We start from the raw sequence: 262,192 nt of genomic DNA, 5'->3' as shown, positions 1-262,192 counted from the left end.
AAGGGTTAACGCCACTCACAGATTACTCCCTCCCCCCCCCCCCCCCCCCCCCCCCACCCCCCCCCCCCCCCCCCTCCCCCCCCCCCCCCCCCCCTCCTTCCGCTCACAATGCTGATTTTGGCTTTTTTTTCTCTTTTGAGCGATTGTATTATCCTCAATTCTCCTAATTCCCCCGATAGTCCTGATCCACCTTCTCCGGTACCGCAATGTCCGTGGGCCCAAAATCCCGGTGCTCCACATTGAACCGTCCCTTTAGAGGTCGGAGGCCGCCATTTATGGAATTTATGGATTTTTATATCTAAAATGTAAACCTGGATTTGATGCTCAGGGAGAGATAAAGGAGCGGCTAAAACCAGGGAACCATTTTTTAAACCTGTTTGGCATTTAAAGTGAAACGTCCAATAACATAAAAATTCTAGACCAATACCTGACCAGTATTTGTATATGGGAGGAGGATATAAAAACGTCATTTCATCATTGGACGCCGTCCTGGAGCTCCAGTCACTGACTTTACCTAGAAAGAGATGCCCTTGGGAATGCTATTTTGTAGCGCAACGCGTAGGGTGGAGTCTAGGGTTTGTGATGTCATCACGCTCTGTAAACGAAGTGGCGGCCCCTCTGATGGGACTGGCCACAATTCATACAGAGCATCCGGAAAGTATTCACAGTGCTTCACTTCTTCCACATTTTATGTTACAGCCTTATTCCAAAATAATTTTCCTCAAAATTCTACAAACAATCCCCCATAATGACAACGTGAGAGAAGCTTGTATGAAATCTTTGCAAATTTATTAAAAATAAAAAAGGAAAATAATCCCATGTTACATAAGTATTCACACCCTTTGCCATGTACATAAGTATTCACACCCTTTGCCATAACACTCAGAATTGAGCTCAGGTGCATCCTGTCTCCACTGATCATCCTTGAGATGTTTCTACAACTTGATTGGAGTCCACCTGTGGTAAATTCAGTTGATTGGAAAGGCACACACCTGTCTATATAAGGTGCCACAGGTAACAGTGCATGTCAGAGCAGTTCAGGGTGGTGGTGGTGTAATGGTGTGGAGGGTCTTGGCACACTTTGGGCCCCTTTAGTGGTATAAACCCCACCCCCTACCTGAGTATTGTTGCTGACCATGTCCACCCCTTTATGACTGCAGTGTCCCCATCTTCTGATGGCTCCTCCCATCTTCTGATGGCTCCTCCCAGCAGGATAATGCACCATGTCACAAAGCTCCAATCATCTCACCACTGGTTTCTTCACCATGACAATGAGGTCACTGTCCTCCAATGGCCTCCACACTCACCACATCTCATCCAATAGAGACCCTTCGGGATGTGGTGGAACGGGAGATTGGCATCATGGATGTGCAGCCGACAAATCTGCAGCAACTGCGGGATGTTATCATGTCACTATGGAGGAAAATCTCCTGAGAAAAGTTTCCCGCACCTTATATCTATGCCACCAAGAATTGAGTCAAAAGAGGGTCCAACCTGGGAATAGCAAGATGGACCTAATAAAGAGGCCGGTGAGTGGATATTTGCAGCACTTTTGAATTTTAGTTGTGACCATTTTTTCTGTTGGTGCTTGCTTATATTTTTTCTATCTTCACTTTGTGCAGTTGTAAGGTTTTCTCTGAAGCATTACATGAGTCTTAAAATATTCCCTCGCCCCCGGCTCCAATCGAGGGGCAAGTTGGGTTTCTCAGAGGACCCATTGGTGGATACAGATTCAAGCCAGAGGTCCTAGATATTTTCAGGCAACCTCTAGAAAGCTAGATGGCCTTCTAGAGCACCAAGGCCAGATTCACCAGGTGAAGGTGGAGGGACATGGAGCCAGGTCCGTGGCGGGACATGGAGCCGGGTCCGTGGCGGGACATGGAGCCGGGTCCGTGGCGGGACATGGAGCCGGGTCCGTGGCGGGACATGGAGCCGGGTCCGTGGCGGGACATGGAGCCGGGTCCGTGGCGGGACATGGAGCCGGGTCCGTGGCGGGACATGGCGCCAGGTCTTACTAAAGGGATCTTGCTTGTTTTGAGATGAAAGGACCAAGTCCTCCATGTGGCAAGTTTCGTTCTTTGCATAGCCAAAGGGATACCATGGGTGGATCAGTGGCCTTCAATTTTAGGAGAATGTAAATTTGGTGGCATTCAGGAGGTGACTTTTTGCTTGCATTAGGTGGGAATCCAGGTGTGGTGGAATAAGAAGGCCGGGCCATCAGGTAAGGTGTGATCAGGGAATTCCTGAGATCTCTCATACCGTAGTCCAAAAAGGGGTCAGTTTCCGACAGAAGCAAAAAATGTGAAGTGAGCCAGTGTCTGACAATGACCGCAGACGTCACAGATGTGGGGGTGGAACAGATCAAGGACAGAGTGGGTTCTGTACCACCTTGATAGCATTTCAGTTGGTTTCCTGAAGTCTGGAGCTGGAAATTATAGAGAGAAATGGGTCATTGTGGTGAGGAGAGGGTTAAATGTAAGTCTTTCTCCCAATGGGAGAGATAAGGGACCGGTTTTCTGAGGTCAGGACCACAGAATGTAGGTGGTGGCGATTGTATCTCTAAGTGGACTCATGTCCGATCACAGGGTCTCCAACTGAGTGGGCGATACCTGGAAGGGCTCTGGAGGCGGCAAAGGAGCGAGGAAATCCCCTAATTGGAGAGATTTCCAGGTCATCAATTTGAAGGGACCTGTGGGTGAGGTGCGTGGGGGGGGGGGGGGGAATTGACTTTCATTGCCAACATGAGTGTCACGAAGTATCCAGTGTGTTTCAGGAGCTGCAGACTAGACCTCTAGAAGCCCTGATAAACGGGCGTTGTGAGCCCCTGAAATGTGTTGGAACTCCTGTGACTCTCACTATAATAAAACAATAATAAACTGGTTGGCATTCACAGTTCTCGACCGTTTTTTTTTTTTTTTTTCTTCTTGCATTAGTAGGGTGTTTGAGGAAATACAGGAATGATGCAGTAGAAGGTACCACAGAGGGGGAACAGAGTAGGAGAATGGTGCCTAGTAGTGTAATGACTGAAGAGAAGCAGGCGGCGCCCAGTAGGGGGAATGACTGGGGAGAAGGCGACGGCGCCCAGTAGGGGGAATGACTGGGGAGAAGGCGACGGCGCCCAGTAGGGGGAATGACTGGGGAGAAGGCGACGGCGCCCAGTAGGGGAGTGACTGGGAAGGGGGGCTAATCTGCCCAGTAGAGGAATGACTGGGGACGAGGTGACTGTGCCCAGTAGATGAATGACTGGGGGAGGGGGGACAGCGCCCAGTAGGGGAGTGACTGGGGAGGGGTTCACGGCGCCCAGTAGGGGAGTGACTGGGGAGGGGTTCACAGCGCCCAGTAGGGCAGTGACTGGGGAGGGGGCTAATCTGCCCAGTAGAGGAATGACTGGGGACGAGGTGAGTGTGCCCAGTAGAGGAATGACTGGGGACGAGGTGAGTGTGCCCAGTAGATGAATGACTGGGGAGGGGGGACAGCGCCCAGTAGGGGAGTGACTGGGGAGGGGTTCACGGCACCCAGTAGGGGAATTGACTGGGAAGGGGGGCTAATCTGCCCAGTAGATGAATGACTGGGGAGGGGGGACGGCGCCCAGTAGGGGCGTGACTGGGGAGGGGGCGACTGTGCCCAGTAGATGAATGACTGGGGAGGGGGGACGGCGCCAGTAGAGGGTAATGACAGGGGAGGGGGGACGGCGTCCAGTAGAGTGGAATGACTGGAGAGGGGGCAACGGTCCCAGTAGGGGGAATGACTGGGGAGAGGGTGACGGCGCCCAGTAGAGGGGAATGACTGGGGAGGGGGTGACGGCGCCCAGTAGGGGGAATGACTTTGGAGAAGGTGACTGCACCCAGTAGGGGGAATGACTGGGAAGAGGGTGACGGCGCCCAGTAGGGGGAATGACTGGGGAGAGGGTGACGGCGCCCAGTAGAGGGGAATGACTGGGGAGGGGGTGACGGCGTCCAGTAGAGTGGAATGACTGGGGAGGGGGAATGACTGGGGAGAGGGTGATGGCGCCCAGTAGAGGGGAATGACTGGGGAGGGGGTGACGGCGCCCAGTAGGGGGAATGACTGGGGAGGGGGGACGGCGCCCAGTAGGGGGAATGACTGGGGAGAAGGTGACTGCACCCAGTAGGGGGAATGACTGGGAAGAGGGTGACGGCGCCCAGTAGGGGGAATGACTGGGGAGAGGGTGACGGCGCCCAGTAGAGGGGAATGACTGGGGAGAGGGTGATGGCGCCCAGTAGAGTGGAATGACTGGGGAGAGGGTGACGGCGTCCAGTAGAGTGGAATGACTGGGGAGGGGGAATGACTGGGGAGAGGGTGACGGCGCCCAGTAGGGGGAATGACTGGGGAGGGGGTGACGGCGTCCAGTAGAGTGGAATGACTGGGGAGGGGGAATGACTGGGGAGAGGGTGATGGCGCCCAGTAGAGTGGAATGACTGGGGAGAGGGCGACGGAACCCAGTAGGGGAAATGACTGGGGAGAGGGTGACGGCGCCCAGTAGAGTGGAATGACTGGGGAGGGGGTGACGGCACCCAGTAGGGGGGGGAATGACTGGGGAGGGGGTGACGGCACCCAGTAGGGGGGGGAATGACTGGGGAGGGGGTGACGGCACCCAGTAGAGGGGGGAATGACTGGGGAGAGGGTGACGGCGCCCAGTAGGGGAAATGACTGGGGAGAGGGTGACGGCGCCCAGTAGAGTGGAATGACTGGGGAGAGGGCGACGGCACCCAGTAGGGGAAATGACTGGGGAGAGGGTGACGGCGCCCAGTAGAGTGGAATGACTGGGGAGGGGGTGACGGCACCCAGTAGGGGGGGGAATAACTGGGGAGGGGGTGACGGCACCCAGTAGGGGGGGGAATGACTGGGGAGGGGGTGACGGCACCCAGTAGAGGGGGGAATGACTGGGGAGAGGGTGACGGCGCCCAGTAGGGGAAATGACTGGGGAGAGGGTGACGGCGCCCAGTAGAGTGGAATGACTGGGGAGGGGGTGACGGCGCCCAGTAGGGGGAATGACTGGGGAGGGGGTGACGGCGCCCAGTAGAGTGGAATGACTGGGGAGGGGGTGACGGCACCCAGTAGAGTGGAATGACTGGGGAGGGGGTGACGGCACCCAGTAGGGGGGGGGATGACTGGGGAGGGGGTGACGGCACCCAGTAGGGGAATATTTGGGTCTTGGGGGGAGATTGGAAAAGTTTTTGGATAATCTGTGACTTGCTTATCAGCTGAATGTTTTCTGTAAATATTGGAGGGGGGGAGGGGGGTGTAACCACTATGGAGTTCCGGTGACTGCACATTATTATGGGAAATGCAGCAGGACGGAACGCTCCAATGTGCCGGGAGCGGCCAGGAATCGCAGGGATCTTCTCTCCTCTGGAGGCCCCGCCTATCATCATAGACTTAAACCTGATAACTAAAATCTCATAATGGGGGAGATTTGCTAAAACTGGAGAGTGTAAAATGTGGTGCAGCCATGCATAGAAGCCAATCCGCTTCCAGGTTTTTCTGTGAAAGATTTATTGTAGACGCTGATTGACTGCCATGCACAGCTGCACCAGTTAGTAAATCCCCCCCACAATGTAGTTTTAGGAAGTTGGCAACCAATCCTTTTTTTACATTTTTCTTTAATAATCCGCGGTGATCCTGCCATGGAGGTCCTTGTTCAGGCACTTCCTGTTCTGGAGTGACAACAGTCTCCCAATGGTGCTCCTGTGTTGTCACCCGCTCATACAGGCGGTCATGCTACCACCTGGCGGCTTCACCATCAGGAAACCCACCCTGAGAAATGCTGGCGCTGGAGTCTATGGACAGGAAGTGGCTGCAGGCGATAAGATACATAAAAGGGAGAAAACGTTGTTTTATGGAAATTATTCGATACATAACTAACGGGGGCATCATAAAGCGATACATTATAGTTCATATTCCCATCACACCTTCCTGGATACAGGCACCCCTGTTATGAGTGGTGCAGCGATCACCAGCTGGACCCTGGAGAGATCACAGGTCAGTATACATGGTCACCGGCACAGCATGGATCCTTCATAGCAGTCCAAAACTTTACTGCGAAAGGATCGCATTGTAACGAGGTCAGTGCAACCTTTCTGGGCCACGCAGGACCCCTTCCTCAGGCATGGGAGGATCACAACGTGTCTCCGAAATGTTGCAGTTAAAGGATTGCATCATAACAAGATAAGTGCAACTTTTCAGAGCCACGTTGTGATCATTGTATGCCTGATGAAGGGGTTCTGTGTGGCTCTGAAATGTTGCAGTTAAAGGATCGCATCATAACAAGGCAAGTGCATTTCAGAGCCATGCAGGACCCCTTCATCAGGCATGCGATCATAACTTGGCTCCGAAATGTTGCACTTGCCTTGTTGTGATGCGATCCTTGAAGTGTAACATTTGGGAGTGTGATCATCGCATGCCTGATGGAAGGGGTCCTGTGTAGCCCAGAAACGTTGTACTTGTTATGATGCGATCCTTTAACTGCAACATTTCGGAGCCAAGTAGTGATCCTCCCATGCCTGATGAAGGGGTCCTGCGTAGCCCAGAAACGTTGCACTTACCTTGTAACAATGCGATCCATTCACAGTAAAAAGTTTAGGACTGCTGTGCTGATGAACAGATTTTACTTATAAAGACGCCTACATGTGACTTTCACTGGTGGTGAATCATTCAGTCACTCGTGGAAGATTCACCGGTGTTGTGAAAGTCCCATTTCTGTTCTATAAATATACTCCTGGGTTCAAATATCTCTGCTGAGCGGATTGAGCGTTTAAATAAAATGATTTGGTTGCAGTAGTTGTCACTAAATTGTGTAGGCAGTTAGGGGGGGGGGGGGAAGTATTTCCAGGCGGCCCCAGTATGTGGTCCCTCGTGTCCTCCCCCCCCCCCCCTCTATCACATCTGCCCCCCCCCTCCCTCTGTAGCCTGTATAACCTGGTGTGAGTCTTCCTTCATCTCCTCCTGCATCCAGCATACTGCGCTCCCCCTCCTCCATCCTGAGCGCACTGCGCTGTCCTTATTTGGTAAGTTAGCTGCCTGTATCCCGGAGCGTCCTTCCCCGTTCCCAGACGCCGCTCTCTCCAGATTCCCATGCAGGAGCAACCCTGCAAGACAGTGGCTTAACCCCTTCACATCCGCCCGGGGGGGGGGGGGGGGGTCACAATTCTTTTCATTGTGCCCAGCAGGAAATAAGTCAGAGGCACCAAAAGTCTCAGCATGCCCCTTGCTGGATCTTTGATTCGGTTGCCGATAAACTAGACCTGAACTTCCCCGAGTGGTCCATCTAATCCTCCCAGGAGATGTGCAGATAGCAGGCCTGGGGAGGGGGGGTGCCTGAACCCCACTGCTGGCTGAACCTCCAGCCCCCCCCCCCCCACTGCTGGCTGAACTTTCACCCCCCCCCCCCCACTGCTGAGCACTCTGAGACCTGTAGGTCCGCATTGCTTTTGGCAGTAGGAAGGGGTGCCTATAGAGAACATATAGAAGTGATAGCTCCATCTACAATGCAGGAGTAGGCAGCACTGAAACTACAAATCCCATCATCCCTCCCCGGCTCTCCTGAGACTCGGGTTCCACCACCGCTGGGAGTGCCAAGGTTGCCTTCCCCTGCGGGTTTCATTAAGTTGAACAGCTGGATCTTTGTGTTCCCAGCTATGAATATCTTCTGCATCCGGCTCAATAGGTAGTCATATTCTGTGTAGGAGGGAGAATGCAGCGCGAGGAGTGAGACTGCATTCACAATGGCAGCCAGGACTGGATCAGGGACAGCTGTGAGGAAGATCTTTGCATTGATGTCCGAGGTGACCGGATGATTCCCACCCAACTATAGATCTTATATCAACCAAATGTATGTGGAAACGTGATAATCTGAGAAGTATAATCTCCAGTAGAAGAATAAAGAATTAGAGGGGGAGGGGGGGACTCAGTATTGGTCACCTGATCTACCGGACATCTTCCTAATAAAAGTCGGGAAAACCGAAATGTTCCCATATAATAGCAGTTAGTGAACTGCCACCTGAAAATGGCGGAGAACGTCCCATTACACCAATCTGTGGAAGAATGTCCCTTGCATTGGTGGTCAGTGGGAAGAATGCTCCTTACATTGGTGGTCAGTGGGAAGAATGTCCCTTTATGCCGATGTCTGTTATTATCTCTGGGATGGAGGAGGTGCAGGAGGTGGTCTCTCTGATAGAGCAGTACACTGAGGCTTCTGGCTCTAAAATCAATCATGAAATAAGTGAAGTTTTCTGGATGGGTGAGGAGGGTGAAAGCTTTGAACTTCCGGATGCCTTCCCAGAGCCCCAGCAGGAAATTAGTGTTGGGCATCAAATTTGGTCCTGGTGACTATGGTCATCAAAATTGGGAAAGCAGGTTGTTGAATGCCAAAGTAGCAAGCTGGAAGAAATGGAAACTTTCCTTGAGGGAAAGGGTTGACTTGATTAAAACTTACCTGATCCCAATCTTTTTATATGTCAGCTTTGCCGGAATCTCTCTATGCAAGGGTGTACAGCTGCTTTTTCCAACTGTTATGGGGAAATAGGCTGAACCTGATCAAACGCAATGTAACTTACCTGTCCAGGCGGGAGGGTGGTCTAGGAATGGTCAACCCTATAGTTTTCTTTTCTCTGTTCTTTTTAAAATACAATCTTGGTAATATGTTCGCAGAGACCCCGCCGGGATGGGTGGGTATTTTTCAATCTTGGTTTAGGCCTTTTCTGCGATGCTGGGAAGATGGCGGGCCAGTGAAAAGTCAGTCCGACATGGCAAGCTTCCGGCTTATGTTGCCCCGTGTCTGAAAATACTTTGGCAGTGGCAGGTGACAGTGGGGGATATCAAGTCCCTCCCCAGAAAGCTTCCGGAGAAGAGGATTTCGGGCTCTGCTTTCAGTGTGTCACTGACCTTAAGGGATTGTTCAGGCCCCGTAATGAGGGAGGGGTTGCATTTAATTAACTTGGGAAGAATCCCTTTGAAGTTTAGGGATCAAGCCTGGCTCCCTTTCCATGGAAGGCTCTATGTGAGAGGGAACCTGAAGCATCGCCCTGTGGATGATCGGGATTGTCCTAGAGCGGAGTGTGTTGGTAAAGTGGAGTCTATGGACCACTTTTTTCTCCAGTGTCCCTTTAACATAAAGGTGTATAAAAGGGTGGGGAGGGCTCTAGGCATCCCCTTTCTCTATCGCATGAGTTATGCGGAGTGGGTGTACGGGGCATTCCCGACTCGCTGGGATTTTGATTTGGATACACTTTTTCTAGTTAGTATAGTTGTCCGTTACTTCACGTGGAATGCACGGTGCCAGATTACCCTGCGGAAGAAAGTCCTCCCTGTCGAGGTGGTGGTGTACGATATTCTGGGTGAGGTTGGGAAGATTCGGGGTCTTGAGAAGGGCAGGGAGCCTCGAGCGGTCTGGATAAGGGCGTGGAGGAATATCAGACCTGCTTTTGGTGAACTGTCCATCTCTGGGTGAAAAGCTTTTTTCCTATGCTATTTCTTTCACGCCCTTAGCTTTTGTTGGTTAATATCTTTATTTTTGAAGAAGGGCTGCATGCATAATGGGGGTGGTTTTGTTTCTTGACCTCGCAGGTTTGATGTCTGGTGTGGTGGTGTGAGTCTTACTAAGATTATTTTTCCCGGTAATGATGTGTTTCATGATGTGAGTTTTGTTTTTCTGTAAAGGCAGTCTTTATTTGAGAGCAGAATTTGCTATGTATTTTTTTTCCCCTTTTCATGTAAATATGTATATATTTATTTATGTATATTGATTTTATGCTTATTGATTGCAAGACTTTTAATAAACAAAATTGGGAAGAATGTTCCTTACATTGGTGGTCAGTGGGAAGAATGTCCCTTACATTGGTGGTCAGTGGGAAGAATGTCCCTTACATTGGTGGTCAGTGGGAAGAATGTCTCTTACATTGGTGGTCAGTGGGAAGAATGTCCCTTACATTGGTGGTCAGTGAGAAGAATGTCCCTTACATTGGAGGTCAGTGGGAAGAATGTCCCTTACATTGGGGGTCAGTGGGAAGAATGTTCCTTACATTGGTGGTCAGTGGGAAGAATGTCCCTTACATTGGTGGTCAGTGAGAAGAATGTCTCTTACATTGGTGGTCAGTGGGAAGAATGTCCCTTACATTGGTGGTCAGTGAGAAGAATGTCCCTTACATTGGGGGTCAGTGGGAAGAATGTCCCTTACATTGGTGGTCAGTGAGAAGAATGTCCCTTACATTGGGGGTCAGTGGGAAGAATGTCCCTTACATTGGTGGTCAGTGAGAAGAATGTTCCTTACATTGGTGGTCAGTGGGAAGAATGCCCCTTACATTGGTGGTCAGTGAGAAGAATGTTCCTTACATTGGAGGTCAGTGGGAAGAATGTCCCTTACATTGGTGGTCAGTGGGAAGAATGTCCCTTACATTGGTGGTCAGTGGGAAGAATGTCCCTTACATTGGAGGTCAGTGGGAAGAATGTCCCTTACATTGGAGGTCAGTGGGAAGAATGTCCCTTACATTGGTGGTCAGTGGGAAGAATGCTCCTTACATTGGTGATCAGTGGGAAGAATGTCCCTTACATTGGTGGTCAGTGAGAAGAATGTCCCTTACATTGGTGGTCAGTGGGAAGAATGTTCCTTACATTGGTGGTCAGTGGGAAGAATGTTCCTTACATTGGTGGTCAGTGGGAAGAATGTCCCTTACATTGGTGGTCAGTGGGAAGAATGTTCCTTACATTGGTGGTCAGTGGGAAGAATGTTCCTTACATTGGTGGTCAGTGGGAAGAATGTTCCTTACATTGGTGGTCAGTGGGAAGAATGTTCCTTACATTGGTGGTCAGTGGGAAGAATGTCCCTTACATTGGTGGTCAGTGGGAAGAATGTCCCATAGAGATAGGTGGGAAGGTCAGTTATCTGAGATGCAGATGTTTGATGCTCATAGAACCTCATGCAACCTCTGGAGGAACTCTAGTTGAGAGGTTGCGATCGACCATCGAGAACTTCTGCTGTAGCGCCATTTAGATAGCAGTGCGTTCAGCACGATGCGGTCCTTTCCCCACTTTGACCCAATGTACGCTGTATTGGTCTCCTGACCCACCTCCGACACACTCCGAATCGGCTGGCATTGGCAGGTATGGGGGTTCATCTGGCTCATGGGGTGATGGTGGCGGCGGGGGGTGATGGGGATGATGGGGGTGGCGATGACGGTGGGCGGGGGTGATGGTTGGGGGGAGATGATGGCAGGGGTGGTGATGTGGGGTTGGCGGTGACGGCGGGGGTGATGGTTGGGGGTGTCGATGACAGTGGGAGGGGGTGATGGTGGGGGGGAGATGATGGCGGGGGTGGTGATGGTGGGGGTCGCTGAGCCCTCCCTGTCATGAAGATGTCCCTCACCTTCCAGTCTCTATTCTCCGGTGTATTTGTCGGTTGGTTATTTCCCGTTTCTTGGATCTTTGTGTCGTTTCCGTATTTGGAAGAAATCTGTCGGTGATTTTACGTTGAAGATAATAAATGGAAAGACATTCATATTAAAAATCATCTTGACATTAATTAACCTAATTAGGAGGTTGGAGCCGGCTGTTGAGATAAAACTGTCTCCTTTTTCCCCGTCCTGAGATAAATTCCTTCAAGTGCTAATAAACCCGAAAACAAAAATTGTCACCGAATACAGCTTCCCAATCCATGGATGTGGCGGCTGCCTTCGTTTTACCTTTTTTGGCTTCTTTCCTTTATACACGATATTACCAAAAGTATTGGGACGCCTCTCTATATACTCTATATTACCAAAAGTATTGGGACGCCTCTCTATATACTCTATATTACCAAAAGTATTGGGACGCCTCTCTATATACTCTATATTACCAAAAGTATTGGGACGCCTCTCTATATACACTATATTACCAAAAGTATTGGGACGCCTCTCTATATACTCTATATTACCAAAAGTATTGGGACGCCGGCCTTTACACACACATGAACTTTAATGGTATTCCAGTCTTAGTCCGTAGGGTTCAATATTGAGTTGGCTCCGCCCTTTGCTGCTATAACAGCTTCAACTCTTCTGGGAAGGCCGTCCACAAGGTTTAGGAGTGTCTATGGGAATGTTTGACCATTCCAGAAGTTTGAGGTCAGGCACTGATGTTGGATGAGAAGGCCTGGCTCACAGTCTCCGCTCTAATTCATCACAAAGGTGTTCTATCGGGGTGAGGTCAGGACTCTGTGCAGGCCAGTCACGTTCCTCCACCCCAAACTCTGTTAAAACGTTAACAGTTCCTTTCTGTTTGGATGTTTGGCATGACGATACTCCAATAAATTCAAATAACTTCATTCCATGACGGAGTGCGACCGATTTTCTTTTTCTATAAATACTTTCCCGGTGGGGATCCGAGGAGAGCCCCCAGCTGGATTGTAGAGCTCAGCGGATTGAGCCTGAGTGGTGTCGCTCTTTGTACAGTAACAGTTCTGAGTTGCGATGTGAATGAGCGCCTTTGAAAACAATGTGCGCGGATTTACCAAAACTGGAAAGTGCAAAACCTGGTGCAGCGCTGCGTGATAGCCAATCCGCTTCCAGGATTTATTCCCCTTTCACACGGAATGCGGCTTTGAAATTGTGCTACAATGTCCAAGCCGCAGGGCAGTGCGATTTAATGCACAGATTTAATGCACAGATTTAATGCACAGATTTAATGCACAGATTTAATGCACAGATTTAATGCACAGATTTAATGCACAGATGTCAACACAAGGCGCACATGAAATCACCAACATTCGTGCAGGAACTAATTTTTTTTAAACCGCGCTACCTGAAATTGAACCGATTAGGATGGTTCTATAAAAGGACATTAGATGGGACTTCAGGTGCGATTTATAAGTCATATGTCGCTCCCAAACTCCCACTGGTGTGAACGGGGCTCATGTCCAAAGCTTAACCTCTTCAGCTCAGAAGATTTACCCTCTTTATAACCAGGCCATTTTTTTGTGATGCATCACTGTGTTACTTTAACTGACTGAATTGCGCGGTCGTGCGACTCTGTGCCCAAATACAATTGATGTCTTTTTTTTGCCCTGAAATAAAGATTTCTTTTAGTGGTATTTGATCACCTCTGCGACTTTGGTCAGTTTTTGTTGCAAAAAAAAAAAATTCTGAAAAAATCCCCCATTTTTTTTTTTTTTTTTTTAAGTTTGTGCTTTAAAAGCTTAAATTAAAAAAAAATTGTTAATCAAATTTCTTCATCAATTTATTCCAATCTGTATTCTGCTACAAATCCCAGTAAGCGTATATTGATTGGTTTGCACAGAAAGTTTAGTTCAAACTAGGGGATCTTTTTTTTTTTTTTTAAACTAGTAATGGCGATCAGCAATTTATAGCGGGACTGCGACATTGCGGCAGACAAATTGGACATGAACTGACACTTTTTACGGGAAGCAGTGACACTAATGCAGTGATCAGTGCTAAAAATATGCACTGTCACTGTACCAATGACACAGGCAGGGAAGGGGTTAAATAGGGCGATCAAAGGATTAAATGTGTGCCTAGGGAGTGCTTACTGTGTGGGGGAGGGGCTTGTACTGTAAGACAGAGATCTGTGTTCCTGCTTAGCGGAAACACACAGGCTCCATTCCCATATGCGGCTTTTTGCCCCCCCCTCCCAATCAGAAAGTGGGGGCTACCTGCCTGAGTGGGGGACAGTTTCCGGCTCGTACTAAAAATGAATACGGGGAAAATTGATTTGAAGAGACGTTGTGTATAAAAACTTCGAGTTATCGGGATGTTTGCCGGACTCGGTGAGCGTTCTCCGACTTCTCCCAATAAATCCTCAATCCGCATACAGAGCCATCGCTTTATCTTCCTGGTTTGTTTTTCCAGTGCAGTGAATTGTGATTTCTATGGGAAGTATTACATTCACACCTCATTCCCCCTCAGTGAACATCGATGGTGCAGATGTCTCAATCACCTCCATGAGTCTGTTCTTTCCTCTGTCCTGCGCTCCATCTGTCCACATCCCCCCCCCTCCCCCCTCCCCGCTAATCCCCCGTCTGCTGCATCCCTCTTCCTTCTCTGCGCAGGATCCCTGCAGCCGAGTGTGGCCTCTACTGCCCCCATCTGGAGGCCAGCGCTCAGGACGTGTCTACACCATGCAGGTCACCTCTGCTGAGCGCTCACCGCGCGTCAACTCCTCGGAGCGCTGCGCCAAACCGTTCCCAAACCTTCCTATAAAGCAGAACTACACCGCGTCTGAGCGCCACCAACTGAAAAACCCAACTTCATTCATTGTCCTCCATTCACTCCCCAATGTATCCATCCATCCATTCACTCCCCAATGTATCCATCCATCCATCCATGTCTCCATCCATTCACTCCCCAATGTATCCATCCATCCATCCATCCATGTCTCCATCCATTCACTCCCCAATGTATCCATCCATCCATGTCTCCATCCATTCACTCCCCAATGTATCCATCCATCCATGTCTCCATCCATTCACTCCCCAATGTATCCATCCATCCATGTCTCCATCCATTCACTCCCCAATGTATCCATCCATCCATGTCTCCATCCATTCACTCCCCAATGTATCCATCCATCCATGTCTCCATCCATTCACTCCCCAATGTATCCATCCATCCATGTCTCCATCCATTCACTCCCCAATGTATCCATCCATCCATCCATCCATGACTCCACCCATTCACTCCCCAAAGTATCCATCCATCCATGTCTCCATCCATTCACTCCCCAATGTATCCATCCATCCATGTCTCCATCCATTCACTCCCCAATGTATCCATCCATCCATGTCTCCATCCATTCACTCCCCAATGTATCCATCCATCCATGTCTCCATCCATTCACTCCCCAATGTATCCATCCATCCATGTCTCCATCCATTCACTCCCCAATGTATCCATCCATCCATGTCTCCATCCATTCACTCCCCAATGTATCCATCCATCCATGTCTCCATCCATTCACTCCCCAATGTATCCATCCATCCATGTCTCCATCCATTCACTCCCCAATGTATCCATCCATCCATGTCTCCATCCATTCACTCCCCAATGTATCCATCCATCCATGTCTCCATCCATTCACTCCCCAATGTATCCATCCATCCATGTCTCCATTCATCCATTCATCCATGCTCTGTTTTGTTAAGAAATCACTTTGAAATCCCCCCCCCCCTAACATTTCTAGCCGCAGCCATACACTGAACATTAACCACTTTACCACCGGAGGATTTTGCTGTCTTACGTCTGGGCCACTTTTTGCGATTCGGCACTGTGCGACTTTAACTGACAATTGCGTGGTCGTGCGACACCGTACCCAAACAAAATTGATGTCATTTTTTCCCCACAAACAGAGCTTTCTTTTGGTGGTATTTGATCACCTGTGCGATTTTTACTTTTTGCGCTATAAACAAAAAGAGCGTAAATTTTGAAAAAATATTTTTCACATTTTTTTATATGAAATTCCCCCCCAAAAAAATGTAAAAATCAAATATTTTTTAAATTTTTGGCCAATTTGTTTTCTGCTACCTATGTTTGGTAAAAAAATCACAATAAGCGTGTTTTGATTGGTTTGCGCAAAAGTTATTGCGTTTACTAACTAAGGGAAAGATTTCTGTCATTTTTGGTGTTTTTTTTTTTTTTTTTTAACGAGTAATGGCGGCGATCTGCGATTTTTTTTTTTTTTTTTTTTTTTTTTTTTACACAAGTGGGCAGATCTCCAAACTCGATTCCCCGATGATCGGGGAATAGCAGCAGCGATCGCCACTGCTCCTCCCCTGGCCCGACTCCCGTTGTGAATGAATACAGCGGAAGCGAGCCTCTGGTGGCGCGCGAGCGCCGCCCACAAGGGGTGGAGTCCAGCGACGTAGTACTACGTCGCTGGACGATAATGAGCCACAGTAGAGGCACAGTGACCGGGGGTAAAGTGGTTACAAATGAATTAAATAGCATTTTTCTGGTTTGTGGTGCTCAGATACAGTGCAGTTCTGCTTTGAGGGCTGCAGCTAGAAATGTTGAGGTTTAAATATCTCAGCAAAATAAAAGATGGATGGATGGATGGAGACATGGATGAACATGGATTTGCATGGGGCTGCTTTGAATATTAAAAATGAAGTATTTTTGGTTTGTGCTGCTCAGATAGAAAGCAACCCCCTCCCATCCATCCATCCATCCATCCATGTCTCCATCCATCCATCCATGTCTCCATCCATCCATGTCTCCATCCATCCATCCATGTCTCCATCCATCCATCCATGTCTCCATCCATCCATCCATGTCTCCATCCATCCATCCATGTCTCCATCCATCCATCCATGTCTCCATCCATCCATCCATGTCTCCATCCATCCATGTCTCCATCCATCCATGTCTCCATCCATCCATGTCTCCATCCATCCATGTCTCCATCCATCCATCCATCCATGTCTCCATCCATCCATCCATGTCTCCATGTTTTATTTTGCTGAGATCACTTAGGAAAAACCCCCCTTAACATTTTTAGCCATGGTCATCTTGAGTAATTTCAGATGCTTCATGTGGCATTTCCTTCCTGGAATCCGTCTTCCCTTAGCTCAGGCACACAGGCAGGAGGGTGTACTTAGCTGAGAGAACCCCTCCTGAAGACTCCTGGGATGAATGACATTGGTTGTCGGATATAGAAATCTGGATACACACTATACAATTCTTTTAGATTTTTTCCTTGATGCGTTGACTCCTGAAGTCTCCCTTCCATCCGGTCACTGAATGCTGTACTTTTCTATGGATTATTTGGTACTTTTATCGAGGATTGTTTTTAATAATGGCTCCCCATGCTTTTATGTTTCTTGGCTCTCAATGAATTGATTTGATATAATTTTGTCCTGTAGGGGCCTCTAAAGTCCAATCACTCTTTTATAGATGTATCTGTTGTCCTTTCTCCTCAGAGTCTTGGGAGGAAAACCCCCACCTTCCTCATATAATACCATTGTATCCTCATAGTAATTTACCAGCCAGTCACACCTTCAGCCATGTGAGTTGAATGATTAACACCTTTGCAGACTCCCTAACAGAGGATGGGATGATGGAACCGGGGAGTTCACACCTCCCATCCCGTTCTTGGCCCTCAGCATTCTGAGACTGGAGGGATAAATTTACCACCCACAGCCTTGTGGGACACTTTACACCTCCCAGAATTCTGCAGGACCCATCCCAGCGCACCGCCGCGCCTTCTGCATGGGGAGCCAGCTGTGCATTTCCTGGTTCTCACAGCCAGCTCCCAAATCCAAGATGGCGAAGCCTGGCGTAGAATCTGTTGTGGGGAAGATGGTGCTAGGCTTCATGGACTGAAAATTAACATAATAGCCCATATCTAAACTACACACTTTAATTTTTTTGTTCATGAAGGCCCCCCCGCAGTCTCCGCTCTAATTCATCCCATAGGTGTTCTATGGGTTGAGGTCAGGACTCTGTGCAGGCCAGTCAGGTTCCTCCACCCCAAACTCCCTCATCCATGTCTTTATGGACCTTGCTCTGTGCATTGGTGGGAGTCATGTTGTAACAGGAAGTAGGGAGGGGGAGGAGACTCGTGCAGATAGCGGAGGAGGGAGGGAGAAAAGAGGGGGAGGAGGCTCAAGCAGATAGCAGAGGAAAGGGGAGGAGGAGGAGACCCATGCAGATAGCAGAGGAGGAGGGTGGGAGGAAGGAGGGGGAGGAGACTCGTGCAGATAGAAGAGGAGGAGGGAGGGGGGAGGAGACTCATGCAGATAGAAGAGGAGGAGGGAGGGGGGAGGAGACTCATGCAGATAGAAGAGGAGGAGGGAAGGAGGGGGGAGGAGACCCATGCAGATAGCGGAGGAGGGAGGAAGGAGGGGGAGGAGACTCATGTGTATGGCAGGGGAGGGAGGAAGGAGGGGGAGGAGACCCATGCAGATAGCGGAGGAGGGAGGAAGGAGGGGGAGGAGACTCATGTGTATGGCAGGGGAGGGAGGAAGGAGGGGGAGGAGACTCATGCAGATAGCGAAGGAGGGGGAGGAGACTCATGCAGATAGCAAAGGAGGAGGGAGGAGGAGACTCATGCTGATAGCAGAGGAAGGAAGCAGCAGACAGAAATGGCACTTAGTGCTCTGGACTGAGATAAGTACACACTATAGAGGGATGTGCTTTGCTCAGATTTCATGTCCGTGGATTACAAACATTCTAAGGACTTGATGGAGTGAAGAGCCGCACTCCAATATCTCCTCTTCGTGGCATTTTTATTCCACTATCAATGCAGCAATTGTATACATTGTATCTCCCCCTAAACATCACACTTATTTCACCGCTGTATACTTACAAGGTGAAGCGCATTGAAGTAAGGTGTTTAGGGGGAGATACAATGTATACAATTGCTGCATTGATAGTGGAATAAAAATGCCACGAAGAGGAGATATTGGAGTGCGGCGCTCAGCTTTCCATATCCTGTAATGGTGAAGCAGAGACGGCTCTAGGTTCCGGTGTAACGTTAAAAAACCATACCCTGTGAAGAAACCATACCCCTCGTCACTTCCGGTCTGAAACAGCAGAGCAGCGCAGCAGTGCGCATGCTCAGAGCCCCGGAGACGTGATTGAAAAAGAGAGAAGTAAACAAGTGCGCATGCTCGGAGGGTATGATATGTTAACGGCACTAATACTTGCGGCGGTAACATTAAAACAGTTCTGCTGCAACATCAATCATCTTCTCTCCTCTCCCTGTCACTTCCCTGATCTCCCCTAATAAATATAAAAGCGGCGGCGGGTGTACCTGTGCTCCGTGATCTGCTTTTATATTTATTAACGGAGATCAGGGAAGTGACAGGGGAAGGAGCGGACATGAGGCATGATGCAGAGGAGCTGTTATAATGTAAGCGCCGCAAGTTAAAGTACCGTGAGAAATCCATACCCTCCGGAAGTGACGAGGGTATGGTTTTCTCACAGGTATGGTTTTTTCACGTAACACCGGGACCCGGACTGTCTGTGGATTGCGGAGGATTGGGCCCGGAGCGGTGCCGGGGATTTGGTTACGTTCCTCCTGACACAGGAAATGGGTAAAATGTGCCTTTGTTGTCACCCTCTTTATATCCGCAGACTGCCTGTTCCGGCTCTGCCCCATGAACAGATATTCCGCTCAGAAACAGTTCTGGAAAGCAGCAAAACCCGGAGCCAGCAACACCACCGACACCGTCCTCCTCAACAAACTACATGTGAGTCCTCCGATCAATATACAACTTATCTCTAGATTGTCAGCTCTCAGGATCAGAGCCCTCTGATTCCTCCTCTATTCAATTGTATTGTAACTCTGTCTGCCCTCGTATTGTAAAGTGCTGCGCAAACTGTTAGCGCCATATAAATCCTGTATAATATAATTTCTGAATAATATATCCTGTATTATAATATAATCCTGAATAATAATAATAATAATATATACATCCTGTATGATATATAAACCTTGTATTATAATATATAAATCCTGTTAATATATAAAGTATAGTAATCTATAAATCCTGTATAATATAGCTATCCTGTATTATTATAATACAAATAAATCCTGCATAATGTATAACTCCTGTATTATAAAAAAAATATAAATCCTCTATTTTAATATATAAATCCTTAACAATAATAGTAATAATAAAAAATCCTGAATAATAATCTTTAAAAATAATGAATAAATCCTGCATAATACAAATCTATAAATCTGTATAATATATAAATCCTCTATAATAATAATAATAATAATAATAATAATAATAATAATCTATAAATCCTGTATAATATAAAAATCCTTTATGATATATATATAAACCCTGTATTAGGATTTATAAATTATGTATAGGAATATATAAATCCTAGATATAATATATCTATCCTGTATTATAATACAAATCCTTCATAATTTGTAACTCCTGTATTATAAAAAAATATAAATCATGTAGTATAATATATAAGTCCTGAACAATAATAATCGATCCCTAATATAATTAACTCCTGAATAATAATCCCATATACGGTAATAATAATTCCTATATTATAATATATAATCCTGTATAATATATATGTAATGTATTATAATATAATATATAAATCCTGAACAAGAATAATAGTTCCCTAATATAATGAAATCCTTAATAAGGAATAAATCCTGAATAATAATCCCATATAAATAATAATTCCTATATTATAATCTATAATCCTGTACATTATTTTCTGTGTAAGTGACTTCAATGTAGAAATCCGTCTTATTATTTATTGCAGCATGCAGCAGATTTGGAGAAAAAGCAAAATGAGACGGAGAACCGCAAGCTCTTGGGAACAGTCATCCAGTACGGGAATGTCATTCAGGTGCAGTACTCGGGGGTTGGGGTGACTGTGGGTGTTCGGTCATATTGCTGCTCATCAGTCATCATTGGTGTGCCAATGTTTGGCCATCCAATAAGTAAATAGGTGGCGCAGTGGCACAGAATTTGCAGGGATCTCTTTGGGGCCAAATCTTCTTTGTCCTGAAAATCATGGAAACTAAAATGGTCCTTTTACAAAAGTGTATAAAATACAGAATTTCTAATATATTAAACCCAATACTTGTGTATGTTTTGGAATAGGAAAGTTTTTATTGCGGTGTCCCCACTAGGGGGATTCACACTCTTTTTTGGTTCTGGTGACCACTGGCAAAAAGTGATGGTAATTCCCAACATTACAGCTGCCCCGGAGAGGCCTGTACAGGAGAATCTTCCAATGGGGACATCGGTCATGTGACCGCTAGGAGCGGATTGCCCCTCAGTGACGGCTTTGCCCATTCACTTCCTATTTTGGGGTAACATTCACTTTTATCTTCTATCGGGGATCCAATGATCGCTGAGAATCCGATAATTAGACCTGGAAGGCGGCTCTGGAATTCTTTCTTTCACAAAAGGGACATTTTTAGCTTATTGAACATTTTTCTCTCTTCAGCTGCTACACTTGAAGAGTAACAAATACCTGACGGTGAACAAGCGCCTCCCGGCTCTGTTGGAGAAGAACGCCATGCGGGTAACACTGGACGAGGCCGGCAATGAAGGCTCCTGGTTCTACATCCAACCATTTTACAAGCTGCGCTCCATCGGCGACAGTGTGAGTGATCGGGGGAGGGGGAGCATGGAAGACGGTGTGGGGGGAGGGTGGATTTCCATTCTTTTTTTCAAAAATGATTCCCGATCTTTATTGCCATTGAAGTTGTGTCTGCAGATCGCCATAATAATGGCTTTGTCATTTATTGGTTTACTGACTTCATATGAAAGGTTAAAATTCTTAAAGTTCATATATATAACGTAATGAATGGCTAAAAATTAGGACGCCCCCACCTCCCTAATGGAGCTCAGATGTCTCCAGTGAGGGGTCCCGGTAATCCTCCATCATACAAAGATATTGTAGACAATTGTGCTCTTCCAACCTTGTGGTAACAGTTTAGTGAAGACCCATATACAAAGCATGACTGTGTCCCCCCCCCCCCATGTACAAAGCATGACTGTGTCCCCCCCCCCCCATGTACAAAGCATGACTGTGTCCCCCCCCCCCCCACGTACAAAGCATGACTGTGTCCCCCCCCCCCCCACGTACAAAGCATGACTGTGTCCCCCCCCCCACGTACAAAGCATGACTGTGTCCCCCCCCCCACGTACAAAGCATGACTGTGCCCCCCCCCACGTACAAAGCATGACTGTGCCCCCCCCCACGTACAAAGCATGACTGTGCCCCCCCCACGTACAAAGCATGACTGTGCCCCCCCCACGTACAAAGCATGACTGTGCCCCCCCCCCTACGTAAAAGCATGACTGTGCCCCCCCCCCTACGTAAAAGCATGACTGTGCCCCCCCCCCTACGTAAAAGCATGACTGTGCCCCCCCCCTACGTAAAAGCATGACTGTGCCCCCCCCCCTACGTAAAAGCATGACTGTGCCCCCCCCCTACGTAAAAGCATGACTGTGCCCCCCCCCCCTACGTAAAAGCATGACTGTGCCCCCCCCTACGTAAAAGCATGACTGTGCCCCCCCCCTACGTACAAAGCATGACTGTGCCCCCCCCCTACGTACAAAGCATGACTGTGCCCTGGAGTGTCCTGCACAAAGTCCTGACCTCTCATTCCAACTGATCACCTTCAGGATAAAATGGAATGTTGATTGCAAGCCTGGTCTTTTTTTTTTTTTTTTTTGGTGCCCAATGTGAGGCCCAACATGTGAGCCAGGTCTTCTCATCCATCAGTACCTGACCTCACAAATGGGACAAATTCCCACAGACACCCTCCAAAATCTTTTGGAAAGTCTTCCCAGAACATTGTTGGGTGTTCTAGTCACAAAGGGGACAACTCAATATTAATGGCCATGGGTAGAGGAAGGTAAACTCTATAAAGACATGGTGTGACCAGTTTGGTGTGAAGGAACCCGATTGTCCTGCACAGAGCCCTGACCTCGCCCCCTGCCGATCGCCTGACCTCGCCCCCTGCTGATCGCCTGACCTCGCCCCCTGCTGATCGCCTGACCTCGCCCCCTGCTGATCGCCTGACCTCGCCCCCTGCTGATCGCCTGACCTCGCCCCCTGCTGATCGCCTGACCTCGCCCCCTGCTGATCGCCTTTGAAAATCGCTGCTTGTCAGCCAGGTCTTTTGTTTGGTGCCCAATGTGAGGCTGGATGGAGCCAGGTCTTCTCATCCATGTCTAACCTCACAAATTCCCACAGACACCACCTAACATTTTGTGAAAAGTCTTCCCAGAAGAGCGGAGGATGGAATGGCTACAAAAGGGGGTAAATCCATGTAACGGCAGTTTTGGAATGGGACGTCCAACAGGTTTATAGGGGGTGGTGGTCAGGAGTGCAAAATTTCTTAACTTTTCCTAACTTTTTTTTTTTAACCCTGAGGAACGCCTAAAGTTTTCAGGTCTTGGGGAACCGTTACTACAATCAGTTAATTGTCTCCTGAAACCTTTTATGAGCAGATTTGTAGTTCCTCCCCCAGAGGAAAGGGCCTAATTTTTGACATTTTATAGCTTTATGGTTGGCACCATAGCTCCCGAGTCCCTTCCTTAGAAACAAATGGGAGGAGCATACAATACTACGCCATCTTCGGGGCCTGTATACGATCCTGCAAGGGAGACGGCAATCAAACTCCTAACCAGAAGGTATTCTACCCCGGCTCATATCTATGCCATCTTCCCTAACTCCTCACCTTTTGTTTTTGGGGTTGCCCAGCCTAAGGTACATTGCACCCTATGTTTTGGTCCTGTCAAGTGCTGCAGCCTGTGTGGCATTGGGTTTCTGAGATGGCTACCAAGATTGTGGGTGACCCCCTCCCATTGACGTCGTCTGTGTTTGCTTTTCAACTCTTCCTGAGGGCCTCACATCAAACGCCTTTTACACACCGTCTGTCACAACGATTTGGGCAATAGCCCTACAAATGGAAATCCACGATCGTTCCATGTTCTCATTAATAGAGCGGGTTCTGTACTGCTTATGGAACTCATACACCATGCTTTTTATACGATGCCCCTCTTGGATGCCAAGTGGAACGCCTGGAAGTCATCCCATTCTTCTTTTCTGTTATAACAGCTTTTCAAGGAGATAACCACATAACACCGGGACACCTCTTCACCAGTCCAGGGATTGGAAATCCCCACGGCTTTCTCTCCTCCAGCGCTGACAGGACAGGCTAGATGGATTCTGATTGGTCAGCGCCATCCATGTGTCTGTGTTGACCAGTTACAATGCCTCCTATATGTAAACGCTGAGAGGTATGCATGGGGGATGAAAGCCTCTGGGATTTCAAATCTCCAGACCAGTGAAGACGCGTCCCAGGGTCTTACAGCGGGGGATGGGGGTCCAGTGCGAGGTCACCTTATAGATTTTCTGTAGGTGAACTTACACTTTAAAGACAGCTGGAAAGATCATTGGTGGTGCTGGCTTTACCAAGTGTTGTAGGTCCCAGAACTATGAGGCACCATCAGATGGGGGGTCTCGGCCACCCCCCCCGCCACCTCCTGGAGGGAACCCCCCCCCCCCCCAAGCCACCTCCTGGAGGGAACCCCCCCCCAAGCCACCTCCTTGAGGGAACCCACCCCCCCTCAGCCACCTCCTTGAGGGAACCCACCCCCCCTCAGCCACCTCCTTGAGGGAACCCACCCCCCCTCAGCCACCTCCTTGAGGGAACCCACCCCCCCCTCAGCCACCTCCTTGAGGGAACCCACCCCCCCCTCAGCCACCTCCTTGAGGGAACCCACCCCCCCCTCAGCCACCTCCTTGAGGGAACCCACCCCCCCCCCTCAGCCACCTCCTTGAGGGAACCCACCCCCCCCCCTCAGCCACCTCCTGGAGGGAACCCACCCCCCCCTAGCCACCTCCTGGAGGGAACCCACCCCCCCCCCCCTAGCCACCTCCTGGAGGGAACCCACCCCCCCCCCTAGCCACCTCCTGGAGGGAACCCACCCCCCTCCCCTCCCTAGCCACCTCCTGGAGGGAACCCACCCCCCTCCCCCCCCTAGCCACCTCCTGGAGGGAACCCACCCCCCAGCCACCTCCTGGAGGCAAGTCCCCCTCCAATGCAACAGTGGCCTTAGATGTATGTTGTGGATCATTATCATGTTTGAAAATTGCACGACGACCAAGGGCACAAGGTGATGGGAGCGTCTTCTCTTTCTATGTAGAGAAGGACCTCCTGTGAATTCATGACACCATCAATGAAATTGGTGAGACCAGCAGGTGTAGGATATGGTTGAGGCCTCAGTCAGTTTCAGTCTTTTTCTCAATTTCTAAATTTAGCGCCTTGTGAAGGAAATTGATTGTTGACACTTCACTCCCGTTCAGCTTTCTGAACACCTCGTAATTCCTCCGGCTACGTTGTGAATTTAAATACTAAACACGAGTGTTGGGTTGTATAATTGGCAACAACGTGTGACTTTCTGCATGGCGACACCTTATTACATCGCACTAAAAAAAGACCCAACTGAAATGCATTCATTGGCACTGAATTACCACAGCTGTGATTTGCACACCATTACCATGCGATCTATATGGTGGGTACCAGGATTACTAAACCATTTCCTATTCTCTGCCTGGTCATTGACAATGAGGGGTTTGTACTGCCTGATGCTCTACAACAATGGTTCTCAATTCCAGTCCTCAGGACCCACCAAGCTAACTGAAATACATCCCAGGTGATATAATTTCCTGCTCAGTGATTGCAGTATTCTAGTCTGCATCTCCCCAAGGTAATACTTATAATCTGGCCTGTTAGTGGGTCCGAAGTATTACCTTGGGGAGATGCAGACTAGAATACTGCAATCACTGAGCAGCAAATGAGATCACCTGGGATGGATTTCAGTTATCTTAGTGGGTCCTGAGGACTGGAGTTGAAAACCAGTGCCCTAGAAGATGATGGAGAACCTTGGGCACCCCGGATGTTTTGGAACTTCATTTCCCATGATGCTCCTGTACTCTGCAGTGTAGTTTGAGTATCATGGAAAAAGTCGTTCCAAAACATCCGGGGTGCTGAGGTTCTCCATCACTGCCCTAGAAGATGATGGAGGCCACAAGGCTGACCAGTGATTGCAGGGTCACATTTGTGGCTGTGCAGTTTGGCATGTATGTGCGATTCACAACAACAGCCGGACAGTTACAAAACCTTTGCCAGTTAAGAAGGTATAAATATATGTATATAGATTGCTCAGCGTTCAGTATTAGGATCCTGGAAAGCCGATGGTGGTTGTACCGTCTCTTTTATGGCCGATTCCACAACTCGTCTGAAGAAACACAAAGCATCGGGGGGTTTTGTTTTTGTGGTGTGTTTATTTTTGTTTTTTCTGTTGGGTTTTTTATTTTTGTGTTGGTTTTTTTTTATTCTGTTATTTTTGATTTGGGTTTTTTTTGTGTTTTTTATTTTTGAGTTGGTTCTTTTTTTGTTTAGTTTTTTTTTTTTTTTTTTACATATCAGGAGTGCTTTATTTAAGAACACAGTACAAAATAAATTGTCCCATAAACCAGGGCTTGACAAATTTGCTTGAAATCTAGGAGCCAGCTAAGTTGGGAGCCAGTTTTTTGTTTTGTTTTTTTTGCGCATGCCGAATGGCTGACTTTTGTTGGACCGGCTGCCATACACAGGGGCAAAATGGCGGCCAGTTTTTAATAAACCGGCTGATGTTGCCCGGCATTTAACCTGTCTGTGCTTTTACTTCTTCTGAGAGATGAGGAACTCTCCAAACACCATCACCACTTCAATGATTTGAAGTGGTGATGGTGGGAGGAGTCAGAAACACGGCACATGCTGGGATATTTACAATTATGTGCTCAGGGATAGTTGCATCCCTAGCACATGTGACTTACTGCTGGCGGGTATAGCTGGTGGAGTGTGAGGAGCGGCGTTGGAGGAAGCATGCGGATGCAGTGGAGAGCAGAGCCGATGCTTCCTGTATGGCTCCTCGGAGGCGGAGTACATTTGATATGACTCCGCCTGTGAGCGGACGGAGCCAGAACTATACAGGAAGCATCGGCTCTGTTATGAAAGCGGACGCACACAGGACATTGCGCGGTACTTGCGGTTCTCGGGGAGCCGCAGCCCTCATGCAGGAGACTTGGAATGTCTGGGACAGGACACCGGCCGCAGTGTAGCCGAGGCGCCAGGCCGCTAATTCTAGTTACCAATGTGACCTGGCGCCCGGGTTTATCGAGCCTTTCCATACACAATATACAGAGCCATAGTGAACTGACAATTCGGAGAAAGCGTTGGGTTTGCTGACATATTGGTTTCATTTTTTGGCTGCTTCCTCCCCCATTGTAGAATTGGGGTTTTGTTGTCTTGTAGATGGGAAAAGTTTCCAGCTGAGCATTGAATGAATTCCCTCGTTCCCGGCTTCTGTGTAAAGTCGCCACATTTTGAGATCTATAATGTAACGTTTTCCATGGATACATCAAAGGTTCGTCCCGTCAGCACTTGGGAGGTCGCGTTGTACGTTCAGTGGGAAGCCTCGGGGTCTCCTATCAGTCGGGTCAGACGGAATGTTTCTCTTCCAGTCTCTCTGGGCCCTGGGCTGTGATGTCATCCGGGCTGTGATGTCATCCGGGCTGTGATGTCATTACATATCGGGAGACGTTTACTCAGAAGTGGCGGTGGATGAATCGCTCTGGAGACCTCCGGCCTGCATGTATTATACCGGGGGGAGCGCAATCCTCTGCGTTTCACGAAACGCGGCATCAGACCCTGACCCTCCTCCCTCCAACGCTTTATAAAACTACTTTTTTTATTAAAGTTTTATTAAAGTTTTCGTATGCTATTACAGAAACAAAAACTGCTTAACACATCATTATTAGTAAGCAATGCGACTTTTATGTAGGATATTTTCAGAGCCATTGGAACAGGGGACAAAGGGGGCGCTCTACATTTAGAAGGAAAGATTTTGTCTCCAAATACAGAAAGGTTTCTTCACTGTAAGAGCTGTGAAAATTTGGAATAGACTCCCTCCAGACGTGGTTCTGGTCATCTCAGTAGATTGCTATAAGAAAGTCCTGAATTCTTTCCTGGGTGTACATAATATAAAATGGGTACTAATATTGATAGGTAAAGTTGATCCAGGGAATCTCTGATTGCCTCTCGGGGGATCAGGAAGGAATTTTTCCCCTGCTGTAGCAAATTGGATCATACTTTGCTGGGGTTTTCAACTGCAGGTATTGGATGGTGTATAGGATTGTGTATATGGGATTGTGTATATGGGATGGTGTATATGGGATTGGACGGTGTATAGGGTTGTGTATATGGGATTGGATGGTGTATATGGGATTGGACGGTGTATAGGGTTGTGTATATGGGATTGGATGGTGTATAGGGTTGTGTATATGGGATTGGATGGTGTATAGGGTTGTGTATATGGGATTGGATGGTGTATATGGGATTGGACGGTGTATAGGGTTGTGTATATGGGATTGGACGGTGTATATGGGATTGGACGGTGTATAGGGTTGTGTATATGGGATTGGACGGTGTATATGGGATTGGACGGTGTATAGGGTTGTGTATATGGGATTGGATGGTGTATATGGGATTGGATGGTGTATAGGGTTGTGTATATGGGATTGGACAGTGTATATGGGATTGGATGGTGTATAGGGTTGTGTATATGTGATTGGATGGTGTATAGGGTTGTGTATATGGGATTGGATGGTGTATAGGATTGTGTGTGTGTGTGTGTGTGTGTGCTGAGACAGCTTTGTTCTAAGGTAATTATTTAAAAATGAGCCAGTATGCAACGCACCCCACACGTTATGCCTTTGTCTTAGCGTTTTTTTTGTCCCACCCTCCCCCCCCTAGGGTTTACAACCTCTTTAAAGTGTTTGTAAAGTCAGAAGGTTTTTTATCTTAATGCATTCGATACAAAGCTTTGTGTTCAGCAGCCCCCCCCCCCCCAATACTTACCTGAGCCCCATCTAGATCCAGCGATAATGCAGGCTGCCCAAAACTCCTCCCCTGATTGACTGAGGCAGCAGCACGGTGCCATTGGCCCTGCTGCTGTCAGTCAGCCAATGAGGAGATAAAGGGGGTGGGGCCAGGCTGCAGCTCCATGTCTGAATGGACACAGAGCTGTGACTCGGCTCCCGTTGCCCCATTGCAAGCTGCTTGCTGTGGGGGACACTCAACAGGAGGGAGGGGCTAAGCGCTCCGAAGAGGGACCCGAGAAGAGGAGGATCCAGGCTGCTCTGTGCCCAGAGGGAAGTAGAACGTTTTAACTAAAAAAAATCGTATCACTTTAAGTTATTAACCCTTTAGCTGCCACCACCAGCTTGTATTGCAGAGCATGAACTTCCACAAAATTAGCAAATTTCATCTTTGATTTTAGAATAAATGTTTGTAACACACACAGCACAGACAGCTATGTTCAGAGGATTCTACTATACAGCAGGGATATGCAAACTGTGACTCTCCAGATATTGCAGAACTACAACTCCCATGAGGCAAAGCAAGACTGACAGCCACAAGCATGACACCCAGAGGCCGAGGTATGATGGGACTTGTAGTTTTGCAATAGCTGGAGGGCCATAGTTTGCATATCGCTGCTATACAGTATCGCTCTTCAGGAGACGGTTATTTTTTAGTTGGCATGAAAAGCATTAGAGACGAGGATAACATTTTCAAAATGGGGTTTAATAATGAAAAGGGCAAAATGGTGCAAATAAAATATTTACAGAAAAAGGGTTACAAAGAATTGGAGACAATGTAACAACCAGGAAATCCGAGAGGAAAAGGAAGAATTTCTTGCAATGTCCTGATTTGTGTTCCTTGATTTGATGAGAACGGTCGCACTGTCCTGGCGTTCCCCTTTTTTCTCTGGGATCAAAGGGGAGTTGACAAGAGGCCATCTGACCAATTAAACCAGGGCTTGACTCTGAACTTTATCTGGCCCCAAGATTCAATGTTTTTTTTTTTTTTTTTTTTTAACCAACAATGTTACATGTTCCCAAATGTGAACTTCTCCTTTAACCCTTTCACAGCCAAAGCAGTTTTTGCGGGTTTTTTTGCACATATATTTAAAAAAATAATTTTAGCCTGAAGATTATATAAACCTCCAAACATATCTTTTGTGAAAGCAGACACCCTAGGTCAGGGGTCAGGAACCTTTTTTGCTGAGAGCCATGAACACCACAAATTTTCAAAGTTAATTCGGTGAGAGCCATACACTACATTTCAGGGGTCGGGAACCTTTTATTCGTGGGCCGCAGCTATACAGTGAGTAGATGGAGCCGTGTGGAAGTGCCTGGAGTCTGGTTGGCAAGAGAGCAGAGCAGGTATGCAATGAGGTCGCAGTGGTGAAGCGCCTGCAGGCCTGCGAGTGATGGAGTTGAGTATAGTCCCTGAGAAAATGGCGGCCGGCCGCTGAGGCCTCAGAAGTGGATGTGAGAGGCAGGTCCCCGGGTGTCAGAGGGGAAGGAGATTGTGTCTGACGGGGCACAGGGAGCGGATGGCAGTGATTGGCAAGGCCCTCAGATGCACAGCACATGAGCCGGCGGCGGTACCGCGAGAGGGCCGTGGGGTCCGTATCGCGGCAATCCGGTCACCCAGAGACGAACTAAGGTAGCGGTGGGTAGCCCATAAAGTGTACCATCCATGGGTGCAGAAATCTCCTTGGCACTGGGCACAGCTAAGCGGATGGCACTGGATTGAGTGGTAGACGCGGCGGAGCTCTGGGACTACACGTCCAGCGCGGCTCACGTCCGGACACGCCCCCCTTTATTAAAGATTTGTCTGCAGGCCAGATGCAGCCATCAAAAGAGCCACGTCTGGCTTGCGAGCCTTATTTTCCCGACCCCTGCCCTAGAGAATAAAATAGCGGTGGTTCCAATTTTTTATGTCAGGATATTACTGCAGAGGTCTAGGAAGCAAAACATTTCTGTAAAAAAAATTGAAACCTGGATGGCTTGAGAATGCAATAAATGACCCAATTTTTTTGGAAAAGATGAAAGCAGAGGTTGCACCGAGTAAATAGATACCCAACATGTAAAACCTTAACCCTATCCGTATCCTATATTTTCTGTAGGCAACTCTATAAAAGCCCCCTATAGGTCCTCAGCTTAGGGTTACGGAGGAGGTCTGGTGTTAGAAATATCGCTCTCATCCAGGCGCGTGTGGTGAAATGTAACGTGTATTGCAATCAACGTTTTCAGGCAGAGGCGCCCCGTCGCAAGCGTTTTCTTTGGAAGTGTCCATATGTTGAGGTCAGGGGGATTTTATTTTCTTGGGTTTAACTTTATTTTTTTACAGGTAAAACCATTTTTTTTCCATTACATAGGGAGGAAAGTCCCCAATATAATTTTTTTTTTTTTTTTTTGGGGTGACAAGTTCTTTTTTGAGAAATCCAGAGTTGAAAAGACCCCCCAATGTCTCCCCTGGGCTCCAGTGAATGTAATGCAATACACACTGCATTACGTTTTTCCTGGCCTTGGTGGCCAGGCAAGCTGTCAACAGGGACCCGGAAGTGACGTCACTTCCAGGTCAACTAGAAGGGACAGAGAACAGATGTGTCTGCACTTGCTCCTCCCTCCCCCCGCCCCTACTACCTAATGGCACCCGCTATGCCAGTCCTGATCCCGTAGATAGCAAGCTGAGCCTGGGATACATAGTGGGAGGTGGGTCCTGGGTGTGGGGACATTTGGGCGGCAGCCTTAGCCATGTCTTAGTGACATCCCAGAAACCACTCCTTAGATGCCTAATGTCGGGCTCAACATACCTCAGGTGCCAGGTTGATATTGCAACCAGAAGTTTTTAGACCTGGGGTTTGTGGAGCCCTACAATAAGCATCTGAGGAGTTATCTCTGGGCTGTCACTATGGCATGACTATGTCCCAAATACAGTTTTCTGTAGGTACTTCTATCGGAGTACTGGGTACAGCCATCTAACAGGCAAATTGTTATTCAGCTTGAATTTAGCTTGGAAATAAATATAAACTTGACCGGTTTCGGATGCCCAGTTAGCTGAATTGGGCTGGTTCTGTTCCCAGGGTATCCGTGTTTGGGCTCTAAACATTATACATTAATTGAGGGGGTAAATAGGTCAATATTCTGGCTGTGCTATTATTATTTCATGAGTTATGAAATATGCTGAAGTTTCAGTTAGAACTTCTTCCTGTCTGCAGGGATGTGTATTGGCCGTCCCCTCCAACTGAGATATTTACGCCCTGCGTCTGCTAGTTCTCTGGATTGCTCAGAATGCGAGGGTGACCGTTCTATTAGTTTCCAGACTTAAATTGTAGAGTGGGTATTGGAGAGGTCTCTGTGTCCAATCAATGGACTGTTGAGGTCCTGGGATCCTTTAACAGATAGTGTATTGCAGGGATCCTCAAACTACGGCCCCTCCAGCTGTTGCAGAACTACACATCCCATGAGACCTTGTAATACTCTGACATTCAGACATGACTAGGCATGATGGGAATTGTAGTTCCTGAACAACTGGTGGGCCATAGTTTGAAGACCCCTGGTGTACAGTATTGTATAAAGTGAAGGAGGGGGGGGTCACTGCGACAATGCATTTCTATGACAAAACTGCAGGGGAGACTTGTGACACAAACAAAATGGCTGCCACAAACACAACTATTTGAGTGCTGGTACACACAACCATTACATTAACTTCTTCACCACCAGCGCCAGGAGCTGCTGATTGGGTACTTTGTATATCAGAATATTGTGCACTGTGACAAATAGAGTAACAGCCAATCGGGAGACTCCTAGAAATGTCTGGTTGTCTATTTCTTGCACTTAACACCGTGTGTCTGTTTGTTGTAGGTGGTCATTGGTGATAAAGTTGTCCTTAACCCCGTCAATGCCGGGCAGCCATTGCACGCCAGTAGCCACCAGCTAGCGGATAACCCTGGATGTAATGAGGTGAGTCCTTTGGGCATTGGCTGACCTCCTCCGGTCACATGAATTATTTTTTTGAATTTTTTTTTTTTTGCATAAACATTTTTATTACATTTTTAGGAGAAATACAGAGAATAAACTCCAGATACATTACACTGTCATGTAAATAGAAAATAAAGTGAAATATTCCATTTAGGGATGAGACCCTCCAATGATGATGATGGTAAAGATTCAGCCCCATTTCCATATAATTTAATACTTTTATTGATTAAAGTGATCAAAACACAACCATCACATTCAACCCTTCAGGCCTATTGTCAAAAAAATAAATAAAAGTAAAACATTCTCTCTCCTTATACGCTTTAGTTCTGAAAAAGGGGATTTTAAACCCATAAAGTGCGTTTTACCAATTTCACCGATACAATTTTGAACCCCTACCAATTCATAGGACTCCTTTTATTAAAGGTGTTCTTCATCCACCACAAACAGATGGCACTTTACAGGAAGGAATATCTGTATCCCCAGTCGGGGGCTCTGTTTACAGCAGCCTTTCTCCAGCTTTTCTCTCCAGAGGAATCCTTGAGATTTCAGATGTTGGGGAACCCCTGCCAATACCGATTCTTTGGGAATCCGTGTGGAAACCATTTCCTCCATAACATTTGTGGTCAAAATTCCCACACTTACAGACAGCTCCGAAGATCATTGGAGTCATGCCGTTGGCTCCTTTTTAAAATGGCGTTCGTTCTCGAACTTTGAAGACTCCATCAATTGGGAGGTCCATCAACCACAGCTCAAGGAACCCTGAGCAACCTCTAGAGCAGGGATCTCCGAACTTTCTGAACAAAGGCTTGGTTTACTTTACTTCAAGCTTTAGGGGCCCGGACTGTGGCCAGTGGGGACAGAAAGTCATGGCATCAGTGGGAGTAAACAATGCCCTATCTTTGGTATCAGTTGAGGAATAGTGCCCCATCATTGGTGTCAGTGGAAGGAGCAATGCCCCATCATTGGTGTCAGTGGAAGGAACAATGCCCCATCATTGGTGTCAGTGGGAGGAATAGTGCCCCATCATTGGTGTCAGTGGGAGGAATAGTGCCCCATCATTGGTGTCAGTGGGAGGAATAGTGTCCCATCATTGGTGTCAGTGGGAGGAATAGTGTCCCATTATTGGTGTCAGTGGGAGGAATAGTGTCCCATTATTGGTGTCAGTGGGAGGAATAGTGTCCCATTATTGGTGTCAGTGGGAGGAATAGTGTCCCATCATTGGTGTCAGTGGGAGGAATAGTGTCCCATCATTGGTGTCAGTAGGAGGAATAGTGTCCCATCAATGGTGTCAGTGGGAGGAATAGTGTCCCATCAATGGTGTCAGTGGGAGGAATAGTGTCCCATCAATGGTGTCAGTGGGAGGAATAGTGTCCCATCAATGGTGTCAGTAGGAGGAATAGTGTCCCATCAATGGTGTCAGTAGGAGGAATAGTGTCCCATCATTGGTGTCAGTGGGAGGAATAGTGTCCCATCATTGGTGTCAGTGGGAGGAATAGTGTCCCATCATTGGTGTCAGTAGGAGGAATAGTGTCCCATCAATGGTGTCAGTAGGAGGAATAGTGTCCCATCATTGGTATCACTGGGAGGAATAGTGTCCCATCATTGGTGTCAGTGGGGGGAATAGTGTCCCATCATTGGTGTCAGTGGGAGGAATAGTGTCCCATCATTGGTGTCAGTGGGGAGGAATAGTGTCCCATCATTGGTGTCAGTGGGGAGGAATAGTGTCCCATCATTGGTGTCAGTGGGGAGGAATAGTGTCCCATCATTGGTGTCAATGGGAGGAATAGTGTCCCATCATTGGTGTCAGTGGGAGGAATAGTGTCCCATCATTGGTGTCAGTGGGGAGGAATAGTGTCCCATCATTGGTGTCAATGGGAGGAATAGTGTCCCATCATTAGTGTCAATGGGAGGAATAATGACCCATCATTAGTGTCAATGGGAGGAATAATGACCCATTGTTGGTGTCAGTGGCAGAGATTATGCCACACTGTTGGTGTCAGTGGAGAACACAGTGCCTTTTTATCAGAGGGAGGAATAGTTCCCCAAGGGCCGGATAAAGATAAGCAAAGGGCAACATCTGTCCCCCAGGCTGCAGTTTGGAGACCACTGCCCTAGAGGAGCCTGTAGGGTTCCACAAAACCCTGTTGGAGAATGGCTTATCCACAGACACAAACTGCATCATTGTCCCAACACACCCAAGACCACGGTTCCTCTGATAATGGTTCTTCTGTTTCTTGGTTGTAGGTGAATTCAGTGAACTGTAACACCAGCTGGAAGATTGTGCTGTTTATGAAGTGGAGTGACAACAAAGATGACATCTTGAAGGGGGTGAGTGAGGATATCTGGAGGAAGACCTACAAACTGATAGCTGGGCAGCTTTTTGGGAATATCAAACTTTATCCACCCTCCAGGTGCAGCCAGGGGCAAAGTTCAACTACGTTGGTCAATAATGAATGAAAGAAAATTGGGGTGTTGACGATATTTTCTGCTGTTCCCTACCATACATCCAAATTCCACGCACAACAAAGACATATTTCTTAGTGACCATCACGCCATGAGTCCTTTGCTGCAATGAAGGGTGGAATGGATCCAGGTTAGATGGAGTCCATAAACAGAGTTTGTGGACTGACTTGGCAGCCTTTGGTTCATTGACTTCCATAGGAGAGCCCAGGGCAGTGTGAATTCCTGACCCCGTTCTGAGATTACATGGCTGACAGGTGGGCGGATATTGGAGGAGGCTGTGCCATACTTATCCAGCCTCCGCTTTGTGAGATTTTCTTGCTACTAAATCTTTAGTCGTGTTTCCAAAATGAATACACAGCTTAATGCTAAAGTCATATCAGTAGGTGCTCACTTGGTTCTGTGATTGTGCTCCACGTACCTGGCTGTCTCCCCCCCCCCCCACTACTGGACCTGGCGCTGTACAGGCCACTGAACAAAAAAAAAAAATTCCATGACCACATTCACCTTATGCCAAGTGTGGGTCGTGTCATTGGGTGTTACCAGCAGCTGTGGGAAGGACAATGGGGTGTGGGGGTCAGGCATGGGCAGTTGCAGTGACCACACTGGTTAGTCAGCCCGTGTTGCAGCCAGGAGGAAAGCCACCCATGGAGCATTTTTTAGGCTGCAGAACCTATATTTGTATGTTTAGCTGATGTTCTACATCAGAGGCGTAATTAAAACCTTAAGGGCCCCGGTACAAGAAACCATGAAGGGCCCCCCAGACCCCTGGCCGGGGACGTTCCCTTCAAGCCTGGGGCTCTTCCCACTGATCCTGGGGGCCCTTTACTCTCGTTGAGGGGCCCTTTATTACAGTCTCGCAGCAGGACCCTTTCACAAGTTCTGCAGTGGGCCCCCTTCCTGCCATCTTGGGGCCTCCCCATGGTGGTGGAATGCCAGGGCCCGGTCACAAGTGTGACCTTTGAGATCCTGGAAGTTCACCCACTGATGTCAGTAGTTTTTTTATTTTTTTGGTATTTTAATTGTATTTTTTATCATTTTTAGTTTATTTTTTTTACAATGTGACTGACTATGACTCTGTCCATTCAGAAAAGGAAGGAGCTGGTAAATTACATATTTACCGACCCCTTCCTGGTTCTCAATTGTGACACATCCCCTGCAGCAGCAGGCAGGAGAGGGGGGGATTACAGTGAAGGGGGGGGGGGGGGGCAAGCACAGTGTGGGGGGAACCAGGGGAGCACACAGGGGCCCAGAGACAGCAGAACACAAGTGAACTGGATAGGAGGGTGGGTGGGGGCAGCATACAGAGGAACCAATCACCTCCATTTTCCTCCTGCAGCTATGGGAGGAAGGAGGTCAGTGATTTCTCTACATGCTGCCCCCCCCCCGCCCCTCCTATCCAGGTGTACAGGGGAGCTGCACAGGCCCCCTGGAGCATGGGGCCCGGTTGCAATCGCATCCCCTGTAGTTACGCCCCTGTTCTACATGAATGTTTCCCCCGCTGCCATGAACACTGGTCCAGCTCTTCATATGACTGCACTTGGGAGCTAACAATCTGAAGGCTATAAATTGTTGAGCAGTAAACAATTGGAAGGTTTTGACTCTTTCTGGAGAATCTCTATAAAACTACTAAGCTCAGAGCCATGTTGTAGTGATGACCCAGAGTCTGATGGATGGTGGTGTCTTCCTCCTGCAGGGTGACGTTGTGCGGTTGTTCCATGCAGAGCAGGAGAAGTTCCTGACATGTGATGACCATAGGAAGAAGCAGTATGTTTTTCTCAGGACCACCGGCCGCCAGTCTGCAACCTCTGCCACCAGCTCCAAGGCATTATGGGAAGTGGAGGTGAGAGCCGACCTGGACCTTGTGGTCTTTATTACAACCCAGTGTAATGTCTGTAGTTGTGTCTTCTCTATGGGAGTTTACTGTTTGGAAGCAAAACTTGAAATCTTTTTTGATCCTTTTCAAACCTAAACTTTTCAATAACCGAGTATAGATGCCCATTTGTCAATGAGCTTACAAGGGTCTAAGAAGGAAGAGGGAATTGGTGCTCCATTCTGTGCCCAGGAGGAGACCCTCTTATGGTGGCCACTTTTGGCTCATGGGCCCAGAAGTTTTTTTACCTTCTGCACCCTTTGCAGACTCTCTTCCGGCTTAGGCCAATGATTGTGGAGTCGTCTTTAGCATTGATTTTCATGTAAAGTGATAAACCCAATACTTACAATCTCATGTATGCGTCACTATGTTGTAATTTCCGATGGGGGCTGCCAGTGGCCGTTTCAACAAACATTATGTAGACACGGTCCACTGTTGTCACCATCAGGAAACCTGCCCTGAGAAGTGATATGCAGCCATTGCTGGAGTGCATATAGGCTGGAAGGGTTTATGAAGAGACCGCAGGAGATCAGCAGAACTCTAACAATGGAAGAAAGCTGAAAACTCCATAAAAGAGAGACCTGGTAATGGTTTGATGAGCAGTACTTGGAAAACTAAATGTCCTAGTCTAGATCAGTGATGACAAACCTTGGCACTCCAGAATGGAACTAAATTTCCCATGATGATCAACTACACTGCAAAGTGAGTATCACAGGAAATGTAGTCCCAAAACATCTGGGGTGCAAAAGTTCGCCATCACTGGTCTAGATCTACTTTTGGTCCTAACTTGATTCCATTGGCCAGCTGTCAGGTACCATTAACCAGTCCTAACTTGATTCCATTGGCCAGCTGTGAGGGACCATTAACCAGTCTTAAAAGGAGTCAAATGTGGGAGGCAGTTAATGTTTTGTACTTTGTTTTCTTGTTTCGTAGGTTGTCCAGCACGACCCGTGTAGAGGAGGCGCCGGCTACTGGAACAGCCTGTTCAGATTTAAGCATTTGGCAACAGGACATTACCTGGCAGCGGAGGTGAGTGAGCGACCGCCAAGGGTCTAGAAGGCATAAAGTTCCCACTTTGACAATGTGGTCCTATGAGCAAAAATGGATCATTTTTAAGCCGTGTAAATTTGTAGGTTTCTGACTTTCTCCAACTTGCTCCATCTCAGAAATCTCTTCATGTAGGAGGTAACCAGCCATGACTTCTTTTTTTTGCTCCCCCCCCCCCCCCCCCAGCAGATGGCTTGAGAAGGTTTTTTTTCTCACTGTACGGTTCTTTCCTCAGGTGAACCCTGACTATGAGGCAGGTAGCCTGGAAGCTGAGGTCTCAGTAAGTATGGCAGGTAGAAGCCTTGGAGCCTTAACCCACCTCCACCCAACATGACCCAGCTTGAGTAACCCATTACCAACCCTTGACACTGTGCCAGATCTCATTTTTCCTGGTGGCATCTTCTCCAGCTGCCCAGCCCCCCGCTTCCCCTATCAGCATCTTCTCCAGCTGCCCAGCCCCCCGCTTCCCCTATTGGCATCTTCAACAGCTGCCCAGCCCCCGCTTCCCCTATTGGCATTTACTCCAGCTGCCCAGCCCCCCGGCTTCCATCCAATACTCGCCCATTTCATGGCTGTCTCCACCAACTGAACTTCATGTTGCATACACTGCAGAGGATCTACATTACCTTCACTGATAGTTCATTCACTTGGCTGTATGCTGAGATTATTCCAGCAGTGGGATAATCTGAAAACCATAAAACACTTTTGTAAGGAATTCTGTTCATGCCGCATCATTGGAACATTTACAGTGCGTTGAAAAAGTATTCACAACCCTTGAAAATTCCCACATTGTCACGTTGGGAGATTTCAGGGGGTGTGAATACTTTTTCAAGCTCTGTAGCGTTCTGAAGGTCCTGCTATGTTGCCGTAGAAATTGCTGAGGTTGCCCTGGCTTGTGGGAGGACTGCGGTGTGAACACCGGGCATTGCGCCAAGCAGCCTTTGTTTTACCTTGACGCCCCCGGGAGGATATCGGAGCCGGCTGGCTGTGTCTTATGTGGAGATTTTGTGCTTTTCCATGATAATCCCTGGAAGTTTTTTAACCATTTCACCCTAAACTTGTCCGTCCCCCAAGGAGCCGAGAAGATTTTACATTTCTGCTATGGAGCGGTTTATTTGGCAGTAACGTTGTTGGATGCATTTTTTTTTTGGTTTTGTTCAATTTTAATAAAAAAAAAAAAAAAAGTGCTGCTGTAGATTGAAAGTATAAATTTAATTTTCTTATCTGTCCAGATTAAAACACCTGAATTATTATGATTTTTATACGAAGCATTGCAAAGGTATATACAACTAAAATAAAGGTGTGGGTTTTTTTTTAAATGTGACAAAAAATAAACTAAACAAAAAAAAAAAGTTTAAATATATTGATTCAAGAAAATAAAATCTGGAAAATTCAATGAGGGGAGAAGGGGAAAGAGTTAATTAGGGCTGATTAGGGTACTTATAAGAGATAAGGGGTTAAAGAGACAAATCCCAATATAATAGAAAAAAAAAAATCTGCAAAGCTCACCGGACGTGTGGTGCCATTCAGTCCTTCTGCCCCTCTCCTGCATCCCCTCCACCCATATGCTGGCAATTCTTGGCTCTGAAAATGAAGCCTGATATCTACAAACCGCTTCTAGCAGCTGCTGAGGTCCAAACATTTCAGGCTTAAGAGCCGGTTCACACTGGAGCGATCCGACTTGCCGGGGCAACCTCACAAGTCATTGTGCGCTGCTCGCACCGCGACCTCGGAGCAGCCGGCACGGACTTCATAACATTGAAGTCAATGCGGGTCGCCCCAAAGAAGCTCCGGACCCTTTTTCTAAGTCGGAGCGACTTGTGTCGCTCCTACTAGAACGGGTCCACAGCTTCTCTATGGCAGGCGACCAGGTCGCCCCAGTGTGAACCGGTGTAACGTTAGAAAACCATACCCCGTGTAGAAACCATACCCTCGTCACTTCCTGTGAGAAACAGCTGAGCAGCGAAGGAGTGCGCATGCTCAGAGAGCCGGAAACATCATGGAAGGGCAGAGAAGATGACAAGTGCGCATGCTCAGAAGGTATGAAATAATTACGGTAGTGAAAGTAATGTTAAACTTGCGTCGGTTACATAAAACAGTGCGGCTGCACTATGAGACACCTCCGCTCCTATCCTTGTAACTTTCCTGATGTGGGCTAATAAATATGAAAGTGGCGGCGGGTGTATGAGATGTAAATGTTGGCTCTGTGATCCGCTTTTATATTTATTACCCCAGATCAGGGAAGTGACAGGGAGAGGAGCGGAGATTACTCATAGTGCAGAGGAGCTGTTTTAATGTAACGGCGGCAAGTATAACGTTAAACACACTGCCGTGAGAAATCCATACCCTCCGGAAGTGACGAGGGTATGGTTTTCTCACGGGTATGGTTTTTTCACGGAACACCGGCTCTTAGTCAGTGCTTTCAAATGTTGTTTAGATACTACAAAGTAACATTGTTTATAAACATTGGTCAGATATGGAATATAGATACAAAGTAACATTGTTTATAAACATTGGTCGGCTATGGAATAGAGATACAAAGTAACATTGTTTATAAACATTGGTCAGATATGGAATAGAGATACAAAGTATGTGGGAAAAGGTGAGGTAAGGTGGCGCTGCCTAGTTATGTACAGGTGGTGTAAAAATTGGTCTAATGGTCACTAAATAAAGTGCTAATGTGCTGGCTTAAATGATAACACGCAATCCAGGGTGTGGAGTATACGTGTATGGAAAAGTGGAAAACAGGTTTAGGGAGCAATCTCCCCAACTTAGTGCTCTAAAGGCGCTTTTCCACTGCATGGAACCGTACCGGCTCAGCACGCTTTTGTGCTTTTCCACTGCGGTACCGCATGGTATAGGGTCGGAACGGTTTGGTACGGTACGGTATAGGTTTGCTTTTACACTGCATGGAACCGGGTATAGGTTTGCTTTTCCACTAAAGTAGTACTAAAGTTAAGTGGGTGGGATAACAACGGGGTGGGTGTGATTCTCTGACCAATCAGTGGCTAGTAGTGACTGCATGCAAAGGATTGTGGGATATGGTACCAGTTTGGTACCTGTTGGAACCACAATCGAGTAGGTACTGTTTTTTCAGAGCCGTACCGTACCGTTCGGTTCCATGCAGTGGAAAAGCAAACCTATACCGTACCGTACCGTTCCGACCCTATACCATGCGGTACCGCAGTGGAAAAGCACAAAAGCGTGCCGAACCGGTACGGTTCCATGCAGTGGAAAAGCGCCACAACAGGTACCAAACTGGTACCATATCCCACAATCCTTTGCATGCAGTCACTACTAGCCACTGATTGGTCAGAGAATCCCACCCACCCCGTTGTTATCCCACCCACTTAACTTTAGTACTACTTTAGTGGAAAAGCAAACCTATACCGTACCGTACCGAACCGTTCCGACACTATACCATGCGGTACCGCAGTGGAAAAGCAAACCGGGCCAAGCAGGGCCGAGTAGAGCCGGTACTTGCAGTGGAAAAGTGCCTAAAGTGTGGTGTGCAATAAATAGTTAAATAAATTGATATACTAATATGCCAGTGAAAAAATAGGTGGTGTGTTCCCAATTTTGAATTTATAATCTAATGTAATATGATTAAAGACGTGTTTAGAAAATAGATACAATAAATAGATAAATCAATATCCAAAGAAAACTGTGTGCCAATGAAAGAGATTAAGATGATGATAGTGATCGCACAATTAAAACAATATAGTAATCCAATAAAGTATACAGTCCATTTAGTGCTGAATAAAAAAAGTGTGATATTCCCCAAAGGGTGACAGACAGTCTTAAAGGTGCTATAAAGTGAAGGAAAAAATATCTCAATCAATTGGTGATCTTCCAGGTGGTCCAAGTGCTGGGTGATGGGTAAGGAAAACAGGTGCACCCCTCCAATTTCTCCCGCACTCACCAGAGATATATACCCCTACAGGGGTAATGAGCCTTGGTAAAATCTCCTCTTATCCAGTAATTTTGATGTGTGGGGGCTCTTGGGGGGAAGGTGTCACTTTCACCTGGATAGTGGGGCCTCCCTTTTCCTCAATCGGTGATGATATGCAAGGAAGAAGCGCTAATATAGTGATGTACCGTTTAAAATACTTTATTAGGCAAATGGAAGTCAAGTACTCACATAACGGTAAACAGGCATCCAGAGCAGTAGGGGCCACGAGTCCCCCGTTGGCGGCTACTTCCGGAATGCTATGTTTATAAACATTGATCAGACGGGAGATAGAGAGATACAAAGTAACATTGTTTATAAACATTGATCAGACGGAAGATAGAGATACAAAGTAACATTGTTTATAAACATTGATCAGACAGGAGATAGAGAGATACAAAGTAACATTGTTTATAAACATTGATCAGACAGGAGATAGAGAGATACAAAGTAACATTGTTTATAAACATTGATCAGACGGGAGATAGAGAGATACAAAGTAACATTGTTTATAAACATTGATCAGACGGAAGATAGAGATACAAAGTAACATTGTTTATAAACATTGATCAGACGGAAGATAGAGATACAAAGTAACATTGTTTATAAACATTGATCAGACAGGAGATAGAGAGATACAAAGTAACATTGTTTATAAACATTGATCAGACGGAAGATAGAGATACAAAGTAACATTGTTTATAAACATTGATCAGACAGGAGATAGAGAGATACAAAGTAACATTGTTTATAAACATTGATCAGACAGGAGATAGAGAGATACAAAGTAACATTGTTTATAAACATTGATCAGACGGGAGATAGAGAGATACAAAGTAACATTGTTTATAAACATTGATCAGACGGAAGATAGAGATACAAAGTAACATTGTTTATAAACATTGATCAGACGGAAGATAGAGATACAAAGTAACATTGTTTATAAACATTGATCAGACAGGAGATAGAGAGATACAAAGTAACATTGTTTATAAACATTGATCAGACCGGAGAAAGAGATACAAAGTAACATTGTTTATAAACATTGATCAGACAGGAGATGGAGAGATACAAAGTAACATTGTTTATAAACATTGATCAGGCAGGAGATGGATACAAAGTAACATTGTTTATAAACATTGCTCAGATATGGAATAGAGATACAAGGTTATCATATCTGAACAATGTTTATAAACAATGTTTATCTCTATTCCACATCTGAAGTTTTATAAACAAAGTAAGGCTCCTTTTCCACGGGCGGTGCGCCCGACGGAGTCCGTGCTGCTCAGTGGGGGATCGATTTGCCGATCCCCGCTGAGCAGGCTGATGACAGCTCCATCTCCGCTCTGTGTGCAGAGACAGAGCGGGGAGATCGGACCGCCTGTCCGTTCTCATCCGATCCGATCCTCCATACTGATGGAAAATAGGGTTTCCGGGTGTCAGAGGAGATGTCTTTGCTGACATCTGCTGCTCCATAGAAGTGCATGGAGCATCCGATCCACCTGAAAAACTGACGATCGGATCGGAAAGCCCGGGTGAAAGGAGCCTATTGTTGGCTTTTATATATACTCTGCAGATCAAAGGGATGAACTTTCTATACGCAGCTTTAATATTTCTTGTTACTTTACCTCTTAAGGAGTGGGCTTATTTCTGACATTTGCTGTTTACAAGGTAAAATCTGTATTTATGCTAGAAAATTACTTAGAACCCCCAAACATTATATAGAATATTATTATTAATATATATATATATATATAATATATAAACACAGACTCTGAAGAATAAAATGGTGGTCATTGCAATATTTTTTGTCACTGTATTTGCGCAGCAGCCTTTCAAATGGAATTTTTTGGTGAAAAATATATTTCCCTGCATTTAAACAAAAAAACAGACAATTTAGCCCAATTTTTTTCTATAATGTGAAAGATAATGTTACGCCGAGTAAATGGATACCCAACATGTCACGCTTCAAAATTGCGCATGCTCGCGGAATGGCGGCACACATTGGTAATTCTCCATAGGCAATGCTTTAAAATTTTCTACAGGTTACCAGTTTAGAGTTGGAGGAGGTCGGGGGATGGAATTTTTGCTCTCACTCTTAACGATCGTGGCGATATCTCACATGTGTGGTTTGAACGCCGTTTACATATGTGGGCCGGACTTGTGTATGCGTTCACTTCTGCGCGTGAGTTTGCAGGGATGGGCACTTTTCTTATTTATTTTACCTTTTTCTCTTTACACTGTCCCTTTTAAAAAAAAACTTTTATTCCTTTTAGAAGGAATGTAAACATCTCTTGTAATAGAAATAAGCAGGAGAGGTCCTCTTTAATGTGAGATCTGGGGGGGGGGGGGGGTCACAAATACCTCACATCTACACTAAAAAGCAAAAAAGTCCTTTTTTTTCCATCATGAAAAAGAATGTCTGTAGGTTCTCCTTCCTGTCCCCGGTATAGTGGGAGTAGTAGTTGGTCACATTGGAATGGATGAGTTCTGTTCGGTTTCCCGGCCTCTCCAAGCCTCGGGTTCAATACTTTAGTATTTTAAATGCTTATTTTTTACCCTTTCGTTTGTTTTTACATGCAGTGTGTCTCTGAACACGCAAAAAAAGACTTATTACAGGAAGAGTCAGTTCCCGACATATCCGCATCCCCCCGCCTCCTTGTATGCCGTAGCCTCTGGGATTGTCTAAGTGCTGACTGTGCTGGCCCAGCTCCTCCCTCACCTCCCTAGATAAGTCTTTTCATGGAGGTGCTGTCGGAGCACAGGGGGTAAAGTATAGGATGTCACTTGAGTGTGCCAGGATTGCTGACATCACATCATAGATAGATGGCAGCCCCCAGCCTAGTATTAGGGCTTTGGATGTCTTCACAGGGTGGAATTTATCGGTACAGAAAATGCCTGAAATATTCAGCAAATGCACTTCTATTATTATGGGACGGTTGTTGAAAAAGAATGGACTGGTGAGATTTCCACAACCCTCCCCTTTAGTCCACAATGGACCTTATAAGCATTTTATAAAAAATGGTCCCATTGAAAGCAGACTCCTCCCCCTGGCGGGTAATAACCGACATACACAAATTGAATAAATAGAAGTTCAAATGCTGTTTTTTTTTTTTTCTTAGTCAAGAAAAAAAAAAAAAAAAAATGTATGAAGCTTAAATCCTCACAGGATGGATCTTCTGCAAATGTGTGAAAAATGTGAAAGTTCTCAGAAGTTTGTCCTCTTTTCAGATGGATTTGGATCAGGACCCGGCCCGCGCCAGGATGAGAGTGGCTCCAGAGAAGATGATGTGCACCTTGGTCTCTGTCCCCGAAGGAAACGATATCTCCTCCATCTTTGAGTTGGACCCAACCACTCTAAGAGGTGGTGACAGCCTGGTACCGAGGTTTGTGATCATTGTGTGGGATCCGATAACCCCCCCGGGCATCGGATCGGGCTTCTCGCCACCCACAGGAAATTCATCTGTACACCCCATAATATTCATCCAGATGCTGGATTTATGTTGCCTGGTAGAAGATGGGATTGAAGCTGATTGGTTGCTTTGAGTGCACGACGGAAAAATTTTTCATATCGCATTCATTCATTAACCACTTAAGCCCCGGAGGATTTGGCTGCTAAAGGACCAGGGGTTTTTTTGCGATTTTTTACTACGTGACTTTAACGGACAATTGCGCGGTCGTGCGACGCTGTACCTAAACGAATTTGACGTCCTTTTTTTCCCACAAACAGAGCTTTCTTTTGGTGGTATTTGATCACCTGTGCGATTTTTTGATCACGCGCTATAAACAAAAAAAGAGCGTAAATTTTGCAAAAATAACAATATTTTTCACATTTTTTTATATGAAATTCCCCAAAAAAAAAAGTAAAAATCAAAATTTTTTAACATTTTTCGGCCAATTTGTTTTATGCTACCTATGTTTGGTAAAAAAAATCGCAAAAAGCGTATTTTGATTGGTTTGCGCAAAAGTTATCGCGTTTACTAACAAAGAGAAAGATTTTTGTCATTTTTGGTGTTTTTTTTTTTAACGCGTAATGGCGGCGATCTGCGACTTTTTTTTCGGTACTGCGACATTGCGGCGGACAGATCGGACCCTTGACTGACATTTTTGACACTTTTGGGGTTACCAGTGACATTACTGCAGTAATCAGTGCTATACATATGCACTGTTACTGCAAAAATGACACTGGCAGGGAAGGGGTTAACTTTATTGGACAGGGAGGGGTTAAGTGTGTCCTAGGGGCGTGCTTTCTACTGTGTAGGGACATTGCTATTGGTGTAAAAGCAAAGATCAACCGTTCTACATAGTAGAACGGTCAGATCTTTACTTTTACACAGGGAGAACTGACAGGCAGCTTGTTTACACAAGCTGCTCTGTCTTTCTCCCTTCACAGGAGCGATCGTAGTGTGGCCGGCGGACATCGAGTCCGCCGGTCACACGCACTGACTTGCCTGTGAACGAGCCGCGGCGGGCGCGCGCCTCGGCGGGCGCGCGCCCGCTCGCTATAGGCTCGCAAGTCAGTGACAGGCGAGTGACGTACCGATACGTCACTCTGCCTGGCCGGGGCTGACCGCCGCAGTATATAGTCGTGCGGCGGTCGGCAACCGGTTAAGTTCACAATTTTGTTTCGTTATACGAAACTAATTCCACAAACAAATTATTATAACCTATTTTGTTGCTTTTGAATTTGGGAAAATGGCTATAATTTTATTTTATTCTAGTCTGCTTTTATATTCTATTTTATCCTATTTAATTTTATTCTGTTTACTATTTTTCTATTCTTCTTTATTTTCCATTTTAATTTCCATTCCATTGTATTCTGTTCTTTTCATGTCCTTGTTTTTTTTTTTTTTCTTCTATTTTATTCTATTATATTCTGTTCTTTTATTTCCTTTTCTTTTTTTGTTTTGTTTGTTTTTATTTTCTTGCATTCTTTAAGGCTACATTCACACCTGAGTGTAGTGTTTTCGCGCGTTTTTTACCGTGATTTTACCGCGATTTACAGGCGTTTTTTGTGCAGGCGTTTTTTTATTGAATAGATACCAATGGAAAACACCTGTAATCTGCCCAAAAAGAAGCTCATGTACTTTTTTGAGCGTTGGGCGTTTTGCTTCAGGCGTCAAAACGCTCAGATGTGAACAGGGGCCATTGAAATGAATAGGATTTGTCTTGTTGGGCGTTTTGAGAGCTGATCCTAGAGCAGAAAAACTCCCCAAAAACGCCCCAAAACGCCGACATGTGAACGGAGCCTTATTGTCTTGTGTTTTTTTGTCTATTGACTATTCTATTTTATTTTCAGTTCTTTTATTTTCTTGTGTTTTCTTCTATTCTATTTTGTTTTTCTTCTATTCTATTTAAGGCTTCTTTCACACGGCCGCTCCGCTGCTTTAGTCCGCTGCGGGACTTTTTTTTTTTTTCACGGAGTGGATGACATTTGTGTCATCCGCTCCGTGTGCCCGCATATCATCCCATCCGCTTGCGGATGATATACGGACATAATGCATTTCTATGGGCGTTGCGGATGTCGGTGGATGACGCCGCTGACATCCGATTTTCCTTCCTTTCCGTTTTTTACACGGATGAAAAAATAGGGTTCTGTTCTCTTCCAAAAAACGGAACAGAACTGAAAGGAGGAAAATCGGATGTCAGCGGATGGTATTCCGCTAACATCCATATTAAAGAATAGCGCAACCATGCAAAAGAAATGACTATCAAATATGGAGACAATCCATAAATAAAAATGGGGATTTAGTTCCACCATATGGCCATATTGTGCTCAAGCCCACCACTGCGTCAAAGTACCCCATTATTGGTGGGTCCTACACTATCCATAAAAAAAGGGGTGAATCCAGCCTCCCTTACCCTTGGAGACAACGCTCCTTGCTGGGAAGGTGTGCTAATGCACTGCAAGGGACTCCTCCTATATCTACTTGATAGAGGACACCAATAGAGTACAGGTGTGTGTGTGGGGGATGGGATGCTCAACCCCATAAGTCTGGTCAGACCGAATACATAATAAACAAGCAAAAAATTGGGGGGGCAAACCCTGAACATGTATATCTAAAGCCGGTGCAGCTATGGACCAAGCAACATGTATATTAAAAAAGAATAGCGCAACCATAGCGCTGACATCCGCAGTGCCATTCACTTACATTATGTCCGCAAATCATCCGCAAAAAAATAGGACGATTTGCGGACACACGGAGCGGCCGTGTGAAAGGACCCTTCTTTTCAGTTTTTATTTTCTATTTTTATTTACTTTTTTTTCTATTCTGTTTTATTCTATTCTGTTCCTTTTTTATGTTCTGGTTTTGTTTTTTATTCTGATTTATTGTATTCCATTTAACAGCCTAAGTAGGAATAATCATCAGCATTTATTGCAATGTGTTTCCAATTCGAAATTGAATTTATAGTCAAATTAATTTTCAAATTCAGATTTGTAATTTGTTTTGTTATTTTTTTTGGATATGTTGAAATGGGTATTGTGATTGTGCTTCCGAATTTTGATTCATAATTAAAAAAAAAAAAAAAAAAAGGCACATGTCTTATCTAATCCCAATCTTTTGTTTTAATTTCTTTTAGAAACTCCTATGTACGACTGCGCCATTTGTGTACCAACACGTGGGTGCACAGCACCAACAGCCCCATTGATAAGGATGAGGAAAAGCCGGTCATGTTACGGGTAAGGTCCGATATTTCCACTACTGCTGCTAACTTCTCAAATCCTCGACATTGAAGTTGAATAATCACATTTTCATGACTGAAGGTGGCGTTCTATAGATGTTCTCCTATGTTCGACCACGGCATTGTCCTCGTTTAACCACTTCTGGACCAGAAGGTTTCCCCTCTAATTGACCAGGCCATTTTTTGCGATTGGGCACTGCATTACTCTAACACGGTCGTGCGATGCTGTACCTAAATAAAATGGATTTCCTTGTTTCGCACAAATAGAGCTTTCTTTTGGTGGTATTTTATCACCTCTGCGTTTTTTTTTTTTTTGTTTTGTTTTGTTTTTTTTTCGCCAGAAACTGAAGAGTGACAATTCTGAAAGAAAACAATATTTTTTACATTCTGCTATATTTTTTTTTTTTTTAGTTTCTTTATTGAAGAACAAAGTACCAGTACAATCGCATGTAGAAAACAGTGCCACATGAGAGTGCAAAAAAAGCAGTCAACGGTCAGGCAGAATCGCACGTGAAACAATACAAGCCAAAAACAAAGACTTCTGGTGGCAGCAGATAAACAATTGAGAGAAAGTGCCCGGTACTCTGCAGCCAAAACTTTTACATTCTGCTATATAACATTCCCAATAAAAAATAATTTAAACACATTTTTTTCATAATTTCTATTCTGCTACATATTTTTGGTAAAAAAAAAAAAAAACACCCAAAAAGTGTATTTTGATTGGTTTGTGCAAAAGTTATCACGTCTACAAACTATGGGAAAGATTTGTCATTTTTAGTTATTTTGTTACTAGTAATGGCAGCGATCTGCGATTTTTTGCGGGACTGCGACATTGCGGCGGACAGATCGGACCCCTAACTGACATTTTTGACACTTTTATGGGGGACCAGTGACATTACTACAGTAATCAGTGCTATAAATATGCAAGGTCACTGTACTAATGACACTGGAAGGGAAGGGGTTAACACCAGGGGCGATCAAAGGGTTAAATGTGTCCCTAGGGGGTGCTTTCTAACTGTGTGGGGATGGGCTTGCTGCATGAACACAGATCTGTGCTCCTAAATAGGAGGATCCCTGTGTTCATTACTGACCGCCGTTCTGTCTCCACGGGGAGCAGTCGCGGCCGCCGGACCTGCTGATTGGCTCCTCCTGTGGGGAATGGGCTCACGCCTCCACTCGTGGTCCTGCAAAGTGACGTACAGTTACGTGGTTTCGGCGGACAGAGCCGACCTGCCGCAGGATATGTATTGCTGGCGGTCGACAAGTGGTTATACAATTATAGGAGTCATTTATTCAGCTGAATTTTATAGAAAGATCCTTTAATTGGGTTTTCTATGAAATCTGCATTCTAAAGGTCCTCAAAACTGTATTCCCATCATGTTCCTATCTGGGCGGGGGGGGGGGGGGAGCGCCTCCTGACATACAGAGCATTGCTCTTCATTGAGTAAGTATACCCAAAGAACGATGTCTTGGATAAATGACCATATTGGCAAAGCTCTGTGTATGGATTGGTTGAGTTCAGTAATGAGCGTTGTGTCCTTCCTGCATCACTTAGATTGGAACGTCCCCTGTGAAGGAAGACAAGGAAGCGTTTGCCATTGTTCCCGTGTCCCCGGCGGAGGTTAGAGATCTGGACTTTGCCAATGATGCCAGTAAGGTTCTCTCTTCCATTGCTGGAAAGTTGGAGAAGGGGACCATTACCCAGAATGAGAGGAGGTAAGGGGCAATTCATGAATTAACCACTTGTGGTGGGACAGATCTCACCTTGGAGGAAACCTCTACATCAGTGGTCCTCAACCCTGGCCCTCAGGGCCCACTAACAGGCCAGATTTGCAAGATAACTGAAATACATCCCAGGTGATATAATTTGCTGCTCAGTGATTGCAGTATTCTAGTCTGCATCTCCTCAAGGTAATACTTAAAATCTGACCTGTTAGTGGGCCCTGAGGACCGGAGTTGAGGACCACTGCTCTACATCACTAAACCTGGCCATATACGGAGAGAATGTCTTTCCTGCAACCACTGACGTGTTGACAGGGGATTCCTTCCCACTGAGCCATTGTGTTCTCCTAGGGGAAATGGGCGGCACTGGGAGAAGACTGTGACTCTTGCTAGAGGCTTTACCAACCACTAGCAAAAATCGCATGTAAAATCCAGCAGATTGGTTGTACCCAAGTTGATCAATCAACTTGGGTACATTCAGCCTGCCCTTACATTGTTTGAATCTCAGCCAGTCCCTGCTGAACCGGCCAAGATTCGAACAGTCTATGGCTGGATCCAAAGCACTTGGAAACATGTGTTCCCTGCCACAGACCACTGTCCAGACATGTCTGCTTTCTACCTTAGTCAGTTTGTATATGGACCCCCCTCCGTCTCCAGTTATTCTGATGTGACTTTTGCTCTTCGTTTTATGATTTAGGGCGGTGACCAAACTCTTGGAGGAGTTGGTTTATTTTGTGACAGCCGGGGTGAATTCTGGGCAGGATGTTCTGGAGGTCCTGGTGAACAAACCCAACCGCGAACGCCAGAAACTGATGCGGGAGCAGAATATCCTGAAACAGGTGTGGGTTGTGTTCTGTGGGGGTGGATCTATCTTGGAAGCGTTGACATGCTGAGTGTAGTTGTCTCCTCCCCCGCAGATCTTCAAGCTGTTGCAGGCACCGTTTACAGATTGTGGTGATGGTCCAATGCTGAGGCTGGAGGAACTGGGGGATCAAAGACACGCGCCCTTCAGGCACATCTGCCGGTTGTGCTACCGCGTCCTGCGGCACTCCCAGCAAGACTACCGCAAGAATCAGGTAAGACTACCGCAAGAATCGGGTATTTTTTTTTTTTCCCAAAAAATGTATTTATTTTTTTTAATTAGTCTTTTAAGAAGTGCAACAATTTAACAAGTACAGAAGTAACAATATAGGAAAGCACGAAAACAACCAGATAATCAGTAGGTTATGCAACATGAATCTGCTTAGCGGTGTACTGTTACAAAACCTGCTTTACATGGATATCACGCGAAATGTCGGTGTAACCGGTTGGGGGATCCATTCGGGCACCCCCCCCCCCCCGAATGGGAACATATTGCGCCAGAGGATGGAAGCCACCTCTGTGGAGTTAGTAGTCCATGTAACTGTTATGAGACGGAAGCAAAACATCAGAGTAAATTAGAATGTTGGACATGGAAGATTTAAATATTAGGTAAAGTAAAAGTGCGCTGATTTTAAGTGGATAAGCTGCTACCTTAGAGTGATAAATATGGGATGAATGGATAAAAATCAGGTGCGCTAAACAAATATACATCCAATCATATGCATCTAAACATGAATGGGTGCTGTGACAAATATATGGGTGCTGGTGCTGCAGTGTAAAACTGTAAAGGAAGACAGGTGCAAATCAATACAACTGAATCAAAAACACCCTTGTGTGACAAACAAGTGTCCATCCAAATAAATGTCCAAAAACAATCCAGATGTGATGTGAACAGGTGAATACAGGTCACTATCCAAAATTTTCCAGTGAAGAAACAATGAAACTGAAGAGTGTAGACCACGTGAAGGAGAATTCAGCGTCCCACCACCAGCTATACTGCTTACCAGAAGATGGAATTAATAAGGGCATATAAAGATAGCTCTGCTCCGAAAACCGTGCAGCGGAGAGAAGAGTTCCAGATAGCTAAGGCCAGCACCAATCCCCAAGGAAGAGAGTGGACTCTTACCAGAAGAGATGTTAAATCAAGCCTGGAACAACACAGTACTCCTGTCCTGCACGGGAATATGAGGTGGTTCTCTGGTACAATCTCAAATCTTGTCCTCCGTATTGGGGGAACAAAGAGAGGGACCGCCATGGTGCATTACCATAAAACCATTTAAGAAGCATAAAAAAAATACAACTTTTTAGAAGGACCAAGCTCAAAAATCCCCTCCAGAGATGGAGCCGGTGACAGCGGTCGCCTGCAGTGCAAACCGTCGTGTCGCTGTGTCTAGTGATGTCGCGGCGTTTCCCCCGATTGGGGATCTCAGTGGATGCCCAATCGGGGGAAGCGCGTCAGAGAGGAGGCGCCGCGACATCACTAGACACAGCGACACGACGGTTTGCACTGCAGGCGACCGCTGTCACCGGCTCCATCTCTGGAGGGGATTTTTGAGCTTGGTCCTTCTAAAAAGTTGTATTTTTTTTATGCTTCTTAAATGGTTTTATGGTAATGCACCATGGCGGTCCCTCTTTCTTTGTTCCCCCAATACTGAGGACAAGATTTGAGATTGTACCAGAGAACCACCTCATATTCCCGTGCAGGACAGGAGTACTGTGTTGTTCCAGGCTTGATTTAACATCTCTTCTGGTAAGAGTCCACTCTCTTCCTTGGGGATTGGTGCTGGCCTTAGCTATCTGGAACTCTTCTCTCCGCTGCACGGTTTTCGGAGCAGAGCTATCTTTATATGCCCTTATTAATTCCATCTTCTGGTAAGCAGTATAGCTGGTGGTGGGACGCTGAATTCTCCTTCACGTGGTCTACACTCTTCAGTTTCATTGTTTCTTCACTGGAAAATTTTGGATAGTGACCTGTATTCACCTGTTCACATCACATCTGGATTGTTTTTGGACATTTATTTGGATGGACACTTGTTTGTCACACAAGGGTGTTTTTGATTCAGTTGTATTGATTTGCACCTGTCTTCCTTTACAGTTTTACACTGCAGCACCAGCACCCATATATTTGTCACAGCACCCATTCATGTTTAGATGCATATGATTGGATGTATATTTGGTTAGCGCACCTGATTTTTATCCATTCATCCCAAGATTTAAATATTGCTCAGGCAATGGTGTCTAGATGGGCAATTGCCGACATCCCTAATATGAACTTGGAAAAAGAGAGAGGAATTTTTCTAGGGACATGGAGGAGCCAAAAAAAAGAAAAGGGGAGGGGGTAGAATGGGGGGGGGGGGGATTTATCTATAGCTTGTTAATGGTGTCAGTCTGAGAAATGTGAAAGCGGTTTGTAATTGTGCCTTTTCCTAAAGTTACTACAGATATTTTTAACGATGACAGAAAAGTGGACCTCTGATCCGTATCGCTTTGTAGCACCGCTTGAAGCTGGTGAATGAAAGATCTCCCCACCAGTGATTCAGAAAATGGGAGCGGCATCTGTGAACTATTCCGACATGTAGATCCAACAGGGATGAAGGATGCCGCTCACTGACTCAGTGGCTTCAGCCGGCGCTGCTCCTTTGACCCGTTTTGTCCCAGCAGCTGGCTGAGGCCGCACATTATCATAGCACCTGGTTAGTGAGCCGCGTCTCATCTCCTTCATCCGTGCTAGAAGGTGCACCTGAGAGCTCTGCTGAGTACTATTCAAATCCAAATTGTCCATGACACGCTGTTATTGCAGTGCCGTCTCAGTGCATTGTCAGCTTTGCTAATGTTAAGACTTCAGTGGGTCCAAAGTACAACTTTTGAATATTCATTTATATAGAGACCCTTTTATGGAAAAAAAAAACATGGGTTCAGTAGATAAGATATTGCTCACAAATTAACGGCACACATGCTGCCCATACTCCTACTTTCTTTGTCGTGTGTTTCCATTCCTCTCCTTTCTTCTAAAGGTTGACTGTGTTCCACAAAATTCTTTGTTCTCCCTTTAAAACCTAGTCCTTTGTTTATGAGGGTTTTGGCAGAGCAGGGGCAAGGGGTGGGCAGGAGGGGCAAGGGGTGGGCAGGAGGGGCAAGGTTTTGGCAGAGCAGGGGCAAGGGGTGGGCAGGAGGGGCAGGGTTTTGGCAGAGCAGGGGCAAGGGGTGGGCAGGAGGAGGAGCTTCCTCAGGTGCAGCAAGAGGGGGGACACCCCACGCACCAGATCATTGGCAGGCAATTGGACATGAATGTGCAGTGAACACTCCATACCAAGCAGGGGGCAGCAAACGGGCACAGGGCGGTGCACTCTTTAGCAACAGGTGGTGGGCATAGTTCTGCATCCTTGCCCCGGGCAGGGGACAAACCTGTCCCAGTACTGGGTTTTTGCTCCCCCCCCCCCCTCCAAATGATGCAGGGCAATGCACACATGCAGGAGCGGTCTACTGGCATATGGGTGATGTGGCATCAGTGCCCCCTTCCAGCCTTTATATTATACCACCTCTGAATTAGAAGACAACACGTTGCATAGTTTGAAAAAAAAGAAAAAAAATCATCTAGTTCAGCCAAAGAAAGGGAATATAAATCAATCCATAAAACATCCAATTTGTTTGACCAGATTAAATAAACATTTGGGCTATCTGTTAGATAATCTTCTCTAAGCAGTCCCTCTGCTAATATGCCAATCCCTTTCCCCTGGTATGGAGTTGGCTTCAAATCTGTCTGATATGGTCCTCAAATCTGTCTGATATGGTCCTCAAAGCATTTCGGACTTGAAAGCCAAAAAACCCTTTTTCTCTTTCGTGCATTGAGGGACATGGCACCTGATCGTCATAACTGTTGGGTTATACTGCCCACAACAGGAGTAGAACACTAGGCAGTAAGTCTGGCTATGCATATTGGCGGTCCCAGGGGGTATACTCCCTCTCCCTGCAGTTTTATTTCTGCCTAGTCAGGAGTAAGGATCTTGTTCCTTGTTGGAATCTCTGGTCCTGGCATTTTTTTCTTTTCAGATAGAAATTTTTCTCCTTTTTTTTTTCCTGTGAGATCTGCAATCAACTGCCGGACTGGGCGACAGGCTGGATAATCTCGATCCAGTGGCCCCCCCCCCCCAGTCTCGTCAGTGAGTGCACACAGACCTCAGCTCCGTGCTAGGTTAGCAGCAACATAGCCCCACTGGACGGGGGCTGGCCTGCGAGTTAAAAGCCTCGTGAGGTCGCATTTGACCGGGTCTCACCCAAGTCGCAGCGTTCCTCCTGGCCTACAGCCCCCCATTTAGATAGTGAGGGGTTCTGTCTGGAGCAGTGCCCATCTGTTTCCTGTTTATGATGAGTAGCTGTCCTGGGCCTGAGGGTGTCTACCTTCGAGGCGGTTCTGTTTGCACAGTTCCATACGTGGTCCCTGATATCTTGGCTCTGTTCTCCGGTGCTTCGGCTGGGCAAATCCTTCCTCCCCTTGTATTGGACAGTGGTCACCATGGATGCCAACCTGTCCAGCTGGGGAGGAGTCCTAGGCAAAAATTCTCCTCCGAGGCTCTGGACACTGGAAGAGTCCAGACTACCGATCAATGTCTTGGAACTTCGAGCGATCAGACTGTGCCGGGACCATTGGACGGATAGTCTTCAGGGATGGCCAGTGCGCATTCAATCGGACAATGACACGCCCGTGGCTTATGCCTATCACCAAGGGGTCACCAGAAGTGTCCTGGTGGCTCTGGAGGTAGCCGGCATTCTAAGGTGGGCAGGACGGGTTCGTTCCAGCCCCCTCCCCTGTAAACATTCCCGGGCTGGAAAACTGGCAGGAGGATTTCCTTAGTTTTCACTTTAAATCACTTACATTTCAGAATAATAAGATGGTGAATTGACTGAGAACATGCTTTGGTTTTTTTTTTTTTTTTTGGTAAATCACTTGTTTATTATTCAATACTTAGTCGCAGGATAAATACCTAAATTATTCCGCGCTGAGGTGAAATGGCAGTATAAGTAAAGCCGCTACTAAACCATTGTGATACTAATTGAAACCAGAATAAAATCAAAGCAGCGCTAAAATTAACATGTAACGGAACCGCCGACTCACGCTGTACTTTGTGGTCTTCCGTCAGTATACGGCTTCCTTGCAGTCATGAACATAAATACCAGATTTTTCCAGCCGCCCTCATACAAAGCTAGCCATCAACTTGGCTTGTACAAGTTTTGGAACCCTCTTCTTTTTTGAACAGTTTCACACTCAATTTATACACACATGAGCACATCCCCCCCCCCCCCCCCCTCCTGATCAAAATACCACACAGGTCAGGGGTTGCCTGATTACATTATATGCAGATGAAATTGTATACAGAATTAACCTGAACTAATTATCTAGCCATCTGGACAGAACAACGTGAGGTCATTAACATTTAACAATGGGACAGACAGACTTAACACAATCCACATCACACCTCAAAACAGACAATCCACATCACACCTCAAAACAGACAATAGGACAAGACTGCCAATGACAGTCTGTCCATCTCCTACATTGAAGTACATGGAATACACATCTACGTATTGCTATGATTATTTAGGAGTCAGACTTCATGGCAACAGGCTATAGGTCTCGGTGTAAAGTGGGATTAAATCTTCATATTTCTTGATAGATATTGCTGACAAATATTACTGTCCCACTTGAAGCAATCCAAACCATTAAGTATCTGTCTTTCACCTCCAGTGACGGTGAGCACCGTCCCAATACAAATAAAGATCAACCAACTCGTAAATCAATATACAGATCAACCAATTCATAAATGAATAAACATAAAGGGCCAGTTTCTTAACTTGTACAAATAAAGTGCGAGATAAAAATGTGCAAAATACATATAAATAATATACCTCTTAAGCAATCGTAAAGAGTCCTTCCGACGACGTCCTTTCTGACTAAACATATTGGGTTTTGTATATTTAAGCGCTTCTTTGATTATTTTGTTTCTTAGTTTGATTTTTTTACTGCAGACATTGAGCTGTTCTGTGTAACGCGTCCTTTCTGTCTGCCCAGGAATACATTGCCAAGCAATTTGGCTTTATGCAAAAGCAGATTGGGTACGATGTCCTGGCGGAAGACACAATCACCGCGCTATTGCACAATAACCGCAAGCTGCTGGAGAAGCACATCACCGCGGCCGAGATCGACACCTTCGTCAGCCTGGTGAGGAAGAACCGGGAGCCCAGGTGAGACCGAGGGCGGCATGTAAAGTGCTCAGTGCTGCTTCCTTCAAGGAAAATTTAACTGAGAATGTTCAACAATGTAACATAAAACTGCACAGACCATTTTCCTGGAATGTATAAAGTCTAATAGAACCATAAAATAATGGCCGGTCATGGAGGAAATGTAAAGCCAGGCTGCTGATCACGTGACCCAAAGGTCCAGGTCTTAAGTCACATAATATCTGCTAAAGCCAAACATTGGTGCCGTAGAACTCTTCCTTCATCATGGAGCTCATGAAGACGTCCATGTTCCTGGCTGGATACTGGAAGGGGCATTGGGGCAGGTTTTTTTTCTTGGAAAGGCTTTTATCACTTCTTGACCAATCCAAAAAAAGATAGAAGACAAGAACTTCTTATAATTCCTATTAGTATTTCAGTGTTCCAAAAAAAGCCTACAAATAAACCCAAATCATGCCTCATAGGTCCTTCAGGTCTTATCTAATTAGCCTGAAGATAGTTTGTAATCCACCCCCCCCCCCCCCCAAACCTACCTATATTGTTCATATAGAAAGCTTCAATATGAGACTGAGAAGGACAACTGCCTCGAGTTGACCCATAAATGTGGACATCAATGATACCTGTGAGCTATATATTTACCTATCGGAGGCATATACAAATAATCCAAAGTTTCATCGGATAAATAAGAGGAGATTCTGTTTCAAATGCCACTTTATGCATTGACATAACTCCATAAACCCAGTCTGCCTGGATAGTACAGTCACCTGCTGACTTGGCACCATCCACAGGCAGCTTCACTCTTCAATAAGACAGAGGTTGAATAAAACAGGTTTACATCAGCTAATTCTAGTACAGAGGATGTGCTTTCCAGTCTTTTGAAGTGTAAGAGGACAATGGCTTCCCTAAACCCGGTCTCTGCAAATAACTAAGACTGAGGGAACGTGGTAGAAGTTGTGAGGGTCTAGCTAGGACTGAACTATACCGCATCTAGATCAGCCTTTCTCAACCTTTTCAATACAGAGGAACCCTTGAAATAAATTTCTGGTATCGGGGAACCCCTGCTAAAAAATAAAAATCTACAACTCATGACACATTAGTGTGACAGTCAGTGGGAAGAATGCTCCTTACTCTTCTCATCATTGGGAAGAATTACCCCCCTTACAGATAGCTAAAAGGAACAATGGTGTCATTGGGAACTTATCTGAGAGGCAGAAATTGCCCATTGCTCAAGGAACCCCTAGCAACGTCAGGAGGAACCCTGGTTGAGAAACCATGGTCTAGATGTTGGCATACTACTGAACAGTAAAAACCTAAAGCAGTTCAATACAACCCATAAATTATGACAGGGGACGGGATTGGTATGGATTTTGAGGGGAAGCCCATGCCAAAAAAATAAGTGTGGTGGTTCCCCCCAAAATCCATACCAAACCAGCCAATTATTTGATCATGCAGGCCAGGAAGGGGGGAGGGGGGTAATGTCAGGGAAGTGTCCACCCACTTCCCCTCCAAACCATACCAGGCCACATGCTCTCAACATGGGGGGGGGGTCGTGCTTTGCAAAGCACCTTGTCTCCCATGGTAACGAGGACAAGGGCCTCTTCCCTAAAACCCTGGCTCAGTCTTTGGGGTAGGGTGTGACTCAGGATCTGGAAGCCAAATTTATCAAGGGGCCCCCAGATCCCACCCCCATGTAAATGAGTATGGGGTACATAATACCCCTACTCATTCACCCAAAAAATTTCAAAAGTAAAGACAGACCATTTTTGACAAGTACTTTATTAAAAAAGAAAAAATACATAAACGTTGCCCAATATAAACCCAGTTTCAATCGCAATAAATTCCAATCTGCACAAAAAAAAGATTTCCTCTACTGAACACAACCAGTCCGGTCGGGAGACACTTGCTGAATGACAGCTAAACATGAGGATGAGGGTGGGCCCCTCCCCAATTTCTACCTGTCATTTGATTTATTAGCTTTGTTGGATGTACAAGATAAGAATTGACTGTCTATATGGGGGACCTTGGGTACAGTTGACGGTCTATATGGGGACCTTGGGTACAGTTGACCTGAGTGTGAATGTACAGCTATGTCCTCCACAAGCTGTTTAGATGCCTTCAGAAAATAATTTGGCCATCTGTATGGTTTTGGAGAAGACCTCTGTGGTTGATGGGATTGGTTTTGGAGAAGACCTCTGTGTTTGAGATTGGCTGATCTGTCCTTTTTCTGTTCTGAAAGGTTTCTGGATTACCTCTCTGATCTCTGCGTGTCAATGAATAAATCCATCCCCGTCACACAGGAGTTGATATGCAAAGCCGTTCTGAATGCTGCCAATGCCGATATCCTCATCGAGACAAAGTAAGGAAAGACCTTCAACTAACTTCTAAAGGGTTCTCCCAATGTAGATGGTAAGTTCTAATAGTTTTGGGTCAATTTTTATCATTTTTTTTCCTTTTCTCCAGGCTGGTCCTGTCACGTTTTGAATTTGAGGGTGTGAACAGTAGTGAGAGCCCGCTGGAAAACGGAGAGGATGAGGAGGAAGTTTGGCTTTTTTGGAGAGATGCCAATAAGGAAACGCGAAGTAAAAGTATTCGAGAGTTGGCTCAGGATGCCAAGGAAGGACAGAAGGAGGACCAGGATGTCTTAAGCTATTACAGGTATTTGGGTGGACTGGCGGATTCGTGACTTTCGCTCCAGAGTGATGCGTCAAATATTTCCACTTGTCCTCTCTTGTTCAGGTACCAACTAAACCTCTTTGCCCGCATGTGCCTGGACCGGCAGTACTTGGCCATTAATGAGATTTCCGGACAGCTAGATGTGGATCTTATTCTGCGCTGTATGTCTGACGAGAATCTGCCGTTCGACCTGCGAGCCTCATTCTGCCGATTGATGCTACATATGCACGTGGACCGAGACCCCCAAGAACAGGTGACCCCTGTGAAATACGCCCGTCTCTGGTCAGAGATACCTTCAGAAATCGCTATAGATGAGTAAGTCAATGGTCGGAGATGTCCCTTCATCCTCCCTTTATTACCACTGATTACGCTCACATTCAGAAGTTCTTCATTGCTAAACTTTTACACTAGAATGTGTTTTTGTGTATTCTATTAATCTTTCAACTGCCCGGGAATAGTAAATGTTCTCACTAAAGGGATCTTTCCAAGGAAGCCAATTTATTAGCTTTTGTTACCGCATGCAACCCCAGTGTGCACTCTTATCTCTGATCATTCCACCCAATGCACTAACCCTCTAAGTACTTTCCTCCTACTTACTATACAATACTGCTCTAACCCTCTGTGTACTTTGCCAAAGTGTATGTAAACCCTAGATCATCTATTCAGTTATGGGAAGCACTTTGTCCTCATGCTGATGAAAACAAGGGCCTCTTCCCCACAACCTTGGCCTGGTGTTTGTGGGGGTCTGTGGGCAGGGGCTTACCAGATTCTGGAAGCCCCTTTAAAAAAAAAAGGGGGGCCCAGATACTGCCCCCCCCCCCTTCCTTATGTGAATGAGGCAGGAGTACATAGTATCCCTACTCATTCACAAAATAAAATCACCTAGAAGTAATTAAACTTTTGAGAAATCCTTTGTAAAAAAAAAAAAAAAAATTACAAAAAAGTCCCTTGTAAATCCATTGTCAATCATGAGGCCTGCTAAGTTGCTGAAAGTGAAAATCCTGGTGAGCCTGTCGCACACGACCGATCCTGACCATACTGCCGCTGAAGATTAGCTCCTCGAGCAGCTTAACCACTTACCGCCCGCCCGCCGTCATATGACGGCGGGACGGTGCGGCTATTATCCTGGGCGGACGTCATATGACGTCCGCCCATTCAAGCACGGCAGGCGCGCGATCGCGGGCGCGCCGCCGTGCACTGCCGGTGTCGGTGTGTCCCCGGGACACAGGCGGTCACCGGCAGGGGGGAAACAGCCAATAGGCATGGCTGTTTCCCACGTGATCGGCTGTGTTCCAATGACACAGCCGATCACAATGGAGGCGGCCGGGAGATGACCGCGCATGCGCGATCGGGAGCGCGCAGCGCGGTCATGTCGGTGGCACTGTGTTCCGTAGGAACACAGCTGTCACCGGCGGTAGTAAACAGTCACTGACAGTGACTGTTTACTATGTGATCGGCTGTGAATCCATTCACAGCCGATCACAAAATGTAAACACAGAGCAGTAACTCACTGTTACTAGCTCTTCTCTCCTCATACAGTTTCCAGTATGAGGGGAGAAGAGCTAGAAATAGTGAGTTACTGCTCTGTACACATGTACAAAGTAAAATCACACTAAAATCACAGTAATAAAGGTCCCCCCACACAGTCCTCAGCCCCCCCCCAATGTCACCTGTCACCCAACAGTCACCTCATCAGTGCCCAGAAATTGACACCCATAACGTTCACATGTGAGCGCAGCGATCGCGGGCAAAATCACCGCGATTCTGCCCGCGATCCGGAAATCATTGCAAATTGCGGGACGCCTGTGCGTTGCCCGTGATTTGCAATAGCACCCCAAACGCTGTGCGATGTTGCCGCCATTTCCGCCTGCCGAATCGCAGTAACATCGCGCAAACATCGCATGACGCCCAAAAAAGTACAAGAGTTTCTTTGGGGCGTCATGCGTTGTTTGCGTGATGTTACCGCGATTCGGCAGGCGGAAATCGCAGCAACATCGCACAGCGGGCAACGCACAGGCGTCCCGCCATTTGCAATGATTTCTGGATCGCGGGCAGAATCGCAGTGATTCTGCCCGTGATCGCTACGCTCACATGTGAATGTAGCCTAAAGTTCACCGGTCACCAGAGACTGCCATCAGTACCGCCGTGCACCATCGCCCGTCACCTGTCACCCATCAGTGACCATCGCCCCGTCACCTGTCACCCCATCAATCACCGTCACCTGTCACCCCATCAGTCATCGTCATCTGTCGCCCCATCAGTCATCGTAACCTGTCACCCCATCAGTCATCGTCACCTGTCACCCCATCAGTCACCGTCATCTGTCACCCTATCAATCATCGTCACTTGACACCCCATCAGTGATCGTCACTTGTCACCCCATCAATCATCGTCACATGTCACCCGGTCAGTGATTGTCATCTGTCACCTCATCAATCATCGTCACCTGTCACCTCATCAATCATCATCACCTGTCACCCCATCAGTCATCATCACCTGTCACCCCATCCGTCATCGTCACCTGTCACCCCATCAGTCATCGTCACCTGTCACCCCATCAGTCATCGTCACCTGTTTGCCATATACATGCAATCACTTACTGACCGCCTAACGACTATATGCGTCAGCCATTAAAAGCTAAATACTGGGGTTATGGCAGAAGATAGCCCCCATAACCCCGGTATTTTTTGAAACGGCGGGCGGTCGGCTTTCAGATAAGGGTGGTCCCAGTGGCGGATTCGCCGCGGAATTACCCTTACGGTGCAGGGGAAGAGGTGCCCCCCCCCCTCCTGCCGCGTCCCAGACGTTTTCCCAGCTTACCGGACCCGCCGGCAGCGGGGAAAACTATCCGGTCCCGGATCCTCAGAGACAGGAAGTCGAGTGAGGGCAAGATGGCCCTCACTCAACTCTATGGTCTTGGAGGACCGGAGCTACGTCAAAAGACGTTGCCTAGCAACCGGTTTAAAGGGCCGCTTTTTTTTTTTGCTTTTTTTTTTTTCCTCTTTCAACAATTTTTTTTTTTTTTTTCTTTTTTAGTGTAGTTGTGAGGTGTGAGGTCTTTTTGACCCCAGATCTCACAATAAAGAGGACCTGTCATGCCTATTTCTATTACAAGGGATGTTTACATTCCTTGTAATAGGAATAAAAATTATCAAAACATTTTTTTTTTTTAAACTGTGTAAAAATAAAAAAATAATAAATAAAATAAATAGGAAAAAAAAAAAAAAAAAAAAATTAAAGCGCCCTGTCCCCGTTAGCTCGCGCGCAGAAGCAAACGCATACGCAAGTCCCGCCCACATATGTAAACGGTGTTCAAACCATACATGTGAGGTATCGCCGCGATCGTTAGAGCGAGAGCAATAATTTAAGCCCTAGACCTCTTCTGTAACTCTAAGCTAGTAACCTGCAGAAATTTTTAAAATGTTGCCTATGGGGATTTTTAAGTACCAATGTTTGGCGCCATTCTGTGAGCATGCGCAATTTTGAAGCATGACATGTTGGGTATCTAATTACTCGGCGTAACATTATCGTTCACATTATGGAAAAAAAATTTGCTAAATTTACTGTTTTCTTATTTTTTAGATCAAAAAAGTGATTTTTTTTCAAAAAAATCGCATTTGGAAGACTGCTGCGCAAATATGGTGTGATAAAAAATATTGCAACGATCTCCATTTTATTCTCTAGGGTCTCTGCTAAAAAAAAATATATAATGTTTGGGGGTTCCAAGTAGTTTTCTAGCAAAAAAATGATTTTAGCTTGTAAACACCAAGTGTCAAAAATAGGCCCAGTCTTAAAGTGGATAAATGGACAACTTTGTGTAAAGCGCTACTTGGATGTTAGGCCTATGTATGTGGCCAGGCTGTGAAAAAGTGTTACATATGTGGTATCGCCATACTCAGGAGGAATAGCAGAATGTATTTTGGGGTGCAATTTTTGCTATGTACATGCTATGTGTTAGAAATATTGCATAAATGGACAGCTTTGTATAAAAAAAAATGTGTTTTCATTTTCTTTCCACATTTTCCAAAAACTTGTGGAAAAAAATGACATATTCAAAAGACTCATTATGCCTCAAAAATTATACGTTGGGGTGTTTGCTTTCCAAAATGGGGTCATTTTATAGGGGTTTCCATTGTCCTGGTGCTCCAGGGCCTTCAAAAGTACGATAGGTTGTCAGGAAATTATATGTGAAATTTGTGCTCCTAGAATGCCGGACGGTGCTGGTTGGATGTTAGGCCTCTGTATGTGGCCAGGCTGTGAAAAAGTCTCACACATGTGGTATCGCCATACTCAGAAGGAGTAGTAGAATGTGTTTTGGGGTGTAGTTGCAAGTATACATGTGCTGTGTGAGAGAAATAACCTGTTAATACGGCAATTTGTAAAAAAAAATAAAATAAAAAAAAAAATCTTCATTTTGCAAAGCATTGTGGGAAAAAATTACAACTTCAAAAAACTCACCATGCCCCTTATTAAATACCTTGGAATGTCTACTTTCCAAAAAGGGGTCATTTGGGGGGTATTTGTACTTTCCTGACTTTTTAGTGTCTCAAGAAATGAGATAGGCCTTCAGTACATCAGGTGTGATCAAGTGTGATCAATTTTCAATGATTCGCACCATAGCTTGTGGACTCTATAACTTTCACAAAGACCAAATAATATACACTTACTTGGGTTATTTTTACCAAAGATAAGTAGCAGTATAAATTTTGGCCAAAATTTGTGAAGAAAAATTACTAATTTGCAAAATTTTATGACAGAAACAAAGAAAAATGCGTTTTTTCACAATATTTTCAGTCTTTTTTTATTTATAGCACAAAAAATAAAAAACCCAGTAGTGATTAAATACCATCAAAAGAAAGCTCTATTTGTGTGAAAAAAAGGACACAATTTTTGAATGGGTACAGTGTTGCATGACTGAGTAATTCTCAGTCAAAGTGTGAGAGCGCTGAAAGCTGAAAATCGGTCTGGGCAGGAAGGGGGTGAAAGTGCACTGTAGGTAAGTGGTTAATAAGGGACGAGGCGGAGATAATAGTGCCATCGTTGACCAAATATGGTCATGACCATATTTAGTCAATGTCATCGCCCAAACACAGCCAGCAACCATATTTGGACAGTGTTGTCACTGCTATCCCTGACCCTATCCATACTTACACGGGGATTCCCGGCCATGTAAGCCAATGTAACGGTGGTGGTTGCTAGGGACGCAGCGGGTGCCAGCACCTGCTGATTCCTTGGAGACCATCGACAATATATATATCTATCATACATACATGATAGAGATAGATATAGAAGATCTAGAGGGAGATGGATCTAGAGGGAGATGGATATGTATATAGATATCCTATTTAAGGCCTTTTTTGTTATATGATCGGCTCACACCAAATGGGCAAGAGTGTTTCAGTATGTTCATCATGCCTTACCGGGTATAGTGTTCTTAACGTGTATGTAGATCCTAGCACTGAACTTATTTCCTCCCTCTTGGTCTGTTAAGTATCCAGTTGAAAGCATTTTATCTGTCGGGTGTAACAACGATGGGAAAAAAAAGCAGAAAACCCCTGGATACGGCCAGAAAGCGAATAACTTTATTCTATAATTTTCATTGTGGAAGTTGAGAAGTGGAAATGTAGAAGACCTGTGATTGTAGACTTTACATTATTTGACCTTTTTTGATACTTCTCTGGTCTTCACCTCACAGCTATGACAGCAGTGGGACATCGAGGGACGATATAAAGGAGAGATTCGCACAGACGATGGAGTTTGTGGAAGAATATTTGAGAGACGTGGTTGGGCAGAGATTTCCATTCTCCGATAAAGAGAAGAACAAGCTGACATTTGAGGTGATGTACCTTTTAATTTGAAAGTGCCAGGCGTGGTGAGGTTGGTGGACTTCTTCCTCGACTGGGATCACTAATGGGGACAGGGGTCCTTTGTACCCACAGACTGCTCTGTATTAAGCATGGGCCCTATTTAAGGGGCCTAGACCTAAAGTCTTTGCGTTTAACGATAAGAATGCTCCAAGGTTATAACCATCTAGAAACTTTATTGAATGATAACCTAAACCTAGGAAGATATTCTTAGGTTGCTCCGATTTCTTCATTTGGCATCCCCGCCTGCAGTCAGAGCAGACATTACTTATCAACTTGCTACCCCTTGACCCCAAGGATCTCTTCTGAGTGTTGGTTCCCTCCAGCTAGAAAATCCTGATAAAGGAAGAGTGCAGTTGTGTTCTTCCGTAATGGGTTTCCATTTCCAAAGGAAAATTTGCATTTAATAATTTAAGGGTTTCTAGCACTACATAATTTCTGGTTTCTAGACTGAACACCTTGTGAACTTTCTTCTCTTTAACCTTGCAGCTTTCTGTGCATCATCTTCAGTGTGAACATACTCAAGGTTTTATTTTCTCATCTTATGGACATCCTAGTTTGATTTTTTTTTCCCATATTGTCTTCTTTCCAATCAATAGTTTTTATTTTGTGGATGCCAGCACATTTACCTAGACTGCTTTTCTGAGTAATGATGGCCTCTGTGGGTGGTACTTGTGGTACTGCTAGTCCAGCTGGGAAGGCCCCCCTTCCTTTCTGAACCCTTACTGGGAACTATAGTAAAGGCAGTGGCTGACTTCTCCATCTGCGTGCACAGAGAAGAAATTGGTTGGGGCATACAGTAAAGGTGGTTGAAATTCCTGCATTGTATAGAGGTGGCCTCCAAGGGGGAATTCTTCTTCTTCGTTCATTGACGGACACAGCTCCTGATCTTCTTAACCATTGGGTTAAGACCCAACCTAGTGTCCTACTACTACAGGAGTAGGACACTAGGCAGAAAGAACTTGGCTACGCCTATGGGCTGTCCCAGGGGGTATACTCCCTCTCTCTGCTATAGGTATTCCGTTTTGTTACAAGCAGTGTCAGAAGAATTACAACTCCATAGAGTGGGTGGGTGCGGTGTCCGTCAATAAACATCAGAGAAATGGATTTTTACGTTAAGTCAAAAATCCCATTCTCTTTCATTCATTGACAGTTTTTTGCCTAGTCAGGAGTAAGGACTTAGTTCCTTTCTGATCTCTGATCCTGGCAATTTTTTCTTTAGATAGATTTGTTTTCCTGTGACATCTACAATCAACTGCCGAACTGGGCGACGGGCTGGATATTCTAGATCCAGTGGTCACGTCAGTGTGGCCAGCGAGCGCGTGCAGACCTCAGCAGGACGGGGCTGGCCTGCGAGTTCGCATATGACCGGTGGGGGGTTTTGGGGTGGACGCGGGCCCCTCCCTTTGACGGTCAGGCCCCCAGGTTCCCCTCCTTCCTGTTAGGCCCCCCCCTTGAGTCCAACCAGGGGATCAGCAGTAAGGGGCTGTACATGGTGGGCGGCTCCTGCCATGCCCCCCCTTCTTGCTCTGTCTTGAAGGGGCCCAGGGAGCCTTGTGGAGCAGCAATGGGCCGTGATTTTGCTGCCGTTTTCCATCTAGGCTGGCGGCCTTGTTTGTTTAGCCACAGCGGCCAATTTGCATTATTCCGGCATTTAAATGAATGGCAACCATTATTGTGGAGCCTTCTGGATGGCCATTTTAGCTGTGGGAGCCCCTCCTTATCCCCCGGTGCTGACTCCTGGGTCTCTCTCCTTCCTTGACGCTGCTCATGGAGTGCTTTAATCCTGGTACTGCCTGGTGGGGTGGTGAGTCTGATGGGGTCCTCTCCCTCTCTCTGCTGTCGGATCGAGGGTGCTCTGTGGCTAGCGACCGGGTGGTTTTACTACCAAGGTGGGGGGTGTCCCTTGGCAGTGTCTTTTTGCACTTTGTGGGGTACCCTTATTCCTCATGGAGTCCTTGGCCCACATTTCCCCCACCTGACCCCCTCTCAGAGCCTGCGGGGCCCTCCGGGTCCCAACCATCTATTGATGCACTGACGGTGGTCCTGGAGTCCTTTGTCTCGTCCCAGGGGGAGGTGGCTTTTAGGCAGCTGGGTAGTAAAAAGCGCCCCCTGCCTTGACATGATTCATCTGTCTCCTCAGATTCTGAATCTGATCTGGCGGCCACGGACGAGGTGATATGGTCCGGCTACAAGATAGTTTCTTAACATCCGGAGAGGTTCTTTTCTCCAATATGCGCCTGTCCCTGGACCGCTTGCAAGCGGTCTTCGAGGCGATGCAAACCTGTTGCTTCCAGGGGAATTCTTCCGGTTCTAACTCTAAAGTTTTCAGGGATTTTATTCAAACCTGTTCATGGTCCCGAAGAAGGAAGGCTAGGTGCATCCAATTCTGGATCTCCAGGCCCTGAACTGCTTTTGTGCGGGTACAGAAGTTCAGAATGGAGTCTATTCGCATGGTGGTGGCATTTTTGCATCAGGGGGATTTCTTTGCCTCTATCGACGTCAAGGACGTTTACACATTCCAATATGTCTGACACCAACACTTCCTCTGCTTTGCTGTGGGAGGGAAACGAGCATTATCAGTTTGTGGTGTTACCCTTGCATTGCAGGGCTACCTGGATGACCTTCTCTTGTGAGCAGAGTCTCCTACTGCGCTGATGGACAACGTGGACATCACTAATACAGACTCTGAGGGAGTTCAGCTGGCTTCTGAATTATCAGAAGTCTGCTCTGGTTCCTTCTGCAAAACTGGACTATCTGGGTCTGAGTCTGGACTCTATTCTAGTCAGTGTTCCTTCCTCTGGACAAACTCCAGAAGTTGCATGCTTCAATTCATCTCTTGCTGTCCAGGCGGTCGTCCCTTCTGATTAGCATGAAGGTGCTGGGCCTTCATGGCGGTCCCATTTGCACAGTTCCATACGAGGTCCCTGCAAAGGGAGATCTTGGCCAAATGGGACAAGTGTCTTTCTGAGGTCCCTGGACAATCAAACCCAGCTAAGCCGAAAAACAAAATGGTCTCTGATCTGGTGGCTTCGCTCAAATCTTTTCTCCACCTGTATTGGACAGTGGTCACAACGGATGACAGTGTGTCCAGATGGGGAGGTGTCCTTAGTTGGAACTCCGCTCAGTCAGCTTGGACACTGGAAGAGTCCAGACTCTCGATCAATGTCCTGGAACTCCGAGCGATCAGGCTGGGCCTGAATCACGGGAAGAATTTCCTACAGGAGTGTTCGGTGCAAATACAATGCCATGGCCATGGCTTATGTCAATCACCAGGGTGGAACAAGAAGTGTATTGGCAGCTCTGGAGGTAGCCGGCATTCTACGGTGTTGAAAGCCAGGTACGTGGAAAGCATACTTTTGGTGGTGTGTGTCGCTTGGTGTTCACCCTTGCTCTTTTTCGGTGGCTCAGGTCTTGACCTTTCTTCAATGGGGGGTTAAGCATAAATTGGCCTTGAGTATCATTAAGGGCTAGGTGTCAGCCTTGGCGGTCTTCTTTAAATGTACCCTGGCCACGCACTGCCTGGTGCGTACCTATATTCATGGGGTTCGACATTTGACTCCACCAGTGCGGTCCCCACTACTGCCTTGGGATCTCAACTTGCTTTCAGCTTTACAGAAGCCTCCCTTTGAAAATATTCGCGAGATTCTCCTGATTACGCTGTCCCAGAAGGTGGCCTTTTTGGTGGCTATCACCTCTGCGCGCAGCGTGTTGGAATTGGCGGCGTTGTCTTGTCCCCCTTATTTCATAGTTCACAAAGATAAGGGGATTCTTCGCCCCCTGTCCATCGTTCCAAAGGTTGTCTCTGATTTCCATCTGAATGAGGACATTGTGTTGCCTTCCCTGTGTCCCAGGCCAAAACATCCTAAGGAAATTGCGTTTGCATTCCCTGGATGTGGTTGGGGCTATTCGGGTGTACCCGGAAACGACAGTTTCTTAGGAAATCAGGGTCTCCATTTGTGCTTACGGATGGGCCTTGGAAAGGACTATCCACTTCATCCATGACCATTTCTAGATGAATCCGGCCTGTATGATTAAGGGTCAGGTTCCCCCTTTCCATGTGAAGGCGCACTCTACGCGGGCGCTCTGTGCTTCTTGGGTCTTCCGTCAGGCGTCAGTAATACAGGTGTGCAAGGCGGCTACTTGGTCGTCAGTTCACACTTTCACAAAATGTATAAAGTGGAATTTTTTGGCATCTGCGGACACCTCTCTTGGCCGCAAGTTTTTGCAGGCTGCTGCTTAGGGGGCTTCTTCCCTCTTTGGGGTGTAATGATTTTCAGGTGGGCTCATGTTTTTTTTTTGGTTGAGCTCCTGTTACCTCGTTGGCTATGGTTTAGCCTTGGGAATTTATTTCTTGCTGTTCCCGCACTTCATGTTTGACACTGCTTTGGGACGTCCCAATGGTTCAGAAGATGAGGAGTTGTGTCCGTCAATGAACGAAAGAGAATGGGATTTTTGACTTAACGTAAAATCCATTTCTCTGATGTTCATTGACGGACACAGCTCCCACCCCTCTGTGGAGTTATAATTCTCCTGACACTGCTTGTAACAAAACTAAGTGCCTATAGCATAGAGGGGGAGTATATCTCCTGGGACTGCCCATAGCCGTAGTCAACTTCTTTCTGCCTAGTGTCCTACTCCTGTAGGGGGCAGTATAACCCAATGGTTAAGAAGATCAGGAGCTGTGTCTGTCAATGAACATCAGAGAAACTGATTTACGGTAAGTCAAAAATCCCATTTTTATTTTTTTTTCTCCCCACCAAAATGGAATTTACATTTTAAGAATCTTTCATTATGCCATTTAGATTGCACGCTCCTGTGTATTCCATCAGCAGCAGGACAGACAAATAACATGACCTGAACAACAAAACAGAGTGGGCAACGACATGGCAAATGAGGTTTAATGTGGAGAAGTGTAAGGTTTTGCACTTGGGGACTAAAAACATAAAAGCACAATACACGTTAGGAGGGGAACCTTTGGGGGAATCAAAAATGGAGAAAGATCTGGGAGTCCTGGTTGATGATAGATTAGGCAATAGCATGCAATGTCAAGCGGCAGCTGCCAAGGCCAGCAGAATATTAGCATGCATAAAGAAAGGGATGTATTCCAGAGATAAGACTATAATCCTTCCACTTTATAAAACTCTGGTCCGACCACATCTGGAGTATTCTGTCCAGTTCTGGTCACCAGTCCTCAGGAGGGATGTGTTGGAGCTGGAGAAAGTCCAGAGAAGGGCAGCTAAACTAATTAGGGGATTGGAGGACCTTAATTATGAGGATCGTCTGCAATCGCTTGATTTATTCTCCCTGGAGAAGAGACGCCTGAGAGGGGACATGATAGCAATTTATAAATACCTCAATGGTAATCTCCGCATAGAAAAAAAGCTATTCAGTCGAAGGGATTGCATGAGGACTCGAGGGCATGCAATGCGATTGGAGGAGAAGCGTTTTAACCTCCGGCAACGTGGGGGGTTCTTTACTGTTAGGGCTACAAGATTGTGGAATTCTCTACCACAAGAGGTGGTTTCTGCGGGTAGTATGGTGGCTTTCAAAAGACTCTTAGACTTACATCTCAAGGATCAGAACATTCAGGGGTATGAGAGATGATTACGGCCACACACACCTACACAGGGGGAACTGGATGGACTATTGTCTTTATTCAACCTCACCTACTATGTAACTATGTTTTTTGATATGTTACAAAGTTTACAACCATCAAATTTTCATACTACGGAAAAGTGCAGCAGCTACTAAAATATGGAGACACAAGGAGGAATTCCAATGTAATCCTCTTCTTCCCTTCTGTTTGCAGGTGGTGAACTTGGCTCGCAATCTCATCTACTTCGGCTTTTACAATTTCAGCGACCTTCTCCGTCTGACGAAGATCCTTCTGGCCATCCTGGACTGTGTGCACCTGGCTGCTAATTTCCCCTCCAACAAAATGGGCAAAGGTGATGAAAAGCAAGGTAGGTAGATGGGGGGGGGGGGCACCAGGTAGAGGCACCCTGAATCCTCTTCCCTGGGCTTCTGTAATTTGCTGTGTATCCTATTATTTTACATAAAATACTGCATTCAGAGATAAAAAGCTCATTGTAGTTCTAAGAAACCATTTGGGCATATTTGGGGGGGGGGGCAGTTTATAGATCTGCATATAGAAGATTTATGGATAGTTTGCTGAATCTGCATACAGAATAATCCCCTCTTCTGGTGGTAGGTGGCAGTAACGTTATGCGCTCCATCCATGGAGTTGGAGAACTTATGACTCAGGTTGTTCTACGCGGTGGGGGGTTTCTTCCACTGACCCCTTTGGCAGCCCCAGAAGGAGCCATTAAACCTCAGAGAGAGCCGGAGAAAGAAGACATTCTGGTCATGGACACCAAGCTGAAGATCATTGAGATTTTGCAGGTAAGTGTCTCTAGACGTCGGTTCGCGTTGTCGTAATAATCTGGTCCTGTTGTGTGGACTCAGGGATTAATAGGGGAAATCGGATCAGTGGTATTCTCAGCCTAGCATAGTGCTCGGGGGAGGGTGTAACCATTTAACATCGACCTGGACTCAAAAAAATTAAGATTTTGTTTTTTCTTTTCTGCCTCTGACACTGGCACAGGAAGGAGCCGCACAAGCAGCCAAAACCGTTCATGTGCTGATAGGAGGAGAGAGCAGAGCGACAGATGAGCTTATTGCTGTGCTGCTTCTCCTTTCCTGTCCAGTCACAGGCTGGGGGTGGGTCCAGGTTATCCTGGGCTCAAAAGAAGTGGGTTGAATGATGCTGGTTGTTCAGCCCTGAATACTGAGGACATCTAGTGGTAAAAAGAATTACTATTGGCGACAGCTCTTGAAGTATGAGTATGGCAGCAATGCCTTTGTATTTTGCCTTCTGTTAATGTGCATTTATTTTTATTTTTCACTGAAGCTTCAAGTTTACAGCCAAACGCCAAAACCTAAAGTAACTGCATCTTTACAGTTACACCTAAAAACTGTACCATCCCCCACCCCCAGCCTGCTGTCAGTTTTATATTGACCGGTCTCTGAGCCAGCCAGATATCACTGACACATACAGCGGGGGAAATAATGATTGGCTCCCCTGCAGATTGTGTAATTTTGCCCACTTCCAAAGAAATGGCGGGTGTATAATTTTTATCATAGGTGTATTTTATATGATAGAAACAGAATATCGTCCTTACAGCCACCCTCCCTACAGTCACCTTCCCCCTACAGCCACCTTCCCCCTACAGCCACCTTCCCCCTACAGCCACCTTCCCCCTACAGCCGCCGTCCCCCCTACAGCCGCCTTCCCCCTACAGCCACCTTCCCCCACCAGTCGCCTTCCCCCACCAGTCGCCTTCCCCCTACAGTCGCCTTCCCCCTACAGTCGCCGTCCCCCTACAGTCGCCGTCCCCCTACAGTCGCCGTCCCCCTACAGTCGCCGTCCCCCTACAGTCGCCGTCCCCCTACAGTCGCCGTCCCCCTACAGTCGCCGTCCCCCCTACAGTCGCCGTCCCCCCTACAGTCGCCGTCCCCCCTACAGCCACCTTCCCCTACAGCCACCTTCCCCTACAGTCAATCACGGAGGTGGAAGTATGATGATTTGGGGCTGTTTCTCTGATAAAGGTACAGGTCAACTTTGCCGCATTGAGGGGCCAATGTATTGTAAAATCTTGGATGAGAACCTTCTTCCCTCAGCCAGAACACTGAAGATGGGTCATGGATGGGTCTTCCAGCATGACAATGACCCAAAACATATCGCCAAGGCAACAAAGAATTGGTTTAGGAAGAAGCACATTAAAGTCATGTAGTGGCCTAGCCGGTCTCCAGACCTTCATCCTATAGAACATTTATGGAGGGAGCTGAAACTTCGAGTTGCCAAGAGACAGACAAGAAACCTTAGATGTACAGTGAAAGCTTGTTTGGCTGTACATCTCCTATGGATCAGAGGAGTGCGGTTTGTTTTGCACTCCTGTGACCCGTTTTCAGCAGAGAGTGGGCTGAAGTCCGCTCTCTGCTGACGTCACAGAAGTCAGTCCAGGCACCGCGTCCTTATGACCACGGAGTCTGAATCCACCATGGGTGACCATGGACTGACACCCGGCTCAGCCTCTCAGCGAGCTGATAAGAGCCTGAGCCGGCCGCTCCCTGCCCCTCCACAGCTCAGCGCTCCAATGAGCGAGGAGGGAGCAGAGCGGAGAGATCGGCGGTGTTCGATTGCTCATTTCTCAGTGTAGAGGTGTCGGAGGACAGATGCTGCATCCACCTAGGTAAGTATAAATGGGAAAAAAAGGAAACCCCATACTTCTCTCTTTAAGGATTTAGAGAAGATCTGTAAAGAAGAGAGGACCAAAATCCCTCCTGAGATGTTTGCAAACCTGGTCACCAACTACAAGAAATGTCTGACCTCTGTGCTTCCAACAAGGGTTTCTCCACCAACTACTAAGGGGATCAAATACTTATTTTACTCCCTGTAGCTGCTCTGCGCTGTGCACTTTTCATATAAAGAGTTGGTGCTCCCATTTAGGGGGGTGACAATGTTTGGGACTTAAGACTAGAAAACCAAAGATCCCATTTGTGTCCGGACTACTCAGACTCTTCCATTGGACACTTTCATTGGTATTCCCGTGCCTCTAGGATTGGTAATTGGCATTCTTGATTTCTGGGAATTTGTGCCAAGGGTAGAGTCTCTGAGGTGATGGTGTTGGGCGCTATCTCGGTTACGTCTTCCTTTCTCCTGTTTTCTAGTTCATTCTGAATGTTCGTCTGGATTATCGCATCTCCTGTCTCCTCTGCATCTTCAAAAGTGAATTCGATGAGAGCAATGCTCAGTCCGCAGACGGATCGGACGCGGTGACCGTGGTGCCAGGTGAGTGCCGGGGACTGGTCAGGTCCGGCGGTTGGGAACATCTTTTAGATACTTAATATTACCATTCAGTACCTAAGCTGGCAAAATGATACTAATCTAAGAAATCTGTGTGGTATCACATAAACCCAATTACAGGTCTCTAAAGGGTGATTAGATGGTTTGAAAAACTTTGTTGGGTCTAAGGAAATGTTATATGCTGTCATTTTGGGGTCCTGGATGGCTTACATTGTGTAGGGGGAATCATGGGTAATCTCAACATAGAAAGTCTGGTGGAGAAAAGTCCATCTAGCTCAACCAATAGAAGAAGGAAAAAAAAAATAGATGGAGACGTGTGTGTGTGTGTGTATATATATATATATATATATATATATATAAACCACCTGACCTCTGGAAGATTTACCTTCCTTCATGACCAAGCCATTTTTTGCAATACAACATTGCATTAGTTTTAACTGGTCATTGCGTGGTCATGCTACACTGTACATAAATTCATTTAAATTGCCCACAAAAAAGAGAGCTTTCTTTTGGTGGTATTCGATCACCGCTGGGTTTTTTATTTTTTGCACCAAATTTTAAAAAATTTTTTGTTTTCCGTTCCGCTATAAAACATATCCAATAAAAAAAAATTTAAAATCAAATTTCTTCATAAATTTAGGTCAATATGTATTCTGCTACATATGTTTGGAATTTTTTTCTTATTTTTATACTAGTAAAGGCGGCCTGCGATATTGCCCTCCCACTGACACCACCGATGGCGCGCTAGTTTCCTTAGCATGTAGCCAGTTGGATCTGTAGATGCACCGAATCTGACGTCATGGAATTGGTGGAGCACATGGTGGGACGCAAGGCGTTTCGCATATGTCTACGTATGCTTTGTCAGGACATGCCCAGTGATTGCTGGGCATCACCTGCATCCCTGTGCCTTTATAAGAAGGGGATGGGCTCCCTCCAGGCATACCTGCCCTTACCTATCCATTTATATACAAGCTCCTACTATAGAGGCTCTGGAAATTTTAGAGTTGGGACCGCAGTATATACAAAGGCCCCTAATGTGGACACTGCAGCTTATGCATATATTTGCAAATGTGTGCAAACAAAACCCTCTGACCCTGCAACGGTTTATGTTAAAAACAATCTGCTTGTTTTGCTGGCTGGCTGGTAAGTGTGCTGTGAAATATTTTGTTTGCAGTGTGGGTCGCTCTTCCATGTGCACCTACAAACATAGAAACATAGAATGTGTCGGCAGATGAGAACCATTTGGCCCATCTAGTCTGCCCAATATATCTGAATCCTATGAATAGTCCCTGGCCCTATCTTATATGAAGGATAGCCTTATGCCTATCCCATGCATGCTTAAACTCCTTCACTGTATTTGCAGCTACCACTTCTGCAGGAAGGTTATTCCATGCATCCACTACTCTCTCAGTAAAGTAATACTTCCTCATATTACTTTTAAACCTTTGCCCCTCTAATTTAAAACTGTGTCCTCTTGTGGTAGTTTTTCTTCTTTTAAATATGCTCTCCTCCTTTACCGAGTTGATTCCCTTTATGTATTTAAAGGTTTCTATCATATCCCCTCTGTCTCTTCTTTCTTCCAAGCTATACATGTTAAGGTCCTTTAACCTTTCCTGGTAAGTTTTTTCCTGCAATCCATGTACTAGTTTAGTAGCTCTTCTCTGAACTCTCTCTAGAGTATCTATATCCTTCTGGAGATATGGCCTCCAGTACTGCGCACAATACTCCAAGTGAGGTCTCACCAGTGTTCTGTACAGCGGCATAAGCACTTCTCTCTTTCTACTGCTTATACCTCTCCCTATACATCCAAGCATTCTGCTGGCATTTCGTGCTGCTCTATTACATTGTCTTCCCACCTTTAAGTCTTCTGAAATAATTACTCCTAAATCCCTTTCCTCAGATACTGAGGTCAGGACTGTGTCAAATATTCTATATTCTGCCCTTGGGTTTTTACCCCCCAGGTGCATTATCTTGCACTTATCCACATTAAATTTCAGTTGCCAGAGTTCTGACCATTCTTCTAGTTTTCCTAAATCCTTTTCCATTTGGCGTTTCCCTCCAGGAACATCAACCCTGTTACATATCTTTGTGTCATCAGCAAAAAGACAAACCTTACCATCGAGGCCTTTTGCAATATCACTTATGAAGATATTAAACAAAATTGGTCCCAGTACAGATCCCTGAGGTACCCCACTGGTAACATGACCTTGTTCTGAATGTTCTCCATTGACTACAACCCTCTGTTGTCTGTCACTCAGCCACTGCCTAATCCACTCAACAATATGGGAGTCCATGTTCAATGACTGCAGTTTATTGATAAGTCTTCTATGTGGGACAGTGTCAAAAGCCTTACTAAAATCTAGATATGCAATGTCTACTGCACCTCCACCGTCTATTATTTTAGTCACCCAGTCAAAAAAATCTATAAGATGTTTTAATTTCCTTTTTTCATTTATATATCTGAAGAATGTCTTATCCCCCTTTTTCATAGACTGAGCTAGTTTTTCTTCTGCCTGCGCTTTAGAAGTTCTTATAACTTGCTTGGCCTCTTTCTGCCTAATCTTGTAGATTTCCTTATCTTCATTGCTCTGGGTTTTTTTATAATTACAAAATGCTAGCTTTTTATTTTTAATGATTTGGGCCACTTCTGCTGAGTACCACAGTGGTCTCTTCCTTTTTTTTCTTTTACTGACAAGTCTAATGCAATTTTCTGTTGCCTTCAATAATGCACCTTTTAACCGCAAAGACCAGTTATAGGTTGGGGTGGTTGCCATTTTTTAATGTAGACCATGGTCCGATGGGTGGACTTGACCTTTTAAAGGGTAAGTTTCCCCTTTACAGAAAATCTGTAAGATGAACTTACACTGGACCCCCTCTGCTGTGCGGGAGTCCTGCGGATCCCCCCCCCCCCCCGCTGTGCCGGAGTTTTGCGATCCCACGCTGTGCGGCATCGGGACGCTGCTTCACCAGTCCGGGGGTTCAAAATCTTCCTGGCTTTCCCCTCCTTGCAGCGTTAAGTCATGTGACGGTGCTGACCAATTAGAATTCCTCTTGTCCGTACACTGAGGTACAGATAGGAGATTAAACCATGGGGCTTTTAAATCCCTGGACTGGTGAAGAGGCGCCCCTGTGCCTGACAGCAGAGGATTGCTGGACTCCGATACGGCCGGGGGTGTTGCTGGGGATGGGGGCTAAGTTTAAGTTCACCTTACACAGTAGATTTTCTGTATAGGTAAACTTAAAAAAAAATCAATTTACAATCAAGACTTAAGACAACCTTGACGTAAGCACGGACCGTAACGTTCGGTCAGCTTCTGCGACATTCTAACTCTAAAAGTTTGTATTAGTTTTGGATGAAGTAGGGATTGGTTAGAACCAGTTATGTGTTTTTTTTTTTTTTTTTTGTGTCCTGTTGATGAGATTTGTCATTACTTCCTATCCTGAAAACCCAACAGGAAGTGAAGGGGAATCCCCCTCTTAGCTGTGCATTGGAAGGTTTCCCCGCTATTCCTGGAAAATGTTGGCTTTCTCTTTCCCCATCACTTTCTCTACTTCCATCTCTCTAACCTTCATTGGATTAAATACAAAATACAAAAATGATCGTCCTTAATTTGTCTCCTAGGTGCCCTGGATTTCGAGCACATTGAGGAGCAGGCGGAAGGCATCTTTGGGGGAAGGTAAGGCGCGTGTTGTGGTGGGGATCCCTTCTCACCAAGAATAAAGCTCCTAGTCTGCAATTTGGGAAGTAGTGATTCTTCGATCGTTCCTTGACGGACGCAGTCCTCTGATGCATATCAGTAGGGTAATACCGCCCCCTACAGGAGTAGGACACTAGGCAGAATTTGCCTAGTGTCCTACTCCTGTAGGGGGCGAGAGAGGTATACCCTCTCTCTTCCTGCATAGGATGTCAGTATTTAATCTGCCTAGTCAGGAGTAAGGACCTCGTTCCTTGCTGGGACCTCTGGTCCTGGCATAAGTATTTATTTTTTTATGTAGATTTTATTTTTGTTCTGCTGTTCCCACCCCTCATTTTGGCACTGCTTTGGGACGTCCCTACTGTTATGAATCAGAGAACTGCGTCCGTCAATGAACGATAGAGAACTGGATTTTTGACTTACCGTAAAATCCTTTTCTCTTAGGTTCATTGACGGACGCAGTACCCGCCCCTCTTTTTTGATTGGGTTGGTTTGTTTTTCTCTGACACTGCTTTGATGCAAAACTGACATCCTATGCAGTAAGAGAGCGAGGGTGTACCCCCAGGGACCGCACATAGGCATAGCCAGAAACTATTTCTGCCTAGTGTCCTACTCCTGTAGGGGGCGGTATAACCCTACTGATATACATCAGAGGACTGCGTCCATCAATGAACCTGAGAGAAAAGGATTTTACGGATTTTACGCTAAGTCAAAAATCCAGTTTTTGTTTTTTTTCCAGAATGTTAATGTAATGCTTATGTGACTGTGACATCGGCTATATTGAATAATTAGTATTGAAGTTCAGCGTGTAGAGCCATTGGATGAAGATTTAGGAATTCCTGGTTTCCTGGCTCAATAAAAAATTGGGCCCAAGTGAATGAATTCCATGCCAGAACGGATTGGCTGCTGCTGTAGTTTGCTGTAGTAGTTGTGCTATGTACAGGAAGCAGCGCTGTGTTCCAGCAGCAGTACCGGCGACTTCCATTCTACTCCTGGATATTTTGGCTGTACCTCATCTCCACCATTTAGGAGAAGCCTTGTATTTTTTCAGTGAATACAAGTTGTCCTCTGGACAGGGTAGGGATCTTGCAATCTGCTCCCCTCAACCAATCAGAAGTTGCCTTGTGGTCACTGAAAAAATACAAGGCTTCTCCAAAATGGTGGATACAGCGGACGCTCGATCTATATCCAGGAGTACTTAATGGAGGAGACGCAGGCAACCCTCTGTATATTCTGGAGTAGAGGGGAAGCTGCTGGAACTCAGGGTTGTATACTGTACATAGCACAGACTAAGCCGAGGGGAAGCTGCCGGATCCCAGGGTTGTATACTGTACATAGCACAGACTAAGCAGAGGGGAAGCTGCCGGATCCCAGGGCTGTATACTGTACATGGCACAGACTAAGCCGAGGGGAAACTGCCGGATCCCAGGGTTGTATACTGTACATGGCACAGACTAAGCCGAGGAGAAGCTACCAGATCCCAGGGCTGTATACTGTACATGGCACAGACTAAGCCGAGGGGAAACTGCCGGATCCCAGGGTTGTATACTGTACATGGCACAGACTAAGCCGAGGAGAAGCTACCAGATCCCAGGGCTGTATACTATACATAGCACAGACTAAGCAGAAGGGAAGCTGCCGGAACTCAGGGCTGTATACTGTACATAGCACAGACTAAGCAGAGGGGAAACTGCCGGATCCCAGGGTTGTATACTGTACATGGCACAGACTAAGCCGAGGAGAAGCTACCAGATCCCAGGGCTGTATACTATACATAGCACAGACTAAGCAGAGGGGAAGCTGCCGGATCCCAGGGCTGTATACTGTACATGGCACAGACTAAGCCGAGGGGAAACTGCCGGATCCCAGGGTTGTATACTGTACATGGCACAGACTAAGCCGAGGAGAAGCTACCAGATCCCAGGGCTGTATACTATACATAGCACAGACTAAGCAGAGGGGAAGCTGCCGGATCCCAGGGCTGTATACTGTACATAGCACAGACTAAGCCGAGGGGAAGCTACCAGATCCCAGGGCTGTATACTGTACATAGCACAGACTAAGCCGAGGGGAAGCTACCAGATCCCAGGGCTGTATACTGTACATAGCACAGACTAAGCAGAGGGGAAGCTACCAGATCCCAGGGCTGTATACTATACATAGCACAGACTAAGCAGAGGGGAGACTGCCGGATCCCAGGGCTGTATACTGTACATAGCACAGACTAAGCCGAGGGGAAGCTACCAGATCCCAGGGCTGTATACTATACATAGCACAGACTAAGCAGAGGGGAGACTGCCGGATCCCAGGGCTGTATACTGTACATAGCACAGACTAAGCAGAGGGGAAGCTGCCGGATCCCAGGGCTGTATACTGTACATAGCACAGACTAAGCAGAAGGGAAGCTGCCGGAACTCAGGGCTGTATACTGTACATAGCACAGACTAAGCAGAGGGGAAACTGCCGGATCCCAGGGTTGTATACTGTACATGGCACAGACTAAGCCGAGGAGAAGCTACCAGATCCCAGGGCTGTATACTATACATAGCACAGACTAAGCAGAGGGGAAGCTGCCGGATCCCAGGGCTGTATACTGTACATGGCACAGACTAAGCAGAGGGGAAACTGCCGGATCCCAGGGTTGTATACTGTACATGGCACAGACTAAGCCGAGGAGAAGCTACCAGATCCCAGGGCTGTATACTATACATAGCACAGACTAAGCAGAGGGGAAGCTGCCGGATCCCAGGGCTGTATACTGTACATAGCACAGACTAAGCCGAGGGGAAGCTACCAGATCCCAGGGCTGTATACTGTACATAGCACAGACTAAGCCGAGGGGAAGCTACCAGATCCCAGGGCTGTATACTGTACATAGCACAGACTAAGCAGAGGGGAAGCTACCAGATCCCAGGGCTGTATACTATACATAGCACAGACTAAGCAGAGGGGAGACTGCCGGATCCCAGGGCTGTATACTGTACATAGCACAGACTAAGCCGAGGGGAAGCTACCAGATCCCAGGGCTGTATACTATACATAGCACAGACTAAGCAGAGGGGAGACTGCCGGATCCCAGGGTTGTATACTGTACATAGCACAGACTAAGCAGAGGGGAAGCTGCCGGATCCCAGGGCTGTATACTGTACATAGCACAGACTAAGCAGAGGGGAAGCTGCTGGATCCCAGGGTTGTATACTGTACATAGCACAGACTAAGCCGAGGAGAAGCTACCAGATCCCAGGGCTGTATTCTATACATAGCACAGACTAAGCAGAGGGGAGACTGCCGGATCCCAGGGCTGTATACTGTACATAGCACAGGCTAAGCCGAGGGGAAGCTGCCAGATCCCAGGGCTGTATACTGTACATAGCACAGACTAAGCAGAGGGGAAGCTGCCAGATCCCAGGGCTGTATACTGTACATAGCACAGACTAAGCAGAGGGGAAGCTGCCGGATCCCAGGGCTGTATACTATACATAGCACAGACTAAGCAAAGGGGAAAGTGCCGGATCCCAGGGCTGTATACTGTACATAGCACAGACTAAACCTAGGGGAAGCTGCCGGATCCCAGGGTTGTATACTGTACATAGCACAGACTAAGCAGAGGGGAAGCTGCTGAATCCCAGGGCTGTATACTGTACATAGCACAGACTAAGCAGAGGGGAAGCTGCCGGATCCCAGGGCTGTATACTATACATAGCACAGACTAAGCAAAGGGGAAAGTGCCGGATCCCAGGGCTGTATACTGTACATAGCACAGACTAAACCTAGGGGAAGCTGCCGGATCCCAGGGTTGTATACTGTACATAGCACAGACTAAGCAGAGGGGAAGCTGCTGAATCCCAGGGCTGTATACTGTACATAGCACAGACTAAGCAGAGGGGAAGCTGCCAGATCCCAGGGCTGTATACTGTACATAGCACAGACTAAGCAGAGGGGAAGCTGCCAGATCCCAGGGCTGTATACTGTACATAGCACAGACTAAGCAGAGGGGAAGCTGCCGGATCCCAGGGCTGTATACTATACATAGCACAGACTAAGCAAAGGGGAAAGTGCCGGATCCCAGGGCTGTATACTGTACATAGCACAGACTAAACCTAGGGGAAGCTGCCGGATCCCAGGGTTGTATACTGTACATAGCACAGACTAAGCAGAGGGGAAGCTGCTGAATCCCAGGGCTGTATACTGTACATAGCACAGACTAAGCAGAGGGGAAGCTGCCGGATCCCAGGGCTGTATACTGTACATAGCACAGACTAAGCAGAGGGGAAGCTGCCGGATCCCAGGGCTGTATACTGTACATAGCACACACTAAGCCGAGGGGAAGCTGCCGGATCCCAGGGTTGTATACTGTACATAGCACAGACTAAACCTAGGGGAAGCTGCTGGATCCCAGGGCTGTATACTGTACATAGCACAGACTAAGCCGAGGGGAAACTGCCGGATCCCAGGGTTGTATACTGTACATGGCACAGACTAAGCCGAGGAGAAGCTACCAGATCCCAGGGCTGTATACTATACATAGCACAGACTAAGCAGAGGGGAAGCTGCCGGATCCCAGGGCTGTATACTGTACATAGCACAGACTAAGCCGAGGGGAAGCTACCAGATCCCAGGGCTGTATACTGTACATAGCACAGACTAAGCAGAGGGGAAACTGCCGGATCCCTGGGCTGTATACTGTACATAGCACAGACTAAGCAGAGGGGAAGCTACCAGATCCCAGGGCTGTATACTATACATAGCACAGACTAAGCAGAGGGGAGACTGCCGGATCCCAGGGCTGTATACTGTACATAGCACAGACTAAGCCGAGGGGAAGCTACCAGATCCCAGGGCTGTATACTATACATAGCACAGACTAAGCAGAGGGGAGACTGCCGGATCCCAGGGCTGTATACTGTACATAGCACAGACTAAGCAGAGGGGAAGCTGCCGGATCCCAGGGCTGTATACTGTACATAGCACAGACTAAGCAGAGGGGAAGCTGCCGGATCCCAGGGCTGTATACTGTACATAGCACAGACTAAGCAGAGGGGAGGCTGCCGGATCCCAGGGCTGTATACTGTACATAGCACAGACTAAGCAGAGGGGAAGCTGCCGGATCCCCGGGCTGTATACTATACATAGCACAGACTAAGCAGAGGGGAAGCTGCTGGATCCCAGGGCTGTATACTATACATAGCACAGACTAAGCAAAGGGGAAAGTGCCGGATCCCAGGGCTGTATACTGTACATAGCACAGACTAAGCAGAGGGGAAGCTGCTGGATCCCAGGGCTGTATACTGTACATAGCACAGACTAAGCAGCAGGCAGTCCATTCTAGCATACAGATAATGTTTTGTTCCAAGTTGGCCCCAACAAATTATTTACCGTGCCAGGAAACCTTTAATTCTCTTTTAAATTGACAAAGCAACTGTTTATCAACTGCTAATTAATCGGCAAAGGCCCAGCGAATGCAGAAATGAATGGAAAATTAGGCCTTTAACACATTCTAACACAAATCCTATTTTGGATGTTAATATTATTTAAAATCACTCAGGATTGCAATATGGAAGCTGCCATTGCCCCTGGTGAACAAGCTGTTCATCCTTTTATTTGAATTTAAAAAAAAAAAAAAGTATATTGAAGATTTATTTAGGCAAACAAACAAAAATCTCCACTTTAAAGTGATTGTAAAAGCTATTTTTATTTTTAAATAACACATAGCTGCTCTGTAATGGTTTTGCAGAGAGCAGCCTCTTGCAAAAAATAAAGAATTTAATCATATTTGGTTAGACCTCATAGTTGGTCCAGGTCAGTCTTATACCAGATATTGATCAATGATGATTAGATGGGTCTACAATTCCGGCTCCCATGTTTCCATCTTGAAAGATTCCTCTTTGCTTTCTTTCTCCTCAAGCCTGTAATATTGGTTTTGTTTAATCCAAAAACGATTGTATCAGAAGAGTTCCTTTGTAACATTGCATCATCCTAGACTGCGATCGGGAAGTCTCTCGGGTTTCCAGGCCTTCAGACTGACTTTTGCCCTTTTCCTCCCAGTGAAGAGAACACCCCGTTGGATTTGGACGATGATGGCGGTCGCACCTTTCTCCGTGTCCTTCTCCACCTCACCATGCACGATTACCCCCCTCTGGTGTCCGGAGCCCTGCAGCTGCTCTTCCGCCATTTCAGCCAAAGGCAGGAGGTGCTCCAGGCCTTCAAACAGGTCTGTGGACAACCATCGACCACCTTGTTGTAGATGAAGGTCTGTAAATGTCTTCTGACCGATGTCCTCTTCCCATAGGTTCAGCTGTTGGTGACCAGCCAGGATGTGGATAACTACAAACAGATCAAGCAGGATTTGGACCAGTTGAGGTCTATTGTGGAGAAGTCGGAGCTGTGGGTCTACAAAGGGTCGGGGCCGGAGGAGACTCCAGAACAGACGAAGGGGACAGCGGGCACCAAAGAGGCAAGTTTACCTTCAAGTCTTCTCACACCTTAAAGCAGAACTCCAGGAAGTATTTTTATGTAAAGTAGGGGAAGAGCTTATAATTTAATTTTTGGTTTGTGACCCAATCGGGACACTTTTTTCTTAGTCCCTGCCTGTCCCGGAAATGGGGGAGTAGTTATGGGTACAGGAAGTCACCCAACCCTTCCTCACTCAGCTAAAACTTGGAACTCTCATCCAAAGACTGCCTGCATAGAGGGGCCAACATGGGGCCCTCGTGCATCCAAACTTAAAAAAAATATTTTTGACTGAAAACGCATGTCTACATCTTGAATTCGGTACAGACCTGATATCCACAATTGACAATCTGCCCTTGTTAAATTACGCTTCCTTCTACAAATTAGAAACCAGAAGCAAAAATCTTCCTTTTTGATACACCGCTGTTGAAATAAGAAATAATATCCACACAGGGAGTGCATGGTTTTCAATGGTTTTGCATTACGTTGAGAGAAGGAGCAGACGAGCACCGTGTAATACTGGAAAGAAGGAAGCAGCGCCTGCATAGATAACATAACGTGTGTGTGAGATGGATAGATCCCTCTATCTCTAATTTATATTTTATTTTTTACATCCTAATCCTAAAATAAGTGCATTTCCTTTTTGATTGAATCTCAGCTTTTCTGCCTTTGTAGGAAGGATCAGGGAAGCCGAAGAAAGCGGAGAGCACAAGCAGCTATAACTACCGAGTGGTTCGAGAGGTGCGTATGCCTCCTACTGGAGGGTATATTCCGTATTCTGTGCATTGCAGGGGTCTTGAATTAAAATCCACTGGGGTCCAGTTTGTAAAATGTTCCTATGGCAGAGGTCAGAATCTCATGTTTGCACTGGAATACATCACAGTTCCCCCCTGTACATCACTGTCCTCAGCACCCCCTTATCAGAGCACCTTCTTAACATCCCAGCGCCCCTTTAACATCACAGCCCCTCTTTTACAGCACAGTTCCCCTGTACATCACTGTCCTCAGCACCCCCTTAACATCACAGCGCCCCCTTAACGGCACAGTCCCTCCTGTACATCCCTGTCCTCAGCACCCCCTTAACATCAGAGCACCCCTTTAACATCACAGCGCCCCTTTAACATCACAGCCCCCCTTTAACATCACAGCCCCCCTTTAACATCACAGCCCCCCTTTAACATCACAGCCCCCCTTTAACTGCACAGCCCCCCTTTAACTGCACAGCCCCCCTTTAACTGCACAGCCCCCCTTTAACTGCACAGCCCCCCTTTAACTGCACAGCCCCCCTTTAACTGCACAGCCCCCCTTTAACTGCACAGCCCCCCTTTAACTGCACAGCCCCCCTTTAACTGCACAGCCCCCCTTTAACTGCACAGTTCCCCTGTACATCACTGTCAGCGCCCCCTTAACATCACAGCCCCTCCTGTACATCCCTGTCCTCAGTACCCCCCTTAACATCACAGCCCCTCTTTTACAGCACAGTCCCCCCTTTACATCCCTGTCCTCAGCACCCCCTTCACAGCTCTCTCTCTCTCCCTCTCTCTCTCTCCCTCCCTCTCTCCCTCCCTCCTATAATCCTCAAAGCAGGCGGGAGGTGCTTCATATCAGGACAGAGGGTGGGAGCTGTCCAACTTATTACATTACCAAGCCGGTGATTACCGAATCCCACCCCCGTCCCAATATGCTGCACCTCAAGCCTCGCCCACTGCGATGATGGCGGCAGCTGGGCAGGCGACCAGAGAGCACCCATGCTGATAAGTGGCACGGCCGCAATCCGGACATGACTGTCACTCGGTCCGGACCGCGGTCAGCCATTTAGTGAACCCTGGTGGGTTGTCTTATTCCCCCCTCCTGTTTTTTCTCCTGTAGATCCTTCTGAGGCTCAGTAAGCTCTGTGTGCAGGAAAACACGTCCGGGCGCAGAAACCGCAAGCAGCAACAACGCCTACTGCGGAACATGGGGGCGCACGCGGTGGTGCTGGAGCTGCTGCAGATACCCTATGAGAAGGTGAAGGTTTACTCTGATTTTTTTACTGCTGCTATTGGTCAGAAATGGTTAATTGGAGAGTGAAGGTTTTTAGGTTTTTTCCCCGTGTTGCCATGCGTATGTGTGTAGGGCAGAGCACCGGTGACCCTATAAGCCCTTTTCCATGTCATTTTTTAAAAAAAATTGCCCGGCATCGTATTTATAAAAATGCTCCTCGCTGCAATACTCATCTCCTCTGCAGGGCTTCCCCCCCCCCCCCCTCTGTGATCCGTCTCTGCTCCTCTCACACCCAATCATTGTCATCCATCCAGTCTCATCTCCCAGGAGAATGGCACTGAGGCCCCTCCCCTCCATGGGCACTGCTCACTTTTTGCATTTAGGACCCAAACAAAGAAAAAGCACCTGTGCCCCCCTTAACTGGATGGGGTAGAATTGGGGTGAAAGAGTATATGGGGTGGAGAAAAGGGAAGGAGAATATACAGGAGCATCTCCTAAAATTAGAATATCATTAAAAAGTTAATTTATTTCAGTAATTAAATTCAAAATGTGAAACTCCTATATTTTCTATAGATGTCACACAGAGTGATATTTCTTTTAATTTTGATGATTATGGCTTCCAGCGAGTGACACCCCAAAATTCACCATCTCAGAAAATTAGAATATTACATACGACCAATAAAAAAAAAAGACTTAATACAGAAATGTTGGCTTAGTGAAAAGTCTGTCCAAGTGATGATTTGGGGAGTCATCTGCTGGTGTTGGTCCACCAAAGTCAGCTCCGCCCTCTAGCAGGAAATTCTAGAGCTCTTCATGCTTCCCTCTGCTGACCAGCTTTATGGAGATGCTGATTTCATTTTCCAGCAGGACTTGGCACCGCCCACACTGCCAAACCTACCAATACCTGGTCACATGATCATGGGATCACTGTGCTTGATTGGCCAGGAAACTGGCCTGACCTAAACCCCATAAAGGATCTGTGGGGGGTGTCAGGAGGAAGATGAGAGACACCAGACCCCACAATGCAGAGGAGCTGAAGGCCGCTATCAAAGCAACCTGAGCTTCCATAACACCTCAGCAGTGCCACAGGCTGATCCCCTCCACGCCACGCTGCATTGATGCAGTAATTCATGCAGAAGGAGCCCCGACCAAGTACTGAGTGCATCCTATACTGTACATGGACAGACTTCTCCCCCTATACTGTACATGGACAGACTTCTCCCCCTATACTGTACATGGACAGACTTCTCCCCCTATACTGTACATGGACAGACTTCTCCCCCTATACTGTACATGGAGAGACTTCTCCCCCCCTATACTGTACATGGACAGACTTCTCCTCCTATACTGTACATGGACAGACTTCTCCTCCTATACTGTACATGGACAGACTCCTCCTATACTGTACATGGACAGACTTCTCATCCTATACTGTACATGGACAGACTTCTCATCCTATACTGTACATGGACAGACTTCTCATCCTATACTGTACATGGACAGACTTCTCCCCCTATACTGTACATGGACAGACTTCTCCTATACTGTACATGGACAGACTTCTCCTCCTATACTGTACATGGACAGACTTCTCCTCCTATACTGTACATGGACAGACTTCTCCTCCTATACTGTACATGGACAGACTTCTCCTCCTATACTGTACATGGACAGACTTCTCCTCCTATACTGTACATGGACAGACTTCTCCTATACTGTACATGGACAGACTTCTCCTCCTATACTGTACATGGACAGACTTCTCCCCCTATACTGTACATGGACAGACTTCTCCTCCTATACTGTACATGGACAGACTTCTCATCCTATACTGTACATGGACAGACTTCTCCCTCTATACTGTACATGGACAGACTTCTCCTCCTATACTGTACATGGACAGACTTCTCCCCCCTATACTGTACATGGACAGACTTCTCCCCCTATACTGTACATGGACAGACTTCTCCCCTTATACTGTACATGGACAGACTTCTCCCCCCCTATACTGTACATGGACAGACTTCTCCCCCCCCTATACTGTACATGGACAGACTTCCCCCCCTATACTGTACATGGACAGACTTCCCCCCCCTATACTGTACATGGACAGACTTCCCATCCTATACTGTACATGGACAGACTTCCCATCCTATACTGTACATGGACAGACTTCTCCCCCCTATACTGTACATGGACAGACTTCTCCTATACTGTACATGGACAGACTTCTCACCCTATACTGTACATGGACAGACTTCTCCCTCTATACTGTACATGGACAGACTTCTCCTCCTATACTGTACATGGACAGACTTCTCCCCCCTATACTGTACATGGACAGACCTCTCCTCCTATACTGTACATGGACAGACTTCTCATCCTATACTGTACATGGACAGACTTCTCCTCCTATACTGTACATGGACAGACTTCTCCTCCTATACTGTACATGGACAGACTTCTCATCCTATACTGTACATGGACAGACTTCTCATCCTATACTGTACATGGACAGACTTCCCATCCTATACTGTACATGGACAGACTTCTCCTCCTATACTGTACATGGACAGACTTCTCCTCCTATACTGTACATGGACAGACTTCTCCTCCTATACTGTACATGGACAGACTTCTCCTCCTATACTGTACATGGACAGACTTCTCCTCCTATACTGTACATGGACAGACTTCTCCTCCTATACTGTACATGGACAGACTTCTCCTCCTATACTGTACATGGACAGACTTCTCCTCCTATACTGTACATGGACAGACTTCTCCTCCTATACTGTACATGGACAGACTTCTCCCCCTATACTGTACATGGACAGACTTCTCCCCCTATACTGTACATGGACAGACTTCTCCCCCTATACTGTACATGGACAGACTTCTCCCCCTATACTGTACATGGACAGACTTCTCCCCCTATACTGTACATGGACAGACTTCTCCCCCTATACTGTACATGGACAGACTTCTCCTCCTATAGTGTACATGGACAGACTTCTCACCCTATACTGTACATGGACAGACTTCTCACCCTATACTGTACATGGACAGACTTCTCACCCTATACTGTACATGGACAGACTTCTCCCCCTATACTGTACATGGACAGACTTCTCCTCCTATACTGTACATGGACAGACTTCTCCTCCTATACTGTACATGGACAGACTTCTCCTCCTATACTGTACATGGACAGACTTCTCCTCCTATACTGTACATGGACAGACTTCTCCTCCTATACCGTACATGGACAGACTTCTCCTCCTATACCGTACATGGACAGACTTCTCCTCCTATACCGTACATGGACAGACTTCTCCTCCTATAGTGTACATGGACAGACTTCTCCCCCTATACTGTACATGGACAGACTTCTCCCCCTATACTGTACATGGACAGACTTCTCCCCCTATAGTGTACATGGACAGACTTCTCCCCCTATACTGTACATGGACAGACTTCTCATCCTATACTGTACATGGACAGACTTCTCATCCTATACTGTACATGGACAGACTTCTCCTATACTGTACATGGACAGACTTCTCCTATACTGTACATGGACAGACTTCTCCTCCTATACTGTACATGGACAGACTTCTCCTCCTATACTGTACATGGACAGACTTCTCATCCTATACTGTACATGGACAGACTTCTCCTCCTATACTGTACATGGACAGACTTCTCCTCCTATAGTGTACATGGACAGACTTCTCCCCCCTATACTGTACATGGACAGACTTCTCCCCCTATACTGTACATGGACAGACTTCTCCCCCTATAGTGTACATGGACAGACTTCTCCCCCTATACTGTACATGGACAGACTTCTCATCCTATACTGTACATGGACAGACTTCTCATCCTATACTGTACATGGACAGACTTCTCCTATACTGTACATGGACAGACTTCTCCCCCTATACTGTACATGGACAGACTTCTCATCCTATACTGTACATGGACAGACTTCTCCTCCTATACTGTACATGGACAGACTTCTCCTCCTATAGTGTACATGGACAGACTTCTCCCCCCTATACTGTACATGGACAGACTTCTCCCCCTATACTGTACATGGACAGACTTCTCACTGAGACATTTCTGTATTATAAATCCTTTTTTTATTGGTCCTATGTAATATTCTAATTTTCTGAGATGGTGAATTTTGGGGTGTCACTCGCTGGAAGCCAAAATCATCAAAATTAAAGGAAATGTGTGAAATCTCTCTCTGTGTAACATCTATAGAAAATATAGGAGGTCACCTTTCTGAAATGAATTAACTTTTTGATGATATTCTAATTGTATGAGACACTCCTGTGTGTGTGTGTGTGTGTGTGTGTGTGTGTGTGTGTGGGGGGGGGGGATGGTATATTTGGTAAAGGAAATGGGAGGAGAATAGTGTGTGGGATGGAGGAAAAGGGAGGAAAATACATGTGGGGGGGGGGGGGGAGAGTAGTATATAGGGTGGAGGGGGTGGGGTGAGAATAGTATATGGGGTGGAGGAAAGGGGAGGGGCATACATGTTGGGGTGGAGGAAAGAGTAGGAAAATATGTTTGGGGAGGAAGAAGAGTATATGGAGCGGGGAGTGAAGGAAAGGAAAATGTATTGGATGGGGGGGGGGGGGGTGGGAGAAAGGGCGAGAGTATATTGGGGGGGGGATAAGAAAAGGGAAGGGGAATAGAGTATATGGAGTGGGGGGGGGGTAGAGAAAATGGAAAGGGTATTTGGAGGGGAGGGGGGTATATGAGAGGGGCACTCAATTACCCTGCATGGTAACATTGTTATTTCATTGACTTCCATTAATGCTCTCTTTGGGTCTCTCCAGTCTGAGGACACGCGCATGCAGGAGATAATGCGGATCGCTCATGAATTCCTGCAGAACTTCTGTGCCGGAAACCAGCAGAACCAGGCTCTGCTCCACAAACACATCAACCTCTTCCTGACCCCTGGGGTGAGTGCCGGGACCAGCCAATCAGCAGATAGAACATTTCCCCACAATCGCAGTACAGCTCAGTATAAAGATCCAAGTGAGTAAGAGCAGCCAATGGCGGGCAAGGAAGAGTGGAAGTCACTTTGCTCAGGTTGTGCCACCAATGATACAATGTAACAGATTTAGGAGGTAAGAGGAGGGAGGGGCTGAAGGTTTAAGTTATGTGGTCAACCTCTTATATGCAAGGAGGGAATGCTTAGTTTTTGGGTTACATGCACCTTGTTCATTCTGTGTTTGGTTCTCTTGGAATACACACAAGAAGATCGGTTCCTTCCCAGGAATACCAATCTGCCTGACATGATCTCTTGGATAGCAAAGGTGGTAAATCTGTTTTAAAGGAGAATTTCCAGCCGGTGTCCTCAGCCATGCCGGTTGGATGATACCAATGTGTGTGTCTCGTAGATTCTAGAAGCGGTCACTATGCAGCATATCTTCAAAGACAACTTCCAGCTATGCAGCGAAATAAATGAGCGCGTCGTCCAACACTTCGCTCACTGCATCGAGACGCACGGTCGCAGCGTGCAGTACATCAAGTTCTTACAGACCATCGTGAAGGCCGAGGGTCGCTTCATCAAGAAGTGCCAGGACATCGTCATGGCGGAGGTAAGAGCGCAGAGAAGCGTGATATACAATGTGTTCATCCTGTGTATTCGATGTGGGGGGGGGGTTGTTTCTACATTTTCATACAGACCACCCCAGATAACGCCTTCTGTGCCAATATGCAGCACCCCCCACCCTGCTTGCTGAAAAAAAAGATGGCGGCCGGGTGTGAGACCAGTGAAAGAACACCCAGGCTGATAAGTGTACAGCTGTGGTCCAGACAGGACTGTCACTTGGTCCGTGTCCGGACCGCGGTCCACCATTTAGTGAACCCTAGATGATGCTGGACATCCTCCAGCCAGGAAATGAGGCGGGTTCTATCTGACTTTTGTATGTGTGATACTTTAATATGCGCCTTTATTTGTAACCGCCTCCCCCTTCTTCCTGTGCTCCATCTTTGAACCCCCCCCCTCTGCAGCTTGTGAACTCCGGAGAGGATGTCCTCGTCTTCTACAATGACCGGGCCTCCTTTCAGACCCTGGTGCAGATGATGCGTTCGGAGCGGGAGCGGATGGATGAGAACAGCCCCCTCATGTATCACATCCACCTGGTGGAGCTGCTGGCAGTTTGCACCGAGGGGAAGAACGTTTACACCGAGATCAAGTGCAACTCGCTGCTTCCGCTGGACGACATTGTGCGTGTGGTGACACACGAGGATTGCATCCCAGAGGTGACACAACTCACAATTCTAACCAATTTCTGACTTTTGGAAATGCATTTGACATCTTGTCTGAGTGGGGGGGGGGGGGGGGCATTCAGAGTGTCATTTATGTTATTAAACCCCCAGAGCCATATGATAAGTTCGGAGTCGCAGTCCCTGTACTGCATTACCGAACAGCATGAGATGACACAATCTTGTAAATCTTAGTTCCCTGGCAGCTTTATGGTTAAAACGTACAGTCTGATCCCTGAGGGAGGGGAGACTGAGGAAATGCTTCCTCCATCCACAAGGTTACAATGTACAGTCAGATCAATGCGGAAGGGGAGACTAACAGTGGCGGCCAGTGCTCCATGGGCCGGGGGGGCGGAAGACGGACCACACCAGCTCCAGCCTGCACACCATACCACCAAACTCATCCCCCGTCACCGGCTCACTCACCCTGGACTGACGTGAAGGGCAGGTGGCGGCTTTCCCTGTGTTTCCTCCTCCTTGGCCAATAGCATGGCTTCTCCTTTCGGCCAATCGGGAAACGGGTCTCAGAACCCACATCCTGATTGGCTGGGAGGAGAATCGGTGTGATAATAACGAATATTCATTCGCTGTTGTCACACAACTGGGTGGGCTCGGGGTGCAGTGCTCTGCGCCCTGAGCCCACCCTTTTTTTTAAGCCTATTAGAGCCTCTGGCTCTAATCACGTGCTTCAAAAAAAAAAAAAGCCCCCATTGAACTCCATGCATCTGGCGCTCTGCATGAAGATTGGGGGAAGCACCGGCCCTGCGCCCCCAATGGATGGGCCGCCACTGCTGAGGAAATCCGCCTTTTACAAAGTTACAATGTAGTCTGATCACTTGGAGGAGACCGAGGAAATTCTTCCTTCTGCCTGCAGCAGACTGAGATAATCATCCCAGCTTAGGCAGAGTAACTGGAGCTCAAGCACAGCTTTATGATAAATTAACCAAGTTTGAATTAGTTAGAAATGTCTCGTCAAGCTGCCATATACACAACTGACATACATGTAAAAAAATTTTATCAGATGGATAGATGCAGAACCACCTCTGAGGTGCAGTTTGATCCCGGACGCACCCCCAACCTGACTGAAGGTGCAGCAGTAGGCACTTTGTGGTCTCCCCCAATTGGCAAAATTCTTTGCACATGTGCACAGCAGCAGAGCCTGGCTGGCTGCTAGGGCTGGCTCCTCCCAGAGCCTGGCTGGCTGCTAGGGCTGGCTCCTCCCAGAGCCTGGCTGGCTGCTAGGGCTGGCTCCTCCCAGAGCCTGGCTGGCTGCTAGGGCTGGCTCCTCCCAGAGCCTGGCTGGCTGCTAGGGCTGGCTCCTCCCAGAGCCTGGCTGGCTGCTAGGGCTGGCTCCTCCCAGAGCCTGGCTGGCTGCTAGGGCTGGCTCCTCCCAGAGCCTGGCTGGCTGCTAGGGCTGGCTCCTCCCAGAGCCTGGCTGGCTGCTAGGGCTGGCTCCTCCCAGAGCCTGGCTGGCTGCTAGGGCTGGCTCCTCCCAGAGCCTGGCTGGCTGCTAGGGCTGGCTCCTCCCTGAGCCTGGCTGGCTGCTAGGGCTGGCTCCTCCCAGTTTGGTACTCTTCTGTGCAGGAAGTTACAGGAGGACCTCAAGAAAAACTTGAATAGTTTCACAGCCTCACGTAAATAAATTGTATTGAATTGTAATCACTATCAGTTGTGGTTTTTATGGATCTGCCTGCAGATTAGTTTCTGTCCATACAACTCCTGATTTGTCCCCGCAGGTGAAGATCGCGTACATAAACTTCCTCAATCATTGCTACGTGGACACAGAAGTGGAGATGAAGGAAATCTATACCAGTAACCACATGTGGAAGCTGTTTGAGAATTTCCTGGTGGACATCTGCAGGGTGAGATGGAAGAGATCCGTATGGAGAGATTTGTCAGGAAGTCTAACATTAGAGATAACGGGGGGTGATGTGATAACGGGGGGGGGGTGATGTGATAACGGGGGGGGGGGGGTGATGTGATAACGGGGGGGGGGGTGATGTGATAACGGGGGGGGGGTGATGTGATAACGGGGGGGGGGGGTGATGTGATAACGGGGGGGGGGGGTGATGTGATAACAGGGTGACATGTTTGTGCTTTAGGTGTGTAACAGCACGAGTGACCGGAAACACGCGGACTGCGTCCTGGAGCGATATGTGACGGAGACGGTGATGAGCATCATAAATACCTTCTTCAGCTCTCCGTTCTCCGATCAGAGCACCACGCTGCAGGTCAGGTGGAGGTTTTATTGGGACTATGATTTCTTTTGGGGTTTTTTTGGGAGGGATGGGGGGCGAACCTTCCTTTAGTAAATATGTCTATGTATGTTATTGAACACTGTCTGCTCTTATGTATATACTGATATAGAACTTTCAATAGTAATTGTTTTTTTTTTTTTCAACCCGGCATTAAGGTTCTTTATTATAACAATGTAATCCGTAGTGCAATGAGAAATATTCACCCCTGGCTCCCCGCTAGTCCTGCATTTCTCTGTACGGGTGGATCGGCCAAAATCCGGCTCCATCCAGGATCCCTGGGCTGTTTCAGGGGATGCCTGCAATCTGACCTCAAGCTCTCTGCGGGTTTAGCTACATTTATCTGTAGTCTCTGTGTTTTTGTAGCAGCACTTTGATGCAAGTCATCCTTTGTGTGCTCGCCTTATTTGTGTGTCCTGATTGGATCTTTAATCTATGGGTTTCGGTATGCCAGATTTTACTGCTTGAGCAGTGCCAGTGGCTACATCAGAGTCTGCATTGCACAGCACCCTCCCGGCATGAACACCGGGACACACACATGGGGGGACACAGAATATGACTCCAGTGAGACCACATGTGTGTGCGCTCAGCAGGAAGGGGTTACATTTATTTCTTTCAGAGATGATTGTCCTTTACAGAAAATATCTGAAGTAGTTTATCCATTTATATCCCTCTAGAAACATTGTATACATAGGAGGAAAAGATACATTGTATACATAGAGGACAGAGAGATACATTGTATACACGGAAGGGGAGGGGGGAGAAAGGTACATTGTGTACTATAGGGGAGGGGGGGGAATAGAAAGGTACAGTGCCTTGCGAAAGTATTCGGCCCCCCTTGAACTTTGCAACCTTTTGCCACATTTCAGGCTTCAAACATAAAGATATAAAACTGTAATTTTTTGTGAAGAATCAACAACAAGTGGGACACAATCCTGAAGTGGAACGAAATTTATTGGATATTTCAAACTTTAACACATAAAAAACTGAAAAATTGGGTGTGCAAAATTATTCGGCCCCCTTACTTTCAGTGCAGCAAACTCTCTCCAGAAGTTCAGTGAGGATCTCTGAATGATCCAATGTTGACCTAAATGACTAATGATGATAAATAGAATCCACCTGTGTGTAATCAAGTCTCCGTATAAATGCACCTGCACTGTGATAGTCTCAGAGGTCCGTTTAAAGCGCAGAGAGCATCATGAAGAACAAGGAACACACCAGCCAGGTCCGAGATACTGTTGTGGAGAAGTTTAAAGCCAGATTTGGATACAAAAAGATTTCCCAAGCTTTAAACATCCCAAGGAGCACTGTGCAAGCGATAATATTGAAATGGAAGGAGTATCAGACCACTGCAAATCTAGGAAGACCTGGCCGTCCCTCTAAACTTTCAGCTCATACAAGGAGAAGACTGATCAGAGATGCAGCCAAGAGGCCCATGATCACTCTGGATGAACTGCAGAGATCTACAGCTGAGGTGGAAGACTCTGTCCATAGGACAACAATCAGTCGTATACTGCACAAATCTGGCCTTTATGGAAGAGTGGCAAGAAGAAAGCCATTTCTTAAAGATATCCATAAAAAGTGTCATTTAAAGTTTGCCACAAGCCACCTGGGAGACGCCAAACATGTGGAAGAAGGGGCTCTGCTCAGATGAAACCAAAATCAAACTTTTTGGCAACAATGTAAAACGTTATGTTTTGGCATAAAAGCAACACAGCTCATCACCCTGAACACACCATCCCCCACTGTCACACATGGTGGTGGCAGCATCATGGTTTGGGCCTGCTTTTCTTCAGCAGGGACAGGGAAGATGGTTAAAATTGATGGGAAGATGGATGGAGCCAAATACAGGACCATTCTGGAAGAAAACCTGATGGAGTCTGCAAAAGACCTGAGACTGGGACGGAGATTTGTCTTCCAACAAGACAATGATCCAAAACATAAAGCAAAATCTACAATGGAATGGTTCACAAATAAACAAATCCAGGTGTTAGAATGGCCAAGTCAAAGTCCAGACCTGAATCCAATCGAGAATCTGTGGAAAGAACTGAAAACTGCTGTTCACAAACGCTCTCCATCCAACCTCACTGAGCTCCAGCTGTTTTGCAAGGAGGAATGGGCAAAAATTTCAGTCTCTCAATGTGCAAAACTGATAGAGACATACCCCAAGCGACTTACAGCTGTAATCGCAGCAAAAGGTGGCGCTACAAAGTATTAACTTAAGGGGGCTGAATAATTTTGCACGCCCAATTTTTCAGTTTTTTATTAAGTTTGAAATATCCAATAAATTTCGTTCCACTTCATGATTGTGTCCCACCTGTTGTTGATTCTTCACAAAAAATTACAGTTTTATATCTTTGTTTGAAGCCTGAAATGTGGCAAAAGTTTGAAAAGTTCAAGGGGGCCGAATACTTTCGCAAGGCACTGTACATTGTGTACTAGAGGGATGGGGGGGGGGGAGAGAAAGGTACATTGTGTACTAGGGGGGGGGGGGGGAATAAAAAATGCTGAACCCTTTAGCAGACCTGTCATTATGAATTGATCGTCTTGCTGAGTGTCAGGTGAAGGAAGATCCGGTTTTCCCATTTCAGGAATCTCTTTGTATCCTCAGACTCGGCAGCCGGTGTTTGTTCAGCTCCTACAAGCCGTATTCCGGGTCTATCACTGCGGCTGGCTTCTTCCATCACAGAAGGCCTCGGTGGAGAGTTGTATCCGAGTTTTGTCGGATGTGGGTGAGTGGAGGGGGTCACCCGGGGTCACTGGGGGTTTACTGTACTAGGAATTCCTCCCAAATGCAGCCTTTTTATAGTTGGGCCAACCACCACATCGACCTGTTCTTCCCTCCAAATCCCTTACTGCCGAAACCTAAACGAGCAACCAGGGATCACTGGTGGCATCAACCAGTATGATCAATGACATCACCTGAGGTCCCCACTGCTGTGTTTACATTGCCACAGTGCTGGGGATCTGTCATTTGTGGATGAAGTGCAGCAGGGAGACTTCGTTGGGTGGCGGACTGTTGTGGTTATGGGTTATCATCGTAAGGTTGTGGATGGGCTTTAACAGAATTCACAAAACCAAACTCCAGGATTAAAAAAAAAAGAAAACGCCCTTATTGTAGGGCCCCACCCCATAGCAATGGTTATACAGTTGATGTGTCTAGGGGTTAGTGCTTCCCTAAACCCCACTCCGGCTGTGCCTGGCGCTCTCCATCTCTGCCCAAACTTTCAGTCTTCGGGCTGGAGGCTTGGCGTCATCACACACCGTACAAGGAAGGACATGGGGGTATACCGAGGAGGAGGAGTCACCAGAGCTGATCGCACCTTACAGCGCTGTCTGCAGGGACGCTGCTGGAGCAAGGGATAAGGAAAGGGAAAGTGTTTGCACCGTATTCACCAACCCCCCCCCCCCCCCCCCCCAGACATCACAGCATTTAACTCTTTCAGTCCAGGGGGGCCACTGCAAGGTTGGATTTTTATTTTTTTAAATTCCTGCAGTTGGGCCTTGAAGGACTACATAGTACTGTTAACGCCATGCGCAGCTTTAGGGCAACCTAAATTGCGTATTTTTGCTCTTTAGGTCAAATAAGAGGAACCCTTTCCATTGTATTGGAATATGCTCCCTATGGTAGAGCCCTGCTCCCTATGGTAGAGCCCTGCTCCCTATGGTAGAGTCCAGCTCCCTATGGTAGAGTCCAGCTCCCTATGGTAGAGTCCAGCTCCCTATGGTAGAGTCCAGCTCCCTATGGTAGAGTCCAGCTCCCTATGGTAGAGTCCAGCTCCCTATGGTAGAGTCCAGCTCCCTATGGTAGAGTCCAGCTCCTGTTCCTTCACCTGTATAGTACCTATTGGCCTTTAAAAAAAGTAGTAAATAGTGTTTGACGCCATTGAAGTCTTTAGGAGCCAGAACAAACTTGGGGGTTCACAGAGTTCCTCTTGGTGTTTGCTGACCCCGCCCACGTGGGCTCACCCATGCACTTTACCATGGAGATGGGATATATTGGACAGATTTACCAGTCCTCACTTACCAAACTGTAACATGCTTCTGTTTTCTAATCTGGAGGAACATCTCCCTAACGGCTGAACTTTTCCCTGTTTTTGGATGTTTTGCAGCGAAGAGCCGTGCCATAGCCATCCCTGTTGACCTGGACAGCCAGGTGAACAACTTGTTCCTGAAAAGCCATAATATCGTACAGAAGACGGCCATGAGTTGGCGAATGTCAGCCAGAAATGCCGCCCGGCGCGACTCTGTGCTGACAGCTTCCCGAGACTATCGCAATATTATCGAACGACTCCAGGTAATGGGTGATTAACCTCTATGTATATCAGACCCGATCCCTTTACTTCTGTGCCTGTTGTGGTAAATTGTTTTGGGGGGGGTCTTGCCTACTGCTGTCCTCAGGGTTTGCAAAATATGGTTTAAGCTCCACCAAGTCCATTGAGAAATTTTTTTGCACATCACCACAATTGTATCTTATAAACAGGGATCATAGAAAACGTTAGTGAACAAACCCTAATAGTTTTTAGACACCTGACCATTAGGGATGATCGAACGGTTCCGGTTGACCATCAGTTCGGGTCGACCATCGGTTCGACCCGAACATTGGGTGTTCGAAATTCGGCCGAATTCCGAACTTTTTGCGGTAAAAGTTTGGAATTCGGCCTCCAGGACCGGCCAAAATGCAGTGGGACAGGAACTGGGCTTTAAAAGCCCGTGATTGGCCCAGAAACGTCAGTAAAAGCCAATTGAGGGGGCAGGAGTCTGCTAGTAATGTGATTGGAGTGACTACGGGGTCCAGAGGCCAATCAGGAGTGAATACGCCCCCCAGTATATAACATAGACCAGCCAAACCTCTAGCACTGTAATACAGAGGCTTTGGAAGAGTGGAAGCATTTGTGTTTCTCCTGCTGCTTGTGTATGGAGCTGTTCTTTTAGTGTGGGGAAAGGAAAGGGATATGCAGTGTAGTTAGGGTACTATATACCACTATAGTTAGATTCAATAATCTAGTTTTTGTAGGGATACCTTAAGTGTCAGGGTTACTGTAGTGTAGTTTAGGGTGAACTGACTCTGCCATGTCAGGGTGACCCCACTATGCAGATTCTGGGTTACGGGCGCATATATATATATATATAAATATATATATATCACACACACACACACACACACATAGATATATATATATATATATATATATATATATATATATATATACCCCTATACAGAAGTTAAAAAAAAAAACGCCTGAAACAAAAACGCCCAGGTGTGGAAGGAGGGTAACACCATCCCTGTGCTACTGATAGTCTAAGAAAAATAATCTGTTTTTCTGGTTCTGGACATGCTACAGAGCTGAAACTTCACATGTACACTTTTTAGACCCCAGAGACACTAAATCCAAAAATCTTCTTTTTTTTTTTTTTTCAATAATTTTTGCAATAATTGGCTCTCTATCAAAAACGAAAATTTTTAAGAACTTTTTTTGCCTGATTCATAGTCCCTGGGGTATGACTCAGAACCCTAGGCACTTTTTAGGGGCATTTATTGTGTTTTAGGGCTTCAAAATTGTGTTTTTTTTTTATTCCAGAAGTTCGGGTCCCATTGATTTCAATGGGGTTCTGGAATCCGAACCGAGCTTTCGGGAAATTCGGGTGTTCTGGTCGAACCGAACTTTTCAAAAGTTCGATCATCCCTACTGACCATCACACCTACATGATAAAGTCAAATGTATGTGAACCCCCCTCCAAATGGAGTTCAGGTGTCTCCAGTGAGGGGTCCCGGTAATACTCCATCATACAGAGACATTGTAGTCAGTTGTGCTCTTCCAACCTTGTGGGAAGTTTGGCGAAGACGCTTTTCTGTTCCCCATGACTGTACCCCCCCATGTACAAAGCCAGCGCCACAAAGACATGGTCTCACCAGATTGGTGTGGAGGGATTTGAGTGTCCTGCACAGATCCCTGACCCCAACACCACTGGGATGCATTGGAACACAGATTGTAAACCAGGTCTTATTTTGGCGCCCAATGTGAGGCCCAACATACCAGCCGGGTCTTTTCATTCAAAATCAATATCTGACCTCACAAATGGGACAAATTCCCACAGACACCCTCCAAAATATTGTGGAAAATTTTAGTAGTGGCCGATGGGGGGAAGCTGGGCGACTCCATATTAATGGCCGATGGGGGGAAGCTGGGCGACTCCATATTGGCGGCCAGTGGGGGAAGCTGGGCGACTCCATATTGGTGGCCAATGGGGGAAGCTGGGCGACTCCATATTGGTGGCCAATGGGGGAAGCTGGGCGACTCCATATTGGTGGCCAGTGGGGGAAGCTGGGCGACTCCATATTGGTGGCCAGTGGGGGAAGAATGTCTATAGTTTTGGAATGGGGATCTTGTATTATATTGTATTTGGTGAAAAGAGACCATTAAAAGGAAATTTATTCTATTTAACACATTTTCTTTCTTATATTCAGGACTTTGGGAAATGTTTAATGGGTGAGCTGGCTGAATGTAAAATATTGCATCATTTTTGTAGAAAATTACGTTTTTCTTCAAAGGAAACATTAAAACTTAGAGAGACAACACGTAGAGATATTGATCGCTCCCTGTATCTGCAGTCATTGTGGGATTCTGTATCTTCCTCTGCACAGGACATTGTGTCTTCATTAGAAGATCGGCTCCGTCCTCTGGTCCAGGCAGAACTTTCCGTCCTCGTGGACGTCTTGCACCGGCCGGAGCTCCTATTTCCTGAACACACAGAAGCACGGAAGAAATGCGAGAGCGGACAGTTCATCTGCAAGTGAGTGTCAGCTCTGTTGGCAAACAAAGCCAAGGAAAACCAATCCCTAAGTCCAGCAGAATTTTATCTGAAACAGTCACCTGTGCACACCGCAGGGTAAATGGAATCCAATTTATCTACTAGAAAACCCCCACAGACCCAGGAGGGATTCTCAGGCTCTTCAGAGGGGGTGTTAGCAGTAATTGACCCCAGGAGTTCTGATGTGGGTGCGGGCTGCCCCCATATTTTTAGGGCTAACTTTACTAAAGACAATGGGACTATATGAGAGATGAATCTAGGAGTACCTAGGACAGTATGGGTCCCCCTCCCACACACACTGCCCCCCTTTTAGCATGGGCGTCCCCCCACTGCCCCCTCTAGTATGGGTGCACTGCCCCTTCTAGTATGGGCGCCCCCCCCTCCACTGCCCCCTAGTATGGGCGTGCTGCGCTCGCCCACTGCCCCATGTAGCAAGTGTGCGCGTCTCCCCCTCAGTGCCCCCTCTAGTATGGGTGCGCCCCCCAGTGCCCCCACTGCCCCCTCTAGTATGGGCATGCCTCTCCCTGTAGTTTGGGCAAGCCCCCCATTTTAGTATATGGGCCAGCCCGCCCCCCTCTAGTATGGGCGCCCCCCACTGCCCCTCTAGTATGGGCGTGCTATCCCCACTGCCCCCCTCTCTCCCCTCTAGTATCGGTGCCTGACCTCCACCCCCTCCAGTACCCCCCTTTAGTACAGACACTGTGTACAGGGGTCGGTAAGTACCCTTTTCCCACATAGATTTGAATGAGAAAATACAATAAATAGTTATGAATATCCCCCGATGTAAATCCACGTCATTCACAGGGACCAACAATGTAACAACTCATCAGTTATGACCCCCCCCACCACACCAATGTTAACCCAAATGATTGATCCTCAGCACTGTGCTGCACCGGGGAACCCGGGTGATGTCATTGCCCAGATTTGGGGACTCCCCCGGGATATCCCACTCTGCATTACAGCGGCTGGGAATTTAGACAGGTGAATGGCTGAAATAGTGTGGTGGGGGATGGGGGGGTCAGCGAATGGGTCTGACCTGAACCCAAATCCCATTCTTAGGATATTTCCAGATATTCGATGTGTCCTGGAATCCTCCGCCTTTTCCCTCTTTCCCGCCATCGTCTGATTCCATGCTTTCTCTATCCAGGTTGATAAGACACACCAAGCAGCTGCTGGAGGAGAACGAGGAGAAGTTGTGTATTAAAGTTCTGCAGACGCTGAGAGAGATGATGGCGAAAGACCGCGGGTTCGGTGACAAGGTATCCGCCATTGACTGTGACCCATTCGCGGGGCACCGCGTCTTTTACATTACATGGGCCTTGGGGGTGAAAAAATAAACTAAATTCCAGAGGAGCTTCAGTGAATTACTCCACAATGGGATTGCATACATCCTGTTTGTTCTGTGTTTCTTCCATTCAGTGTAGTAGAACTCTCCTAGAATTATACTCTATAAAGAAAAGCAAATTTACCATTTCAGTCAGGGATGCTTTGGTCCCCTTTTTTTAAATCTCTTATGATTCTCCTACACTGGGGGTGATCTACTAAAACTGGAGAGTGCAAAATCTGGTGCAAAGGTGCATAGAAACCAATCCGCTTCCAGGTTTTATTGTCAAAGCTTAATTGAAGAAGCTGAAGTTGGAAGCTGATTGGCTCCCATGCAGAGCTGCACCAGATTCTGAGTGCTCCGGTTTGGTAAGCCAACCTGACTGTGATTATAAATAAGCGAAGGCTCAGTCTGTCACAACCTCTGACCACAATCTCTATAAAGTCGCCAAAGCTGCCCATTTATTTTAGCTTTTGCAGTTCTCTGCCACGGCTAACTTGGCACTTGTAGATCCCCAGCAGCTATAGAGACTGGAAGGGGTTAATTGGCTGCACTTCAGAAAGCTGCCACTAGATGGCAGGCTGCTACCGCTGTGACAGATCTTCGTTCACATTTCCGAAACGTTACCAATGGCAATGACCCCTTCGGTGATGAATGTTGCCGGAAACAGTTTTATGAGCAAAAATTTACATTTAGTGAGTTTTGAAACTGATACTTATAAAAAAATAAAAAAGGCTAATTTTGTGGCGTGCCAGAAAAATGGAGCCGCCACCACTGAGGGGCTTCTCTGATCTTCATGAGACCCTCTGAAACTCTTCATGTATTGCTGACTGCTGGAGCATGGAACACAATCTCACTTTAGGGCTGCCATTAAAACGAATCTTCCTGGAAAAGTGGCATCAAGTAAGAGGGCGGCCATAGATTGGCGGGTGTCTCGCCCTGAGCAGTGAGCATGGGAACATTTTAGAATCCATAGCCAAGTACATTCGTCCCTCTTAGTGGAAAAATTCTGGGACGTTGGGCTAATTTAGTGGTAATGAGCTCTTCTGCGTTTCTGTGGACCATAAAGTAGAGCAGTGGTCTCCAAACTGCGGCCCGGGGGCCAGATGCGGCCCTTTGCTTGCTTTTATCTGGCCCTTGGGGCACGTTCATAAACTGATACCAACAATGGGGCACAACACCCCCCCCCCCCCCCCCAATGAGACCAGGGAAGGGGCACAGTTCCTCACAATGACACCAACAATTGGGCCCAATAAGGCCAACGATGGGGCATAATTCCTTCCACTGACACCAAAGATGGGGCATTCTTTTTTTGGACTTTGAGACCTTTTCTACTCCCAGTGGCCACAGTCCAGCCCCCCTAAAGTCTAATGGACCAGTTTGGAGACCCCTGAAGTAGAGGGTTGAATAAATAGGTTGTAGCCACAGGGTGGTACCATGGGTACAATAAGGGTTGTCAGTGCCACATCCTGGCAAGTTAGAACCAAATGTAACACAAATTCCAACTCATTGTAATAACATTCAATAATCTTTATTATAATTGTCATAAAATAAATAAAAACAAGTGCACTCTATAGGTTTGGAATAGGTGTGACCCCCCCCCCTCCATGGGCCCCCAACCCAGAGACATAGGGACCATACAATAACTTGGCACAGAGTATGATTGATGCTCTCAAATTCTTCCAAAGTGGGGGGAATCCTTCTTCCAAAGACTGCAGCTCTACATGTTTCGTGACAATGTTGCTTATTCAGGAGCATACGGTGCGACTACATAAAGGAAAGATGCATATATCATACACATACATCAAATAACGGCTTGTGATGGTAAGAATGTACACACCGTATACACTTAGATATACAATACTGGTACAAAACAGTCAGAGGGGAGAGGGGGGGGGGGCAGTACTGTGATCTCTGAGAGGTAATAAATACTGGCACATCACTTAGGGGGGGTCTGTGTATAAAACATTCATTTCATAAATGTGAGAAACGCGTTGAATTAAACGTTACGGTTTTTTTTCTCCCAATGAGAAAATCCACTTCAGATCCGGAGGATTTACCACCTCCCCCCCCCCCCCCCCCTTTCATGACCAGGCCATTTTTTGCGCTATGGCACTTACTTTAACTGACAATTGCACGGTTGTGTGACTCTGCACCCAAATACAATTTGTCCTTGTTTCCCCGCAAATAGAGCTTTCTTTGTGGTATTTGATCACCTCCTTTTTGTTTGTTTTTTGAACAAAAAAGACTGAGTTTTTTTTTTTTTTTTTTTTAAAAAAAAAGCATTTTTTACTTTCTCCTATAAAACATATCCAGTAAAAAAAAAAACGTAAAAAAATCCGAAATTCTTCATCGATTTCGGCCAATTTGTATTCTGCTACATTTTTTTGGTTAAAAAAAAAATCCCAAGAAGCGTATATTGATTGGTTTGCGCAAAAATTATCTAGTCTACAGACTATGGGATATATATAATGGTGGCGATCAGTGACTTATAGCAGGACTGCGATATTGCAGCAGACAGTCGGGACACTTTTGACACTTTGTGGGAACCATTGACATTAATACAGTGATCGGTACTAAAAAAAAAAAAAAAAACGCACTCTCACTGTACTAATCAGGGGCGCTCAAGGGGTTCATTGTGCCTAGCCAGTGTTTTTACTACTTCTGGGGGGTGCTTGTACTAGGGGAAGGCATGGATTGGTCTCCCTGTTTAGCAAGACACAGGATCCATGTCTTCTGTAGTGACCAAATGGCGATCTGCCGATGTACGGAAGCATTGGCGGGTGCCGGAGTCCGCTATACCTGCCGATCAGCTCCTGCTGTGTCTAATTACAGTGGGAGCGGGGCGCTGGCGGCGCGCGCCCTAAACCCGGGGGTGCAGGATCATGTAATTAGTATGTGATCCTGCACAGGAGAGCCGCCTATCTGCTGTATATCTACAATATACGTTCGACAAGCTGATAATTTGTGTATTGTCAGCTCCATCTAGTGGCCAAAATGTGTTAGTTTTCTGAAATACTTTGAGCACTATGTATCATTTTGCCCACTAGATGGCGTTGGAGATTCAGGCATTAATCTCAAAGAAACAATACAGGAGATTTTTGTTCAACTTGCAGGAAATCTTCTGACATCGGTGCAATGAATGTTTTATTGATGGACTTTAATATGGGGAAAACGTATCTAATGCTATATCCTCTGGAGTTCCAGAATCCAGCTAAGCTGGCTCTAGAGGTTATAAGTCTTGTCTGTTTTTATTCCGGGGCTCATAGTGTTGTGGTACCACAAGTCCCAGCAAGCCCTGGAGACCCAGGTCTCAGATTACCACAAGTCCCAGCAAGCCCTGGAGGCCCCGGTCTGATTATTGCAGAGGACACCATGTGATTCTTGTGGGAAGTGTGGTCACAGGTGAGGGGTTCAGTGTGGAGACCTAATTCAATGCTCTTTCCTCTCTTGCAGCTTGTAGCCATTGACGCTGTGGAAAATTCTGAGGTTGTGACCCGTCTGTCACTTCTGTCACCCCAATTCCATTTCCTTCCCTATTCTCCTCTGCGGAGGGTTGTGTGTCTTCACCGAACCGGCCGTCCTTCCTCTTACCGTCCTTCCTCATACCCTCCCTGTGTTTTCTCCTGTGACCTTCTGTACTTCTGTTCCTGCTTCTGTCTGTGACATTCACGTGGCTTTGTTTGTATTGGCTTAAAGAACAACTCTGGATTCAGAACCACAAGACAGCAGCAAGGTGGTCACCAGTGGAAATTATTATTATTGGGTGTGACCCATTCATTCTTCTCTACCATCTACTGGTTATGTACCAGGAGTTGTAGGTAAAGGATTTAGTGGGGTTCCCTGAGACTGGGGGGGTCCCCATGATAGAAAGGTTGAATGGCGCCTCTATCCGGAGATGCGTTGGACCTTCAATCCATTTTGGTTTCTGCAGCCCAGTCCAAGTCTTTATAATGCTTCAATGTGAGGATATATGGGACCGGTCTGGATGGACTGGGGGGCTTCATTCAAACTTCCCAACCATGCAACTGGGAGAGGGGTAACTGAACCCTGAAATGAAGACTGGGGGAGGGGGAGCAGGATCCCGATGCCTTTTTGCGTTTGAAAATGTCTCATTAGAGTACCCAACTCTTCAATTTCAGACTATTGTGGGGGGGGGGGGCTGTGCTCTTTTTATGGAGACCTGGTAAATTGGGGGTCCGGCACTCTTGCAGGGTAGACTGGCTGACATGGGGGGCCTGCACTCTTATAGGGATTTTGGGGGATGGGATAACCTGATTTCAAAGCATATTCCATTTATTGGAAGAGGGACTTTGATGGAGAAGACAAAGTAACAAAGGAAGTGTGTGGGACTTTAAAGGTGCAAAATAAATTTACAATAAATCCAATGATGGAGAAAAAAATAATTTTCCTTTTTTATATAAAAAAATATCATTTTATTTATTTCAAATACAAACATATTTTTCTGAAAAAACATAAAAAGAAGGAAAGAGAAATTTTGGTGATGTCAGCTCAACATGTTTCGCCATGGAATAACGGCTTCTTCAGGAGATTTACGGACATCTCTTACAAGTGATATTCTGTATACAGTATACTTGATGGAGACCTTCAGACAGATGTGCCTCCCCCACCCCCCCCCCCCCCCCAGTGCAGAGGATTACCAACCTTTGGTCAGTTCTTATCACTCACAACACTTGTAAAGCGGCTCAGACATCAGAGGACGGGTTGGGTGACTCCATTTCCTAACCTGATGACTTTATTGCTCCGCCATAAAATGGGAAATGACTGAAAACTGGATTTGTGCTGGAAGGTGTCCCTGCGGGGACAGACGGGAGTGTTGTGGACTCATTTCCAGTTATGAGCTCCAGACCTCTCCGGTTCCTGGCCTGGAACCAGCATATAGCATGCAAAGTCTGAACTCCGGACCTGTGTGCTTCTATGTGGTCCGCATTTCTGCTAAGTTGGTTCTGGCCTCCTGATCCCTCCCCCCTCCCCTCCATGTCTGACAGCTAGTAAAGCCGAGATTAGGATGTTGGGTCTGGAACGTACTTCAAAAAAAGGAGTCGGCAGTGACATCATCCATATATCTGTCCTTGGGGGCGTTTTCTAAAGAGAAGCCGTCAGGACAGCTGTGACCTCTTATAGTTGGCATGTCGGTCCAGAACTGACGGCGGCCTTTGCCTGAGCCGCCCCAGAGGCAGAATTATTTCCCTGGGAAGGGATCTCTCCTCTCAGAGGATCGAACGTTTCCTCTGGGAGCCGGGCAATGTCAGTCCTGTCATTGCAGGTTCCCTTTAAGGAATTCTCCTTATGGTGGTGAAATCAGACGGCCCGCTCCGCATGCTTGGGGACTGCTTGTCTTTCCATTCTCTTGGTGTGTCTTGTCTGTGTGTGTGAATCAGTGACCCCGGTCTGTGTGTGTGAATCAGTGACCCCGGTGAAGTCAGCAGGTCATACAGATCCCTACTGCTGGTGACTCACAACATTGGCGGAATACTTCACCTCTCTCTCACACTCGCCTTCTAGAAGATTCACCTCTCACATCGCCTTCTATATAAAGCTAAAAGGGTTCAGGAATCTCTGGTATAAAGTGGCCATCCGGAAAGCTTCAGAGGTTCCTCATGTCGTCATTTCTCATCTATAGGGCAGATTTTCCTCCTCACTCCCACTTCCCATCACTGACATTTCTCGGCCTCCACAGCCCACCTACCCCCTCGGCCTCCACAGCCCACCTACCCCCTCGGCCTCCACAGCCCACCTATCCCCTCGGCCTCCACAGCCCACCTATCCCCTCGGCTTCCACAGCCCACCTACCCCCTCGGCTTCCACAGCCCACCTACCCCCTCGGCTTCCACAGCCCACCTACCCCCTCGGCCTCCACAGCCCACCTACCCCCTCGGCCTCCACAGCCCACCTACCCCCTCGGCCTCCACAGCCCACCTACCCCCTCGGCCTCCACAGCCCACCTACAAGGCTGAAGGTAGGTGGGCTGTGGAGGCAGGTTTCACACTGACAATGTGCTTCTAAGCATGTTGGTGTGAAACGCGTCAACCTTTCCATGGTCTGTGTCCTTGTCCTGGTGGCAGTTTTATAAACGTTTTCAATAAATCTATTGGACCGGCGGAGGTGGGCAGCCAATTTCTTTCCCAAGTATCGATGAGGGTACCCCTGGTAGGTACATCCAGGTTACACAGCGCTGTCATGGCATCCCCACATTCCTGGGAAACAGGCAGATGATTGGCTGTGCTGAGTCTTGAGAAACAGGCAGATGATTGGCTGTGCTGAGTCCTGAGAAGTAGGCAGATGATTGGCTGTGCTGAGTCCTGAGAAGTAGGCAGATGATTGGCTGTGCTGAGTCATCTATGCAGTAAATCTCAGACGTCATCAGCAATGAAATGAGTTTATTTAGGTGGAGAGTAGAAGTTTATGGATTTGTGACTCACTGAACCATATTTACATTACACAAAGCCACACTGTGTACTGAAGGGTGTAGACTGGGGGGGGGGGGGGGGCACTGTGTACTGGAGGGTGTAGACTGGGGGGGGGGCACCGTGTACTAGAGGGTGTAGACTGGGGGGGGCACAGTGTACTGGAGGGTGTAGACTGCGGGGGGCACAGTGTACTGGAGGGTGTAGACTGGGGGGGGGGGGGGCACTGTGTACTGGAGGGTGTAGACTGCAGGGGGCACTGTGTACTGGAGGGTGTAGACTGCAGGGGGCACTGTGTACTGGAGGGTGTAGACTGCAGGGGGCACTGTGTACTGGAGGGTGTAGACTGCAGGGGGCACTGTGTACTGGAGGGTGTAGACCTGGGGGGGGGGGCACTGTGTACTGGAGGGTGTAGACCTGGGGGGGGGGGCACTGTGTACTGGAGGGTGTAGACCTGGGGGGGGGGGCACTGTGTACTGGAGGGTGTAGACTGGGGGGGGGCACTGTGTACTGGAGGGTGTAGACTGGGGGGGGGGCACCGTGTGCTGGAGGGTGTAGACTGGGGGGGGGCACGTATTGGGGGGCAGATACCATGGCTACATTAGAGGATTGATCAGGAAAGGTCCATTGTAATGGATGGAGATTTCGGATGAAATTGGGGAGGTTGTCGCCGAGGTGCGCCAGTGCTGGAGGACACTTCATCAGGAGAACTCCGCCTTGAAATGTTTGTCATTTAATTTCTTTGTGTTTTAGTATTCTAAAATACCTTGAAATCATAATGGGGTTGTGTGATACAAAGCGGAGTTTGATCTGTGATTGTGGATGAGGGAGCTAAACTCCCAGTATCTTGTCGAGTGCTCGACGCGTTTCTGTTGGAAATCTATAGATTTAGGGTAAGAAATGGATGGAGGAGGATGATTAGGAGTGTGGTGGGGAAAGGTCATTTTGGAAGAGGTCTCCCTTTAAGGTCTCTTACTCCAGAAGGAGTGTCTGAGCGTGTGCGCTTTTTTTTGCGTCTGCCTGGGACTGCCCTGTGTGTGGAAACTGTGCAAAGATGGTGCAAGGCACGTTATTGAGGAATTGCACGGTACTGCGGTGCGTTTTGGTGAGTGAATTTGCTGGGTTCCTGGGGGTACCTGTAGTAGGCGATGGCATCTGCATGCGCTTGTAAAAAGCAGCACGTTTTTTGGGTGCGGGAAATCGTATGATTCAACACATCTTCCCGCACCACACCTACTGTGAACAGCCCTGAAGGAGAATTCCACCTTTTGCAAAGAAAAAAAAAAAATGTAAATTTATCATTTATTTATTTTTTGCATCTGAGCCTGCGAAGCGCTGCGGCTGCGATTTATGGATGGCGGGTGCGATGCTCTGCCTCCTGCAGACTTTTTCCAGCTCTTGGTCAGTTCTGAGGTGTGGAGGAGTGCGATGAGGTCATTGAAAACTGAAGTCCCTCCGCTGCAGTGCTGCGTCCAATCAGATCTTGTAATGTATGCCGCAGCTGTGTGGGCGGAGCCACGTACAACCGCGCAGGTTTCAAATCTGTAAGGATGCCGCAGGATGGAGGCGTTAACTAAAACCTTCAGGACCCCCGGTGCAAGAAACTATGAAGGGCCCACCCGGACTCCTGGCCGGTGCCCTTCCCTTCAAGCCTGGGGCTCTTCCCACTGATCTTGGGGCCCTTTACTCTGGTTGCGGGGCCCTTTCACAGTGGGAACCCTGCCTGCCATCTTGGGGCCTCCCCATGGTGGTGGAATGCCAGGGCCCGGTCCCAAGTGTGACTTTTGTGATCCTGGAAGTTCACCCACTGGGGTCAGAAGTTTTTATTTTTTGGTATTTTATTTGTATTTTTTATCATTTTATTTTATTTTTTTACAATGTCACTGACTATGACTCTGTCCATTCAGAAAAGGAAGGAGCTGGTAAATTACATATTTACCGCCCCCTTCCTTGTTCTCTATTGTGACACATCCCCTGCAGCAGCTGGCAGGAGAGGGAGCACAGTAAGGAGTGGGGGGGGGGACAAGGGGAGCACACAGGGGCCCAGAGACAGGAGGGGCGGCGGGGGCAGGATACAGAGGAACCAATCTCCTCCATTTTCCTCCTAGAGCTACAGGAGGAAAAAGGAGGACAGTGATTTCTCTACATGCCCCCCCCCCCCCCATCCAGGTGTACAGGGGAGCCGCACAGGCCCGGAGCATTGGGCCCGGTTGCAATTGCATTCCCTGCAACCCCTGTAGTTACGCCCCTGGGGTCCTGTGGTGGGAGGGGCTGTGCATACAGGAGAAGAATCCTGTGGTGGGAGGGGCTGTGCCTACAGGAGAAGAATCCTGTGGTGGGAGGGGCTGTGCCTACAGGAGAAGAATCCTGTAGTGGGAGGGGCTGTGCATGCAGGAGAAGAATCCTGTGGTGGGAGGGACTGTGCCTACAGGAGAAGAATCCTGTAGTGGGAGGGGCTGTGCATGCAGGAGAAGAATCCTGTGGTGGGAGGGGCTGTGCATGTAGGAGAAGAATCCTGTGGTGGGAGGGGCTGTGCATGCAGGAGAAGAATCCTGTGGTGGGAGGGGCTGTGCATACAGGAGAAGAATCCTGTGGTGGGAGGGGCTGTGCATGTAGGAGAAGAATCCTGTGGTGGGAGGGGCTGTGCATGTAGGAGAAGAATCCTGTGGTGGGAGGGGCTGTGCCTACAGGAGAAGAATCCAGTGGTGGGAGGGGCTGTGCCTACAGGAGAAGAATCCTGTAGTGGGAGGGGCTGTGCATGCAGGAGAAGAATCCTGTGGTGGGAGGGGCTGTGCCTACAGGAGAAGAATCCTGTAGTGGGAGGGGCTGTGCATGCAGGAGAAGAATCCTGTGGTGGGAGGGGCTGTGCATGTAGGAGAAGAATCCTGTGGTGGGAGGGGCTGTGCATGCAGGAGAAGAATCCTGTGGTGGGAGGGGCTGTGCATACAGGAGAAGAATCCTGTGGTGGGAGGGGCTGTGCATGTAGGAGAAGAATCCTGTGGTGGGAGGGGCTGTGCATGTAGGAGAAGAATCCTGTGGTGGGAGGGGCTGTGCCTACAGGAGAAGAATCCTGTGGTGGGAGGGGCTGTGCCTACAGGAGAAGAATCCTGTAGTGGGAGGGGCTGTGCATGCAGGAGAAGAATCCTGTGGTGGGAGGGGCTGTGCATGCAGGAGAAGAATCCTGTGGTGGGAGGGGCTGTGCATGCAGGAGAAGAATCCTGTGGTGGGAGGGGCTGTGCATGCAGGAGAAGAATCCTGTGGTGGGAGGGGCTGTGCATGCAGGAGAAGAATCCAGTGGTGGGAGGGGCTGTGCATGCAGGAGAAGAATCCAGTGGTGGGAGGGGCTGTGCATGCAGGAGAAGAATCCAGTGGTGGGAGGGGCTGTGCATGTAGGAGAAGAATCCTGTGGTGGGCGGGGCTGTGCATGTAGGAGAAGAATCCTGTGGTGGGAGGGGCTGTGCATGCAGGAGAAGAATCCAGTGGTGGGAGGGGCTGTGCATGTAGGAGAAGAATCCTGTGGTGGGAGGGGCTGTGCATGCAGGAGAAGAATCCAGTGGTGGGAGGGGCTGTGCATGCAGGAGAAGAATCCTGTGGTGGGCGGGGCTGTGCATGTAGGAGAAGAATCCTGTGGTGGGAGGGGCTGTGCATGCAGGAGAAGAATCCAGTGGTGGGAGGGGCTGTGCATGTAGGAGAAGAATCCAGTGGTGGGAGGGGCTGTGCAATGCTGCCCATGGGCTCATGTTGCACCCCTATATTTGGGTGTAAGGAATGAACGTGCACAGAAAGGGGGAGTAACCTTTTTCTATGGCGCCCCATGCGTTGCGATCTTTTAGTTTCTCAGTCTTTGCTCCTTTAAGTTAAAGACGAGGAAGTGGCAGCGGTGACCCCGCTCTGTGGATTTATCCTTCCCTCTTACTACTTCCCCTTTACAAATATAGTCCGTGTGTCCGGAACCGCCGGCCATCGCAGTGGGTGAAAGTTCTGCGTTTCTCTGACTCGTGATTTTTTTTTTTCTTTTCCCGTAATTTTTCTGTCCAATTCTCCAGAACTTGTAATGACCGCAGCAGGTGGGCGGAGCCGGGAACCAATGAGCAGCGATCTCCCCTCCTGGAATGCCTGAGGGGAACGTCACCGCCGGGGGTCAGGAACGGACACTTAGGCCCCATTCACATACAGGCGTCTTGGATCCCGGGCAGAATTGCTGCGATTCTGTCCACGATCCCGAACCATTGCAAGTCTCGGGACGCCGTGCGATTCCTGTGACTTGCAGTGGCACCCGTAATGCGGCGCGATTTTGCTGGCCAACAAATCACGGTAAAATTGCAGAAGAAAACGCTGGATGCTTCTCGCCCCAAAAAATGTACAAGAACTTCTTCTGGGTGACGGGCGTCCTGTGATTCTGTTTGCGTGATTTTACCGCGATTCGTCAAACGAGTATCGTGGCACAATCGCACCGCATTGAGTGCCAATCGTGCCATTGCAAGTCACTGGAATCGCACGGGTGTCCTGCGACTTGCAATGGTTTGGAATCGTGGGCACAATCACAGCAAATCTGCCCTCAATACGAGACTCTTATATGTGATTGGAGCCTAAGAATTAGAATCGTTCTACTTCCAGCCCCAGTTCACATGTATGTGATGTCAGACATCCCATGTGACTCGGAGCGAATAATACAATGTGTGTGCGATGCAGATTGTACAGATTGCATTGTACGGATTGTACGGCTGAATTTGCTTCGAATCAAAGTTGCACAGAACCCTTTTTTGGGTCTGCAGCAGAATCGGATCGCATGGTGGGTCACAGCTATAGGATCCAATTCATGTCAGAACTGACAGTTTGCGCTGCAATATGTGAACTGATCTGGGGGTGTGCCTATGTCTCGGCCGATGGGGGCTTTTGTACCCCCTATGTCTCGGCCGATGGGGGCTTTTGTACCCCCTATGTCTCGGCCAATGGGGGGGGCCTTTTGTACCCCCTATGTCTCGGCTGATGGGTGGGGCCTTTGTACCCCCTATGTCTCGTCCGATGGGGGCTTTTGTACCCCCTATGTCTCGGCCGATGGGGGCTTTTGTACCCCCTATGTCTCGGGCCGATGGGGGGGGGGGGGGCCTTTTGTACCCCCTATGTCTCGGCCGATGGGGGGGCCTTTTGTACCCCCTATGTCTCAGCCAATGGGGGGGGGGGCCTTTTGTACCCCCTATGTCTCGGCTGATGGGGGGCCTTTTGTACCCCCTATGTCTCGGCCAATGGGGGGGGCCTTTTGTACCCCCTATGTCTCGGCTGATGGGTGGGGCCTTTGTACCCCCTATGTCTCGTCCGATGGGGGCTTTTGTACCCCCTATGTCTTGGCCGATGGGGGGGGGGGGGCCTTTGTACCCCCTATGTCTCGGCTGATGGGTGGGGCCTTTGTACCCCCTATGTCTCGGCCGATGGGGGCTTTTGTACCCCCTATGTCTCTGGCCGATGGGGGGGGGGGCCTTTTGTACCCCCTATGTCTCGGCCGATGGGGGGGCCTTTTGTACCCCCTATGTCTCGGCCAATGGGGGGGGGCCTTTTGTACCCCCTATGTCTCGGCCAATGGGGGGGGCCTTTTGTACCCCCTATGTCTCGGGTGAGGGGGGGCCCTTTTGTACCCCCTATGTCTCGGCTGATGGGGGGCCTTTTGTACCCCCTATGTCTTGGCCAATTGGGGGGGCCTTTTGTACCCTCTGTCTCGGCCGATGGGGGCTTTTGTACCCCCTATGTCTTGGCAGATGGGGGGGGGGGGCCTTTGTACCCCCTATGTCTCGGCTGATGGGTGGGGCCTTTGTACCCCCTATGTCTCGGCCGATGGGGGCTTTTGTACCCCCTATGTCTTGGCCGATGGGGGGGGGCCTTTGTACCCCCTATGTCTTGGCCGATGGGGGGGCCTTTGTACCCCCTATGTCTCGGCTGATGGGTGGGGCCTTTGTACCCCCTATGTCTCGGCCGATGGGGCCTTTTGTACCCCCTATGTCTCGGGCCGATGGGGGGGGCCTTTTGTACCCCCTATGTCTCGGCCGATGGGGGCTTTTGTACCCCCTATGTCTTGGCAGATGGGGGGGGGCCTTTTGTACCCCCCTATGTCTCGGCCGATGGGGGCTTTTGTACCCCCTATGTCTTGGCAGATGGGGGGGGGGCCTTTGTACCCCCTATGTCTCGGCTGATGGGTGGGGCCTTTGTACCCCCTATGTCTCGGCCGATGGGGGCTTTTGTACCCCCTATGTCTTGGCCGATGGGGGGGGGGGCCTTTGTACCCCCTATGTCTCGGCTAATGGGTGGGGCCTTTGTACCCCCTATGTCTCGGCCGATGGGGGCTTTTGTACCCCCTATGTCTCGGGCCGATGGGGGGGGGGGGGGCCTTTTGTACCCCCTATGTCTCGGCCAATGGGGGGGGGGGCCTTTTGTACCCCCTATGTCTCGGCCAATGGGGGGGGCCTATTGTACCCCCTGTGTCTCGGGTGAGGGGGGGCCCTTTTGTGCCCCCTATGTCTCGGCTGATGGGGGGCCTTTTGTACCCCCTATGTCTTGGCCAATTGGGGGGGCCTTTTGTACCCTCTGTCTCGGCCGATGGGGGCACCTTTTGTACCCCCTATGTCTCGGCCGGGGGAGGGGGGGCCTTTTGTACCCCCTATGTCTCGGCCAATGGGGGGGGGGCCTTTTGTACCCCCTATGTCTTGGCCAATGGGGAGAGTTGGGGGTCTTTGTACCCTCTTATCTGTAGATCCTGTATGTTAGGCCGGCGGTGTGATGGTGAGCCGATGGGTGCGTGGTTTGAACGGTGTGAAGTCGGCACTCCTCGCCCTCGTGTCCCCGGTGTGCGTGATCAGCCTGGGCTCCGCCGTGGACACCGTAACCTCCCTGGCTGTTTTTAGAAAAGGGGGGGGGGGGATTGAGATGTCAGGACAGGTGGGAATAAATATAGGCTGAGGTTTCTCCACACTCAGGATTACATGGTGAGGAAAGCTGAGGCTGAGCCGCCACTCGTGACATCCCTTTAAATGGAGTTCCTAAAAACTGGGGGGGGGAGGGGGCGCCTGTGACCAAAAACTTCTCCCACCTCGGATGTTTTCCCGTCGCTCCCTGAGGGCGCTGACCATAGCGGGTGATGTTGGGAAACCGGATGCGAGTCTTAATCTGTGTTTGTGTTCCACCGCAGCGGAGTTAAAGTTTAGCTCGTGTTCCCCGGAGCAGAGAGAGCGCGAGGTCACCCCGGGGTCAGCGCGCCGCATTGACCTGTTCATGGATAAAGGGGACCCCCCCCAACATGTTTCTTCAGATATTTCCTTGTCATGGTCGGTCCTTCTGGAACTGATCGTTACCACCTTAGATTACCCCCATCCAGTACTGGGGGGCTCGTCCAACGCTCAGGGCGAGGATGCAGAACTGCGCCCCCCCCCCCCCCAGCTACTAAATGGCCTACTGCCCTGCGCCCCCTTCTCTGCCCTGCGCCCCCTTCTCTGCCCTGCGCCCCCTTCTCTGCCCTGCGCCCCCTTCTCTGCCCTGCGCCCCCTTCTCTGCCCTGCGCCCCCTTCTCTGCCCTGCGCCCCCTTCCCTGCCCTGCGTCCCCTTCTCTGCCCTGCGCCCCCCCAGCTACTAATGGGTCTACTGCCCTGCGCCCCCTTCTCTGCCCTGCGCCCCCTTCTCTGCCCTGCGCCCCCTTCTCTGCCCTGCGCCCCCTTCTCTGCCCTGCGCCCCCTTCTCTGCCCTGCGCCCCCTTCTCTGCCCTGCGCCCCCTCCCCCAGCTACTAAATGGCCTACTGCCCTGCGTCCCCTTCTCTGCCCTGCGCCCCCTCCCCCAGCTACTAAAGGGGTCTACCGCCCTGCACCCATTCTCTGCCCCCTGCTCCAGCTGCCCATGTTTGTGTATTGTACACGTGCTACCAATTTCATGCTTTATGGTTGCCGGCCACTGTGTGATGAGAGAGGTGTCCCTCCTTTGCTGTCCCTGTTGCCCACCCCCTTTGTCTCGGCCACCCACCAAAAAAGGTTTACTGAGCCGGTTGTTGAAGACTCTACCGGGCCGTCCCAGGAATGGAAGATGGGGTGTCACCAGACAGGAAGTGATCTCCCCAATGGGGACACAGACAATAATAGATACCTGGCTGTGACTCCCCCCCCCCCCCCCCCCCCCAATCCCTTCCACCCCCCTTTCAGTCATATCTTCCTGCCTGCCCCCCCCCAAAATCAGTCCTAGATCCTGCCCCATCCCCCCCATCAGTCTTAGGTTCCCCCCCCCCCCCATCAGTTTTAGATCCTTGCTCCCAATCAGTCTTTTATCCTACCCGTGCCCCCCCCCCCCCCTTTTCAGTCCTATATCCTTCAAGGCATTTTTGTGTATAACTCCTCCTACTGCTTACATCAAGTTCTGAGGCAGGGGGATGTTTTCAGCAAGCTACAGCACCCTACCGGCCCCTCCCACCAGCCATGATCTGCCTGCATTACATAGAGAAGCACAGAGACCCAGTGATGACCTCACAGGGTATAACAATGTATTGAAAATAGCTTTTTTTTTTGGTCATTATTCTGTTGGTGGGTGGGGGGAGGGGGAACCCGAGAAGGCAAGATATGAGCAGATTAAACTTTAACTTTATTAAATGCAACATTAAAAATCGCACAAGGAGGATTTTCTGCGCCTAGAATGCGACGTTCTGCGACGTCCTGCGATGTGCAGATCTGCGACACCTTCCGTCTGTGTGATGAATATTCTGCATCCGGTTTATGAAGGCGATTTTATTATTTCTGATTTGATCCATTATCTGTAACAGAACGCGTTCCAGGAGTAGAATGGCGGCCGCCTCCTCCTGGGGCCCCTTAACCCCCCCCCCTGGCAGTGCCCGCTGAGGGGGGAGGGGGGCTGTTCTCGGCCTGTCTGGGGCCCCTGAACCCCCCCTGGCAGTGCCCGCTGAGGGGGGGGAGGGGGGGCTGTTCTCGGCCTGTCTGGGGCCCCGCCAGCCTCATTACATAAGATGCGTTTTCTTTCCTGGAATCGGATCCGCGTGTCGCTGCGACCTTCAGCACTAATTACCAATAAACACGTCTCTGTTTACCGGGGGGGGGGGGTTACCAGGACCGCGTCATTTCTACGCTGACCCGGATCGCACTGCCAGCGGCTCCTGACCAATACAGAATAGAATCTCAGGGCCCCGCGGTGCTTCAGCCACTAAACCTGCGCAGGCTCTGGAAGTGTCTTTGCCCCAATAGAAATGCACCCTTTATTCCGGTTTGTGGGGAGGATTGGAACCTCTGTGGGGTTTTTACTGCAATCTGCGACTCCTTTTATCTCTCCATTCACTCTGCAATCTTCACTCCTATACACAGCCCTGGCTCCTCCCCCTGCGCTGATATCACCGCACACTCTGAGCTTCTCACAATGTGCATCAGAAGCTGCATCCAGTCAGAGCCCCGCCCCATTTTGTGGCTGGGGGACATCCAGCATCATCCAACTCTTTGCTCCACAACCGGACTGTCCCTGGCCCCGCCCCTTTATTGGATTTCAGTTCTTTCAATCATGGAGGCCTGCCTAGGAACACCCACCCATCATTTGAGATTTGCATAACTCCTCCCAGGAGCCAGCCCACTGCTTGCATCAGGGCTGGAACTACAAGTCCCATGAGGCATTGCAAGCTGCTGACCGTTACAAGCATGACTCCCAAAGGCAGAGGCATGATGGGACTTGTAGTTCCATGTTGGAGGGCCACAGGTTGAGCACCCATGATATATATAGCCCTTTTCTCCCCAAGCCTGACCCCCCCTCATTAATTGGATTCCTGTTCTTTCAATTAAAGGCCCAGCGTCGCATGTGGGCGTTACCCTTTGCAAATTCAGCTGACAAAGGAACGCCCACTCCTCCAGAATGAGTTTTTTAATATTTGCATAACTTATATCAGGACTGAGGCCGGGGGGGCTGGGATGTTGTCAGGAAGTGGTGTACACCCCCTGCCGGCCCCTCCCACCAGCCTTTCCCACCAGCCATGATCTGCTTGCATTGCATAGAGAAGCACAGAGTCCCAGAGATGACTGAAAAAAAAAGTCATGAGCTTGTTGGTGGGGGGTAGGAAAATTATAAAAAGATCAGACTTCATCTGACGGTTGTATTTTCCGTCTCATTAGTCAGACGCTGTCTGTGGGGGAGGAGTTATGTTGGGTCTCTGAGGAGCTCAGCTGTCTGTCTGTCTGCGGGGTGAATTGTAACATCTGCAGGACAGGACCCCTCCTCCCCCGGGGGCCCCAGATGTGGAGGAGACGATTCCCAGCCCCCAGCAAAGGGACTTTCCTGATGATTCACCCATAGACTTGTGTGGGAGATTAACCCTTCCCTGGCCGGCTGTCTGAGACTGGAAACACATTGTTAGGTCTGCCCCCCCCTCCCCCCCCCCCCCCAGGTCAGATCCGCTCACTTTCCACAAATTATCTGTTTTTTTTGTTTGGTTTTTTTTTTTTTTATAACCATTCTGGTCAGTTCACGAAGGTCCCCCAACCCCCTCCAATGATGTAATGGGGTGTTTCCCCGCTCTGCTCCTGCATGAGCAGTCTTCTCTTTCCATTTCATGTCACATAAAGGCGGGCGCTGCCATGTCGTGCCAATAAAAGTGCAAATTGTTGATGTAGCCCACATGAGGCGGGGTTCCCTTTTATTGTGTGTTCCCCTTTTAGAGTTCTTAGCAAGACTTCCAATTTATGGTCCCTTAGATCCGTCTTAGGTCCCTGAGGAGCTTCAATTGTAAGGTCCCTATGCCGCACACATCAGTCTCTTCCACCCCGAGGAGCTTCCAATCTATGGTCCTGATCTTGCATACGTCAGTCCCCGCCCTCGGGCTTCCAATCTATGGTCCTGATCTTGCATACGTCAGTTCCCACCCTCAAGCTCCCAATCTTTGGTCCCCATCTCACATCAGTCTCTGCCTCCAAAGACCTTCAATTGTAAGGTCCCTATGCCACACACATACATCAGTCCCTGCCCTCGGGCTTCCAATCTATGGTCCCCCATCTCGCATCAGTCCCCACCATTGAGCTTCCAGTCTATGGTCCCTATTACATGTACATCAGTCTCCATCCTTGAGCTTCCAATCTATGGTCCCTATCTCCCATACATCAGTCCCCACCCTCAAGCTTCCAATCTATGGTCCCTATCTCCCATACATCAGTCCCCACCTTCAGGCTTCCAATCTATGGTCCCCATTTCATGTACATCAGTCTCCACCCTTGAGCTTCCAATCTGTGGTCCCTATCTCATGTACATCAGTCCACACCCTCAGGCTTCCATTCTATGGTCCCTATTTTATGTACATCAGTCTCCACCCTTTAGCTTCCAATCTATGGTCCCTATGTCATGTACATCAGGCTCCGCCCCCCCCCCCTAGCGTTCCTTTTATGGTCCCTATCTTAGATCAGTCTCTGCCCCCCCCCAAGGAGCTTCAGTTGTAAGGTCCCTGTGCCACTTATACGTCAGTCCCTGCCCTCGAGCTTCCAATCTATGGCCCCCATCTCACATGCATCAGTCCCTGTCCTTGGGCTTCCAATTTATGGTCCCTATCTCACATACGTCAGTCCCTGCCATTGGGCTTCCAATTTATGGTCCCTATCTCACATACGTCAGTCCCTGCCATTGGGCTTCCAATTTATGGTCCCTATCTCACATACGTCAGTCCCTGCCATTGGGCTTCCAATTTATGGTCCCTATCTCACATACGTCAGTCCCTGCCATTGGGCTTCCAATTTATGGTCCCTATCTCACATACGTCAGTCCCCGCCCTCGGCTTTTAAATCTATGGTCCCTATCTCATGTACATCAGTCCTTGCCCTTGAGGAGCTTGAAATGTAAGGTCCCTATCTCTCATACATAAATATTAGGACCAATTAACCTCCCAGCATGTATTTGGAGTGTGGGAGGAAATTGGAGGGAATCTACGCAAACTCAGGAAGAGTGTGCAGACTCCATGAAAGTATTGTCCTGGGTGGTCTTCCATAGGAAACTCCAGCTCAGGTCAGCCCCAAAATCTCTACCTAAGGATTTGTATTTTCGAAGAGTCGGATCGTCCACCAACAAATCATTTATTTGCAGTGAACTTTCCTTACCATTCAGTGACACGCAAACCCATTTCAACATTCAGACTCCTGAAACAAATCCCGCTATAGGTACCGCCATGGGTCCCGCAACAAATCCCGCTATAGGTACTGCCATGGGTACCGCTACAAATCCCGCTATAGGTACTGCCATGGGTACCGCTACAAATCCCGCTATAGGTACTGCCATGGGTACCGCTACAAATCCCGCTATAGGTACTGCCATGGGTACCGCTACAAATCCCGCTATAGGTACTGCCATGGGTACCGCTACAAATCCCGCTATAGGTACTGCCATGGGTACCGCTACAAATCCCGCTATAGGTACTGCTATGGGTACCGCCATGGGTCCCGCTATAGGTACCGCCATGGGTCCCGCTATAGGTACCGCCATGGGTACCACTACAAATCCCGCTATAGGTACTGCCATGGGTACCGCTACAAATCCCGCTATAGGTACTGCCATGGGTACCGCTACAAATCCCGCTATAGGTACTGCCATGGGTACCGCTACAGGTCCCGTTATAGATTCCGGTCAATATGGCGTTTCTCTCCTACAATGGCGAATGTTACAAGATTGATTTTGTAACATTCGCTGCTCTGAACTTAGATGAACCTTTCCCACCCTGTCACATTCGCTGTACAATTTGCCCAGCAGGCAGACTTCTACATTCATCGCGTGTTGCTGGCAGATGTGGCGCACTGGCGGCCGCTTCACTCCGATTTGCCAGATTTATTTACAAGAGGACTTCTATAAGGGATTGGGTGACCAGAAGGATTCGGTGTTCTCAGGAGAAGCTTTTAAATCACCAAAGTGCACAAACCTCTAAAGAGCAAGAGATTAAATCATTGAGTTTATATTATATTATTTCTGTAGCACTTTATCTACTTTTGGGGCCGATGGTGAGGCGGCCATCTTGGGTGCACTCAGTAGAATCTAATGCTAGGGTCAGTTTTAGACAAGGACATGGTGTTGGAGTGTGGGAGGAAACTGGAGTACCTGGAAGCTTATCCAGGCAAGCACAGGGAGAACATGCAAACTCCATGCAGATTGGATCCTGACTGGAATTCAAACCACGGACCCCAGTGCTTCACTAAGCCACAGTGAACTAGAAGGTGGAAGTAAGTTGAGAGCAAAGAGTTCATTGGACCAATGTTCCGGGATGTCACTATAGCAGGAGGTTGAATGGTTATGGCCCTAACCCCCCCCCCCCCCTCATCCCGCATCCATCATCACCATCTCCCAACCTTTCCCAGATCACCATCTACATGTCTACCCGCCCTCGTCTTATTGTGGGGAAGTCCGGGGTGGTTTGATCTGCTCAGTTTATAAATGTAATCTCTGCATGGTCACAGGATCCTGGTCAGGCCCAGTCTGTGAGGCAACTGGAAGATATCAAGAGGGTACGTAGACCGGCAGCCACGGCAGAACGTAGGTTGTGTCCTCGTCATTGTCTTCTACTCATCGGTTTGTCTGCTGTCCTCATCGGCATTAGTTGAGGTGTTGTGTCTGTAGGTTTTGTCTTTGGTGTACCTCAGGGTCTGTCATGGCGGCTTTGATTTGCCTCAGTTGCATTGTCTTTGCTCCTGTTGTTCGTATTTCTAAAGTTGTGTCCATTTGGAAAGTTCCAGTTGGGAGTTCCTCGCCCCCACCTGGAAGATTCAGAGCTTTCCTCATTCCGTCTTCCCTGGATCATATTGTGTTTTTTTTTTTTTTTTTTCTTGCAGGGGGAAGCACTCCGGGTTATTTTGGTGAACCGATATCATGGGACCGTCAAACCAAGTGGAAGAAGGGAAAGCCTCACCAGCTTTGGGAATGGATCCTTATCTGGAGGCGGCGGAGGGAAGCCTGGTGGTGGAGGCAAGTCTCTATGGAGATCAGATTAGCTAAAAGCTGCTCATAAGCTGAAAGGAATATTGTTGATAAATTTTTTTGGGTAAAATCGATGCTCAAATCGATGCTCATTTTCAACTGCAATGAACAGTATATTAATATTAAAAAAATAAATAAAATATACACAATTTTATTTTTTATATATTTTGTATATTGTGTATATTTTGTAGGTAAAAAAAAAAAAAAATATATATATATATATATATATATATAAAATCTTTATCCAATGGTTGCCACCACACATAAACCAGGGAAAAAAATGGGCCCGGGTGCACAGCAAAGACTGTAGTGCATATAAACCGGAAAAGAGCCGCACTCACAGGTCTAGAAAGGTGAACGCACGATAATGGTTTTAGAACAGTTATCATGCGTTCACCTTTCAGCCCCGGTTCACACTTGTGCGTGTGCGGGGTTCGCATGTAATGTCGGAGCGCACTGCTCCGACATTACATGCGATCGGCTGTGCGGTGCGAGTCTAGCCATACAGTTTGTATGGCTAAATTCGCACCGCAGCCGCACCAAACACGCACAGGGACCCTTTTTTCTAGCCGCATCAGGATCGGATCGCACAGCAGTTCACACTTGTGCGATCCGATCCTGTGCGAACTGCACGATCGCACTGCGATATGCGATCAAACTGGGGGTGTCATTAAGATTACATTGACACCCCCAGCGTATCGCATATGGCAGTGTGAACTGCCGGGGGTGCGTGTGCGATGCGGGATCAGGCTGCGAATTCGCAGCCTTCCCGCACTCGCATAAATGTGAACCAGCCCTCAAGACCCATGAGAGCCACTCTTTTTTGTTTTTGTTGGTGTGTGTATATATACATACACATATACACACATTTTTATTTATATATAATATAATTTTTTTTTTTTTACATAAAATATATATATAATTTTTTTTTTTTTGTTGTTGTATAAAAAAAAAATTCTATTTTATACATACATACATAGAAAAAAATGTTTTATATAAAATATAATTTATTAAAAAAAAAAAAATATATATATATATATATATATATATATATATATATATATATATTATAATTTATTTAAAAAAGAAATATAAGCGTGTGTGTGTGTGTGTGTGTGTGTGTATGTATATGTATGTATGTATGTATGTATATATATATATATATGTATATATATATATATATATATATATATATATATATGATAGTTTTGGAGTTTTTTTTTTTTTTTTTTTTTTTTTTTGGCTGAACAAGCACTTTTTGATGCGATTCTCTTCTACCTGTAGCCGGTTCCAGTTCGGGGAATTTAAGCCGAGGGGAGATGAGCATGTCGGACGTTCAGTGCCACCTCGATAAGGAAGGGGCTTCGGATCTGGTCATTGACCTCATCATGAACGCCACCAGTGACCGCGTGTTTCACGAGAGCATTCTCTTGGCGATTGCGCTTCTTGAAGGCGGGAATACGACTATTCAGGTGAGATCCAATTATTAGAGCCGTGGGTGAGAAACTGTGGCTGGAAGAGAAATGTCCGGCGTCATGCCGTGTATTTTGCCCCCGTATCTGTAGTGTTCGGAATATTGAGTTGGACTACATAATGTCTCCCGGCATCGTCTGAGTCCAGCCCATTGAAGATGTTTTTACTTTACATCGTTATTTGGGACCAGAATAGAAAGACACTCCAGGCAAATGTTTGTCATTTTTGTCTAGAAGACAAATTTCCCGTCATTGCTAAACCTCATAATATACACGTGTAACTTTTTTAGGCTGTTGTTACTTCTGATGGAATGTTGTTACATTGTATCATTCGCAGCGCCTCGGTTCACACTATAAATCACACAGGAGCCGCACCACATTCCTCTTCAATTCACATGCGATTCAATGTGATGTGATTTCAGCCCATTTATTTGAATGGGCTCAGATCGCACCGCAGGGCAAGTAATGCATGCAGCAATTTAGGAACCGCATTGCACTGGATTGCATTGTGCTTTTATACCTGCAGGGGTGCTGAGAGTTCGGTGTCTCCGTAGGTAAGTTCTGCAGGGACTGGAGGTCCGCTGTTCACCATTACACTTTCTCTGTAAATGTAAACACTCTATCCACTTGACCTCCAGAAGTTTTTCTTTTTTTTTTTTTTTTTACGATCCAGCACTGTTACTTTGATTGCGCAGTTGTGCGACATTGTACACTAATTTGATGTCCCTTTTTTCCCACAACGGAGCTTTCTTTTCTTTGTATTTGATCACCTCTGCATTTTTTTTTTTTTGCTCTAAAACCAAAAAAAAAGCAGACAATTTTGAAAAACAATATTTTTTAATTTCTGTTATAAAACTTTTTTGCAATAAAAAAATCAAACAATTTTTTCCAATATGTATTTAACTATATATTTTTGGTGAAAATAATCCCAATAAGCGCATATTGATTTGTGGAAAAGTTATCTAGTCTACAAACTATGGGATATTTTTATGGAATTTTTTATTTATTTTTTAAATTTTTTTTTTTTTTACTAGTAATGGCGGCGATCAGCGACTTAAAGCGGGATTGTGATATTGTGGTGGACAATCTGACACTTTGTGGGAACCAGTGACACAAATACAGTGATCCGTGCTAAAAATATCTACTGACACTGGCTGGGAAGGGGTTAACATCAAGGACGATCAAAGGGTTAAATGTGCCTAAAATGTGCTTGCTTACTGTGGGGGAGGAGCTTGTACCATGGGAAGGCAAAGATTCGTGTTCCTGCTTAGCTGAGACAAAGGATCACTACCTTCCCTACTGACAGAACGACCGTCTACCTTTGTTTACATCGGCAGACCGACGCTCTGCTTTCCCGAACGATCAGCGGGTCCCGGCAGACATCAAGCTCATCGGACCAGCTGATTGGCTCACGCTGTGTCCAGTCATAGTGGGAGCGGGTCAACGGCCACAGTATATGTGCGTTGGGCGGTCACTAACCCGGCTGACATTTGGACACGCCTCTGAGATCGATACAATGTAACAATATCCATCAGAAGTAACGACAGCCTGAAAAAGTTACACGTGTATAATATGGAATACAAACTAGTAACTGTGTAGACATTTCCAGGGGAGGAAAGAAGATCCAATCCGCTTCTGTAAAGGTTGAAGATGGAAGCTGATTGGCTGCCCCTTAGATCAGGAATAGAAGAGAAATCTTTCAAAGAGAACATTGCTGGTGACAACCAGGTATTCCCTCACTTTGGGGAGCATTTCTTCCCATTTCCTATTTTGGCCAGGGGACAGGAAGTGAAGGGAAATCTACCTAATGGGGACATAGTTGGCAGAAAAGCTGAGAGATTTTATAGCCATCCTTTTACTTCAAAATGAGTTTTGCATTTTAGGTCTGTAAAGTAGATCTATAGGCAAAACTTTTTTCTTCATTTTGGATACAGAAAGGGAGAGAGATGTCTATTTTTTTTTTTTGCTATTGAAATTTCTTTTCACTTCCTGTTTTGGCTATGGGACAGGAAGTGAAGGGAAATAACCCCTGTCAATTTTTTACCATTGGGGAGACTTCCCTTCACTTTTTGTCCCATAGCCAAAACAGGAAGTGACGGGAAATAACGCATCATATATTTTTTCCGCCCATTGGGGAGACTTCCCATCACTTTCTGTCCCATAGTCAAAACAGGAAGTGAGAGGAAATCTCACTGGCAAAAAAAATTTCCCTCCACTTCCTGTTTTGGCTATGGCACAGGAAGTGAAGGGAAATAACCCCTGTCAATTTTTTACCATTGGGGAGACTTCCTATCACTTTCTGTCCCAGAGCCAAACCAGGAAGTGAAAGGAAATCTCAATGGCAAAAAAAAAAAATTCCCTTGACTTCCTGTTTTGGCTATGGGACAGAAAGTGAAAGGAAATCTCCCCAAAGCCAATAAAAAAATGGATCACTTTCTGTCCCATAGCCAAAACAGGAGGTGAGGGGAAATCCCTGCAAATTAAGGGACTCTTAGGGGTCCCCAAGGTCACCAGAGCTAATGTCCCCATTGGAAGATTTCCCCTCTATTACTTTTATGGAGAAAACCTAAAATGTGAGATTTTTCGTTTTTCCTTCCCTTTCAATGATTGTAAACGGGACAAATGGGTTGAATGAATCTCCTTAACGGGGACACAGACGGCAATAAAAACTGTCAGGGGCTCCAGCCCTCCCTCCCTTCATCCAAAACTAATAAAAAAAGTTTTCAGTAGTTCTACTTTAAATTTCTCCATAGTTCCTCTCCACAGAGACAGTTCTGTCAGGAACAAAGTGAGGTAAATCTCCCCAGAGGGGACACAACATCAATAAAACCAATAATTGTGATCTGATCAAAGCGGGGGAGGATGAAAGGGAAGGGGAGTGCTGAGCGGGGACCGGCATCGGCAAAAGGCCGGTTTTCTTTAAAGCTCGCCTTCAGGCAAAATGTTTTCTTTAGCTTTGAACAGAGCAGAGAAGACTGGGATCCCTCTGCCGGGTTTTTATTGGTGTCTGGGTCCCTGTGGGGGAGATTTCCCCTCACTTCCTGTCAGGACTTTTCAGCTGGAATTTAATGTATGCAATTCCCAAATCCATTTCTCACTGTTCATGGTGTTCGGGCTCCTTAGGTTGGCTGATGACCGGCTTATCTGATAGGCCGTACAGTGGCCAATTACAGGAGTGCACATGGCAAAGCCGACAACGCTGCTTCCAAGAGTCAGGCATTGGCTTAGTGTTAGCCTGGAACAGGAAGGGCTGCCATAGAAAATCGTATACAGTGAGGGATGATGGCACACATATCGAGGAGGGGGGGGGGGGGTGGATTGTGTGTCTATATATTGAATAGCTGTGAGAAAAAAATATATATATATAGTATATCACAAAAGTAAGTACACCCCTCACATTTTTGTAAATATTTTATTCTATCTTTTCATGTGACAACACTGAAGAAATGAGACTTTGCTACAATGTAAAGTAGTGAGTGTACAGCTTGTATAACAGTGTAAATTTACTGTCCCCTCAAAATAACTCAACACACAGCCATTAATATCTAAACCGCTGGCAACAAAAGTGAGTACACCCCTAAGTGACAATCTCCAAATTGGGCCCAATTAGCCCAAAATGTGTTAAATTTGGTGTTATCGCTCTCACTCCCTCATACTGGTCACTGGAAGTTCAACATGGCACCTCATGGCAAAGAACTCTCTGAGGATCTGAAAAAAAGAATTGTTGCTCTACATAAAGATGGCCTAGGCTATAAGAAGATTGCCAAGACCCTGAAACTGAGCTGCAGCACGGTGGCCAAGACCATACAGCGGTATAACAGGACAGGTTCCACTCAGAACAGGCCTCACCATGGTCCACCAAAGAAGTTGAGTGCCGTGCTCAGCGTCATATCCAGAGGTTGTCTTTGGGAAATAGACGTATGAGTGCTGCCAGCATTGCTGCAGAGGTTGAAGGGGTGGGGGAGGGGTCAGCCTGTCAGTGCTCAGACCATACGCCGCACACTGCATCAAATTGGTCTGCATGGCTGTCATCCCAGAAGGAAGCCTCTTCTAAAGATGATGCACAAGAAAGTCTGCAAACAGTTTGCTGAAGACAAGCAGACTAAGGACATGGATTACTGGAACCATCTCCTGTGCTCTGATGAGACCAAGATAAACTTATTTGGTGTCAGATGGTGTCAGGCGTGTGTGGGGGCAACCAGGTGAGGAGTACAAAAACAAGTGTGTCTTCCTACAGTCAGGCATGGTGGTGGGAGTGTCATGGTCTGGGGCTGCATGAGTGCTGCCGGCACTGGGGAGCTACAGATCATTGAGGAACCATGAATGCCAACATGTACTGTGACATACTGAAGAAGAGCATGATCCCCTCCCTTCAGAGACTGGGCTGCAGGGCAATATTCTAACATAACGACCCCAAACACCTCCAAGATGACCACTGCCTTGCTAAGGAAGCTGAGGGTAAAGGTGATGGACTGGCCAAGCATGTCTCCAGACCTAAACCCTATTGAGCATCTGTGGGGCATCCTCAAAGGGAAGGTGGAGGAGGGGAAGGTCTCTAACATCCACCAGCTCTGTGATGTCATCATGGAGGAGGGGAAGAGGACTCCAGTGACAACCTGTGAAGCTCTGGTGAACTCCATGCCCAAGAGGGTTAAGGCAGTGCTGGAAAATAATGGCGGCCACACAAAATATTGACACTTTGGGCTCAATTTGGACATTGTCACTTAGGGGTGTACTGACTTTTGTTGCCAGCGGTTTAGACATTAATGGCTGTGTGTTGAGTTATTTTGAGGGGACAGTAAATTTATTTATCTCTATCCGCGGAAAACAAAAAAAATGTTTTATATATATATATAGTTAGTGCTAAGAAAAATAAAATAAAATATATAGTGTTGTAAAAAATAAATTTTCTATAATCTATATGAATATCTTTCTATATCTCTCCTCCATCCATGTACTGAGATGAATTGCGGGGCCTCCTCAGTGCTGAGTGATGGAAGGAATCCTATAGAAGATGGAAGGGATGTGAATGGGATTTTCTGATTTTCAGAATGTGAATGGAGGAGCTGTGAATGAACCCTTTGACCTCTGATGACAATTGTAATTATTCCCCCCCCCCCCCCCCATCCTCGTGTCCCTGCACTGTGCAGCTGGAGAGGTGTGTGCGGTCTCACACAGGCAGCAGGCGGCAGGTTATGTAAGGTCTATTTATATCAGGAGGTTTAATGAGCTGCTGGCCTCATTCCCCTCTGTGCCAGGCTGTGCTGCATGCGTCACTGCGCTCTGCTGAGCGGGACGAGCAGTTTCCATGGCGGCGCTGCCCCCCCCCCCCCCCCAGAGACTCTCATTCTCTCTTCCAGATAAAGGGCTTTGCTGGATTCACTGTGTGCAGCACTGCGCACCTCCAACAATACAGATCAATGCGCTGGGGGGGTGGGGGTGACGGCTGGAGGGGGGGGGGTGTTGGTGCCGGCTGGAGAGGGGAGGGTGCCGGCTGGGGGGGGTGGGGGTGACGGCTGGAGGGGGGGGTGGGGGTGCCAGCTGGGGGGGTGGGGGTGACGGCTGGAGGGGGGGGTTGTTTTGAAGTCTGCGATAACAAATATAAAGAGTCCAGTGTGCATTTTATTATTCTGCTGACCCGCTGCACAAGAAAAGAGTGGGCGATGTGCAGCAGTTCAGACTCGCTATAGAATCGCTGTTGAGGAAAGCGCAGAGCTGTAGATGGGAGGTCCTCCGAATTCATTTTGCTGAGGCCCCGCCCATTCTTTAAAAAACCTATATATAGGGGCCACCAGGGAACCAGAGCCCCAAATGAATGGTGATAATGGGAATATCCCCTCAATTCACTGGTGTCATTGGCATAGTGGCCCCTAGAAGACAATAGCCCCATACAATGCTGGTGCCATTGGCATAGTGGCCCCTAGAAGACAATAGCCCCATACAATGCTGGTGTCAGTGGGATGGTGGACCCTAGAAGAGAAGAGCCCTTCAAATTATTGGGGTGGGAGAGGAGCCACCATGGATAAATGTTCACCCAAACATTGGTGTCTGTAGGATAGTCCCCCCCCCCCCCCCCCCAAAAAAAAATAGCCCCCAAAATCATTGGTATCAGTGGGATAGTGCTCCCCCCCCCCTCAGATCCCTCGGGGGGAGGGGGGGCGGCGACCATTCATAAATAGTAGCATCCTGCCTTTTTGGTGACCCAGCGGAGGATGCTTTGGCCCTTCATTGGGCCGTACCGATTCCTGACTGTAGTAGCTGTCAGAGCAGAAAGGGAAGCTGCGGCCCAGCAGGAGGGAGAATGCAGTTCTGTGGTTGAGAGCCTCAGCTGTGTAACATCATGAAACAATGTAACCATTGTTATTCCTTATTACAATCAGCAGAGTTCCTTCCCTCCATTACTGTGCCTGAACCTTCCTTCATTGTAGAGGGAAGGGTTAAATTCCTGCAGCTTTTTTATTTGTTTTAATATCGGTCATCCGAGAGATTCTGTGCAGAGATAACAGGAAGTGAGAATAATCCCCCCCCTCCCCCCCAGGAAAGTCCCTCTCAGTCAGCAGAACAGGTTCCCCCTTCCTGTTCAATCCTATGAAGGTTCCCCCCCCCCCCCTTACCTCCTCCTGGTCCATCCTATGAAGATCCCCCCCCCTGACCTCCTCCTGGTCCATCCTATGAAGAATCCCCCCCCCCCCGCTTACCTCCTCCTGGTCCATCCTATGAAGAATCCCCCCCCCTTACCTCCTCCTGGTCCATCCTATGAAGATTTCCCCCCTGACCCCCTCCTGGTCCATCCTATGAAGAATCCCCCCCCCCCGACCTCCTCCTGGTCCATCCTATGAAGAATCCCCCCCCTTACCACCTCCTGGTCCATCCTATGAAGAATCCCCCCCCCCTTACCTCCTCCTGGTCCATCCTATGAAGAATCCCCCCCCCCCTTACCACCTCCTGGTCCATCCTATGAAGAATCCCCCCCCCTTACCTCCTCCTGGTCCATCCTATGAAGAATCCCCCCCCCCTTACCACCTCCTGGTCCATCCTATGAAGAATCCCCCCCCCCTTACCACCTCCTGGTCCATCCTATGAAGAATCCCCCCCCCCTTACCTCCTCCTGGTCCATCCTATAAAGAATCCCCCCCCCCTTACCTCCTCCTGGTCCATACTATGAAGAATCCCCCCCCTTACCTCTTCCTGGTCTATCCTATGAAGAATCCCCCCCCCTTACCTCCTCCTGGTCCATCCTATGAAGAATCCCCCCCCCATACCTCCTCCTGGTCCATCCTATGAAGATTCCCCCCCCCCTTACCTCCTCCTGGTCCATCCTATGAAGAATCCCCCCCCCCTTACCTCCTCCTGGTCCATCCTATGAAGATTCCCCCCCCCCCTGACCTCCTCCTGGTCCATCCTATGAAGATTCCCCCCCCCCTTACCTCCTCCTGGTCCATCCTATGAAGAATCCCCCCCCCTTACCTCCTCCTGGTCCATCCTATGAAGAATCCCCCCCCCCCTTACCTCCTCCTGGTCCATCCTGTGAAGATTCCCCCCCCCCCCTGACCTCCTGGTCCATCCTATGAAGATTCCCCCCCCCTTACCTCCTCCTGGTCCATCCTATGAAGAATCCCCCCCCCCTTACCTCCTCCTGGTCCATCCTATGAAGAATCCCCCCCCCTTACCTCCTCCTGGTCCATCCTATGAAGAATCCCCCCCCCCCTTACCTCCTCCTGGTCCATCCTATGAAGAATCCCCCCCCCGACCTCCTCCTGGTCCATCCTATGAAGAATCCCCCCCCCCCCCTTACCTCCTCCTGGTCCATCCTATGAAGAATCCCCCCCCCCCTTACCTCCTCCTGGTCCATCCTATGAAGATTCCCCCCCTGACCTCCTCCTGGTCCATCCTATGAAGATTCCCCCCCCCCCTTACCTCCTCCTGGTCCATCCTATGAAGATTCCCCCCCCCCCCTTACCACCTCCGGGTCCATCCTATGAAGATTCCCCCCCCCCTTACCTCCTCCTGGTCCATCCTGTGAAGAATCCCCCCCCCCCTTACCACCTCCTGGTCCATCCTGTGAAGATTCCCCCCCCCCCTGACCACCTCCTGGTCCATCCTATGAAGATTCCACCCTCCTTACCTCCTCCTGGTCCATCCTATGAAGATTCCCCCCCCCCTTACCTCCTCCTGGTCCATCCTATGAAGAATCCCCCCCCCCCCTTACCTCCTCCTGGTCCATCCTATGAAGAATCCCCCCCCCTTACCTCCTCCTGGTCCATCCTATGAAGAATCCCCCCCCCTTACCTCCTCCTGGTCCATCCTATGAAGAATCCCCCCCCCTTACCTCCTCCTGGTCCATCCTATGAAGAATCCCCCCCCCCTTACCTCCTCCTGGTCCATCCTATGAAGAATCCCCCCCCCCCTGACCTCCTCCTGGTCCATCCTATGAAGATTCCCCTCCCCTTCTGTTCCATCCTAGGTAGATTCTCTCCCCCCCCCCCCCATCTCCTCCTGGTCCATCCTAGGGAGATTCCCCCCCTCCAATTCCATTCTAGGAAGAGCCCCCCCTCCTCTTCCATTCTAGGAAGATTCCCCCCTCCTATTCCACTCTTAGAAGATCCCCCCCCCTGCCTGTTCCATCCTAGGAAGCTCACCCCCTCCCCCCTTGTTCTAACCTTGGAAGATTCCGCCCCTCCTGTCCATCCTCTGCAGAGCTCAGTGAGAGCTGATTGGAGGAAGAGACCCCCCCCCCTCTTCATATAGCACACAGGGACAGAGCTGAGGCTGTCAATCACAGGCTGTGTGCGGGAGTTCCCTCCAATGGTGACAGGAAAACGCGTCAGCAGTGACTTACCTCGACCGGTGTAATTAACCCTTTCCATGCCGCCTCCTATTCTTTCCATGCCACCTCCTATGGGGTCCATGTGACATGTACAGCAATGTCCTCTCCTCTCTCCGCAGCATTCCTTCTTCTGCCGGCTCACCGAGGACAAGAAGTCGGAGAAGTTCTTTAAAGTTTTCTTCGATCGAATGAAAGTCGCCCAACAGGAAATCAAAGCCACCGTCACGGTGAACACCAGCGACCTCGGCAGCAAGAAGCGCGATGAGGAGCAATCTGAGAGGGAGACCCCCCACCACAAGAGAGGTAAGACCCCCCCCCCCCAATAATATGCAAAGGCAAAGCAGTACCCCCCCCCCCCCGGTAAGTCTTTTACTGGCCCCCTACTGTATCCTCACCTAGTTACTTGCTAGGAAGTTACAATGTACAGTCTGATCGTTGATGAGGGGAAGAGACTGAGGAAATGCTTCCTTTTATCTGCAGCAGACAGATATCCTCGCAAGCTAGGCAAAGTTACAATGTACAGTCTGATCACTGGGGGAGGAGTCACTGATTGGAGGAGGGTTTTGTAACGTTTCGGGGATGTTTCCTCCGCAGCCCGGGAAGCGGGGTTGCAGATCACAGAAGAGGCGAAGGATCAGCTGATGGAGGCCACTGTTGCCACCAAGAAGGCGTTCAACTCTTTCCGGCGAGAAGCCGACCCAGACGACCATTTCTCCGCTAATGAGGGGGGATTGGCTGAGAAGGGGCGGGACGAGCTGGAAATGAGCCCCGTCATCACCATCATGCAGCCAATCCTGCGCTTCCTACAGCTGCTCTGCGAGAACCACAACCGGGACCTGCAGGTAAGCTGTGAATGAAGGGGTGGGGACATCTCCCCATTGTGGGAGGGGCAGAGACGCAGCAAACTACTGCAGGGGAATCTCCCCATTGTGGGAGGGGCAGAGACACAAACTACTGCAGGGGAATCTCCCCATTGTGGGAGGGGCAGAGACACAAACTACTGTAGGAAATCTCACCATTGTGGGAGGGGCAGAGACACAAACTACTGCAGGAAATCTCACTATTGTGGGAGGGGCAGAGACACAAACTACTGCAGGAAATCTCCCCATTGTAGGAGGGGCAGAGACACAAACTACTGGGGAGATGGGGGGGGGGGGGATCGTCACCACTGGCAATTCTTTGTGTGATTTTATTCACTGATGCCCATCCTTAAATATTCTATTAGTTTACAGTGAAAGGAAAAGAGGGGCAATATATATATATATGTGTGTGTATGTCTGTATGTGTATATATTCATATCTGTATATTTTGCAAAATGAGTCCTTACATTTAAAGAGCACCTGTCATTTCATATCAATCATGGCAGCACATGTTAGCGGGCATCCACTCACCTGCTGCCGCTACGCCCCTCTCCTTGTTGTGCCACTGCCGCCACACCCCTCTCCTTGTTGTGTCACTGCCGCCACGTCCCTCCCCTTGTTGTGTCTATGCCGCCACGTCCCTCGCCTTGTTGTGTCTATGCCGCCACGTCCCTCGCCTTGTTGTGTCACTGCCGCCACGTCCCTCGCCTTGTTGTGTCACTGCCGCCACGTCCCTCGCCTTGTTGTGTCACTGCCGCCACGTCCCTCGCCTTGTTGTGCCACTGCCGCCACGTCCCTCGCCTTGTTGTGTCACTGCCGCCACGTCCCTCGCCTTGTTGTGTCACTGCCGCCACGCCCCTCTCCTTGTTGTGCCACTGCCGCCACGCCCCTCTCCTTGTTGTGCCACTGCCGCCACGCCCCTCTCCTTGTTGTGTCACTGCCGCCACGTCCCTCGCCTTGTTGTGTCACTGCCGCCACGTCCCTCGCCTTGTTGTGTCACTGCCGCCACGTCCCTCGCCTTGTTGTGTCACTGCCGCCACGTCCCTCGCCTTGTTGTGTCACTGCCGCCACGTCCCTCGCCTTGTCGTGTCACTGCCGCCACGTCCCTCGCCTTGTCGTGTCACTGCCGCCACGTCCCTCGCCTTGTCGTGTCACTGCCGCCACGTCCCTCGCCTTGTCGTGTCACTGCCGCCACGTCCCTCGCCTTGTCGTGTCACTGCCGCCACGTCCCTCGCCTTGTCGTGTCACTGCCGCCACGTCCCTCGCCTTGTCGTGTCACTGCCGCCACGTCCCTCGCCTTGTCGTGTCCCATCACCAGCCGTCCCATTGAAGTGAATGGGACTGTGAGTCAGTCAGGAGAAGCCTCTGCGGGACAGAGATGACAGTCGCTCTTTAAAAATTGATTTAAATCCAATCCACCGGCCTGCTTATTAGTGAAAACCATAATATTTTGTACATCCGACATCTGATTGTTCTCCGGTGATAGTGCAGCTGCGGAGTTCCCCCACTCATATCATTTTATATTGATTTTGATGATCAGGATTTGGCAGGTGCTCTTTTTTTTGTGCAGATTTTAGCGGGGGGGGGGGGGGATCTCGCTGTTGGACTATCTAACTCATGAGTCTGCTGAGCTCCACCTATAACTGTCCCTTCCGGGTGGACTGACCCTCTAAATACATTTCCAGGTGCATTTAATGCATTTTTTTTATCTTTCCTCCAGAACTTCCTGCGCTGTCAGAACAACAAAACCAACTACAACCTGGTGTGCGAGACGCTGCAGTTCCTGGACTGTATCTGCGGCAGCACCACGGGGGGCCTGGGCCTGCTGGGCCTCTATATCAATGAGAAGAACGTGGCCCTCATTAACCAAACACTGGAGAGCCTGACGGAGTACTGCCAGGGCCCGTGCCATGAGAACCAGGTGTGTATTTCTGGGGAGATTATCTGATTGGCCCATCACTGTACACATTACATAAGATCCGTGACCCCGGGGCACCGCACATGTTGGGTGATTCCTGGAACGCTCTGTGACTTGTTATGTAATGTGCAGCTCTGGGGACACGCCTCGGGATGCCGTCCTGTACACAGCGTGCTTAGAAAGCGGCGGCACAACGGGCGTGCCTGGCACACAGACTGCCATTCTTCACCGCACCACGTCTGAACAAAGTGTGAAAGTTCTAATAGTCACTCAGCCGGTCCGGGGAGAAAGGATCCTGCCAAGGACAGAGACTTCTCAGAGAACACGGGCACAAAAACTAATCTACAAACTTGTGTTCTCCTTTATATAAGAACATTCGTGGTGTAATACTCGGGGAGAACGATCGTCTATAGATTTTGCAAATTCTATCAATGAGTCCGACATCCACAGAGCGCCCCATATACCAGGGATCTCCAAACTACGGCCCCCCAGCTGCGGAACTACACCTCCCATGAGACATTGTAAAACTCTGACATTCCTAGACATGACTAGGCATGATCGGAGTTGTAGTTCCTGAACAACTTGGGGGGTTATAGTTTGGGAACCCCTGCCATATACTGTGGGGGAAATAATGATTGGATCCCTGCAGATTGTGTAAGTTTTCCCACTTACAAAGAAATGGCAGGTGTATAATTTTTATCATCGGTGTATTTTATATGATAGAGACAGAATATCAACCAAAAATCCAGAAAAAACACATGATACAAATGTTATAAATGGAGTTGCAGTTCAGGGAGTAAAATAAGTATTTGATGCTCTTATTAGTTGGTGGAGAAACCCTTGTTGGGAAGCACAGAGGTCAGACGTTTCTTGTAGTTGGGAAGCACAGAGGTCAGACGTTTCTTGTAGTTGGGAAGCACAGAGGTCAGACGTTTCTTGTAGATGGGAAGCACAGAGGTCAGACGTTTCTTGTAGATGGAAGCACAGAGGTCAGACGTTTCCTGTAGTTGGGAAGCACAGAGGTCAGACGTTTCTTGTAGTTGGGAAGCACAGAGGTCAGACGTTTCTTGTAGATGGAAGCACAGAGGTCAGACGTTTCTTGTAGATGGAAGCACAGAGGTCAGACGTTTCTTGTAGATGGAAGCACAGAGGTCAGACGTTTCTTGTAGATGGAAGCACAGAGGTCAGACGTTTCTTGTAGTTGGAAGCACAGAGGTCAGACGTTTCTTGTAGATGGAAGCACAGAGGTCAGACGTTTCTTGTAGATGGAAGCACAGAGGTCAGACGTTTCTTGTAGTTGGGAAGCACAGAGGTCAGACGTTTCTTGTAGTTGGAAGCACAGAGGTCAGACGTTTCTTGTAGATGGAAGCACAGAGGTCAGACGTTTCTTGTAGATGGAAGCACAGAGGTCAGACGTTTCCTGTAGTTGGGAAGCACAGAGGTCAGACGTTTCTTGTAGTTGGGAAGCACAGAGGTCAGACGTTTCTTGTAGTTGGGAAGCTCAGAGGTCAGACGTTTCTTGTAGATGGAAGCACAGAGGTCAGACGTTTCTTGTAGATGGAAGCACAGAGGTCAGACGTTTCTTGTAGTTGGGAAGCACAGAGGTCAGTCGTTTCTTGTAGTTGGAAGCACAGAGGTCAGACGTTTCTTGTAGTTGGAAGCACAGAGGTCAGACGTTTCTTGTAGAGGGAAGCACAGAGGTCAGACGTTTCTTGTAGATGGGAAGCACAGAGGTCAGACGTTTCTTGTAGATGGAAGCACAGAGGTCAGACGTTTCTTGTAGTTGGGAAGCACAGAGGTCAGACGTTTCTTGTAGTTGGAAGCACAGAGGTCAGACGTTTCTTGTAGTTGGGAAGCACAGAGGTCAGACGTTTCTTGTAGATGGAAGCACAGAGGTCAGACGTTTCTTGTAGATGGAAGCACAGAGGTCAGACGTTTCTTGTAGATGGGAAGCACAGAGGTCAGACGTTTCTTGTAGATGGAAGCACAGAGGTCAGACGTTTCTTGTAGTTGGGAAGCACAGAGGTCAGACGTTTCTTGTAGTTGGAAGCACAGAGGTCAGACGTTTCTTGTAGATGGAAGCACAGAGGTCAGACGTTTCTTGTAGTTGGGAAGCACAGAGGTCAGACGTTTCTTGTAGTTGGAAGCACAGAGGTCAGACGTTTCTTGTAGTTGGGAAGCACAGAGGTCAGACGTTTCTTGTAGATGGGAAGCACAGAGGTCAGACGTTTCTTGTAGATGGAAGCACAGAGGTCAGACGTTTCTTGTAGTTGGGAAGCACAGAGGTCAGACGTTTCTTGTAGTTGGAAGCACAGAGGTCAGACGTTTCTTGTAGATGGAAGCACAGAGGTCAGACGTTTCTTGTAGATGGAAGCACAGAGGTCAGACGTTTCTTGTAGATGGAAGCACAGAGGTCAGACGTTTCTTGTAGTTGGAAGCACAGAGGTCAGACGTTTCTTGTAGATGGAAGCACAGAGGTCAGACGTTTCTTGTAGTTGGGAAGCACAGAGGTCAGACGTTTCTTGTAGATGGAAGCACAGAGGTCAGACGTTTCTTGTAGTTGGAAGCACAGAGGTCAGACGTTTCTTTTAGTTGGAAGCACAGAGGTCAGACGTTTCTTGTAGTTGGAAGCACAGAGGTCAGACGTTTCTTGTAGTTGGAAGCACAGAGGTCAGACGTTTCTTGTAGATGGAAGCACAGAGGTCAGACGTTTCTTGTAGTTGGGAAGCACAGAGGTCAGACGTTTCTTGTAGATGGAAGCACAGAGGTCAGACGTTTCTTGTAGTTGGAAGCACAGAGGTCAGACGTTTCTTTTAGTTGGAAGCACAGAGGTCAGACGTTTCTTGTAGATGGAAGCACAGAGGTCAGACGTTTCTTGTAGTTGGTGACCAGGTTTGCACACATCTCAGGAGGGATTTTGGTTCACTCTTCTTTACAGATCTTCTCTAAATCCTTAAGGTTTCTTGGCTGTCGCTTGGCAACTCGAAGTTTCAGCTCCCTCCATACATTTTCTATAGGATGAAGGTCTGGAGATTTGCTAGGCCACCCCATGACCTTAATGTGCTTCTTCATGAGATTGGAGGAAGAAAAATGCTGACCATGACCCCAAGAACACCATCCCTACAATCGCCGTCCCTACAGTCACCTTCCCTACAGGCAAGTACGGAGGTGGAAACATGATGCTTTGGAGTTGTTTCTCTGTTAAAGGTACAGGCCGACTTTGCCACATTGAGGGGCCAATGGGCGGGGTCATGTATTGTAAAATCTTGGATGAGAACCTTCTTCACTCAGCCAGAACACTGAAGATGGGTCATGGATGGGTCTTCCAGCATGACAATGACCCAAAACATATCGCCAAGGCAACAAAGGAGAGACTCGGGAAGAAGCCCATTAAGGTCATGGAGTGGCCTAGCCAGTCTCCAGACCTTCATCCTATAGAAAATTTATGGAGGAGCTGAAACTGAGTTGCCAAGCGACAGCCAAGAAACCTTAAGAATTTAGAGAAGATCTGTAAAGAAGAGAGGACCAAAATCCCTCCTGAGATATGTGCAAACCTGGGGGCCAACTACAAGAAACGTCTGACCTCTGTGCTTCCATCTACAAGAAACGTCTGACCTCTGTGCTTCCAACTACAAGAAACGTCTGACCTCTGTGCTTCCAACTACAAGAAACGTCTGACCTCTGTGCTTCCAACAAGGGTTTCTCCACCAACTACTAAGGGGATCAAATACTTATTTTACTCCCTGAACTGCAACTCCATTTATTACATTTGTATCATGTGATTTTTCTGGATTTTTGGTTGATATTCTGTCTCTATCATATAAAATACATCTATGATAAAAATTATACACCCGCCATTTCTATGTAAGGGGGCAAACTTACACAATCTGCAGGGATCAAATCATTTTCCCCCACTGTACATACAGATCTGATATTGGTTATTCGATGACGGTGTTGGGGATGAGGCTTCCACTCCATGCATCTCCCAGATATTAGCTCTGCTCCTTGCAGGGGGTGGTAAATACGGGGACACATCACCAGGAGACGCCACTGCAGGTTGTCTAAAATAGGTTTCAAAATTGCCGGAATCCATCGATTTTTGGTCCATGACTAAATATTCTCCTCTGATAGAATTCTCAGGGACATCTCTCGGTATGAAGTCTGTTGGGGGGGGGGGGGGGGGGAAGGATTTCTTCTGCATGGTCTCTCCCCCAAACTAAAAGCTGGTCAGCTGGTACCGCGCAATGACGGGGAAAAGGCCCGCCTCCCCCTTGTAAGAGGAAGCTGGCCTTTGTTTGGGATGGGGGGGGGATTTGTAGTAATCAAGACCCCTCTCCCCCTTATTTAATGGGGACCCCGGACCCCACAAAGATTTTGAGAGAAAAGAGTAAAAGGAACGTCTTACTGCTCCAAATTCAGATTTATCTTCAAGGTATCCCCTAGGTGTGTTCCATAAATGTAATTTTTCCCCAAAAAATAAAAGGTGAAATAACACCGTACACCCCCCCCCCCCACCACCTCTTTTCTTCCTCCAGAAGCTAGGTGGTGGGATCTGTCACACACTGCACAGCATGGAGCTTAGTGTAATCTGAGCCCTGAGTGGAGGAAGTGGACACCCACACACACGTGCACACTGTCTCCTGGAAAAACATGCACAGCTGAGGCTGTCAATCACTGCTGTGTGCTGGAAGGTGGGGTGGAGCAGGGCCTTCTCCTGGGATTGTCTGGTGTCCCCATAGACTGTCAGAAGTGACTTGTACAGACAGCAGAGGGAGGAGAGAGCAGACCAGAATCGCACTCAGTGCTTTGAATGGAGGTAAATACACCCTATAGAAGGATATGCTTTGCTTATTTTTCATCTCGGAGGTTTACAGCCGCTTTAAACCTTGAAGGAGAAGTACAGCCAAAGCTTGTTTCACTCTTTCTCCTGTGGATCACAGGGGTGTAGTTCGTTCTGCACTCCTTTTGACCCGTTCTCAGCAGACAGCAGGTTGAAGTCAGCTGTCATCAGAGCCAATCCAGGCTGGGACCTGACCGCTTAGTCACATGTATGTGCTTACCTCATTATTCACTATTTTTGTAAATAGTGCTATACTATATATCTTAATATATATTCACTATATATTTTCCAGATATGGTGAACTCTCCCCGCTTCCTTGATAAAGGCAATATACTAATATGCCGAAACGCGTCGGAAGTTCGACAAGATACTCTCTCTCAACAAGCTCACACTTCTGAGCCCAAACAGACAGAGTTTCAAAAAAGTCACCATTTTCACTTTGTCACCTTTCGTTTCATTTTCACTTCCTCACATGGGTCTATAGCCCATTGGCACTCATTGTGTTATTTTGTTTGTATTATAATTTTTGCTAACAGCAAATCAATATATTTTTAATAAACACACTATTTTACTGAGCCCTTAAAGTCCCATTTCCTTTGACCTGAGGCACCAAAAATTGTTCCTAAAAGCTTGTTTCACTCTTTCTCCTGTGGATCACAGGGGTGTAGTTCGTTCTGCACTCCTTTTGACCCGTTCTCAGCAGACAGCAGGTTGAAGCCCACTGTCAGCTGTCATCAGAGCCAATCCAGGCTCGAGAAAGATCGCAACCATATGGTCAGGATCCGCCCACATGCCTGGACCATCCCCCGGCTTAGCGAGCCACTGAGAGCCTGAGCCGGCAACCCCCCGCCCCTCCACTGCCCAGTGCTCCAGTAAGAGAGGAGGGGGAGGGGACAGAGCAGAGAGCCGGTGACTGACAGTCAGGGAGTTGTGAGAACCGAGCGATCGGCGGTGTTTACTTGCTCGGTTCTCAGTCTTAGAGCTACAGGTGCAGCACCCACCTAGGTAAGTAATGATAAAAAATATAACCTATTTTATGTGACCCACTCCCTGCTGGTTTTGCATTGGTTGATGTCCCCCTTGGCAGTGCCCAGCTCCCCCATACACTTTCTTAATCAAAAGCTTGCAAACGGCATAGAAACGTCCCAAACAAAAAAGATTCATCTTCTCTAGATTTCTATGGGGTTCAGCGCTATATTCTGGTTTGGTGGATTTTATCCGGGGTTTGCTCCGCCTTCTGCAAAACCAACTTTGTGTCTATGGTCAGCCTGCAAATGTGTCAGAGCAGCAACTATGTATCAGAATTCAGATTTCTATGGTTTTTGTAGCTGCTACATTGTTACTGTTGTATCTGTAATACTTCTCCAGGCAGGTACCAGTCTCGGGAGCAAGATGGTCATTGCATAGCTTGGGCGGGGGCTGCGAGGGCGGGGGCTACGATGGTATGGGTGGGGGCTGCGATGGCGTGGGCTGCGATGGTGGGGGCTGCGAGGGCGGGGGCTGCGATGGTATGGGCGGGGGCTGCGAGGGTGGGGGCTACGATGGTATGGGCGGGGGCTGTGAGGGCAAGGCTGCGAGGGTCGGGGGCGGGGGCTGCGATGGTATGGGCAGGGGCTGCGAGGGTGGGGGCTACGATGGTATGGGCGGGGGCTGTGAGGGCAAGGCTGCGAGGGTCGGGGGCAGGGGCGGCGGGGGCTGCGATGGTATGGGCTGCGAGGGCGGGGGCTACCATGGTATGGGCGGGGGCTGCGATGGCAGGGGCTGCAAGGGTCGGGGCAGGGGCTGCGATGGCGTGGGAAGGGGCTGCGATGGCATGGGTGGGGGCTGCGATGGCAGGGGCAGAGGCTGCAGTTTGTGATTTTTGCAGTTGGTTTTCTATGTGTTGCCATACATTTCTGTACCTGCTACAAAACTGCTAACCCTCCCCCCCCTCCTGTACCCTTCAGAACTGCATCGCCACCCACGAGTCCAATGGCATCGACATCATCACAGCATTGATCCTGAATGACATCAACCCGCTGGGCCGCAAGAGGATGGACCTGGTGCTGGAGCTCAAGGTGGGAACCTCCGCATGTCTTCTGCCAATCCCCATCCTGTGTGTGGTTTTTGTATGCTTTTTATTTTTTTGTTTTTCCAATGCTCTCTTCCTACGAAAAAAAAAACTTCAAATAAGAAGCCATTTTTGGCACAAGAACTGAACCAAAAATAATCTTCAGAAGCCATTAAGAACCGGTTACCCAACTCTTACACCACCAAGTGCTGCACCCGCTGAGCCATCAGATTAAAGCTGAAATGTAATCTGCTTCCCAATTCATTTTTTAAACAAAATCTCTGTTTTTACATTCTTTATTTTATACACTGTGATGTCATCACTGGGTTGCTGTGCGCTTCTATTGCAATGCAGACAGATCGGGCAGTACAGCCAGCTCTCCTGTACTGGGCCCAGGCCTCATCAGTTGAAAATGGGGGGCCTGGGCACCGGCCGAGCAGAAGGGCCGGCTGTACTGTCCCATCGCTGATGCTTGTGACTGTTTTGTGGTGCTACGCTGCAGGAGGATCAGTTCTAGTATCTGTGCCCCCTTCCCCCTGCTGTCTGGGACCCCTTTGTGCCCCCTTCCCCCTGCTGTCTGGGACCCCTGTGTGCCCCGTTCCCCTGCAGTGCCGCCATATGTATGTAGCTTCCTGGAAAAATTCCCAGCACCCCCCCTCAGTACACCTCTCAGTCCTGATGTAAGCAGTGGGAGGAGTATACAAATATCAAACCGCCTTGATGGGTGGGTGTCTGGAGGAGTGGACGTTCCCTGGTATTTGGGTGATGCTGAACCTTTGAAAGAACTGAAATCCAATGAATGAAAGGGGCAGGGCTAGTTATAAGCTGGGGAAGAAAGTATTAAAGGATACTGGACGTCCTCCAGCCAGGAAATGAGGTGGGCCCTACATGACTTACTGCACCTTCCAATGCACATGGTGAGAAGCTCACAGTGTGCGGTGACATCAGAGGAAGCCGTTTCAGTCCCGGAGAGGAGCCGCTACACCTGTGCAAGACTGAAGGGGAGGGGCAGTAGACTGAAGGGGAGGGGCAGTAGACTGAAGGGGAGGGGCTGTCAGTAGCGTCACTCACTAATTTCTGATTTTCTGACTCGTTTCTTAATGCTTGTTTAGAAAAGGAGACAACTTTCCAGTAACTCTTCCATTTACAGGGCGGCTACCCTGCCTTGCAGAATTGCTTGGGGGCCCCAGTGTAGTCCCCCCTGACCTGCATGCTCCCGGCTGGGACCAATAAAAAGTCTGCAGAAGCGGAGCATGCGGGAACTGTACAGGATGCTTGCAAGGGATCATGGGACATGTAGTCTGTACGTATATGGTCAGGTGATGTTTGTGTGGCGTGCACAGTGCGGGCTCCTTCCTGGGAAGTTTGGGTAGGCGGGGTGTGGAGGGTGGCGGGGCGCAGAGCTGTACGGCGTTGATCGCGCTCTAAAATTATAGAATCTGTTTGGGAGCAAAATGTTCCTAAAAACTTTGAAGAGCGGAGCTCTGGAGTCTGACCGTCATTTCTCTTTCCTGATTTGATATTTACTGTTTTGTAGAAATAGAAAAACTTCGCCAAAATATTCAGATTTTTTTTTTTTCCCCTAAATCTCAGGCAAATTAACTCTTAATTCTGCCCAATCCTGGTAAAGAGGCGGGCAGTCAGTGGACGGCACAGCACAGGTTTGCTCGGCACCTTCGGCTGTGGTCACTAATCTTCTTTCCTGATTGGTGCTGGCGGTCTCGGATGTCAGCGGTGTTTTGTGTCCCGCAGATTTGTTATGTAACTCTCATCTCACGTAAGTGAAATCCATCTTCTTGGCCTCCGTCGTCTTTTCTGCGTCATCCAACGACTGGCATGAAATGTGATTTGTAGCAGTCTGGATTCCTACTGGGGGTGGGGTCAGAGATCGGGGCTGTTATATCACCGGACCCCGCTGATACAATGTTACATCACCGGACCCCGCTGATACAATGTTACATTACCGGACCCCGCTGATACAATGTTACATCACCGGACCCCGCTGATACAATGTTACATCACCGGACCCCGCTGATACAATGTTACATCACCGGACCCCGCTGATACAATGTTACTAATTAATTCATTTAACTCCTATTATTCCTGCAAGGAAATGTTACATTCCGATGAAAGTGTTCTGTATAACCACATGGAGTTCTTCACATTCCCCCCCCACACACACACATAAACCCCCCCCCCCCCATCTGCACACTCATAATACCCATCACCCCCCCCCCCCCACCAATCTCCCCACTCATATAATACCCACCCCCCCTCATCTCCCCACACATAATGCCTATCACCCGTCCCAAATCCCTCCCACACAATACCCATCACCCCCCCCCCCAATCTCCCCACACATATCAACCTCCACCCACCAAAATCCCCCCACATATAATCTATAATACCCATCCCCCACACATAATGCCCATCACCCCCCCCCCCAAATCCCTCCTACACAATACCCATCTCCCCCCTAAATCTCACATATACCTATCACCCCACACATAACCATTACCCCACCCCCAATCTCCCCACACATAATACTGATTATCCCCCTCGCATAACCATCACCCCTCAAATCCCTTCACACATACCCATCATTCCCTCCCCCAAATCTCCCCACCTATAATACCCATCACCCCCCACACATAATGGGCCCCTCCCACAGCTCTGCTCTCTCTCCTTGTGCAGGGGGGCTGGTCTTGTTCTCCACCCCCTCCTGTAGTTGGTTGGAACTCACTGGGCCCCTCCCACAGACTATGTACAGCCCTGTAATGATGTCACTGCTCCCTTTACAAGGTAATATCTGGGTTTGTGGAGTTATTTGGTGGATTTCTCCCCTGTGTGTCTATAGAGGAATTTTTCATGCCCGGAGTTCAGCTTTAGGCGCGGGTGATGGAAGCTCAGAATTGCGCATGTTTGGCGTTGGCGCGGTGGTCGGTTATCATGTGGCGGTGTCATGGCTGACCCTTCACCTGTCTATGTACAGAGATTGTTTGTTTTTATTTCAGGAGCGGAGAAGCTCGGAGCCGATGAGCACCCAACAAGAGCATGGCACCGCCTTCTCTCCGGTGATCCTCACTCATTGGACATCAGAAGGTGTCATGTGATCATCTCACCCCCCCCCTCCATTCAGGGTTCCCCTTTAGTCCCCTGGGGGGGGGGGGGGGGGAGATTGATCGTCCTGCTTCTCTCCCCCCCCCCCCCTCCATTCAGGGTTCCCCTTTAGTCCCCCGGGGGGGGGTATTTTGTCCTGTGCATCCCCGGCTCATCGCCTGGCTGTGCTCACCAAGCGACGCAGATGGCGTTTCCTAATCACTGTGCGCTCGCCATAAACTGACCACACCGGGAACTTTCAATTAGCTGAGAAATCCTGAAGCTGCCAAAGATTTGTTACTGAAGAGGAAGTGCAGCTCCTGGCACCCCGCATCGGTTATGTAACCGCATTATTCTACCTGTCAAAGGGACGTTTGTTACATTCTCCGAGGACGTGATGAGTCCTCCGGCGGGGGAGGGGGGGGGCAGATTGTCACTGAGAATTCTTTACTGGAAGGACTTACAGGAACCTGCAGATTATTGTGTCACATGACTAATATTTCATCTTCATTTCTATGCATTCCAACCAGCTGATCTCACTAATTCCTAGAGAGGACCGGTCATCAGACATGCACACCCCCTCCCCCCCCCCCGGCGGCACCATCTTTGTTCAGGCATCATCCAGGGTCACCATCTACTTCCTGGACTGAGATACCATCCAGATCGGGTTCATGGATTGGTTGGCCTCATGATTGGATTCGGTCAGCTAGCTGGGACTTGAGGAGGAACGCCATCTTTCTGAACTTTGTTAGTGAGATCCATACTGATGAGTAATTTACAGAGAATCCGGAAAGTTCTCACAGAGCTTCACTTCTCCCACATTTTATATTACAGCCTTATTCCAACATGGATTCCATTCATTATTTTCCTCAAAATTCTACAAACCCCTCCCCCATAATGACAACGTGAGAGAAGTTTGTATGAAATCTTTGCAAATTTATTAAATAAAAAAGGAAATAATCCCATGTACATAAGTATTCACACCCTTTGCCATGTACATAAGTATTCACCCCCTTTGCTCAATACTTTGGTGAAGCTCCTTTGGCACCAATTACAGCCTCCAGTATTTCTGAGTATGATGCTACAAGCTATCTCCTGGGACTGCCCATAGGCGGAGCCAGATTATTTTTCTACCTAGTGTCCTACTCCTGTAGGGGGCAGTATAACCCAATGGTTATGAAGATCAGGAGCTGTGTCCATCCAATGAACATCAGAGAAATGGATTTTACGGTAAGTCAAAAATCCCATTTTTTTCCTCCTATTCTAACACCTATTGCAAGGACCGGAACCCCCCTCTCAAGGTTTTTGTTTTTGAGCTTGGAACACTAAGTTACCTTCTCTACCACATCTCTCTAGACTTTGCACAAACGTAGCCTTTGGCTATTAATAGTCATTCCTTTTTTTTATTTTTGTTCTGGGTACAGGCTTCGCCGCCTGTTATCTCAGGTTGTATGGGAGAAGAGCTGGCAAAGGCAGGGAACGCGCAGTTGCGCATTGGATTACGTTTGGTTTTTCATGGTTTATGTAGTTCATCCATGTGTTTGGGGCTGACAGATGATCATTTTGCTGCTCCTATGATGACCCTTTTGCGCCTTTTACACGTCACCCGGCTATGATTTTCATGTACTATATTTATGGCATCTTTAAACATTTTTAAGCCTTTAAGGTATTGTCATGGAATGTTCCCGGCCATAAATTCCAAATTTAGGGGGGCTCTGCTCTTCCAGTATTTGAAATCCCACAAACCCCACCTTTTATTACTCCAAGAAACATCTTATGGGCTGCAAATATTCGCTTTGAAAAAAACCCTCAATCCAAAATGCATATCATGCCGCATACTCCACTTTTGCTAGGGGAGTCTCTATATTGATCAACAAAATTCTTCCTTGTGTGGTGGAATCCATCTCTACTGACCCCCAGGGGGAATTCGTTATTGTGATATTTACATTATGGAATTGCAGATATATAGTTAATGTTTGCATCCCTTCTCTCAGACATTACTTGCTGTCTTAGAGAAGATTGCCCCCCATTCCCCAGCTAAAATATTAATGATGGGTGATTTCAATGCCATATTGTCTCTGGAATTGGACAGGTCCATCCAACCAAAGCAATTTAATGGAGACCTTTGTGTGTGGGCACAGGCGTCAGGGTTGACCGAGGTCTGGAGGTGGAAGCGCCCCTCTTCCAAAGACTACTCGTGTTTTTCTGCCTCACATAAAACCTCCTCTCGTATAGATTTTGCCTTTGTGAACCTGAGCCTAATATCTGATCTGGTGACTGCATTGTATTTGCTGAGTGGCTTGTCTGATCACTGCCCCCTGGATGTATTTTTCTGTACTTCTGCCCCACGCAACGCCTCTTTGTGGGTCTCTCATCCTGAATTGACCAAAACTATTTCACCCCGTCTAGCAGAATACTGGGATATAAATAGGGGTTCATCCCCACCCGCTGTAACTTGGGATGCCCTCAAAGCCTACACCAGGGGTCAATACTTTTCCAGCATTGCTGCCCTTAAATCAGACCTAAATTCTGCCACCCACTCTTTGGGAGAATCAGTGACTGAGTGTGCAGAGGCATAGAATTTGTATCCTGGTGACACAAACTTTATTCACTTACAGGCCTCCCAAGGAGAACTTAATTTGCACTTGGCTGAACTCCCCGCCTTGCGCAATATCGTTCAAAACAAAACTTCTTTGAACGAGGAGATATAAACGGTAGATTATTAGCATTACTACTACAACATGAACATCCTAATACCACAATCTCCGAAATTAGACTCTACTGGAGACACGTCCTCCACTTGTGAAGACATTTTAGAAGCTTTTCGTAATTACGACCATGACCTCCATACCTCCCAAGCTTCCATCAGATTTCTGCCCGCATTCCCTGACCTCTTCTTTAGACCAGGTGGCCTTGGGATGGCTTTTGGATATGGAGCGGTCAACCTTGGTAATCCCATTTACGGCAGATGAAGTGGCGAAAGCCATTAGCTCCTTTCCATCAGGTAAGGCACCAGGCCAAGATGGTCTCCCCATAGCTTTTTATAAAATGTATGCAGAATTACTAGCTCCCATTTTGGCCTCTTTGTATTCCCGTTGAGTTGGTTAGTGGAAAAACATGGACTTTATCGGCACAAGGATATAATAAAAATACGTTTTATTATATGTTTAAAAACAAAAACAACGCCTGTAAGGCTCGGTTCACACTACGTCGCTCTGACTTAGGGGGCGACCTGTGAAGTCGCGTGCAGCGCGACTTGCACGGACTTCATAAAATGAATGTCTATGCAAGTCACCTCCAGGTCCCCCCGAAGTAGTACAGGACCCGTTTTCTAAGTCGGAGCAACTTGTGTCGCTCCTATTAGAACGGCTCCTGTACTACACAATGGGAGCGTGAGGACCGCGACTTGTCAGGCTGACAAGTCGGATCAATGTGAATGCGGTCTAAGGCAACAATAAATCAACAGTTCAGGGATTGACAATGAATGTAACAAATACAGTTTACATAAAACACATAGATAAAAACATTGCATAGTTATCTGTGATGAAATCCATGAGTGATCCGTCAGGAAGGACAGGTAGGTGAAGCTGTCCTATGACGGGATCTGTCGGTGTTCACCACAGGTACATGTAATAGGTAGAATCTATTGAGCTAGAACACTCGACATGTTTCGCAAAATTGCTTCATCTGGAGTTTTCTATTCATCACTCTGTAATATGATTGTATATTCAAAGAAAAACCGGGGAGGTGAGACCAGAGGAGCCAGGAACCGTCTGAGATTACTAGGAATCATGGATTCCAATTATAATATGGACTCCTGAAAATCCATATCCTGAAGTCAGGTATAGCCCACTCAGAGAAGAGAGGGTCGGTGACGTTTATTGCCAATAGTCCAAATATCTAAACTGCGGGTAACACGAATACGTAAAGAAGGCTATAAAGACCTTAAGCCGCCTCCTATCTGTCTTATCCACCAGCTTGCCACTTCTCTTACTCTTTGTATTCCCACCGTCTTGCTGAGGGCGAATTGCCTGATTCTATGCGCCATGCTCATATTTTATTGATTTATAAATCTCCTAAAGATCCAAGTCTGTGCGCTTCATATAGATCCATTGCGTTATTTAATATTGTCAAAATCCTAACTTTACGGTTGCAGAAATTGCTTCCTACAGTAATTGACCCAGACCAAACTGGTTTTATGACAAACCAATCTACAGACCTAAATCTCCGCAGATTATTCACAAACCTACATGCTTCACATGCCAACCAAGGCTCTAGGGTGGTGGCCTCTCTGGACGTAGAAAAAGCCTTTGACACGTTCGAGTGGCCTTTTCTGTGGAAGGTTCTTAGGAGGATGGGTTTTTCCTTTACGTTTTATAGAATGACCAGGGCAGCCATCAGAAATTTTGGGGCCCCTTACAAGGCTTTAGGACTGGGCCTGACCAGCTAGCCACTCAATGCCTGCGGGAGGGAGAGGAGGAGAAGTGAGCATTTAGCAGCTGGAGGAGGTAAATGGAGTAATCGGTTCCTCTATATGCTGCCCCTGCCTCCTGGAGCATGGGGCCAGGTTGCAAATGTGCTCCCTGTAGTTATGCCCCTGGGTGGGATCAGTGGCAGCGGTGGTGGATGGGGTCAGTGGTGGTGGTGGAGGGGGGGAGTGGGATAATGCCGTCCTGTGACGGAACCAGGCCCCGCTCTCAATTGTGCATGCAAGAAGAATTCCACACATCGCTTAAACAAGAGGCCGCCACTGATATGGGCGGAAATCCCAAACAGAGCAGCCATAAATCAAAACTAAAAGAAGCCGTGATCAGCAGGCGGTTCGCCCCCCTCCCCCCCCCCCCTACAGTGGTGGAACATCAGGGCCCCACTCCCTGGCCCCTTTAGGAAGCCTGGGCCCCCTACATGTATATGGGCTGTCCCCCCCTGATGGCAGCCCTGAGAATGACTTAAGATATTGTATAAAAATCCAACTGCCTTGGTTAGACTGAGTGGTGGCCTTTCACTTCCCTTTTCTCTACACGGAGGTACACGGAGGTACACGTCAGGGTTGCCCTCTTTCCCCAACTCTGCAAATGCAGTTGAGCCACTGGCAGAGGCACTTCGTACCTCTCCACACATTAAGGGCCTTCATGTAGGCTGGTGGGAGGAGAGGGTAGCCCTGTACGCTGATGACTTACTGTTCCTAAATAAGGCTGGACCATCCATACAAGGAGCATTACAAGTGTTAAACACCTATTCCACCTTCACAGGACTAAAAGTTAACTGGACCAAGTCCTTACTCTTCTCCATTGACCCTGAGGCCCAGGCTTCTGCTCCTTCAAATCTCCCTCTTCAGTGGGTAGACCATTTTAAATATCTTGGAGTTTGGGTTTCTCGACAGTCCTCGGAGTATATCTCCCTAAATCTTACCCCTGTTATACAGTATATTTCCCTAAATCTTACCCCTGTTATACAGTATATTAGGCGTCCATTGAAGGCGTGGGAATCGCGGCCACTTTCCATGTTGGGTCAATTTGCTTAAAAAAAATCCTACCTAAACTTACCTACTTCTTCCACCACTCGCCATCTTGGATTCCTAAATCTTTTTTTTTTTTACCCGCCTGAATCAAATCTTTTCCACCCTCTTGTGGGGCCCTCACCCTCCAAGATACAAACTGCCCAGACTTATGAGACCCCCTCCTGGGGAATGGCTCTCCCAGATTCCCATAAATATTATATGGCCACCAAGTTGGTTACTGCCGGCTCTCCCCGGACCGTACAAACCCATCTACTATGCTGGAGGCGGCCATTGTTGGATCACTGGAGGCCTTGCAGGCTCTTATATTTCGTGGTCTCAAGGCTCCGTATCCCCGAACTACATCTACAAGCACTCAGACTTCTCTCTATTATTTTTTTTTTTTTTTTTTTTTTGTAGAATAGACGCATTTCAACCAATTTGTAGATTTGAATAGAAATGTTTCCTTGTCTCAGTGGAAATCACCTGAAAGTGGCTCCGGGCTGAACTGCATTCCTCTCATGGGGTGGAGGGGCGAATTCTGAGTCCCTTCCAGGCTCGGTGGGGCCAGTTTACTGACATTGTTACATAAGTTTTTCTTTGCCCGGCGGTTCCATGAAGAATGTGAAATGATTGGAGTGACAATTGTGTACATTGTTTCGGGCGGACAATATCCGCTCAGGGCAACCGGTGCTCATAAAATGACAGTCGGGGGTAGAATACTGCTGAGTCTTAGTCTCTCATTGTGATGACTTTGTACAGCGTGGCATGAAGTGAGAATGGGGTGCTTGGCATCAGGACAATGGCTATTAGGGCAAGGGGTGGGCAGGAGGGGAAGGTGCCCTGGGTGCAGTGGTTAAGATTTAGGGGTATAAAAGTCCTAGTCCTTGTGATGAGACTTTGTACACCTTGGCATTAAGTGGGAGTGGGGTGCATTGTGCCGGGATGATGACTATTACCAGGGCCAGGACAAGGGGTGGGCAGGAGGAGCAGCCGCCCTGGGTATAGTTAAGGGTTGGGGTGTATAATACTGCTGAGCCATAGTGCCCTATATGCCAAGCTGTACAAAGTCTCATCACAATAGGGCACTATGGCTCAGCAGTATTAAACCCCCCCCCCAAACCCTTAACCACTACACCCAGGGCGCCTGCCCACCCCTTGTTAATAGCCATCCTCGGGGTGCCATGCACCCCACTCCCACTTTATGCCAAGCTGTACAAAGCCTCATCACAAAAGTGGGAGTGGGGTGCTTGGCGCCAGGACAATGGCTATTACCAGGGCCAGGACAAGGGGTGGGCAGGAGGCGAAGGGCACCCTGGGTGTAGTGGATGAGTCGGGGTATAATACGTTTATTGCACATTGGTGTTTCACCAGTCACATTTCGGACTATTTTGTTAGCACGATTTGTATTGTTTCTTTATTCCATAATAGTATATATATTTCTTACACTATTGTATTTCCATATACACATTTGGGTAGCGCACCTGATTTTTTACACATTCCACATAATACTGCAGAGTCCTAGTCCCTTGTAATGAGACTTTGTACAGCGTGACATAAAATGGGAGTGGGGTGCTTGGCATCAGGATGATGGCTATTGCCAGAACAAGGGGTGGGCAGGAGGGAAAGGCGCCCTGGGTGTAGTGGGTAAGGGTTGGGCGGTATAATACTGCAGAGTCGTAGTCGTTTATCGTGACGCAACTTTGTACTGCGTGGCAAAGTGGGAATGGAGAGTGCTTTGTATCATAATGATGGCTATTACCAGGACTGGGAAAAGGGGTGGGCAGGAGGGAAAGCCTCCCCTAGGCACAAAAATGGGAGGGCAACCCCCCTCACCCCCCCCCCCACATACACACACACACGCGGCAGGCAATCCTAAGGCAAGCAACTGGTTGCGCATGTGTGATGCACACTCCATGGCAGCCGTGGGCAGCCAGAGCCAGTGAGGAGGAAATGGGCACAGGGCGGTGCACCCGTTCTATGGCACTCATTAGTAATGCAGTGCAGATCCGCATCCTTGGCACTGGGAGAACCTTTCCCGGTAAAGGGCGATACCCACTACTGGTTGGACGCGTCCTGTCCCAATGTGTTCGTTGTGAGTGTGGAATTGTTCTGTAAATAAGACGAATGTACTTTATTGCCACTTCTGGACCAGCAACATAGCGGCACATCACTGGACTTTGGTGATTGTAGCGGGAGGATATTCAGCTGCAGGCGTCATTCCGCTACCGTTTTTTTTTAGACGTGTTGGTCCTTTGTAAAAGCAATCCTAGTGGATATATAGCTGCTGGATCCCGCCCCCTTCCATGGCTTTCTCTGGCTCTCCCTTCCCAACGGGAGACCCGAGCGACCTTCCGGCATGTTCCCTGGCTGGTCAAGGAGGCAAACAATACCGGGATCGGCTCTCGGCTATGGTAATCCAGAAGGGATGACCGGACTTCCGGTTTCTCCAGATGTAAATGGCGCCATTTTTAAGAAATGAAAAGCATTCGAATACCCAAAATCTTGGTGTTTTGAATGCTCTTAAGTGCAGAGGAGGGATCCCTCCATAAAGAGGACCTGTTGCTGCCTGTTGCCGTGCTCGCTGCCTGTTGCCGTGCTCGCTGCCTGTTGCCGTGCTCGCTGCCTGTTGCCGTGCTCGCTGCCTGTTGCCGTGCTCGCTGCCTGTTGCCGTGCTCGCTGCCTGTTGAGGTGTCGCTGCCTGTTGCCGTGCTGGCTGCCTGTTGCCGGGCTCGCTGCCTGTTGCCGGGCTCGCTGCCTGTTGCCGTCGCTGAGATGTTTGCTTTCCTTTTGATAGAAATAAAAGTAATCCAAAAAAAAAATTGGAAGCAAGTGCAAAAAAAAAAAAACTGAAAATGGAGAGAAAAAAAAGCGCCCCTGTGCGCAAAGGCGAGCAAACCGCACTCGTCCCACAAGGGAGGTATCACCGCGAATGTCAGATCAAGGGCAGTAATTCTAGCAGCAGACCTCCTCTGTACATCTAAAGTGGTGACCTGTAAAGCGTCGCCTATGGAGAGTAAAATTTACATTGATTGTCGCCATTGCAAGGATGTGCGCAATTTTAATGTGTGACATTTTTGCCCTATTTTCTTCGTTTTTATATTTTACCAAATAATTGGGTTATGTACTGTGTTTTAAAATTCTTTTTCTCAAAATACATTTTAAAACACTGCTGCGCAAGTACCATGTGACCCAAAGAAATAGTAACCCCCACCATTTTATTCTCTAGGGCCTCTGCTTTTTAAAAAAAAAAAAAATGTTTGGGGTTCTGAGTAATTTTTTAGTAAAAAACGACTGATTGTTACATAGAAACAAAAAGTGTCAGAGAAGACCCGGAAATACTGGTGAGGAATAATCCTGTATTGCGTTGCAGCTTGAGTTCTATCTTGTTATACAGTGCAGCAGGGCGTGGTCATGGGGTGCCTAGGCACCATTACAGGCCCCGCCCCCCCTATCATTCATTGGATTTCAGTTCTTTCAGGAAGCCGGGAACATGAGCCTCCATGATTGGGACCGGTTCTCTTTTTTTTTTTTCACTCCCATGAGCTCCTCCATTAATGTTGTGCGATGTTTCTCCGCAGAATAACGCCTCCAAGCTTCTCCTCGCCATCATGGAAAGCCGACACGACAGCGAGAACGCCGAGCGCATTCTGTACAATATGAGGCCGAAGGAGCTGGTGAGTTTTGGGAAATTGGTGGGGGAGGGGGGGGGGCACCTTCTTCCCAGGAAAAATATTTCTGTACGATAAGTCTGTGTGGGGGGGGGGGGGGGGCGCATAGTTCTCTTTTTTCTCAGATATTTGTTTTTGTAAGATCGCCTTTCCATGCCAACGACTTTTCTTAGGAAGCCCTTATTTTTTTTATTTTTTGTGGATTGCTGAGAATCTGTAACTGACAGAGAGGGGCGGCCGATCCATTCATCTAAAACTTTGCTGTGCAATGGAAGCGATGTTCACCAAAAAATTCCCCGACATTCGCTGCACAAAGAGGACCCGGCTATCGGCTTTCTACTTTTACATTTTTAATTGCATTTGCAACGTGTGTGAAAAACTATAAACTGCCAACTGAGAGATGATTGGCTGTCATCGTGCCCGGCGTTCCCTGTTGGCATCATAAACCAGCAGGCGGGTGGGGTGTAAAATAGACATCCTAGGAGGCATCCTAAACCAGAAAGGGGGGGTGGTAAATGGACATCCTAGGGGGCATCCTAAACCAGAAAGGGGGGGGGGTAAAATGGAGATTCTAGGGGGCATCATAAACTAGCAGGCGGGGGTAAAAAATAGATCCTGGGGGTGAAAAATAGATTCTAGGGAGCATCATAAACCATCAGGTGAGGGGGATGTAAAATTCTTTCCCCCCCCCTGGTATTCCTGGCCATGTAAGTGAATGAGGTCGGTAATATTCTTGGTTTTTAAAGATTTGATGGCGACATCCTCTGTGTTTGTAAACCTCAGACATGAAATCAGGACAAAGCACATCTCTCTTTAGTGTGTACTTGTCTCAGTCCAGATCACAAAGTGTCTTTTCTGTCTGCTGCGTCCTTCTTTTCCTTCTCCTCCTCTCCCACATCGCCCCCATCCATCCAGGAGCAGATGGTTAGAGGGGCGGGAGCGGATGGATGGGGGTTGGAGGGGGCGGGAGCGGATGGATGGGGGTTGGAGGGGGCGGGAGCGGATGGATGGGGGTTGGAGGGGGCGGGAGCGGATGGACGGGGGTTGGAAGGGCGGGAGCGGATGGACGGGGGTTGGAAGGGCGGGAGCGGATGGACGGGGGTTGGAAGGGCGGGAGCGGATGGAAGGGGGTTGGAGGGGCGGAAGCAGGGGGGCAGGGGGTGATGGACGGGGGTTGGAGGGGCGGGATCGGATGGACAGGGGTTGGAGGGGCGGGAGCGGATGGACGGGGATTGGAGGGGTGGGAGCGGATGGAGGGGGGGTTGGAGGGGCAGGAGCAGATGGAGGGGGGTTGGAGGGGCGGGAGCGGATGGAAGGGCGGAAGCGGAGGGGCGGGAGCAGGGGGGCGGAGGGTGATTGTCAGGGTTTGGAAGGGCGGGAGCTGATGGACGGGGGTTGGAAGGGCGGGAGCTGATGGACGGGGGTTGGAGGGGCAGGAGCTGATGGATGGGGGTTGGAGGGGCAGGAAGGGATAGACGGGGCTGGTGGGGCGGGAGCAAATAGACAGGGTTTGGAGGGGTGCAGGGTGTGATGGACGGGGGTTGGAAGGGCGGGAGCGGATGGATGGGGGTTGGGGGGGCAGGGGGTGATGGATGGGGGTTGGAGGGGCAGGGGGTGATGGATGGGGGTTGGAGGGGCAGGGGGTGATGGATGTGGTTATACATGATTTTTGGCTCACAATGTTAAATAATCGGTCATACTTGTGTTTGGACCGAACCGTCGGCTCATCCTTACTTGGGACACAGGCAGCAAAAAATAACCTGTCCTGGGTTTTATCCAATGCCCCCCCCCCCCCACTAGCACCCCCCCCCCCCCCCCCAAAAAAAAAGAAATCCTCATTCTGGTTATGAAGACCTGTTAATGAATGTATACAATGTACATAGATCGGATCTGCTACATTGTACTATGCCTTATGTAACGAATGTATTCATTGTAGATGTGATCACTTATGTAATAAATGTATGGAATGTTCATCAGAGGAAGTTCTGTTAGCGGGAATCTCTCTTGTTGTGTTGGCTTTAATAGGACTTTTCCTCCTCCCAGGCGAGGGGACAGATAATCGGTGACAGATAATCGGACGATCGATGTTTTTGTGCTGTTTTTCTCATGCAGGTGGAGGTGATAAAGAAGGCGTATCTGCAGGGCGAGGTGGAGTTTGAAGAGGGGGAGAACTGTGAGGATCACGCCGCCTCCCCCCGCAATGTGGGGCACAACATCTACATCCTGGCACATCAGGTGGGTTCTGTACATAGGACACGCGGTGTTGGCGTGTTATGTAACGTTCGCACAGCGTGAGGCTGTCCTCGCCATGGACAGGGTGTCCTCACATCCTACGGCTGGGCGTGCCAGATCTGCGCACATGTGCCCGCCTCAGTAGACGGCAGTGGAGTGGCGGGTTTGGTTTCCAGGCTGGGCACGGTGCCAGGCTGCTTGGATAACAGGAACTGCGCTACGCTGAATGAGAACTAAAAGTCATTCAGAAGGTTTTATTTTCAGTCGATGACAAAAATCCCCTTTTTTTTCAGTGTCGTGATTTTCACTGCATCCATTATCTGAGCACCCAGCCTTAAAGGGGAACTTCTGATAAGCTGTGGGGGGGGGCGCTGTTCTCTCAGGAAATGCTGCTCACCTGGCTGCCTTTGTTTTCAGTGTTTTGAGTTACTGACCCCAAACCAGAGCGGGGGAGGTCACCGACTTGTCCTTGCGGTTCAAAGCACTAAGGCTCTGTTCACACCTGATGGCGGGCAGAATCGCCACGGTTCCGCCCACGCTTTCAAATTGCTGCAAAACACAGACCGCGTTACTTCTTAATGGCTCCCCAAATCGTGCTGCAATCCTAATGCACAACATGAGCTACTTTTTGGGCGACAGCATCGCACTTTGCTATTTGCTGCGATTGCAGCGCGATTTACCATGCAACAATTGAGGCAGAATCGCACTGCAATTGAGGTGCCACTAGGAAGTAATGGCATCTCAAACTCGTCCCGCAGCGATTTGAAATAACGGGAGGAATAGCGGAAATTCGGCCCGCCATCAGATGTGAACTGAGCCTTAAGCGTCTGGGTGACAGCCAGGCAGAGGGAATGTTCAGACTCCATTCACATCTCCATTGCATTCCTGCATTTTTTTTTTTGCCTTCACACGGGCTACACATAGGGCAAGGCCTTTCACATGAATGGGGTTCCCTACGCACAACAACCCCCCAAAAAACACTGCTGTATTTATTTTTTTGAGAAAAGCGTGGCGCCTTTTTTTTTTTTTTGATGAGCTTATGGTGTTTGCAGTGCGTTTGTCACGTGGCAAAATGCACAACCATGTGCCCACTTTCCATGCTTGGGGTGCCATTTAACACTTATTGGCAACACAAGCACGATGCGTGTTGGCAACGCGTTTTAGAAACGCGTAGACGTGAACGGGGCCTCAGGATTTTTTGCATGTGTCCAATACTAGGGCCGACTGCGCGAAGCGCCAGCCTACGCCGCTCCCTGTGTCCAACACTAGGTGGAGCTGTGACCTTTGACCTCTGAGCCAAAAACTCCTGACCTTTGACCTCTGGGTCCACAACTCCTGACCTTTGACCTTTGGAGTGGGTCCATGACCCATTTCCTGTGTCAAAACCATCCCCTGTGTCTGTACCGGCAATAGGCAACCCTAGCCCTACTTATGGGAGTTCATACTACGATTGCTGTCACATTAGAATCGCAAAAAAATCCAGAATAACCCCAGCCCCCCCTTTCCACCGAATGTGTCGCCCCCCCTCGCCAGCTCCAGGCACATCTCCCTGTCAGTCAAAAAATGTTGCGGAATTAAAGTCACTGGAGCAACATCTGGTTTGCCTATCTGGGAAGCCGGTAAGTGTTTCTACTCCGCTCTGGGTCCTCCATGCTATGGAGGAGTCCTCACCAATTGCAGGAGCAAATATGGCGGCCTAAGGGGTGAAGGTGTCACTAATAAAGTCAGGCCGTACAATTTAATTTGCTTAACAATTTATATTCTGACGTATGCTGAAAACTTTGTTGACTGTGACAATATTGATTGATGGGTTTTTCTCTTAGCTTGCACGACACAACAAAGAGCTCCAGCAGATGCTGAAACCGGGTGTGCAGACGGGGGATGGAGATGAGGCTCTGGAATTCTATGCCAAGCATACGGCCCAGATAGAGGTGAGGGTGGAGGGCAATGGATTGGTTTGGAGGTGACTGGGGGAGCGATGGGTTGGAGGGGACTGGGAGCGATGGGTTGGAGGGGACTGGGAGCGATGGGTTGGAGGGGACTGGGAGCGATGGGTTGGAGGGGACTGGGAGCGATGGGTTGGAGGGGACTGGGAGCGATGGGTTGGAGGGGACTGGGAGCGATGGGTTGGAGGGGACTGGGAGCGATGGAATGGGTTGGAGGGGATGGGAAGCGATGGAATGGGTTGGAGGGGATGGGAAGCGATGGAATGGGTTGGAGGGGATGGGAAGCGATGGAATGGGTTGGAGGGGATGGGAAGCGATGAATTGGAGGGGACTGGGAGCGATGGAATGGGTTGGAGGGGATGGGAAGCGATGAATTGGGTTGGAGGGGATGGGAAGCGATGGATTGGGTTGGAGGGGATGGGAAGCGATGGATTGGGTTGGAGGGGATGGGAAGCGATGGATTGGGTTGGAGGGGATGGGGGGCGATGAATTGGGTTGGAGGGGACGGGGGGGGGGGGATGGACTGGGTTGGATTGGACAGGGGAGCAATGGACTGGGTTGGAGGGGATGGGGAGCGATGGACTGTGTTGGATGGGATGGGGGGGGGGGCGATGGACTGGGTTGGATTGGACGGGGGGGGCGATGGACTGGGTTGGATTGGACGGGGGAAGCAATGGACTGGGTTGGAGGGGATGGGGAGCGATGGACTGGGTTGGATTGGACGGGGGGGGCGATGGACTGGGTTGGATTGGACGGGGGGGGGGCGATGGACTGGGTTGGATTGGACGGGGGGGCAATGGACTGGGTTGGAGGGGATGGGGAGCAATGGACTGGGTTGGATGGGATGGGGGGGGGGGGGCGATGGACTGGGTTGGAGGGGACGGGGAGCGATGGACTGGGTTGGATGGGATGGGGGGGGGGGGGGGAGATGGACTGGGTTGGAGGGGACGGGGAGAGATGGACTGGTTTGGAGGGGTGGGGGGGGGGAGTCGTTTGTGTTGGAGGGATGGGGGGGGGCGAATAATAAGGGCTGGCCAGGCTTGATGTGGTTTTGATGATGTTTTGCTCTGCCGTGTCTCAGATTGTCCGTCTAGACCGCACCATGGAGCAGATTGTGTTCCCTGTGCCCAGTATCTGTGAATTTCTGACCAAGGAGTCCAAACTGCGTATTTATTATACAACGGAGCGGGATGAACAGGGGAGTAAGATCCACGACTTCTTCCAACGTTCAGAAGACCTCTTTAATGAGATGAACTGGCAGAAGAAACTGAGAGGTGAGCAGATGGAGGTCTAGAAGTCATGGAGGAGAAGGCTTGTTGGGGCCATGTTAGGCCATTTGCTGGTGGTCAAAGTGTTCCGATTCTCCAGTATGCTGGCAATGTGGCTTTTTGGGAAGCCTAGGGTGTCGTCCTCCTCGTCTGAGGTTTCAAAGCTAAATTCCGTGTACGGCTTTGTTTTTAAGTAGTTACATTGGTCCAGTTTGGTGTAAGTATGGTGCAATATCTGGCTGGTCCCTGTGGAAGCTGGAAATCACTGTAGTCGGCACCGCTGCACTGGGGGTGACATCCATGAGCTTTCCGGGTCCTATCCCAGCGGCTTCATACACAGAGGAGGTCGCTTGTTCTGCACAGGTGTCAATCAGAGAACACTTTGCATTTTCCTAATGAATGGAAAGCATTCTGTGGGCAAGGTGAAGAGGCGAGGTGGTGATGTCACGATCTCCATCTCCTCCAATCAGCACATATGTTGCATTCATTAAGAAAATGCAAAGTGTTCTCTGAATGGTGATCTACTTTGCTCAGTAAGCAGCAGGGCAGCTGCTCAGCACAGGACCCCGAACTGGAAGTGATACCTGTAGTAGCAGCACCTACTCTGATTTCCAGCTTCCACTGGCATCCCCCACGTATGACAAATCCAAGCTGGACCAATGGAACATTGAAGCCATACCCGGAATTCCGCTTTAGGTGTCACATGCTCTGGGACCCCAAAAAAAAGTTGCGCTTTGTTGGAAGCGCCACGGGGGCAATGCCAGACCTTGGCAACTGGGGCACGCAGCTTAGGCTTCTGCTGGGGTCTCCTTTTGAAGTCATCCCAAGTATGAACTTCAGTTTTTCATGAAATTTACTTCAAAAGAAATCTTTATCTTCTACATCCATTCTGTCCACTTTATCCTTTGGGAACATGCAGCTTATATATTGTTTGGCAATGAGAACACACTGTCTTATTCTAACTCTTTTAGAACCCTACATCTTGGGATGGAATAATTATTCAGGCAGACCATAAACCTTAGATTGGCTCATTTATACACACAAGATCCATGTGGATCAAACAGATGGGCAACCAATCCCAACCCAGATCTATCCCGAAAACCTGAAGTCTGGTGGAGAAATGGCACCCGATTTATTAACAAATATGGGAATCTTCAGACAAAAAATACTGGTTTACTTATTTTACCTACTTGTGATTGGATGATTGAAGTCAACCTTCACATGATTTATGTTTTGAACGTTCTCCAATCCATCTTTAGTAAATCAGCATCTTTAGGTCTAGAATTTGGTCAGGAAATGTTAGAACTGAAGGTCAATGTAGAGCACCCATAACCTTTTTTACCCCAGAGGAACCCCTGAAATGTTCAGATCTCAGGCAACCCCTGGTAAGAAAAGTCCATCAGGGGTCATTGGGGAAAAAGCCTCTTACGTTGGTGGTGGAAGTCTGAAGAATGCCACCCTTGCAGTCATGCCGATGGCTCTGACAAATGGACCTGGATCTATGCAGGCACCATCAGATGAGAAGACAGTTGGCCACAGCTCAAGGATCCCCTACCCAATCCTAGAGGAACTCTAGGGTTCCAAAGCGAATGGCTGATGTATGAGGCCTACAGACTCTACATTGTAGAACAGATTGGTGTACCCATAGGCCCTTGTTGAGGACCTTCAGCTAGAAGAGATTCTAATTTCGTATGTAACGCTCCCTTTTGTTTTGGGTGTGGTCTTGCAGCTCAGCACGTCCTCTACTGGTGCTCTCGGAACATGACCTTCTGGAGCAGCATCTCCTTCAACCTGGCCGTCCTTATGAACCTCCTTGTTGCTTTCTTCTACCCCTTTGTTGGTGTCCGAGGAGGTCAGTGATGTACAGTTCTTTGATGGACCTGTTTCTGATTGAACCCATAAGGTTTTCAGACCTCTTCCTTTGTTTTTTCTTTCTCTGCAGGCACCCTGGACTCTCGCCTCTCTGGTCTACTCTGGACAGCCATGTTGGTTTCTTTAGCCATAGTTATTGTACTACCCAAGCCTCACGGGATTCGAGCACTGATAGCCTCCACCATCCTGCGGCTCATCTTCTCTATAGGACTGCAGCCTACATTATTTCTGCTGGGTGCTTTTAATGTGAGTTTAACTAAAGGGTCTGTTTTCATTGCATTCCTTCACAGATAAGCCGGATTCTGCCTAATTTCACCTAATTAACCAATTCTTCTCACATCAGCATGCATATAGCCAAAGCAAACACTGTCCAGGTAGTCCTGCCTGCCGTCTGGGGTGTCCAAGCAGCATACTCGGCTCTTGCTGGTAAATTTTAAGGTGCTACCTTTTCCCCAGACAGCTCAGGCCATGTATAGAGGGATGTTTTATGAAGCCTCTCCTCATAACTGATTTGCCTCATTCTTTTATGTTCCTCATAGTTTGGTTTTGCCTACAGGTGTGCAATAAGATAATCTTTCTGACCAGCTTTGTTGGGAATCGTGGAACCTTCACAAGAGGTTATGGAGCAATGATCCTGGATGTGGAGTTTCTTTATCATCTCTTGTATCTTCTAATCTGTGCTATGGGAGTCTTCGTACATGAGTTCTTCTACAGTCTGCTGGTGAGTCTTCCTGGTCCTCCACAAGTCTAGTCGTTGGGTTTTATGTGCACAAGTTTTACCACCCTGGTCACTGTTTTGCCTCTTCAGCTCTTTGACTTGGTATATCGGGAGGAGACTCTACTGAACGTAATAAAGAGCGTGACGCGGAATGGGCGCTCCATCATCCTTACGGCTGTTCTGGCTCTGATCTTGGTCTATCTCTTTTCCATCGTTGGGTATCTCTTTTTCAAAGATGACTTTATACTGGAAGTGGACCGGCTGCCGAACGAGACCAACTTTCCGGGTGAGCTTCTGTATCTCTCATAGAGGCTCCACTCTAGCCAATTAGCTAATAGACATCTGAAGCATGGCGCATAGCAACCAAATTCATCGTTTTTAGGCACTGTTGGTTTTGGTGTGGCGCTGTGATTCTTTTGGTGCCATTTACGTGACCCCTTTCCGCCAACACTACGCATTTATGTGGCCCCACTGGACTGGGCTTTTATCTGATGGGCTGCATATATGCGCATCTGTCTTTGTGCTGGGAGCGCGCCACACAGCGTACTCCCAGCATAGAGACCGGGGTCTCTCTGGGAGCCCCAGGACCCATACTGACGATCGGGACCCGGGACTCCCGTTTCTGGATCACCTGATCGCTGTTACCTCTGTTCACTGTGATGCCCCGCCCCTTTGTTTCTCTCTCTGCTTGCAGATAAATTAACAACTGTGTAAAAAAAAAAAAAAAAATACCTCAATCAAGGTGCGATTTTGGTCAGTGCCAGGGTTAGTGTTTGGGTCAAGTAAGGGTCAAAGATCATAGTTGGTAAATTTTGGGCAGGATTTTAATGCATTTTTTAAATTCATGTCAGTGTGTTTTAGGTAGGATAAAAAATAAAGCAAAATACACGCTATTGTTTCTGGGCTGCACTGCGAGTGCACACAACTAACATACACAGCTGCTATCATCTGGAGCAGGAGAATTTGTTTTGGTTGTTCTTTGGTGGTAGGTTATGGTAATAACAAGAAATATTTAACTAAATAAAAAAATAATAAATATATATATATTTTTTTTTACAATTTTGGGCCAGTTATTTTCCCTTCAATTCTACAAAAAAAAAAAATCAGGAGATATTCAAAACCATTTACCACCAAATCAAAGCTTAATTTGTCCTGAAAAAAACGCGGTATATTCAACTTGGACGCACAAAGCAGTTGTGATGTTTGATTTTACGAATGCATGTCAAAGTTACAAAATTGTGCTTGGTAATCAACGTTTTTTTACCCTGGGGGTCAATAAGGGCCACCACTGTACCAGGTCCAAAAATTCATGCGGATTTCACTGATACATATGAGAGAATGCTCAAGTTATATCAAATGTTATACAATACTTATTCATATTCATTAAAATAAGTGGATCATACTTGATCCTAAAAACCCGAATCACATCATAGATAGGATCTCCTCTCCATGAACATCAGATATTGTTACATATACAGGAAATGGGAATATCATCAGAAAGTTAATTTATTTCAGTAATTCAATTCAGAAAGATAACCTCCTATATTTTCTATAGATGTTACACACAGAGTGAGAGATTTCACACATTTCTTTCTTTTAATTTTGATGATTTTGGCTTCCAGCGAGTGACACCCCAAAATTCAGTATCTCTGAAAGTTAGAATATTACATAGGATCGATAAAAAAATTATTTTTAGTACAGAAATGTCTTAGTGAGAAGTCTGTCCATGTACAGTATAGGGGGAGAAGTCTGTCCATGTACAGTATAGGAGGAGAAGTCTGTCCATGTACAGTATAGGAGGAGAAGTCTGTCCATGTACAGTATAGGGGGAGGAGTCTGTCCATGTACAGTATAGGAGGAGAAGTCTGTCCATGTACAGTATAGGAGGAGAAGTCTGTCCATGTACAGTATAGGGGGAGGAGTCTGTCCATGTACAGTATAGGGGGAGAAGTCTGTCTATGTACAGTATAGGAGGAGAAGTCTGTCCATGTACAGTATAGGGGGAGAAGTCTGTCCATGTACAGTATAGGGGGAGAAGTCTGTCCATGTACAGTATAGGAGGAGAAGTCTGTCCATGTACAGTATAGGGGGAGGAGTCTGTCTATGTACAGTATAGGAGGAGAAGTCTGTCCATGTACAGTATAGGAGGAGAAGTCTGTCCATGTACAGTATAGGGGGAGAAGTCTGTCCATGTACAGTATAGGGGGAGAAGTCTGTCCATGTACAGTATAGGAGGAGAAGTCTGTCCATGTACAGTATAGGGGGAGAAGTCTGTCCATGTACAGTATAGGAGGAGAAGTCTGTCCATGTACAGTATAGGGGGAGAAGTCTGTCCATGTACAGTATAGGGGGAGAAGTCTGTCCATGTACAGTATAGGAGGAGAAGTCTGTCCATGTACAGTATAGGGGGAGAAGTCTGTCCATGTACAGTATAGGGGGAGAAGTCTGTCCATGTACAGTATAGGGGGAGAAGTCTGTCCATGTACAGTATAGGAGAAGTCTGTCCATGTACAGTATAGGAGAAGTCTGTCCATGTACAGTATAGGAGAAGTCTGTCCATGTACAGTATAGGGGGAGAAGTCTGTCCATGTACAGTATAGGGGGAGAAGTCTGTCCATGTACAGTATAGGGGGAGAAGTCTGTCCATGTACAGTATAGGGGGAGAAGTCTGTCCATGTACAGTATAGGAGGAGAAGTCTGTCCATGTACAGTATAGGGGGAGAAGTCTGTCCATGTACAGTATAGGAGAAGTCTGTCCATGTACAGTATAGGGGGAGAAGTCTGTCCATGTACAGTATAGGAGGAGTCTGTCCATGTACAGTATAGGAGGAGAAGTCTGTCCATGTACAGTATAGGGGGAGAAGTCTGTCCATGTACAGTATAGGAGGAGAAGTCTGTCCATGTACAGTATAGGAGGAGAAGTCTGTCCATGTACAGTATAGGGGGAGAAGTCTGTCCATGTACAGTATAGGGGAAGTCTGTCCATGTACAGTATAGGAGAAGTCTGTCCATGTACAGTATAGGAGGAGAAGTCTGTCCATGTACAGTATAGGAGGAGAAGTCTGTCCATGTACAGTATGGGAGAAGTCTGTCCATGTACAGTATAGGGGGAGAAGTCTGTCCATGTACAGTATAGGGGGAGAAGTCTGTCCATGTACAGTATAGGAGAAGTCTGTCCATGTACAGTATAGGAGGAGAAGTCTGTCCATGTGCAGTATAGGAGGAGAAGTCTGTCCATGTACGGTATAGGAGGAGAAGTCTGTCCATGTACAGTATAGGATGAGAAGTCTGTCCATGTACAGTATAGGGGGAGAAGTCTGTCCATGTACAGTATAGGAGGAGAAGTCTGTCCATGTACAGTATAGGAGGAGAAGTCTGTCCATGTACAGTATAGGAGGAGAAGTCTGTCCATGTACAGTATAGGGGGAGAAGTCTGTCCATGTACAGTATAGGAGGAGAAGTCTGTCCATGTACAGTATAGGAGGAGAAGTCTGTCCATGTACAGTATAGGAGGAGAAGTCTGTCCATGTACAGTATAGGAGGAGAAGTCTGTCCATGTACAGTATAGGAGGAGAAGTCTGTCCATGTACAGTATAGGGGGGGGGAGAAGTCTGTCCATGTACAGTATAGGGGGGGGGAAGTCTGTCCATGTACGGTATAGGGGGGGGGGAAGTCTGTCCATGTACAGTATAGGGGGGGGAAGTCTGTCCATGTACGGTATAGGATGCACTCAATACTTGGTCGGGGCTCCTTTTGAGAGTGAAGTAATCAGTTTGTATATGATTACCTATAGCGCTTGCTTGAAAATATTAAAGACAATAGTTTTAACACTGTTAAATTCAAACTTATAAAAGTGCATATATGACCCCGTGATCTATTAAAAATATTAAATAGATAGGTACACTTCACATATAAAATAAATATAAAGTTGTTCCTTTTGCATGAATTACTGCATCATGGAGGTATGGCATGGAGGCGATCAGCCTGTGGCACTGCTGAGGTGTTATGGAAGCTAAGGTTGCTTTGATAGCGGCCTTCACCTCCTCTGCATTGTTGGGTCTGGTGTCTCTCATCTTCCTCTGGACAATCCCCCACAGATTCTCTATGGGGTTTAGGTCAGGCCAGTTTGCTGGCCAATCAAGCACAGTGATCCCATGATCATGTGACCAGGTATTGGTAGATTTGGCAGTGTGGGCGGTGTCAAGTCCTGCTGGAAAATGAAATCAGAATCTCCATAAAGCTGGTCAGCAGAGGGAAGCATGAAGAGCTCCAGAATTTCCTGCTAGAGGGCGGAGCTGACTTTGGACTTGATAAAACAGAGTGGACCAACACCAGCAGATGACACGGCTCCCCAAATCATCTCTGACTGTGGAAAATGTTGCATTGCATTTGGAAATGAAGGTCCCAGAGTCTGGAGGAGGAGTGGAGAGGCACAGAATCCAAGGTGCATGAGGTCCAGTGTGAAGTTTCACCAGTCACTGATGATTTGGGGGGTCATGTCATCTGCTGGTGGTGTTGGTCCTTTTTGAATTGAATTACTGAAATAAATTAACTTTTTGATGTATGTGACGGCAGTCACCGTCCCTGGGAATGTAAGACGCACTATATGTGGGGTTTGTGTTATAAGAAGTGGGCGCTTACATTTTCGTTTTTTTTTTTTTATCACTTTTATTCCTATTAGAAATGTAAACATCCCTAAATAAGACCTGACCGTCCCTCTTTATAAAGAGACCTGGAGTCTATAAGACCCCAAATCTCCACCCTGGAAAGCATGAGAGAAAGAAATTTGATCTCTGTCCAGAAAAAAACAATGGCGGTGTTTTACATCTGCCTCCCAGGAGCATAGAGATGGCCGGAGACCATCTGGTGCCTGGCCAGCTCTCTGCTCACCCGGTGGAAGTGCTGGATCGGATCCTGGTCTCTCCCATGCTATCGAGAGGCAGCGCGGGGGGGGGGGGGAAATGTCCCCTCCAATGTCACCTCCCCACTGCCAATAAAGGCAATCCAGCTGCTTATCAGCTGCCAGGATATTTTTTTTTACATAATGGGTAAACTCTGGCTGAAAAAAGATACCAAGATGATGCCTGTAGCTGCACCCATCATCCAGATATAACCACTCCATGGATGTCCTACGGTCAGGAAAAGGTTAAAACCGCCTAGTAGGGATAGGGGCCTGAAGAGGATAGGGGCCCAAAGTTAATCTTTCCAGCTGTGTACAAGGGCCGGTGTCTCAGATGTCCCAACCACATGGGACTCTCCAGACTCACCAATTTAGTGGCCCTCCTTACCATCCCGTCAATTTTTTTGGTGTGTTTGGGGCTCTCCCACTGGTTGTGGGTTGGACCTCACCGCACCCATATTTTATCTATTACCTATCTTAGGGATTGGAGGGTCATTTAAGGATGTGATCTATCCAACAATCATTCCTTTCACTTTAGATCACATGGGACTCTCTAGTCCCCCAACTGCAACTCACCACTTGAAGTCCTCCAAGGATCCCAACCAATGGTGGATTTTCTTCCATTTATATCTCTTACCATTGGACATTTCAATCGGTTTGCAAGTTGGCGATGCCCTTAAAACAAATTGGTTCAAATGAGTTAATTGCCACAAAGCATTTCAGTCATGGAATATCAGGAAAGAAATACAATGCCTGCTACTGCTGACCTGAAAATGCTAGTTTTCCTGGCTATCTTAGAACAAATGGGCAGCCAGTAGGATTGGAAGCATTTCCTATTTCTTCCAGTCCCGGGTCTGATAAAGTACTGAAGGCCAGAAGATTGCTGTGACAGTCAACCAGCATTTTCAGGAATGGGGGATCTGTTCTGTCAGCCGCTTCCCTTCATTGCGGCCCATAAATGATCTCCAGGCTCCTGTGTGATTCTTTGTGGTCTTCCATTGCAGACACGGGGAGCACCATGGCCAGGGAGCTTCTGTATACCGAGGTGTGTCGGTTGGAGTCGGGAGGTAACTGCACCCACGGTAGGTACATAGGTGGTGGAGATTGCTTCTTGCAGATGATGGAATGGTGGAGATGTAAATGATTCCTCCATCCTTCTATAGAAGAGCCGTCGATGGAAGGGGAGGAAGAGGAGGAGAAGGAGCACACCTGTGAGACCCTCCTGATGTGTATAGTGACTGTGCTGAGTCACGGGCTGAGGAGCGGCGGGGGAGTCGGCGATGTTCTCCGCAAGCCATCTAAAGAGGTAACGAGGCGCCGGCCTGATTCACAGGATTATCCGGAAAACGCAATATTCACTTGTGAATTTTAATTATTAAAAAGTCACTTCAGTGTAAGGAATGGATAGAAAATTACTCGCTAGAAGCAGAATTTTTACATACTGCTTTCCACTAATCTGCACTGGAGGAAGGCCGAGGACAGAAGGAAGAGCCTGAGTGTATTCCTCTGCTCCTCACACAGGATTGGCTGAGCTCTCTGTCACCCAGCTGTAGCCCCGCCCACTCTCCCCTTGTGCTTCTGTTACATTGTATCATTCTTGTTATACATTATGAGAATAGTTTTTCCCTCTTGCACCTTATTGGTTGGCCTCTGTCACTTATCTATAGAACACAAGAAAGGAAAAGGAAAACGGGACTTTCATGGTGCTGACTTCCCCCACTCAGAATAATTCAAAAAACACAATTCATAAAAATTATTACTTTATTCATTTACAATAAAAAATATTGCCATAAATCACAAATCCAATCCTTCTACCCAGGAATGGTATCACATGATAAAACAAATACATGAATTCACCACCCTCAATCTATAGAAGTTTAAACCCTCCAACAGATGTGCTGTATCCTACAGTATGACCGGTGTAAATGCAGGAGGGCAGCAGACTCTGTCCGACGCGTTTCGCCTTTCTGGTTTTCTCGGGGGTACTTAGTAAAGCGGATTCCAATGGGTGAATAGCTGAATTATGGTCTCAGAGAATTATGGACATCCACCTCAGATAGTCAGGAAGTCTCCCAATGTTCCAAAAGGGTGGGGGGGGGTGTGGCCAAACCCAAAACAGGGGAAACCCTTCCAAAAAACTGGATATCCGATCTAAAACGGGGGAGGGAAGATACTTTGCCCAATCTAGCACAAATGGCCTCAAGTTCAATAGTGCTTACTCCCAGAATTTTTGGGGCCAGAATTGAATTCTGCCCACGCCAGGGATGCGATTATCTCCAGTGCCTTCCAATCCTTTAGCCTGTTCCTGACATCACAGGCGCGGGTCCCCTCCTGGATTCCCAATGATGATTTCTTTCCTTTCTTGTGTTCTATATCCATATTTTGGGATGTGGCGCTGACGTGATTACTTTATCACTGTCACTTACCTGTTGATGACTCCGCCCCATGCTACACCCTCCCCCTTCTGAACTCTAGGCACACTGCTGCGCATTCACAGGTGAAACATACATGTGAGCTTTCTTACCTGTCAAAGGATTTGTGTCCATCCAAACCTGAAATTTACACAGCTCAGACCTGTCTGGTGAGAGGGGAGACCTGATTTGAACCTATTGCAGTTCAGTAACTCTTTACAAGTCTTGTCACTCCCCCATCCTGTGACTAGAAAGTGAAAGAAGAGACAGCCGTGAGCTCTTCTGTTACTCTCTCCTCCTATCAGCATGTCCCTTGTTGGCACGTGAGAACTTCAGCATAACTTTTTGGCTGTTTGTGCTACTTCTCCCTGTCTGAGCTCTGCTGTACGTTGACTGCAAAAGGCTGATAAGTCAAACTACAGTACTACTGCTTGCGTTTAAAAATAATACATAGAACGATGTATTGACGAATGCAGATCTGTATAAATATTGTCTCTCTCAGATCTGACTGGATCTTTAAAGTGGAATGCAAGCCTAACACTTTTCTTCATGTTCCCTCCCCCTTCCTCCTAGATATCCTGCCTACCCTGTGTGAGTGTGTGTAAAAAAAAAAAAAAAAAAGCGTACTTACCTTTTTTTTTAGGTCTGCTCCAGTCAAGTGATCCTGCAGCTCCAGCACCGCTGTGTCAGTAAGCTGCTGCTGCAGGGGAGAGGAAGGAGCACCAACATTGGCTGGGACATGGAAGCCTATGGGTGGCATTTCTTCTCCTGGAATTCTCGGCTTTTGTCACATGCTTCATGCCACCAGGGAGGCAGAGCTGCAGGATCATGTGACTGGATTGGACTAAAAAAAAGCATTGCTGTGTTGTGATTGGCTCTGCCATGGAGGATCTACTTGTTCCATCTCCTCTGCTCATGTGCACTCTTCATAATGGTGAACATTCCCAGCAGTAAAATGGCCATGACGAAATCCCAACCCTCCGGTCATCCCTCCGGGTCACAGCCGGTCCCTTTGCACCATTTCAGAAAATCATACACCACCCATATAGAAGCACAATAAGGTTTTCATGTAATGCCCTACATGACTGTTCTCCTTCCCATAATAAGGTGATTACTGGAGACTCTCTTCCCTCTTTACAGGAGCCGCTGTTTGCAGCTCGCGTCATTTATGATCTGCTCTTCTTCTTCATGGTCATCATCATCGTCCTGAATTTAATCTTTGGGGTTATCATTGACACGTTTGCTGATCTGAGAAGTGAGAAGCAAAAGAAGGAAGAAGTTCTGAAGACCACGTGTTTCATTTGTGGTGGGTTCTCGGGGTAACTGCTTTGTGGTGGGTTCTCGGGGTAACTGCTTGGTGGTGGGTTCTCAGGGTAACTGCTTGGTGGTGGGTTCTCGGGGTAACTGCTTTGTGGTGGGTTCTCGGGGTAACTGCTTTGTGGTGGGTTCTCGGGGTAACTGCTTGGTGGTGGGTTCTCGGGGTAACTGCTTTGTGGTGGGTTCTCGGGGTAACTGCTTGGTGTCTGGTTTTCTGATGGGGCCATTAAAAGTAGACCTTGCAGTAAAACGCAAGGTCCACCTACACTTGCCCGGGTCCCTCTCCTTAATAAATCGCCTATTATTGCGTAAAATGTACATGTAAGCAAAGAAGCAGAGCCTCCCGAACCTCCTGAGAAGACTCTTCCAATGGAGTCTTTGTGTGAAATTTCGCAGTTTTTGCATTTCTCAGGAGTCTTCCTGGAAAGATGGTGACATCACAGCGGGCAATTCCGAAGGTGGTGTTAGGTAAGTAGAATTTTTTTCCTTACAGGTATATTTTACACCTGCTAATAGGTGAGAGGTTATAAGGAGGAGCCCAGGCAACTTGAGGAGACCTTGCATTGAGAGGAACTCCAGTCCCCTATGGATTTACACCCCCCTCCCCCCTCTTCTGGGGCTGCCATTATGGCACATGCCCAGATGTTGGGGGGGGGGGAACCCCATGCATGCGCAGATATTCAAGCAATAAAAGCAATCTGATATTTACTTAAGGATGAAGGTCCACTTTAAGGTAGTTTGATTTCTAAGGTAGTTTGATTTCTTTTGGCTTCTGTCAGGAAATGGCCAAAACTGTTAAACCCTGAAGATGGATCCCCTTGTAGATAATGGAACAAGGGTAGGTGCCCTTGTTGATTATGGAACGAGGATAGATCCCCTTGTAGATCATGGAACGAGGATAGATTCCCTTGTAGATCATGGAACGAGGATAGATTCCCTTGTAGATCATGGAACGAGGGTAGGTGCCCTTGTAGATCATGGAACGAGGGTAGGTGCCCTTGTAGATCATGGAACGAGGATAGATTCCCTTGTAGATCATGGAACGAGGATAGATTCCCTTGTAGATCATGGAACGAGGATAGATTCCCTTGTAGATCATGGAACGAGGGTAGGTGCCCTTGTAGATCATGGAACGAGGGTGCGGGCCCTTGTAGATTATGGAACGAGGATAGATTCCCTTGTAGATCATGGAACGAGGGTAGGTGCCCTTGTAGATTATGGAACGAGGATAGATTCCCTTGTAGATCATGGAACGAGGGTAGGTGCCCTTGTAGATCATGGAACGAGGGTGGGGGCCCTTGTAGATTATGGAACGAGGATAGATTATCTTGTAGATTATGGAACGAGGGTAGATCCTTTCAAGGATAATTGAAGTCAATAATGGAAACCAAGGATTTAATGGAACAAATGGAAAATTTCTTGAATAAGAATATTCTGTCACTGACCACCTCGTCTGTCTTTTAGGGCTGGAACGGGACAAGTTTGACAATAAAACGGTGACATTTGAAGAGCACATTAAGGAGGAACATAACATGTGGCATTATTTGTTCTTTATTGTACTGGTAAAAGTGAAAGATTCTACGGAGTATACTGGACCCGAGAGCTACGTGGCAGAGATGATAAAGGTGAGATCGACTGAGGATCACCATGTTGATCTGAATGTTGCATTCTACAAAGAATAAGGAAAGATATGAATGCTAATCTTTGTGATAATTCCTTTCCTATCAGTGGTGGTGGTCCGTGTACAGGTAGCAGCCAATTGGGTTTCAGTTTCCACACGCCGCTTTGCTAGGGCTGACAGAATACAGGACAATGACTTCTGGGTAGTTACCCATCTACCATCTGACTAAAAGTTGGTGAACGTTTGACCATCACACCTAATTTGAGCTTTTTGGGTGTCCCATTCCAAAACCTTGGCCATTAATATAAAGTTGCCCCCATTTGTAGCTAAAACAGCTTCCACTCTTTTGGGAAGGTTTTGGATTTTGCCTGGAGAATAGGTGTCCATTCAGCCAAAAGAACATTTCTAAGGTCAAATCCATCCCAAAGGTGATAAGTAGGGGTGAGGTCAGGTGATCGGTGGGGATGAGGTCAGTTGATCAGTAGGGGTGAGGTCAGGTGTTCCGTGAGAATTACCTACCCGTGAGAAAAACCTACCCCTCGTCACTTCCGGTACTCGGCACTGTATGGAATGCAGCGGGTACATTAAAACAGCTGGGCTGCAATACGAATCATCTCCGCTCCTGTCCCGGTCACTTCCCTGATCTCGGATAGTAAATATAAAAGCGGCAGCGGCTGTATGAAAAGATAAATCACGGAGCCGAAAGCCGCTTGTATATTTACTTGCCGAGAGCAGGGAAGTGACCGGGACAGGAGCGGAGATGATTCGTATTGCCGCACAGCTGTTTTATGTAAGCGCCGCGTCGGTAGGTTTTTCTCACGGTACACCGTGATCGTTTCATACTAGTGCGCATGCGCACTAGTAAGCTCCTCTGTTCTTCCATCACGTATCCGGGGCTCTGAGCATGCGCACTGCTGCGCTGCTCAGCTCTTTCTGGCCGGAAGTGACGAGGGGTAGGTAATTCTCACGGGGTAGGTAATTCTCACGGAACACAGGCGATCGGTAGGGGTGAGGTCAGGTGATCGGTAGGGATGAGGTCAGGTGATCGGTAGGGGTGAGGTCAGGTGATCGGTAGGGGTGAGGTCAGGTGATCGGTAGGGGTGAGGTCAGGTGATCGGTAGGGGTGAGGTCAGGTGATCGGTAGGGGTGAGGTCAGGTGATCGGTAGGGGTGAGGTCAGGTGATCGGTAGGGGTGAGGTCAGGTGATCGGTAGGGGTGAGGTCAGGTGATCGGTAGGGGTGAGGTCAGGTGATCGGTAGGGGTGAGGTCAGGTGATCGGTAGGGGTGAGGTCAGGTGATCGGTAGGGGTGAGGTCAGGTGATCGGTAGGGGTGAGGTCAGGTGATCGGTAGGGGTGAGGTCAGGCCTCTGTACAGGATACTCGAGTTCCTCCACACAACTGGTCACCCCATGCCTTTATGGAGTTGCTCTCCTCTCCCTCCATGGCCATTATGAAGTTGTCCCCTTTGTGACTATAACACCCTCCACTCTTCTGGGAAGACTTTTTTCATAAGATTTTGGAGGGTGTCAGTGGGAATTTGTCCCATTTGTGAGGTCAGGTACTGATGTTAGATGAGAAGACTGGGCTCACATATTGGACCCCATGTTGGGCGCCAAAAAAAGACCTGGCTCAACATCAGTGTTCCAATTCATCTCAAAGGTGGTCAGTAGTGATGAGGTCAGGGCTCTGTGCAGGACAGCGGGAGCAAAGTCATGCTTTGTACAAAGGGGGGGCACGTTCATGCATTGTACACGGGGGGGGGGCACGGTCATGCATTGTACACGGGGGGGGGCACGGTCATGCATTGTACACGGGGGGAGGGGCACGGTCATGCATTGTACACGGGGGGAGGGGCATGGTCATGCATTGTATACGGGGGGGGGGGGTCACAGTCGTGAATTGTATACGGGGGGGTCACAGTCGTGAATTGTATATGGGGGGGGCACAGTCGTGAGTTGTATATGGGGGGGGCACAGTCGTGAGTTGTATATGGGGGGGGCACAGTCGTGAGTTGTATATGGGGGGGGCACAGTCGTGAATTGTATATGGGGGGGGGGCACAGTCATGAGTTGTACACGGAGGGAGGGCACAGTCATGGTGGAACAGAAAAGGGTCTTCACCAGATTGCTACCACAAGGCTGGAAGAGCAGAATTGTCTCCAATGTCTTTGTATGATGGAGGATCACCAGGACCCCTCACTGGGGACACCTGAACCCCATGATTTGGAAAGATGGGCACATATATGTTCGGGTAACAAAAAAACAAATCTATATTTCTATACATTATACACAGAGGAAATCGATGTATATATTATACACGGAGGAAATCGATGTATATATTATACACGGAAGAAATCGATGTATATATTATACACGGAAGAAATCGATGTATATATTATACACGGAAGAAATCGATGTATATATTATACACAGAAGAAATCGATGTATATATTATACACAGAGGAAATCGATGTATATATTATACACAGAGGAAATCGATGTATATATTATACACAGAGGAAATCGATATTATATTCGGTGTTCTGTTTCGGTGTCCATAAACGTTTGGCCATACATTGCAGTCATTTAATCTGCATGGAAACTTCTACAATTGCCGGGACTTTGTAAATACAAAACCTGAAATATTTGCCGGAATTCTTTTTTTAGGAAATGGAATGTTTTGTTGGAATTCAGGGAATTACGATCGTTGCATTTACAAAGGACCTTTCAGGAAATGTATACGCGTTTCGCAGACCTCCTGCTGCGCATTTCTCTGCAGTTATCCTTTAAGTATCAAATTATTTTTGCCTTTGTCAGATTTCTGTGGAAGTCCCGCAAACCAGCATGCCATTAAGAGGCTTGTCTGTGTGTGGGGGGGGGGGGGGGGGGACCTGCGGGTCACAGGGAGGAAACCTCCGCCTCTCTGCAAACTCAGCCAACTTGTTCCTTGTTAGCAAGAATTGAATCATCGGTGGGCGGATCACCTGACCGGATTATTCTGCAGATTCTCAGCAGCTCGAGCCATGAGGAATCCACTTCCTGCACGGGACGTGACCCCTCTGAGAAAAGGGGGAGGGGGGGCAGACAGACCCTTCCTTGTAATGGGATGACGACAGAGGGAGACCCTTTGTGCAATCAGATTGCATGGCTGATATGGTTTCTACTTCTTCAAATTTCATCGCTTTCTTGGTATTCTGATTGAGCTGTAAAAGTTCCCTCTGCCCACACAGAGCGACTTCCTCTGCACCGTGCAACCCTCTGCAACCCTTTCCCCATCACTGCTGGAGGTCTCTGCTCCTTCCTCTGCTCTCCTCTCCTGAAATCCTCTGCACTGCTGGAGGACTCTGCTCCTTCCTCTATAACTCTCCTCTCCTGAAATACTCTGCACTGCTGGAGGACTCTGCTCCTTCCTCTATAACTCTCCTCTTCTGAAATACTCTGCGCTGCTGGAGGACTCTGCTCCTTCCTCTATAACTCCTCTCCTGAAATACTCTGCTCTGCTGGAGGACTCTGCTCCTTCCTCTATAACTCTCCTGAAATACTCTGCACTGCTGGAGGACTCTGCTCCTTCCTCTATAACTCTCCTCTCCTGAAATACTCTGCACTGCTGGAGGACTCTGCTCCTCCCTCTATAACTCTCCTCTCCTGAAATACTCTGCACTGCTGGAGGACTCTGCTCCTTCCTCTATAACTCTCCTCTCCTGAAATACTCTGCACTGCTGGAGGACTCTGCTCCTTCCTCTATAACTCTCCTCTCCTGAAATACTCTGCACTGCTGGAGGACTCTGCTCCTCCCTCTATAACTCTCCTCTCCTGAAATACTCTGCACTGCTGGAGGACTCTGCTCCTTCCTCTATAACTCTCCTCTCCTGAAATACTCTGCACTGCTGGTAGGCCATAGTTTAGGGGGGATATAAAGGGTGATATGGAGTCAGTGAGGCTCGGATTGGGGTCACCCCGATTTAGACACGCGTGCGCTCCGTTGATACGTGATTGGAGCCCTTCCTCCGCTCTGAGATCTCACGATTCCCACTTCTCCTTCTCATGAATTCTTCCATTTCCTGGCCATGAATTGCCCTCCTGGGTGGGCAGAAGCCATGTGAGCCTCAGATCCGGGGCACTGCCCTTGTCACCCGTCCCCCCTGACACCGATGCAGTCACAGAACGCTCCCCCCCGCGAGTTTCCGGAGCAGTCCGCCCCCATGTCTGCGCTCGCTCGGTGTCCGGGGGACTTTTCCATCCCTTTACTTAGAAGCGAGTTGTTGTGCGGTTTAGACATCTGCTGGAGGAAGCTGTGGGAAGGGTGAAGCGGGTGAGGGGGGGGGATTCGCAGAGAAGTGCTGACGGAGGGAGAGGGACGTGTCGGCAGCTGAAGAGTGAGGGGGAGGTTTCTGGGAATTGCTGGGAGAAGGCCAGGAAATCTATCGGCTCCTGTATATGGCCTTCTGGTATCGGGTTCTTGTAAGTCCCTGGGAAGTGCGACCCCCCCCCCCACAAATCCTTAAAGCCGGAAATATTCACTTTTATGGCGATCAGTGAGCAAATTTATTATAAAGATTCTTAATCCGCTTTTCATTTTACATTTCACAGATGGAGAACAATAAAACCTGGGCCGAAGGTCAGGCAGAAGAGGAGGCTGCCTTTGGCCCTTTTGCTATTAGGGGCCCAAAAATGAAACCTGCTGCTGAAATTTCTCACAAATGAAAGGGGGAGGGGAAAACATTTAGGACCTTAACCTGTTGCAAAATTTCTTACCTGGAGATCCTGCCAGTAATGGCGCTTCTTGTCGTGGGCCGACAACATTTGCAATTACCAGCGCAGGTTGTACCAACCCCTTCCCCCAAAGCACCCGAGGAGGCCACTATTCTGTCTCCCCCCCCCCCCCTCGGCCAGGCCCTGCATACGTCTTAAAGAAATATAGGAAAAATGTGGGGCTTTCCTTACAGATTCCTCCAGGTGATCCCCTCCATCCTCAGTCCTGTTCTGGTTTCACTTTGCTCCCCCGGGTTCATTCCAACATGTTTTGTGGTTTCCTGAACCGGTTCCGGTCCTGGAGCTGTTCCTGGATTTTGCAGAATTGCACATAAAGAGATTACTTCCTATGAAATGTTACTAATTAGCTGTTGCGGTGCCTGGAAGTTGGGACCCATCTGTTGTCCTGGAGGACCGGTCATGGGAAATTCTCATCTTCCAGTATATTTGGAACCCACATGTGGAGGACAGAAAACTCAGATCCTGGCTGGTGGGATCCCACAGCGACTTGTCACTTTGTATTCAATGATCAGTTTTGCACATATTGGGGTTTGGTGCTGCCCCCTCTAATCTTACCAGTGGTGGCGCCAACCCATGAGTGCCCTCATAGGAAACACAGCTGTGTCCTAGGATAGCGTTCTCAACCAGAGTTCCTCTAAAAGTTGGCAGGGGGTTCGTATGCAGTCAGCAGTTTGACTTTCAGATAAGTAACCACTGACACCAGTGATCTTTAGTGATCTGTAAGGGGGGGATTCTTCCCACTGACCCCCAATGGAAGGGTGTTCTTCCCACTGACCCCCAATGGAAGGGTGTTCTTCCCACTGACCCCCAATGGAAGGGTGTTCTTCCCACTGACCCCCAATGGAAGGGTGTTCTTCCCACTGACCCCCAATGGAAGGGTGTTCTTCCCACTGACCCCCAATGGAAGGGTGTTCTTCCCACTGACCCCCAATGGAAGGGTGTTCTTCCCACTGACCTCTAATGGAAGGGTGTTCTTCCCACTGACCCCCAATGGAAGGGTGTTCTTCCCACTGACCTCTAATGGAAGGGTGTTCTTCCCACTGACCTCTAATGGAAGGGTGTTCTTCCCACTGACCTCTAATGGAAGCGATCTTCATCTCACTGACCTCCAATGGAAGGGTGTTCTTCCCACTGACCCCCAATGGAAGCAACGCTCTTCTCACTGACCTCCAATGGAAGGGTGTTTTTCCCACTGACCGCCAATGGAAGCGACGTTCTGACCGCCAATGGGAGAGACGTTCTTCCCACTGACCGCCAATGGGAGAGACATTCTTCCCACTGACCGCCAATGGAAGCAACGCTCTTCTCACTGACCTCCAATGGAAGGGTGTTCTTCCCACTGACGGGCAATGGGAGAGCCGTTCTTCCCACTGACGGCCAATGGGAGAGCCGTTCTTCCCACTGACAGCCAATGGGAGAGCCGTTCTTCCCACTGACGGCCAATGGGAGAGCTGTTCTTCCCACTGACGGCCAATGGGAGAGCCGTTCTTCCCACTGACGGCCAATGGGAGAGCCGTTCTTCCCACTGACGGCCAATGGGAGCTACGTTCTTCCCACTGACGGCCAATGGAAGCTACGTTCTCCCCCTCTTGACCCTCGACGGGGAGGGGTGTTCTCCCCCTCTTGACCCTCGACGGGGAGGGGCGTTCTCCCCCTCTTGACCCTCGACGGGGAGGGGCGTTCTCCCCCTCTTGACCACGGTGCTAATGTACCATAGCCTGTAACTATAGTAATTATTAGCAGGGTTCCTTGAGATAGGAAAGTTAATTTCAAGGGTTCCTCCACAATGAAATGGTTGAGAGAGGCTGACCTCCCATTCCCACAGTTGTTGCAGTTGATTCTTTGGCCTGACTTGTATTTTGCACTCCAACCATAGCTGACCCAGGGGTCTTCAAACTATGGCCTTCCAGTTGTTCAGAAACTACAGTTCTGTGTATCTGAGTTTTAAAATGCTTCATGGGATGTGTAGTTCCGCAACAGCTGGAGGGCTGTAGTTTGAGGATCCCTGTTGTAGACCAATTACTCTGTATGTGTGTCTGACCTGGCTTTATTCTTGTCCTAGGAGAGGAACCTGGACTGGTTTCCGAGGATGAGAGCCATGTCTCTGGTGAGCAGCGACTCAGAAGGTGAACAGAACGAACTTAGGAACTTGCAGGAGAAGTTGGAGTCCACCATGCGTCTTGTTACCAACTTGTCCGGCCAGCTCAGTGAACTCAAAGACCAGGTGAGTGCCAGAAGAAGAGCCAGATGTTATCCATGGGACCCCTAGGGTGACACCAGTGGTTTCTAGGGGTTCCTTGAGCATTTCCTGCCTCTCCTGATAGGTAACCGTGGACAGGACACCATTAGATATCTCTGAGAGGGCATTATTTCTGCTAAGCACCAATGTAAGGGACATTCTTCCAACTGACCACCAATGTAAGGGACATTCTTCCCACTGACCACCAATGTAAGGAACATTCTTCTCACTGACCACCAATGTAAGGGACATTCTTCCCACTGACCACCAATGTAAGGGACATTCTTCCCACTGACCACCAATGTAAGGGACATTCTTCCCACTGACCACCAATGTAAGGGACATTCTTCTCACTGACCACCAATGTAAGGAACATTCTTCCCACTGACCACCAATGTAAGGGACATTCTTCCCACTGACCACCAATGTAAGGGACATTCTTCCCACTGACCACCAATGTAAGGGACATTCTTCCCACTGACCACCAATGTAAGGGACATTCTTCCCACTGACCCCCAATGTAAGGAGCATTCTTCCCACTGACCACCAATGTAAGGAACATTCTTCCCACTGACCACCAATGTAAGGGACATTCTTCCCACTGACCACCAATGTAAGGGACATTCTTCCCACTGACCCCCAATGTAAGGAGCATTCTTCCCACTGACCACCAATGTAAGGAACATTCTTCCCACTGACCACCAATGTAAGGGACATTCTTCTCACTGACCCCCAAGGTAGGGGGCATTCTTTCCATATTAGTGGTCAGTAGGAAACGTAGTTGGGGGTGGGGCTGATCTTCAGGACCAGGAAGCCACCATAAATGTATCTAAAGACAAATTGCTTAAAATACCAAAAATGATGATTTTCTTTCTCTGCAGATGACGGAACAGCGGAAGCAGAAGCAGAGGATCGGTCTTCTGGGGCAGCCGGCTCACCTAAATCTCAACCCCCAGCAGCCAGCATAGATCCTCCCCAATACCCCCCCTTCCCCCCCCCTCTCTCCAGTCACCGCCGTGTCCCTTAGAGCCATCCATACGGATTCCAGTTGCTCTGCTTCAGACTTCAGCCCACCACTTCCGCTGCCACCGACCCGATTTCTTTTCCAATCGCATCCAGCGTTGGAATTTTTGTGCCAAATGAACCCCGACAGGCGGGTGAGAATGAACCCCGACAGGCGGGTGAGAATGAACCCCGACAGGCGGGTGAGAATGAACCCCGACAGGCGGGTGAGAATGAACTTTGCACTTGAGAGGAAATAAAAACTGAATTTCGAGAGTCCATTTTATATTTCAGATTGAAGAGATTATATTTATGAAACTTTTTTTTGTTTTTTCCTACTTGTAATGTCTGAGTGTGCGGAGCACTGTAATGTATTGTGTGGGGTGACACCCCTCCCTCCGCCATCTTTGTCCTTCCATTCATACTGTGTGCCCCCGCTAGGATGACCAGACGAGGCCTGAAGTTCCTTGGTTTTTTTTTTTTTTTTTTTGGTCAACGAATGCTGAGTTGACCGGATGACCAAACCCAGCTTGGCCTCCATCCCCCACCCCTGTGCCTCGTCCTCCATTAAAGCGTGTGGGACTGTGAAACGCGTCGGCTGAGATGAAGGTTTTGAACTTTTTCCTGTGGAATCATGGAACGTTACGCATTCTGAACTCCTCCCCCATGATGGAAGGACTGGCTGTAATTTATACTTTTCCCCGACCGCTCAGTTTTTTGTACACACGTTCTTTGTTTCTTGATACACAGATGCTGCTCCCTGACTTTGTAAATGTGCAAGTTTGAGATTAAAATCATGAATATGCAGACGAGTCGCCTGATTGCTACAGAACCGCAAAATCCTGTCTTGTGATAATTTGTTTAACCCCGAGCTGACCTGCTTACTGTAATCATAATGCGAGTGGGCGGCAGCTGCAGGCTCAGCAATGCGCTGGTACATCGCTGAGCGCGTGGGCGCGGCGTGAACCGGACACAACGGGTCACGGTGATCGGTACCCAGCTGCTGTGAACAGTTGGAGTATCATGCTCAAGATGATTGGTTGAAGATGTGGCTTCCATTCATGACTCTGTTGCTTACTATTGTGATGCTGTGATTGGCCCACAGCTATCACATGGTACCTGGGCCAATACAGCACCTTGTGCCGTGTGATTCGCTGTAACCAATCACAGGTGACAATAGTAATCAAGCTGTCACCACTGACAGCCATTCATGACAGCTAAAACTATTGCTTATAACCGTGATCATCACTGTTATAAGTAATAATAGTGGGTAATAAAAATAAAATCACCCCCCCCCCCCCCACACACACACACACAGCACAGAGTAATAGAGTGTCACTATGGTAACAATGACCTACCCGTGATAATGGCATATAAAGTGTAATACAATTTAATTTTTCTTTTTTACCTATTGTCACCGGTCAGAATCCCCGATCACCCCCGCACCAGTCTTCACTTGCCCCCTGGAAGGTTTACCCCCCCCCCCCCTTCATGAACAGCCCATTGTTTGCAATACAGCACTGCGCTATTTTAACAAGTACAACAACTGCACAGGCGGCCGACACTGGACCTAAATACAATTTATAGAACTCTTTCCCACAAATAGCGCTTTCTTTTGGTGGTATTTTTAAACCAAACTATGATTATCCAAACCTATAATCAAAAAATGTGAAATATATCATAAATTATATATAATCACCAAAAAATATAAATAAAATTGTGTCCAATAAATTGCAAGAAAAGTCCACAAATTATTTTTGTGCACTACAGTGTTAAATAACGAATAAATCAATAGAGTGCAATAAAGTGCTCCAGTGCTGAAAGATGATCGATCGTTCTCGTTGTGCCAACTATAAGTACAGTCCAGATGATGACTCGTACCCAGGCTCTTTTGACCCTTGTCAGGGTCCATTCCTTCTGGTGAGTAGGGTTCCTGAAGGGGTTCAACTCACCCGGCACAAAGAGCACGATCGATCATCTTTCAGCACTTCTATTTTGCACTGGAGCACTTTGTTGCACTCTATTGATTTATTAGTTAACACTAGTGCACAAAAATAATTTGTGGACTTTTCTTGCAATTATTTCTACACCATTTTATTTATATTTTTTTGTGATTATTTATGATATATTTCAAATTTTTTTATTTATTATACGTTTGGATAATCATGTTTTCATGCAAGCGCTGTGTTAGTTTGGTTTAATATTTTTCTGAGTTTTTACTTGGTGAGCAGCAGCTGCAATACTTATTTGGTTTACACATTATTTTTTGGCACTGTATTTTATCTTAGCGCGGGTTTAATATCACTGTATACTATTTTGGTGGTATTTGATCACCTTTTGCGGTTTTTATTTTTGACGCTATAAACGGAAATGAAGAAAAAATAGATATCGTTATCAGCCGATATTTTCAGACATTAAAACAATTTTTTTTTTTGTCTACAGGTACTCTTGTGGAGAGATCTGGGGATCTAAAAGACCCCAAACCCCTCCTCTGCACTTAAAAGCATTCAAAACGCTAAGTTTGGTTTTGAATGCTGTAAGTTTTTTTTAATTCGGCGCTGCCAGTACCCGGAAGTGATGTCATCACTTCTGAGTACTCGGCGGCGCCGAATTCAAAGAAATGGAGACCTGGTCAGACGGCGGCGATGAAGGTAGGATGCCCAGGTATCCCGATGGGACGGGAGACCTGGGCGAGCCGCAGGGGGGGACGTCCCCTCCCGCTCCTTGTAATGAAAGCCGAGCGGCTTCTCAGCCCCATCGGTTGTCATTACAAGACTGCTGACCGTCGGCTATGGACACCGGTACCGGGTTGATGCCTCTAGCTGCACCCATCACTCCGGTACAAGACTTTCCCGCAATATCGGTAAATCAAAAGGCCGATTCCGATATATCAGGGAAAGTGCATTTCAGCCCTCGATATATCGGCTTTAACAATAATTGGTCGATCACTAATATATAGAGAGATATATATGTATGTGTGTGTGTGTATATATTATATGTATGTATGTGTGTATATATTATATGTATGTATGTATGTATATATATATATGTATATATATGTATATATATATGTATATATATGTATATATATATGTATATATATATATGTATATATATATGTATATATATATGTATATATATATATATATATATATATATATATATATATATATATATTATACACACAGTGCCTTGCGAAAGTATTCGGCCCCCTTGACCTTTTCGACCTTTTGCCACATTTCAGGCTTCAAACATAAAGATATAGAACTTTAATATTTTGTGAAGAATCAACAACAAGTGGGACACAATCATGAAGTGGAATGAAATTTATTGGATATTTCAAACTTTGTTAACAAATAAAAAACTGAAAAATTGGGCTTGCAAAATTTTTCAGCCCCTTTACTTTCAGTGCAGCAAACTCTCTCCAGAAGTTCAGTGAGGATCTCTGAATGATCCAATGTTGACCTAAATGACTAATGATGATAAATAGAATCCACCTGTGTGTAATCAAGTCTCCGTATAAATGTACCTGCACTGTGATAGTCTCAGAGGTCCGTTTAAAGCGCAGAGAGCATCATGAAGAACAAGGAACACACCAGGCAGGTCCGAGATACTGTTGTGGAGAAGTTTAAAGCCGGATTTGGATAAAAAAAGATTTCCCAAGCTTTAAACATCCCAAGGAGCACTGTGCAAGCGATAATATTGAAATGGAAGGAGTATCAGACCACTGCAAATCTACGAAGACCTGGCCGTCCCTCTAAACTTTCAGCTCATACAAGAAGAAGACTGATCAGAGATGCAGCCAAGAGGCCCATGATCACTCTGGATGAACTGCAGAGATCTACAGCTGAGGTGGGAGACTCTGTCCATAGGACAACAATCAGTCGTATACTGCACAAATCTGCCCTTTATGGAAGAGTGGCAAGAAGAAAGCCATTTCTTAAAGATATCCATAAAAAGTGTTGTTTAAAGTTTGCCACAAGCCACCTGGGAGACACCAAACATGTGGAAGAAGGGGCTCTGCTCAGATGAAACCAAAATCAAACTTTTTGGCAACAATGTAAAACGTTATGTTTGGTGTAAAAGCAACACAGCTCATCAACCTGAACACACCATCCCCACTGTGAAACATGGTGGTGGCAGCATCATAGTTTGGGTCTGCTTTTCTTCAGCAGGGACAGGGAAGATGGTGAAGATGGATGGAGCCAAATACAGGACCATTCTGGAAGAAAACCTGATGGAGTCTGCAAAAGACCGGAGACTGGGACGGAGATTTGTCTTCCAACAAGACAATGATCCAAAACATAAAGCAAAATCTACAATGGAATGGTTCACAAATAAACATATCCAGGTGTTAGAATGGCCAAGTCAAAGTCCAGACCTGAATCCAATCGAGAATCTGTGGAAAGAACTGAAAACTGCTGTTCACAAACGCTCTCCATCCAACCTCACTGCGCTCCAGCTGTTTTGCAAGGAGGAATGGGCTAAAATTTCAGTCTCTCAATGTGAAAACTGATAGAGACATACCCCAAGCGACTTACAGCTGTAATCGCAGCAAAAGGTGGCGCTACAAAGTATTAACTTAAGGGGGCTGAATAATTTTGCACGCCCAATTTTTCAGTTTTTTATTTGTTTAAAAAGTTTGAAATATCCAATAAATTTCGTTCCACTTCACAAAAAATTACAGTTTTATATCTTTATGTTTGAAGCCTGAAATGTGGCAAAAGGTCGCAAGGGGGCCAAATACTTTCGCAAGGCACTGTATGTGTGTGTATATATATATATATATATATATATATATATATATATATATATATATATATATATAAATAAATGTGTGTGTGTGTGTATATGTATGTGTATATGTATGTGTGTGTATGTGATCCTGCGCAGTCGGCAAGTGGATATGACAAATTTTATTACAATTTTTTTAATTTTCCAAAAAATATTGACAAATTACAACTTTAAAAAAATTTGCCATGTGTCTTACTAAAGAATGTCTACTTTCCAAAAATGAATGATTTGGGGGGTATTTGTATTGTCCTATTTTTGGGCCTCAAGAAATGAGATCGCCCGTCAGTACATCAGGATTGATCGATTATCAGATATATATTCTATAGTTTGTGGACTTTATAACTTTTCTACAGACTAAATATTCTACGCTGATTTGGGGTATTTTTATGTAGCAGAATAGATTTCGGCCTAAATTTATGAACCATTATTGCCCCCTTTATTATTAAATGAAAAAACAATTTTTTGAGATGTTATAAAAAAACGAACCACTTAATGACCCCGCCTATTTCTGACATTTGTTGGTTACAAGGTAAAATCAGTATTTTTTTCATTTATAGTAAAAAAAAAAAGAAACCCCGAGGTGTTTAAATACCACCAAAAGAAAACTCTATCTGAAAAAATGTTACAAATGTCATTTGGGTACAGTGTTGCGATTACCAATTAACTTCTTGCCATCCTCGCTATAGCCGAAGTACGGCTACAGCGCGGGCTCTAATTTCCGGGAGGCCGTCATTATACGACCTCCCAGAGACAGGCTCCTGCGTGCTCCCGCGAGCGCGCATCGGGGAAAATCTGTGTCGGCCGTGTCCCTTAGACACAGCCAATCACAGATCGTGGTAAATGGCCAATCACAGCGGCCATTTACCACGTGATCGGCCCATGCAATGAGAGATGATCTCGTATATAAACACATGAGATCATATCTCATCGCCGGCGCTCCTTCCTCACACAGAGACTGCAGTGTGAGGAAGGAGAGCCGATCAGCCGTTCGGGGACACAGAGGAATGTAATCAGGGCACCGATCACCAGTGTCCTGATTACACAATGTAAATAAAATTCACTAAGTGCCCCCCATAGTGCTGCCAGTCAGTGCCCATCAGTGCCTGCACACCTTATTTTAGTGCTGGTGACATCACTGGAACTCTCGCTTCTCTATGCAATGCTGGCAGATCACGGCTGGTGGGTGGGTTGGGCAGCAGGGAGCTGTACAGAGCTTCCTGAAAACATCCCAGCCCCCCACCTCGGTACTCCTCTCCAGATCCCTCAGTCCTGATGCAGTGGGAGAAGTAATGCAAATATCAATGTCTTGATATGTGGGTCTCAGTCTGGAGGAGTGGTGTGATGCTGAGTCTCCATAATTGAAAAAACAAATCCAATGACTGAAGGGGCGGAGCTGAGGACAGTCAGGTTGGGGAGGAAAGGACTGGATTCAGTGGTCTGCAAACTGCGGCCCTTTCCTCCCTTCACTCTGCCCTTGAGACACTCCTCCCACTGACACCAATGATGGGACACTCCTCCCACTGACACCAATGATGGGGCACTATTCCTCCCACTGACACCAATGATGGGGCGCTATTCCTCCCACTGACACCAATGATGAGGCACTATTCCTCCCACTGACACCAATGATGGGGCGCTATTCCTCCCGCTGACACCAATGATGGGACACTATTCCTCCCGCTGACACCAATGATGGGACACTATTCCTCCCGCTGATACCAATGATGGAGCGCTATTCCTCCCACTGACACCAATGATGGGACACTATTCCTCCCACTGACACCAATGATGGGACACTATTCCTCCCACTGACACCAATGATGGGACACTATTCCTCCCACTGATACCAATGATGGGACACTATTCCCCCCACTGACACCAATGATGGGACACTATTCCTCCCACTGACACCAATGATGGGGCACTATTCCTTCCACTGACACCAATGATGGGGCACTATTCCTTCCACTGACACCAATGATGGGGCACTATTCCTCCCACTGACACCAATGATGGGGCACTATTCCTTCCACTGACACCAATGATGGGACACTATTCCCCCCACTGACACCAATGATGGGACACTATTCCTCCCACTGACACCAATGATGGGGCACTATTCCTTCCACTGACACCAATGATGGGGCACTATTCCTTCCACTGACACCAATGATGGGGCACTATTCCTCCCACTGACACCAATGATGGGGCACTATTCCTTCCACTGACACCAATGATGGGACACTATTCCCCCCACTGACACCAATGATGGGACACTATTCCTCCCACTGACACCAATGATGGGGCACTATTCCTTCCACTGACACCAATGATGGGGCACTATTCCTCCCACTGACAAAAATGATGGGACACTATTCCTCCCACTGACACCAATGATGGGGCACTATTCCTTCCACTGACACCAATGATGGGACACTATTCCTCCCACTGACACCAATGATGGGGCACTATTCCTTCCACTGACACCAATGATGGGACACTATTCCTCCCACTGACACCAATGATGGGGCACCTTCTCCTTTTATATTGTAAAGTGTACAATCAAAACTAGAATGGTCATGGGACTTTAAATGAGGCCGGTCACTCGTAAAACATAATAATACATAAAGTATGTAAGAATTCTAACTTTTATTATAAAATCATTGTAAACATTCCATAATTATAAAGTACATGATGACAATTTCGGAAGCTTTAAGAACATCAGATAGAAAGAGCTGACATGTAAAATTCATGATTGATAAAAAGAACTAACGTTGAGCTGATCCATAATACATATAGATACATGGAGTGACACCAACAAAGGGTCATGACATCCTAGTACTCCATGCATTTCATGGATCAATGTTCACTTCATCCGGAGTGCGATGCAAGAAAGTATCTATAGGTGTAAATAAGCATAGAAAAAGATAGATCCCCGGCGTGGAGAAGCGGTGGGACGTGCTCTGGCGGTAGATCTCCCCCCGGGGGTGGAGAAGTTGTGGGGGGACGCGCTCTGGCGGTAGATCCCCCCGGGATGGAGAAGTAGTGGGGGGACGCACACTGGCTGTAGATCCCCCCTGGGGTGGAGTAGTGGGGGGGACGCGCTCTGGCGGTAGATCCCCCCGGGATGGAGAAGTAGTGGGGGGACGCACACTGGCTGTAGATCCCCCCTGGGGTGGAGTAGTGGGGGGGACACGCTCTGGCGGTAGATCCCCCCGGGGTGGAGAAGTAGTGGGAGGACGCGCTCTGGCGGTAGATCCCCCCGGGGTGGAGAAGTAGTGGGGGGATGCGCTCTGGCGGTAGATCCCCCCCCCCCCCCCCCGGATGGAGAAGGGGTCGGACGCGCTCTGGCGGTAGATCCCCCACGGGGTGGAGAAGTGGGGGGACGCGCTCTGGCGGTAGATCCCCCACGGGGTGGAGAAGGGGGGGGACGCGCTCTGGCGGTAGATCCCCCCCATGGTGGAGAAGGGGTTGGACGCGCTCTGGCGGTAGATCCTCCCGGGGTGGAGAAGGGGGGGACGCGCTCTGGCGGTAGATCCCCCCGGGGTGGAGAAGGGGGGGACGCGCTCTGGCGGTAGATCCCCCCGGGGTGGAGAAGGGGGGACGCGCTCTGGTGGTAGATCCCCCCGGGGTGGAGAAGTGGGGGGACGCGCTCTGGCGGTAGATCCCCCCGGGGTGGAGAAGGGGGGACGCGCTCTGGTGGTAGATCCCCCCGGGGTGGAGAAGTGGGGGGACGCGCTCTGGCGGTAGATCCCCCCGGGATGGAGAAGTAGTGGGGGGACGCACACTGGCTGTAGATCCCCCCTGGGGTGGAGTAGTGGGGGGGACACGCTCTGGCGGTAGATCCCCCCGGGGTGGAGAAGTAGTGGGAGGACGCGCTCTGGCGGTAGATCCACCCGGGGTGGAGAAGTAGTGGGGGGACGCGCTCTGGCGGTAGATCCCCCACGGGGTGGAGAAGGGGGGGACGCGCTCTGGCGGTAGATCCCCCCATGGTGGAGAAGGGGTTGGACGCGCTCTGGCGGTAGATCCCCCCGGGATGGAGAAGGGGGGACGCGCTCTGGTGGTAGATCCCCCCGGGGTGGAGAAGTGGGGGGACGCGCTCTGGCGGTAGATCCCCCCGGGGTGGAGAAGGGGGGGACGCGCTCTGGTGGTAGATCCCCCCGGGGTGGAGAAGTGGGGGGACGCGCTCTGGTGGTAGATCCCCCCGGGGTGGAGAAGTGGGGGGACGCGCTCTGGCGGTAGATCCCCCCGGGGTGGAGAAGGGGTCGGACGCGCTCTGGCGGTAGATCCCCCCGGGGTGGAGAAGGGTTCGGACGCGCTCTGGCGGTAGATCCCCCGGGGTGGAGAAGTGGGGGGACGCGCTCTGGCGGTAGATCTCCCCAGGGTGGAGAAGGGGTCGGACGCGCTCTGGCGGTAGATCCCCCCGGGGTGGAGAAGGGGGGGACGCGCTCTGGCGGTAGATCCCCCCGGGGTGGAGAAGGGGGGGACGCGCTCTGGCGGGAGATCCCCCCGGGGTGGAGAAGTGGGGGGATGCGCTCTGGCGGTAGATCCCCCCGGGGTGGAGAAGGGGGGGACGCGCTCTGGCGGTAGATCCCCCCGGGGTGGAGAAGGGGGGGACGCGCTCTGGCGGTAGATCCCCCCGGGGTGGAGAAGTGGGGGGACGCGCTCTGGCGGTAGATCCCCCCGGGGTGGAGAAGGGGGGGACGCGCTCTGGCGGTAGATCCCCCCGGGGTGGAGAAGTGGGGGGACGCGCTCTGGCGGTAGATCCCCCCGGGGTGGAGAAGGGGGGGACGCGCTCTGGCGGTAGATCCCCCCGGGGTGGAGAAGTGGGGGGACGCGCTCTGGCGGTAGATCCCCCCGTGGTGGAGAAGTGGGGGGACGCGCTCTGGCGGTAGATCCCCCCGGGGTGGAGAAGTAGTGGGGGGACGTGCTCTGGCGGTAGATCCCCCCGGGGTGGAGAAGTGGGGGGACGCGCTCTGGCGGTAGATCCCCCCGGGGTGGAGAAGTGGGGGGACGCGCTCTGGCGGTAGATCTCCCCCCGGGGGTGGAGAAGTTGTGGGGGGACGCGCTCTGGCGGTAGATCCCCCCGGGATGGAGAAGTAGTGGGGGGACGCACACTGGCTGTAGATCCCCCCTGGGGTGGAGTAGTGGGGGGGACGCGCTCTGGCGGTAGATCCCCCCGGGATGGAGAAGTAGTGGGGGGACGCACACTGGCTGTAGATCCCCCCTGGGGTGGAGTAGTGGGGGGGACACGCTCTGGCGGTAGATCCCCCCGGGGTGGAGAAGTAGTGGGAGGACGCGCTCTGGCGGTAGATCCCCCCGGGGTGGAGAAGTAGTGGGGGGATGCGCTCTGGCGGTAGATCCCCCCCCCCCCCCCCCCGGATGGAGAAGGGGTCGGACGCGCTCTGGCGGTAGATCCCCCACGGGGTGGAGAAGTGGGGGGACGCGCTCTGGCGGTAGATCCCCCACGGGGTGGAGAAGGGGGGGGACGCGCTCTGGCGGTAGATCCCCCCCATGGTGGAGAAGGGGTTGGACGCGCTCTGGCGGTAGATCCTCCCGGGGTGGAGAAGGGGGGGACGCGCTCTGGCGGTAGATCCCCCCGGGGTGGAGAAGGGGGGGACGCGCTCTGGCGGTAGATCCCCCCGGGGTGGAGAAGGGGGGACGCGCTCTGGTGGTAGATCCCCCCGGGGTGGAGAAGTGGGGGGACGCGCTCTGGCGGTAGATCCCCCCGGGGTGGAGAAGGGGGGACGCGCTCTGGTGGTAGATCCCCCCGGGGTGGAGAAGTGGGGGGACGCGCTCTGGCGGTAGATCCCCCCGGGATGGAGAAGTAGTGGGGGGACGCACACTGGCTGTAGATCCCCCCTGGGGTGGAGTAGTGGGGGGGACACGCTCTGGCGGTAGATCCCCCCGGGGTGGAGAAGTAGTGGGAGGACGCGCTCTGGCGGTAGATCCACCCGGGGTGGAGAAGTAGTGGGGGGACGCGCTCTGGCGGTAGATCCCCCACGGGGTGGAGAAGGGGGGGACGCGCTCTGGCGGTAGATCCCCCCATGGTGGAGAAGGGGTTGGACGCGCTCTGGCGGTAGATCCCCCCGGGATGGAGAAGGGGGGGACGCGCTCTGGTGGTAGATCCCCCCGGGGTGGAGAAGTGGGGGGACGCGCTCTGGCGGTAGATCCCCCCGGGGTGGAGAAGGGGGGGACGCGCTCTGGTGGTAGATCCCCCCGGGGTGGAGAAGTGGGGGGACGCGCTCTGGTGGTAGATCCCCCCGGGGTGGAGAAGTGGGGGGACGCGCTCTGGCGGTAGATCCCCCCGGGGTGGAGAAGGGGTCGGACGCGCTCTGGCGGTAGATCCCCCCGGGGTGGAGAAGGGTTCGGACGCGCTCTGGCGGTAGATCCCCCGGGGTGGAGAAGTGGGGGGACGCGCTCTGGCGGTAGATCTCCCCAGGGTGGAGAAGGGGTCGGACGCGCTCTGGCGGTAGATCCCCCCGGGGTGGAGAAGGGGGGGACGCGCTCTGGCGGTAGATCCCCCCGGGGTGGAGAAGGGGGGGACGCGCTCTGGCGGGAGATCCCCCCGGGGTGGAGAAGTGGGGGGATGCGCTCTGGCGGTAGATCCCCCCGGGGTGGAGAAGGGGGGGACGCGCTCTGGCGGTAGATCCCCCCGGGGTGGAGAAGGGGGGGACGCGCTCTGGCGGTAGATCCCCCCGGGGTGGAGAAGTGGGGGGACGCGCTCTGGCGGTAGATCCCCCCGGGGTGGAGAAGGGGGGGACGCGCTCTGGCGGTAGATCCCCCCGGGGTGGAGAAGTGGGGGGACGCGCTCTGGCGGTAGATCCCCCCGGGGTGGAGAAGGGGGGGACGCGCTCTGGCGGTAGATCCCCCCGGGGTGGAGAAGTGGGGGGACGCGCTCTGGTGGTAGATCCCCCCGTGGTGGAGAAGTGGGGGGACGCGCTCTGGCGGTAGATCCCCCCGGGGTGGAGAAGTAGTGGGGGGACGTGCTCTGGCGGTAGATCCCCCCGGGGTGGAGAAGTGGGGGGACGCGCTCTGGCGATAGATCCCCCCGGGGTGGAGAAGTGGGGGGACGTGCTCTGGCGGTAGATCCCCCCGGGGTGGAGAAGTGGGGGGACGCGCTCTGGCGGTAGATCCCCCCGGGGTGAAGAAGGGGTCGGACGCGCTCTGGCGGTAGATCCCCCCGGGGTGGAGAAGGGGGGGACGCGCTCTGGCGGTAGATCCCCCACGGGGTGGAGAAGGGGGGGACGCGCTCTGGCGGTAGATCCCCCCATGGTGGAGAAGGGGTTGGACGCGCTCTGGCGGTAGATCCCCCCGGGGTGGAGAAGGGGGGGACGCGCTCTGGTGGTAGATCCCCCCGGGGTGGAGAAGTGGGGGGACGCGCTCTGGCGGTAGATCCCCCCGGGGTGGAGAAGGGGGGGACGCGCTCTGGTGGTAGATCCCCCCGGGGTGGAGAAGTGGGGGGACGCGCTCTGGTGGTAGATCCCCCCGGGGTGGAGAAGTGGGGGGACGCGCTCTGGCGGTAGATCCCCCCGGGGTGGAGAAGGGGTCGGACGCGCTCTGGCGGTAGATCCCCCCGGGGTGGAGAAGGGTTCGGACGCGCTCTGGCGGTAGATCCCCCGGGGTGGAGAAGTGGGGGGACGCGCTCTGGCGGTAGATCTCCCCGGGGTGGAGAAGGGGTCGGACGCGCTCTGGCGGTAGATCCCCCCGGGGTGGAGAAGGGGGGGACGCGCTCTGGCGGTAGATCCCCCCGGGGTGGAGAAGGGGGGGACGCGCTCTGGCGGGAGATCCCCCCGGGGTGGAGAAGTGGGGGGATGCGCTCTGGCGGTAGATCCCCCCGGGGTGGAGAAGGGGGGGACGCGCTCTGGCGGTAGATCCCCCCGGGGTGGAGAAGGGGGGGACGCGCTCTGGCGGTAGATCCCCCCGGGGTGGAGAAGTGGGGGGACGCGCTCTGGCGGTAGATCCCCCCGGGGTGGAGAAGGGGGGGACGCGCTCTGGCGGTAGATCCCCCCGGGGTGGAGAAGTGGGGGGACGCGCTCTGGCGGTAGATCCCCCCGGGGTGGAGAAGGGGGGGACGCGCTCTGGCGGTAGATCCCCCCGGGGTGGAGAAGTGGGGGGACGCGCTCTGGTGGTAGATCCCCCCGGGGTGGAGAAGTGGGGGGACGCGCTCTGGCGGTAGATCCCCCCGGGGTGGAGAAGTAGTGGGGGGACGTGCTCTGGCGGTAGATCCCCCCGGGGTGGAGAAGTGGGGGGACGCGCTCTGGCGGTAGATCCCCCCGGGGTGGAGAAGTGGGGGGACGCGCTCTGGTGGTAGATCCCCCCGGGGTGGAGAAGTGGGGGGACGCGCTCTGGCGGTAGATCCCCCCGGGGTGGAGAAGTAGTGGGGGGACGTGCTCTGGCGGTAGATCCCCCCGGGGTGGAGAAGTGGGGGGACGCGCTCTGGCGGTAGATCCCCCCGGGGTGGAGAAGTGGGGGGACGCGCTCTGGCGGTAGATCCCCCCGGGGTGGAGAAGTGGGGGGACGCGCTCTGGCGGTAGATCCCCCCGGGGTGAAGAAGGGGTCGGACGCGCTCTGGCGGTAGATCCCCCCGGGGTAGAGAAGTAGTGGGGGGACGCGCTCTGGCGGTAGATCCCCCCGGGGTGGAGAAGTAGTGGGGGGACGCGCTCTGGCGGTAGATCCCCCCGGGGTGGAGAAGTGGGGGGACGCGCTCTGGCGGTAGATCCCCCCGGGGTGGAGAAGTAGTGGGGGGACGCGCTCTGGCGGTAGATCCCCCCGGGGTGGAGAAGTGGGGGGACGCGCTCTGGCGGTAGATCCCCCCGGGGTGGAGAAGTAGTGGGGGGACGCGCTCTGGCGGTAGATCCCCCCGGGGTGGAGAAGGGGGGGACGCGCTCTGGCGGTAGATCCCCCCGGGGTGGAGAAGTGGGGGGATGCGTTCTGGCGGTAGATCCCCCCGGGGTGGAGAAGGGGGGGATGTGCTCTGGCGGTAGATCCCCCCGGGGTGGAGAAGGGGGGGACGCGCTCTGGCGGTAGATCCCCCCGGGGTGGAGAAGGGGGGGACGCGCTCTGGCGGTAGATCCCCCCGGGGTGGAGAAGTGGGGGGACGCGCTCTGGCGGTAGATCCCCCCGGGGTGGAGAAGTGGGGGGACGCGCTCTGGCGGTAGATCCCCCGGGGTGGAGAAGTAGTGGGGGGACGCGCTCTGGCGGTAGATCCCCCGGGGTGGAGAAGTGGGGGGACGCGCTCTGGCGGTAGATCCCCCCGGGGTGGAGAAGTGGGGGGACGCGCTCTGGCGGTAGATCCCCCCGGGGTGGAGAAGGGGGGGACGCGCTCTGGTGGTAGATCCCCCCGGGGTGGAGAAGTGGGGGGACGCGCTCTGGCGGTAGATCCCCCCGGGGTGGAGAAGGGGGGGACGCGCTCTGGCGGTAGATCCCCCTGGGGTGGAGAAGTGGGGGGATGCGTTCTGGCGGTAGATCCCCCCGGGGTGGAGAAGGGGGGGATGTGCTCTGGTGGTAGATCCCCCCGGGGTGGAGAAGTGGGGGGACGCGCTCTGGCGGTAGATCCCCCCCCGGGGTGGAGAAGTAGTGGGGGGACGCGCTCTGGCGGTAGATCCCCCCCGGGGTGGAGAAGTAGTGGGGGGACGCGCTCTGGCGGTAGATCCCCCTGGGGTGGAGAAGTAGTGGGGGGACGCGCTCTGGCGGTAGATCCCCCTGGGGTGGAGAAGTAGTGGGGGGCCGTGCTCTGGCGGTAGATCCCCCGGGGTGGAGAAGTAGTGGGGGGACGCGCTCTGGCGGTAGATCCCCCCGGGGTGGAGAAGTGGGGGGACGCGCTCTGGCGGTAGATCCCCCCGGGGTGGAGAAGGGGTTGGACGCGCTCTGGCGGTTCCTCGTTGTGTTTGTGAGGTTTGGAAATCCCCTCTTCCTTCCTCCGCCGCCCCCTCCGTCGGCTCTCACTCTGAAGCTCACGTTTTCTGGATGACATCAGCCGAGGTCCGAAGGTTATCTGAGTGTGAGTGGGCGGCACATCTGTGAGCCAATCGTCTGATTGTCACCGCCGCCGGAAAAACACCGATCTCCAACCAGACAACCAAATCCCACCAACAATATACAAGACAAACATTATACTTCACCTCCCCCGCTTCTCTCATCAACATAATGACAACTTTATATAAAATGTCTCCAAATTTATTACAAATCTTATTTTATACCCAGTGACATCACCACTGAGTCTCTATGCAATGCAGGCAGATCATGGCTGGTGGGAGGAGCCTGTAGATACCTTAGTATACCCGGCGACATCATCACTGGGTCTCTGTGCTCCTCTATGCAATGCCGGCAGATCTTGGCTGGTGGGAGGAACCTGTAGATACCTTAGTATACCCGGCGACATCATCACTGGGTCTCTGTGCTTCTCTTTACCATTCCAGCAGATCATGGCTGGTGGGAGGAGCCTGTACACACCTTTAGATACCTGGCGACATCATCACTTGGTCTCTGTGCTTCTCTATGTAATGGAGGTATATCATGGCTGGTGGGAGGAGCCTGTACACACCTTTATATACCCAGCGACATCATCACTGGGTCTCTATGCTTCTCTTTGCAATTCCAGCAGATCATGGCTGTTGGGAGGAGCCTGTACATACCCTATTTTATACCCAGTGACATCACTGCGTCTCTATGCAATGAAGGCAGATCATGGCTGGTGGGAGGAGCCTGTGCACACCTTAATATACCCAGCGACATCATCACTGGGTCTCTGTGCTCCTCTATGCAATGCAGGCAGATCATGGCTGGTGGGAGGAACCTGCATGGGGCAGTACAAAGCTTACTGAGGACATCCCAGCGCCCGGCCTCAGTACTCCTCTCAAGGGCCCTCAGACTTGATGCATGCAGTGGGAGGAGTTATGCAAATATCTAAACACCATGATGGGTGGAGTGTCTGGAGAAGTGGGCGTTCCTCGCAGGCTGTATTTACATAGGTAACGCCCACATGTGATGCTGAACCTCCATGATTGAAAGAGCTGAAATCCAATGAATGAAAGGGGCGGGGCCAAGGACAGTCAGGCTGGGGAGGAATTAGCGGCACCCCCACATATATTTACGCACACACCGAAACGCGTGGTGCGTTTTTGATTTTACGTGGGTTCGGGGACATTTTCTGAGCATGTTTTGTGCGTAGGACCGCCCATTACAGCAAGATTCACACTTTGTGTGTATTGAGAACACAACGCAAAATCACGCGCTTTCCCATCACGCTCAGAAACGCGTTGCTCGTCAGCTGAAAATGAATGGGCTGCCCTACATGCAACCAGAACAAGAGGTGGGCAGAGGGAAGGCCGCCCCGGGCGCACTGGTTTATTGCAGGGATGGGGGCGCTCTGTGCCAGTGGCTTCTGTTACAAGGCTGACAGTGACATCACTGCTAACCCTAAGGGAAGGGGGGAGGGGTGCAGTTTTTTATTGCATGCGTTCCACTTGAATGCAGGTAAAACGCACGGAAACACGCACACTCGCTGTCGCACCTGTAGGCCGCCCTACGCACAACCTCTGCAAAACACTCCATTGCACCTGCATGGTATGAACAGAGCGATTCGCACTTCGCGGGACGCACTTTGCGTCTTCTGAGCCCGCGGGACTCTCACACCAGGAAACGCACATTTTTGCATGCGTTGGTGGCGCACTTTTTATAAATGTTTTCTTTCATTTCCCTTCATCTCTCTTCCTTCGTCTCTGGGCTGTCCTGTACGCTGCAGTGCGTTTTCTCCCGTTTCCATGCCGCTGTGGTGCAGGAAATCGCAGCTCGCTGTAGGATTATTCGCCGCGCTGCAATGATGTGAATGACGCCGTGGGAATGCGTTTAGAAATGCGTCCCCTTTATCCGGTGTGAATGGGCCCTACGGGGCACACGGAGCTCTTTCTGACCAATGAGATTGGTGCGTTTTTTGGTCCCGGGAAGAAGTCTTGCAGGCGAGGAGGATAGGGGGGGGGGAGGGGGTTTCCTGCAGTCAGGTCACAGCCCAGCAGGTTTAATCCTCTCCCCATCAATGGGGCGGTTGTGCGTTAAGCCGGATTGGCGGTTATATAATGTCAGCTCTCAGGAGGAGGCACATGCACAGCCTTGCGTGAGCTGCTGACGTTTCAGCGATTAACTATTTTCTCGGCTATTTCCACAAACGGCGCTGCCACGCCGAGGTCAGCCGGAAGAGGCCGCCATATTGGAGGGAGAATGTGACAATCGGGGGGGGGGGGGGGGGAATGCACATTTATCATTTTTAATTGAATTTTACTGATTTTTTAAATTCATAGTTTATTTTTTCATATTCTGTGTAATTCTTTATTATTTATAACATTTACATACAAATCTACCAACAATACGACCCCGGCCCCCAGTACACTGCTAATCCCACCCACATTCTAGGTGAGCATGCCTAAATCACACCCACATTACAGGTTGGTCCCGCCCACACTCTCCCATCACTAAATATTGTATGTGGGGACCAGGGCCACTGATAAGGCACTACAAACAGTCCTGTTGTACTGGGTCCAGGCCCCATCAGCTAAACAGGGGGGCCCCTTCAGCTAAATGGGGGGGCCCAGGCCCCATCAACTAAGCAGGGGGGCCCCTTCAGCTAAATGGGGGGGGCCCAGGCCTTATCAGCTAAACAGGGGAGGCCAGACCCCATCAGCTAAGCAGGGGGAGGCCCTTCAGATAAACAGGGGGGGCCCAGACCCTATCAGCTAAACAGGGGGGGGGGCAGTCCTCATCAACTAAACAGGGGGGCCCAGACCCCATCAACTAAACAGGGGGGGGGGCAGTCCTCATCAACTAAACAGGGGGGCCCAGACCCCATCAAATAAACAGGGGGGACCCAGACCCCATCAACTAAGCAGGGGGCCCCCTCAGCTAAATGGGGGGGCCCAGGCCTTATCAGCCAAACAGGGGAGGCCAGACCCCATCAGCTAAACAGGGGGTCTAAGGCCCCATCAAATAAACAGGGGGGCCCAGGCCCCATCAGCTAAGCAGGGGGGCGGGGCCCCTTCAGCTAAACAGGGGGCCCAGGCCTTATCAGCTAAACAGGGGGGATCCAGACCCCATCAGCTAAACAGGGGGGGCCAGGGTAGCTTTATTTTTCATTTCTGCCTAATTTAATAAATGGATTTTACTAGACCACACCCCCATGGCTTAAATTACATTTCCCGGGCCCCATCATCTCAACAGAGGGACTTTTTTTTTTTTTTTTTTTGGTGGGGGCCACTTACCATGCCTATTTTATTGGTCCCACACAGACTCCGCCTCTAAACCCAATTCCTACAATTACTGCACATGTGCGAGAACTGGAATAAAGTCGATCCTGTGATCCCGAGACACGGCATTGGGGGGACAGAGAAAGAAAAAGAGGGGCTGACCAACTCAGGGCAGTTATCATGTATGCAGGCCAAGCTGGCCAGAGAACTAACTGTCATTGGCTGGAGGGGGACCACCCATATAAACACTTCCAGGGGTGCTTACAATGGTCAGGTCAAACCTTTATTCCAGAAGAAATCTGTTGATTTAACTGCTGAAATGATATTACCTGGAACTCGGCTTTAGTTTGTCACTTACAATCGATCTTCTGTTCGCCTTTCCAGCCCATAACATGTGCACATGTGGAAGCAGGGCTGGGACAAGGGATGGGCAGCAGGGACGGTCGCCCTGGGCGCAATGTGCCAGCTGCTTCTGTTACAAGGCTGACAGGAGTATTGACATTGGCATCACTGCTAACCCTAAGGGAAGGAGGGGAGGGGGTGAAGTTTGACATCTTTGCCCTGGGGGCTTGATGACCTTGTCCCGGCACTGTGTGGAAGATTTCAAAACCGCAGGAGCTGTGTGGCCATCCCTATGAAGCAGTCGCAGCCTCTCTGCCAGGGCTCAGGTCACTCGGCCTCTCTGCCAGGGGCTCAGGTCACTCGGCTTCTCTGCCAGGGTTCAGGTCACACGGCCTCTCTGCCAGGGTTCAGGTCACCCGGCCTCCCTGCCAGGGCTCAGGTCACTCAGCCTCCCTGCCAGGGCTCAGGTCACACAGCCTCTCTGCCAGGGCTCAGGTCACACGGCCTCTCTGCCAGGGCTCAGGTCACTCGGCCTCCCTGCCAGGGGCTCAGGTCACACGGCCTCTCTGCCAGGGCTCTGGTCACTCGGCCTCTCTGCCAGGGCTCAGGTCACTCAGCCTCCCTGCCAGGGCTCAGGTCACACAGCCTCTCTGCCAGGGCTCAGGTCACACGGCCTCTCTGCCAGGGCTCAGGTCACTCGGCCTCCCTGCCAGGGGCTCAGGTCACACGGCCTCTCTGCCAGGGCTCTGGTCACTCGGCCTCTCTGCCAGGGCTCAGGTCACACGGCCTCTCTGCCAGGGCTCAGGTCACACGGCCTCTCTGCCAGGGCTCAGGTCACTCGGCCTCCCTGCCAGGGGCTCAGGTCACACGGCCTCTCTGCCAGGGCTCAGGTCACTCGGCCTCTCTGCCAGGGGCTCAGGTCACACGGCCTCTCTGCCAGGGCTCAGGTCACACGGCCTCTCTGCCAGGGCTCAGGTCACTCGGCCTCTCTGCCAGGGGCTCAGGTCACTCGGCTTCTCTGCCAGGGTTCAGGTCACACGGCCTCTCTGCCAGGGTTCAGGTCACCCGGCCTCCCTGCCAGGGCTCAGGTCACTCAGCCTCCCTGCCAGGGCTCAGGTCACACAGCCTCTCTGCCAGGGCTCAGGTCACACGGCCTCTCTGCCAGGGCTCAGGTCACTCGGCCTCCCTGCCAGGGGCTCAGGTCACACGGCCTCTCTGCCAGGGCTCTGGTCACTCGGCCTCTCTGCCAGGGCTCAGGTCACACGGCCTCTCTGCCAGGGCTCAGGTCACACGGCCTCTCTGCCAGGGCTCAGGTCACTCGGCCTCCCTGCCAGGGGCTCAGGTCACACGGCCTCTCTGCCAGGGCTCAGGTCACTCGGCCTCTCTGCCAGGGGCTCAGGTCACACGGCCTCTCTGCCAGGGCTCAGGTCACACGGCCTCTCTGCCAGGGCTCAGGTCACTCGGCCTCTCTGCCAGGGCTCAGGTCACTCGGCCTCCCTGCCAGGGGCTCAGGTCACACGGCCTCTCTGCCAGGGCTCTGGTCACTCGGCCTCTCTGCCAGGGGCTCAGGTCACACGGCCTCTCTGCCAGGGCTCAGGTCACTCGGCCTCTCTGCCAGGGGCTCAGGTCACACGGCCTCTCTGCCAGGGCTCAGGTCACACGACCTCCCTGCCAGGGCTCAGGTCACTCGGCCTCTCTGCCAGGGGCTCAGGTCACACGGCCTCTCTGCCAGGGCTCAGGTCACTCGGCCTCTCTGCCAGGGGCTCAGGTCACACGGCCTCTCTGCCAGGGCTCAGGTCACACGGCCTCTCTGCCAGGGCTCAGGTCACTCTGCCTCCCTGCCAGGGGCTCAGGTCACACGGCCTCTCTGCCAGGGCTCAGGTCACTCGGCCTCTCTGCCAGGGGCTCAGGTCACACGGCCTCTCTGCCAGGGCTCAGGTCACACGGCCTCTCTGCCAGGGCTCAGGTCACACGGCCTCTCTGCCAGGGCTCAGGTCACTCGGCCTCTCTGCCAGGGCTCAGGTCACTCGGCCTCCCTGCCAGGGGCTCAGGTCACACGGCCTCTCTGCCAGGGCTCAGGTCACTCGGCCTCTCTGCCAGGGGCTCAGGTCACTCGGCCTCCCTGCCAGGGGCTCAGGTCACACGGCCTCTCTGCCAGGGCTCAGGTCACTCGGCCTCTCTGCCAGGGGCTCAGGTCACTCGGCCTCCCTGCCAGGGGCTCAGGCACACGGCCTCTCTGCCAGGGCTCAGGTCACACGGCCTCTCTGCCAGGGCTCAGGTCACTCGGCCTCTCTGCCAGGGCTCTGGTCACACGGCCTCTCTGCCAGGGGCTCAGGTCACATGGCCTCCCTGCCAGGGCTCAGGTCACTCGGCCTCTCTGCCAGGGGCTCAGGTCACACGGCCTCTCTGCCAGGGCTCAGGTCACACGGCCTCTCTGCCAGGGCTCAGGTCACTCGGCCTCTCTGCCAGGGCTCAGGTCACTCGGCCTCCCTGCCAGGGGCTCAGGTCACACGGCCTCTCTGCCAGGGCTCAGGTCACTCGGCCTCTCTGCCAGGGGCTCAGGTCACTCGGCCTCCCTGCCAGGGGCTCAGGTCACACGGCCTCTCTGCCAGGGCTCAGGTCACTCGGCCTCTCTGCCAGGGGCTCAGGTCACTCGGCCTCCCTGCCAGGGGCTCAGGTCACACGGCCTCTCTGCCAGGGCTCAGGTCACTCGGCCTCTCTGCCAGGGCTCTGGTCACACGGCCTCTCTGCCAGGGCTCAGGTCACACGGCCTCTCTGCCAGGGCTCAGGTCACTCGGCCTCTCTGCCAGGGCTCTGGTCACACGGCCTCTCTGCCAGGGGCTCAGGTCACATGGCCTCCCTGCCAGGGCTCAGGTCACACGGCCTCTCTGCCAGGGCTCAGGTCACTCGGCCTCTCTGCCAGGGCTCAGGTCACATGGCCTCCCTGTCAGGGCTCAGGTCACACGGCCTCTATGCCAGGGCTCAGGTCACACGGCCTCTCATGGACTTCGAAGCCATCCTTGTCCATGCAAAACTTTCATTGCGCTTATGGGAAGGACTGTGGCCCACCAATCTGTGACATGCACCACTGAGAGTTTGAATGGCACCAACAATGGGGAACAATTCCTCCCAATGACACCAAGGCTGGGGTCCAATGACACCAACAATGGGGCACAATTCCTCCCAATGACACCAAGGATGGGGTCCAATGGCACCAACAATGGGGCACAATTCCTCCCAATGACGCCAAGGATGGGACCCAATGACACCAACAATGGGGCACAATTCCTCCCAATGACACCAAGGATGGGGCCCAATGGCACCAACAATGGGGCACAATTCCTCCCAATGACGCCAAGGATGGGACCCAATGACACCAACAATGGGGCACAATTCCTCCCAATGACACCAAGGATGGGACCCAATGACACCAACAATGGGGCACAATTCCTCTCACTTACACCCACAATAGGGTGCAATTACTCTCACTAAAACAAACAATGGGGCAATATTTTTGCCCCTGACGTTGGGACATTTTCTACTCCCACTGGGCACAGTCCCCCCCCCCCCCCCCCCCAAGGTCTGAAGGACAGTAAACTGGCCCTTTGTATAGACAGTTTGGAGACCCGTGCTATAGAGGGATGTTCTTTGTTCAGATTTCATGTCTGAGGGTTACACCCACTTACAATTTATTCATTTTGCTATTTTATAGAAATAGTTTCATTGTGATTTATTGTATTATTAGTGTTTATTGCAGAGGTCGCGGGTGCGCAGCACATGGATCTTTTTCCTTTACATAATGTGTGACATGAATGACGATTTATTTTCTTTGTTTCTTTTTTTTGGCCAATGTCTGGACTCGTATTTTAATTGTGGGGTTGTGAATTGGTTGTATATATAGATTTTATTGCCCGTGTTCTGGGTGTACAGTACATGTACAGTACATTTCTTATTTTCTATCTTACATAATCTATCACAAGGTGGTAATTAATCCGCATTATCAACTTTCCTTGTTTGTTTCTTCTTTGCAAACTTTTTTTTTTTTTTCTTATTGGCTCATCTGTGGCCCAGTTACCCCTCCCAGTCTGCGGCATTGCTCCTGTAATGTGATGGTTCCCTCCCTGCAGGCTCATGGTGTCCCCGTGACTGTGTGTCTCCTGCCTCCTCCTGTCCTCCCCACACCCCAGCACTGGGGACAGATGCAGGCAGCATTGAAGGGCACGTGAGCTTCATATGACAGGAACAGCATCTGGCTCACTTGGCATTGGGTGTGCTGCTGTCACAGGGAGGGACACACCACTCCCCCCCCCCCCCCCTTCCACCAGTGCAAAACATCCCCTCCCACCCATTTAACCAGAAGCTGGAGCTGCTAAAACCATCAGAACTAGCTAAAGGCAGAGAGGAGCTCACACACATCAACTCCTGAGCCTGTGCACCTGGACCGTCACCTGTGCACCCCTTCCAAACCAGCCCCCCACTTTATGGACATAGCACCCTACCGGCTACTCACATAGCACCTTACCGGCTACTCACATAGCACCTTACCGGCTACCTACATAGCACCTTACCGGCTACCTACATAGCACCTTACCGGCTACTCACATAGCACCCTACCGGCTACTCACATAGCACCCTACCGGCTACCAACGTAGCACCTTACCGGCTACCTACATAGCACCTTACCGGCTACCCCCAAGGAACTAAAGTCTCATCGTCTGGGCATGGACAGAGTCACCAGCAGCCAGCCTCCACCACCCTGTCTGGACAGATCCTTGTCTGGGTAAGTCCCTTGCTTGTGTCTGGAATGCTAAAAAACATCATCCTGAGAATAAAAAGGATTTCTCCACATATGTCTCCCCTGCAGCAGAACCCTAGGGGTGCCCATCCATTCCAGATAGGTTCCCCTCTTAGCAGAACCCCAAGGGTGCCCATCTAGATAAGTCTCCCCCGAAGCAGAACCCTAGGGGTGCCCATTCAGATAGGTCTCCCCGAAGCAGAACCCTAGGGGTGCCCATCCATATAGGTCTCCCACAAAGCAGAACTCTATGAGTGCCCATCCAGATAGGTCTTCCGCTAAACAGAACCCTGGGGGGTGCCCATCCAGATAGGTCTTCCCCTAAACAGAACCCCAGGGGTGCCCATTCAGATAGGTCTTCCCTGCAGCAGAACCCTAGGGGTGGAAGTACAGATAGGTCTCCCTCTAAGCAGAATCCCAGGGGTGCCCATCCAGATAGGTCTCCCTCTAAGCAAAACCCCAAGGGTGCCCATTCTGATTGGTCTCCCCCAAAGCAGAACCCTAGGGGTGCCCATCCAGATAGGTCTCCCCTGCAGCAGAACCCCAGGGGTGCCCATCCAGATAGGTCTCCCCCGTAGCAGAACCCCAGATGTGCCCATCAATAAAATACAACTGCCATGAAATCAGCGGGCACCGCCAAAGACGACAGACTCCCAAAGAATAGTCACCATCTGCCCACAATTCCCAGGGGCAGCCCGGGGTCGGGGAGATTTTATCCTGATTTTTTAAAAGTGGCGAGAGTTGGCACCATCATTATCCTTCTTCATTTCTGATTAAAGAGCCTTTGAATTATTTATATTTAGAGCAGAACTGAAAATGCAGACAGTCCTATTTTGAGTTTATTTTGGATATTAATATAAAAAAAAAAATATATAAATGTAAATTGTTTTATTGTTTGGGTATTATTACTGAAGATATAAATGTGAATATTTTTTATTGTTGGGATATTATTATTACAGATATAAATGTGACTATTTTTATTATCGGGGTATTAATATTAAATATTTAAAGGTAAATATGTTTTATTGTTGGGATATTATTATTCAATAATAAAAATAAATGTGAATATTTTTATTATTGGGGTATTAATATTACTTTTTTAAAGTAAATATTTTTTATTGTTGGGGTATCATTATTATGGATATAAATGTGATTTTTTTTTATTATTGGTGTTTTAAAAGTAAATATTTAAAGATAATTTTTTTTATTTTTAGGGTATTATTATTAATATTAATTAGGGTTTTAATATTAAAGATTTAATGGTATTTATTATTGAAGTTCACTTTACCTAATAATATTAAAGAATTCAAATGTAAATGTTTTTTTTTTTTATAATAATATTATTATTGATAATATGAAAATATTTAAGAATGGAATTATAAATACTTCTATTGTTCCGGAAGTTCCTCTGGCATAATATTATATAGCAGCAGAATTGAACAATGTAAATATTTGATAAATGTTACTTTGTGCTATTAATATTTCCTTTAAAAAGAAACATTTATTATGCAAATCCTTTAATATTACATTCTTGTGAGCGGTCAGAATCTGGTGCCTGATGATTGACAGGTGTGTGAGATGATTGACAGGTGTGTGAGATGATTGACAGGTGTGTGAGATGATTGACAGGTGTGTGAGATGATTGACACGCCGGTTCAGCAGACGGCGTTCCTGGAAATGCATTTTGCGTTTGTGGCTGCGCAAGGCTTTGCATATAAAATGTCAGAATAATCGCAGGCCGATGTCAGGAAGTTTCTGTTGCGGTGAATGTTGTGTCTCCCTCTGACCTCGTGTTGTCACTCTTTTCAGGATGGAATTTTCTCACATGTACCCCGTCTTCAAATCCCGGAAAGCAATGAAGAGGTGCGACGACGGCAGCAAGGTACGCCACGCTCCGCGCTCTGCGCTCCGCAAATGTGCCAAGGAATCCATGTAGGGAGTCAGCATCTTAATTTAGAAAGTTCAGTGTAGACGGATCTGCAAAACCTAATTCTGTCCCTGCTTGACTTATCACAGCACCCCTCATCTTATCACATGCACCCCTCATCTTTTCACACGCACCCCTCATCTTATCACAGCACCCCTCATCTTATCACAGCACCCCTCATCTTATCACACCCCTCATCTTATCACATGCACCCCTCATCTTATCACAGCACCCCTCATCTTATCACATGCACCCCTCATCCTTTAACACGCACCCCTAATCTTATCACACGCACCCCTCATCTTATCACATGCACCCCTCATCTTATGACACGCACCCCTCATCTTATAACATGCACCCCTCATCTTTTGACACGCACCCCTCATCTTATCACAGCACCCCTCATCTTATCACAGCACCCCTCATCTTATCACACACACCCCTCATCTTATCACACACACCCCTCATCTTATCACACCCCTCATCTTATCACACGCACCCCTCATCTTATCACACCCCTCATCTTATCACACGCACCCCTCATCTTATCACACCCCTCATCTTATCACACACACCCCTCATCTTATCACACACACCCCTCATCTTATCACACGCACCCCTCATCTTATCACACGCACCCCTCATCTTATCACACACACCCCTCATCTTATCACACGCACCCCTCATCTTATCACACGCACCCCTCATCTAAACAGATTTAATAGATGTGATCAACATAATGATCATTAGATTAAATGTATTTCATCTATACATTCCCTGTGTAGCACTTTGTAGCATTGTCTGTGAAATATTCATATTATTAATCACACTCATTGTGATATTTGATATGAATGGCTTCATTGTACTCTTTTTATTCATTTTTCTTGTTGCTGTCAGTTTATTCATTTATTACATTTTATGATTAGTTGATATTTTTGGTGCTGTGTGTGTACAGTGCGTGTACAGTACATTCTGTACCTGTGTGGCGTGGCGTCTCCGCACGTTCCTCTGCACGCCCCCTCCGCGCTGTACAGATCAGAGGCCGCTCACGTGTACTCTCACATGTAGGCTGCATGCACGGCTGCAGACCGGCCCCCAGGGGGCAGCGTGCGCCGTCTCAGGGACTGCCAATAGGCTGAGTGTATTATTATACAGGATTTATTTATTATTATTATTTTACAGAGTTTATATTATTATTTATATCATTATATGGGATTTATATCTTATTATTATTATTATTATAATACAGGATTTATATCGTATTATTATACAGGATTTATATGTTATTATATGGGATTTATATTATTATTATTATATGGGATTTATATTATTATTATTATACGGGATTTATATAATATTATTATTATTATACGGGATTTATATATTATTATACGTGATTTATATGTTATTATTATATGGGATTTATATTATTATTATTATTATACAGGATTTATATATTATTATACGGGATTTATATGTTATTATACGGGATTTATATTATTATAATTATACGGGATTTATATTTTATTATTATTATTATTATACGGGATTTATATATTATTATACGGGATTTATATTATTATTATTATTATACAGGATTTATATATTATTATACGGGATTTATATTATTATTTTTATACGGGATGTATTTGGCGCCAGCAGTTTGCGCCGCGCTTTACAATATAAAGGGGAAGTACAATGACAATAGAGGTGGATTGAGAGTATAAAAGGGAACTCTGCTGTCTTTTCGCAGGACACCTACAAGCTGCCGCACCGACTTATCGAGAAGAAGCGCAGAGATCGCATCAATGAATGCATATCGCAGCTGAAGGATTTGCTGCCGGAGCACCTCAAACTGACGGTGAGTCAATCAGGCGCTGGCGTTTTGGCTAAATGCGACCCTTATAAATGATTTGGCGGCGCGGCTCGTCGGGAATGAAATTGTTTTCACAATAATCGCATCACATGCCTCCATGCCGGCTTCATGTGACAGCCATGAGACGCTCTGCATGCATGTGACAACCACGGGGGGAAAGCGAGGAGAATTTGGAAACAAACGGAAGGCCCATGTGACCGAATGTTTGCTCAGCAATAGTTACATAATTCCAAGAGTTGTCAGTCTATGAGGGCGGCGCACCAGCAGGGTGGTCCCACTGAGGGCTCGGAATATTTCAGAGTAGAAGAGACAAACAACGACTGCGTGTGAGACGCTGAGTTTGCGGCAATGTTGTGCCATTTTTTATGTCGGGGACCCTGATGGTGAGATTCCGGGTTCCAGCCAATCAGCACGGTCCTTACAAACCCAAATTATAGAAGCGCATCTCAGTGTTCTGAATGTACAAAACAGCTCAGCAGAGGCATGCGGGATTATTAATAAATGTGCAATTTTTTTTTAAATAACTCCCCGGTGATCCTGCCATGAAGGTCCTCATTCAGGCACTTCCTGTTATGGGGTGACAACTGTCTCCTGAGTGCGCTCCTACGTTGTCACCCTTTACTTGGTCCCCTGGAGGTGGCTACAAGCAGCTACTCTGAGGCACATTGTGGCGGCGTGGTCCCCTGTGGTCACTATCAGGAAGCCAGTCCAGAGCAATGATGTGCAGAGAGTAACTGTAGACAGGAAGTGGGTGGAAGAGGACGCAGGAGATCAGCAGCACTGAAAACAGTATTTTGTGTAAAGAAAAAGGCAGTTGCTTATAATACCAAAAATAGGAACTCCCACTTCTCCATTCACCCATCAAGGCATTTTGATATTTGCGTATCTCCTTCCAAAAGCCCACCCACTGCTTGCACCAAGACTGAGGGCTCTGCAGAGGAGTACTGATGCCAGGGGCTGGGATGTTTTCAGGAAGCTCTATACAGCCCCTCCCACCAGTCATGATCTGCCTGCATTGCATAGATAAGCACAGAGACCCAGTGATCTCAAGATAAGGCTTGTAATGAAAATGGAACAAAATATTGGCATCCTGAGGGGGGAGAAACCAGGGAAGGAGAAATAAAAGCAGATTATTCTTCAGATTTACCTTCTGAGTGGAGTTGGCCATCATAGTCCTCCTAGTGTGTCCTGCTAGCTGTATTGTGCAACATACATAACATACAATATATAATATACAATACATCATATACAACACATAATATACAATATACAATACATAACATACAATATACAATATACAATACATAATATACAATATACAATACATAATTACATAATATACAATGTTTCTGTGTCACCTGGAATTGTTACATAGGAGAAGAGTTTGTGGCTCTGAGTCACTCTCCTTTCACTGGAATCCAGTCTGGCTGTACATCAAAATCTGTAGACGGATCTCTGTAGACGGATCTCTGTAGACGGATCTCTGTAGACGGATCTCTGTAGACGGATCTCTGTAGACGGATCTCTGTAGACGGATCTCTGTAGACGGATCTCTGTAGACGGATCTCTGTAGATGGATCTCTGTAGATCTCTGTAGACGGATCTCTGTAGATCTCTGTAGATGGATCTCTGTAGATCTCTGTATATTTATATTATTTATTATTAATCACACGTACTTATATAGCGCTGTCAATTTACACAGCATTTACATATACAGTATATTGTACATTCACATCTATGTAAATGGATCTTTGTAGACAGATCTCTGTAGATCTCTGTAGATGGATGTCTGTAGATCTCTGTAGAGGAATCTCTGTAGATGGATCTCTGTATATCTCTGTAGATAGATCTCTGTTGATGGATCTCTGTAGATCTCTGTTGATGGATCTCTGTAGATGGATCTCTGTAGATGGATCTCTGTATATCTCTGTAGATAGATCTCTGTTGATGGATCTCTGTAGATCTCTGTTGATGGATCTCTGTAGATCTCTGTAGATGGATCTCTGTAGATCTCTGTTGATGGATCTCTGTAGATGGATCTCTGTAGATCTCTGTAGAGGAATCTCTGTAACTCTTCCCCTTCTTCTCTGTCTTGCAGACCCTGGGACATCTGGAGAAAGCCGTGGTCCTGGAGCTGACACTCAAACACGTCCAGTCCTTGTCCAGCTTGATAGAGCAGCAGCAACAACAGATCCTGAACCTCCAGAATGGTGAGTGGCCCTCCATGTTCTGATATTTCCGGAGAAGAATGTGTTATCTGGTGACAGGAAATTGGCAGAAAAGAGAAGTGAGATTTGTATCACAGTTTGAAACATAATAGAAATCGTTTTTCCACTCTGCACTCATGCTGCCATTGCTGAGTAATCTGCAGTAGAAAATGAATTTATTGGCAGGGGTCGGAAGCTCTGGACACTGCTCTGTGCTGGCCTGCCGGGATCCCAGAGGTCATTTTTTGAGAAGTTAAAGTGTGACTCCGGTCTCCTGCTTATTTTCATGTGACAACCCCACATCCATTAAAGTCCTAGTTTATGGGTGGGCGGCACCCCCTTCTACCCTGTTGTAATATATGTGATCTAATTTGAGGATGCGGATGTGGGATGTTGTTTCTAGAACTGATACACCTAAATAGTTGTGTATCCAGTCTCCTGCAGAGCAGTGCACAGCAGCCCAGTAGGACAGGCGCCGATCCAAATGCTCTGCAAAGCAGCCAACAGCTGGAGCGGTCCTTGTCCAGTTCAAAGGATCCTACAATAGGAGCGCACATTCCATTGGAATCCACTTCACTGCATTCAATCATAGTCACAGCAGTCCATGGCACTGCTATGGGGCCCAGGAGCACAGGGGGCCCCCAGCTATCTATGAATGCAGATAATACAATTCCTATGCAATCTATGCGTATTCTGTATCACTAACTGCCTGTGCCCCATTGCTGGTGTAACTGGGAGGAATTGTGCCCCATTATTGGTGTAACTGGGAGGAATTGTGCTCCATCATTGGTGTAACTGGGAGAAATTGTGCCCCTTCACTAGTCTCAGTGGGTGGGGGGGGGGGGGGGGAATTAAGCCCATTGTTGGTATCAGTTGATGAAATAGTGCCCCATGGGAATAAAGCAAGCAAAGGGCCTCATCTGGCCCTCGGGCTGCAGTTTGGAGACCACTGTTGTAGAGGGTTCTACGTAGACATTTGCCTGTTGGGAAGGTTGGTTGATGTTCTTCAGCTCATTTGCTTTTTCTTCTTCCAGGTTACTCCTCTGATGGTAACAGATCTTCGGGCGATGAAATGTTCCGTTCCGGGTTCCAGTTGTGCGCGGAGGAAGCCCTGAGGTTCCTAAAAGGTGGAGAGAAACGTGAGCTTGTGGCGCATCTGCACCGTGTGGCCTCTGATCTCAACCACGCCACCCCTGAAGCCACCAAAATCAGCGAGAAGCCCAGACCTAAGGCGCAAGCTGCCAACTGCGTCCCAGTAATCCGCCGAGCCGCCCCCCTCTGCTCCGGGGAACAGAGTGGTACAGATACAGACACTGACAGCGGGTATGGAGGAGAGGTGGACAAGGCAGAGGGAGCTCTGGAACAGGGAGGTGCCCTGAAGGAAGGAAAAAGCACCCCCATGGTTCTGGACAGGCTTATTAAACAAGAACAAGAGGAGATTCCAAAAAAGAGGCCAAGGATTGAGGCCACAGAGGATGAGACCAGGATCAGCAACGATGACCTGTCTGTGATGGGACCTTACCCAAATCACCCACCTTTTTGCCTTCCCTTTTATTTTATACCCCCCTCTGCCTCAGCCTATATGCCCATGCTGGAAAAATGCTGGTACCCCGGGTCTATGCCAATGCTGTATCCCAATTTGGCACAATCAGGTCTGCTGAACCAAGACCGAATGCCACCGATTCACTCCCCACCATCCATACATGCCATGGACTCCTCGGCCCTCTTACAAGCCCTTAAACAGGTACCAGCTGTAGGTGCAGATGCCAAGGACTGACTGTAAGTGGTCACAGAAGCATGGATGTGCAGAAAACCACTTCAAGGACTCTTAGGCCACCAAACAAGACTGCTTACATCCACCTGTACTTGAAGAGGAACCGAGGTGGAGTGAGGCCGTTCCTGTAGGTTCTAGGAGTCAGGCAGGTGTCGAGGTGCCACATCTTGTGGCCGTTGTCGTAGAGTCTGCCCACGTGGTACAGGTTGGAGTCCTCAAGGATGTGGAGATATCTTTTAGAAGAGCAAGGACGGTTGCCACTTTTAAAACCAAATAAAAGAGTGGTAGCCAAGGACTAACCATCGACGATACCAGACGGGCAGCCAAGACTCTGCCGTTGGTCTTCTTCTGCTGTAATTCTCTGAGATGGTCTGAGGTTCTGAAGGTCACCAAAGCCAACTTCATTCTCAGTATTCTAAGACCTTCTCAACGTTGAAGAACCTTTCCTTCAGCACTGAACTTAAAGAGGCTTTGAGGAAAAAAAATAAAAAAACACTCAGAAGGGCCCCTGAGGGCAGCTGTGGCCCCTGAGGGCAGCTGTGGCCCCTGATGGCGGGGCTGGAGGTTCCAGAAGTTATTAAAGCACTTTAAATCTTCTCTCCTGGATACCCCCTCTTCCATGGCTCTAGGAGAGCAGAGCAAGAAAATATTTTTCAGAAAACAAATAAATCTATTTTGTGAATCGCTGCTGTTTTCTTTTTCTTTGCCGTATAGAAATGTTAATCTGTGCCAAAAATAGTTTACCGAAAATCTAAATATAAAACATCTAAAAAAGTTTTTTATGACATTTATAAATGGGTCAATTTCCTAGGACCAAACAGACCAAATACAAATCATAATCCCCATTGTACGAGACTTCCCAGGATAGAAATACCTTTACCTGCCAGGTATAAGTGGCCCCAACTGTCATTCCTCTGGCCGTTCAGGAACTGCTAGGTATGTGTGGCCCCAACTGCCTTTTCCCTGGCCACTAAGGAACTGCCATGTATGTGTAACTAAGCCCCCCAACTGTCATTCCTTTGGCCATTCAGAAACTGCCATTTATGTGTAAACAAGCCCCCTCCCCAACTGTCATTACTCTGGCCACTCAGGAACTGCCGTGCATATATAACAGTGTTAATTTAGTCAACTAAAACTGACTAAAATGTTTCCGTCGACTAAATTAACACAATTTTAGTTGACTAAAATACGACTAAAAGTAAAATGGCATTTTAGTCAAAAGACTATAACTAAAACTAAATCGAGATTTGCTTCCAAAATGAACACTGGTGCATGCTCGAAGCTTAATACCATAAATAATAAGATATTAGATTTTTCACTCCAGGACCAGCAGTAGTATATAATGTGTTTGGAAATTGTAGAGAAATGCTTAAATAATGCATTACAAATTACAATTCAACTACACCCATTCCATTATAGATGACTAAAATGAGTTTTAGTCGACTAAAATGTACTGGAATTTTAGTCGACTAAATACGACTAAAACTAAAACACTTGCAGAAGACTAAAATGGGACTAAAACTAAAATGCCATTTTAGTCCTAAGACTAAGACTAAGACTAAATTGAAATTTGCTGCCAAAATTAACACTGATGTATAACTAAGCTCCCCAACTGTCATTCCTCTGGCTAGCCAGGAACTGCCATGCACGTGCACCTAAGCCCCCAACTATCATTCCTCTGGTCACTTAGGAACTGCCAGGTATGTGTGGCCCCAACTGTTAGTCCTCTGGCCACTCAAGAACTGCCATGTATGTATAACTAAGTGCTCCAACTGTCATTCCTCTGGCCATTAAGGAACTGTCTGGTATGTGCAGACCCAACTGTTATTCCTCTGGCCAGTCAGCAACTGCCATGTACATGTAACTTAGCTCCCAACTGTCATTCCTCTGTTGGATATGTGTGTCCCCATTTTTCATTCCTCCGGCCACTCAGGAACTGCCAGGTATATGTAGCCCCAACTGTCATTACTATGGCCATTTAGGAACTGCCATATACGTGTACCTGAGCTCCCAACTGTCATTCCTCTGGCCATTTAGGAACTGCCATGTACGTGTACCTAAGCTCCCAACTGTCATTCCTCTGGTAATTCAGGATTTGCCATGTACGTGTACCTAAGCTCCCAACTGTCATTCCTCTGGTAATTCAGGATTTGCCATGTACGTGTACCTAAGCTCCCAACTGTCATTCCTCTGGCCATTTAGGAACTGCCATGTACGTGTACCTAAGCTCCCAACTGTCATTCCTCTGGCCAGCCAGGAACTTCCAGATATGTGTGAACCCCACTGTAGTTTCTGTGGCCCCTCGGGATCTCTCATTGAATGGGGGGGGGGGGGGGGTCCTGCAGTGAGGGGATTTAGGTTCTCAATAACAAAGAGAAACGTTTCAGAGAGAAGCACAGAGGAAGGTTTGAAAGTGTTGATGATCCCTGATTGGATGACGTAACTTTCTGAAGAACAATGTATCATAATCAGTTGTCATTGTTGCTTTTTTCTCTCATAGTATTCAGTTTTTACCGTTTTGCGTAGTTTTTCCCATCTCTGAAACCTTCCAGCGTTGGCGGCACGTCGTCCCTCTGGACTGCTTTCCAGTGCACCGCGTCTGCACCACCACCTGTAGCCTCCTCCAGGGGCAGATGTGACGGGGTGATAATGTCATTGGAAGACAGTTGTCACCCCATCACATATATGGTGACTGTCATTGTAAAGGTTGTGTTCAGTCTTTATGTAAATCTGCAGCTTTCATTGTAATGCTCCGCGGTGATCCTCCCATAAAGGTCCTCCTTCAGATTTAGGCTGACGAGCGTCTCCCAGCTGTGCTGCACAGGGCACCTGAGACAGGGGAACCACAAGCAGACGTGTCCCCATGCATTGTCACCATCAGCGAGCCGGGCCAGCGCAGTGATTTCTTGTCCAACGCAGCAAGTGCATGGAAGTGGCTGCAAAAGACTGCAGGAGATCAGCAGAACAATTTAAAAAAAGGATGAAAGAAATGGCAGTTGGTTATGAAATGTGAGTGCTTTAGCAAAGTACATCACCTTAAATTTGAACGAAACGAAATCTTTTTTAACCACTTCCCACCCAAGGACATGCCCGTACATCCTGGTGCCGTTATTTGCAGCCAGCGATTCTCTGCAAATCAGAAGTGATCTGAGTGGCTAATTAGCCACTCAATCACTTCTGCTGGTGGGGGGTGGGGTTAGGTCCCACCCCTCTCCTGACACCCCCCCCCCCTTGCCGCCACCTCTCCAGGGTTCTCTGGTCCCATGGCGGTGCGGCCGGTGGCACTGGCAATGGCTGCCTGGGACAGAGAGAGAGGAACTGACGTCATTCCCCTCTCTCTGTAACCCTGGAAACCTGGAGTGACGAGTATTCATCAGTTCCGCCCCTTTCTTTACCTGGCCACCAGCGGCAAGAGAAGCAGCCCATTGGACCAATCTCGGTCTGAGTGGCTGCATGGGGGTCAGAGGAGAGATTTGGGGTCTAATAGACCCCAAATCTCTCCATAAAGAGGACCTGTCACGGCCCATGCTATCAGAAGAGATGTTGTTCATCCCTTGTGATAGCAATAAAGTTTGTACAAAAAAAGTTAAAAAAAGTGTAAAAAATTATTTTTTTTTGTATAAAATAAATAAATAATAATAATAATAAAAAAAATGTAAAGCGCTCCGTCCCATGGTGGTTATGCGCAAATGAGAACACATATGTTACTCCCGCACACATATGTAAATGGTGATCGCACCGCACATGTGAGGTATTGTCGCGAACGTCAGAGCGAGAGCAAGAATTCTACCCCCAGACCTCCTGTGCCTCTCTAAACTGGTAACCTGTAAGGTGTTTTATGTGTCGCCTTTGGAGAATTTTAGGCACCGTAATTTGCCGCTATTCCACGGACAGACACAATGTTAAAGTGTGACATGTTAGATATTTATTTACTCAACGTGACATCTTTCACATTATACAAAAAAATTAGGTTAACTTTACTGTTGGTTTTTTTTTTCATGAACGTGCTTTTTTTTCCAATAAAAATTGCGTTTGAAAAACCGCTGCGCAAATACCGTGTGACATAAAAAATTGCAACACCCGCCATTTTATTCTCTAGGGTCTCATATATATATAAAACGTTTGGGGGTTCTAAGTAATTTTCTAGCAAAAAAAAGTAGATTTTTACACGTAGAAGCGAAGTGTCCAAATAGGCCTGGGAAGAAGGGGGTTAATGGGGGGTTATAACCCCGGTCCATTTTTTGCCATCTGTGTCCCATAGCGGAGATTTACCTTCACTTCCTGTCCCATCGCCAAACAGGAAGTGAGGGGAAATCCCTGCAAATTAAGGGAATTCCTTGGGGACCCCGCCAGATCCCCAGAACTAGTGTCCCCATTGGAAGATTTCCCCTCTATTACTTTTCTGGAGGACAACTCAAAGTTTGGGATTTTCTTCCACTTTCGGTGATAACGAGAAACAGAGAGAGAGAGAATCTCCCTAATGGGGACACAGACAGCAATAAAAACTGACAGGGGGTCTCACCCCCCCCCCCCCCCTCTATCCAACTCTGAAAAAAGAGTTAAATTAGCACTTGCCGAGCAGCCGCCGCAGTTATATGGCGGCAGGGAGCGATCCTGGGGGTGCGCACGCCAACTCGCCAGCACGGAAGCCGATCCACACCGCCTGGCAGCCGCGATCGCTCCCCGTGAAGAGAGAATGGCGGTCTGTTGTTGTAAACACTGCAGACCATTCTCTCAGGAATCAATACAGAGCTCCTCCTATTTAGGATCACAGGTCTCTGTGTTGATTTCACAAGCCCATCCCCCGTACAGTTAGAAAGCACCCCCTAGGCTCACACTTAACCCTTTGATCACCCCTGGATTAACCTCTTCCCTGCCAGTGTCATTATTACACTGATGAGTGATTACTGTAGTAATGTCACTGGTCCCCCCAAAAATGTCAGTCAGGGGTCCGATCTGTCCGCCGCAATGTCGCAGTCCCGCTAAAAATCGCTGAACGCCGCCATTACTAGTAAAATAAATAAATAAATAAAAATGACAAAAATCTTTCCCCTAGTTTGTAGACGCGATAACTTTTGTGCAAACCAATCAAAATACACTTATTGGTATTTATTTTTTTTTTTTTTACCAAAAATATGTAGCAGAATACAAATTGGCCTAAAATGATGAATAAAATTAGATTTTTATATATATTGTTTTTTTTTTTTTTTTTTTCAGAATTGTTTTTATAGTGCAAAAAATACAAATCGCAGAGGTGATCAAATACCACCAGAAGAAAGTTCTGTTTTTGGGGGGGAAAAAGACATAAATTTTATTTGGGTACAGCGTCGCACGACCGCGTAATTGTCAGTTAAAATTAACGCAGTGCTGAATTGCAAAAAATGGCCTGGTCATTAAGGGGGAAAATCCTTCCGGTCCAGAAGTGGTTAAATTGAATAGGCAGTAATGGCAAACGTAATATATTAACCCCTTTAAGACAGTCGGAGGTATTTAGTAGGAGGCATGCGAAATTTTTGAAGTTGTAATTTATTGTCACAATTTTTTGGAAAATGAAGAAATTATTTATTTTTAAAAAACTTTTTTAAATACTGTCACCACTGTCACCAGTGCAGGGACATCATATGACTGGTGTGGTGGTGTTCGGGGACACTGACTGGTGACACTATGTAAAAAAAAAAAAAAAAAAAAGTTTTTTTTTTCTTTTTTTTTATTACATTTCTTTTTCTTTTTTTTTTTGTTTGTTTTCGTTTTTTTTAACATATAGTGAGCAGATTTATAGTGTTACCATAGAAACACTTTACTACTCTCTGGAGGTGATCAGGACTTTTTTTTTTTTAAACACTATTATTGCTTATAACTGTGAATTTAACAGTTATAAGCAACCATTTTTTTCTGAATGAAAAGGACTCATTCAGCGTTTACTATTGTAATGAGCTGTGATTGGCCCTGTCTGTACCATGTGATGACGTTGACCAATCACAGAGCTCATCACAATAGTACATAATGGATGGCATGAATCAAAGCCTTTCATTGTGTAGAATTGTCATGTGATCTGCTGTGATTGGCCACAGCGATCACATGATACCCACAGTGAGCCGGTACAGTGATCTGTCATTGGCCATGTCCAGTGGTCACAGCGGGGGGGACAAGTCACGCCGAAGCGCGGCCCGTAGGGTATGCAAGAGGTGCAATCCAGTGAGATGTCATACGAGGGTTTAATCTAAATCCATCGGTCATGTGACTTCTGGAATCTTCTCCCAGATCTGTGCATCCAGTGGGAGATTTCCTGAAATAAAGACCTCCCACTGCTGCTCACTCTCCCTGTGCAGGGGGACTGGTCTTGTCTCCGCCCCCTCCTGTAGTAGGTGGAGTTTGCTGGACTCCTCCCACAGCCCTTCTTTCTTGCCTTGTGCAGAGTGACAGGTCGTGTCTCCGCCTTCTCCCGAAGAAGGTGGAGCCTGCTTGGCCCCTCCAACAGCTCTGCTCTCTCTCTCCTTGTGCAGAGGGACTGGTCTTGTCTCCTCCCCCTCCTGTAGGGGGTGGACCCTGCTGGGCTCCTCCCACACCTCTGCTCTCTCTCCTTGTGCACGGGACTGGTCTTGTTTATGTCCCTCTTGTAGTAGGTGGAGCCTGCTGGACCCCTCCCACTGCTCTGCTCTCTCTCCTTGTGCAGGAGGACTGTTCTTGTCTCCGCCCCTCCTGTAGGGGGTGGACCCTGCTGGGCTCCTCCCACACCTCTGCTCTCTCTCCTTGTGCAGGAGGACTGTTCTTGTCTCCGCCCCTCCTGTAGTTTTCTGTGGTGGGTGGAGTCTGCTGGGCCCCTCCCACAGCCCTGCTCTCTGCACAGGCTATGTACAGCACAGTGATGATGTCATTGCTACTTTTACAAGGTAATATCTGGGTTTTATTAGCATTTGGTGCACACAGAGCGTATTCATGTCCTTCTATAAATAAAGTTTTAGGAGCGGAGTTGTGCGACGACCGCCAAGCGTTATTATTATTATTATTATTATTATTATTATTAGAAGGAATTTGGGGATCATTTTATTTTGGGATTTAATCTCAAAAATCTCTTCTTCTGCCGGAGTTTCGCCCGATGGCCTCGCGTCCTGTGCACGTTCCGTCGCCCCCCTCCCTCCCCCGGTGTAAACGCGACACGTAGACAAGGTGAGTCACGCCGCCAGGTGTGTGTAACAATAGATCCTTTCTCTGGAAGCCAGCGGGGGAGGGGTTAAAGGGTGAGAGGGGGGTGGGGGGGGGCACTTTGATGTCAGGCAGACGCCCCCCCCTCTTGTTTTGTCAGTGTCACCTCCTGCTCACCCTGCGCCTGTTGACACAGCCTGGCTTCCGAATGTCGCTTTCATGTGCAGCCTGCAGCTAAATATCGCCTTTTCCTGGAATGAGACGTGACTGGCAGCAGTTCAACAGCGACCAGCTGACACCGCGCACCCAGCACCGCCCTCCCGCTTCACACCCTGCACCGCCAATCTCACCCACACAACAATCTCCTATTTACAAACACAAATCCTGCGACAAACTGCAGGAAAAAAATCGCAGGACGCGCTTAGTAAAGGTTCGCACGGCGGCGCGTGCAAAATGCGCACTTTCCCAACACGCACAAAGACGCATCGCCCTTTTACAGACGCATTTGTTGTTAATAGCGCCCCCACATGGGTGGAAAGGGTCAGGGGGCGACTTTTCAGTGTTTCATAGACACAGAGCAACCCATTCAAAATATTAGGCTGCCTAATACACCGAGCCTGGGAACGCAGGGAAAAACGCATGGAAACGCCCACTTGTAGGTGTGACTTCAGCATTACACTTCAACAAGAACAGGCTTAGCCCCTCCTTCACAACGCTGCGACTTGTCATGCGATTTGACAGCTCAGAATGACGCGGTAAGTCGCACTGTGTTTGTGGCTCAAAGCGCCGCAACTCCGACTTGCACCGATTTTGCCTCCTGCGCTATGTTTGAAGATTTCACGTGCGACTCGCATTGACATCCATGGATGAAGTCGCACAAATGTCGGCCAGCCACATAAATCACACTGACCAGCGGCTTTGTAGTGCAGTTTTAAAGCCGCATACGGTGTGAATGGAGGGCTTAGGGTATGATAGGGGGAGGGGGGTCATTCACAGTTGTGTGCGTTGTGGAAACGTGTGCTAAATCGCACTCATTAACATGCGATGACACGCCCGCTCTATGTGCGATGTGCTGCGGTGCAATTAATTGGGAATAGTACCCCCAATGCACTGTACAGCGTATAGCGGCGCACAGACCATGCCTTAGCGTGTTAGGAGCAAATTCATGTCAAGGGGCTGCCATAGCACAACGCACACAATCGCACCATAAAGCAGAAAATGGGCCATGAATGTATTTTGAGATGCAGCAAGTCCCTGAATGGGACCAGCCTGGTGCAGTCCCTGTACAGCAGGGCTGAGGGGTGAGAGAGAGAAGCAACACAATAAGCACGCTGATAGGAGGAGAGAGCAGAGTGACAGAGAGGTGGGCTTATCACTGCACTGCTTCTCATATAATTGTCCAATCACAGGCTGGGGGCGGGTCCAGAATAGTTTGGGCTCAGATGATGTTGGCCAACAGACTGAGGCCATCTAGTGGCAGAGAAAAAGAACTGCAGGGGAAATCTCTGGAATGGAGATGAATTCTGCAGCAAAAGTTGGTTTTCCCATTTTTACCTTTTATATATCACTTCATTTTTATATTATTTTTTATAAGTTCTGCTTTAACAATTAAGTTTTAGTGCGTGGAGATTGTGTGCATGGAGGGGGGACTGCAGAACATACTCCATGCAGATTGTGTCTATGGGGGAGGGGGGACTGCAGAACATACTCCATGCAGATTGTGTCCATGGGGGAGGGGGACTGCAGAACATACTCCATGCAGATTGTGTCCATGGGGGGGGGGACTGCAGAACATACTCCATGCAGATTGTGTCCATGGGGGAGGGGGACTGCAGAACATACTCCATACAGATTGTGTCCATGGGGGAGGGGGGACTGCAGAACATACTCCATGCAGATTGTGTCCATGGGGGAGGGGGACTGCAGAACATACTCCATGCAGATTGTGTCCATGGGGGAGGGGGACTGCAGAACATACTCCATGCAGATTGTGTCCATGGGGGAGGGGGACTGCAGAACATACTCCATACAGATTGTGTCCATGGGGGAGGGGGGACTGCAGAACATACTCCATGCAGATTGTGTCCATGGGGGAGGGGGACTGCAGAACATACTCCATGCAGATTGTGTCCATGGGGGGGGGACTGCAGAACATACTCCATGCAGATTGTGTCCATGGGGGGGGGACTGCAGAACATACTCCATGCAGATTGTGTCCATGGGGGAGGGGGACTGCAGAACATACTCCATACAGATTGTGTCCATGGGGGAGGGGGACTGCAGAACATACTCCATGCAGATTGTGTCCATGGGGGAGGGGGACTGCAGAACATACTCCATGCAGATTGTGTCTATGGAGGGGGGGACTGCAGAACATACTCCATGCAGATTGTGTCCATGGGGGGGGGGACTGGACCCGGGACAACAGAACAACCACAAGGTAACAGGGGTCAGATTCCCCATTTGATGGTCGGAGCAGAGCTGAGGTTCAGATGTAACATTGTATCTAACATTATATGTAACATTATGTGTATATAACATTGTATCTGACATTTGTTACTTTGTGTCTTGTGTCACCTAAATAAAGATTTGTTTGTTGATCCCTCCTATAAATATAATACATAAGAATAAAAGCAGAGATCTGATGTAGGGAAGTCGGGGGCTGTAGAGGGACCATAATCAGTCCAATAATAGTAGGTGATGATCCCGCAGTACCCGGCGCTGTGTCATCACCTTTGGGAGGGGAGGGGGGGGGGGAGTTTGCTTATGACCTCTGGTGGATGGAGGGGGGGCAATGAACTCTGGTGAATATAGGGGCTTATTGGAGAGGGGGGGGGGAATGACCTCTGGTGGATGGAGGTGCTCATTGGAGGGGGGGGTGGACGATGACCTCTGGTGGATGGAGGTGCTCATTAATCCAAAGGAAAGTCTCTGGCTTGGTGGAAAATCTCCCTTTCAGTGGCGGGACTTTCGCCCCAGTCTGAGGTCCAGAGCGCTCTGGAGAAGGTTTTCATCAAGGATCTCTCTGTACATTGCTGCATTCATCTTTCCCTCCATCCTGACTAGTCTCCCAGTTCCTCCCCACAGCATGATGCCACCACCATGCTTCACAGTAGGGATGGTATTGGCCAGGTGATGGGCGGGGCCTGGTTTCCTCCAGACATGACGCTTGCCATTCAGGACAAAGAGTTCAATCTTTGTTCCATCAGAGCAGAGAATTTTGTTTCTCATGGTCTGAGAGTCCTTCAGGTGCCCTTTGGTAAACCCCAGGTGGGCTGTCATGTGACTTTTACTGAGGAGTGGCTTCTGTCTGGCCACACCCATACAGGCCTGATTGGTGGAGTGCTGCAGAGATGGTTGTTCTTCTGGAAGGTTCTCCTCTCTCCACAGAGAAACGCTGGAGCTCTGTCAGAGTGACCATCGGGTTCTTTGTCCCCCCTCCCCTGATCGCTGAGTTTGGCCGGGCGGCCGCTCTAGGAAGAGTCCTGGGGGTTCCAAACTTCTTCCATTTACAGATGATGGAGGCCACTGTGCTCATTGGGACCTTCAATGCTGCAGAAATGTTTCTGTACCCTTCCCCCGATCTGTGCCTCCATACAATCCTGTCTCCGAGGTCTACAGACAATTCCTTGGACTTCATGGCTTGGTTTGTGCTCTGACATGCACTGTTACCTGTGGGACCTTCTATAGACAGGTGTGTGCCTTTCCAAATCATGTCCAATCAACTGAATTTACCACAGGTGGACTCCAATCAAGTTGTAGAAACATCTCAAGGATGATGAGTGGAAACAGGATGCACCTGAGCTCAATTCTGAGTGTCATGGCAAAGGGTGTGAATACTTATGTACATGGCAAAGGGGGTGAATACTTATGTACATGGCAAAGGGGGTGAATACTTATGTAAATTTATTATTTTTAATAAATTTGCAAAGATTTCATACAATCTTCTCTCACGTTGTCATTATGGGGGAGGGGTTTGTAGAATTTTGAGGAAAATAATGAATGGAATCCATGTTGGCTGTAATATAAAATGTGGAAGAAGTGAAGCTCTGTGAATATTTCCGGATTCTTGGTATATAAATGGGATTTTTAGGTCTTTCCTCGTATTATAGAGTTGATGGTGGATAGAAAGGAGATTGTACAATCAGATTGTATGGCCGGCTTTAGTATATGGCTCCTCTATTCTCTGACGGAGGCTCCTCTGTGATTGGATAGAAAGGAATGGGTGTGTCCTCACATTACATCGTTTTGGTAAATCTAAAGGAGATTGTACAATCAGATTGTAGTTTGTAGGGGGATGGGGGGGTGGGGGGAGCAGCTGCGGGGTAAGCGATCCCCGGGACTCGTAAACCTCGGCTGCCCCCGCGTGCCGCCATTCTCCGGATCTCACGACAGGTGCGGGTGGCGTCTTCGGTAAACATGGAAAGTCGCCGTTCCCCGCGTCATTCATGAAACGTGCAGATCCTGGAGCCGGCCCCTTTCTGGGCACAGAGGGCCCCCTGGCACGGGGCCCATCAGTGGGGTGATAAGGTTCCAGGGAACCTCACCCTCCCCTCCCCCCCCCCCCCTCTCCAGGCTGAGACACTTCCTGCCCAGGAATGCGGAGAGTCGGATGAATCAGCACCGGGGCTCCTCGCTGTGTGGGAATTCGCAGCGCTCGCCAACGCTTTGACACCAAAAACCCCCCAATCTCCAGTGCTGCGCCCCATGACGCCCTGCGTCTGACAGCGTTTAACCCTTCCCACCCAGGGACACTTCACTCATTCAATAAAGGACTGAGAAGAAAGTATACGGTGCTACATTGTAACATTTACCTCCAGGAAGAGAATGTTACAATGTAATCCTATGTGACAGCGAGGGGCGTCCCCAGATCCGGGCGTCGTGCAGCTTCTGCTTCCGACAGGCGACTTTCCACTGCTGATCACTCAGCAAAAACAAACCGATTTCTAATAATCTTCCAATTATATTATAAGAGATCGTTTATCGATCGACACAGGCTGAGCCCAACGCCACATAGAAAACAATCTGTGCATTTCTATGCAGAACATAAATCCTAACCCCTAAGATTAACCCTAACACTAAGACTTAATCCTAAACTCTAACCCTATCCCCAACCCCAACCCTAACACTAAACCTAACCCCAACCCCAAATCCTAACCCTTAAGAATGAACCTATCAATAAGACTTAATCCTAAACTCTAACCCCAACCCTAACCTCTAACACTAACCCTTAATGCTACACTCTAACCCTAACACTAACCCTAACCCCAAACCCAACCCTAACCCCATAAGACTAACCCTAACACTAAGCCTTAATCCTAAACTCTAACCCTAACCCAACCCTAACCCTAAACCTTAATCCTAAACTCTAACCCCAAACCCAAATCCCAACCCTAACCCCTAAGATTAACCCCAACACTAAGACTTTATACTAAACTCTAACCCTAACCCCAACCCTAACCCTGACCTCTAACCCTAACCCAACCCTAACCCTAACATTAAGACTTAATCCTAAACACTAACCCTAACACTAACCCCAAACCCAAATCCCAACCCTAACCCGTAACCCTAACACTAATAATTAATCCTAAACACTAACCCTAGCGCTAACCCTAACCCCAAACCCAAATTCCAACCCTGACCCCTAAGATTAACCCTAACACTAAGCCTTAATTCCTAAACTCTAACACTAACCCCAAATCCCAACCCTAACCCCTAAAATTAATCCTAAACTCTAACCCTAACCCAACCCTAACCCTCACCTCTAACCCTAACACTAAACTCTAACACTAAACCTTAATCCTAAACGCTAACACTAAGACTTAATCCTAAACTCTAACCCTAAATCTAACCCTAACCCCAAACCCACATCCCAACCCCAACCCCTAAGATTAACCCCAACAATAAGACTTAATCCTAAACTCTAACCCTAATACTTAATCCTAAACTCTAACCCTAACACTAAGACTTAATACTAAACTCTAACCCTAACACTAACCCAAACCTAACCCTAACACTAACTCTACACCTAACCCTAAACTCTAATACTAAACCTTAATCCTAAACTCTAACACTAAACCTTAATCCTAAACACAAACCCTAACACTAAGCCTTAATCCTAACCTCTAACCCTAACACTAAACCTTAATCCTAAACTCTAACCCTAACAGTAACCCTAAAACAAACCTAACCTTAACCTATCCCTAACCTTAACCTAACCCTAAGCCTGACCCTATGCTCTAACCCAAACCTAACCCTAACCCTAAACCTTAATCCTAATTTTTAACCCTAACCCAACCCTAACCTATCCCTGAGCCTTAACCTTAACTCATCAACCTATCCCCAATCCTAACCCAAATCCCAACCTTAACCCCAAACCCAAACCCTAAGCCTAACCTCTAACCCTAACCTTAACCTAACCCTAAGCCTAGCCCTATGCTCTAACCCCTAAGCCCCAACCCTAACTATAAGCCCTAACCTAAAGCTTTAGCCCTAACCTACACCCTAAACCCTAACCCTAACCTAACCTTAAGCCTTAAACCCAACCCTAACCATAGGCTTAACCTAAAGCTAAGCTCTAACCCTAAGCCTTACCCTAACCCCTAAGCCCTAACCTTAATTCTAAAGCCTAACCCTAACCCTAACCTAATGCTCTAACACTAAGCCTAACCCTGAGCCCAACCTAAGCCCTAACCCTAAGCCTAACCCTAAGCCCTAACCCTAAGTCTAACCTTAAACTCTAACCCTAAGACCTAAGCCTAACCCTAAACCCTAACCCATAACCCCTAAGCTTAGCCCTAACACTAAGCCTTAATCTTCAACTCTAACCCAAACAGTAACCCTAACCTTAACCCTAAACCCAACCTTACCTAACCATAACCGTAAACCTAACTCTAACTTCTAAACCTATCCCCAATCCTAACCCCCAACCCTAACCCCTAAGCCTAAACATAACCCCCAACCCTAACCTCTAACACTAAGCCTTAATCCTAAAGTTTAACCCTAACCTCTAACCCTAACACTAAACCTTAATCCTAAACTCTAACCCAACCCTAACCCTGACCTCTAACCCTAACCCAACCCTAACCGTAACACTAAGCCTTAATCCTAAACTCTAACCCTAACCCAACCCTAACACTAAGACTTAATCCTAAACACTAACCCTAACACTAACCCTAACCCCAAACCCAAATCCCAACCCTAACCCGTAACCATAACACTAATAATTAATCCTAAACACTAACCCTAGCGCTAACCCAACCCCCATACCCAAATTCCAACCCTAACCCCTAAGATTAACCCTAACACTAAGCCTTAATTCCTAAACTCTAACACTAACCCCAAACCCAAATCCCAACCCTAACCCTAACACTAAGCCTTAATCCTAAACTCTAACACTAACCCTAACCCCAAATCCAAATCCCAACCCTAACCCCTAAAATTAATCCTAAAACCTAATCCTAAACTCTAACCCAACCCTAACCCTCACCTCTAACCCTAACACTAAACTCTATCACTAAGACTTAATCCTAAACTCTAACCCTAACACTAAGACTTAATCCTAAACTCTAACATTAACACTAACCCTTAATCCTAAACACTAACCCTAACACTAAGACTTATTCCTAAACTCTAACCCTAAATCTAACCCTAACCCCAAACCCACATCCCAACCCTAACCCCTAAGATTAACCCTAACACTAATACTTAATCCTAAACTCTAACCCTAACACTAAGACTTAATCCTAAACTCTAACCCTAACACTAACCCAAACCTAACCTTAAGCCTAACACTAACCCTACGCCTAACCCTAAACTCTAATACTAAACCTTAATCCTAAACTCTAACCCTAACACTAAGCCTTAATCCTAACCTCTACCCCTAACACTAAACCTTAATCCTAAACTCTAACCCTAACAGTAACCCTAAAAAAAACCTAACCTTAACCTAACGCTAACCTTAACCTAACCCAAAGCCTGACCCTATGCTCTAACCCAAACCTAACCCTAACCCTAACCATAACCCTAAACCTTAATCCAAACTCTAACCCTAACCCAGCCCTAACCTAACCCTGAGCCTTAACCTTAACTCATCAACCTATCCCCAATCCTAACCCAAATCCCAACCTTAACCCCAAACCAAAACCCAAACCAAAACCCTAAACCTAACCTCTAACCCTAGCCATAACCCTAAGCCCTAACCCTAAGCCTAGCCCTATGCTCTAACCCCTAGGCCCCAACCCTAACCCTAACTCTAAGCCCTAACCTTAAGCTTTAGCCCTAACCGACACCCTAAACCCTAACCTAACCTTAAGCCTTAAACCTAACCCTAACCATAAGCTTAACCACTTTAGAACCGCTCACAGTAATACTACTGCGGCGGAGTGGTTCGTTATCGTCCAGCGACGTAGTATTAACGTCGTTGGACACTCCCCCTTCTGGGCGGCGCTTGCGCGCCGCCGGAGGCTCGCTCCCGCTGTTTTCATTCACAGCGGGAGTCGGGCCAGGGGAGGAGCAGCGGCGATCGCCGCTGCTCTTACCCGATCGTCGGGGATCGAGTCTGGAGATCCGCCCACTTGTGTAAACACAGCGGGCGGATCTCCATAGTGACAGGGAGTGACAGATCGGACTGTTCAGCATAGCTCAACCTGAGATCTGTCCATGACTCACACAGTCACCTCCCCCCCTACACGTCAGTAAGCACCAGGCATACATTAACCCCTCCCTCTCCAATAAAATTAACCCCTTCCCTGCCAGTGTCATTTTTACAGTAACAGTGCATATATATAGCACTGATTACTGCAGTAATGTCACTGGTAACCCCAAAAGTGTCAAAAATGTCAGTCAAGGGTCCGATCTGTCCGCCGCAATGTCGCAGTCCCGCAAAAAAAATCGCAGATCGCCGCCATTACGCGTTAAAAAAAAAACACCAAAAATGACAGAAATCTTTCCCTTTGTTAGTAAACGCAATAACTTTTGCGCAAACCAATCAAAATACGCTTATTGCGATTTTTTTTACCAAACATAGGTAGCAGAAAACAAATTGGCCAAAAATTTTTAAAAAAATTGGTTTTTACATCTTTTTTGGGGGGAATTTCATATAAAAAAATGTTAAAAATGTTGTTATTTTTTCAAAATAAACGCTCTTTTTTTGTTTATAGCGCAAAAAGTAAAAATCACACAGGTGATCAAATACCACCAAAAGAAAGCTCTGTTTGTGGGAAAAAAAGGACGTAAATTTCGTTTGGGTACGGCGTCGCACGACCGCGCAATTGTCAGTTGAAGTCGCACAGCGCCGAATCGCAAAAAGTGGCCTGGACGGAAGACAGCAAAATCCTCCGGTGGTAAAGTGGTTAACCTAAAGCTAAGCTCCAACCCTAAGCCTTACCCTAACCCCTAAACCCTAACCTTTATTCTAAAGCCTAACCCTAAAGCCTAACCCTAAGCTAATGCTCTAACACTAAGCCTAACCCTAAGCTCTAATCCTAAACACTGACCCTAAGCCCTAACCCTAAACTTAACCCTAAGCCCTAACACTAATCCTAAGCCCAACCTAAGCCCTAACCCTAAACCCTAACCCTAAGTCTAACCTTAAACTCTAACCCTAAGACCTAAGCCTAACCCTAAACCCTAACCCATAAGCCCTAAGCTTAGCCCTAACACTAAGCCTTAATCCTAAACTCTAACCCAAACAGTAACCCTAACCTTACCCCTAAACCCAACCTTACCTAACCCTAAGCCTGACCCTATGCTCTAACCCTAAGCCTAACCCTAACAGTAACCCTAACCCAAACCTAACCCTAAACCTTACCTAACCCTAACCATAACCCTAAGCCTTAACCCTAACCTAACCCTAAACCTTACCCTAAGCCTAACTCTAACTTCTAAACCTAACCCCAATCCTAACCCCCAACCCTAACCCCTAAGCCTAAACATAACCCCCAACCCTAACCTCTAACACTAAACCTAACCCTAATCCCAATCCTAAACCAAACCCCAACCCTAGGCCTAACCTCTAACCCTAACCCCTAAGCTTAACCCTAAGCCCTAACCCCAACCCCCAACCCTAACCTTAACCTAACCCTAATACTAAGCCTTACCCCTAAACTCTAACCCTAACTGTAACCCTAAGCCTAACCCTAACCTTACCTTAAGCCTTAAACCAAAGCCTAACCCTAAGCCTAAGCCTAATCTGATGCTAAACTCTAACCCTAACCCTAAGCCCTAACCCCAATCCTAACTCAACCCTAACCCCTAAGCCTAAACCTAACCCCTAACCCTTACCCCAGGCTCTAACCTTAAACCTAACCTAAAGCCTAACCCTAAACCCTAACCTAATGCTCTAACACTAAGCCTAACCCTAAGCTCTAACCCTAAACACTAACCCTAAGCCTAACCCTAAACTCTAATCCTAACCATAATCCTAAACTCCTATCCTAAACCTAACCCCAATCCTAACCCCTAAGCCTAAACCTAACCCCTAACCCTAACCCCAAGCTCTAACCTTAAACCTAACTTAAAGCCTAACCCTAAACCCTAACCTAATGCTCTAACACTAAGCCTAACCCTAAACACTAACCCTAAGCCTAACCCTAAGCTCTATCCCTAACCATAATCCTAAACTCCTATCCTAAACCTAACCCTATCTCTAAGCCCTAACCCTAGGCCTAACCCTAAACTCTAACCCCTAACCCCTAAGCTTAACCCTAACACTAAGCCTTAATCCCAAACTCTCACCCTAACAGAAACCCAAACCTAACCCTAACCTTAACCCTAACCTTAACCTAACCCTAAGCCTGACCCTATGCTCAAACCCTAAGCCTAACCCCAACAGTAATCCTAACCCAAACCTAACCCTAACTGTAACCCTAAGCCTAACCCTAACTTCTAAACCTAACCCCAAACCTAACCTAAACCCAAACCCTAACCCCAATCCTAACTCTAAAGTTAACCCCTAACTCTAAAACTAACCCCTAACCCTAACCTCTAACACTAAACCTAACTCTAACGCCAATCCTAACCCAAACGCCAACCCTAAACCTAACCTCTAACCCTAACCCCTAAGCTTAACCCTAACCCCAACCCTAACCTTAACCTAATCCTAAACTTAATCCTATGCTCTAACCCCTAAGCCTAACCCTAAACCCCAAACCTAACCTTAACACTAAGCCCTAACCATAAGCTTTAACCCTAACTGTAACCCTAAGCCTAATTTAAAGCTAAGCTCTAACCCTAACCCCTAACCCTAAACCCTAAGCGTAACCCTAAGCCCTAGCCCTAATCCCTAATCCCTAACTCAAAGCCCTAACCTTAAGCCTAACCCTAACCCCAACCTAATGCTCTAACACTAAGCGTAACCCTAAACTCTAACCCTAAACACTAACCCTAAGCCTAATCCTAAAGCCTAATCCTAAACTCTAATACTAACACTAAGCCTTAACCACTAACCCCACACCTAACCTTAAGCCCCGACCCTACGATCTAACCCTAAACTCTAACCCTACCTTAACCCTAACCTTAAGACTAAACCTCAGCCCTGAGCCTAACCCTAGACCCCAACCCTAACTCTAACCCTAAACCTAATCCTAAACTCTAATCCTAAAACTAACCCTAAACTTCAACCCTAATCCCTAACTCTAAAACCTAACCTTCACTCTAACCCCAAGCCTAACCCTAACCAAAACCTAACCCTAACTCTGAGCCCTAACCGTAAGCTTTAACCCAAACCGTAACCCTAAACCTAACCTAATGCTAAACTCTAACCCTAACTCTAACACTAACCCCTAACCCTAAACCCTAACCTTAAACCTGATCTAAAGCCTAACCCTAACCCAATGCTCTAACACTAAGCCTAACCCCAAGCCTAACCCTAAGCCTAACCCTAAGTCTAACCCTAAACTCTAACTCTAAACCCTAAACCTAAACCTAATCCTAAACGCTAACCCTAAGCCCCAACCCTAACCATAACCTTAAACCTAACCCTAAGCCTAACTCTAAGAACTAACCCTAACTCTAACTCTAGCCTAAGCCTAAACCTAACCCTAATCTAATCCTAAACCCTAACCCAAAACCTAACCCTAAGCTTTAACCCTAATCCCTAACCCTAAATCCTAACCTTAACTCTAAGCCTAACCCTAAACCCTAAGCCTTACTCTAACCCTAAGACCTAACCCTGAACCATAACCCTAACCCTAAGCCTAACCTTAATCCCTAATCCTAAACCCTAACCCTAAAACATAACTCTTATGTTCTAATCCTAGGACCTAACCCTAGCCCTACACTCTAAGCCTAACCCTAAGCTCCAATAATAGGAGCTAACCCAGCCCTACACAACGCACCACCCCGCCCCTACACAACGCACTAACCCACCCCTACACAACGCACCACCCCGCCCCTACACAATGCACCACCCTGCCCCTACACAATGCACCACCCCACCCCTACACAATGCACTACCCTGCCCCTACACAATGCACCACCCTGCCCCTACACAATGCACCACCCTGCCCCTAAACAACGCACCACCCCGCCCCTACACAATGCACTGACCCGCCCCTACACAATGCACCACCCTGCCCCTACACAACGCACCACCCCGCCCCTACACAAGGCACTGACCCGCCCCTACACAATGCACCACCCTGCCCCAACACAACGCACTAACCCACCCCTACACAATGCACCACCCCGCCCCTACACAATGCACCACCCTGCCCCTACACAACGCACCACCCCGCCCCTACACAACGCACTGACCCGCCCCTACACAACACACCACCCCGTCCCTAGACAATGCACCACCCTGCCCCTACACAACGCACCACCCCGCCCCTACACAATGCACCACCCTGCCCCTACACAACGCACCACCCCGCCCCTACACAATGCACCACCCTGCCCCTACACAACGCACCACCCCGCCCCTACACAACGCACTGACCCACCCGTACACAACGCACCACCCTGCCCCTACACAACGCACTGACCCGCCCCTACACAACGCACCACCCCGCCCCTACACAACGCACTGACCCACCCGTACACAACGCACCACCCCGCCCCTACACAACGCACTGACCCACCCGTACACAATGCACCACCCCGCCCCTACACAACGCACTACCCTGCCCCTACACAAAGCACCACCCTGCCCCTACACAACGCACCACCCCGCCCCTACACAATGCACCACCCTGCCCCTACACAACGCACCACCCCGCCCCTACACAACGCACTGACCCACCCGTACACAACGCACCACCCTGCCCCTACACAACGCACTGACCCGCCCCTACACAACGCACCACCCCGCCCCTACACAACGCACTGACCCACCCGTACACAACGCACCACCCCGCCCCTACACAACGCACTGACCCGCCCCTACACAATGCACCACCCCGCCCCTACACAACGCACTACCCTGCCCCTACACAAAGCACCACCCTGCCCCTACACAATGCACCACCCCGCCCCTACACAATGCACCACCCCGCCCCTACACAACGCACTACCCTGCCCCTACACAATGCACCACCCCGCCCCTACACAACGCACTACCCTGCCCCTACACAATGCACCACCCCGCCCCTACACAACGCACTACCCTGCCCCTACACAAAGCACCACCCCGCCCCTACACAATGCACCACCCTGCCCCTACACAATGCACCACCCCGCCCCTACACAACGCATTGACCCGCCCCTACACAACGTACCATCCCACCCTGCCCCGCCCCTACACAACGCACTACCCTGCCCCAACACAATGCACCACCCTGCCCCTACACAACGCACCACCCCGCCCCTACACAATGCACTGACCCACCCCTACACAATGCACCATCCCACTCCGCCCCACTCCACCCCTACACAACGCACTACCCTACCCCTACACAACGCACCACCCCGCCCCTACACAACGCACCGACCCGCCCCTACACAACGCACCACCCCACCCGCCCCTACACAACGCACCACCCCGCCCCTACACAACGCACCGACCCGCCCCTACACAACGCACCACCCCGCCCCTACACAACGCACTACCCTGCCCCAACACAATGCACCAACCCACCTCTACACAACGCACCACCCTGCCCTACACAATGCACCACCCCACCCCTACACAATGCACAACCCCGCCCCTACGCAACGCACAACCCTGCCCCTACACTACACACCACCCCGCCCCTACACAATGCACCACCAGTTGAGCTATAAGAATAGGTTCACACTGCTGCAAGTTGGCAATGTTTGCAACAACATGCGCTTCCCCGACACGCACAGGGACGCGTTTCACTTTAGCAGACGCACAGCACTGCCATTACTTCTTAAGGTGCTCCACACACATCTGCTAACGTGTGCGTTTCCATGGAGCCGCAGCACTCTGTGTTTCAGTGTGGCGCGATTTTGCAAAAGGGTTAGGGACTTTGACGTAATGCAGCCCATTGAACATATATATATACATACAGTATCTCACAAAAGTAAGTACACCCCAGAGGAGGAGATCCCAGGCAGAGGCTCTTTGTTTTTTAAGGACGAGGTAAAAAGGTTGGGACTTTGTGTGAGAGACATGGCCATGACAAGGTTGGTAAAGTAAAAATATCACATTTATTGCACTCATATTGGAGACCAATGGCATAAATTTTGTACAAGGTAATACATATGGTGTGTATAAAACTGGAGTAATAAAGGTAATACGTAATCCCCAGAACAGCTACAAAGAACCAACATAACAATTGACAACCATAGGAGTATTGGAGTAAAGTCCATGAACTAAGAGTATTAGAGTAATGTCATAACATCATAAGCTGACGCGTTTCGTGGCATAATCCCGCCACTTCTTCAGAGCAGATGCATGATCCATATCTAAGGATAGACAATATACATATATAAGGTATTACAAAGGATGATGGTTAGTGGAGGCTGAAAAGGGGAAAGGGAAGGGAGGAAAAACCCCCACAGACCCAACTTACATGGTCGCCATAGCAACGGCTGACAATGGAGGCGGAAGGACCCAATTGTCTCCCCCGGGAGCTGAGGACGCCGAGGATCGCGACAGTAGCGGAAGGGGCCACACACCGGAAAATGTAAGATACAAGGAACTGTAGTACTCTTGATGATAACGTGTATCTGTATCAATGATTAAAAATGGAGTAAAGAAGTATATATCGTATAAAGGGTCATGATATAGCTTATATCATGAGAGTAGGAAATGTAAAAGGGGAATGTAATGTATATATGACGTATGAGGGGTCATAATACAGTTTACATAATAGGAATAAAAAATTATTAAAAGAAAATGAAATGTGTATGAAATTTGACTATGGAATCAAAAAAGAAAAATGGTAAAAGTGGTTATGTTATATAATATATATAGCATTGTTTGCAAAAAATTATAAATAAGAAAATATATATGGGATGTAGGCTGTGAAATATATAAGAATGTGACTGGAAAGGAATGTAAAGAAAGTGAAAAAGGGTTAGATTGAATGTTAAGAAATAGGACACTGAGATTAGTGAAAGGAGATGGTGGTGAAAGGGTGGCGTTTTACAGAGCCCAAAGAGTGAATGTCCGATTGGAAACAAAATGCCAGAGTGAGGTTAAAGAGGTGCTTGTGGTGGTAAAAGTGGGGTAAGAACCCCCTAATAAGGTAAGTGTGCTAAAGGGGTAGTCATGCATAGGAAAAAGTGATCCGGGAATAGTGTGTAACCCAAGGTGATAGGGATAAGAGGGAGAAGGTAAGTAAAGAGAGTACCAGAAATAGAAGCTGAACAAGGTGTGCTTTGTTTTTTAAGGTGTCCATCCACTTTCCTTCTTTTTTTTGGAATTGAGCCGCAATGCGCAGTAACACAAAAATGTGCGCACTGTGAATGGGCCCTAAAAATCTGACGCACTGCAATAACCTCTCCTCCAATCCGCCGCCAGGCGCTCAGAGCATTCAAATGAGAAAGCTGCCATTATGTAACCTGGTGATATTTGTAGATTTCTCCCCCCAGGCAGAGCGCGCCTCTTTATAGATGACACTTCACTCACTCCTGCCAGCGGCGCTCTGACCGGTAACCCCCTCCCCCCTCATTTACATCAAATTTTTATTCCTATATTTCCTATTCACATATTTCAAATTCAATTCAAGATATGTAACCGAAAATAATGTCTAAAATTTACAGACGACCAAAAATATCTCAGAAACTCCGATTATCAACTGAGACAAAAAATATTTAAAGCAATTCGGTTTTAAGGAAAAAATAATAAATGTTATATTTCTGCAAGAAAACAAATACACATTCATCATTTTATTCCCCACAGGAGCCTGCAAAGCATTGCATCTGCGATCAGTGGATCACAGAATCAGGGATCAGAAGATCAGTGGATCACAGGATCAGTGGATCAGTGGATTAGAGGATCAGAAGATCAGTGGATCACAGGATCAGTGGATCAGTGGATTAGAGGATCAGAAGATCAGTGGATCACAGGATCAGTGGATCAGTGGATTAGAGGATCAGAAGATCAGAGGATCACAGGATCAGTGGATCAGAGGATCAGAGGATCAGAGGATCAGAGGATCAGAAGATCAGTGGATCAGAGGATCAGAGGATCAGTGGATTTGAGGTTCCCTGGATCAGAGGTTTAGAGGATCAGAAGATCAGTGGATCACAGAATCAGTGGATCAGTGAATCAAAGGGATCAGTGGATTAGAGGATCAGAAGATCAGAGGATCACAGGATCAGAGGATCAGAAGATCAGTGGATCAGAGGATCAGAGGATCAGTGGATTTGAGGTTTTGTGGATCAGTGGATCAGAGGTTTAGAGGATCAGAAGATCAATGGATCACAGGATCAGTGGATTAGAGGATCGTTAGATCAGTGGATCACAGGATCAGTGTATCACAGGATCAGTGGATCAGAGGATCAGAAGATCAGAGGATTAGTGGATCAGAGGATCAGTGGATTTGAGGTTTCGTGGATCAGTGGATCTGAAGTTTATCGGATCAGAAGATAAGTGGATCCGTGGATCAGGGAATCAGAGCATCAGTGGATTAGAGGATAATAGAATCAGTGGATCAGACGATCAGAAGATCAGAGGATCAGTGGATCAGTGGATTTAAGGTTCCGTGGATCAGTGGATCAGAGGATCAGAAGATCAGTGGATCACTCGATCAGTGGATCAGTGGATCACAGGATCAGTGGATCAGAGGATCAGAAGATCAGTGGATTTGAGGTTCCGTGGACGGTGGATCAGAGGTTTATCGGATCAGAAGATAAGTGGATCCGTGGATCAGGGAATCAGAGCATCAGTGGATTAGAGGATAATAGAATCAGTGGATCAGACGATCAGCGGATCCCTGAAACAGTGGATTAGAGAATCAGAGGATCAGCTGTGTGGTAGGAGCCACACCAATTTTAAATGTGACAGCGGTGGCAGGGTTGAGGATCCCCCAGCAGCTGCATGGAGCGGGGGTGGGGGGGGGGGCTGATGGGGGTTTCGATCTTTAGTAACATGTTGGTAAATGTGAGCAAGACTGGAATTATGAGACACGGAGCTCCCGGGGAAAGAACAGAAAAATCATTTCTGCGGCACATAACAGGCATGGCCAGTGGGAGGGTCTTACTGCTGAATACACTGCGCACATATACCACAGTCCGTGTACCCACAAAATACTGCGCCTCAAAGTAGACAAAATAGAGAGAAAGTGGGAGTTTACAGAGGTCAATGTAGAAGAACAATTAAAGCACAAATTGTTTATAAAAAAGACATATTTATTAATTCACTCCATGTGGGAGCGCTGATACATAGGTACCACTTTGGTAACCGCGGTCTCTGTTATGGCGCAGTCTAGCGGTCCCCAGTAAGCCGACGTGTTTCGCACTAAGGCTTCCTCAGGGCCAAAGAGACCAGAGCGCTCTGCACCTCAGACTGGGGTGAAGGTTCATCTTCCAACAGGACAACGACCCTAAGCACACAGCCAAGATAACAAAGGAGTGACTACGGGACAACTCTGTGAATGTCCTTGAGTGGCCCAGCCAGAGCCCAGACTTGAGCCCGATTGAACATCTCTGGAGAGATCTAAAAATGGCTGTGCACCGACCCTCCCCCATCCAACCTGATGGAGCTTGAGAGGTCCTGCAAAGAAGAATGGGAGAAACTGCCCAAAAATAGGAGAGCCAAGCTTGTAGCATCATACTCAGAAATACTGGAGGCTGGAATTGGTGCCAAAGGAGCTTCACCAAAGTATTGAGCAAAGGGTGTGAATACTTATGTACATGGCAAAGGGGGTGAATACTTATGTACATGGGATTTATTCCTTTTTAATACATTTGCAAAGATTTCACACAAACTTCTCTTCTCACTTATGGGGGAGGGGTTTGTAGAATTTGGAGGAAAATAATGAATTTAATCCATTTTGGAATAAGGCTGTAACATAAAATGTGGAAGAAGTGAAGCACTGTGAGAACTTTCCGGGTTGTTCTGTATATAAAGTGCAGGGGTCAGCATGAGCGCTACGTTCATATCCTTCCTTACATCAGTTCCCCCAGAGTGCCACCACCTTACATCACTGCCCCCAGAGTGCCACACCCTACATCACTGCCCCCAGAGTTCCACACCCTACATCAGTGCCCCTAGAGTGCCACACCCTACATCAGTGCCCCCAGAGTGCCACACCCTACATCAGTGCCCCCAGAGTACCACCACCTTACATCAGTGCCCCCTGAGTACCACCCCATACATCAGTGCCCCCAGAGTACCACCACCTTACATCAGTGCCCCCAGAGTACCACCCCCTACATCAGTGCCCCCAGAGCACCACCACCTTACATCAGTGCCCCCAGAGTGCCACCACCTCACGTCAGTGCCCCCAGAGTGCCACCACCTTACATCAGTGCCCCCAGAGTGCCACCACCTTACATCAGTGCTCCCAGAGTGCCACCACCTTACGTCAGTACCCCCAGAGTGCCACCACCTTACATCAGTGCCCCCAGAGTACCACCATCTTACATCAGTGCCCCCAGAGTACCACCACCTTACATCAGTACCCCCAGAGTACCACCACCTTACATCAGTGCCCCCAGAGTACCACCACCTTACATCAGTACCCCCAGAGTGCCACCACCTTACATCAGTGCCCCCAGAGTACTACCACCTTACATCAATGCCCCCAGATTGCCACCACGTTACATCAGTGGCCCCAGAGTGCCACAACCTTACATTGGTGCCCCCAGAGTACCACTACCTTACATCAGTGCCCCCATAGTGCCACCACCTTACGTCAGTGCCCCCAGAGTGCCACCACCTTACGTCAGTGCCCCCAGAGTGCCATCACCTTACATCAGTGCCCCCAGAGTGCCACCACCTTACATCAGTGCCCCCAGAGTGCCACCACCTTACATCAGTGCCCCCAGAGTGCCATTCATGAATTGTTGAGGTGTGACTGCGGCGTGAAGAAAAGAAAATGATATTTAATTCTGGAGGAATACGTGAGATTTGGAAGATAATTATTTGTTGGAATTTGCCCCCTTCGCCATGCGTGGATTTCAGTGGAATTGGTTGTATCGGGGGAAGGGGGGGGGCAGTAAATCTTTTGCCACACAAGTGATTCAGATCCTGGGATCCGCCCTGCCTAAGCAAATGTCCACCAATCAGCTGGCAGGATCTGCAGAGAATTTGTCATTCATTTATTTTAATGATTTATTATCGCCCGTACCATGTGACGCCTGGGACTCGTTTTAAAGGGCCGCGCCCGATAATAAAGAGGCGTCAGTTAAAGGGTTACACGCAGCAGGCGCAGCGCCGCCTGACATCAGATTTTCATGGTTCTCTTCCTGAGAAGTTTTCTAGAGAAAAGCGTTTCCCCCGCAGTGTCCACGTGTCAGACGCAGCGAAGGGGAACTTCTGACCTCAGACTGTGATGAGGAAACACAGCGCTTTATCGCTCTTCACTAAAGTGGAATTCCGCAAAAAACAAATAGTCCAGGAATGACTCATTTACACAGCTGCTCCCTGCGTCTGCAGAAGAGCTAGCAATCTATATCAGGGTTCAGTCTTCCACAGCAGGCCTTCTGTGTGTTCAGGAACCACACCAACCAGACGCACTACACGGGGGTCTTATTAAGAAAAATCATCTTAGGAAGAACTTACAGAAGCAGTGGGACCCTTAATGGTGTTACTATGGGGCCCCATCACACACACAGGGGTCCATTTGCTAAAATTAAATAAATTGCTGTGCAAATGTCACTACTAATCCCCGTATTGTGTGTAATAAGTTTATTTCCTAGGATCTTCAGCTCCATCTAGTGGTCATAATTTCACAATCATGAAAATAATCCATCATGGCCACTAGATGGAGCTGATGATCCCAGGAAATAAAGATATTACTCACAATACGGGGATTAGTAGTGACAGAGTTGCGAATGTTCAGGCATTTGGCAATTATTTTTTAATGTAAAATGGACCCCGGTGTGGACCCTAAGGCCCCAAAGCAAAAGCAATAAGGGCCCCACTGCCTCTGTAACCCGAAAGTAATTGCTCTGGAGGAACATAAAACTGCTTTTATAGCAAACTGAGTCTACATTTATTTTATTCGATGTGTTAAATGCTCCGGCAGCCTGTATAAACCAGACAGCAGTCGGCCCCCTGTACTTCCGGCCCCCCTGTACTTCTGGGCCCCTGTACTTCCACCCCCCCCCCCCCGTTCTTCCACCCCCCCTGTACTTCTGAGCCCCCTGTACTTCTGCCTCCTATACTTCTGGCCCCCTGTACTTCTGGGCCCCCTATACTTCTGCTCCCCTGTACTTCGGGGTTTCCTAAACCCTTTTTTCTCATTCTGTATTCTACAATTGTGCAATGCAGCAAGATGTGACGAATTACGGCTTATTCAGCTGCTGAGCCCCATCTTCCACCCTACGCCCCATCTTCCACCCTAGGCCCATCCTCCACCCTACGCCCTGTCCTCCACCCTGAGCCTCATCCTCCACCCTACACCCTGTCCTCCACGCTGAGCCCCATCCTCCATGCTGAGCCCCGTCCTCCACCCTACGCCCCATCCTCCACCATGAGCCTCATCCTCCACCCTACGCCCTGTCCTCCATGCTGAGCCCCGTCCTCCACCCTACACCCCATCCTCCACCCTGAGCCCCATCCTCCACCCTACGCCCTGTCCTCCATGCTGAGCCCCACCATCCACCCTGAGCCCCATCCTCCACCCTGAGCCCCGTCCTCCACCCTGTGCCCCGTCCTACACCCTGAGCCCCATCCTCCACCCTGAGCCCCATCCTCCACCCTGAGCCCCGTCCTCCACCCTATGCTCTGTCCTCCACACTGAGCCCCACCATCCACCCTGAGCCCCATCCTCCACCCTGAGCCCCATCCTTCACCCTACGCCCTGTCCTCCACGCTGAGCCTCATCCCCCACCCTGAGCCCCGTCTTCCACCCTGAGCCCCGTCCTCCACCCTACACCCCATCCTCCACCATGAGCCTCATCCTCCACCCTACGCCCTGTCCTACACCCTGAGCCTCATCCTCCACCCTATGCTCTGTCCTCCATGCTGAGCCCCACCATCCACCCTGAGCCCCATCCTCCACCCTGAGCCCCGTCCTCCACCCTGTGCCCCGTCCTACACCCTGAGCCCCATCCTCCACCCTGAGCCCCATCCTCCACCCTATGCTCTGTCCTCCACACTGAGCCCCACCATCCACCCTGAGCCCCATCCTCCACCCTGAGTCCCATCCTTCACCCTACGCCCTGTCCTCCATGCTCAGCCCCATCCTCCACCCTGAGCCCCATCCTCCACTCCACGCTGAGTCCCGTCCTCTGCCCTGATTCCCGTCCTCCATGCTGATCCCCGTCTGAGTGTCATGACAAAGGGTGGGAATACTTATGTACGTGGGATTTCTTTCTTTTTTTATTATTAATACATTTTGCAAAGATTTCAAACAAACTTCTCTGTAGAAGAATTGTAGAATTTTGAGGAAAATAATGAATGGAATCCATGTTGGAATAAGGCTGTAATATAAAATGTGGAAGAAGTGAAGTACTGTGAGTATTTCGGGGTGTTCTGTGAGTATTTCGGGGTGTTCTGTGAATATTTCGGGGTGTTCTGTGAGTATTTCGGGGTGTTCTGTGAATATTTCGGGGTGTTCTGTGAATATTTTGGGGTGTTCTGTGAATATTTCGGGTGTTCTGTGAATATTTCGGGGTGTTCTGTAGTTCTTGGAAGTCTCCTCTCCACCTGTCGCTGAGTGATGCATTTTTATCGCCTGTCTCCGGAATATTCTCTCCAGTAGTGGATGTCTGCTCTGCAGTGACCCCGGCCAGCCAATCACACGTTGCACACACACATGTCGCTGTCACGTTCTTATCGTCTCTGCAGGGCGCGGCCTGTTATTGTCTGCCAGAAATGCGACTCGCTGGAGTGTTATGACACGAGGGGGGGGGAGGGGGGGAGGCAAAGTTCACTATGGAGTTCAGTATTAAAGTGGACCTGTCAGTGACATCAGAAGACTTCCCGAATAAATCCCGGAGGGGTTCCGATACACAGCGACAGGAGAAACTCCGCCTTCCATTATTATTATTATCACAGGTATTTATATATCACCGACAATTTAGTGCCCATTCACACTACCGGTCAGCCTTACAAGTCGCGGTCCATGCAGTGCTACGGGAACCGTTCTAATAGTCGCTCTGACTTAGAAAATAGTTCCTGTACTACTTCGGGCGACCTCGGAGCGACTTGCATAGACATTCATTATATGAAGTCTGTGCAAGTCGCGCCAAAGTCGCGGTGCATTGGACTTCACAGGTCGCCCCCGAAGTCGTGCCGCGGTAGTGTGAACCGGCACTTACACAGCGCTTTATATATATATATATACCGTATATATAATACATCCACACCCCCATTTCCTACACGCGGTGCCGATTCCCCCTACTGCTCGCAGTTCCCCCGGTGTTTGCCCCTCAGTGCTGCAGCTGCCTTCCCTCCTTTTCCCCCAGCTGCTGCGGGGGATGTATGGGGATGGAGAGCGGGGGAAGGAGTTAGTAAATATGTGACTTACCAGCCCCTTTCTTTTTTAAATGAACACATTCGCTCACTTTGTTCATTCATAACCGAAGAATAGTAAACTGTGGTTACTACACTTCAGTTTGTGAATAACCAGGAAGCTCAGCACAGAGCTCCTCCCATTCATTCACAGAGTGGCCAGAATACGGCGGTGGAGGCGGGCACTTTGGAACTTTTTTTTTTGCACTTTTTGGTGGATCGTTTGTCATATCAAGTCAAACTTTAAAATATTTATGGACTTTGTCTGTTTTTTGTGTCTTATTTAGATAATTAGCTGATAAGCTCCTCCTCCTATGAAGACTCCTGGGATGGATGACATCATTGTGGCCTAGGCCAGAAACCAGGAAGACACTGAAGAAATGTAAAAAACAAAAACAAAACAGTAAATGATCTCCTTCCTATCTCTGTATAATGATGGCAGCATGAGACGGACCACACCCACTTCCTGGGGATGGGAGGAGTTTAGCTCCGCTTCTTCATTTGATACATTGTATATGTTTTGTTTTCCTATTAATAATATTTCTACATTGTATTAATTATATTATATTAAATTGTATTGTATTATATTGTATTAACTATATTATATTATTTTAAATTGTATTATGTTATATTATATTTTATTTTATTATATTATATTAATTATATTGTATTGCATTATATATTATATTATATTAATGATATCGTATTATATCATATTATTTTTATTTTATATTATATTGTATTAATTATATTGTATTGTAATATGTTATATTAATTATATTATATTATATTGTATCATATTATATTATATTGATTATATTATATTATATTATATTATATTGTATCATATTGCAGATCTTCTCTCTGTTCAGATTTCTCCATCGGTTTCTGCGCGGCGCTGTCACATGACGCGGCAGAACATTCTAGAATGAGGAAGGATCCTCGGAATAGATTTTGTTTTTTATACGTTCCATGATATTATTTATTGTGTCTGCGCGTTCCTCTGGGTTGTGAAATCGATTTCTTGGTGGTTGCTCTGTGCCCCGGGTGTCACGCGGTAAAAGGGGGCGGCTCCTTGTTGTCATACGGTGAGAAGAGGGCGGGGTTTCACGCTCGCAGAGTTTATATTTTTGTTTTCGTGTCAGAAGACGCCGCCCCCCCCCCCCCCCCCCCAGGGCTCCACTTCTCCATTAATGGTTATTTTTTCACACCAAATCATTGTTTTCCTGCTGGAGGTGAAACGTCAATCAGCCAATCAGAGGCTGGAAACCAGCTAGAGACACTCCCACTATTCATTCATTGTCTGTAGTGTTGTACAATAACGGTGCGATGACTTCAATGTGCGCAGCTACACGACCTTACCAAATATATAATATGTCCCCGCCCCCTGCCCTGCCCCGCCCCTCCCCTTCCAGGTATTTATTACTTCACAGAGATCACAGGACTCCCCCTGACAATGCCTTCATCTCATCTCCTCTCCAGAAGGACGGCACCATATTTGTTCAGGCATCATCCAGGATCACCATCTACTTCCTAGACTGAGATGCCGGCTCAGAGATGACGCAATCTTTTAAAGCCGGTGCCTGGGAGGTTCCTGGCTGCGTTCACAAATGTCTGACACAGATCAGCCTCTCACCTTGTGACCGGATACGAAAGTTACAATGTACAGTCTGATCACTGGGGGGAGGGGAGACTGAGGAAATGACTCCTCCTCCTTCTACAAAGTTACAATGTACAGTCTGATCACTGGGGGGAGGGGAGACTGAGGAAATGACTCCTCCTCCTTCTACAAAGTTACACTGTACAGTCTGATTACTGGGGGAGGGGAAACCGAGGAAATGCCTCCTCCTCCTTCTACAAAGTTACAATGTACAGTCTGATCACTGGGGGGAGGGGAGACTGAGGAAATACCTCCTCCCCCTTCTACAAAGTTACAATGTACAGTCTGATCACTGGGGGAGGGGAGACTGAGGAAATGACTCCTCCTCCTTCTACAAAGTTACAATGTACAGTCTGATCACTGGGGGAGGAGACTGAGGAAATGACTCCTCCTCCTTCTACAAAGTTACAATGTACAGTCTGATCACTGGGGGAGGGGAGACTGAGGGAATGACTCCTCCTCCTTCTACAAAGTTACAATGTACAGTCTGATCACTGGGGGAGGGGAGACTGAGGAAATGACTCCTCCTCCTTCTACAAAGTTACAATGTACAGTCTGATCACTGGGGGAGGGGAAACCGAGGAAATGACTCCTCCTCCTTCTACAAAGTTACAATGTACAGTCTGATCACTGGGGGAGGGGAGACTGAGGAAATGTCTCCTCCTCCTTCTACAAAGTTACAATGTACAGTCTGATCACTGGGGAGGGGAGACTGAGGAAATGTCTCCTCCTGTGTGCAGCAGACTGATGACATCATCCCAGCCTAGGCGGAGTCACTGACTCATTGTAGAAACCATCGATGTTTTTGTATCTCTGCGTTCTGATTGGAGGATGGCTGAACAGATATCAGAGTTGTTTTAGGTGCTGATTCGTATTTCTGTCCATCCAGTCCTGAGATTTGCACAGCTCTGCCATGCAGCACAGCCCTGTCTAGCAGGGTATCTTCATCTGCTACAGTTTCACTTTCACTTACAGGACTTCTCCTCCCCCGGTGATTGGACAGTGAAAGGAGAAGGAGGAGACTGATGAGCTGCTCTCTCCTCCTATCAGCATGTTTATCGTGAGCACACCTGATTGGCTTGCTGTGCTGCTTCTTCCTCTCCCAGTCTGAGCTCTGATGTACAGGAATAATAATAAATGTAAGGACACCGGGGGGGGGGGGGGGACACATAGACGGGGCGCTCATTAGTGAATGGGGTGAAGTTCTGCTGATTTCATCCAATCATCTGCCAGAAAAAAAAAACGCATTTATCAATTTTCCTTTCACCGCGTCCATCAGGACCGGCGATCGGATTTCTGTAGACAGTAATGCCTGAATGAGTCTGCTGAGGCATAAGGCACGCCGTGCCTCGCCGCTTCCTGGAGGGCGGTTCAGTAACAGAGAAAAGCCGGAAAAAGTTTTGTACGACTCTCACAGGTGAGCAAGCCTGGCGCTGCGCCATCTGCGGCCGGCCACACAGGGACACGGGCCGGGGGCTGTTTATCCTGAGGAAGGGGGAGGGGGGGTCAGGATTCATGTAAGCCGCTGACTCACTCTGGAGGCGGATAACAAGATCCAGCAATGTGCGTCACTGACCTGCCGAGGAGACCGGACAGACCTGGGCCCGGAGCGCCCTCTGCTGTCCAACCAGCGCAGGTGCAGAATATATATATATACAGACAGGTCCATAAATATTGGGACATGGACACAATTCTAATCTTTCTGGCTCTATACACCCCCTCCCCCCCTCTATACACCACCACAATGGATATGAAATGAAACAAACAAGATGCGCTTTAACTGCAGACTTTCAGCTTTAATTTGAGGGAATTTACATCCAAATCAGGTGAACGGTGTAGGAATTACAACAGTTTGTATATGTGCCTCCCACTTTTTAAGGGACTAAAAGTAGTGGAACAATTGGCTGCTCAGCTGTTCCATGGCCAGGTGTGTGTTATTCCTTCATTATCCCATTTACAAGGAGCAGATAAAAGGTCCAGAGTTCATTTCAAGTGTGCTATTTGCATTTGGAATCGGTTGCTGTCAACTCTCAATATGAGATCCAAAGAGCTGTCACTATCAGTGAAGCCATCATTAGGCTGAAAAAACAAAACAATCCCATCAGAGAGATAGCAAAAACATTAGGTGTGGCCAAATCTACTGTTTGGAACATCCTTAAAAAGAAAGAATGCACCGGTGAGCTCAGCAACACCAAAAGACCCGGAAGACCACGGAAAACAACTGTGGTGGATGACCGAAGAATTCTTTCCCTGGTGAAGAAAAAACCCTTCACAACAGTTGGCCAGATCAGGAACACTCTCCAGGAGGTAGGTGTATGTGTGTCAGATGAAGATCACTCTCCAGGAGGTAGGTGTATGTGTGTCAGATCAGGAACACTCTCCAGGAGGTAGGTGTATGTGTGTCAGATGAAGATCACTCTCCAGGAGGTAGGTGTATGTGTGTCAGATCAGGAACACTCTCCAGGAGGTAGGTGTATGTGTGTCAGGTCAGGAACACTCTCCAGGAGGTAGGTGTATGTGTGTCAACGTCAACAATCAAGAGAAGACTTCACCAGAGTGAATACAGAGGGTTCCCCACAAGATGTAAACCATTGGTGAGCCTCAAAAACAGGAAGGCCAGATTAGAGTTTGCCAAACAACATCTAAAAAGCCTTCACAGTTCTGGAACATCCTATGGACAGAGGAGACCAAGATCAACTTGTAGCAGAGCAGGGCCGATCCTAGGGTCACAGACGCCTGGGTGTAGACATTTTTCTGGCGCCCCACATGGGCGTGGTCATCTTACTAACTCCTCCCCTTTACAAATGTTTCTATGGCAACGACTCAAACACAGAGATGCGCCCCTAAGAAGTCTTCCTTACCCCAGGACCCTCCCACGATCTCTTAACAATAAACTATTGACAGTAAGAGAAGCAGAGTACTCTAATGGGAACTGGAGGGGGCATCTGTTAGAGAGTCTGTTAGACAGAGCCCCCAGACAGGAGATGGTCATAGACTGCAGACTTGATACAAGAGATCAATGCATTGATGCAGCCTCATCAGTGCCCACCAAATGCAGTCTCATCAGTGCCCACCAAATGCAGCTTACCAGTGCCATCCAAATGCAGCCTCATCAGTGCCCACTAAATGAAGCCTTACCAGTGCCCACCAAATGCAGCCTACCAGAGCCCACCAAATGCAGCTTACCAGTGTCCATCAAATGCAGCCTACCAGTGCCCACCAAATGCAGCCTACCAGTGCCCACCAAATGCAGTCTACCAGTGTCCATCAAATGCAGCCTACCAGTGCCCACCAAATGCAGCTTACCAGTGTCCATCAAATGCAGCCTACCAGTGCCATCCAAATGCAGCCTTATCAGTGCCCACTAAATGCAGCCTTACCAGTGCCCACCAAATGCAGCCTACCAGTGCCCACCAAATGCAGCCTACCAGTGCCCACCAAATGCAGCTTACCAGTGCCATCCAAATGCAGCCTACCTGTCCCCACCAAATGCAGCCTACCAGAGCCCACCAAATGCAGCTTACGAGTGTCCACCAAATGCAGCTTACCAGTGTCCATCAAATGCAGCCTTATCAGTGCCCACTAAATGCAGCCTTATCAGTGCCCACTAAATGTAGCTTACCAGTGCCCACCAAATGCAGCTTACCAGAACCCACCAAATGCAGCCTACCATTGCTCACCAAATGCAGATTAACAGTGCCCACCAAATGCAGCCTTCTAGTGCCCACCAAATGCAGCTTACCAGTGCCCACCAAATGCAGCTTACCAGAGCCCACCAAATGCAGCCTACCAGTGCTCACCAAATGCAGCCTTATCAGTGCCCACCAAATGCAGCCTACCAGTGCCCACAAAATGCAGCCTACCAGTGCCCACCAAATGCAGCTTACCAGTGCCCACCAAGTGCAGCTTACCAGTGTCCACCAAATGCAGCTTACCAGTGCCCGCCAAATGAAGCCTACCAGTGCCCACCAAATGAAGCCTACCAGTGCCCACAAAATGCAGCCTACCAGTGCCCACCAAATGCAGCTTACGAGTGTCCACCAAATGCAGCTTACCAGTGCCCACCAAATGCAGCCTTATCAGTTCCCACTAAATGCAGCCTTATCAGTGCCCACTAAATGTAGCTTACCAGTGCCCACTAAATGCAGCTTACCAGAACCCACCAAATGCAGCCTACCAGTGCTCACCAAATGCAGCCTACCAGTGCCCACCAATTGCAGATTAACAGTGCCCACCAAATGCAGCCTACAATTGCCCACCAAATGCAGCCTTCTAGTGCCCACCAAATGCAGCTTACCAGTGCCCACCAAATGCAGCTTACCAGAGCCCACCAAATGCAGCCTTATCAGTGCCCACCAAATGCAGCCTACCAGTGCCCACCAAATGCAGCCTACCAGTGCCCACAAAATGCAGCCTACCAGTGCCCACCAAATGCAGCCTACCAGTGCCCACCAAATGCAGCTTACCAGTGCCCACCAAGTGCAGCTTACCAGTGTCCACCAAATGCAGCTTACCAGTGCCCACCAAATGAAGCCTACCAGTGCCCACCAAATGCAGCCTACCGGTGCCCACAAAATGCAGCCTACCAGTGCCCACCAAATGCAGCTTACCAGTGCCATCCAAATGCAGCCTACCAGTCCCCACCAAATGCAGCCTACCAGTGCCCACCAAATGCAGCTTACCGGTGCCTAGATTACAGAGTTGTGATCTCCCACGGTGTCACGGAGCTTTTGAATTTCCCAGGCAGCCACTTTAACAAGGTCCTGCCTCCTATGATACACGTCATACTGATTAAATTTCCCGGCATTGGATCAGTGTGCCGCCTTTCACAGGAGCCGGTCAAGGGAGCGGGACTTTGTTACAGTGGCCGCCCGGCTTTTCACACTCAAGCTCCGTGTCACAGCGGGAGATGCCCGCTATGCAGTGATGTACCTAGAGCATTTGGCACCCGGGGCGGAGCCTATATCTGGCACTCCCCCAACTTTAAAATGTAAAAACACCCACAAAAATTTGTAATGTTTTCAAGAATATTTATTGCACACATTTCACAGCCCCCCCATCACAGTGCCCCTTGCAGTCTGCCCGCCGTCTCTTCAGGGAAAACCACGGGGATGGAGAGCACAGGGGGAGGGGGGAACGGGAAATCACTGAGGGGGGAGCCAGGGAGCACGGGGGGAGATGAAAAGCACTGTGGGGAGCTGAAGAGCATTGGGGGGGCTAAAGAGCACTGGGGGGGCTAAGAGCACTGAGGGGGGGCTAAAGAGCACTGAGAGGGGGGGGCTAAGAGCACTGAGGGGGGGGCTAAGAGCACTGGGGGGTTAAGAGCACTGAGGGGGGGTTAAGAGCTCTGAGGGGGGGGCTAAGAGCACTGAGGGGGGTTAAGAGCACTGAGGGGGGCTAAGAGCACTGAGGGGGGCTAAGAGCACTGAGGGGGGGAGTTAAGAGCACTGGGGAGGGTTAAGAGCACTGAGGGGGGCTAAGAGCACTGAGGGGGGGTTAAGAGCACTGAGTGGGGTTAAGAGCACTGGGGGGGGGTTAAGAGCACTGGGGGTGTTAAGAGCACTGAGGGGGGGCTAAGAGCACTGGAGGGGGGGCTAAGAGCACTGAGGGGGGTTATGAGCACTGAGGGGGGTTAAGAGCACTGGGGGGGTTAGGAGCACTGAAGGGGGGTTAAGAGCACTGGGGGGGGCTGGAGAGCACTGGGGGGTCAGCAAAAGAAGTTGCATAGGAGGGGGATGTGGCAGCTGCATATGGAGGAATTGATCTTTCCCTATTCTTCCTGCAGCCGCTGAATGCCTGCAGGAGGGAGAGGAGGAGAATCAGGCATTCGGTGGCTGCAGGAAGAGTAGGAAAAGATCAATTCCTCCATATGCAGCTGCCACATCCCCCTCCTATACAACACACACACACTCGGGCACTCACCTTCTTCCCGCCGCTGCTCTGCTCCCTGCCCCGCCGCCGCCCCACGAGCAGCGTGGACTGAAGAAACTGCTTCACACTGAGATGCGGGCAGGACACCCCATGTAAATGGCACCCGGGGCAGGCCATTGCCGCTGGAGGAGGGGAGGACTCTGCCACTGGAGCTTCGGCGCCCCTCCTCCGCCTCAGCTCACGGCGCCCGGGTGCGGTGCACCCTGTGCACCCGCCCAGGATTGTCCCTGTACCAGAATGATGGGAAGAGAAGAGTATGGAGAAGGAAAGGAACTGCTCATGATCCAAAGCATACCACCTCATCAGTGAAGCATGGTGGTGGTAGTGTCATGGCGTGGGCATGTATGGCTGCCAATGGAACTGGTTCTCTTGTATTTATTGATGATGTGACTGCTGACAGAAGCAGCAGGATGAATTCTGAAGTGTTTCGGGAATATTATCGGCTCATATTCAGCCAAATGCTTCAGAACTCATTGGACGGCGCTTCACAGTGCAGATGGACAATGACCCGAAGCATACTGCGAAAGCAACCAAAGAGTTTAAGGTAAAGAAGTGGAATTTTATGCAATGGCCAAGCCAATCACCTGACCTGAATCGGATTGAGCATGCATTTCACTTGCTGAAGACAAAACTGAAGGGAAAATGCCCCAAGAACAAGCAGGAACTGAAGACAGTTGCAGTAGAGGCCTGGCAGAGCATCACCAGGGATGAAACCCAGCGTCTGGTGATGTCTATGCCTTCCAGACTTCAGGCTGTAATTGACTGCAAAGGATTTGCAACCAAGTATTAAAAAGTGAAAGTTTGATTTATGATTGTTAATCTGTCCCATTACTTTTGGCAGGGAATGTTCGTCCGACGACCGATCGGCCGATTTTCGGCTTGTTAGTATGATGCTTCCGGCAACCAACTCCGACTTTTCGGCCGAAAAAAATATGGTGTGCAGGCTATAAAATTTTTGTCTGCCGTCAACACAACGGCCGATTTTCGTGCAGTCAGTACAGATTTGGACAGGGAAAAATCTGATGAGCAAGTCTGGGCATGCTCAGAGAAGAAAGAACACAAAGAAAACAAACCAACACATGACATCACTTCTGAAGTAGAATTTTGTTGGGCGAGAAAATTCGTGTGCAGTCTAGACACATTCCAACCAATAAAACACAACTCTGGACAAAAGACGGACGATCGGTCGGCAGATAATCGTTGCGTGTGTACGGGGCTTAAAGCTGAAAGTCTGCAGTTAAAGCACATCTTGTTTGTTTCATTTCAAATCCATTGTGGTGGTGTATAGAGCCAAAAATATTAAAATTTTGTCCATGTCCCAATATTTATGGACCTGACTGTATAGCGCATCCGGAAAGTATTCACAGCGCTTCACTTTTCCCATATTTTATTATGTTGCAGCCTTATTCCAACATGGATTACATTCATTATTTCCCTCAAAATTCTACAAACCCCTCCCCCATAATGACAACGTGAGAGAAGTTTGTGTGAAATCTTTGCAAATTTATTAAAAATAAAAAAGGAAAAAATCCCATGTACATAAGTATTCACACCCTTTGCCATGTACATAAGTATTCACACCCTCTGCCATGACACTCAGAATTCAGCTCAGGTGCCTCCTGTTTCCTCTGATCATCCTTGAGACGTTTCTACAACTTGATTGGAGTCCACCTGTGGTAAATTCAGTTGATTGGACATGATTTGGAAAGGCACACACCTGTCTATATAAGTTCCCACAGGTAACAGTGCATGTCAGAGCACAAACCAAGCCATGAAGTCCAAGGAATTTTCTGTAGACCTCGGAGACAGGATTGTATGGAGGCACAGATCGGGGGAAGGGTACAGAAACATTTCTGCAGCATTGAAGGTCCCAATGAGCACAGTGGCCTCCATCATCTGTAAATGGAAGAAGTTTGGAACCACCAGGACTCTTCCTAGAGCGGCCGCCCGGCCAAACTGAGCAATCGGGGGGAGGGGGGGGGGTCTTAGTCAGGGAGGTGACCAAGAATCCGATGGTCACTCTGACAGAGCTCCAGCATTTCTCTGTGGAGAGAGGAGAACCTTCCAGAAGAACAACCATCTCTGCAGCACTCCACCAATCAGGCCTGTATGGGTGTGGCCAGACGGAAGTCACTCCTCAGTAAAAGTCACATGACAGCCCGCCTGGAGTTTACCAAAAGGTACCTGAAGAACTCTCAGACCATGAGAAACAAAATTCTCTGCTCTGATGAAACAAAGATTGAACTCTTTGGCCTGAATGGCAAGCATCATGTCTGGAGGAAACCAGGCACCGCTCATCACCTGGCCAATACCGTCCCTACTGTGAAGCATGGTGGTGGCAGCATCATGGTGTGGGGATGTTTTTCAGCGGCAGGAACTGGGAGACTTGTCAGGATGGAGGGAAAGATGAATGCAGCAATGTACAGAGACATCGTTGATGAAAACCTCCTCCAGAGCGCTCTGCACCTCAGACTGGGGCAAAGGTTCATCTTCCAACAGGACAATGACCCTTAAGCCCAGGGCCGTTTGAAGGAATTTGGGGGCCCCAAGCAAAATGGACATGGAGGCCCCCCCCCCCGCACACACGCAAAAAGCCTACAGGAACTACAGCATAGCCATACAGTTTAAGTTCACCCACACTTTATATAAATAAAAAATGAGTACAGTGCAAATACTGCTTGAAAAAACTATTTGAAATTTGAACATTTTCAACAATTGAACATTTGCAAAAAACACCACTGTACCATAAAATCAAATATACATTAAAAAGTGCACAATAACTAAATCTAACATACTTACACACACACACTCACATTAACATTTCTCAGTTCTCACAAACATGTGCAAATTATCTAAAACTGTTGTTTGCGAGCCTTGTTTTCTGCAAGGCAATCACAATGTCCTCCATGTCCAAAGACTGGCAAACATCGCGCTCAATTGACATAAGTGCCAGTCCTGTGAGCCTTTCTTGGCCCATGGTGGACCTCATGTAATTTTTTTATCAGCTTCAAAGCTGAAAAGCTCCTCTCACCAGAGGCCACTGACACAGGGAGAGTCAGGAGGAGACGCAAAGCAATGCTTAAATTACTGTACAAATCCAGTAGCTTCTCACTGTATATGTAATTAAGCATGTCAAATGGGGAAGTGGCTACATGGAATGACTAAATGGAGTGACAGACTAGTGTGATCATACATGTCGCTGGCCTGGTCCGGTCCACGTGTGTGAGGAGGATGTGATGTGATGACTCGTGGTGTGTCTCTCTCTGGCGAAGTTTGCGGGCCTGGTGGGGTTGCGCCACTCCCGCGCGCGCTTTAGGCTGCCTAGGCTGGGGCAGGGCTGGTGCGCACTGCGCAGATGCGCGCCGCCGCCGCCGCGCACTCTACCCCTAGCGAGCCGGCACCGCGTGACGTCATGCCGTTTCTCTCCTGTGCGCCCGCCCACCGCCGGCCTGTCACAGGCCGCCTGTGTGTGAGGCCGGCCTGTGTGTGTGTGAGGCGCGGCGCGCGGCATTTGTGTTTTTGGGATAATGTCAGTCTGTGTCTTGGGGCCCCAGGCCAGCTCAGGGCCCCCAAGCAATTGCTTGTTTTGCCTGCCTTGACGCGACGGGCCTGCTGTTAAGCCTCGTACACACGCAACGAATTTCCGCCGACCGGTCGTCCGTCTTTTGTCCAGAGTGGTGTTTGTTGGTTGGAATGTGCCTAGACTGCACACTAATTTTCCCGCACCACAAAATTCTACTTCAGAAGTGATGTCATGTGATAGAAGTGATGTCATGTGATAGAAGTGATGTCATGTGTTGGTTTGCTTTCTTTGTGTTCTTTCTTCTCTGAGCATGCCCAGTCTTGCTCATAAGATTTTTCCCTATCAAAATCTGTACTGACTGCACGAAAATCGGATGTGTTTTGACGGAGGACAAAAATTTTATAGCCTGCACACCAGAATTTTGTAGGCCGAAAAGTCGGAGTCGGTTGTCGGAAGCATCATACTAACAAGCCGAAAATCGGCAGATCGGTCGTCGGACGAATATTCCCGGCCGAATTTCGACACGTGTGTACGAGGCATTAGGGAGATGTTGGGTGGATGTTAGGGGGGTGTTGGGTGGATATTGGGAGGGGGGGTGTTGGGAGGATGTTGGGGGGGTGTTCAGTGGATGTTGGGGGGTGTTTGGTGGATGTTGGGGGGGTGGGTGGAGTGTTGGGTGGATGTTGAGTGGGAGTGTTGGATAGATGTTGGGGGGTTTGTTGGGTGGATGTTGGGGGGGAGGAGTTTTGAGTGGATGTTGGGGGGTGTTGGGTGGGGGGAGTTTTGGGTAGATGTGGAGGGGATGTTGAGTGGATATTGGGGGGGTGTCTGGTGGATGTTAGGGGGAGTGTTGGGTAGATGTTGGGGGGAGATGGGAGTGTTGAGTAAATGTTGGGGGGGGGGCATTGGGTGGATGTTGGGAGGATGTTGGGGGGAAGTGTTGGATGGATGTTGGGGGGAGAGTTGGGTGGATGTTTGGGGGGGGGGGGTTGTGGGAGAGTGTCAGCGAGATGTTGGGTGGATGTTAAGGGGGTGTTGGGTGGATATTGGGAGGCAAGGTGCTGGGTAAGTGTTGGGAGGATGTTGGGGGGGTGTTGAGTGGATGCTGGGGGGTGTTGGGTGAATGTTGGGGGGGGATTGTTGGGTGGATATTGGGGGGCAGTGTTGGGTGGATGTTGGGGGGGGAGTGTTGGGTGGATATTGGGTGGGGGGAGTGTTGGGTGGATGTTGAGGGGGTGTTGGGTAGATGATGGGGGGAGTGTTAGGTGGATATTGGGGGGTGTGGGATGTTCGGGGAGGAGTGTTAGGGAGATTGTGGGGGGCGGTTGTGGGATGTTGGGGGGGAAGAGTGTTGGGTGGATGTTGGGGGGTGATTGCTGGATGTTGGGGGGGTTGTGGGGGGGAGTGTTGGGTGGATGTTGAGTGGATATTGGGGGGGTGTTGGGAGGAGTGTTGGGGGGGTTGGGAGTGCTGGGTGGATGTTGGGGGGGTTGTGGGTGGATTTTAGGGGGGGGGTTGGGTGGATGTTGGGTGAATGTTGGGGGGGATGTTGGGTAGATGTTGGGGAGGGGGGGTTGTAGGATGTTGGAGGGGAGTTTTGCGTAGGTTTTGGGGGGAGATGTTGGGTGGATGTTGGGGGGGGTTGGGTAGATGTTGGGGAGGGGGGGTTGTAGGATGTTGGAGGGGAGTGTTGCGTAGGTTTTGGGGGGAGATGTTGGGTGGATGTTGGGGGGGGGAGTGTTGGGTGGATGTTGGCTGGGGGGAGTATTGGTAGGATGTTGAGGGGGGTGTTGGGTAGATGAAGGGGGAGTGTTGGGGGGATTGTGGGATGTTGGGGGAGGAGTGTTGGGTAGATTTTGGGAGGGTGTTGTGGGATGTTGGGGGGAAGATTGTTGGGTGGATGTTGGGGGGGGATTGCTGAATGTTGGGGGGGTGCTGGGTTGATGTTGGGAGGGGGTTGTGGGGGGGGGGGAGTGTGGGGGGGGAGTGTTGAAGATGTTGGGTTTATATTGGATGGGGGGGTGCTGGGTGGATGTTGGGGGGTTGTGAGGGGGGAGATGTTGGGTGGATGTTTGGGGGGAGGGGGAGTGTTGGGTGGATGTTGGGGGGGGGTTGGATGGATTTTTGGGGTGGTGGGAGTGTTGGGTGGATTGTGGTGGAGAGTGTTTGGTGGATGTTAGGGGGGTGTTAGGTGGATATTGGGAGGGGGGTGTTAGGTGGATGTTGGGGGAGGGGGGAGAATGTTGGGGGGTGTTGGGGAGATGTTGGGTGGATGATGTGACGGGAGTCACTTTGGTTGGGGGGCCCGTGGAACCCAGCTTACCTTAGACAGTTTGGGAAATCCCTCTCTCAGCTCCCCCGGACCCTCTTATGTGTAAGTCCCCCTGTGTCTATTAGGGGCACAGGGTGACCAAGAAAATGATGGACAACTACTTAATGGACACTGAGAATATGGTTTGGATTACTTTAAATGGGACAGTAATATATATATCATCCATATATCTCAAGAAATATATGGAGACTATCCCTGGCCTGATTGATTCTTAACATGTTCATTGAAAGAGCCAATCACATTGGCCTCTGTTCCATGTTCTTCAGTGTCAGAGATGGTCAGTCCACTGTCACTGGTGGTCTCTTCCTACTGTCTGTGTATTGAGATGTGATGTGTTTTCTGTTAAGCCTGTCTTTCCCATTGTTAATGAACTCACATATTGTTTCTGACCAGATGGCTAGATAATTAGTTCAGGTTAATTATATTTCTGTACACAACTTCACCTGCATGTGATAATGTAATCAGGCACCTGACCTGGTGAGGTATATATTCGGTGTGAGTTTGTTCAATAAATGTTCCAGATCTTATACAAGTTATTCTCGATTTATTCTGTATGGGGGGGGGGGGGGCGTTAGAATATCTTATATTTATGTTCAGACTGGAGGAAGCCATATTCTGATGGAAGCCCAAAAAGCATTGTGGGGTTGCGGTTCCATTATAGTCAGGTGGATGTCGGTGGGGGGGGGGGGGGTGAGGAGTGTTGGGTGGATGTTGGGGGGGGGGAGTGTTGGGTGGATGTTGGGGGGGGAGTATTGGGTGGATGTTTGTGGGAGGAGTTTTGGGTGGATGTTGGGGAAAGTGTTGGATAGATGTGTGGGGGAGGGGGGAGTGTTGGGTGGAAATGTCGGTATAGTGTTGGGTGAATGTAGGGGGGAGTGTTGGGTAGATGTTGGGGGGAGGGAAGATTGTCGGGTAGATGTTGGGTGGATGTTGGGGGGAGGGGGGTGTGTTGGGTGGATGTTGGGAGGAGTTGGGTGGATGTTGGCAGGGAGTGTTGGGTAGATGTTGAGGGGAGTGTTGGCTGGATGTTGGGGGGGGGAGTGTTGGGTAGATATTGGGGGGGAGTGTTGGGTGGATGTTGGGGGGAGTGTTGGGTGGATGTTGGGAGGGAGTGTTGGGTGGATGTTGGGAGGGAGTGTTGGGTAGATGTTGGGGAGAGTGTTGGGTAGATGTTGGGGAGAGTGTTGGGTGGATGTTGGGAGGGAGTGTTGGGTGGATAATGGGGGGAGTGTTGGATAGATGTTAGGTGGATGTTGGGGGGAGTGTTGGGTGGAGTGTTGTGTAGATGCTGGGTGTATGTTGGGGAGAGTGTTGGGTGGATGTTGGGAGGGAGGGTTGGGTGGATGTTGGGAGGGAGGGTTGGGTAGGTGTTGGGTGGATGTTGGGGGGAGGGTTGGGAGTATGTTGGGGGGAGTGTTGGATAGATGTTGGGTGGATATTGGGGGGAGTGATGGGTGGTTGTTTGGGGAGTGTTGTGTAGATGTTGGGTGGATGTTGGTTGGAGGGGGAAGTGTTGGGTAGATGTTGGGAAAGAGTGTTGGGTGGATGTTGGCGGGAGTGTTTGGTAAATGTTGGGAGGGAGTGTTGGGTAGATGTTGGGGAGAGTGTTGGGTAGATGTTGGGGGGAGTGTTGGGTAGATGTTGGGGAGAGTGTTGGGTGGATGTTGGGGGGAGTGTTGGGTGGATGTTGGGGGGGAGTGTTGGGTGGATGTTGGAGGTATTGTTGGGTAGATGGTGGAGGGAGTGTTGGGTAGATGGTGGAGGGAGTGTTGGGGGATGTTGGAGGGAGTGTTGGGTAGATGTTGGGGGGAGTGTTGGGTAGATGTTGGGGGGAGTGTTGGGTAGATGTTGGGGAGAGTGTTGGGTGGATGTTGGGGGGAGTGTTGGGTGGATGTTGGGGGGAGTGTTGGGTGGATGTTGGAGGTATTGTTGGGTAGATGGTGGAGGGAGTGTTGGGTAGATGGTGGAGGGAGTGTTGGGGGATGTTGGAGGGAGTGTTGGGTAGATGTTGGGGGGAGTGTTGGGTGGATGTTGGAGGGAGTGTTGAGTAGATGGTGGAGGGAGTGTCTGGTGGATGTTGGAGGGAGTGTTGGGTGGATGTTGGAGGGAGTGTTGGGTGGATGTTGGAGGGAGTGTTGGGTGGATGTTGGAGGGAGTGTTGGGTGGATGTTGGGTAGATGATGGGGGGAGTGTTGGGTAGATGTTGGGGAGAGTGTTGGGTGGATGTTGGAGGGAGTGTTGGGTGGATGTTGGGAGGGACTGTTGGGGGAGGGTTGGGTGTATGTTGGGGGGAGGGTTGGGTGGATGTTGGGGGGGGAGTATTGGGTGGATGTTGGGGGGAGTGTTGGGGGGAGTGTTGGGTAGATGTTGGGTGGATGTTGGGGGAGTGTTGGGTAGATGTTGGGGGGGAGTGTTGGTAGGATGTTGGGAGGGAGTGTTGGGTGGATGTTGGGGGAAGTGTTGGGTGGATGTTGGGAGGGAGTGTTGGGTGGATATTCAGGGGAGTGTTGGGTGTATTTTGGGGGGAGTGTTGTTTGGTTGTCAGGTGGAGTGTTGGATAGATGTTGGGTGTATGTTGGGGGGAGTGTTGGATAGATGTTGGGGGGAGTGTTGGATAGATGTTGGGTGGTTGTTGGGGGGAGTGTTGGATGGATGTTGGGGGGAGGGGGGAGTGTTTGGTAAATGTTGGGTGGATGTTGGGGGGAGTGCTAGGGGGGGGAGTGCTAGGTGGATGTTGGGGGGAGTGCTAGGTGGATGTTGGTGGTAGTGTTGGGTGTATGTTGGGGGGAGTGTTGGGTGGATGTTGGGGGGGAGTGTTGGGTGGATGTTGGGAGGGAGTGTTGGGTGGATGTTGGGAGGGAGTGTTGGGTGGATGTTGGGGGAGTGTTGGGTGGATGTTTGGAGGGAGTGTTGGATGGATGTTGGGGGGAGTGTTGGGTGGATGTTGGGAGGAAGTGTTGGGTAGATGTGGGAGGGAGTGTTGGGTGGATGTTGGGGGGAGTGCTGGGTGAATTTTGGGGGGAGTGCTGGGTGAAGTGTTGGGTAAATGTTGGGTGGATGTTGGGTGGGAGTGTCGGGTGGATGTTGGGGGGAGTGTTGGGTAGATGGTGGAGGGAGTGTTGGGTGGATGTTGGGGGGAGTGTTGGGTGGATGTTGAGGGGAGTGTTGGGTAGATGTTGGGGGGAGTGTTGGGTGGATGTTGGAGGGAGTGTTGGATGGATGTTGGAGGGAGTGTTGGATGGATGTTGGAGGGAGTGTTGGGTAGATGGTGGAGGGAGTGTTGGGTGGATGTTGGAGGGAGTGTTGGGTGGATGTTGGGAGGGAGTGTTGGGGGGATGTTGGGGGGAGTGTTGGGGGGATGTTGGGGGGAGTGTTGGGTGGATGTTGGAGGGAGTGTTGGATGGATGTTGGAGGGAGTGTTGGATGGATGTTGGAGGGAGTGTCGGATGGATGTTGGAGGGAGTATTGGGTAGATGTTGGGGGGGAGTGTTGGTAGGATGTTGGGAGGGAGTGTTGGGGGAAGTGTTGGGTGGATGTTGGGAGGGAGTGTTGGGTGGATATTCAGGGGAGTGTTGGGTGTATTTTGGGGGGAGTGTTGTTTGGTTGTCGGGTGGAGTGTTGGATAGATGTTGGGTGTATGTTGGGGGGAGTGTTGGATAGATGTTGGGGGGAGTGTTGGATAGATGTTGGGTGGTTGTTGGGGGGAGTGTTGGATGGATGTTGGGGGGAGGGGGGAGTGTTTGGTAAATGTTGGGTGGATGTTGGGGGGAGTGCTAGGGGGGGAGTGCTAGGTGGATGTTGGGGGGAGTGCTAGGTGGATGTTGGTGGTAGTGTTGGGTGTATGTTGGGGGGAGTGTTGGGTGGATGTTGGGGGGGAGTGTTGGGTGGATGTTGGGAGGGAGTGTTGGGTGGATGTTGGGAGGGAGTGTTGGGTGGATGTTTGGAGGGAGTGTTGGATGGATGTTGGGGGGAGTGTTGGGTGGATGTTGGGAGGAAGTGTTGGTGGATGTTGGAGGGAGTGTTGGGTGCATGTTGGAGGGAATGTTGGGTAGATGTGGGAGGGAGTGTTGGGTGGATGTTGGGGGGAGTGCTGGGTGAATTTTGGGGGGAGTGCTGGGTGAAGTGTTGGGTAAATGTTGGGTGGATGTTGGGGGGAGTGTTGGGTAGATGGTGGAGGGAGTGTTGGGTGGATGTTGGGGGGAGTGTTGGGTGGATGTTGGAGGGAGTGTTGGGTAGATGTTGGGTAGATGTTGGAGGGAGTGTTGGATAGAGGTTGTTGGAGGGAGTGTTGGGTAGATGTTGGGGGGAGTGTTGGGTGGATGTTGGAGGAAGTGTTGGGTAGATGGTGGAGGAAGTGTTGGGTGGATGTTGGAGGGAGTGTTTGGTGGATGTTGGAGGGAGTTTTGGGTATATGGTGAAGGGAGTGTTGGGTGGATGTTGGGTAGATGTTGGGGGGAGTGTTGGGGAGATGTTGGGGAGAGTGTTGGGTAGATGTTAGGTGGATGTTGGGGGGAGTGTTGGGTGGATGTTGGGGGGAGTGTTGGGGGGAGTGTTGGGTGGATGTTGGGGGGAGTGTTGGGTGGATGTTGGGGGGAGTGTTGGGTGGATGTTGGGGAGAGTGTTGGGTAGATGTTGGGGAGAGTGTTGGGTAGATGTTGGGTGAATGTTGGGGAGAGTGTTGGGTAGATGTTAGGTGGATGTTGGGGGGAGTGTTGGGTGGATGTTGGGGGGAGTGTTGGATAGAGGTTGTTGGAGGGAGTGTTGGGTGGATGTTGGAGGAAGTTTTGGGTAGATGGTGGAGGAATTTTGGGTGGATGATGGAGGGAGTGTTGGGTGGATGTTGGAGGGAGTGTTGGGTAGATGGTGGAGGGAGTGTTTTTGGTAGATGTTGGGTGTATGTTGGAGGGAGTGTTGGATAGAGGTTGTTGGAGGGAGTGTTGGGTAGATGTTGGAGGGAGTGTTTGGTGGATGTTGGAGGAAGTTTTGGGTAGATGGTGGAGGAATTTTGGGTGGATGATGGAGGGAGTGTTGGGTGGATGTTGGAGGGAGTGTTGGGTGGATGATGGAGGGAGTGTTGGGTGGATGTTGGAGGGAGTGTTGGGTAGATGGTGGAGGGAGTGTTTTTGGTAGATGTTGGGTGTATGTTGGAGGGAGTGTTGGGTGGATGTTGGGTAGATGTTGGAGGGAGTGTTGGATAGAGGTTGTTGGAGGGAGTGTTGGGTGGATGTTGGAGGGAGTGTTTGGTGGATGTTGGAGGGAGTTTTGGG

At 48.7% G+C, this 262,192-nt stretch overlaps 2 protein-coding genes across 2 annotated transcripts; both read left to right on the top strand.

The window, feature by feature from the left end:
- The first annotated feature begins 19,065 nt into the window (after positions 1-19,065).
- ITPR1 (inositol 1,4,5-trisphosphate receptor type 1) lies at positions 19,066-182,506 on the top strand. The gene is made up of 57 exons (XM_082266152.1): positions 19,066-19,189; positions 20,241-20,327; positions 20,934-21,092; positions 32,268-32,366; positions 34,629-34,712; positions 36,541-36,687; positions 37,651-37,746; positions 38,000-38,044; positions 44,945-45,099; positions 48,296-48,395; positions 49,953-50,113; positions 50,817-50,958; positions 51,037-51,195; positions 57,048-57,220; positions 59,451-59,570; positions 59,675-59,869; positions 59,951-60,202; positions 65,583-65,724; positions 71,564-71,717; positions 71,966-72,156; positions 74,485-74,605; positions 78,243-78,297; positions 84,361-84,526; positions 84,605-84,773; positions 85,445-85,506; positions 86,635-86,772; positions 91,599-91,724; positions 92,166-92,366; positions 92,782-93,033; positions 94,773-94,898; positions 95,139-95,267; positions 97,903-98,023; positions 99,404-99,588; positions 101,938-102,086; positions 103,252-103,363; positions 106,885-106,917; positions 123,297-123,344; positions 123,669-123,795; positions 125,098-125,285; positions 134,232-134,415; positions 134,707-134,954; positions 136,693-136,893; positions 143,677-143,787; positions 155,958-156,053; positions 158,160-158,282; positions 160,103-160,210; positions 161,307-161,499; positions 163,223-163,345; positions 163,436-163,611; positions 163,922-164,086; positions 164,174-164,369; positions 169,988-170,065; positions 170,147-170,289; positions 172,535-172,700; positions 174,176-174,336; positions 181,167-181,328; positions 182,225-182,506. The coding sequence occupies exons 1-57, from the start codon at positions 19,097-19,099 to the stop codon at positions 182,309-182,311; spliced, it is 7,983 nt and encodes a 2,660-aa protein (XP_082122278.1). The 5' UTR covers positions 19,066-19,096; the 3' UTR covers positions 182,312-182,506.
- Positions 182,507-205,351: 22,845 nt separating this feature from the next.
- BHLHE40 (basic helix-loop-helix family member e40) lies at positions 205,352-213,813 on the top strand. The gene is made up of 5 exons (XM_082265070.1): positions 205,352-205,499; positions 207,324-207,396; positions 209,195-209,302; positions 211,416-211,527; positions 212,559-213,813. Exons 1-5 carry the CDS (start codon positions 205,441-205,443, stop codon positions 213,299-213,301), a joined length of 1,095 nt encoding a protein of 364 aa, XP_082121196.1. The 5' UTR covers positions 205,352-205,440; the 3' UTR covers positions 213,302-213,813.
- The last annotated feature ends 48,379 nt before the right edge of the window (positions 213,814-262,192 follow it).

The sequence above is a fragment of the Pelophylax lessonae genome, assembly GCF_965119305.1.
Source record: "Pelophylax lessonae genome assembly, chromosome: 8".
NCBI lineage: Eukaryota > Metazoa > Chordata > Amphibia > Anura > Ranidae > Pelophylax > Pelophylax lessonae.
Note: the sequence above shows the minus strand (reverse complement) of the source record. Positions and strands in the feature narration are given on the sequence as shown.

What these genes read in the sequence shown, in the direction of transcription:
- ITPR1 (XM_082266152.1), top strand. Translation starts at nt 19,097, where the DNA reads ATGAACAGATATTCCGCTCAGAAACAGTTCTGGAAAGCAGCAAAACCC. An exon ending in AGGCATTATGGGAAGTGGAG is followed by an intron (nt 36,688 to 37,650) that starts GTGAGAGCCGAC and finishes CTTGTTTCGTAG; the next exon opens with GTTGTCCAGCACGACCCGTG. An exon ending in ACCTCTTCCTGACCCCTGGG is followed by an intron (nt 91,725 to 92,165) that starts GTGAGTGCCGGG and finishes TGTGTCTCGTAG; the next exon opens with ATTCTAGAAGCGGTCACTAT.
- BHLHE40 (XM_082265070.1), top strand. Translation starts at nt 205,441, where the DNA reads ATGGACAGAGTCACCAGCAGCCAGCCTCCACCACCCTGTCTGGACAGA. An exon ending in CTGGACAGATCCTTGTCTGG is followed by an intron (nt 205,500 to 207,323) that starts GTAAGTCCCTTG and finishes CACTCTTTTCAG; the next exon opens with GATGGAATTTTCTCACATGT. An exon ending in CGGAGCACCTCAAACTGACG is followed by an intron (nt 209,303 to 211,415) that starts GTGAGTCAATCA and finishes TCTGTCTTGCAG; the next exon opens with ACCCTGGGACATCTGGAGAA.